This window comes from Oncorhynchus mykiss, chromosome 21 (genome assembly GCF_013265735.2).
Source record: "Oncorhynchus mykiss isolate Arlee chromosome 21, USDA_OmykA_1.1, whole genome shotgun sequence".
NCBI classification, from domain to species: Eukaryota; Metazoa; Chordata; class Actinopteri; order Salmoniformes; family Salmonidae; genus Oncorhynchus; species Oncorhynchus mykiss.
This window is the reverse complement of record NC_048585.1, coordinates 36,519,447-36,794,994: the sequence shown is the minus strand read 5'-3', so window position 1 is coordinate 36,794,994 and position 275,548 is coordinate 36,519,447. Positions and strand designations below refer to the sequence as shown.

The 275,548-nt window shown below is 42.6% G+C and overlaps 4 protein-coding genes across 8 annotated transcripts; 2 read left to right on the top strand and 2 right to left on the bottom strand.

The window, feature by feature from the left end:
- Nucleotides 1-38,382: 38,382 nt before the first annotated feature.
- LOC110500825 (protein Shroom4) lies at nt 38,383-128,384 on the bottom strand. Its single transcript, XM_036956504.1, has 15 exons — nt 127,884-128,384; nt 105,563-105,714; nt 53,151-53,324; nt 46,688-49,358; nt 46,226-46,555; nt 45,566-45,639; nt 44,461-45,276; nt 43,562-43,803; nt 43,275-43,465; nt 42,722-42,954; nt 42,334-42,469; nt 42,032-42,133; nt 40,939-41,109; nt 40,731-40,859; nt 38,383-40,560 (listed from the first exon to the last, which is right to left on the bottom strand). The coding sequence occupies exons 1-15, from the start codon at nt 128,004-128,006 to the stop codon at nt 40,402-40,404; spliced, it is 5,703 nt and encodes a 1,900-aa protein (XP_036812399.1). The 5' UTR covers nt 128,007-128,384; the 3' UTR covers nt 38,383-40,401.
- A 6,864-nt stretch (nt 128,385-135,248) lies between these two features.
- On the top strand, nt 135,249-152,211 carry syt4 (synaptotagmin IV). Of its 2 annotated transcripts, none has more exons than XM_021577645.2 (4): nt 135,249-135,651; nt 136,596-137,524; nt 144,613-144,733; nt 151,075-152,211. In XM_021577645.2, the coding sequence occupies exons 1-4, from the start codon at nt 135,618-135,620 to the stop codon at nt 151,410-151,412; spliced, it is 1,422 nt and encodes a 473-aa protein (XP_021433320.2). In that variant the 5' UTR covers nt 135,249-135,617; the 3' UTR covers nt 151,413-152,211. The 2 variants fall into 2 exon arrangements, with proteins under 2 accessions (XP_021433320.2, XP_021433319.2); XM_021577644.2 differs by having other exon boundaries at nt 136,593-137,524.
- Nucleotides 152,212-206,954: 54,743 nt separating this feature from the next.
- On the bottom strand, nt 206,955-271,624 carry si:dkey-183c6.8 (protein O-GlcNAcase). 2 transcript variants are annotated; one of them, XM_021577638.2, is made up of 18 exons: nt 271,324-271,624; nt 259,583-259,634; nt 258,954-259,051; nt 258,594-258,649; nt 258,331-258,502; nt 254,993-255,091; nt 238,007-238,121; nt 237,682-237,836; nt 236,159-236,245; nt 235,446-235,903; nt 234,702-234,876; nt 234,488-234,544; nt 234,225-234,310; nt 232,332-232,436; nt 231,868-231,959; nt 231,499-231,682; nt 231,148-231,307; nt 206,955-208,443 (listed from the first exon to the last, which is right to left on the bottom strand). In XM_021577638.2, the coding sequence occupies exons 1-18, from the start codon at nt 271,361-271,363 to the stop codon at nt 208,307-208,309; spliced, it is 2,328 nt and encodes a 775-aa protein (XP_021433313.1). In that variant the 5' UTR covers nt 271,364-271,624; the 3' UTR covers nt 206,955-208,306. The 2 variants fall into 2 exon arrangements, with proteins under 2 accessions (XP_021433313.1, XP_021433312.1); XM_021577637.2 differs by having other exon boundaries at nt 258,594-258,724; nt 271,324-271,619.
- ccdc166 (coiled-coil domain containing 166) lies at nt 270,971-275,306 on the top strand. Of its 3 annotated transcripts, none has more exons than XM_021577640.2 (10): nt 270,971-271,164; nt 272,517-272,635; nt 272,740-272,793; nt 273,467-273,521; nt 273,909-274,053; nt 274,129-274,208; nt 274,479-274,600; nt 274,671-274,725; nt 274,843-274,929; nt 275,010-275,306. In XM_021577640.2, the coding sequence occupies exons 1-10, from the start codon at nt 271,138-271,140 to the stop codon at nt 275,205-275,207; spliced, it is 942 nt and encodes a 313-aa protein (XP_021433315.1). In that variant the 5' UTR covers nt 270,971-271,137; the 3' UTR covers nt 275,208-275,306. The 3 variants fall into 3 exon arrangements, with proteins under 3 accessions (XP_021433315.1, XP_021433317.1, XP_021433316.1); XM_021577642.2 differs by lacking the exon at nt 270,971-271,164 and adding an exon at nt 271,795-271,909; XM_021577641.2 differs by lacking the exon at nt 270,971-271,164 and adding an exon at nt 271,916-272,086.
- Nucleotides 275,307-275,548: the final 242 nt, after the last annotated feature.

Genomic DNA, 275,548 nt, shown 5'->3' with positions numbered 1-275,548 from the left:
AACTAGAATGAGTTATATTCTAATCATTCTATTTCTGTGAAGTTGACTGTCTGTTCCAAAGGTTCTAACTGGACATTCGGCGGTTTGGGAAATTAGAACAAATACTAATATGTTATATACAAGACCATTTAGAGAAAGAAGAAGAGTGGATTACTTTTGCTCGCTGCATTGTTGAGGACTTTTAAACTTTGGATGTAAGACAGTTTGGAAGAGGACTCTGTTTTGTTGTTGTTTAAACGACATTGGACACTGTTGAACACAGTTATGGATTGAATAAAGGAGAAGAAGAGGAGGATAAGGAACGGGCAGAGGAATGGAACAGACAGTACAAAGAAAGGACAGAGAGAGTGAAAGAGGGGTATACGGCCCTACCAGTCTCTTAAGTAAACTTTGTCTCTCTTGCTATCTCTTTCTTTCTCTCTTACTCTCTCTCTCTCTGAAATCTCTCTTATCTCTCTCTCTGGAATCTCTCTCTCTGGAATCTCTCTGGTCTCCACCTGTCTGTCCAGTGTAACCTGTGGAACAGCATACTGATGCCGGGAAACACATACACACACACACACTGTCAGACCTTCTTTAAGCCCATGCCAGTCAGCAACAATTGGCAGAAAGTAAACAAACACTTTAATCTAAACACAAACCATACACAGTACATCATGGCTCCCTGCCATACAGACACACTTCACTTCTCTCTCTGAGACACACACACACAACGCCTCCCTTTGTCGTCTGGTAATTGTCAGTGCACAAGCGGAGGCTGTGTGTGTGTGTGTGTGTGTGTGTGTGTGTGTGTGTGTGTGTGTGTGTGTGTGTGTGTGTCTTCAGTGTTCATTGGCTCCGTGGTTGTCTCGGAGGAAAGGTTAAACAAACATACAGTAGGGTTTGTTTGGGGGCGCGCCTGCCAGCTTTGTATTCTTTGTTTTGCAGAGAAACATGCAACACACACAAACACTTTCTCTCTCTCAAAGAGGAACACGGAATACACCCACACACACAGTCAGACACATGAGAGGGACGCCGCGGAACACGAGACACATGCAGAAAAACACACAGTCACACAAGAGGGACTCTGCAGAACACGCAACACATTCAAATGCGTAGACATACACATGATAGGGACTCCGCAGAACATGCAACCCACACGCCCACACTCTCTCTCTCTTACACATACACACGCACACACATAACACACAAAACTGGGTGACGATTAACCACCTCTTCTAAGAATCTGTGGTTGTATCTGTGTTTATAGTGTATGTACAGATGTAGGATCTTAATTTGATCCAGTTTTCTAAAGCAGGAACATAATCCTGCAGCAACAGTAAATGTGAATTATTATAATTATATTATAATTCTTGGACATTTTTGTGGGGGAAATTACAAACTTCAGAAGTCTTTTTAAACCTCAAATACACAACCATTTAGAAATTTCCTGCACTGCAAATTAAGAGTCTCCATCTGTATAGTTCTTATACTGTGTAAACTTGAGGGAGAGGGTGGAGACACCAAGTGAACCATAAATTGTTAGTTTTTTTCACAAGTGTGACAGCCGTCTTTATTTGTTTGGTTGCTGTTTTAATCCTGTCACTTCCAAAAAAAAAATATTTTGATCAAGTTTGCTCACTTGGACCCTCGCTCACACATATAGACACTCCTACTAGTTGCAAAAATATCGTAAGGAGCCCCCAAAAAACACTACACCCCACTAACGGTACCAAGCCATCTGCCAGTTAAGTTAATTCCGATAACTTTCCTAAAATGTTGGAAGATTGCTAGAATTAGAAGGGAATAATCAGGAAACCCGTGAATCCTAACACACTAGGCCATTTAGCAGACACTAGCTGGCACAGCCACAAAGTCATACAACCTTCAATTAAGACACAAAAGCTCATTTTAGTTTTCATGCATTTTTACAATCTAGCCAATTTTGACTTTCCAGCTGGCCTAAGGGGAAATCACTCAGTTCTGCCTCCAGGACAAGACTCATGTCAACCTGGTACATTTTCCTATTAGTGACTCCAAATGGGTATAAAACCCATGACCCTGGTATCGTCAATGTTTTACCAACTGTGCCACACAGGACCCCAACATGTATTTTTTTGAAAACCTGAGAATTTGGGAAAATAACTAATTTTGCAACCGTAAACAAGACAGAGTATGTTATAGATACATTGTTCCCCAGCATGTTCCTCTTTGGGTTGATATATCATCGTTGTTCTGTTTCATACAGTGTAGTACAACACACACCCAAGGTTTCCCAACACACAATCTGACAACAGTTATGAACATGGACCTATAGGCTTAGATACAACACACACACACACACACACACACACACACACACACACACACACACACACATTGGAGCTGTACGTCTATTACATACATATTCAGTCCAGCAAATACAATTTATTTACTTTGTAGCATGTTGGTTATGTGAATATGCAATTATTGTGTGTTACAGAACAGCGGTTCCCAAACTTTTTATAGTCCCGTACCCCTTCAAACATTCAACCTCCAGCTGCATACCAGGGTCAGCGCACTGTTTTTTGCCTGCCACACACACACTATGTGATACATTTATTAAACATAAGAATGAGTGTGAGTTTTTGTCACAACCTGGCTCGTGGGAAGTGACAAAGAGCTCTTTTTAGGAACAGGGCACAAATAATCATATAATAATAATCAATCATGTTGCTCTTTACCTATAAAATCTTATTTGTTCATTGAAAATTGTGAATAACTCACAACAGGTTAATGAGAAGGGTGTGCTTGAAAGGATGCACATAACTCTGCAATATTGGGTTCTATTGAAGATAACTAAATACAGGTGTAGAACATTTTCATGCTAGTGAGGGAATCCACTCTCACATAGGTACGTGGTTGCAAAGGGTATCAGTGTCTTAACAGCGCGATTTCAAAAGGCAGGATACTCTGAGTGCAGCCCAATCCAGAAATAGGTGGCTTCATTGGCTTCTGATTAAATTCAATTTTCACAGAACCGCTTGTTGCAATTTCGATGAGGCTCTTTTGTTCAGATATCGGTAAGTGGACTGGAGGCAGGACATGAAAGGGATAACGAATCCAGTTGTTTCTGTCATCCGTTTTGAGAAAGTTCCTGCATAATTGCACACCCAATTCACTCAGCTGCTTCGCTGTATCACATTTGACATTGTCCATAAGCGTGTGTTCACACAAAAAAATCATACAATGATGGAAAGTCCTGTGTGTTGTCCTTAATAAAGACAGAGAAAAGCTCCAACTTCTTAATCATAGCCTCAATTTTGTCCTGCACATTGAATATAGTTGGCGAGAAAAAACATCACCAAGATAGGCCAGTCATGTGAGAAACTCATCATCATGCAAGCGGTCAGACAAGTGAAAATTATGGTCAGTTAGGAAAACTTTAAGCTCATCTCTCAATTAAAAAAACGTGTCAATACTTTGCCCCTTGATAACCAGCGCACTTCTGTATGTTGTAAAAGCGTTACATGGTCGCTGCCCATATCATTGCATAGTGCAGAAAATACATGAGAGTTCAGGGGCCTTGCTTTAACAAAGTTAACCATTTTCACCGTAGTGTCCAAAACTATTTTTTTAAGCTGTCATGCATTCCCTTGGCAACAAGAGCCTCTTGGTGGATGCTGCAGTGTACCCAAGTGGTGTCGGGAGCAACTGCTTGCACGCGCGTTACCAGTCCACTATGTCTCCCTGTCATGGCTTTTGCACCATCAGTACAGATACCAACATGAGCAGCAGCTACATACTTTTTTCCACCGTTAGTGGAATTCCCGCGAGAGAGTTAATGTAATTGGATGTTAATTATTTGACTAAGCTACCTGTATTTTACATTGTTGTTTTCGCTGAACACTAGGTGGTTTAATTTTATTTTTGGCAGTGACACGTGGCTACTCATCATGCGAGGGAAAAAAAACTCACCAAAATGTATAGCCCCCGTTGGAAAATCTAAATGGACTGTTTGAAAATGTGAAGAAGAAAGAAATGGGGTCGGGGGGTAATCGTTCCCAGTTTGGGAATACCCGTTATAGAAGATTTACACCTTGGGTCTTGTGTGTGTTTTTATATGTAAATATGGCTTTGAAAGCCTGAATTGACACACTATAATCATAAATGTAATCACTACCAGATACTATGTTGGTTACTTTCAAAGTCTCTCCCTGTCCTTGAAAAAGATACTGTGTGCATTGTAACAGTTCAGTTGTAAAATTACAGGTTGTTTTTTTTTCATGGGAATATGGTTCGGTGAACTCTAGGTGTGCATGCGTGTTGAGAGAGAGGTGTAGCAGCTGCACGTGTAAGGGACGGGTGTGAAATGTGATAAAGACAGATCTTATTCTACATAGCTATACTGCGCTCTCTGTGTCAATCTCTCTCTCTCCCTCTCTCTTTGGTCTGTGTGTATAAGAGAAACAGAGAGAGGAGAAACCGTAATAAAACCAAAGGGCACATTCTCAGAACAAAAGGTGTATCGTTTAAAAAAAAAAAAGTTTTTACATGCTATAACCACACGTTCTCTCCTAGGCTGTGTCCCGAATCGCACTCTATTCCCTACATGTGCAACTTCTGACCAGGCCACTATTGGCTGAATAGAAAATTGTGTGCCATTTGGGAAACTGTACTTTCCTACACTCCTTTTACAAATGTTTTTCTGTTTTAATCTCGTTTGATAATGATAGGCCACTTATGGAACGTATGTACATGTATTCTGATGTTCCTTTGACTAGGATGTTAAATGTGTGTTAAATAAAGTGCTGAATACTGTAATGGATTGGATTACTTATTACCAGAGTGGTATACTACAAAACCGGATCAATTAGTTGAGACTAGATTCTATCAGATCCACGCTTGCTCACAGCCGCATAGTGGTTGTTTTGGTGGTGTCGGAGGTGGAACTCTGTTAGAGGTGTCAAATCCACAAGCAGCTCCTTGTGTTACCTTATCGGTAGCGATTGGATGCAATGACACACTTTCGATCGCCGTTTTGAACTTCTAATGCAGTAGCAGTCATATGGAAGGGAGTGGTTTGTGACACACACGAGCAGCCGCTCACCTATTTGTCTGCTCATACCGCAGTTACACCTTCAAACAGGGGTTAACGATCTCTGCACCAAGTCATGAACCAACAGGACCCTGAACAGCTTCTACCCCCAAGCCTTAAGACTGCTAAAGACACTGAACAAAAATCTAAACGGAAAACATGCAACAATTTCAAAGATTTTAATGAGTTACAGTTCAAATAAGGAGAAGTCAAGTACATGATCTTAGGGGTCTTAGGCGCATTGGCAAACACAAAGGAAGTAATTAAATGCATGTACCCCTAATTGCACCCAATACATCTGTTTATCCTACAGCTATTGTAAGCAGTAATCATGAGCCTATAAACCAGAGTTACACTGTTAGTGGCGTGCACAAGTAGGAAGACCACTGTATGCAGCTCACCCTGCACTATCAGCTCCAATGATGTAAATTACATGAGTAGGTCTACCTCTGATAAGCTTCCCAGTAAAGCATTAAAAACAATCAAGCAACCCAGAAAAGTGCTAAAAATAGCCCATATTAACATATGTAGCCTAAGTAACAAGGTCCATGAAGTCAATAACTTGCTTGTAACAGATGACATTCATATTCTGACTATCTCTGAAACTCACTCAGATAATACCTTTGATCATACAGTGGTAGCAATACATGGTTATAACATTTACCAAAAGACAGAAATGCCAACGTCTATATTCAGAACCACATTCCTACTGTGAAGCATGGGGGTGGAAACATCATGCTTTGGGGCTGTTTTTCTGCAAAGGGACCAGGATGATTGATCCGTGTAAAGGAAAGAATGAATGGGGCCATGTATCGTGAGATTTTGAGTGAAAACCTCCTTCCATCAGCAAGGGCATTGAAGATGAAACATGGCTGGGTCTTTCAGCATGACAATGATCCCAAACACACCGCCCGGGCAACGGAGTGGCTTCGTAAGAAGCATTTCAAGATCCTGGAGTGGCCTAGCCAGTCTCCAGATCTCAATCCCATAGAAAATCTTTGGAGGGAGTTGAAAGTCCGTGTTGCCCAGCAACAGCCCCAAAACATCACTGCTCTAGAGGAGATCTGCATGGAGGAATGGGCCAAAATACCAGCAACAGTGTGTGAAAACCTTGTGAAGACTTACAGAAAACGTTTGACCTCTGTCATTGCCAACAAAGGGTATATAACAAAGTATTGAGATAAACTTTTGTTATTGACCAAATACTTATTTTCCACCATAATTTGCAAATAAATTCATTAAAAATCCTACAATGTGATTTTCTGGAGAAAAAAAATCTAATTTTGTCTGTCATAGTTGAAGTGTACCTATGATGAATATTACAGGCCTCTCTCATCTTTTTAAGTGGGAGAACTTGCACAATTGGTGGCTGACTAAATACTTTTTTGCCCCACTGTACCTATCTTTCTGATTTGGTCCTGCCGTACATACCTACATGTATGCTATGGTCACAAGACGCAAGTCTCCTTACCATCGCTAGAATTTCTAAGCAAACTATTGGAGGCAGGGCTTTCTCCTATAGAGCTCAATTTTTATGGAATGGTCTGCCTATCCATGTGAGAGACGCAGACTCGGTCTCAACCTTTGTCTTTATTGAAGACTCATCTCTTCAGTAGGTCCTATGATTGAGTGTAGTCTGGCCCAGGAGTGTGAAGGTGAACGGAAAGGCACTGGAGCAACGACTGCCCTTGCTGTCTCTGCCTGGCCGGTTCCCCTCTCTCCACTGGGATACTCTGCCTCTAACCCTATTACAGGGCTGAGTCACTGGCTTACTGGTGCTCTTCCATGCCGTCCCTGGGAGGGGTGCGTCACTTGAGTGGGTTGAGTCACTAACGTGATCTTCCTGTCCGGGTTGGCGCCCCCCCTTGTGGGTTGTGCCGTGGCGGAGATCTTTGTGGGCTATACTCGGGCTTGTCTCAGGATGGTAAGTTGGTGGTTGAAGATATCGGACGGAGCCACAGTGCCTCCCAACCCCTCCTGTCTCAGCCTCCAGTATTTATGCTGCAGTAGTTTTTGTCGGGGGGCTAGGGTCAGTCTGTTATATCTGGAGTATTTCTCTTGTCTTATCTGGTGTCCTGTGTGAATGTAAGTATGCTCTCTCTAATTCTCTCTATCTTTCTCTCTCTCGGAGGACCTGAGACCTAGGACCTAGGACCATGCTTCAGGACTACCTGGCCTGATGACGCCTTGCTGTCCCCAGTCCACCTGGCTGTGCTACTGCTCCAGTTTCAACTGTTCTGCCTGTGGCTATGGAACCCTGACCTGTTCCCTAGACGTGCAACCTGTCCCAGACCTGCTGTTTTCAACTCTCTAGAGACAGCAGGAATGAATGATGAATCTAATCTGAATGATTAGCTATGAAAAGCCAGCTGACATTTACTCCGGAGGTGCTGACCTGTTGCACCCTCAACAACCACTGTGATTATTATTATATGATCCTGCCTGTCATCTATGAACATTTGAAAATCTTGGCCATGTTCTGTTATAATCTCCACCCAGCACAGCCAGAAGAGGACTGGCCACCCCTCATAGCCTGGTTCTTCTCTAGGTTTCATCCTAGGTTCTGGCCTTTCTAGGGAGTTTTTCATAGCCACCTGTGCTTCTACACCTGCATTGCTTGCTGTTTGGGAGATTAAGCTGGGTTTCTGTACAGCACTTTGTGACATCAGCTGACGTAAGAAGGGCTTTATAAATACATTTGATTGATTGATTGATTGATTGAAATCAGATCAGTGGTCATATCAATTCAGTGGTTACTTCAATAAAGGGAGGAAGGATGCGTTTGTTTTGGAACAAGACCAATTTAGTCTTCCTAAATGCCACAGATTCTCACCATTCGGTGGGGAAGCACACATTGGATGTTTTAGTTGGTTGCACTTTTCCTGAAATGATGTGAACAAAATTGAGAACGGAAAGATATAGAAGCAAATGCCTGGTGACGCCAATCCAGTGATCTCGGCCGTCCCACTGTGGTCAACCGGTCAGAGTCATGCCTACAGGCAAAACTGTTGGAGAATATTCTGTCCAAGGCTCTAACCACTGACCTCTCGCTTCTATAGTAAACATCTCATCATATAAATCATATCAATACCACATGAAAAATGACAGCGGGAATAATAACGATTTATGATGTATTAATGTATCTGACACACACACACACACACACACACACACACACACACACACACACACACACACACACACACACACACACACACACACACACAGGTTCTTCTCAACTCCAGGTTTCTAACCTCAAGGGTCAAACAAAGAGTTGTGAATGGATTACTGGTTCACCAATCAGAACCTCAATAGGCTCAGCAACAGTAGCAAGGGGTAATGTGTAATGAACGTTTTTTGGGGGGAGAGCGCTTCTTTGGGACCATCAGGCGACGTCTTAAAAACGTCTTTAGGGAGGTCCCCGGAGCAAGCCGGGAACTAGACCGAAACCTCCAGGAGACCATGACAGAATGTCCTATGTTTAAAAACGTCTTTGGACACAGGAATGTTCTTGCAACATTCCAATGAAACTTGTCTAGAACAATATCTTATATTCGGAGAACATAGCAACCATTTTCTGTGAATGTTTGGTGTGACATTGATTAAATATTAGCCTAACCCTCAGAAACCTGGACACACAAATGTTCTCGCAACGTCTCATGGAACGTGTCCAGAAGTTAATATAGGATATTCTGAGAACATGGTAACCACATTCTGAGTAAGTTGTGTTTGACATGAAGGAAATGTTTCTAACTCTAACACCAAAACGTGCTAAATAGGTTCTCAGAAGATTTCTGCTAACATGGAATGTTCCCATAAATAACAGAAAACGGGACCCTCAAAGATCAGTGTAACATTACAGGTAACATTACAAAAACATTTTATTTTCCTAGAATTGTTAGCTGGGTTTACCAGTCTTTTTCTACCAATTCTCATCAGTCAAAGGCGTGAAGTCAAAATGAGGGCCAGTGTGCTGTCAATTATGTTGTCTAAGCCCTTCCAGTCCTTCACAGGTTCAAATGTTGTTTTCTTTTAAAAAGGCCTTTGAGCAACCTCACCCATTTGATTGAGATGGGAGAAATTACGTTGGGACTATTCAATTGGTTCCATTGCTGCCTGCCATAATACAAATGGTGTTCTGGCTGTTCCCATGCCTGACCAAATGCATGAAAGTGTGTACCTCATGTATGTGTGGCTAAGGCTATGTACTCTTATGTATAAAATAATCTTCTCCCCTTAGAACTGTGATGTGTAAAGCCCAATGTCCATATGATTCCATGATCTATGCAGCAGTTACAGGCGGGGTGCATTTAGGGACACATCCACAGTTGCTCTGCAACCAACGATATTATAAATAGTATTCTGTCTATTTTCATGGCTGCATTAGATGTATTGTATGTATCAAACCAGTATCAAACCTTTTGTCTGCTTTGAACTCAAGTGTGTGCGTGGCATGCAGTATGTATCGTATCATTTGTCCGCTTTGAACTTGTGGAGATCCGACTATCATCCGGTTTGGCTGCTGGTCTGTATTTGTTTTAGTACAAAAGCAGAAACAGATACAAACGGCAGGATAGCTCACATAACAAGTCCAATGTTAAGATATCAACTTTATTTAAACCAGGATGTCCTATTGATGTGGACAATCTGCCTTTCAGGGTTGACCTAGTAGAGGCTGGCACGCAAGGCTGCCCGGGGTAGACGGTTTTCCACTGGTGAAGCCAGCTACACCACATTGTAATTGCCACCCCAACTTTGGTTTTGTTCTCAGCTTCTTGGTTTTGCTTTATTTCACTGGGTTCAAACCACTTCTGTTACACTGGCGCAGTATGGAGAGCAGAGAGGGAAGCCAAATAAATGACTTCAGTCCTATACTGTAGTAGAGGAGAGAGGGAAGAAGGGAGATGGAGAGAGGGAAACCATGTATTAGAGTACTGACTCTGGCCTGTATAGACTGGTCCTAATAGTCGTAGTTAGAGGGAGAGAGGATTCCACCCTGGCCTTGTGACTCGAATGACACACATGCCTATCGGTCACTCAGTCAGTGTTTGTGAATCCAATGTGCTGAAGGAATTTGTGTAATTTGAGTCTGTGTGCGCCCACACCTTTGCCTCATAACTGTGGGACATTTGATGGATGGAATGGATACAATTTTATCTCGATTGCTAAGACACTTTTAATGAAACTGGAGTCAACTTGATCTCCATCATAACCTAATGAGCACGACAGCATTATTTTTTTGCAAAACTAAGTAATTTCTCATTGCTCTCACACACAATGAAAATGCTAAGAATTTTTATTTTGCAAAACAGTAAACGCAACTCTCTACAAAATACAGGGTTGGGTAGGTCACTTTCTAAAAGTAATCCGTTACTGTTATTAGCTTCCTGTCAAAAATTGTAATCAGTAACATAATTTTTGGAATACCCAAACTCAGTAATGTAATCTGATTACGTTCAGTTAGTATTAGATTACTTTCCCCCTAAGATGCATTAGAAGACAAAAATGTATGTTACCAATTGAACAACATCTATTGGAGGATAAATCAATGTTTAAGTTTTCATAGCTGGCTTTCTACTGCATATAATAAATAATACGATTAAATTATATCACAGGTTTCATTGGGAATCCAGATTTCTAAGGGATTGCTTGCAGTTCCTACCGCTTCCACTGGATGTCACTAGTCTTTAGAAATTGGTTGAGGTTATTCCTTTGTGTAATGAAGAAGTACGGCCATCTTGAACGATTGTCACTTCATGTGTACTGTTTGATAGAGGAGCAAGACCAGAAGAATGCTTGTTTTGTTTTCTTCCTGTATTGAACACAGATCATCCCGTCTTCAATTTTATCAATTATTTACTTTAACAAATACCTAAAGTTGTATTACAAAAGTAGTTTGAAATGTTTTGGCAAAGTTTACAGGTACCTTTTGAGATATTTTGTCGTCATGTTGCGCAAGTTGGAACCAGTATTTTTCTCTATCAAATGCGCCAAATAAATTGACATTTTGGATATATATGGATGAATTAATCGAACAAAAGGACCATTTGTGATGTTTATGGGACATATTGGAGTGCCAATAGAAGAAGCACGTCAAAGATAAGGCATGATTTTTTTTTTATGCGTTTTGTGTCGCGCCTGCAGGGTTGAAATGTTTTCTCTCTTTTGTTTACTATGGTGCTATGCTCAGATAATAGCATTGTTTGCTTTCGCCGAAAAGCCTTTTTGAAATCTGACATGTTGGCTGGATTCACTACACGTGTAGCTTTAATTTGGTATCTTACATGTGTAATTTCATGAAAGTTAGATTTTTATAGGAATTTATTTGAATTTGGCGCTCTGCACTTTCTCTGGCTTTTGACCAGAGGGGTTAAAGAGATGGGTGGGGCTAATGGCTTAAGAGGGTTTGAACGATGCTGAATGGGTGTAAACAAAGAGCTCTCCAGTAGGTGTTCCAAAACATTCAAGGGCCGATTTCTCAAAAGTGGGGTTACAAGTTCATCAACTTTCAAAGCACAATTACTTTCCCATTGTGTGTGTGTAGGGTACGATATACAATTTTCTAGCTCTGCGTCTCTACTTTTACACAATTTCAAATTTTGCTACATAAGACCGAATCGAGCCAGTTGGTCACACATGCGTTATTATCAAGAGCAAACAACTTTTGGATGTAAACACCTGCAAGTGATGCTCCAGAACTTTTGTATAATTTCATCCAGTAGTTTTGAAAGTGGGTCTCACATGCCAAAACGGGTCCTTTTTTTTGTGTATACTACTTCATCCGATTGTGTACTACGTCATCCATTCCGAATGATGTGTTAGTCCTGCAAAAAAAAATCATTGCGTGCGTGTGTGTGTGCGTGCGTGCGTGCATGTAAGCATGCTTGCGCATGTGGTCCTCTTGGATGGGGCCAAATAGAGTTCCCCAGCAGTGTTTAGATCAGTTCTAAAATATGACCAAGTTCTAGAACTTACAGCCAAGTGGTTTAGGTAAATTATTCGTATTGTTCTGTATAACGCTTAACTCCAACTGGCCATTAGGAGTTCTTACTTCTGATCGACGTTTAGATAATTACAATTAGTAAACAATTATATGATCCACAGAGTTCAATCAAGGCATGTCAATTACATAATTTAATTTCTATGCCCACACGCGTGATATGATTGAGGTGACCAGTGGGTCTTGTTTGACTAACCGTTATCTTTTCCCTGCTCCCTCGTTTATTATTTTCTAAGGAGTGTGAACAAGGACTAATCCCTCTTTTAATCTCCCTTTTTTTCCAACACCTCCCATCCTGCCACACACCTCTCTCTCTCTCTCTCTCTCTCTCTCTCTCTCACATACACACTTTTTCATATCTACAACATTGACATTCTCTCCAGTGTTATTAGTCTATAGAGTTCTCTGTTGTTCTAAGGGTCAGTCAGGAAATTGGCTTTCTAAGACTGGAGCCCACACCCCTCCACCCTGACTGTGGCCAGGTCTAGGAAACAAACCAACAACATCCTGGATAGACCAACTGGGGCCAGACAACTGTGTGTGTGGCTCAGACAGAGAGACAGAGAGACAGAGACACACACACATGCCTCGCAGAACAATACGAGTGCAACGAGCACATTGCCCAGACTTAGAGGAATTTGGACTCTTCTATAATTCTGGGAGGGACACAGAATTTTGGAATAACTCATAGGGCATGAAAACAATGCAACATTCCACATTCAGAATGAAAAATCATTAAACTTCTGATAAGGTTCTTAGGAAGTATGGAGGTGCTCATTGTAAGTACAGTCTCAGTGATCCGTCTCAGTGATAAGGCTTTTAAACCCCAGCCAAGCACACAAAGGTTGGCAGTAGCAGAGGAAGTGGCCCCTACAGGGAGAGAAGGAAAAAAACTGTCCAGTGCTCCACTCAAAACCTGACCAAACCCTTTTTCTTATTGCACTTCCAGTTCCAAGAAGAGTGAGAGAGAGGAGTCAAGCAGCTCGACAGGACAGGCAGCATTGTGAAATCATCTTTGAATGTTTTGTTGCTTTGGAAGGAAGAGGAAGAGAGAGAAGGACAGTACAGAAGAGAGAGAGTTGTCTGAGGACAGAGACTGAGAGAACAAAAATAATAGAGGATAGGATGGGTGGATGGATGGAGGAATGGGTGAGTGTGAGATTTAGTGTCCAAGAACAGTGAACATGAGAATCACATTAAGATGGAGAGAGAAATGGGTGGACAAGTACCGCATGAGAATCACAGCAGGTGCCAAAACAATCTCTTTATATCATGATGTGATGATGAGGAAGATGGGGGAATAAACAGATTGAATGGGTGGATAGAGGGATGACGATAAAAAGGAGTGACCAGGGCTTGCGTCCCAAATAGCAGCCTATTCGCTACATGCTGCACTACTTCCCTTTGGGTCCTGGTCAAAAGTAGAGCACTATATAGGGAATATGGTGCCATTTGGGAGACATACCAAGATGGAAGTGAGCATGTGAGAGGAATGGGTGGATAAACTGATGATTGACGGCAACAATGCCATAATAAAAAGAACAGTGAATATATGAAAGATGTGATTTAAATGGTCTTTCCTACAAGAACATAAGGATACAATTATGAGATAATCCGATAACATTGATGATTATAAACACAAGGCATCCCAAGAACTCATCGACACACACACACACACACACACACACACACACACACACACACACACACACACACACACACACACACACACACACACACACACACACACACACACACACACACACACACACACACACACACACACACACACACACACACACACACACCGTTTTGTGAGACCCCTACCTTACTAACAGTATCTTCAGTACAGCAATACAGCGTCTGTGTGTATGTGCACGAGTAACCCTTAGTCGTTGGATCAAAGAACAACACTACAGTTTGCTGGGTTCCATTTCATTACAATTCGATTCAGAATTAATTCCCATTTTATTCACAATTCAAAAAAGAGAAAAAGAGAAGAGAAAAGACCACAAGATTCCTGACAAGGTTAAACCGACAACTTGACTAATTTAAGCTGACCATGTTAAATTAGCAGCTTGACAAACAATTTAAACTGACAAGGTTAAACTGACAACTTGACTAACTTAAAGATGGGTGTGTGTGAACTTCCTTAATGTTAAATCTTTCAACTCAGAAACTGTTCCATATTGGCAAACGTTCACTTTTTGTAAAATATTCCCACACCTAAGGACACATAAGCGCAGACTCAAACACACGCACACGTGTGTGTCCCTGTGTGTGTCTTCCAACAAGTAGGTGTTTGAGGAATGTGTGAATCTGAGCAGGTCAGTAACCTGATCACCATGTGAAGTCTCTTTGTCCCTTTAGCTCTCTAGCATTCTGTTGTAGCTGTGGGAGTCACCTGTACTTAACTGCATTGTATTCAAATAACCGGACAGTTTGTCAGTGTGTGTGTTGTCATCCTTTTCCCACGCCTGTTGCGTATCAAATTGACGAAGGCAACAAGGTTGTCATGGAAACATACCTATGCAGTAATGGGGACAATTTTAGGAGGAATACTAAACTGATGTTTCCCTTTTGTGTTCTAGCTTTACTTCAGCACACACACACTTAGACACAGACATACACACACACTTTGACACGCAGTTCGTACACACACACACTTCTTGCTTGTTAATGATACCTTCTCACAGAGATTATGACCATAGACATCTGTATAAAAGATTCCTGAAGGCACAGATTGGTGTTTACATCTCTCTCTCTCAATTCAATTCAATTCAATTCAAGGGCTTTATTGGCATGGGAAACATGTGTTAACATTGCCAAAGCAAGTGAGGTAGATAATATATAAAGTGAATATATAAAGTGAAATAAACAATAAAAATGTACAGTAAATATTACACATACAGAAGTTTCAAAACAATAAAGACATTACAATTGTCATATTATTAACATACAGTGTTTTAACAATGTACAAATGGTTAAAGGACACAAGATAAAATAAATAAGCATAAATATGGGTTGTATTTACAATGGTGTTTGTTCTTCACTGGTTGCCCTTTTCTCGTGGCAACAGGTCACAAATCTTGCTGCTGCTCTCTCTCTCTCTCTCTCTCTCTCTCTCTCTCTCTCTCTCTCTCTCTCTCTCTCTGTGTGTGTGTGTGTGTGTGCGCGATATTGCAGCTCTCGCAGTCTGTTCAATATGTCTCGGAGTAGTTCCCAGGCAGCCAGAGAGTCTTTGTTGTGTGTTTTAGTGTGCGCAAGTGTCTGAATCCTATTTTCCCAACCTATCCCTTCCCTGAGGGAAGAGGAAGCCAGAACAGAAGAACCAGGGCAGGGGGGCTCCCAAGCATCCATCAGCCCAGGGTGGAGTGCTCTGTCTGGGCATGTCTTCTGACGGGGAAAGGTGGAGGCTGGAGCTAGCTTGGGGCTCCATACTATGTTTCTAACTGTGGCTAGTATCAGTAAGACTTAAGTCAGCACTTTCCCACCACCTCTCCTCACCCTTCTTATCCCTACTTCTCTCTTTCCCCTCCTTTTCCCATCCCGTCTGTGTCAGTGGTATCAAAGCATCATACATATTCCTTCATGATTTGCCATTATGACATCTTCTGTCTGTAGCCACGTATTTTTCAACACTCTCTCCTTCCCTCCCTTGAGAGTACCAACTTTTATTAGGGAAGCAAGACAGTCTTCATGTGTCTTCGCTCCTATGGGGATGGTGTCCTCTTTCCATTTCCATGGGGCAGTGGATTAAAGGAGAGATGCCGGGATGCAAGGAGACAGAGGAAAGAAGGTGTCCAAAAGGGCAGGTGTCCTCTTCCCAGTCCCATAGAGAAGTGCATGAGGGATGGAAGGAGGAGGGGAGCTCCTATGAAATGAGACATATGAAATGAGTAAAGCAATATGTAAACATTATTAAAGTGACTAGTGTTCCATTATTAAAGTGACCAGTGATTCCATGTCCATTTACATAGGGCAGCAGAATCTAAGGTGCAGGGTTGAGTAACCGGGCGGAAGCCAGCTAGTGATGGCTATAAAACAGTCTGATGGCCTTGAGATTGAAGCTGTTTCTCCGTCTCTCGGTCCCATCTTTGATGCACCTGTACTGACCTCACTTTCTGGATAATAGCGGGGTGAACAGGCCATGGCTCGGGTGGTTGATGTCCTCTTGTGTTTGAAGAGGCGCTGTTGTTTTCACCTTCTCTTGTCGATGTGGATAGGGGTGTGCTCCCTCTGCTGTTTCCTGAACTCCACGATCAGCCCCTTCATTTTGTTGACGTTGAGGGAGAGGTTATTTTCCTGGCACCACTCCACCAGGGCTCTCACCTCCTCCCTGTAGGCTGTCTCATCATTGTTGGTAATCAGGGCTTCTACTGTTGTGTCACCTGCAAACTTGATGATTGAGTTGGAGGCGTGCACACTTGGGTTCCCTGTGTTGAAGTGGAGGTGTTGTTTCCTACCATTCACCACCTGGGGGGCGGCCTGTCAGGAAGTCCAAGACCCAGTAACATAGGGTGAGGTTCAGACCCAGGGCCCTGAGTTTAATGATGAGCTTGAAGGGTGCTATGGTGTTGGAGGCTGAGCTATAGTCAAAGAACAGCGTTCTTACATACAGTGGCTTCAGAAAGTACTTTTTGTTACATTAGTCTTGTTCTAAAATGTATTACATAAAAAATCAATCTACACACAATACCCCACAATGACAAAGCAAAAACAGGTATTAGAAATTTAAAGAAATGTATTTAAAATAAAAAAACAGAAAACAGAAATGCCCTTCGCTATGAGACTCGAAATTGAGCTCAGGTTCATCCTGTTTCCATTGATCATCATTGTTTCTACAACTTGATTGGAGTACACCTGTGGTAAATTCAATTGATTGGACATGATTTGGAAGGTACACACCTGTCTATACAAGGTCCTACAGTTCACAGTGCATGTCAGAGCATAAACCAATCCATGAGGTCAGAGGAATTGTCTGAAGAGCTCTGAGACAGGATTGTGTTGAGGCATAGATCTAGGGAAGGGAAAACATTTCTGCAGCATTGAAGTTCTCCAAGAACACAGTGGCCTCCATCATTCTTAAATGGAAGAAGTTTGGAACCACCAAGACCAAAACTTAACAATTGGGGGAGAAAGGCTTTGGTCAGAGAGATGACCAAGAACACGACAAAACTCCAGAGTTCCTCTGTGGAGATGGGAGAATCTTCCAGAAGGACAACCATCTCTGCAGCACTCCACCAATCAGGCCTTTAAGGTAGAGTGGCCAAACAGAAGCCACTCCTCAGTAAAAGGCGGATCTGCAGAGAAGAATTTGAGAAATTCCCCAAATACAGTTGTGCCTAGCTTGTAGCATCATACCTAAGAAGACTTGAGGCTGTAATTACTGCAAAAGGTGCTTCAACTGTACTGAGTAAAGGGTCTGAATACTTATGTAAATATAATATTTCATTTTTTTAATTAATTAGCAACAAAAATCGAAAATCCTGGTTTTCTTTTGTCATCATGGGGTATTGTGTTTAGATTAGTGAGGTGGAAAAAAATGATTGAATCCATTTCAGAATAAGGCTGTAATGTAACAAAATGTGAAAAAGTTCAAGGGGTCTATGTAACGGTTTTCTTTGGGTGAAGTAGAGTCGGACCAAAATGCAGCGTGGCTATTGGGATCCATGTTTATTTAACAATGATGAAACATGAACTGTACAAAAACAATACTGAAAACTGAAACAGCCTAAACTGGTGCAAACTAACACAGAGGACACTAAGGACAATCACTCACGAAACACTCAAAGAATATGGCTGCCTAAATATGGTTCCCAATCAGAGACAACGATAAACACCTGCCTCTGATTGAGAACCACTTCAGACAGCCATAGACTTAACTAGAACACCCCACTAAGCTACAATCCCAATACCAAACACACCACATACAAAAACCCATGCCACACCCTGGCCTGACCAAATAAATGAAGATAAACACAAAATACTTTGACCAGGGCGTGACAGTCTAACATTTTCTGAATCCACTGTAGGTGTTCCTCTTGTCCAGATGGGATAGGGCAGTGTGCAGTGCGATGGCGATTGCATAGTCTGTGGATCTATTGGGGCGGTATGCCAATTGTAGTTGGTCTAGGGTGTCAGGTAAGGTAGAGGTGCTATGATCCTTAACTAGCCTCTCAAAGTACTTCATGATGACAGAAATGAGTGTTATGGGGCGATAGTCATTTAATTCAGTTACCTGAGCTTTCTTGGATACAGGAACATTTGTGGACATCTTGAATCAAGTAGGGACAGAAGACTGGGATAGGGAGATATTTAATATGTCCGGAAACACTCCAGCCAGCTGGTCTGCACATGCTCTGAGGACACTGCTCGGGATGTCGTCTGGTGTATGCGACGTGGCTGGCTTTCCTTTTGTAATCCGTGTAGGCCCTGCCACATAAGTCTGATGTCTAACCTGTTGAATTGTGACTCTACTATGTCTCTATACTGACTTTTTGCCTGTTTGATTGCCTTACTTAAGGAATAACTACACTCTTTGTATTCAACCATATTCCCAGTCACTTTTGAATGGTTAAATGCGGTGGTTCATGCTTTCAGTTTTGCGCGAATACAACAGTGAAATGCTTACCTACAAGCACTTAACCAACAATAAATAAACTAAAGTTACAAAATAAAATCAAAAAGTAACACTAGAAAATTGCATAACAATAACGAGGCTATATACTGGGGGTACCGGTATCAAGTCAATGTGCTGGGGTAAAAAGGGGGGGTGGGGGTCAATGTAAATAGTCTTGGTGGCCATTTAATTCATTGTTCAGCAGTCTTATGGCTTGTGGGTAGAATCTGTTAAGGAGCTTTTTGGTCCTAGACTTAGCGCTCCAGTACCACTTGCTGTGCAGTAGCAGAGAGAACAGTCTATGACTTGGGTGACTGGAGTCTTTGACCATTTTTAGGGCATTCCTCTGACACCGCCTAGTGTATAGGTCCTGGATGTCAGGAATCGAGGCCCCAGTGATGTACTGGGCTGTATGCACTACCCTCTGTAGCGCCTTGTGGTCAGATACCGAGCAGTTGCCATACCAGGCGGTGATGCAACCGGTCAGGATGCTCTCAATGGTGCAGCTGAATAACTTTTTGAGGATATGGGGACCCATGACAAATCTTTTCAGGTCTCCTGAGGAGGAAAAGGTGTTGTCGTGTCCTCTTCACAACTTGCTGTGTTTGCTGTGTTTGGACCATGATAGTTCGTTGGTGATGTGGATACCAAGGAACTTGAAACTCTTGACCTGCTCCACTTCAGCCCCGTCGAAGTTAATGGAGGCCTAATTCAGCCTTCCTTTTCCTATAGTCCATGATCAGCTCCTTTCTCTTGCTCACATTGAGGCAGAGATTATTGTCCTCTTACCACACTGCCTGGTGTCTGACCTTCACCCTATAGGCCTCATCATTGTAGGTGATCAGGCCTATGGTGTTGGAGTCGTGTTTGGCCACGCAGTCGTGGGTGAACAGGGAGTACAGGAAGCAACTAAGCAGGATCCAGTTGCAGAGGAAGGTGTTTCATCCAAGGGTCCTTACCTTAGTGATGAGCTTTGTGGATACAATGGTGTTGAATGCTGAGCTGTAGTCAATGTAGTCAATGAACAGTGTTCTCACATAGGTGTTCCTTTTGTCCAGGTGGGAAAGGGCATCTGTTGGGGGAGGTATGCGAAAACGGAGTGGGTCTAGGGTTTCCGTGTATACGTATTCTTGGAGGCTTCTCGGAAAATATCCCAGTCCACGTGATCAAAACAATCTTGAAGCATGGATTCCGATTGGTCAGACCAGTGTTGAATAAACCTTAGCACAGGTACTTCCTGTTTGAGTTTCTGCCTATAGGAAGGTAGGAGCAAAATAGAGTTGTGATCTGATTTCCTGACGGGATGGCAGGGGAGGGCCTTGTAGCCATCCCGGAAGGGGGAGTAGCAATGCTAGAGCTTTTTTTGCTGTGTGAATACCACAGGCAATGTGTTGATAGAACTTCAGTCGCATTTTCCTCATATTCAACGGGTGTTGAGCGTTCGTAAATTCATTAGTTATTCTGCGCTTTGGAACACTCAGACGTTTTTGTACACTCTGTGTATTTACATAAGGAATCTTTCCTGTAATCTCGTATGTTGTAAAGACAATAGAATATAATGTTTTGGTGATTACAGAACATCATTCTATTCAGTTATCTGAGGTTCTGAGAAACAACCCTCCTTGCCATCAAGCTGTTCTCCATTTTCCTCTCTCACCTTTAGGCTCTTTCAAAACAAACTTGCTACAGTAAGCACACCAGAGTTGGGGTCAATTCCATTTCAGTTCATTCCAAACTGCAAAATTTTGCTCATGGAGAAGCATTGAGGAAAATGTACATGAGAATTCCAGGGGGGGGCACGTGTTACTTGAAGTACATTCAATGAGGCACTGACCACCTCCTCCTGTCGCATGCAAACCTGTCGCATGCAAAGGGGGGGAGGGGGAACGTGGGGAAGGAGGATGTAGAGAAAGTGGGGAGGATTTCTTCATAGATGCATACAACTAAAGTACATACACACAGCGATATGCAAACACATATTGATTTGTAATGGGCCTCACGGACACATAGCTGAAGATTACATATTAACAGACACACATTAACAAATACAGATCAGCCACACAGTCCAACATTGCTCACAACAATGCCTCACACCTCATTGTCAAACATGTCCATTGGCAAACGCACACATCACCTGTGCCAATGATTGGCAAACACACAAAGCAAACAGACACAAAGAGCGAAGGAGAGTGAGAGACAGAGATACAGAGACCAACAAAAAGAGACAAGCAGACAGACAATGGGTGAGTAGCAGAGAGAAGGGTTACTGGGAGAAAGAAAAATAATGAAATAGTTGGTTCTGCATCTCACACACCACACCCCAGAGATGTGTCCAGGACCCTCCTCTGTTCGAAGACTACTCGTCTGAGATTCCTGTGAGACCACCAGGAGGAATCCTGTGTCTGCTCCCATCCCCTCCACCTTCCTTACACTCGTACCCTCCAGAGCACTACCAAGGGAGAGTTCGACCATGTAGGGCGCATCACGTGTTAGTGCATCAACAAATGCTAATCCATTGAATTGTGCAGCAATGCTCTTCATCCAACCGGACAGAGTTTGATAGGATCTTCAGAGAAGAATGGGAGAAACTGCCCAAATACAGGTGTGGCAAGCTTGTAGCGTCATACCAAAAGAAGACTCGATGCTGTAATCGCTAAAAGGTTCTACAATGAAGTACTGATTAAAGGGTCAGAATACTTTTGTAAATGTGATATTTCAGTTTTTTTATATACAGTGGGGCAAAAAAGTATTTAGTCAGCCACCAATTGTGCAAGTTCTCCCACTTAAAAAGATGAGAGAGGCCTGTAATTTTCATGATAGGTACACTTCAACTATGACAGACAAAATGAGAAAAAAAATCCAGAAAATCACATTGTAGGATTTTTAATGAATTGATTTGCAAATTATGGTGGAAAATAAGTATTTGGTCACCTACAAACATGCAAGATTTCTGGCTCTCACAGACCTGTAACGTCTTCTTTAAGCGGCTCCTCTGTCCTTCACTCGTTACCTGAATTAATGGAACCTGTTTGAACTTGTTATCAGTATAAAAGACACCTGTTCACAACCTCAAACAGTCACACTCCAAACTTCACTTTGGCCAAGACCAAAGAGCTCATGATGTCCCAGATGTGCTCAATTAGATTCAGGTCTGGGGAACGGTTGGGCCAGTCCATAGCATCAATGCCTTCCTCTTGCAGGAACTGCTGACACACTCCAGCCACATGAGGTCTAGCATTGTCTTGCATTAGGAGGAACCCAGGGCCAACCGCATCAGCATATGGTCTCACAAGGTGTCTGAGGATCTCATCTCGGTACCTAATGGCAGTCAGGCTACTTCTGGCGAGCATATGGAGGACTGTGCGGCCCCCCAAAGAAATGCCACCCCACACCATGACTGACCCACCGTCAAACCGGTCATGCTGGAGGATGTTGCAGGCAGCAGAACGTTCTCCACGGTGTCTCCAGACTCCAGACTGTCACGTCTGTCACGTGCTCAGTGTGAACCTGCTTTCATCTGTGAAGAGCACAGGGCGCCAGTGGCGAATTTGCCAATCTTGGTGTTCTCTGGCAATTGCCAAACGTCCTGCACGGTGTTGGGCTGTAAGCACAACCCCCACCTGTGGACGTTGGGCCCTCACACCACCCTCATTTAGTCTGTTTTTGACCGTTTGAGCAGACACATGCACATTTGTGGCCTGCTGGAGGTCATTTTGCAGGGCTCTGGCAGTGCTCCTCATGCTCCTCCTTGCACAAAGGCGGAGGTAGTGGTCCTGCAGCTGGGTTATTGCCCTCCTACGGCCTCCTCCACGTCTCCTGATGTACTGGCCTGTCTCCTGGTAGCGACTCCCATGCTCTGGAAACTACGCTGACAGACACAGCAAACCTTCTTGCCAAAGCTCGCATTGATGTGCCATTGATGTGCCATCCTACCTGAGCCACTTGTGTGGGTTGTAGACTCCGTCTCATGCTACCACTAGAGTGAAAGCACCGCCAGCATTCAAAAGTGACCAAAACATCAGCCAGGAAGCATAGGAACTGAGAAGTGGTCTGTGGTCACCACCTGCAGAACCACTCCTTTATTGGGGGTGTCTTGCTAATTGCCTATCATTTCCATTTGCACAACAGCATGTGACATTTGTGGACAGTTTGATTTCACAGAAGTGTGATTGACTTGGAGTTGCATTGTGTTGTTTAAGTGTTCCCTTCATTTTTTTGAGTAGTGTATATAAATTATCAACAATAAAAATAACGTTTTTGCTTTATCATTATGGGGTATTGTGTGTGGAGTGATGAGGGAAATGTTTGAATAAAGCTGTAACGTAACAAAATGTCTGAATACTTTCCAAAGGCACTGTATGTACAGATATGTGCAACACGTCATTGCTCTCACTTTGCTGTGTGTGCATCTTGCTAACTGTCACTCAAATGGCGAGGGGGTTGAAGCTCATTGGCTGAAACTCAAATTGCCGAGGGGTTGGCCCACGTGAGTGGAAATGTAGGGAAAATGGCATCGCACAGCTTCCAGAAACAGGTCAAACTAGGGATTTTATGGATAATTGCAGTAAAAGAGTAATTTTGCTCATAGATGATGCATGTATCAACTATATATTGACAAATCCAGGCCAAAGCAGGTGTAACTGAAGTTTGTTTTGGGTTTTATTCATTAATAAAAGCTACTTGGTAACCCAACATCAGCAAATTGTTTATAATGTGTATGTGTGTGCTATTACACACCACTGGTAGTGCATTAGTACATGTTATACTGGCACACATTATGCTGTTAGGGAAGGATAGTGGGGCTGTAGCTCCAGTTACAACCAGGACCTCTAGCACCGGGTAGTGGCCAGGATGAGTGTTCTTTCCTGGGAAGAGGAGGGGGGATTGGAGGAAGTCAATTAGTCAGTAAGTTGGTTGATCAATTAATCAACCAATCAATCAGCTACCTAGACAATCAAAACTGGAACAAGAAAAAAACAGAGAGGGTCATTCATTACAAGTAAAATAAGTATAGACACATACTTTCTCTCTCTGTCGTTCTCTCTTTCTCTCTCCCTCTCTATCTGAAAAAGAACGACAGTCCACTACTCACGTCTTCTGCACCATGTGATATTCACCCTGATGAGGAGCGCCTCCCAGAGGCCACCAAATATATCCAACAGGACAAAGGGGACTAGTTCCACCATGTGCCAGGGAGTTTGGAACTCTAAATAGAATAACACCAACTGCCTGTTACCGTTAAAACAAAACAGAAACAAGACAAAACCATGACAAAACAACAATAATAATAATAATAGTCATTAACAATAATAATAATTAGGCCTGAAAGGATTGATAGAGCAGAGCTTGAAGGCTGCGAAGAACAACCTCCACAGGTTCTTCAGAGAGATCAGAATCTCCGCACCGCCAAGCGCCTCAACTCCAGGCAAGCCAGATGGAACCTGCTGTTCACACAGTTCAACTTCTCCCTCTCGTACCGGCCAGGATCTAAGAATGTCAAAAGCCGGATGCACTTTCCTGCCACTATAGCCCCACTGGTACCACACCGGAGCCCGAGACCATCCTTCCCACCTCGTGCCTGTTGACGGTACTCAACTGGGGTATAGGGAAACAGGTCCAGGAGGCGTAGCGATCCCAGCCGAACCCTGGGTGGGGCTCTGATAATTGGATGTTTGTGCCTAACGCTGTCCACTCTGCGGTCCTGGAGTGGGCCCATTCCTCCAGACTTGCCTGCCACCTGGGCTCCTGTTGGACCCTGGCCTTAGTGCGACAATGCTTGTGGTGGCCTACGATAGTTCCAGATGTCGCCGCGTTTGTTTCCGCCTCAGAATAAGACTCCTCAGCAAACTCTGGCTGGTCTTCTGCAACCACTGCCTGTCCCACACCCTCATTGGGTCATCGGGCAGCCTGTCCTCTGGATTCCACCCCCATTCCAATGGCCAGTCGGAGGCGAGCCAACCAGGATCATGAGACTACTCTGCGCTGCCTGGTCTCTGCCAACCCCACCTTCTGGAGCCAACAGGTGTCGTGGGTTGAATACGCCCGCAACACCCTTCCCTGCTCTGCCATGGACCTATCTCCATTTGAGTGTTCCCTGAGGTATCAGCCCCCGCTCTTCCCCAAGCAGGACGAAGAGGTCGGTGTACCTTCTGCCCAGATGTTTGTCCTCCGCTGTCGCCGTACCTGGAGGAGAGCCCGGTCGGCCCTCCTCAAGACCATCTCCAGGTATTGACGACATCGGACCCCGGCTCCCCGGTATCATCTCGGGCAGAAGGTTTGGCTATCCACCCGGGTTCTGCCCTTTCGGGTGGAATCCCACAAACTTTCCCCCCGGTTTATCGGCCGGCCCATTTCCCATCTCCAAGATTATTAGCCCCTCTGCTGTTTGTCTTCTGTTGCCCCGTACCCTTCGTATACATCCCACCTTTCATGTGTCCAGGGTCAAACCTAGGTCTCACAGCCTTTTGTCTCCTGCTTCCAGGCCCACCCCTCTCCCCCATCTCATCGACGGCCAACCTGCTAATGTGGTGAGGTGTCTCCTGAAGGTTCGACCTCGGGGCAGGGGGTTCCAGTACCTGGTTGACTGGGAGGGTTATGGCCCTTGGGAGAGGTGCTGGGTCCCACCTCTGCCTACCCTTTGGACGCACCTTGTGAAGGTGGTGATGCGGTCCTTTATGGGCAAATTTTGTCATCAAACTTTGTCATTAAAGTCTGGCATTCTCTGGATTTATGGTGGCCACTCCATTTAATAGCAGGCTAATGTTAGTGGTTGCTTAGCAATTCTTGTATTTAGCCACTGATTCAATTTGCGATTTTCAACTTGTTGTATAATCTTAATGTCCAATGGCCGATGAACACCGACCGATATGTTTAACCTACAATTTCTATTCATTATTTCTCTTTATATGACAAGGATTAAAAAGGATTTGCCAGTAGATTGTCGACTTGATTCATGATGATGACAGCTAGTTAAGACTTTGAAAGTAAGATGTTTACATGATCAGTCCAATCAAAGCTACTGTACATAAAATGTGATTTGACAATTTTATCTGTGGCCAATGACCTTGAGCCTTCTTGGAAGGGCACTTGTAATATAACTCTATGGTAGGACCCAAAGGGCTGACATTTTTGATGTCTACCCTTACTAAGGACTTAAACTTGACGATGACGTACTATCCACAGGAGCGACAGAACACTGAGCCAATCACGGTGCAATGCTCCTATTTTCTGCTGGCTCACCCCCCCCCCCCCTCCCCTCCCCCCACCACACAAAGTACTGAGCTAGGCTGAAACACCTGCATTTTGGAGCTGCCTTAGTCAAGAAAACAAAAAAGAGATCATGTGTGTATGCAGCTTTATTAATTGAATGATTTATTATTTATTTTACATTATTTGCAAACTGATATGTGACACGTATTAATGCCAAAATAACATGCAAAACAGGCAAGCCCCCAATTTTTATATATATATATATATATATATATATATATATATATATATATATATATATATATAGGGGGCTTGCCTGTTTTGCGTGTTATTTTTGCATTAATACGGCCAATAATAAAATCCACAATTTTTTTTACATTATTATAATTTTTGCTAAAAATATGGGTCTCAAAACAGTTGGGGCTCTGCCTGTTTTGGATAGATGGAGTAAACAGAAAGTGACCGTAGTTATTTTTTTCTCCATCCTTCTTCAACAAAACAATAACTGCAGATATAATATTGTAGCACTTTCTAGGCTAACACACTAAGCCAAAAGCACAGCCAAGCCATAGAGTTTTACAGTAACTCTAAGAGATGCAAATGTGCTCATCGACTTCATCTGGTGTGATTGCAATATAATACCAATGTATAAATGATGGTTATAAACCTATCCTCTCAATATGGGACCTTTGACTAAGCTTTCACAATGTTGTTCCCTCGGTTAGATGTTTTTATTCAACTTCAATGGGACTCCTAAAGCTGCAGTCTGTGATTGGTACATACATTTAAAAAAATGTTGAATGAATGATATACAGCCGTAGCTCCATCTGCCAGTGGTTCTGTTTGCTTATTCTTGTGGGTCTAGGACTGTGTGTGTATTGTGCTCTGCCCCAAACAATGAACAGATCTGACTATGCCAAACAGACATTATAGGACAGTGTTTCTGCCAGCGTCAATATGCTAGTGTGTGTGTCTGCTAGTGATTGTGGCTACAGCAGAAAGTGTTTTAGCCAAATTCCAAAGGAAAATACATGCCAGTGACAGCTCCAAAAACACAGATATAGTCTTGACTCCAAAACAAACTGTGTGAATCCCAAATGGCACCCTATTCCCTATATAGTTTACTACATTTAAAAGTAGTTGACTTAGAGAATAGGTTGCCATCTGGGAAACACCCACTGTATTCTCAGTCATTTGTTTTCTCAGAAATAAAGTAGAGGGAACAGAGTTCAGGGTCTGGCTTTAAATAGAATTGGATGAACATCGATGAGACTGTAGGAAGCAGAAGTGAAAGAGTAATACAATAAATAAATAAATATTTTTGCCAAAAGCTTTAAATGCAACAGTGTTAACCCCTGAACTAAAACGTAGGTTTTCACTTTGGAAGTTGATAGTCCTCGGAGTGAGCTTACTCCTTAGCCAGAACATTGTTCAGTGAGTGTGTGTGTATGTTTGTGCTTGTGTGCGTGCGTGCATGCGTGTGTGTACCGTCCATTTGTGAGCACACCTCTGGTATTCCTGATCCACAGGCGTAAGATGCAAAGGCCCAGACCAATATAACAGCCAGGAAAGGGAGTAGAGCCCAGAACAGGAACATCAGATAGTTGACTATGTATGCTGCTGCACCCTACAGGCGAAACAGGAGAAAAGACATGGTCAGTACAGTAACTGAACGCTTAGTTTCGAAAACCCGACCCTAGCCAACAGTGACTAGGACAACTTTCCCAACCCTTACCAAAAAAACTGGCTTCGGACAACAGTTGGGGCAAACCTTTGGCCAATTTGCCACAAAGTTAGCAGCAAGCTCATGTATTCAAATTTAGTTGTGGAAAACTGTGAAACTTGTGAACTTCTGGCAAACAATTTTAAGACATTTGTGGCGAACATTCTACCGTTTGCTGCCAATTTGCTGCAAACTGGATATGAATATGCAAATTAGATCATGTTTCTGGTTACTTTGTGTTAACTTTGAAATGTATTTACAGAAACCAAATCACATAACTTTAAATCAACTTACTTCACAGAGCAAAAGCTAAACATACTAAATTTAGTAAATATACTAAACAACATGTATTCAATGTCTTAACAGATCAAAGTAAATTCAATACAACTTGAAATCATTAGCAAAGACTGGATATTTCCCAAATAAAATGTTGAATATTTTATGTAGCTACAACATTTACATTTACATTTAGGATGTTGACTATAGGATGTTTAAAAGTACAACTACATAATTATTTATATGAGCCAAGTGAAAACTGAGCAATAGATTTAAACCAATGGAAGTTTAAAAGATAATTAGCAACATATAAATAATTAAAACAACAACAACTAAATCGAACCCAGTTCAGAACTATTGCCATTTTGAGTGAACTTTGGAGATGGTGGCCCATTGGAAATCCTTCATGCCTGCACTGAAACAATCAGAAAACAAAACAAACAAAATTAGGATACTGAAAACATCTTAATAGGTAGATATTTTGTTATGCCTAATATGGCAATTCATATTATTTTTCCAAAATGAATTATTGCTACAAAAAAATTGCTAACCCGATTTGGGTAATTTGGACAACCCAGCGCTGGGTCAATATTGGACAAAAATAGCATTGGGTTAATTCAACTCAGTGGGTTTGGGTTGTTTTTCCAACCCACCACTTGCGTTGAGCACATAAACCAACTGCTGGGTAAATTAGACTATGTGGCTGGGTTAAAACAAACCAGTGTGTTGGGTTGTGACATAAACCCAGCACATTGGTTTGGGGGATTGACCCAGCAACTGAGTAATGTTTTATGTAATCCTTGGGTTATTTTCAGTGTCATCCTAATTTCAATTTTGTGTGCATATATTTGCTTTCAAGAATGTCAAACAATCAATCAAGAATTTCAAATAATGTATTTGCATTGCCTGCATTTCAGAACATACAGTACATATCAACACGTCAAAGACTTGTCCACAATGTACCAGAATATATACTTTAAAACAAATAGCACATTGAAACAAAGCCCTTTTTATCTAAGTACGTGTTATTTCACAAGATAAGACTTCATAAGATAGGAATGATTATTAAAATGTACATACTGTATATTATTTAATGAGCCAAACACTCCAAACATCAGACTAAAGCCTCAGGCTGAACTTGATGAGCACACTTAGATTGCAATCTGAGAAAAACATACATGTATGTGACACTGTCTGTTTTAAGTGGTATTAACACAGATCTGTCTATCAGACAGTGTCAGAGCTAATCAATAGAGATTGACATTCACTGACACACTTCAGATACCTTAGGTGACAGCACACACACATCATGCTGTTTTGCCATACAGTAATAGTTTACATTTGGGTCGAGTTGAAACATTGTTAGACAGAGAACAAGTGTAAAATATGACATTTGAAGGTCACTCTACTAAGGACATGGACTGATGACTGTCATTATTTAAGAAATAACTGTGTTTCACTCGTAAAGCACTTTACAGTTTCAGTTATTTAACTAAAAGAAAACGAGCCACATACCGTAGTGTAAGCAAAAAGCAGGCACAAGTTCTTAAAAAAAAGAAACTGAAAGTTTGATGCCTAAATGTTCAGTTACACAACACCAACCACGTTTCCATCCAACCATTTCATGCGGATGAATTACCTGACACATGAAAAATGTCACAACCAAACTGATGGAAACATGAAATGCCAGTGCAATTCTATTAATGCCTATAGACAGTGTTTGTTTCGACACGGTGGGATCTTTTTGTGTAAATTATTTATGCAAGAAATGGTGCTGATACACCGAAGGGGCATGAATTTTCAAGCTCTACCCCTAGATTTGGCGATGACGTAGTGTACCCATAAGTGACAGAACTTTGAGCAAATCACGGTGCAACTAGAGAACATTACCAACCCCTACACGCCGTATTTTCTGCTGGCTGCCCCAATACCACAGAAAGAACTAAGCTAGGCTGAAACATCTGCATTTTGGAGCTGCCTTACTCAAGAAATCAAAAAAGAGACCAAGTTTGTATGTGGCTTTATTAACCTAATGAATATTAAACATTATTTACAAACTGATATTTGACACGTACAGTGGGGAGAACAAGTATTTGATACACTGCCGATTTTGCAGGTTTTCCTACTTACAAAGCATGTAGAGGTCTGTAATTTTTATCATAGGTACACTTCAACTGTGAGAGACTGAATCTAAAACAAACATCCAGAAAATCACATTGTATGATTTTTAAGTAATTAAAATTAATTCCACTTAAGTAAAATGACTGCCATAAAGATTTGCACATAGGAGAGATATGCAAACATGACAGATATGGCAGACCTGCAACTACATATTTGGAAGCGCTTAGGTCACCTGACTTTTGGCAGGGATTTGACGACAAAAAAAATACAAGGCTTCCCCGTATACACAAGTTCCACGCATATGATGAAGCAGCATCACAGGCAGCCCAGATCTTGATACCATATTTTGCAGGTTTAGACAGTATGTAGATGGTATCTCTCTCTCTTCTCTCTCTCTCTCTCTCTCTCTGAGGACCTGAGCCCAAGGACCATGCCTCAAGACTACCTGGCCTGATGACTCCTTACTGTACCCAGTCCACCTGGCCGTGCTGCTGCTCCAGTTTCATCTGTTCTGCCAGCAGCTATGGAACCCTGACCTGTTCACCGGATGTGCTACCTGTCCCAGGCCTGCTGTTTTCAACTCTCTAGAGACAGCAGGAGCAGTAGAGATACTCTGAATGATCGGCTATGAAAAGCCAACTGACATTTACTCCTGAGGCGCTAACCTGTTGCACCCTCAACAACCACTGTGATTATTATTATTTGACCCTGCTGGTCATCAATGAACATTTGAACCTTTTGGCCATGTTCTGTTATAATCTCCACCCAGCACAGCCAGAAGAGGACTGGGCACCCCTCATAGCCTGGTTCCTCTCTAGGTTTCTTCCTAGGTTCTGGCCTTTCTAGGGAGTTTTTACTAGCCACCGTGCTTCTACACCTGCATTGCTTGCTGTTTGGGATATTAGGCTGGGTTCCTGTACAGCACTTTGTGACATCAGCTGATGTAAGAAGGGCTTTCTAACCTCCACAAGTCTGGTTCATCCTTAGGAGCAATTTCAAAATGTATGAATGTACCACGTTCATCTGTACAAACAATAGTATGCAAGTATAAAGTCCATGGGACCACGCAGCCGTCATACCGATCAGGAAGGAGATGGAGATGAACATGCTTGGTTGCAAATGGGTCTTCCAAATGGACAATGACCCCATGCAAGACCCATTTGCGACCAAGCTTTAACTGATGTCTTGAGATGTTTCTTCAATATATCCACATAATTTTCCTCATCATGATGCCATCTATTTTGTGAAGTGCACCAGTCCCTCCTGCAGCAAAGCACCCCCTCAACATGATGCTGCCACCCCCATGCTTCATGGTTGGGATGGTGTTCTTCGACTTGCAAGCCTCCCCCTTTTTCCTCAAAACCTAACAATGATCATTATGGCCAAACAGTTCTATTTTTGTTTCATCAGACCAGAGGGCATTTCTCCAAAAAGTATGATCTTTTTGTCCCCATGTGCAGTTGCAAACCGTAGTCTGGCTTTTTTAGGGCGGTTTTGGAGCTGTGGCTTCTTCCTTGCTGAGCGGCCTTTCAGGTTAACCTCTCTGATCTCCCAAACCCGGATCCGGTATCGTGACTACAGCCTCAAGCTCATTACCATAACGCAACGTTAACTATTCATGAAAATCGCAAATGAAATGAAATAAATATGCCATCTCTCAAGCTTAGCCTTTTGTAAACAACACTGTCATCTCAGATTTTCAAAATATGCTTCTCAACCATAGGAAAACAATAATTTGTGTAAAAGTAGCTAGCTAGCGTAGCATTTAGCGTTAGCATTAGCATCCAGCACGCAACATTTCAACAAAAACATAAAAGCCTTCAAATAAAATCATTTACCTTTGAAGAACTTATGATGTTTTCAATGAGGATACTCTCAGTTAGATAGCAGATGCTCAGTTTTTCCAAAAAGATTCTTTGTGTATTAGAAATAGCTCCGTTTGATACATCACATTTGGCTACCAAAAAAACCAGAAAATTCAGTCCTCAAAACGCGAACTTTTTTCCAAATTAACTCCATAATATCGACTGAAAACATGGCAAACGTTGTTTAGAATCAATCCTCAAGGTGTTTTTCACATATCTCTTCAATGATATATCGTTCGTGGAAGCCTGGTTTCTCCTCTCTATCAAATGGAAAAATACTTGCACCTGGCTTTGCGCACCAGTTTCGACGCAGGACACCAGGCGGACACTTGGAAAATGTAGTCTCTTATGGTCAATCTTCCAATGATATGCCAACAAATACGTCACAATGCTGCCGACATCTTGGGGAAATGGCAGAAGGTCTAAGCTTATTCCTGTCGCATTCACAGCCATATAAGGAGACATTAGAAAACAGAGCTTCAGAAATTCTGCTCATTTCCTGGTTGAAGTATCATCTTGGTTTCGCCTGTAGAATGAGTGCTGGGGCACTTACAGACAAAATCTTTGCAGATTCTGAAACTTCAGAGTGTTTTCTTTCCAAAACTGTCAAGAATATGCATAGTCGAGCATCTTTTCGTGACAAAATATCGCGCTTAAAACGGGAACGTTTTTTATCCAAAAATGAAATAGCGCCCCTAAAGATGCAACAGGTTAACCTCTGTCAGGTTGGATGGAGAGCGTTATTGCACAGCTATTTTAAAGTCTCGCCAGAGATGTTCGATCGGGTTCAAGTCCGGGCTCTGGCTGCACCACTCAAAAACATTCAGAGACTTGTCCAGAAGCCACTCCTGCATTGTCTTGACTGTGTGCCTCAGGTCATTGTCCTGTTGGAAGGTGACCTTTGCTCAGGACCCCAGACTGGGGCGCTCTGGAGCAGGATTTCATCAATGATCTCTCTGTACCGTTCATCTTTGCCTCGACGCTAACTAGTCTCCCAGTCCCTGATGCTAAAAAACATCCCCACAGCATGATGCTGCCACCACCTTGCTTCACCGTAGGGATGGTGCTAGGTTTCCTCCATACATGACGCTTATATTCAGACCAAAGAGTTCAATCTTGGTTTCATCAGACTCAGACATGGTTTGAGAGTCTTTAGGTGCCTTTTGGCAAACTTCAAGCAGGCTGTCATATGCCTTTTACTGAGGAATGGCTTCCGTTTGGACATTCTACCATAAAGGCTTGATATGTGGAGAGCTGCAGAGATTGTTGTCCTTCTGGAAGGTTCTTCCATCTCCACAGAGGAACTCTGGAGCTCTGTCAGAGTGACCATCGGGTTCTTGGTCACCTCCCTGACCAAGGCTCTTCTCTATGTATTGTTCAGTTTGGCAGGGGTTGGCCAGCTCTTGGAAGAGTCTTGGTGGTTACAAACTTCTTCCATTTAAGAATGATGGAGGCCACTGTGTTGTTGCGGACCTTCAATGCTGCAGACATTTTTTTGTAACCTTCCCCAGATCTGTGCCTCGACACAATTCTGTCTCGGAGCTCTACGAACAATTCCTTTGATCTCATGGCTTGGTTTTTGCTCTGACATGCACTGTCAACTGTGAGACCCTATATAGACAGATGTGTGCCTTTTCAAATCATGTCAAATCAATTGAATTTACCACAGGTGGACTCTAATCAAGTTATAGAAACATCTCAAGAATGGTCAATGGAAACAGGAAGCACCTGAGCTCAATTTCAAATCTCATAGCAAAGGGTCTGAATACTTCTGTAATTAAGGTATCTGTTTTTAATTTTATTACATTTGCAAAAATGTCTAAAAACCTGTTTTTGCTTTGTTATTATGGGGTATTGTGTGTAGATTGCTGAGGATTTTTTTTAGTTAGTATATTTTAGAATAAGGCTGTAACGTAACAAAATGTGGAAATATTCAAGGAATTAATCATTTCCAAAGGCAATGTATTAATTTATTGATCTTTCTTACAAAAGTTGTGCACTGGGCCTTTGCTAGTCCTGTATTAGTGGATCGATATAGTCGTCTGTAGCGCAACAAAACAAAAACATTTTGCATTAATATGTAAATAAGGTATCTGTTTTTCTTTTTATTACATTTGCAAAAATGTCAAAAAACCTGTTTATGCTTTGACACTATGGGGTATTGTGTGTACATTGCGGGGGATTTTTTTAATTAACTGAGTACTTTTTTTTACCACTGGTTTATTCTGTACAGGCTTCCTTTTCACTCTGTCAATTAAGTTAGTATCCATCCTCAGTTCTCTCCTATCACAGCCATTAAACTCTGTAACTGTTTTAAAGTCACCGTTGGCCAAATGGTCAAATTCCTGAGCAGTTTCCTTCTTCTCAGGCAACGGAGTTAGGAAGGATGCCTGTATCTTTGTAGTGACTGGGTTTATTGATACACCATCCAAAGTGTACTTAATAACTTCAAAATTCTCAAAGGGATATTTAATGTGTGCTTTATTTTTTTGCATTTCTTGTACCACGGGTTGAGGTAAATCCCTCCCTGTTTCAGCCTGTTCTCATCTATTTGGTTCCTAATGAACATGACAACGGTGTCTTTGTGACAGTTTCCAAACAGCCAGAAAAGACAGTCAATGTCAGAGCTAAACTGCAGGAATTGGGTTAGTGGAGCAGATTAAGTTATCTGTGATCCTCTAGTCTAGTCAGGTCTACTAAAGGGATCTTGTCAGTACATTAGGTTAGTTCTTCACGGTATCTGGTTTACAACAAACATGCTAACAATTGTTGGCAAATGCTTGTTATAGATAACACTTGATTATGCTATTGTCAATGGCACATCTAGCCTGTATAATTATTATTTATTATTGTATTATTATTATTATTTATTGATTTGCATTTAATAATCTATTTGACTGTATTAAATATGACCTCAGAGAATATGATAACATGACAACTTTTCTTCAAGGAAACTGTAAACCCGTACTTATATGTACCCCTAGTACCAATATAGCTGTTGATTCACATTCTTAATGTAAGAGAAGCTACATAGCGACACCTTGTGAGAATGGTAGGCTTCTTCTTCTGTGGTCATGAGGAGAATCTCAATTGCATTTTCTTGACTCCGCACATCCTCTCTCCTTGCCTACTTCTCAAAACCCATTGGGGAATTAAGACTTTCTCATTCAATGGGATTTGAGGAGGAGGGAGAGAGGACTCGAGGAGTCAAGGAAATGCAACTGAGCTTCTCCCATGGTCTGGTGGTCCCTGCATAGGAGTCTTCTTTGGTCTGTTTAGTGTTTCTTTCTTTCTTTTTCTTTCATTTTCTTTCTTTCTTAAGATAGGAGAGGAGTAGAAGAAAAAGGGAGGTAGCGAGAGACCGTGTGTGTGTCCAAGCATGCACGAGGCCTGGTTCATGTCTGTGTCCATGGATGTATCAGCTTTTTCTTTCTCCTTCATTCATCTCATTTGATCTCTTTCCTCTTCTACATCCTTTTCTCATGCTCTTCTACCTCCTTTTCTCTTGCTCCACTCCACTCCACTCCACGCCTGCCCACATTTGAGAAAATATAAATATTTATCCACCTTGCCTCCCATAAAGGGCCAAACTTGTCCAGGTAGGATGCTTTCTTTTATCCCTCTTTTTATTTATTTGTCTCTCTCTTTAGCCAAGAAGAGCAAAATTGGGTTGAACTCTGGAATGCACACCCTGCTACTCTAATGGTGATTCTTCTCGGTCATGCCCCCCACACACAGAAAACTGTCTGGCTCTTTCTTTCTCTCCTGCTATCCTTCACTTTTACAACAGTGATACTCTTCACCCAGAGCTTACAGCTCAAATCCTTTAAGATAATTTTGTTGGTTGTCTAAATGGTCCACCTGGCAGCTCATATGTTACCCTCCATTTGCTGTATGCACTGTTTACCTAACTATTGCACACGCACACACACTCACACAGTTTCTCATTCCCTCTTTCTCCTGCTATTCTTCATTTCAGCTCTGTTTACCTAACTGTTACACACGCACACACACTCACACCGTTTCTCATTCCCTCTTTCTCCTGCTATTCTTCATTTCAGCTCTGTTTACCTAACTGTTACTCCAAAGTGAATGAAATGTTACACTAAATTAAACATAAACAAAGCTTCACCTAACAGGACATAAAATAAATCACAACCCATGAACACACACAGACACTACACAAATCCCAAACTCATAAACACACGGTAGTTTAAAATAGTATTATTAATTATGGTACTCGTCTCACTTGTTTTTTACTAAAATATGTTTGCAATAAATCGAATAAAAAATACATATCAGAAAATACACAGCAGTATAAGTCTAGCATTAGGAGTGAATCCTAACCTCCACCTAAGAGTATAATTTTCACTTAAATTTCCCATTGTCATCAATGCATGACTAAGTGGATATTTTTTTACTTGTGGAAGTTTAGATTACTTGTGTGGAAGCTAGGGACCCCTTATTTGGTCCCAACCCATCGTTTCCAGTAGTGCACTATGTAGGGAATACAGTAAACAAAAATGTAAAAAATAAATGAATACATACACACATACAGTGCATTCCGAAAGACTCCTTGACTTTTTCCACATTGTTACAGTGCAGCCTTATTCTAAAATGGATTCAATTGTTTTTCCCCCTCAATCTACCCAAAATACCTCAAAATGACAAAGCAAAAAACTGTTTTTATACATTTTTGCAATAAATAAATAAATAAATGAAATATCACATTTACATAAGTATTCAGACCCTTTACTCAATACATAGTTGAAGCAACTTTGGCAGCAATTACACCCTCGAGTCTTCTTGGGTATGACGCTACAAGCTTGGCACACTTGTATTTGGGGAGTTCCTCCCATTCTTCTCTAAAAAATCATCTCAAGCTCTGTCAGGTTGGATGGGGAGCATCGCTGCACAGCTATTGAACATCTCTCCAGAGATGTTTGATTGGATTCAAGTCCGGGCTTTGGCTGAGATCTGTCCCTAAGCCACTGCTCCGTTGTCTTGGCTGTGTGCTTACGGTCATTGTCCTTTTGGAAGGTGAACCATCGCCCCAGTCTGAGGTACTGAGTGCTCTGGAGCAGGTTTTCATCAAGGATCTCTCTGTAATTTGCATTGTTCATATTTCCCTCGATCCTGACTAGTTTCCCATTCCCTCCTGCAAAAAACATCCCCACAGCATGATGCATGAGAGTCTTTAGGTGCCCTTTGGTAAACTCCAAGTGGGCTGTCATGTGCCTTTCACTGAGGAGAAGCTTCTGTCTGATTGGTGGAGTGCTGCAGGGATGGAGTTCCTTTCCACAGAGGAACTAGAGGTCTGTCAGAGTGACCAATGGGATATTGGTCACCTCCCTGACCAAGGCCCTTCTCCCCCAGAACCTCAGTTTGGCCCTAGGAAGAGTCTTGTTGGTTTCAAACTTCTTCCATTTAATAATGATGGAGGCCACTGTGTTCTTGGGAACCTTCAATGCTGCAGACATTTTTTCGTACCCTTCCCCAGATCTGTGCCTCGACACAATCCTGTCTCGGAGCTCTACGGACCATTCCTTCAACCTCATGGCTTGGTTTTTGCTCTGACATGCAATGTCAACTATGGGACCTTATATAGACAGGAGTGTGCCTTTCCAAATCATGTCCATTCAATTGAATTTACCACAGGTGAACTCCGATCAAGTTGTAGAATCATCTCAAGGATAATCAATGGAAACAAGATGCACTTGAGCTCAACTTCGAGTCTCATAGCAAAGGGTCTGAATACTTACATAAATAACATATTTCTGTTTTTAATTTTGATAAATGTCATTATGGGGTATTGTGTGTAGATTGCTGAGGATTTTTCTTATTTAATCCATTTTAGAATAAGGCTGTAACGTAACAAAAAGTGGAAAAAGTCAAGGGGTCTGAATATATTCCGAAGGCACTGTGTGTATCTGTGTGAGCACACGGTTTGCTATACTTGTGAGTACCAGAAGTCCTCACAAGAATAGTAAACCAACTAGAATTCAAGGAAGTGAGGATCTTTTGCCAGTCCTCATTTGTAAAAAGGCTATTTTAGGATTAGGGGTTAGGATTAGGGGTTAAGGTTAGGTTAAAAAAAAAATAGAATAAAAAGATATGGTCTGCATGCATGTTTTTGGTCAAACAGCCAATAATATATATATATATATATATATATATATATATATATATATATAGAAGAGAAGTTATGTCATTTATATATGTACACGTCATATTATATATATACGTCATATGGCAAAGTTCATCCTAATACAATACGTGCCCCAAAACATTCCCCCAAAATGTAATAAAAACGAAGTATTTTTTATTGAGACGTATAGTATTAGGATGAACTTTGCCATATGACGTATATATATATATATATATATATATATATATATATATATATATATATATATATATATATATATATATATATAAAAATGACATAGCTTCTCATTACATATTTACACTACAATGATGGATTCCAGTTATAACACATGAATATCACTTCTATACACAACATTTAATACACACAATAATGATGAATGCATAGACACACAAGACATGGTGTGGTAATTTTAGGGCTACGAGGTGAAATTTCCTAGGATCAGCTTCTCCTCCCCCTATTTTAACCTTAACCATTAGTGGGGAAAAATGCAAAACCGACCCAGGATCAGTGTCTAGGGGAAACTTCACCCTACACCAATATACACAATCGAAGGCGTGGTGTGGTAGTGTAGTGTTAAGGAGTGATGTGATGCCGTTATGGAGTATAGGGTTTTCCAGGCCCCAAATCTGTTTGCGCTCTTGGCAAACTCCATCGCCGTCATTGTCAAGCCAAACATGTCCAGCCATAACCGTTAAGGAGTTAGCATGATAGCACATGATAGCACATGATAGCACAAACAGACTGGCACTCAGGCTAGTATAGTGTTATATGAGAGTGGAGAGAAGCAGCTGTCTCTCTCCATTTCTGGACATATTACTGTAATAGGATTATATGCAATCATAGAATTGGATAGAGGGCTTTTCTTTGCAATAATGTTTGATGTGATAGCATGGGCAGCTTTTTGGCATATGCACCTTCTATCCATTTCTATGTATTCAATGCACTCGCCAACAGTTTGATGAAAATGCTCTCGTCTAGCACCCCAAATCCTCCCTGTCAGTATTGCTCAACAGAGATATAAATAATAAATAAATACTTTCTCCAGTCTTGTTCAGTAACACACACTAAACAACAGCGTATTCTTTGGCCTCGTTTTGTTGTGCATGGAGTATGCGATTGTGAGGTTACAGTTGGTAAGTGAACGATAGTTGTTACTCTTGGGTGTAACAGTGTGTCTAACACCAAAGAGTAGGTGTGTATTTCTTAACGGACAAATACTGCCAAGTGCAGCCTTAATGCATTCTCTTGTGGGGTTTTAATGGCCACCTCTGTTTAACACAGTGTAGATGTTGGTGTCAGGAAAAGTACTGGAGTGTTTTAGGAAGTAGTGCCCATGTCCCATCCCCAACTCTAACCCCATCCCTATTTACCCAACTCTAGGGCCTCCATGTGTGGGTTGGCTGTCTCCCTACAGTTCCCATACTTCATGGACATCCCTCAGCTCTACCCCTAACCCTAAACTCTACCATAGCTCTCCAGGCTCTCCTTAGGTTGGGTTGGTTCTCTCTCAATAGTGTCCATACCCCACCCCCCATGCTAATGTACTCCACTCTAGGGTCTCCTTGTGTAGGTTGCCTGTCTCCCCATAGTGCCCATACCCCATAGACATTCCATGGCTCTCCCTATCCCTAACCCCATTCCTAAGCCCATCTGCCCCACTCTAGGGTCTCCCTGGGCAGGGTGGTTTTCACTCAATAATGAATTAACCCCACATACATCCCCCAGCCCATCCCTAACACCATCAACTCGTTTCTAAAGTTTCCTTAAAGGAGAAATTTGCTTTTTTACAATATAATATTATTTTGATGTAAATGGCATGTCACAGAAGAGTCAATACACTTTTATTGCAATTTCACTTGATTTTGAGATACTTTCCCCAACCAGAAATTCATTTCCACACAAAATGGAATATAACGTTGTGGATAAAGTTCGAAATTACACAATTTCACATGTACAACATCTAAAGACCTGCATCACTAAACTCGGTGTTTCCATTTCTAAAAGGACGTATTTGGAACATTTGTTCATGTTAGTTCAGAGACCCTGTTTTTTCAGAGCCCCCGTACTGCACAACAACAATGAGGAAGTGAATCACTGGTTGGGGTAAGTTTCTCAAAAACAAGTGAAATCGCAAAAAAAGTGTTAGGAATAGAGAGTTGTTTTTTAAAAAAGAAGCAAAATTCACCTTTAAGTTAGTGTTAGTTCTCTCAATAGTGTCCATACCCCATCAACATGGACATCCCCAACACAGACTTTCCCTTAAGGTTCTTAACTGCTCTAACTGTCCTTGTTCACTTTCTCTCAATAGTGTCGATACCCCATCCATCTGCCCAGCTTTCAGGTCTCTTGGTTGGGGTTTAGTAGTGCCCATATCCCATGGACATCCCTAATCCCATCCCTAGGCTCTCCCGTAGCCCTCTTAGCTGCTCTTCTCCCAGCCTGATCTTGTCCTCCAGCTGCCTCTGTTCTACCAGCAATGCTGCCTTCATCTTGACGTAATGACTGTAGTCACGGTGCTGTGGATCAAGAAGATAAAGATTACTTTACTGCCCAATTGTACACATGGTCCAAGGTACATTTTACTTCTGCTTTATCCCAAACCTTCAGAAAGACAAACACACCACACACAGAGGTTGGTAGTTGGAATGGTTGGAGCAGTGCGAAGACAGTGTGTGTGTGCGTGTACCTGTTCTTGGGAGAGGCATCGTCTTAGCACCCTTCCCACAACCTGCTCCCGTCGGTCTACATGTTCTTTGAGGTCCTGGGCCTCTGACAGCTGCACCAGGAGCTGACGCTTCTTCTCCAGGAGGGGGAGCTGTGGAGGGAGGGAGGGTTGAGAGCGAGAACAGAGTTTGTTTTAAGGTTGTACTTTTTCTTATTATTTCTTTCCTCACCCTCTCATAGTGTCCAGTCTCGGCCTCCAGGTTGTCCAGTGAGCTCTCAACCCTAAGTAGCCGTCCGGAGAGAGACAGAAGCAGACTGACCACCTTATCCATATCCCCGATAAACATCCTGAACTTATCCACCTCATTGGGCTTACAGAACGCTAGCACCAGGCTTTCAACCTAGAGGGGAGAGGAGGGGGAGAGTTAGATCTTATGGCCTTGGTCTGGGAGGTGACCAGGAACCCGATTGTCACTCTGACAGAGCTCCAGGGTTCCTCTGGTGCGATGGGAGAACCTTCCGGAGGACAACCATCTCTGCAGCACTCTATGGTAGTGTCCAGACAGAAGCCACTCCTCAGTAAAAGGCACATCACAGCCCACTTGTAGTTACCTAAAGGTTACCTAAAGAACTCTCAGACCATGAGAAACAAGAAACAAGATTCTCTGGTCTGATGAAACCAAGACTGAACTCCTTGGCCTGAATGCTAAGTGTCATGTTTGGAGGAAACCTGAAACCAACCCTACGGTGAAGTATTATGGTGGCAGCATCATGTTGTGGGGATCTTTAGGCATCAGGGACTGGAGGAGGAGAGGAGAGGCAGGAGAGGCTTCTGGGCAAGTCTCTGAATGTATTGAGTGGCCCAGCCAGAGCCCGGACTTGAACCCGTTCGAACATCTCTGGAGAAACCTGAAAATAGCTGTGCAGGGATGCACCCCATCCAACCTGACAGAGCCTGAGAGGATCTGCAGAGAAGAATGGGAGAAACTCCACAAATATAGGTGTGCCAAGCTTGTAGCGTCATCCCCAAGAGTCGAGGCTGTAATCGCTGCCAAATGTGCTTCAACAAGGTACTGCGTAAAGGGTCTGAATACTTATGTAAATGTGATATTTTAGTATTTTATTTTGAATAAATTAGCAAAAATATATATACAAAAAAACAGTTTTTGCTTTGTCATTATGGGGTAATGTGAATATTGATGAGCGAAAAAAACAATTTAATTCAAATTAGAATAAGGCTGTAATGTAACAAAATGTGGAAAAGGTCAAGGGGTATGATTACCTTCCGAATGCACTATATACATGTGTGTGTACTATACACACCTCTTCTCCCAGCTGTGCGTTAGCCCGTATATCCTCCTGTAGACCTCTCTGTGCCTCTCTCAGAATTCCTAGCTTCTTACGTAGACTCTCCATCAACTGTCTCTGTAAAGGGGGGAGACAGGGGGAGGGGGAGACAGGGGGGGGGGGAGAAGGGAGAGAGGGAGTAAAGGAAGGGTAGGTAGAGAGTGTTACAGAGAGCAAAGTCAGTTACAGTCCTCTCCGATCCTGTGTGTGTGTGTGTGTTCAGTATACAAGCTAGGATTTATGATAAAAGAGTGTGCACGTGTGTTGTGTGTGTGTACCTTGTAAGACAGGTCCTCATCATCATCATCAGTGTCTCTAGTGTCTGAGCAGTAGTCTTTCATCTGAGTGAGGAGCTGAGCTTTGGCTGCTGAGGTAGAGTAGTAGGACGAACAACTGGAGCTGGCACCAGAACGCCTGGATAAAGGAGGAGGAGAGGAGAGAAGGGGGGGAGGGGTAGAGGAGAGGAGAGGAAAGGAGAGAGGTAAGGATAGAGTTGAATTGTCAGGATCTATGTAAAAAAAAAAATGATGTGCTAGATGAGATAACATTGTCGGGTGGGTAAGTTATTTGTGGAATTTGAGAATCTAATGGAACGCGTAAATGCAGTTCATTGTGAATTTTATGATATGTGTATACCATATAAACATAACCCACACACGCACTCACCTATCCAGGCTGTCTGTATTGTGCTCCAGGTTGGGGCTACGGTAGGCCCCTCTCCAGCTCTCTGTGCCTGCCTCGCCCTCAATGCTCTGGGGAAACAGCTCCTCCATGAGTTCCTCTCTGGTCCTCATCCCCTGGTCCTCCATTTCTCCATCCAGAGACCCATTCTCCACTGTCATCCTACCCGCTGGCGAGGCCTCCTGATCAGGGAGCGTGTCGATGTCTGTCTCCAGCACCTGCAATGGAGGTAAGATTGTAACGGTAAGCTCCCTCCACAGCTTAAATGCCATGAAATGTCTCAACTCGCGTCGCCGAATTGCTAGCTTTCTGGTGGCGCAACTGGCCAGTAAGTTGTCAAGCGGGTGGTCACGTTTGTTTGCAAAGCAGAGGTTCACTAGTTTGAGTCCAGTATAGTTATTTATATACGTTAGCATAGAGCTGTGGGGAGAAGGTTCCCCCTAGGAACAGATCTAGCATTAATTTTCCCTCCCCATATCCTGACCTTATGGGCAACTTCAGCCTACACCCTAGCAGCACAGTGAGGCATGTTACACACCGTGACCGGCAGGGCGAAACCTTGTAGCTCTGTCCTGATTGGCTCTTCATCCTCTGGAAGCCCCTCCTCCTGGGAGTCGTCGATGTCCGTTTCCATGGGGATGTCCACTTCCTGTTCCAAGCTCTGGGCGGGGCTCGGGCCAAAATCGGACTCCGGTTTCAGTTCCAATAGTTCTTGTTCCAATTCCGGCTCTGGAATGGGAATCAATCGCTGAATCATATTTTACAAAACCAATTTTTACAGCAGTTGTCACAAAGTGCTTTACATAATTGTATGGCGTTACTTACTGTCGTTGTTGTTGTGGGGGTGATTCCGCAATCTTCTATTCTGCTGTAACTGTTGTTGTTGTTCATAGCTCATAGCGAAGTAGGACTCTGGTGAGATAACGCCATTCTCTATGGTGAGTTGACCTGAGAAGCTATGCACTCTGGGAGACGGAGTTCTCTCCCACTCAGCCCTGGCCCTCTGCTGTCTATGAGAGATAGGCTTCAATACAGCAGGAGAATCTTGGTCAACCATGTTGTACAACCTGCAGAGGGACATATAATATACAGTGAAACAGGTGTGTGTTACGTCATGCTAAGTGGAGGTGATATAACAATAGTAATCATTCAGAAAGGAAACACCACATGTACATTCAACCATTTATTAGAAAAAATAAGGCATAGTCTTGGTTCTGCTCCTTCAGGGTAGCGAAGCGTCATACGAAGATGATAATATATCTATAGGCAGTGAGCACAATATGCAATGTCAAATCCCCTGATGGAAGAAACACAGAACCCAGACAGATGGATGCTGGTGGTGGTGGTGGTGGGATATCAGAAACAGCAAGCATAGCGACTAACAGCTAGTTACAGCACCAACGGCAGCAAGAGACACCAGCACAAGACATCCGGCATTGAGGAAGCATGTGTAGAACTGGTCCACTTAAATAGACCGCGTGTAAAGTAGTGTGAATCAAATTGGTGCAATGTCCGCTGATGCAATCAGCTGACGCCACCAGACTCGGGTTTCCCTTCTGAACTGGCTCCGCTTTATTAATAATAATAATATAATAAGATGTATAAATGGCTCTGACTACGTAGTGTTTCACATGTAGAAACCCACATATAGACACTCTGTAGAGTAGTGAGTAGTATAAGTGCTGACACATTTGTGTGTCGGAGCCTCTAAGTCTCCATCTCACCTGACACAGCTTTCTGATGGCGGCAGTGTGTCGTTGTAGCGAGGGGGAGTGTCTTTATCTCTTTGGGGCGGGGCCACCGGCCGGAAGGCCGTGTGTGTGAACCCTGGACTAGGCGGAGACTGGGAAAAGCGCAATTCCTGGACTTGGCTTCTGATGCAGCGCTGGCACCCCTCTAGCTCCTCCATCTGGGGCGGGAGGCTGTAGGAGCGCTGACGCGTCATTTCACTCTTTTCAGGGTGACATGGGTGAGATGAAGAGTGAGAGGTGGGACCCTCTGGTGGTATGAGAGGGAGAGGAGGAGGGGTGGGGTTTACCAATGGATGGATGGATGAAGAAACAGAGGTGGAGAGGAGAGGAGAGGAGAAGAGGGTGTGGTGGGAGGCTCTCCTGCGGTGGAACTGCTCCCATTTGGGGGGAGGTGGCCTCGGAGGGGGTAGAGTCTTATTTTTGTTAGCCGCTCCCCTAATTCCCCCCACTCCCACTCTTCCCCCTTCGATCCCGCCTCCCTCCTCCAGCTCAGACAGTGGTGTCACCATAGCAACCGAGGGTGAGGTACGGCGGTGGGTGGAGCCAAAGTGTAGATCGTTCTCGGACATAACCCTGCTTCGTAGTAGTGATGAAGATGAATATGATGTGGGGTTAACCACCATAGACGTCTGGTGATGGTCCTCCTCGTCCACACTACAGGCAGACAGCAAGCCATTCCAACAACCCCCACTTTGGGAAACTTGCTGGTGGTGGTGGTAGTCAGGTGTTACTGTTATAGCACAATTTGGTGGCCCGGTGGATGAATCACGTCTGTACCGGGGGTAGTCCCTGAGAGATGGAGAGAGAAGGGGGGGGGGGGGGGGGGGGGGGGGGGGTGGAGCAAGAAAGAGAGCAAGAAAGAGAGCAATCAGGCCAAAGAGGAAGTCTACTGGGACCCATTATTTATTTCATTGTCTATTTTTGTTTATTTCTCTTAAAGCGGAGTGTAGAGACACATGTGCGTCCAAAATGGTACCCCATATTTTACATAGTGCACTACTTTTGACCAGAGCCCACAGAGAATAGGTTGCCATTTGGGGGACACATGGAGACAGGAGGTGAACAGGAAATGGCATACCTCTCGGTCAGGCTGAACTTCCTGTTGATCTGTGTCTGTTCCCACGGTAACGGTCGAGACGCAGCAGGATACGCCTGTGGAACACATCGGCCAAGTTATTCACAGGAGGACAGGGAGAGAAGCAGGAATGTCGCTTGCTCGCCCAAGGATCCGCTTTAAAGAATAATACTCGTTGACACCAACGCTCAGTACCTACTTCAAAAAGTTATATAAGTGATGATAATGTGGGAAATGTAAGCTTCTAGAACAAAGAGGAGGAACTATTAGAACAATGGAACCCTTTGAATGTGTAAAATAAGAAACCTTTTTTCAAAACTCAACTTGGAGGACAGACATCTGAGTGACAAGAGAATAATAAAATGCACTATTCTGTTCCCATCTCAACGACTGGAATCGGTTGATAAAACCCCTCTAGTGTGTGTGTGTGTGTGTCTTCATATCCTCTTGTATTGGCCAACCATCCTTGGCAAGGCCAAGCAAGCTTCAAGATATTATTTCAAGATATTACATCATCATTCAGATCTGGACCCATTAAACACTGTTCAACATCTCCAGATACTGTATAAAACCTTGGCGTTGAACCAAAGGCCTTAATCTGAAATCAACCCGTTTGTGTGTGTGAGTGTGTCTAGGTATTGTGTAACAGTAACCTATACTTGCCTCTGTTGGTGTGTAGCTCTGTGGTGGATACCCCTGGTGAAGAGCCTGGTTATCCTGGAGGAGAGCGGTGTTGACCGGGTGGAAGGCTGAACGAGGGGCCTCCATCTGGGTTTGGGGATGGGAGTGGGTCTGGGGGTAGGCACGGGGTTGGGATTGACTGGCAAAAAGATCCTGAGCTAAACAGAGTGACTTTCTCTCCCTCTCTCTTTTCCTCTCTCTCTCACTTTGTCTCTCTTTCTCCATCTCACTATCTTGTTCCCTCTCTATCCCCCTTTCGCTCTCCATCTCCAGCTCTCTCAGTCTAGCCCTTTCCTCTCTTTGTCTCTCTTCCTCCCTTTCCCCCTCAAGAGCCATCTCCCTCTCTCTGGCCCTCTCTTCTCTTTCCCTCTCCCTTACCATTTCCTCCCTCTCCAACAACCTCTCCCTCTCTGTCACCCTCTCCTCCCTTTCCCTTTCCCTCTCTCTTGCTCTTTCCTCCCTTTCCCTTTCCCTCTCTCTTGCTCTTACCTCCCTTTCCATCTCCCTCTCTTTTTCCCTCTGCTTCTCTCTCTCCCTCTCCTTTTCTCTCTCCCTATTCCCACTAACCGATTGTCTCCGGGCCTCCATGGTATTAATCAAAAGGGGACTTTCTCGCTCGAATCCACCCTGGTAAGAGTACCTCCTCTGGGCTTGTCCCTGTCCATAGCCCCCTCTTTGGTTCTCCAGCATTGACAGATGAGGCTGCCTCTCATGTCTATCTGGCCTCTGCATTCGTCTCGTCAGACCTGGCAAATTTGACACCAATATACTCCTGCTTGTCTCCTCAAAGAACTTACAGCGGTCCGCGAAAGGTAAAATATCAGACTCCTCAGTGTGGGAAGAACAAGTGGTAGAAGAAGAAGAGGAGGCAGAGGATGCCCTCCCTCGTCCTGACACCCCCAAGGCCACTCCGACCCTCTCCCCCCTTCGGTCAGTGTCAATTTCTGGTTGGAGTTTATGTTCGGGTGTCCATCTCCATCGGCGGGACTTACCAGCTGGAGCTAGCTCCTCCACGACCTGGATACCCATACCCCAGCTGGGCAAGGTTGGGACGGACCTCTGGGGTGGCCTGGAAGAGTCTGTAGCTTGGTCTTGCTTCCCTGGTGGTTCAGGTTCTTCATCCCTGGGGGGTTGTAGAGCTGAAACTGGGGCTAGGGACGGCTGGTGGAGCTGGAGGGTGGAAGAAGAGGATAGTCTGTTCAGACCTCCAGGAGCTGGAGCTGAGAGGCTGATGTCGGAACAGGTGTACACGCCTTGGGAGCTGCTCTCCTTGGCAGGCGGATCAACGTCCTCAGCCTCTTTCCTCACGAGGTCCTGGATTTTCAGGTCTGGACCTTCTTCTTCCTCAACTGTCTCCCCGCTGTAGAGCAACCCTCCTGGGCCTTTACTATTGGACAGCTGGGCCTTCTTGTGCTGGATCTCGTTACGGAGGTTCGTGGCGAAGCGTTCGCTACGACGGCGTGCCCGGGACGAACGGTGACTCCTAGGTTTCTTCATCAGCACCTTTCCTTCATTATCATCCCTTCTTCCTGCTCCTCCTCTATGACTTCCCTCCAGTAGGCTGTCTACACTGGCTGCAGCACTGAGAGGCCCAAAGTCGGTCTCCCAAATCCGCTCAGAGCTCACCTCTCCCTGTGTACAATCTCCAGAGGGCTCCCATGACCCTGGAACACTCACCAGAGGCCTACCCCAGGGGTGTTGGACCTGGATGGGCGAGAGGCGATTACCAGCAGCCGCCACCACCTCCCTACTCTCCCAAACCACCACACTCACCTCTCCTGCCTCCCCAATCCCATCAATGTCCACCAATCCTGGGGTAGAGCATTGACTCCTTTGTTCCCACTCCCCCGTGTTCTGCTGGAGGAGGAGGAGGGAGGTGTCGTGACTCCCTATATCCCCTCCTAGGTCCTCCCTGGGGGGGTTAAGGGGGGAGCGAGACCACTGGGAGCTGGAGGGGGAGACGGAGCTATGGTCCGAAGAGTCACTGGAAAACTCTAGATGACGTAGCTGCGATAAGAGTTTCTCAGGGACGCTTTGTCTGTAGAGACCAGATGAGCAGTGCTTGTTCTGGGGGAGGAGGTGGTTGGCTTCACCTGGGGGGTCTGGATCTATGGAGCTGTCTGGAGGTAGGGAACTGGAGCCGGGGATGGAGGAAGAGGAGCTTATCTCTAGGGCAGGGAGGTGGAGGGAGTCTGGGTGGATCTCCTGGATCTCTGAGTTCTTATTCACAAGGGACTCTTTTTTTTTGGAGATGAGGGTGTAGTATTGCTCCAAAGAATCTCCTTTAAAATTCCCAACCCCATTCTTTTTCCCATTTCCCATGTCTCCCTCTGCCTTTGAAGCCTTGCAGGGAGCGGGATAGCCGTTCCAGCTGGGAATAACCGGAACACCAGGAACATTCTGAGGATCGTCGCCATCGTCCTCGACATGGCAACTGAAGAGGCTGGGAATTCCGACGGGGGCAGAGATGCATCGTTGATCTTTGACATCTGTAATCCCCAAGCGACCCCTCGTGGCCCTAAAACTGTCCTTCCTGGTTGGGGGAAGGGGGGGAATTGAAGCACCCCTCTTCCCTCCGCCTCCACCCCTCTCCCCTCTCCCTTCTCTCCGCTCCTCTTCAAAACAGTACGAAGATGGTCTCTCCTTCGCTTCCGGATGCCTCACTCTTGGCCTGGTAAGCGACCTCGACTTTAGTAGTAGGGTTGAGGTACCGGTCTCATCCTGAGCCTCGCCCGACTCCCTCCCCAGGGATGGTGCATTGCCACAGGCATAAACCCGGCAGGCGGGTCCCCCTGGCCCAAGGCTTCGGAGGATATTCTCCATAGAACAGGCCTCACCGGGCCTTAATGAGACAGTATAGTCTGACATATTAGAACTAGCTGAGAAAGAGCTATAGGCAGAGTCTCTTATATTGTTGAATATAGCAGGGTCCACTGGTGAATTGTGGTAATCATTGTCTCTCTTATTGTTGAAGATGGCCGGGTCCACTGGGGAATTATGGGAATCGTAGTACACTTGGCTGCTAGGAGGGTCAAGGCTGTCCATGCTACTTAGGGAACTGCTTCTGTCTGTAGAGTAGTGTCTGGAGAGCTTGTTCCACTGGATAGACAGATCACTGTAAAGAGGTGGAGAGAGGGTGGGGGAAGGGTAGGTAGAGGGGAAGAGGAGGTTGGAGAGCAAGGGAGACAGAAATGAATGATTACTTAAGTAAATAGTATTATCATCAATACAAGTCATATTTTGGTCCTTTACCCGACATATACCAGATGCTACATTATTTACATCTTAAGGAGTAGGCCTACTGAAGCTGAATCTCTTCTATATTTGCACTAGTCTAAATGGTAAAGTAAGAGAAGCATAGGATATACTACTTGATTTCATCTGCTTTACTGTATTCCTATTCATAGATCTACCTCTGCCATGTGTTTCTGACGGATTTGTAAGGAAGAAAAGAAAAAGGAGCAGATTGAATGGTAGCTTCTTTAAGCATCGTGGGTAGAGAGGGCGACGGGAAATTATGTCGTAACCAGAGGAAATTACATCCCCTCCCTCCCGAACGTTCCATCAGGGGACGATAAAGAACATGACAGGAATAACAACTCTATGGTGAATTAGAGTGGACACACATGCACTACACACATATGCACACACAAAAATACAGCCGTACTGCAGGCAGCCACACACACAATCATAGTCATCAAGTTGGACTCGAGTCAGACTGTCAGCCTTTGTTTGAGGTCTTGATTAGCTATTTAAGGGGTTGTTTAACGTTTATGGAACTTCTGACGGTACATCCCAAAGGAAGACACAAACAGGACAGGACAAGACAAGACAAGACAAGACAAGACAGGACAGGACAGGACAGGACAGGACAGGACAGGACAGGACAGGACAGGACAGGACAGGACAGGACAGGACAGGACAGGACAAGACAAGACAAGACAAGACAAGACAAGACAAGACAAGACAAGACAAGACAAGACAAGACAAGACAAGACAAGACAAGACAAGACAAGACAAGACAAGACAAGACAGGACAGGACAGGACAGGACAGGACAGGACAGGACAGGACAGGACAGGACAGGACAGGACAGGACAGGACAAGACAAGACAAGACAAGACAAGACAAGACAAGACAAGACAAGACAAGACAAGACAAGACAAGACAAGACAAGACAAGACAAGACAAGACAAGACAAGACAAGACAAGACAAGACAAGACAAGACAAGACAAGACCAGACCAGACCAGACCAGACCAGACCAGACGTTCTGTTTATTAACTGTCTTCCCATCTTCCCATGTTCTGGAAGTTACATGCCATTGTCCTGTTATGCAGAGAGAATATGTCTCATCAGACATTGCATTGTCTGTGTGTGTGTGTGTTTTGTGTATGTGGCAATGAAGGCAAGGACTGCATAATTGTGAGAATTGCAGCACAAAGCGATTAAAGCTTTACGTAAACTCAAGCCTATCTACGCCATTCAAAACCATTCTTGTGTGTGATACATAAATACTGGACAATCCAAGCCCGTTAAAACTATTAGGGGTAGTTGTAGTGAATTGTATCATTAATTGTTATCAAAGGGGAACCACTGCGTGCATATGTGTGTGTCTTTGTGTGTATACGCTACACAGCTAACTGAGGACATTCTGATGTACTGAACATATCAGGCAATCTATTTCTTGTTGTTACTGACTAGAGTCAGTAATGCACATAGGTACGCACACACACATAAAGCATAGTTATATTACTATACTGAACAAAAATATAAAAGCAACATGGAAAAATGTCTACGATTTTACTGAGTTACAGTTCATTTCAGGAAATCATTCAATTGAAATAAATAAATTAGGCTCTAATCTATGGATTTTGCATGACTGGGCAGGGAAGCAGCCATTCGTGGGCCTGGGAGGGCCATAGTTTTTCCCCACAAAAGGGCTTTAATTACAGACAGATATACTCCTCAGTTTCATCAGCTGTCAAGGTGGCTGGTCTCAGACAATCCCGCAGATGGAGAAGCCAGATGTGAAGATCCTGGTCTGGCTTGGTTACACGACGTCTGCAGTTGTGAGGTCAGTGGGATGTACTGCCAAATTCTCTAAAACGTCATTGGAGGTGGCTTATGGTAGAGAAATTAGCATTCAATTCTCTGGCAACAGCTCTGGAGGACATTCCAGTCAGCATACCAATCGCACGCTCCCTAAAAACTGTGGAATTGTGTTGTTACAAAACTGCTCATTTTAGAGTGAACGTGTATTATCCCCAGCACAAGGTGCACCTGTGTAATGATTGTGCGGTTTAAATCAGCTTCTTGGTATGCCACACCTGTCAGGTAGATTGATTATCTTGACAAAGGAGAAATGCTCACCAACAGGGATGTAAAGAAATGTGTGCACAACATTTGAGAGAAATAAGCTTTTTGTGAGTATGAAACATTTCTGGGATCTTTTATTTCAGCTCATGAAACATGGGACCAACACTTTACATGTTGCTTTATATTTTTGGTCAGTATAGAGTATGTATAAGCTTTGGAAACATTTCAATGTACTTATTAGTGTTGACTTTAATCAACTAAAATCTCCTAAAAACTATTTTCTCTCAACCAATTCATTGTGTTTTTGGTACCCGACCCAAATTAAACTGTGCTGGCTCAAATATTAGTCCCGCAACTTTGTCTCAGTAGTGTGAAAAGCCATTTTGATAGTTTGGGGGTCCTACCATTGAGTGATCAGCCAGTGAGGAATGCGTGAATCGATTCCTGTCTGAAAATACCCCTGTTTATCCGGCGCGATGCTATTGACTTTAGAACACGATGAGGTCACTAAGTTTCCTGATGATTGTTAGTCTTTGGAAACAGGTCAAAATACTGTGTGTGTGTGTGTGTGTGTGTGTGTGTGTGTGTGTGTGTGTGTTTGCGTGCGTGCGTGCGTGCTTGCTAGTCTTCAGAAACACGTCACAGGGACAAAATTCCCCTGGTCTGGTCTGCCCAACAATGCACTCCCACAAGACTGTGTACCCAGCCTCAAACACACACAGCTCAGATATGCACACACACACAGCTCAGATACGTACACACATGTGAGCGCACAGACACAGGGGTTGGAAATTATTTGGGGAAATTATATTATTTTATACTAATACAATTGCTCAGAGAAAGAGATTTTGTTTAACAAGTAATAATATTTTTTCTCAAAACGGTAGGGGTCAAAATGATTGACATCCCTAATGATTCTTATAAATAAAGTAGTCAAAAGTTTAGTATTTGGTCCCATATTCCTAGCACGCAATGACTATAATCAACTGTGTGACTGCAAACTTGTTGGATGCATTTGTAGTTCGTTTTGGTTGTGTTTCAGATTATTTTGTGACCAATAGAAATGAATGGTAAATAATGTATTGTGTGAATTTGGAGTAACTTTTATTGTAAATAAGAATATAATATGTTTCTAAGCAATTCTACATTAATGTGGATGCTACCATGATTACGGATAATCTTGAATGAATCGGGTCAAAAATCATACTCCCAAGACATGCTAACCTCTCACCATTACCAATAAAAGGAGAGGTTAGCATTTCTTGGGGGTATGATGTTTGACCCTCTGTAACTTTCTAACTAATTCATTCAGTATTATGATTATCAGTATTATGTTTATGACACACACAAACGTGGCGTGTGCAAACATAGCTTGATAGAAGGTTGGGAGACAAGATTCTCCGGGGGAATCGAATAGAATGGGAAAGACCGCTCTAAACTCTAATTCACATATAAGCCAGGGTACTTAGCCGTCCCGTATCTTCCCAATATAAATGACCATTACCTGCTGTCTGCTGTGCCAGGGTAGTGTATAGGGCGCAGTGTGTTTGTGTGTATGTGTCTGTATATATGCATCTGTGTGTATGTTACCTGTTGTCTGCTGTAGAGTGCCAGGGTAGTGTGTAGGGCCCAGGATGGAGCTGCATGGCAGATGGGGGGGACGGGGGAGGAGGAGGGGGGACAGGGGTAGAACTGTGGGGGGACTCCGTTGATGAAAGCTTGGCCAGGTACCACGAGTGAGGCCTGATCACAGGTACACTGCATCTGGAGAGAGAGCGAGAACACACACACATACAGGTGAGGGATTGGCTCCCGAGTGGCGCAGCAGTCTAAGGCACTAACTCTCAGTGTTTGAGGCGTCACTACAGACACCCTGGTTCAAATCCAGGCTGTATCACAACCGGCCGTGATTGGGAGTCCCATAGGGCGGCGCACAATTGGCCTAGCGTCGTCCGGGTTTGGCCGGTGTAGGCCGTCATTGTAAATAAAAATGTGTTCTTAACTGACTTGCCTAGTTAAATAAAGGTTAAAGAAAAAAAAAGGGATAATGTAACTACAGTAGGGGTAACATGATTTGTCGGTACACCCAAAAGGAAGTCTGTGTAGACCCAAAAGGAAGTCTGTGTAGACCCAAAAGGAAGTACCATAAGCAGTGTATATATGCCAGGTAGGAGCCTGGAACAAACTTCGGTGAGATCCCAGGAGACTCCTGCTCATGAATGGCCCATTATTCTGAAGCTATTAATAACTTCGGAATAACGCACCGGGAATAACTCTGAAACATTTTCTCTCAGGAGAGAATTTCGACTGAATTATGGGAATTTTGAGGAGGAAGAATGAGGATCTGGCACAGTCGGAAGTCAGAACACTTTGGAAATATTTCTGTTTATGATTTATGGCCATTCATTAAAGTAAACAGAATAGTTCCTAAAATGGCTAATTTTGGATTTCTCTCAGGACGATTGTGTGTGTGTGTCCATGTGTGCACTTGTCCAAATGGTTGTCTCTTCCCTGAAAATGTTCCTCTTGGTATAGGGAGAGAGATTTTGGAAGTTCCCAAATGGGATAGAACAAACACTATTATCATTTATTCCAGGACTATGAATGGACCTAAGATTAGTTTTGTCCCAGGACTGTTAATGGAGCCCAGATTGGGCCTGGAATGATTGATGACTATGAAAACCAACCAAAAAAACAAAAAAAACAAGAAGCGAATATAGAAAGGAAAACTAAATCTGTGTCTGGAAAAACCAGCCCAATCAGTATTTAGAGATATACTGTATTTAGAATCTGATCCACTGAACTTCACTAGGATATACATGAAGAAAAGTAATTTAGAAGTATACAGCCGAAGACAAAAATGTCATTTTTGTCTTCTGCATTATACTTTGAGATAATCTACTGTACTCAGACATCTTTGTAAAACATGATGAAACAGAGTTATTAAAAAATATATTGAAATGGAAGAAAAAGAATGTGAGATATAATGTAGTTCTACTGTACTGACCTAGTCCTAGTGTTACATTTGTCAAGCAGCCAGATACAAAGGAACAGTTAATCGCCCTCGACATACCAAGCCACAGTTAACCTGATTAGCCAGTTAGAGACCGGAACCAATCAGTGTCGGACACTGTCAGACATTCAGGAAATCTAATAAACTTCACAAGACAAGACCGTCCTTAGTTCTATTTATAAACATAGTCTACAGAACAGTAGCCGAATGCTTTACTCTGACTGATGGATGGATAGCAAGATAAACCATGTTCCATGGTTTATGTGTAGACATTATTTATGTTACTTTGACCCATAAAACATTGTGAATGTATGACTGCGTGAAATACTGATACAGAAACAACTGATAATACCATATGTGGTAGAAGAAACTAGAACAGCTGAATGATACGGACTCCTAAACTAGAATAAAGTCGAAGAGACTAGATTGAAGGTCATTTACTCTAGAGTCATAATGTCACTGAGTAATGAAATTATATACACATTAAGACACACAAAAACAGAGATCAGACACACACCCAGTCACACCTTGAAGACGCCTACAAGTTCAAAGACACAAAGAAGAGTGAAGGTAGAACAGTACACACTGCACAGAGGGGAGAAGATTAATGGAAGGTAGGGGATCAAAAGAGAAAAGGAGAGGAACTAAAGGAGATGATAAGAGGAAACAAACACCCAATACTTTCTAACTGTTCCCGAGTCAGTCTATAACATACCAGAGTGGATCCACACAGAAGAGGCCCTAGTCACACCTGATCCTAGAACCGTGTCTACTGGGTCACAGTTAGGGTCAGGCCCAATGTTAGTTCAACCATAGACTGGTCTGAGAGCAGTCCTTATAAACATGCCCAAAGATCTTCAATCCAACACAGACGACAATGGACTCAAAGAAGGTGGTCCGGCTACTTACTACTGTTTATCAAGTCTTCAACATAACATTTCCACTGCGGTGTTCAAAAGAGGCAATAAAAACTTTTGGGATAAGAAGTTCCCTTAAATTCTCAATGCTCTTGTCTCCTTCCCTCCTTAATTAATCCAGTTCTCTGGCCTTGCTAGGTGGCTTTGGTTCTGTCTCTAAGAGTAGTCCAACAGTCCTAGCCATATTAAGAGAGTTAGGTTCTGTTTCTAGGAGTAGTTCTATCCTTCGGAGCAGCCCTATAGTCCTCTAGTAACAAAACAAGACTGTGTTCAAAGTCTTCTCTCTCTCTGTGGTCCATCTCAACTGACCTAGACTCCAAAAAAAACAACCGACAAACCTAATCTACCCTCTTGTCCCTCTCTCTCTCTCCCTCCCTCTCACCGTCCCTCGCTTCAGTCACTTAGACCAAACATAGCTCTCTCTCTGCCTTTGTTTCCACCTCCCTCCCTCTCAATCCCTCTCTCTCTCTCTAGGCAGAGTACTGTGAGTGACTCAGGGGGAGAGGGAGAGAGAGGAACAGAAAGAGAGGCAGAGAGGAAGCTATGTTCGGAGCAGATAAAGACGGACGCTGTTAAAATAATACCCAGAGTTCCACAGTGTTATTGTTCCACACAGGGAAATACGCAGAGGTACTTCCTGTCTAGAAGAGAGAAAGAGGGGGGAGGGAGTGGGAGGGAGAGGTGGAGAGAGAGGGAGGAAGAGAGAGGAAGGGAGGGGGAGGGAGGGATAGAGAGAGAGAAGGAGGGGGAGAGAGGGGGGAAGAGGGCAGGAGTGGGAGGGAGAGAAAAAGGAAGACACCAGTTTTGGAACTGCAGAAGCAACGAGAGAGAACATTTCAGAGGGGCTCAAATGGAGAGAGAGATGGAAAGGGAGAAATAGAGGGGTAAAAAGAGAGAAGGAAGAGAAGAAGAGATGAGTGTTATTGTGGCATCCAGCCAGACTGGTGTTTTCTTGCCCTTTGCTGAGTAGCGATAGTACAACACAGAGATGAGAAGACCTCAGCAGGGTATGTATAGGAGAGAGGGGGAAAGAGGAGGAGGGGGAGAGAAAGAAAGCAGAGAGCAGTGGGAGAAGTAGGCAGTCTGTAGATTCAAAACTAATCTATAGAACTCCTTGTGAGGCCTCCCGAGTGGCGCAGCGGTCTAAGGCACTACATTGCGGGGCTTGAGGCATCACTACAGCCCAGGATTCGATCCCAGACTGTGTCACAGCCGGCCATGACCGGGAGACCCATGAGGCAGCACACAATTGGGCCAGCGTCGTCCGGGTTAGGGGAGGGTTTGGCCGGCCAGGATTTCCTTGTCCCATCGCGCTCTAGTGACTCCTTGTGGCGGGCCGGACGCCTGCACGCTGACGTCGTTTACCAGATGTACAGTGTTTACTCCGACACATTGGTGCGGCTGGCTTCCGGGTAAAGCAAGCAGTGCAGCTTGGCAGGATCGTGTTTTGGAGGTCGCATGGCTCTCGACCTTCGCCTCTCCCGAGTCTGTACAGGAGTTGCAGCAATGGGACAAGACTGTAACTACCAATTGGATAACCAAGAAATTGTGGAGACAAAGGGGATAAAAGATCAAGAACTCCTGCTGAAAATTCACTTTAACAACATCCAGAACAGTGGGAGAAGACAGACTCCGACCGAGAACTCACACACACACACACACACACACACACACACACACACACACACACACACACACACACACACCATATTAGTCTGAACCTGGGGTTGGCGAGGATTTCCAGAGGCCACCGTCGCTGCAATCTTCATGCGTGTCTCTGTGTGTGTTTAGATTTCTTACATAATGGGTTAACTATAGTCTCAACCCTCCTCCCCCTCTCCCTGCTCTCACCCCTTCTAGCCCCTCTCACTCTCTCCCCCCTCTACCTTTGTGTTCAGACTGCAATCATCGCACATTTGTTTGCTTTATGGGTTCTCAGTATGTGTGTGTTTCTCTACGTACCAGACTGCAATCAGGCAGTTGGTTTACTTTGTGGTCCCCCATCACACACACACCAGTTAATCAGTGCAGGGAGACTAAGGTCCATTCCAGGAGGATCTATCAGGAAGGGTGAAGCACACAGAAGGACAATACCCTGTTTGTTACTGAGACTGTGTGTGTGGGTGTGTGTATGTACATTTGAAGTCGGAAGTTTACATACACTTAGGTTGGAGTCATTAAAACTTGTTTTTCAACCACTCCACAAATATCTTGTTAACAAACTATAGTTTAGGCAAGCCGGTTAGGACATCTACTTCGTGCATGACACAAGGAATTTTTCAAACAATTGTTTACAGACAGATTATTTCACTTTTAATTCACTGTATCACAATTCGAGTGGGTCAGAGGTTTACATACACTATGTTGACTGTGCCTTTAAACAGCTTGGAAAATTACAGAAAATGATGTCATGGCTTTAGAAGCTTCTGATAGGCTAATTGATATAATTTGAGTCAATTGGAGGTGTACCTGTGGATGTATTTCAAGGCCGACCTTCAAACTCAGTGCCTCTTTTTGCTTGACATCATGGGAAAATCAAAACAAATCAGCCAAGACCTCAGAAAAATAACAGTTGACCTCCACAAGTCTGGTTCATCCTTGGGAGCAATTTCCAAACGCCTGAAGGTACCACATTCATCTGTACAAACAATAGTACGCAAGTATAAACACCATGGGACCACACAGCGGTCACACCGCTCAGGAAGGAAACGTGTTCTGTCTCCTAGAGATGAACATACTTTGGTGTGAAAAGTGAAAACCAATCCCAAACCAATCCCAACAGCAAAGGACCTTGTGAAGATGCTGGAGGAAACAGGTACAAATGTATCGACATAACCTGAAAGGCCACTCAGCAAGGAAGAAGCCATTGCTCCAAAACTGCCATAAAAAAAGCCAGACTACGGTTTGCAACTGCACATGGGGACAAAGATTGTACTTTTTGGAGAAATGTCCTCTGGTCTGATGAAACAAAAATAGAACTGTTTGGCCATAATGACCATCGTTATGTTTGCAGGAAGAAATGTGGATGCTTGCAAGCCGAAGAACACCATCCCAACCCTGAAGCATGGGGGTGGCAGCATCATGTTGTGGGGGTGCTTTGCTGCAGGAGGGACTGGTGCACTACACAAAATGGCATGAGGGAGGAAAATATGTGGATATATTGAAGCAACATTTCAAGACAGTCAGGAAGTTAAAACTTGGTCGCAAATGGGTCTTCCAAATGGACAATGACCCCATGCACACTTCCAAAGTTGGAATTTTTACTAGGATTAAATGTCAGGAATTGTGAAAAAGTGAGTTTAAATGTATTTGGCTAAAGTGTATGTAAATTTCCGACTCCAACTGTATGTATGTATGTCTCCCCACTTTCTCTCTCTCTCTTTATATCTCACTTACTTACTCTCTATATCTCTTTAAAAAGAAAGGAATGAAGTTGAAAATGCCAATGTGACAACCCCCCCAAAATGTGGAACCCTCTTCCCCATGGTTCCTGAGTTAATTAAGCAATTAAGGGTCACATTAGTGAAAGCAGGTGCTTCCACACAAGTGTGGTTCCTGAGATAATTAAGCAATTAACATCCCATCATGCTTAGGGTCATATATAAAAATGCCAAGTTTCCCATTATTTTGGCTACCCTGGCTAGAATAAGAGATCTCAGTGACTTTGAAAGAGGGGCCTAAAAGGAGCATAGAGTGTGTGTGTGTGTGTCTCAGTCGCCAGATCTCAACCCAAATTGGTAGATTCTGGAGCAGTGACTGAGACTGCGTTTTCACTACCATCACCAAAACACCAAATTAGAACATTTCTCATGGAAGAATGGTGTCACATACCTCCAATAGAGTTCCAGACACTTGTAGAATATATGCCAAGGCACATTGAAGCTGTTGTCATGACCTAGCCTTCTTTGCGTATAGTGAGTGTCTTCCCCCTCTCTCCCTCCTACACCCAGGTTCTGTTATCTCAGGTCGTAAATTCTTGGAGGAGACTCTCCTCCTGGCCATGCAGAAAGAGACACATAGAGAGAACAAAGGAACTTATTCTACATCACAGAACTTGAGAACTGAACAATATCCATGTTTTGGAGAATGTGTAAACGGTCGGTGGAGAAGCCAGCTACGACCCGGTCCATTTTGTTTCATGTTTGTGACCTCATGAAAGACAATACAGCAACATTACCATAACTCTGTTTATACAGCAGCCTCCGTTATGAGGTTTACGTCTAATTATTGTTTAAAATGAATGAGTAAAGATTAAACTATTTGATTTTAAACCGTTAATGTGAGATCCCAACAGAATAAGAGCAAATATTAGATACTAATTACTAGTCTGCAGATAGAAATTATGTGCCATGGGATGATTAGACCGACAACCGCCGAAACATCTTTTTTATAAGAACATTTCTGAATGGTACTTGGTATCCATTCTAACCATGAGACTTCAGGGAAGCAGAGAGACACTCGGATGAACTTTGCAACAGAAGGACTGACGATTCCAACAGAGATCACGATGACACACTGGGTGTAAAAATACATTGATTGCAATTATTCCCGAATGAGTGAGCGTTCATGTGCAATTAGCATTTCAATTGATATAATTATCAACTGTGTAGTAACTCTTTTGTAATTCCCGCCCTTCTCAGTCCACACCCACTTCCATTTGTCCACCAAGCCGTCATATTGGCTTTAGCCCACTAGGGAAGCTCCCCTATCATTTCCTCGTAACCATATCTACTGTTTGTTTGTTTGTTTATGCATTTCTGTAATTACTTAGTTAGTTAGGAAATAAATGATTAAGACAATTGGTGTATGGTTGATTCATAGTAAAGTCTGGGTTCGTGCAGATAACCAACCATTTACGACATTTGGAATTAGACTAACGTGAGGTAAATAATAATTCCTTAATTAGAAGACTAATTGATCAGATATTAAAATATCTGAAGTTATATTAGGAAAATGATAACTTTGTAATCTGAAGATTTTCCTTTGGTGCCCCAACTTCCTAGTTAATTACATTTACATGATTAGTTTAATCACATAATAATAATTACAGAGAATTGATTTGATAAAATAACAGTCTTCACTTTGATGATGCCAAAGACACGACAGTGTTCTGGAGGCTCGTAGAGGCCCTATTAAGACACTTTATGTTGGTGTTTCCTGCCTGTATATCACCATTGTCACTCCAGAGAATAAAACATACGAGTCGTCTAGCCGCTGCCTTCAGAGCACATTCCAGTGTTCCAGTGCTGGCACGGGTTCGAATCACGCCCACACTTTTCTACCATCTCTCTTCCTTACTTTCTTGTGTGTCCTCCCAATGTCTATCCAACAAACTCGAGAAAAATATATACTTAACAAAAATATAAATGCAACATGCAAAGTGTTGGTCCCATGTTTCATGGGAAATAAAAAGATCCCTGAAATTGTCCATACATACAAAAAGCAGATTTCTCTCAAATTGGCTTACATCCCTGTTAGTCAGCATTTCTCCTTTGCCAAATTAATCCATCCACCTAACAGGTGTGGCATATCAAGAAGCTGATTAAAAATGATCATTACATAGCTGCACCTTGTGCTGCGGACAATAAAAGGCTGCTCTAAAATTTGCAGTTTTGTCAAACACTACAATGCCACAGATGTCTCAAATTGAGGGAGCGTGCAATTGGCATGCTGACTACAGGAATGTCCACCAGACCTGTTGCCTGAGCATTTCATGTTTATTTCTATACCATAAGCCGAGTCGAGTATGGCCTGCATTCTCAGACATGTCACCAATCTTAGAAATTGTTTCATGTTGGGTTTTATATTTTTGTTCAGTGTATATTTAAAAAACATGGAGGACCTTTTACCAGCCACAGACAGTGATCACACACACACACACACTCACAGCGGTGCTATTATGTCCATCGCCATGTCTCACATTCTCACATGCAGTTGATTTGACAAGATCCTATCTCTTCCCACGAGACACACACATCTTGTAGGCATGTGTCGTAGTGTATGTGTGTGTGAGTGCATGTGTGTGTGTGTGTGTGTGTGGAGGTCATGTATCATTGGAATCCTTGTTTAATGGGACAGCTAATAGAAGCCATGAGGACTCAGCTGCAGTAATCACTATAGCAGGCCACACGCAGAGACGACACACACACAACAAAGAGAAACGCACAGAGATGAAAAGAGATGAAACACACACACACACACACACACACACACAAAGACACAGACAAAGGCATAGAGACGAAACACTCAGAGACACTAACAAACACAGAAACACAAATACTGACACACCCACACACAAAGATGATTTCTGTCTGCTCCGCTGAGCGCTGACAGGGCACATTTCAACTGTGGCAGAATCCTGCATTTAAAACACACACACACACCCTGGGTCTGATTAGTGGTAGAGAAAGTTGTTGTTTGTCCTCCTCTGGGAAATAGACTAAAGAAGAGAGGAGTTGATGTGTTGAGTCAGGGATGTGTCCCAAATGGCACCCTATTATCTTTATAGTGCACTACTTTTGACCATGGTCCATAAGACTCTGGACAAAAGTAGTGCACTTTATAGGGAATAGGGTGCCATTTAAGACACATTCAGAGAGAGGAAGAAATAACGGGGGATGAGATGGGTTGAGTTAGAGAGAGAGGAAGAGGCATTAGGAATGGCAGGAATGCCCATTGTTTTGTCAGGAGAAAGAGGAAGGTAAGGGCATTAGGGTATTGTTTTACCCGGTCCTTGGCACAGCAGGGGAGGTCTTGCCAATAGCCTTTGGGGAGGGGGGTGCGTGTGTAATCAACTCAAAATATTTGGTTTGATGTTTCTTAAAAATGTGATTTTCTTTTTTTTACTTTCACAATTGTCCACATGCTTTTTAAAAGAGAGGTTGGAATCAAGTGTGATGCCAAGGTACTTAAAATCAGCTTCTCCCCTGACACATAGACATCTGGCTCAGTAGCATCTGTTGCCCTCTTTGTGAAGAACATGCAAACAGTTTTTTTCACATTGAGATGCAAACACAAGTCACTGAGACACTTTGTAACCTGGACCATTACAGTAGTGAGTTCTTGTGCAGCTTGTTGTTTGCAAGCACATATATCACTGTATCATCTGCATACATTTGAACTTCAGATCCAGTACAGACAGATCATTAATGTACAGGCTGAACAGCTACATGGACAGTTGTCAGTGCTCTATTTGTTCCAAAGCTTAGCAGGGTACATGTGAGTAGGCATCGGTATGGTAGATTTGTTCTCACTGAAGTGTGAAAGTGTTTAGAAACATTATATTCTTATGTACAATAAAAGTGATTCCAACAAGTTTGACGAGTCACAAGCTTGATTGAATCATTGCGTGCTAGGAATATGGGACCAAATACAACATTTTTGACTTATTTAATAGACATAAGTTCCTTAGTCCCAATAATTTTTGTCCCATAAAATGGGGGGACTATAACTTTTTTTTTTTAATAAAAACTTTTTGTACAAACGGTTCACCCAATATGGTTGATAATACCCTCAAATTAAAACAGACAGTCTGCACTTTAAACTCGTACTCATTATATCATTTCAAATCCAAAGTGCTGGAGTACAAAGCCAAAACATTTTTTTTTTTTTATCAAAATGTGTTTTGGGAAGAAATGTTTTGGGGAACATGTGAACTTTCATTTATCTTAAACGTGTATGCCATCTGTAAATACACCCCCCCCCCCAAAAAAAAAAGACGAGCCAAGTTGGTTTAGCCACAGAAAAAAAAGACATGAGCATTCTCGCTATCCGTGATTGACTGAGATAATGGATGGGCTGGACATGCCAAGAGATGACTTCGGATTGGTCTGCCATGTAGCATGCTTCTGTCTATGACATGAGCTGCTCAGTATGTGTAGATAATCCTGGCTACTGCAGCTTTTTTGAAAGATACACTGCTCAAAAAAAAAAGGGAACAGACATTTTGTTACGTTACAGCTTTATTCAAACATTACCCTCATCACTCCACACACAATACCCCATTATAATAAAGCAAAAACTTTATTTTTATTGTTGATAATTTATATACACTGCTCAAAAAATAAAGGGAACACTTAAACAACACAATGTAACTCCAAGTCAATCACACTTCTGTGAAATCAAACTGTCCACTTAGGAAGCAACACTGATTGACAATACATTTCACATGCTGTTGTGCAAATGGTAAAGACATCAGGTGGAAATTATAGGCAATTAGCAAGACACCCCCAATAAAGTGGTAACCACAGACCACTTCTCAGTTCCTATGCTTCCTGGCTGATGTTTTGGTCACTTTTGAATGCTGGCGGTGCTTTCACTCTAGTGGTAGCATGAGACGGAGTCTACAACCCACACAAGTGGCTCAGGTAGTGCAGCTCATCCAGGATGGTACATCAATGCGAGCTGTGGCAAGAAGGTTTGCTGTGTCTGTCAGCGTAGTGTCCAGGACATGGAGGCCCTACCAGGACACAGGTCAGTACATCAGGAGACGTGGAGGAGGCCGTAGGAGGGCAACAACCCAGCAGCTGGACCACTACCTCCACCGTTGTGCAAGGAGGAGCACTGCCAGAGCCCTGCAAAATTACCTCAGAAACAGACTCCATGAGGGTGGTATGAGGGCCCGGCGTCCACAGGTGGGGGTTGTGCTTACAGCCCAACACCGTGCAGGACATTTGGCATTTGCCAGAGAACACCAAGATTGGCAAATTCGCCACTGGCGCCCTGTGCTCTTCACAGATGAAAGCAGGTTCACACTGAGCACACGTGACAGAGTCTGGAGACACCGTGGAGAACGTTCTGCTGCCTGCAACATCCTCCAGCATGACCGGTTTGGCGGTGGGTCAGTCATGGTGTGGCATTTCATTGGGGGGCCGCACAGCCCTCCATGTGCTCGCCAGAGGTAGCCTGACTGCCATTCGGTACCGAGACGAGATCCTCAGACCCCTTGTGAGACCATATGCTGGTGCGGTTGGCCCTGGGTTCCTCCTAATGCAAGACAATGCTAGACCTCATGTGGCTGGAGTGTGTCAGCAGTTCCTGCAAGAGGAAGGCATTAATGCTATGGACTGGCCCGCCCGTTCCCCAGACCTGAATCCAATTGAGCACATCTGGGACATCATGTCTCGCTCCATCCACCAACACCACGTTGCACCACAGACTGTCCAGGAGTTGGCGGATGCTTTATTCCAGGTCTGGGAGGAGATCCCTCAGAAGACCATCCGCCACCTCATCAGGAGTATGCCCAGGCGTTGTAGGGAGGTCATACAGGCACGTGGAGGCCACACACACTACTGAGCCTCATTTTGACCTGTTTTAAGGACATTACATCAAAGTTGGATCAGCCTGTAGTGTTTCCACTTTAATTTTGAGTGTCACTCCAAATCCAGACCTCCATGGGTTGATAAATTTGATTTCCATTGATATATTTTGTGTGATTTTGTTGTCAGCACATTCAACTATGTAAAGAAAAAAGTAGTTAATAAGAATATTTCATTTTTTCAGATCTAGGATGTGTTATTTTAGTGTTCCCTTTATTTTTTTGAGCAGTATATAACACTAGCCATGGAGACTGCATAAGTGTTACTACTGCACTCAACAACTTTGCTGCCCTGAATTGTGCAGACACTATCAACGAAGATCACTGGGAAAATGTTGTGATTGACTACTTTCTGCACATGGTCAGTGTGAACTGGAGTGACTTGACACAATGGGCCAAACAAGCTGTAGCTACAAACAAAACGGAAACGACACAGTCGGATGTCTTACTTAGTGAAAGTGGTTCCAGTCTACCATGAAGCGTTTATCCATGTATACAGGAAAGAGCCTGGAGACACATTTTCAGAAAGTCCTTTTCATTGCAAGTTAGTGTACTGTTAGCTAGCTAGCGAACGTTAGCTTGCTGGCTCGCTAGCTAACATTAAGTGTATGATCTGTGTAATAATGTCAAATCAAAGTGTATTTGTCATGTGCACCGAATACAACAGGTGTAGTAGACATTACAGTGAAATGCTTACTTTCAGGCTCTAACCAATAGTGCAGAAAAGGTATTAGGTGAACAATAGGTAAGTAAATAAATAACATCAACAGTAAAAAGACAGTGAAAAATAACAGTAGCGAGGCTACATACAGACACCGGTTAGTCGGGCTGACTGAGGTAGTATGTACATGTAGATATGCTTAAAGTGACTATGTATATATGATGAACAGAGTAGTAGTAGCGTAAAAGAGGGGTTGGCGGGTGGTGGGACACAATGCAGATAGCCCGGTTAGCCAATGTGTGGGCTAATGTGCACTGGTTGGTCGGCCCAATTGAGGTAGTATGTACATGAATGTATAGTTAAAGTGACTATGCATATATGATAAACAGAGAGTAGCAGCAGCATAAAGAGGGGTGGGGGGGGCACACAATGCAAATCATCCAGGTAGCCATTTGATTACCTGTTCAGGAGTCTTATGGCTTGGGGGTAAAAACTGTTGAGAAGCCTTTTTGTCCTAGACGTTGCACACTGCCATGCTGTAGTAGAGAGAACAGTCTATGACTGGGGTCTTTGACAATTTTTAGGGTCTTCCTCTGACACCACCTGGTGTAGAGGTCCTGGATGGTAGGCAGCTTAGCCCCAGTGATGTACTGGGCCGTACGCAGTACCCTCTATGGTGCCTTTTGGTCGGAGGCCGAGCAATACCAGGCAGTGATGCAACCATGGTCTCAATGTTGCAGCTGTATAACCTTTTGAGGATCTCAAGACCCATGCCAAATCTTTTTAGTTTCCTGAGGGGGAATAGGCTTTGTCGTGCCCTCTTCACGACGGTCTTGGTGTGTTTGGACCATTCTAGTTTGTTGGTGATGTGGACACCAAGGAACTTGAAGCTCTCAACCTGCTCCACTACAGCCCTGTCGATGAGAATGCCCGGTCCTCCTTTTCCTGAAGTCCACAATCATCTCCTTAGCCATTCGTATCTCAGAAACCATTTGCATTGCTAGTTAAAGTCCAATGTTAGCTAGCTAGCTAGCTAGCTAGCTAGCTATCATTGAACATAGTTGGTTAGCTTTAGCTAGCTGCAGATTCATACTACAGCATACATGGTGGCTAGCTATGACAATCCGTTTGTACTGTATGGTACGTTTGTAGCATTATGGTTCATTGTTTAGCAAGCCAGCTACATGTCTAAACAAAAGACTCCACTCCGCCAGATGATTGCATGAGGTGATAAACACCATCAAGGTGTTTATGGCCATCAATTGTATTTCATGAACATGTGAACATGTCTAGACAATAGTGACCCATCTACTTAGCTCGATATGGCTGGTTGGTAAATATAGCATTTCTTTCACATGACCCATCAATTCAGACAACTCTGTCTGGGTAAGCATCATCCAATTATAAAATATTTTGATTGGGACACTTTCCATTTTTGATATTGCTACTATGCAAGTAACCATTTCACTGTACCGTTTACATCTTCTGTATCCTGTACATGTGATGAATACATTTTGATTGTATTTGATATAGTGTGTGTTTACCAGAGACGGTAACAACATGACCTGCACCAAAGTCATATTAGGATATACAGTACAGTGCATTCGTTAATAATTCAGACCCCTTAACTTCTTCCTTATTATAGGCTACTACTTTCACCACTTGTAGCCTTGAAATCTTTGGTTGTTTACTGCTCTACATTAATCACTCTGTTTAGCACATGACCTCACTGGCCTCACATCCGAACCCTTAAAGATATGGATGGGGCTTACTTTCAAAGCAGAATTCCTTTCCTATTGTTTCTCAGTGTATGATATACCATTTTGTAGCTCTGTGTCTCTGCTTTTATCCAATGTAATAAACACCATTTCAAACTTTGCTACATAAGACCAAATTGAGGTGGTCGGTCACGTTTGTCAAAAAAAAAAAAAAAAAAAAAAAAAAAAAAAAAAAAAGCATAGACTGGTCAAGCTGGTCTGTTCAGCATGGTCAAGCTGGTCTGTTCAGCATGGTCAAGCTGGTCTGTTCAGCATGGTCAAGCTGGTCTGTTCAGCATGGTCAAGCTGGTCTGCTCAGCATGGTCTAGCTGGTCTGTTCAGCATGGTCAAGCTGGTCTGTTCAGCATGGTCAAGCTGGTCTGTTCAGCATGGTCAAGCTGGTCTGTTCAGCATGGTCAAGCTGGTCTGTTCAGCATGGTCAAGCTGGTCTGTTCAGCATGGTCAAGCTGGTCTGTTCAGCATGGTCAAGCTGGTCTGTTCAGCATGGTCAAGCTGGTCTGCTCAGCATGGTCTAGCTGGTCTGTTCAGCATGGTCAAGCTGGTCTGTTCAGCATGGTCAAGCTGGTCTGTTCAGCATGGTCAAGCTGGTCTGTTCAGCATGGTCAAGCTGGTCTGCTCAGCATGGTCTAGCTGGTCTGTTCAGCATGGTCAAGCTGGTCTGTTCAGCATGGTCAAGCTGGTCTGTTCAGCATGGTCAAGCTGGTCTGTTCAGCATGGTCAAGCTGGTCTGTTCAGCATGGTCAAGCTGGTCTGCTCAGCATGGTCTAGCTGGTCTGTCCAGCATGGTCTAGCTGGTCTGTTCAGCATGGTCTAGCTGGTCTGTCCAGCATGGTCTAGTAGGTTATGCTGGTTGACCAGCATGTTCTAGCTGGTCAAGCTGGTCTGACCAAGCCCATCATTTTTATATTTCCCAGCATGCTCTATTGTAGTTGATTCTTAAGAACTGTTTGTTTCAATATCTTTTTTGTTTGGGGTTTTACATGTACAATGATTGATTCATTAATATAATGCTATTCAAAGATAAATACAAATTCTAAACTAATATAATCTGTTAGTTGGACTTCTTGCACCTGTTACTGAATTTGGTTTTTCCAGTGTAAAGTTCCAGTTGTTGGATATCCCCACTCTGGCTGGATTCCAATAGGAATTTAGCAAGCCATTATAATGTGACTTGATGCTAATAATAACCCGTATTCAAAACATAGCAAATGTTGGTCACCAGAAAAAAACATAGCGAAGGCTGGCTACCAGTGTCCAAAACACAGCAAAGGTTGGCCACCAGCAAAAACACAGTGAAGCAAATCAAATCAAATCAAATTTTATTTGTCACATACACATGGTTAGCAGATGTTAATGCGAGTGTAGCGAAATGCTTGTGCTTCTAGTTCCGACAATGCAGTAATAACCAACAAGTAATCTAACTAACGATTCCAAAACTTGGGGTTGGCGCTCGCACACAATCGGTAAGGGTGTGTTGGTGACTTTTTAGAGTCTTCCGGCTTTGCCAATGGTCACTAGCTGTAAATACATTGTTTTGTCTTCACATGGTCCCATGGTAGTGTGTGTGTGGTCAGTTGCTCACAGTGAGCAGCAGTGGAGGGACATTCTTTACCCATCGCATCACTTCCTGTAACTCCCAATGTTTCCCTTCATGACTTCCTGTTACTTAGACAGACCTACTGTAGGATGACACACGGACACCAATCCACCCACACAGTATCTGCTGCAATGTCCAAAACATGACCCCTACTGCACACCTTATGATAAAAGGACCACACAGGCCAGAGAGACGATCCCTGCACAGAACCATACCAAAGCAAGAGGTTCCCTGCACTAATTCAACCCAGAGTTGTTAGAATGGAATTGTCTGATTGGAATTAACTTACGGCTGATAGGATGAAGCCAGAAAGTATAGGATTCCAAAAACTAGTACAACAGACATGTTTTCTCTTTGACACACAAACAAGACTCACGCAAACACACACACCAATATGTATTACAGCTGGCCGGTACAAAGGCTTTGTCATAACAGGAAGAAGAATCCATCTACATCCCAAACGACACCCTATTACCTACACAGTGTACTACCTTTCACTAGAATTGGTTAAACATAGTGCATTAATAGGGTTCCATTTGGGATGCAGCCTAAAGAGGTATTTCAAGGTCAGAATAACCTGAAAATATCCACATTAGAACCTCTTGCAGCTCCCCCCCTACTTTGTGCAATTACCCAAATCTATCAGCCTGTAGCTCAGGCACAGAACCAAGGATATGCATAAGTTTGAGTAAATGTGAATTGAATGTAGGAGAATAACACACAATAGATCTGGTTTAGATAATACAATGAAAAAAAACCTACGTTTTTTATTTTTGTATCATCTTTAAAATGAACAAGACAAAACAAACATTCAGATAGGATGATGGGGACAATTTCAGTGAAAAATATAAGAGGGCAACAGTACTTGTGCAAAGTTTCAGAATGATAACTTCCAAAATGATTGTGCTACATGACATTTATCATGAAGTCACCCAGGTGTCCCACACAAGTAGCCCAAATGTACCCAAGTGGCCAAATTGATGAAGGAATACATTTTGAAACAAATAACTATATACAAAATACCAAAATGGTAAAAAAAAAACATGGAAAGAATAATAATTATTGATTAAAAAATATGAAGAAAAAATATATATATACATTCACAAAATAACATGGGTAACTATTTACACACTTTCAATATTTGGAAGACCCTCAGTCCTCTATCAAATAAAATCTATTTATATAGCCCCAGCCTAAAACCCCAAACAGCAAGCAATGCAGGTGAAGCACGGTGGCTAGGAAAAACTACCTAGAAAGGCAAAAACCTAGGAAGAAACCTAGAGAGGAACCAGGCTATGAGGGGTGGCCAGTCCTCTTCTGGCTGTGCCGGGTGGAGATCACAGTGGTTGTAGAGGGTGCAACAGGACAGCACCTCAAGAGTAAAAATGAACAGTTTAGGGTTCCATAGCCGAAGGCAGAACAGTTGAAACTGGAACAGCGGCAAGGTCAGATGGACTGGGGACAGCAAGTAGTCATCATGCCAGGTAGTCCTGACGCATGGTCCTAGGGGCATATCAGGGTACTCATGTACCCTAGGACCCTCATGTACTCTCTCTCCGAGAGAGAGAAAGAGAGAATTCGGAGTCAGTGTCACTGTGAAAGAAAATGTTCAGTTAGAATAGTTTCACATATAAGCCCTGTATCAACAGGTATAATAAACAGATATACAGTGCCTTGCGAAAGTATTCGGCCCCCTTGAACTTTGCAACCTTTTGCCACATTTCAGGCGTCAAACATAAAGATATAAAACTGTATTTTTTTGTGAAGAATCAACAACAAGTGGGACACAATCATGAAGTGGAACGACATTTACCGGATATTTCAAACTTTTTTAACAAATCAAAAACTGAAAAATTGGGCGTGCAAAATTATTCAGCCCCCTTAAGTTAATACTTTGTAGCGCCACCTTTTGCTGCGATTACAGCTGTAAGTCGCTTGGGGTATGTCGCTATCAGTTTTGTACATCGATAGACTGACATTTTTTCCCATTCCTCCTTGCAAAACAGCTCGAGCTCAGTGAGGTTGGATGGAGAGCATTTGTGAACAGCAGTTTTCAGTTCTTTCCACAGATTCTCGATTGGATTCAGGTCTGGACTTTGACTGGCCATTCTAACACCTGGATATGTTTATTTTTGAACCATTCCATTGTAGATTTTGCTTTATGCTTTGGATCATTGTCTTGTTGGAAGACAAATCTCCGTCCCAGTCTCAGGTCTTTTGCAGACTCCATCAGGTTTTCTTTCAGAATGGTCCTGTATTTGGCTCCATCCATCTTCCCATCAATTTTAACCATCTTCCCTGTCCCTGCTGAAGAAAAGCAGGCCCAAACCATGATGCTGCCACCAACATGTTTGACAGTGGGGATGGTGTGTTCAGCTGTGTTGCTTTTACGCCAAACATAACGTTTTGCATTGTTGCCATAAAGTTCTATTTTGGTTTCATCTGACCAGAGCACCTTCTTCCACATGTTTGGTGTGTCTCCCAGGTGGCTTGTGGCAAACTTTAAACGGCACTTTTTATGGATATCTTTAAGAAATGGCTTTCTTCTTGCCACTCTTCCATAAAAGGCCAGATTTGTGCAATATACGACTGATTGTTGTCCTATGGACAGAGTCTCCCACCTCAGCTGTAGATCTCTGCAGTTCATCCAGAGTGATCATGGGCCTCTTGGCTGCATCTCTGATCAGTCTTCTCCTTGTATGAGCTGAAAGTTTAGAGGGACGGCCAGGTCTTGGTAGATTTGCAGTCGTCTGATGCTCCTTCCATTTCAATATTATCGCTTGCACAGTGCTCCTTGGGATGTTTAAAGCTTGGGAAATCTTTTTGTATCCAAATCCGACTTTAAACTTCTTCACAACAGTATCTCGGACCTGCCTGGTGTGTTCCTTGTTCTTCATGATGCTCTCTGCGCTTTTAACGGACCTCTGAGACTATCACAGTGCAGGTGCATTTATACGGAGACTTGATTACACACAGGTGGATTGTATTTATCATCATTAGTCATTTAGGTCAACATTGGATCATTCAGAGATCCTCACTGAACTTCTGGAGAGAGTTTGCTGCACTGAAAGTAAAGGGGCTGAATAATTTTGCACGCCCAATTTTTCAGTTTTTGATTTGTTAAAAAGGTTTGAAATATCCAATAAATGTCGTTCCACTTCATGATTGTGTCCCACTTGTTGTTGATTCTTCACAAAAAAATACAGTTTTATATCTTTATGTTTGAAGCCTGAAATGTGTCAAAAGGTCGCAAAGTTCAAGGGGGCCGAATACTTTCGCAAGGCACTGTATATAGAGAGTTTAAGGTTGAAGGTTGAATATATTATTATATTATTATTACCTGCTAGATCTACTGTCTCTTTTATATTATGACATTTCAGCTAGATCTACTGTCTTTATTATTTTACAACAGACCAGCTGTATCTACTGTCTCCATTTCACTTTGGCCATTGATGTGGTCTTGCCCTCTCCTCAACAGCCTCAAATAGGCTATTTCATGTGGGTTGGGGTGGGGCGGCAGACACACGCATCTCACATTTCATGACATTACATGTTTATATATTGCTTCTAAAATAAAATAAAAATCACAAATAATATTTTATATTATTAATTTCAAACAAGGGCATTAGCATGATAAGAACTTACCAGTCCAAAACAATGTCCTCTCCCGTTCAAAAAATATTCCTCCACAATCGCTTAATGAAGCGTCCTACAACAATCTCAGTCTCACCTTCCCAATCAATTTATTCTAAAATTGTGTGTACATCTGTATCTAGACTTAGATTTAGCTTTCCCGGACTTAGTCGTCATAATGATTGATACCGTAATTTCCGGACTATAAGCCGCTACTTTATTCCCACGCTTTGAACCTCGCGGTTTATACAATGACGCGGCTAATTTATGGATTTTTCCCGCTTTCACAAGATTCATGCCGCCAAAAAAACTGAGCACCGTCATGTGACGTAAATCGAGCGCGCTCAAACTTCCCATCATTCTGATTACGGTAGTAATTTTGTCACCTTCATCATGGCAAAGACACGGAGAAATGCATATGATGCAGCTTTCAAGTTGAAGGTGATCGATCTGGCTGTTGGAAAAGGAAATAGAGCTGCTGCACGGGAGCTTGGCCTTAATGAGTCGATGATAAGACGTTGGAAACAGCAGCGTGAGGAACTGACTCAGTGCAAAAAGACAACAAAAGCTTTCAGAGGGAAGAAAAGCAGATGGCCCAAAGTATTTGCAGCCACTCAACATCAGTGTAAATCGTGCATTTAAGGTGGCGCTCCTTGTTCAGTGGGAGGCTTGGATGACAAGTGGGGAGAAATCCTTAACTAAAACGGGCCGCATGTGAAGAGCAACTTATGGTCAAGTCTGCCAGTGGGTCCTGACAGCGTGGAGCATTGTCAAAAAATCCACTATCATCAACGGGTTTCGAAAGGCTGGACTGCTGCATGTTGAAGGGGCGGCATGAGCTCAGCGGGGTATTTGCCTCCGGATGAAAGTGACGAGAGCGACAATGAAAACGATCCAACATCGGATGAAGCAATTCTGAGGCTATTCAACTCCGACACCGAAGGAGATGGCTTCAGTGGTTTCAGTGCACAGGAGGAGGAAGATAGTGACCAATGACTTTCTTGGTAGGCCACTGTTTAATTTTTGTTACAAGCCGTGTTTCGTTTAAAGGCTGTGTAAAGTTCATTTGTTTCAATGTACCGGTAGGCACTTGCGGCTTATAGACATGTGCGGCTTATTTATGTACAAAATACATCTTTTTTAATAATTCAGTGGGTGTGGTTTATATTCAGGTGCGCTTAATAGTCCAGCAATTACGGTATATAAACAGCTGAATCTGCACGTTCACCAAACACTGCAGTGCGTAATATGCGTAGCTTCTTCCGGTATGAAACTTCAATAGCAAATGACTCACTTTATGCTGAAGCTTACTACATGGGTTGGTCTTGCAACACATAAACATGGCGTATTGCCGTTTAGCTCAGCTCATTGGCTATCTACCCAGCTAGATTTCAAGACGATCAGTGGTCATTGGGTTAAAAGACAGTCAATCAACGAAACAGCAGGCAAATCATTGGTGCACAATGACGTCATGACTTGTTGTCTTCAAATCGGTTTCTTTCAGTCAATACGTCCCGCGAAATGGCCCATCACGTTTGAATGTGTTACAAACAAACCAGTTGATTGCAGTGAAACCAAACATGACTGGAAAAGGCACGTTCTGTGTGGGTTATTTTTTTTTTTTTTATGGGGCTCTATGTTCAGATAATCGCATCGTATTTTCTCGCAGTAAATCCTTTTTAAAATCTGACAACACGGTTGGATTAGCAAGATGGCTTTCGATACATGTGAGACACTTGTGTTTTCATGAATGTTTAATATGACTATTTATGTAGAGATCACCGTATGTTGTGGAATTTCAGCCCGCTAGCAGAGAGGTTAATTTCCTTTGCGCTTACACACACAGACACTGGAATATGATCCGGGATTCATCCAATGGCATTGAGGAGTATACCACATCAGTCACCGGTTTCATCAATAAGTGCATCGACGACATCGTCCTCAAAGTGACCATACATACATTTCCCAACCAGAACCATGGATTATTGGCAACATCTGCACCGAGCTAAAGGCAAGAACTCCCGTTTTCAAGGATCAGGACACTAATCAAAAAATCCCGCTATGCCCTCAGACGAACCATCAAAAAGGGCAAAGCGATAATACAGGACTGAGATTGGGGCGGCAGGGTAGCCTAGTGGTTAGAGTGTTGGACTAGTACCCGAAAGGTTGTAAGTTCAAATCCCAGAGCTGACAGATCTATCGTTCTGCCCCTGAACAGGCAGTTAACCCACTGTTCCTAGGCCGTCATTGAAAATAAGAATTTGTTCTTAACTGACTTCCCTACCTTAAATAAAGGTAAAAAAATATATATATATTGAATCCTAACACCAGCTCTGACACTCGTCGGATGTATCAGGGCTTGAAAAATACTACAAAGGGAAACCCAGCCGCGAGCTACCCAGTGACGCAAGCCTACCAGACGAGCTAAATGCCTTATATGCTCGCTTTGAGGAAAGCAACACTGAAGCATGAAGCACCAGCTGTTGTGCATGAAGCACCAGCTGTTGTGATCACGCTCTCCGTAGCCAGAGAATAATGGTGCACACGATAGGAGGTCCCGTACAGGGAAGAAATGAGTTCTACCTACACCCCTGGATATACAGTAGGCTTGGGATTCACTTATATATATATATATATATATATATATACACGTGTGTGATTCCACACACACACACACATTGTAGGAGAGGGGGGATAAGAAAACAAACCTGATGACAGAGGTTGATGATGACTGGAAATCAGTGGGGAAGCATGTATCAGTCTAAATTACAGGTGAAACTCCAATGAGTGACAAACACACCATCACAACACTGTCATAGCAACACAAATAATCCCCTCACACTGGTGAGAAACTCCCTCTGAGTAACACACACATAGACACAATGTGACGCGCACGCACTTACACCACACCACTCACACACACCCCTGTTTGATACTGTTGATTAACTGCTTCCCAGACTAGCCTCCTTCTTAGTTTTTGGCGGTGAGAGGGCAGTCCACCACAAACAAACTCCTTTGTCGGGTGTGCGTGTGGTATACATGTGTGTTTTATGTATGTGAGTGTATGAATGTCAGTCTCCTTCAGATGTTTAACCAGTCTCCTCAGTACACACACACACACACACACAACTGTGTATAACCTTTTCTTGAGAAAAGTTAAACGGTATCAGAGACTGTCAAACATGTTTAAGATAATGGATCTTAAAGGGATACTTCAGGATTTTGGCAATGAGGCCCTTTATCTATGCCACGTCCTGACCTTAGTTAGCGCAATAACTGTAAATCTATGGTATCTGCTTAATTTAAAAAAGATTGGAGCACCATATGAAATTTCAGAGGAGCAGACATAATGTGATTGCTTCAAAAGTATCTCAATCAATCAAATGGTGTGAAGATGGCGGTGACAGACATGGTAGGTCTGCTTCTAGCTCCTCAGCAACTTTGCAGTATTTCGTTTTTTTGTGTGTTATTTCTTACATTAGCCCAGAATGTTTTTTTGTGTTATTACATACAGATGGAAATAACTCACCAGCATTACGACCAGGAAAACAACTTTCCCGAATTGGACACTTTGTTCATACCCCCCAGGGCAATTGAACTTAACCCAGAGTTATTCGGAGTGAACTTCTAGTCCGACTCAGGGGGTGTGAAAACCATCCACTGCTTCCGAGTATATTAATCGCTAATGTTCAGTCCCTGGACAATAAAGTAGACGAGCTCAGTGCGAGGATCTCTTTCCAGAAAAACAGTGACTGTAAAATACTCTGTTTCAGGGAATCATGGCTCTCACTCGATATAATGTCCCAGTCCAAACAGCCAGCTGGGTTCTCAGTACATCGCGCAGACAGGAATAAAGAACTCTCTGGGAAGAAGAAGAAATGCAGGTCCTATTGTTCACCCGACCTAGAATACCTCAATCAAATGCCGACTGTATTACCTCCAAGAGAATTCTCTTCGGTTATAGTCACAGCCATGTATATTCCCCCTCAAGCTGATACCACGACGGCCCTCAAGGAACTACACTGGACTTTATGCAAACTGGAAACAACATATCCTGAGGCTGCCTTTATTATAGCTGGGGATTTTAACCTCTTGAACCTCTGGGGGCAGTATTTCATTTTTGGATGAAAAACGTTCCCGAAAAGATGCTCGACTATGCATATAATTGACAGCTTTGGAAAGAAAACACTCTGACGTTTCCAAAACTGCAAAGATATTGTCTGTGAGTGCCACAGAACTAATGCTACAGGCGAAACCAAGATGACATTTCATTCAGGAAGTGAGACAGATTTTGAATGCGCCGTGTTCCAATGTCTCCTTATAAGGCTGTGAATGCGCAAGGAATGAGCCTACACTTTCTGTCGTTTCCCCAAGGTGTTTGCAGCATTGTGACGTATTTGTAGGCATATCATTGGAAAATTGACCATAAGAGACTACATTTACCAGGTGTCCGCTCGGTGTCCTCCATCGAAACTATTGCGTAATCTCCAGGTGCGTGCATTTTTCCATTTTGAACAGAGGAGAAACCAAACTGCCACGAGTGATTTATAATCGAATAGATATGTGAAAAACACCTTGAGGATTGATTCTAAACAACGTTTGCCATGTTTCTGTCGATATTATGGAGTTAATTTTGAAAAAAGTTTGCCGTTGTAATGACTGAATTTTCGGGTTTTTTTCTTAGCCAAACGTGATGAACAAAACGGAGCGATTTCTCCTACACAAATAATCTTTTTGGAAAAACTGAACATTTGCTATCTAACTGAGAGTCTCCTCATTGAAAACATCCGAAGTTCTTCAAAGGTAAATTATTTTATTTGAATGCTTTTCTTGTTTTTGTGAAAATGTTGCCTGCTGAATGCTAGGCTTAATGCTATGCTAGCCATCAATACTCTTACACAAATGCTTGTGTAGCTATGGTTGAAAAGTATTTTTTTTTAAATCTGAGATGACAGTGTTGTTAACAAAAGGCTAAGCTTGTGAGCCAATATATTTATTTCATTTCATTTGCGATTTTCATGAATAGTTAACGTTGTGTTATGCTAATGAGCTTGAGGCTATAATTACGCTCCCGGATACGGGATTGCTCGTCGCAACAGGTTAACAAAGCACATTTGAGGAAAATGCTGCCGAAGTTCTATCAACACATTGCCTGTAGTGCTCGCGCATCAAAAACTCAACCATTGTTACTCCCCCTTCCAGGATGGCCACAAGGCCTTCACCCTCACTCCCTTCTGCAAATGAGATCACGACTACATCCAACAGGATATTAAAAACTGTAATATCTTATTTTTCACCGATTCAAGGCTGAACGAAGCACGGATAATATATAGTTGGCTGGGTTTTCCGGACAGAACAGCTATGTCTGGTAAGACGGGGGGTGGGGGTGTGTGTCTATTTGTCAATAACAGCTGGTGCACAATGTCTAATATTAAGGAAGTCTCAAGGTATTGCTCGCCTGAGGAAGAGTACTTTTTTAAAATGTAAGTTGACTGAGGACACATTCTCATTTACAGCAAGGACCTGGGGAATAGTTACAGGGGAGAGGGGGATGAAGAGCCAATTGTAAGCTGGGGATGATTGTGACCATGATGGTATGAAGGCCAGATTGGGAGTTTAGCCAGGACACCGGGGTTAACACCCCTACTCTTACGATAAGTGCCATGGGATCTTTAGTGACCACAGAGAGTCAGGACACCCGTTTAACGTCCCATCCGAAAGACGGCCCCCTACACAGGGCAATGACCCCAATCACTGCCCTGAGGCATTGGGATATTTTTTTTAGACCAGTGGAAAGGGGGCCTTCCTACTGGCCCTCCAACACCACTTCCAGCAGCATCTGGTCATCCATCCAGGGACCAAACAGGACCACCCTACAGTGGGATGCAGGGTGGTACCTCATTATACGCTGTAGATCACACGATCTACCAAGAGTTTATCTATATTTTTCATAGCCGTCTTTTACTTCCACAAACCGATGCTGGTACTAAGACCGCACTCATCGAGGCCATAAGCCATAAGGCCATAAGCAAACAAGAAAATACTCTACCAGAAGCGGCGCTCCTATTGGTCGGGGACTTTAATACAGGCAACCTTAAATCCGTTTTACCTCATTTCTACCAGCATGTCACATGTGCAACTAGAAGAACAAAAAAAAAAAAAAACTTTAGACCACTTTTACTTCACACACAGAGATGCATACAAAGCTCTCCCTCACCCTACATTTGGCAAATCTGACCATAAGTCTATCCTCCTGATTCCATGCAAAAACTAAAGCAGGACGTACTTGACTCACTCAATACGGAAGTGGTCAGATGACGCAAATGCTACACTACAGGACTGTTTTGCTAGCACAGACTGGAATATGCTCCGGGATTCATCCAATGGTAATGAGGAGTATACCACCTCAGTCATTGGCCTCATCAATAAGTGCATCGACGACGTCATCCCCACAGTGACCATACATACATATCCCAACCAGAAGCCATGGGCAACATCCGCACTAAGCTAAATGCTAGAACTACCGCTTTCATGGAGCAGGACACTAATCCGGACAATTATAAGATTTGTGAAATATGCCCTCAGACGAACCATCAAACAGGCAAAGCATCAATACATGACTAAGATTGAATCCTACTACACTGATGTTTGTCTGATGTGGCAGGGCCCACAAACTATTATGGACTACAAAGGGAAACCCAGCGGCAAACTGCCCAGTGACGTGAGCCTACCAGATGAGCTAAATGCCTCTTATGCTTGCTTCGGGGCAAGCAACACTGAAGCATAAATGAGAGCACCAGTGGTTCCCGACAACTGTGTGATCATGCTCGCTGTAACTGATGTGAGCAAGACCTTTAAACAGGTCAACATTCACAAGGCTGCAGGGCCAGACGGATTACCAGGATGTGTACTCAGAGCATGCGCCCTCAGAGCATGCGCGGACCAACTGGCAAGTGTCTTCACTACATTTTCAACCTCTCCCTGCCTGAGTCTGTAATACCTACATGTTTCAAGCAGACCACTATAGTCCCTGTGACCAAGAAAGCGAAGGGAACCTGCCAAATTTACTACCGCCCCATAGCATTCAAGTTGGTAGCAGTGACGTGCTTTGAAAGGCTGGTCATGGCTCACATCAACACGATCTTCATCCCGGACACCCTAGACCAGGCCTGGGCAAAGACCTGATTCAATATGGCCCGCGGAATCATGCTCAGATCAAAGAATTCGCAATAGTAAAGTTTTGAAAAAATGAATTTGTTATTCAAATTAAAATGCCCAATGAATACTCGCCTTTGTGTAATGATTTAACTCCCACCGCTTGTGGGACATCTATTTTGAAGTGTCCTGCTTGTGGGACATCTATTTTACACGTATAAATAACAACTGAATGAGGACAGACAGCGACTGACAGGTTGACACACATCACAGTTACAAAAAGTAGCTAGCAAGAAATTGCGCAAAAAATGAGTTTTTCAAATATTTAAAAGAAAAGGAAAGTCGACACTGAATGTAGGGTGTTCCAGCAAGAGTGGACATCGAAATATGTATTTATTGAGGTATCAGGGAAAGCTGTGTTCTTAGTGTGCAAAGAGAACATTGCTGTCTTGAAAGACTACAACTTGTGCCGACACCAGACAGAGCATGCAGAGAAATATAGGAATATGTCTTCTGAGCAGAGGGCAAGTGCATTGAAAGAGTTGCTTTTTCAGTTGCAAAAGCAGCTAGGACTTTTCACAAAACTGCATTCAGCAAACAGAATTGTGAGAGCTAGCTATGTACTGTCCAACAAAATTGCTAAACATAGCAAGCCATTCGCTGAGAGTGAATTCATTAAAGAATGTTTAAATCGACCCTGACAAGAAATAGCTGTTTGAAATGTTTCCCTGTCAAGACGAACAGTGACACAGAGAGAATATGGAACAGTTGAAAGACAAGGTAAAGGATTTCATCTATTTCTTCTTGGCCCTGGATGAGAGCAGTGATGCATGTGACAACGCAGCTGTTGATGTTCTTACGAAGCAGAACCCCAGACTTTGAAATTACAGAGCAGCTTGCTTCAGTGCAGTCAATGAAGAGCACAACCACAGGGAAAGATTTATTGTGTGGCAAAGCTGGGACTGAGTTTTGAAAAGTTATCCAGCGTGACCACTGATGGTGCCATAACTTGAAAGGAAAAAATGTTGGCCTTTTGAAAAGGATACAATATCAAGTAGCTGAGCTGAGCTGAACCCAGATCAGAAAATTATTTTCCTGCATTGCACTAGTCAACAGGAGGTGCTCTGTAAATGTGTTCTGAAAATGAGCCGTGTTGTGGACACAGTCATACTAAAGTGGTAAACTTCATAAGAGCAAAATCTTTAAACACAGGAGGTTCGTCTCAGTGTTGGAAGAGTCAGAGTCGGATCATGCAGATCTCCCCTAGCACACAAAAGTGAAATGGCATAATTTGGGGAAGGTTCTTAAAAGGGTGTGGGACCTGAAGTTGGAGATGCTGAATTTTTGCAAATATGTGGATTTCCCCTCAACTGCAAGATAAATGGTTCGCTGATTTTGCGTTCACCGTGGACATCATGGCCCTCATGAAGGAAATGAATTCCAAACTACAAGGGAAGGGCCTTTTTTCACATCAGAAGTACAGCCTTGTCAAAGCCTTCAAGTGAAAATTACTCCTCCTGACCCGCCAAGTAGAATCCAACAATCTCACCCACCTTCCCCACACTACTAGTCTGTTCAATATCAGATTACCAGTGGGAGAAGTATACATCGCTGCTGCGTGCTTTGAACGGTGAGTTCTCATCATTTTGAGGATGTTCTCATCATTTAGCAATGTACTGGTCTGTAATTGCATTAGCAGTCCTTTTTATGCACTTGCCTTGGGCCTTGGAGGGCAGTTCCATCATGTTGCCTCAATGTCTGTGTTCATGTGGCGTGGTTACTGACTTAGTAAATGTTTATATGAAAGAAATATACATTTAGAAGGCTAAAATCACATTTCATCTTCACACAAATAGTTTCATAATTAATCATATAAGGTTTACAATTTGTATATGTAAATCTGATAACTGGGATGTATACATTTGTAGAGTTACAGTTATTTAGTTATACCATCCTTAAAAACGTCTTAAGGATCCACCCCAGGCTTTCAGCCTGACCACTGGTTCAAACAGCTCTTATTCGCTCCCCTTTCATAGTAGAAGCCTGAAACAACATTCTAAAGACTGTTGACATATAGTGGAAGCCTTAGAACGTGCAATCTGACCCCATACACACAGTATATTGGCTAGGTAATCACTTGAAAAACTACAAACCTCAGATTTCCCACTTCCTGGTTGGATTTTTCTCAGGTTGTCGCCTGCCATATGAGTTCTGTTATACTTCCAGACATCATTCAAACAGTTTTAGAAACTGTTAGAAACTAGTGTTCTCTATCCAAATCTAGTAATAATATGCATATCCTATCCTCTGGGCCTGAGTAGCAGTTTACTCTGTTCATCCGGAGGTGAAAATACTACACTAAATAAGTTCAATGTTTTGTTGTACGTGTGTGTTTATGCTTACATAAGCGCACATGTCAAGGGAAAGAAAACCAAGTATCCTGGTAGGTTGCAACCTGTTCCGATTGAGTCTGACTTCATCAGATAACTTTCATATCAATGCCTAGAGGTCAGTAAGAATTGATGTCAATCTCAAGACATATGTTAAGGGGACCTGTAGTAGTTTTACTAGAAGTCACCGCGTCTTATGCAATTGCAGTGGCGATAGGTATGACGGAGTCTATTTCATGTTATCTAAGGAGGAGCTAACCTCACAACGGAAGTACTCTATATGCACTGAACCAGTCACATGTGGCGTGATCATGGTTCATGACTTCTAATAACTTTCCTCCTGAATGGAAGGTTCTATTTTTTAATGGCATGTGTGTTAACCATGAGATTCTGGTTGTTCTGGAGATTCCCTTACACGTGTTGCAATCTGAGTGACTACTAACTCCTCTGTTACTGTTAACAAGTCAACTTGCAATTGATAGGTCTCTAACCTTCTTACTGATTGTGGCTGGACTGACTGTACTGGCAATGGTACTGGTACTCAAGGGGACCAGTTATTCTACCGACTTATTCTTTAATGTTATCCTACTGTAACACATGTTTAGAGCATTTTACTAGTTGCATTGTAGTTGAAATTATTAATGATTATTGTTACCATTTGATTTGGAGGTGGAATGTCCACAGGACTTATTTTCTGACCAATGTGGTACTCCTCAGTGATATCTTAGATGTCTTCATGTGCTTCAAAATGCTCAGTGGCTGTTGAGGCCCGTCAGTCACCACAGCGTTCACGTGTGGCAACCATTCCAGTACCTGCAAACTGAGACGAGATATCTGCCTGTGATATCGCACAGTGTTTCACCCGTGGGAGTCATCGGGTCAGTTGCGGGACTGACAGCATTAGTGTCATTGTAAGGGGTTTCAGGCCCCCTTAAAGCGGAAGATGTATCATTGGAAGCAGAGTATACTCTGCACATCGATGCTTTTACTGCCAAGACGGCCACACGTGCTTGCAAAGTGACAAGAGAAGTTCATCTCAACTACAGTATTGCACAACTCCAAGGAGGAGGGAAAAAATGAAATCATGAAAATAGTGGTCAATCAGGTTTGCTGATGGAATGTGTCGAGATAGTATAATATATTGTTGGGTTGGATTCTGTACCAAGAGGTTTCAAAAGTATTTTTCTCAAGGGGTGCTGTCAACAGATACCCCTCGTGGATGACTGCGTTGCAGCTAGCGTTAGGAGAGGACAGTGTGGTTACTGGAGACGGCACTGTGACCATACGTGATTGGTTTTCCAATCCATCAGTGGGAGTAAACGATTCATCAAGTCTGCGCCGAGCGGCAGATGTTCAGTTTCGAGGCAAGGTAGTCTGAGTGAAATCTCGAAGTGCAGTGTCGCATCGTTCCCTTTTTATCCAATGTTTATTTGGCTTCAAAGCCCTTTTGAGATCATTGAACAACATTTGAGAGATGAGTGATATTGTCGAGCCCGAATCAATTAGCGCATGACAGGTTAAGCAGTCCTCCATGACTGTTTCCAGGTATGGCATCAGAGTTCCGTGTAGTGGGCATATTCCCCACAAAGTGGAGTGGTTGTTCGCAATGACGTGATGTGTCATTTCTGTTCATGGTGAAAGCAGATCGACTTATCGCGTTTTGCGTGGACTTGGCTTTTGCGAAGCTTTTGACTTTTTTCTTCACAACCTTTGTATCAGAGTCTATAGACAAAGTCTGTGGGCTTGTTTCTTGATCGAGCGGGCCCTGGATAGGGTCTCGAGAGAGAGAGAGAGAGAGCGGGAGTAATTTGATTGTTAACGTCCTATTTAAGAGTGTTAATTCCGGCAGACCCGGCAATTCCACGTCTCATCCTAGTGAATTATCTTTTTCCATTTTCTCGCTTTAATTCTCCATGTAGTAGAACTTCTAGAGAACATTGGTCTACGTTTCGATCATCCTTGAACCCTTTGTTAACCTTGTGCTCTGACACTGTGTGGGTTGGGTGCAGGAACGTAGCGATCAGGTCGATTGTAGCTGTAGTCGTTTCGATGGCAACGTACTTTACAGTTATTTCCGCGGTGGTTATTGGTATTGTGCTTTCGTGGTAGAAACCGTTGTGCGTAATCGTTCTACGCTCAAATACCTGACAATGCACCCTCTAACTGGAGTGAGTGCTCCTGGTCAAACTATAAAACCGAGATGTCAGGGCTCTTAGCGTTGCATGCTGTTGATGCCTCAAAAACTGTGCTTCCAAGCAAGCTCTCTGAGTTGTAAGAAAAGGGCAAGCCAACATGGGCTGTAGGGCCCAAGTAGGTAATGAAAGTGGGATACATGTTCTACATAAACATTTGTTTGAATGGTAACAGCTCTTCCATTCCTGTTTCAGTGAGTAGGCCAAAGTAAGGGCCAAGAGGAGAATAAAGGTGCCATATGCCATCCCACTGCTGGCTTGCTTCTGAAGATAAGCAGGGTTGGTCCCTGGATGGTAGATGAGATGTTGCTGGAAGTGGTGTTGGAGGGCCAGTAGGAGGCACCTGAGGTTGCCTTGTGTAGGGTGCCGTCTTTCGGATGGGACGTAAAACTGTTGTCCTGACTCTGTGGTCAATAAAGATCCCATGGCATTTATCATAAGAGTAGGGGTGTTAACACCGTTGTCCTGGCTAAACTCCCAAGCTGGCCCTCATACCATCATGGTCACCTAATCATCCACAGCTTACAATTGGCTCATTCATCCCCCTCTCCCCTGCAACTATTCCCCAGGTCGTGGCTGTAAATGAGAATGTGTCATCAGTCAACTTACCTGGTAAAATAAGGGCTACAAAAATTATACTCTGTGCTGAATGGACAAGGGGAGAAGACTGAGGGACACATGAGGGAGGCAAAGTCTGAAAACTTATTTCGTCTTCACTCCTTTGAGTACCGAGGTCAGGTTGCTTGGTTGGGTAGACACGCTGTAGCGTGTGACCGTACTGCAATTCCATTCTGGTACCTAAGGATGGTATTCTTCTGCATAGCAGAGTCCACTTGGGTGCTTAGAGTACCGATTTTAGACACGTGAATGTCACTTGTTCCGTTCGGCCTCACACTTATCTGTCATGGTTTGCAATTAGAGGTCTTGAGTATGAAGCGAGAGATTCAGTGATGAGTTTTCCTCCGCTTGCTTAGAGATCAATATTTCCATCTTCATCACCTGAGTTCTCTCGTCATTCATTATGTCAGCGACTTCAATGAGTTCTGCTGATTTGTCATCCAACTTAGTCATTGTGTTCATTAATTGATCGTCTTTGGTCCAGCATTACGAATAGAACATTATTGTTTTGAGTAACATTCATCAAAACTGCATGCATGTTATCAGGTTGCGCGCTCCTGTTTGTAGATAACAGGACAGATTTATCTACTTTGGAGTGGACTACATAGTATTTCGTTTTTGCTAAATCGAGTTGTTCTTGTAAAAAAACGATTTTGTTGAAGAGTTTGTGCTTGTTCTTCGTCATAAGTTTTTTCAATTACTTTTAATTCTTCAGTTTTCAAACGCAATTCCTCGGCTAACAGAATATTTTCATTTTCTGCTTTTGTCATTAGTTGCTCAGTTCTCTTCACCTGTCCCTTTATATCAGGCATTTCTTGCAAGTGCTGCTGAGGACTGTGGCACTGGACTGATGCCAATCTCTGATGGCAATACATCAGGGCTAAACTGGAGAGAATCTTTACCGGAATTCTTACTTCCGAGTAATATAGGATCCCCTTCAGCAAGGGAAAAGTTTTACTAATATCGTCTCACATTAAAACCCTTTCTGCGTTATTTTCCGCAATGTTTTACCGGAACACGTGGAAACATGGAGAAGTACACATTGATATACTCTCGCTACCAAAATGCGAGAGATGGATAGATAATTACTCGCTTGGTCAAGATAATATCTACTCACATTTCTCTAATTGGCCAGCCCATACAGTGCCTTGCGAAAGTATTCGGCCCCCTTGAACTTTGCGACCTTTTGCCACATTTCAGGCTTCAAACATAAAGATGTAAAACTGTATTTTTTTGTGAAGAATCAACAACAAGTGGGACACAATCATGAAGTGGAACGACATTTATTGGATATTTCAAACTTTTTTAACAAATCAAAAACTGAAAAATTGGGCGTGCAAAATTATTCAGCCCCTTTACTTTCAGTGCAGCAAACTCTCTCCAGAAGTTCAGTGAGGATCTCTGAATGATCCAATGTTGACCTAAATGACTAATGATGATAAATACAATCCACCTGTGTGTAATCAAGTCTCCGTATAAATGCACCTGCACTGTGATAGTCTCAGAGGTCCGTTAAAAGCGCAGAGAGCATCATGAAGAACAAGGAACACACCAGGCAGGTCCGAGATACTGTTGTGAAGAAGTTTAAAGCCGGATTTGGATACAAAAAGATTTCCCAAGCTTTAAACATCCCAAGGAGCACTGTGCAAGCGATAATATTGAAATGGAAGGAGTATCAGACCACCGTAAATCTACCAAGACCTGGCCGTCCCTCTAAACTTTCAGCTCATACAAGGAGAAGACTGATCAGAGATGCAGCCAAGAGGCCCATGATCACTCTGGATGAACTGCAGAGATCTACAGCTGAGGTGGGAGACTCTGTCCATAGGACAACAATCAGTCGTATATTGCACAAATCTGGCCTTTATGGAAGAGTGGCAAGAAGAAAGCCATTTCTTAAAGATATCCATAATAAGTGTCGTTTAAAGTTTGCCACAAGCCACCTGGGAGACACACCAAACATGTGGAAGAAGGTGCTCTGGTCAGATGAAACCAAAATTGAACTTTTTGGCAACAATGCAAAATGTTATGTTTGGCGTAAAAGCAACACAGCTCATCACCCTGAACACACATCCCCACTGTCAAACATGGTAGTGGCAGCATCATGGTTTGGGCCTGCTTTTCTTCAGCAGGGACAGGGAAGATGGTTAAAATTGATGGGAAGATGGATGGAGCCAAATACAGGACCATTCTGGAAGAAAACCTGATGGAGTCTGCAAAAGACCTGAGACTGGGACGGAGATGTGTCTTCCAACAAGACAATGATCCAAAACATAAAGCAAAATCTACAATGGAATGGTTCAAAAATAAACATATCCAGGTGTTAGAATGGCCAAGTCAAAGTCCAGACCTGAATCCAATCGAGAATCTGTGGAAAGAACTGAAAATTGCTGTTCACAAATGCTATCCATCCAACCTCACTGAGCTCGAGCTGTTTTGCAAGGAGGAATGGGAAAAAAATTCAGTCTCTCGATGTGCAAAACTGATAGAGACATACCCCAAGCGACTTACAGCTATAATCGCAGCAAAAGGTGGCGCTACAAAGTATTAACTTAAGGGGGCTGAATAATTTTGCACGCCCAATTTTTCAGTTTTTGATTTGTTAAAAAAGTTTGAAATATCCAATAAATGTCGTTCCACTTCATGATTGTGTCCCACTTGTTGTTGATTCTTCACAAAAAAATACAGTTTTATATCTTTATGTTTGAAGCCTGAAATGTGGCAAAAGGTCGCAAAGTTCAAGGGGGCCGAATACTTTCGCAAGGCACTGTATGTCTGGCTCAAGAAATTAACAATGACTGAGTCTACTTGCTCCTAATATGTGAGAAACAGAAATAGTACTACGTTTGGCCCAATGCTCTATTTCTCAAATGTCTATAATTGGCTGGATCGTGCCTTAGCACAATAAATGTAATAACTAACCCTACCCACTGACTATGTCAGAGAAACAACACAGAGGCAACCTCCAGATCTTGTTCAAATGGCAACACACACACCTCAACAATTCCTACCTACAGCCCTAATGGTGTATACTGAAATCTGGGTGTATAATTTAATTCCATATAGGCTGAATGCACATGAAGGCCTCATTCTCTCTTAGATTCCTCGTGATTCCATGTTTGGAATTGAAAACTAATGTTCCAATACCCAATCTTTTGATGTTTTGGCAAGATTCTCTCTCTACACAAAGGAATTTTGACCTCTCCATACTGCAGTGCACAAGAGAGAAGGTTTTACGACTAGTCATTAGTCATAGAACCAGCCCTCACTCCACCTCTTCCTCTCTGGTGGGAGAGAGGGAGGGGGGCTACTTTTGATCCTCACCCAGGAGCGATGACACAAGACTGCTAAATAGCTAATCAAATGGCTATCCGGACTACCTGCATTGACCATTATTTGCACTGACTCTATGCAAACTCACTGATCTCTACCCACACACATTACATACTTACACCGACACCCCAACACACACACACACACACACACACACACCACTGCTAGTCACTTTACCCCTACCAATATGTACAGCTACCTCGTAACCCTGAAAATCGACTCGGTGCTGTTCGCACTTTTGATCCCTGGGTATAAGCCCTGAACAAAAATATAAACGCAACATGTAAAGTGTTTCATGTGCTAAATTAAAAAAGCCCCAGAAATGTTCCATATGGACAAAAAAAATATTTCTCTCACATTTTGTGCACAATTTTGTTTACATCCCTGTTAGTGAGCACTTCTCCTTTGACAAGATAATCCATCCACCTGACAGGTGTGGCATATCAAGAAGCTGATTAAACAGCATGATCATTACACAGGTACACCTTGTGCTGGGGACAAAGAAAGGCCACTAAAATGAGCAGTTTTGTCACACAACACAATGCCACAGATGTCTCAAGTTTTGAAGGGGGTATGCAACTGGCATGCAGAGATTTGAATGCTAATTTCTCCCAAAAGCTGACTCAAACGTCATTTTAGAAAATTTGGCAGTATGACCAACTGGCCTCACAACCACAGACGACGTGAAACCATGCCAGCCTAAAACCTCCACATCAGTCTTCTACCCCTGTGGGATCGTCTGAGACCAGCCACCCGTACAGATGATGAAACTGAGGAGTATTTCTGTCTAATATAGCCCTTTTGTGGGGAATAACTTAATCTGATTGACTGGGCTTGGCTCCCCAGTGGGTGGGCCTATGCCCTCCCAGGCCTGCGCCCATGCCCAGTCATGTGAAATCCATAGATAAGGGCCTAATGAATTTATTTATATTGACTGATTTCCCTAAATGAAATGTAACTCAGTCAAATCTTTGAAATTGTTGCATGTTGCGTTTATATTTTTGTTCAGTTGCTTGTAATTTGTAAATTGTAATGTATTTGATGTAGTTCCCACCCTGGCCACACAGAGACAATGTGACATGGACAGAACGTCACTGTGAGAACCAGACCAGGGGAAAGTCCCTCTCGCCATGCAAACCCTGGATGAGTCAGAAAGAAACTTGCTGCTGGGTGGAAACACTGTACTACCATTAGTTCTGCTAACTAGGACAGGCACAGCCAGGGTGAGGCACTGAAAAGAGCGAGAAAGAGCGAGAGGGGTCAAGGGTGACCTAGCATTCCGTTGCCAACGTTAGTCTGACGTAAGCAGACCTCTGATCAGCCAAAACACACAGCTTAGATAAAGACTGACATTGTCACAGGATCACACGAACACGCACGCACACCCAGACACTCCAGGATGGGATAGAGCAGACGCCACCCTGTCCTCCCAGCTTCAAAGACTACTGTCGAACCCTAAAAGGTCAAAGGCCACTTTCCATGACACGTTACACACACACTGAGTGTACAAAACATTAAGAACACCTTCACTTTCCATGACTGAGCAGGTGAATGCGATGATCCCTTATTCATGTCACCTGTTAAATCCATTTCAAATCAGTGTAGATGAAGGGGAGGAGACGGGTTCAAAAAGGATTTAAGTCTAGAGACAATTGAGACATGGATTGTGTAAGTGTGTCATTGAGAGGAGAAATGGGCAAGAAAAAAATATTGAAGTTCCTTTGAAAGGGGTATGGTAGAAGGTGCCAGGCGCACCGTTTTAAGTGTGTCAAGAACTGCAACGTTGCTCTTAACCTGTTGGGTGTAGGGGGCAGTATTTTGATTTTTTGGGATGAAAAACGTACCCATTGTCAGATTAGGATAGAAAACTCTAAAGTTTCCAAAACTGTCAAAATATTGTCTGCGAAAACCCGAGGAAAATCAAACCAGGAAGTGGCTTCTATTTTGAAAGCTCTATGTTCCATAGCCTGCCGTCGCGCCATTTAAAGGGATATCAACCAGATTCCTTTTCCTATCGCTTCCTGAAGGTGTCAGTCTTTAGACATAGTTTCAGGCATTTATTTAGAAAAATGAGCTAGAAAGATAACATTGTGTCAGTGGATAGCTGGGCAGCCATTGTCTTTCCATCTCCTATTGAAAAAGTGATAGCCCCGGTTGATATTTTACCGATTTATATATTTTAAAAACACCCTGAGGATTGATTATAAAAAACGTTTGACATGTTTGTGGACATTGCAGACACTATTTGCAATTTTCGTCTGCGATGTCATGACCGCTCGAGCCTATGGATTTCAGAACATAACGCACCAAACAAATGGATGTATTTTGGATATAAAATCTTTATTGAAGAAAAGGAACATTTATTGTGTAACTGGGAGTCCCGTGGGTGAAAACATCCGAAGATCAAAGGTAAGCGATTCATTTTATTGCTTTTCTGATTTTCGTGACCAAGCTACTTTGATGCTAGGTGTTCATAATGTTTTGTCTAGTAATTGATAAACACAAACGCTTGGATTGCTTTCACTGTAAAGCATATTTTCAAAATCTGACACGACAGGTGGATTAACAAGCTAAGCTGTGTTTTGCTATATTGCACTTGTGATTTCATGAATATTAAATATGTTTAGTAATTTTATTTGAATTTGGCTACAATTCAGCGGGATGGGGTGCGTCAAGAAGTTAAGGTGCTCCTAATGTTTTGTACACTCAGCGTACATACCACACACGCATGTACACCAACATTACGAGGGTTAAGGTGAACCATGAATAAGACAAGATGACGCCGATAGACATGGTCGCCTGGTTCCTGGCTACTAAGCAACTTTACACTCTTCTTTTTTGTTGTTATTTCTAACATTATTAGCTCAAATGTTTTTGGCATTATTACATACAGCCGAAAATAACTTCTGGATATTAGAACAGCGGCTACTCACCAGCAGTTTGATCAAAAAATACGACTTTCCTGAATTGGATCCTTTGTTCGTACCTTCCAAGGCAATTCCACTTATCCCAGAGGCTGCTCCAAGACGGCGCCAGCAGAGAAGAGTTAATCGGAGTGGACTTTTAGTCTGATTCAGGAGGCGGCAAACTATCTAACCCCTTCCAAGCTTATTGATCGCTAACGTTCAGTCCATGGACAATAAAGTAGACGAGCTCAAGGCGAGGTTCTCCTTCCAGACAGATATCAGGGACTGGAAAACTCTGTTTCACGGAATCATGGCTCTATCTGGATATCCTGTCAATGTCCATACAGCCAGCTGGGGTCTCAGTACATCGTTTAGACAGGAATAAAGAACTCTCCAGGAAGAAGAAAGGCAGAGGTGTATGTTGCACGATTAACTACTCATGGTGTGATTGTGGTAACGTGATTCGTTTCAGGAAACTAGGCATATGTCACGCATCACTACTTCACAGGAGAGGCATTTGGATGAATGTGTTTTTTGGTGGAAATGCCTTCTAGAACATGTGAACTTTCATGTTCCTTGATAACAATCTTGTACACCATCTGTAAATACAAATAACATAGTTAAATTACGAGTTGGTTTAGCCAGGGAAAAAGTCAGAAACCTTCCCGCTAGAAATGATTGGCTGAGATAATGGATGGGCTGGGCATGCCACGAGATGAGTTTGGATTGTTCTGCCATGTAGCATGTTTCTGCCTATAACATTAGCTTGTCAGTATGTATAGGTAATCCTAATGTGGCTTTTTTGAAAGATATAACGTAGTAGAATTACATAATGTACTGACAAATCATATTTAAAAAATAATCACTCTAAAATGGTTAAATATCACCCCCCCAAACACAGTAAATAAGTACAAAAAAATATTCATATTCATGAAATCACAAGTGCAATATTGCAAAACACAGTTTAGCCTTTTGTTAAACCACCTGTCCTGTCAGATTTTGAAATTATGCTTTACAGCGAAAGCAATCCAAGCGTTTGTGCAAGTTTATCGATAGCCTAGCATAGCATTATGTACCCTTACATCAGGAAGCTTGGTCACGAAAATCAGAAAAGCAATCAAATTAACCGTTTACCTTTGATGATCTTCGGATGTTTTCACTCACGAGACTCTCAGTTACACAACAAATGTTCCTTTTGTTCCATAAAGATTATTTTTATACCCGAAATACCTCCGTTTGTTTGTGGCGTTATGTTCAGAAATCCACAGGAAAGAGCAGTCACGACAACGCAGACGGAAATACCAAATAGTCTTCATAATGTCCACAGAAACATGTCAAACGTTTTTTATAATCATTCCTCAGGTTGTTTTTAAAATATATATTTGATAAAATATCAACCGAGTGTGTAGGTTTTTCAATAACAGCAGGAGGAGCAATGGCGGCTTTACTCTGTAGCGCAAAAACTCACTAAAAGCCTGAAACTATGTCTAAAGACCGTTGACACCTTAGGGAAGCCAGAGAAAAAGGAATCTGGTTGATATCCCTTTAAATGAAGGTTAGGCATGCATAGGAACAGAAGGGTTTCAAAAACAGGGGCACTTCCTGATTGGATTTTCCTCAGGTTTTAGCCTGCAATATCAGTTCTGTTTAATAACTCACAGACAAAATGTTGACAGTTTTGGAAACTTTAGTGTTTTCTATCCTAATCTGTCAATTATATGCATATTCTAGCATCTGGTCCTGAGAAATAGGCCGTTTACTTTCGGAACGTTATTTTTACAAACATAAAAATAGTGCCCCCTAGCTTCAAGAGGTGAACTTGTAAATAATGATCTTGTTGTGAGTTTATTTTCCTGTAAAAATTAAAGACAAATGAGCAATTGTGAAGATGCCAGCTATATGAAATGGCCATTATTTAAACTGGTTAGCCAGCTAACATAACATTAGAGAGCTAGCTAACAACCTAGAAACGAACCAAAACATTGTTTAGAAAGTTGCTTTTAGTTGCCGGGATTGTAGGATTGACATGCATTACCAGTCAAAAGTTTGGAAACAATTACTCAGAATAATAGTGAAGACATCAAAACTATGAAATAATGTAGTAACCATAAGTGTTAAATCAAAAAAATCGTATATATTTGAGATTCTTCAAAGTAGCCAACCTTTGCCTTGATGACAGCTTTGCACACTCTTGGCAATCTCAACCAGCTTTACATGGAATGCTTTTCCAACCGTCTTGAAGGAGTTCCCACATATCCTGAGCACTTGTTGGCTTCTTTTCCTTCACTCTGCAGTACAACTCATCCAAACCATCCCAATTGAGTTGAGTTCGGGTGATTGTGGAGGCCAGGTCATCTGATGCAGCACTCCATCACTCTCCTTCTTGGTAAAATAGCCCTTACACATCCTGGAAGTGTGTTGGGTCATTGTCCGGTTGAAATAAAAAAAATGATATTCCCACTAAGCGCAAACCAGATGGGATGGCGTATCGCTGCAGAATGCTGCGGTAGCCATGCCGGTTAAGTGAGACTTGAATTCAAAATAAATCACGACATTGTCACCAGCAAAGCACCCCCACACCATCACACCTTCTACTCCATGCTTCACGGTGGGAAGAACAAATCATCTGTTCACCTATATTACGTCTCACAAAGACACAGCAGTTGGAACCAAAAATCGTGCATTTGGACTCATCAGACCAAAGCACAGATTTCCACCGGTCTAATGTCCTTTGCTCGTGTTTCTGACCTTGAAGTAACGATGGACTGTCGTTTCTGTTTGCTTATTTGAGCTGTTCTTGACATAATCTGGACTTGGTCTTTCACCAAATGGTGCTATCTTCTGTATACAACCTCTACCTTGTCAAAACACAACTGTTTGGAAATAATGCATTAAGAAGGAAAGAAATTCCACAAATTCACTTTTAACAAGGCACACCTGTTAATTGAAATGCATTCCAGGTGATTACCTCATCAAATCAAACTATTAGTTACATACACATGGTTGTTAATGTTATTGCTAGTGTAGCGAAATGCTTGTGCTTCTAGTTCCGCCAGTGCAGCAATATCTAACAAGTAATATCTAACAGTTCCACAACAAATTCATAAGTACGATCTAAATACGAAATGGAATAAGAATATATAAAATATATGGATAAGCAATGTCAGAGCGGCATAGGCTAAGATGCAATTTATAGTATAGAATACGTTATATGCATATGAGATGAGTAATGCAAGATATGTAAACATTATTAAAGTAACGAGTGTTCCATTTATTAAAGTGACCAAGGCGACGAAGACGTGGATGTCAATTAACTTAGGGCTAGGCCACTTTTTTCTCCACTTCCTGTCTGAATGATGTGCCCAAAGTAAACTGAATGTAGCTCAGGCCCAGAAGCCATGATATGCATATAATTGGTACCATTGGAAAGAAAACTTTGAAGTTTGTAGAAATGTTAAGATAATGTAGGAGAATGTAGGACATTTAATTTTTTTGAGACCCTCTTAGATATGCAAGAGAAAAGTCATATTGAGAATTAGATCCCTGGATGCAATTCATATGGCTTCCACGTGGTGTCAGCAGCCTATGTTCAAGGTTTCAGGCTTGTAACTTCAAAAATGAGTAAGAAATATCAGTCTTAGCAGAAGGACACAGTCTTGGAAATTTGTGTTTGTGCGCGCCATGAAGAAATTACACACATGCTAAAATCGGTTTCCTATTGAACATACTTCTTTCCGTAAGAAATATTATAGTTTGATTACATTTTAGGGTATCTGAGAAGTAAATAAAAACATTTTTTGACTTGTTGAAACAAAGTTTAGGGGTAGATCTTCCGATTCTTTTCTCTGCATGTTGAATGAGTGGATTACTAAAACCAATGGTGCCAACTAAACTGTATTTTTGGGATGTAAAGAAGGATTTTATCTTACAAAACAATACTACATGTTATAGCTGGGACTCTTTGGATGACAAATCAGAGTTAGATTTGCAAAAACGAAGTGAATATTTAAATCGTTATTTGTGAATGTATGAAACCTGTGCCGGTGGAAAAATATTTTGATGTGGGGCGCTGTCCTCAAACAATCGCATGGCATGTTTTCGCTGTAATAGCTACTGTTAATCAGACAGTGCAGTTAAATTCTTGTTAATCTAAGTTCAGCTGATATGAGAGACTTATTTGTACATAAATGTTTAAAATCTATAATTATTTGAATTGCGCGCCCTCCAGTTCCACCGGAAGTTGTTCCGCTAGCGGGAGCGCTAGCGGGATCCCTAGCTCTAAGGAGGGGTTGGGCTAACCTCTCTGGGGTAGGCAGGACGCATGCGTCCCACATGGCCAATAGCCGGGGGAAATGCAGAGCGCAAAATTTAAATACATTTCTATAAAAATCTAACTTTCATTAAATTACACATGCAAGATAGCAAAAAAAGGCTTTTCGGCAAAAGCATAAGATGCTATTATCTGATGATAGCACAACAGTAAACAATGAGAGAGTAGCATATTTCAACTAAGCAGGCGCGACACAAAACGCAGAAATAAAAATATAATTCATGCCTTACCTTTGACGAGCTTCTTTTGTTGGCACTACCATATGTCTCATAAACATCACAAATGGTCCTTTTGTTCGATTAATTCCGTCAATATATATCCAAAGTGTCAATTTATTTGGCGCGTTTGATCCAGAAAAACACAGCTTCCAACTTACGCAACGTCGCTACAAAATATCTTAAAAGTTACCTGTAAACTTTGCCAAAACATTTCAAACTGCTTTTGTAATACAACTTTAGGTATTTCTAAACGTATATAAATCGATCAAATTGAAGATGGGATGATCTGTGTTTAATACTGGAGCAAAACAAACTGACGCTACTTTTCTGGCTACGCGCCTCTATCAAAAGGTACCCATGAAGTGACTGTCGTTCTGAGCTATTGTCAAGTTCTGACCATCTGTGTGTTTTCCTTGTTTTAGTGTTGGTCAGGACGTGAGCTGGGTGGGCATTCTATGTTGTGTGTCTGGTTTGTCTATTTCTGTGTTTGGCCTGATATGGTTCTCAATCAGAGGCAGGTGTTAGTCATTGTCTCTGATTGGGAACCATATTTAGGTAGCCTGTTTTGTGTTGGGTTTTGTGGGTGATTGTTCCTGTCTTCGTGTTTGCACCAGATAGGGCTGTTTCAGTTTTCACATTTCATTATTTTGTAGTTTCTTCATGTATAGTTTTTTCCTTCATTAAAATATCATGAATCATCATCACGCTGCATTTTGGTCCGATCCTTGTTCCACTTCTTCATCAGAGGAGGAGATAGAAGAGAATCGTTACAGAATCACCCACCACAACAGGACCAAGCAGCATGTCAACAGGCAGGAGCAGCAGGAGAAGCAACAGCGGCAGCAGGAGATACATAATAAGGAATTCTGGACATGGGAGGAAATCCTCGACGGGAGAGGACCCTGGGCTAAACCAGGGGAGTGTAGCCTCCCCAAGGTGCAGCAGGAGAGGAGGCAACAGGAGCAGCCCAAAGAGGAGTACAGTATGGACTATACTTCTTGGGAGGAGATGGACAGGTGGGCGGTCGACCCAGGGAGAGTGCCGGAGCCCGCCTGGGATTCGATGGAGCAGTGCGCGGAGGGTTATCGGAGAATGAGGTTGGCGAAGCAAACACGGCGGCGCGGAAGGAAGCCCAAGAGTCAGCCCCAAAAATGTATTGGGGGGGGCTCAGGGAGAGTGTGGCAGAGTCAGGAGTCAGACCTGAGCCAACTCACCCTGTTTATCGTGAGGAGCCAAGGAGGAGACCAGAACCAGAGCCGGTGTTGGAGGTGAGCGAAGCAGAGACTGTGAAGGAGTTAATGGGGAAATTGGAGGAGAGAGAAATGAGGGAGTTGCTGTGTTGGTGCGTTAAGCATGGAATTCGCCCGACGGAGCGTGTCGGGGATTTGATGGCACCTGGGTCAGCGATTCATACTCGTCCTGAGGTGCGTGGTAGTCGGCTGGTGAAGATGGTGCCAGCCTTACACACCAGGCCTCCTGTGCACCTCCCTAACTTTGCACGTCCTGTGCCAGCCCTGCTCTCAAGATCTCCAGTACGCCTTCACGGTCTAGCCCATCCTGTGCCACCTCCACACACCAGCCCTCCGGTGGCAGCTTCCCGCACCAGGCTTCCTGTGCGTGTCCTCGGCCCAGTACCACCAGTGCCAGCACCACGCATCAGGTCTACAGTGCGCCTCGCCTCTCCAGCGCTGCCGGAGCCTTTCTCCTCTCCTGCGCTGTCGGAGTCTCCCGCCTGTTCAGCGCTGCCAGAGCCTTCCTCCTCTACAGCGCTGTTGGAATCTCCCGCCTGTTCAGCGCAGCCAGAGCTGCCAGTCTACATGGAGCAGCCAGAGTTGTCAGCCTGCATGGAGCAGCCAGAGCTGTCAGTCTGCATGAAGCAGCCGGAGATGCCAGTCTGCATGGAGCGGCCAGGGCTGTCAGTCTGCATGGAGCAGCTAGAGATGTCAGTCTGCATGGAGCAGCCAGAGCTGTCAGTCTGCATGGAGCAGCCAGAGCTGTCAGTCTGCATGGAGCAGCCAGAGCTGTCAGTCTGCATGGAGCAGCCAGAGCTGCCAGTCTGCATGGAGCAGCCAGAGCTGCCAGTCTGCATGGATCAGCCAGAGCTGTCAGTCTGCGAGGAGCTGCCAGTCTGCACGGAGCCGCCAGAGCTGCCAGTCTGCGAGAAGCCGCCAGAGCTGTCAGCCTACATGGAGCAGCCAGAGCCGCCAGTCAGCGTGGAGCAGCCAGAGCCGCCGGTCAGCCAGACTCTTCCAGATCTGCCAGTCAGCCAGACTCTTCCAGATCTGCCAGTCAGCCAGACTCTTCCAGATCTGCCAGTCAGCCAGACTCTTCCAGATCTGCCAGTCAGCCAGACTCTTCCAGATCTGCCAGTCAGCCAGACTCTTCCAGATCTGCCAGTCAGCCAGACTCTTCCAGATCTGCCAGTCAGCCAGACTCTTCCAGATCTGCCAGTCAGCCAGACTCTTCCAGATCTGCCAGTCAGCCAGACTCTTCCAGATCTGCCAGTCAGCCAGACTCTTCCAGATCTGCCAGTCAGCCAGACTCTTCCAGTGCCGCCAGTCTGCCCAGCGCCGCCAGTGCCGCCAGTCTGCCCAGAGCCGCCAGTGCCGCCAGTCTGCCCAGCGCCGCCAGTGCCGCCAGTCTGCCCAGCGCCGCCAGTACCGCCAGTCTGCCCAGCACCGACAGTGCCGCCAGTCTGCCCAGCGCCGTCAGTGCCGCCAGTCTGACCAGCGCCGTCAGTGCCGCCAGTCTGACCAGCGCCGTCAGTACCGCCAGTCTGCCCAGTGCCGCCAGTCTGCCCAGTGCCGCCAGTCTGCCCAGTGCCGCCAGTCTGCCCACGCCGCCAGTCTGCCCAGCGCCGCCAGTGCCGTCAGTCTGCCCAGCGCCGCCAGTCTGCCCAGCGCCACCAGTGCCGTCAGTCTGCCCAGCGCCGCCAGTGCAATCAGTCTGCCCAGCGCCGCCAGTCTGCCCAGCGCCGCCAGTACCGCCAGTCTGCCCAGCACCGCCAGTCTGCCCAGCGCCGTCAGTGCCGCCAGTCTGACCAGCGCCGTCAGTACCGCCAGTCTGCCCAGTGCCGCCAGTCTGCCCACGCCGCCAGTCTGCCCAGCGCCGCCAGTGCCGTCAGTCTGCCCAGCGCCGCCAGTCTGCCCAGCGCCACCAGTGCCGTCAGTCTGCCCAGCGCCGCCAGTGCAATCAGTCTGCCCAGCGCCGCCAGTGCCGCCAGTCTGCCCAGCGCCGCCAGTGCCGCCAGTCTGCCCAGCGCCGCAAGTGCCGCCAGTCTGCCAGGATCAGTTAGATCCGCCAGTCAGCCAGGATACGCCAGTCTGCCAGGATCCACCAGTCTGCCAGGATCCGCCAGTCAGCCAGGATCCGCCAGAACTGCCAGTCAGCCGGGATCCGCCAGTCTGCCGGGATCCGCCAGTCTGCCGGGATCCGCCAGTCAGCCGGGATCCGCCAGTCAGCCAGGATCCGCCAGTCAGCCAGGGTCTGCCAGAGCCGCCAGTCGGCCAGGATCCGCCAGTCTGCCAGGATTCGCCAGTCAGCCAGGATCCGCCAGAACTGCCAGTCAGCCGGGATCCGCCAGTCTGCCGGGATCCGCCAGTCAGCCAGGATCCGCCAGTCTGCCAGGATTCGCCAGTCAGCCAGGATCCGCCAGAACTGCCAGTCAGCCGGGATCCGCCAGTCTGCCGGGATCCGCCAGTCTGCCGGGATCCGCCAGTCAGCCGGGATCCGCCAGTCAGCCAGGATCCGCCAGTCAGCCAGGGTCTGCCAGAGCCGCCAGTCGGCCAGGATCCGCCAGTCTGCCAGGATTCGCCAGTCAGCCAGGATCTGCCGGAACCACCAGCCAGCCAGGATCTGCTAGATCCATCAACCTGCCGGAGCTTCCTCTTAGTCCTGAGCTTCCTCTCAGTCCTAAGCTTCCTCTTGAGCTACCCCTCAGTCCGGAGCTGCCCCTCAGTCCGGAGCTGCCCCTCAGTCCAGTGGGGCCCGTTGTTAGGTTTCCGAGGCCAAGGTTAGCGGCGAGGGTCGCCACTCAAGGGACGCTAAAGAGGTGGACTAAGACAATTATGGAGTGGGGTCCACATCCAGCGCCAGAGCCGCCACCGCGGACAGATGCCCACCCAGACCCTCCCCTATAGGTTTAGGTTGTGCGTTCGGAGTCCGCACCTTGGGGGGGGGGGGGGGGGGGTACTGTCACGTTCTGACCATCGTTCGTATGTGTTTTCCTTGTTTTAGTGTTGGTCAGGACGTGAGCTGGGTGGGCATTCTATGTTGTGTGTCTGGTTTGTCTATTTCTGTGTTTGGCCTGATATGGTTCTCAATCAGAGGCAGGTGTTAGTCATTGTCTCTGATTGGGAACCATATTTAGGTAGCCTGTTTTGTGTTGGGTTTTGTGGGTGATTGTTCCTGTCTTCGTGTTTGCACCAGATAGGGCTGTTTCAGTTTTCACATTTCATTATTTTGTAGTTTCTTCATGTATAGTTTTTTCCTTCATTAAAATATCATGAATCATCATCACGCTGCATTTTGGTCCGATCCTTGTTCCACCTCTTCATCAGAGGAGGAGACAGAAGAGAATTGTTATAGCTATGGTACTTCTTCATTACACAAAGGAAAAACCTCAACCAATTTCTACAAACTGGTGACATCCAGTGGAAGCGATAGGAACTGCAAGAAGGTCCTTTAGAAATCTGGATTCCCAATGAACACCCATTGAAAAGAGAGTAACCTCAAAAAAAAAATCTGAATGGTTTGTCCTCGGGGTTTCGCCTGCCAAAAAAGTTCTGTTATACTCACAGACATGATTCAAATGGTTGTGGAAACTTCAGAGTGTTTCCTAACTAAACCTACTAATAATATGCATATCTTAGCTTCTGGGCCGGAGTAGTAGGTAGTTTACTTTGGACATGCTTTTCCTCTGGACGTGAAAATACTGGCACCTATCCCAGAGTAGATAGAAAATTGTGACAAATAAAAAAACTATACCGGTTTCATTTCAGGACCAAAATAAAGTTACCGCTGCGCCATACAGGTTTCAAAATAGTTGGGAGGAGATTTAATGTACCAATTCCATGGAACATAGTCTATGAACTGATACACAAAACGACAATGGATTCAAAAACAAGTTTTTTCAATTTAAATTATTATACACAATTCTTGCAACCAATAGAATGTTTACACACACACATACACTACCGTTCAAAAGTTTGGGGTCAATTAGAAATGTCCTTTTTTTTTAAGATAAGCACATTTGTCTATTAAAATAACATAAAATAGATCAGAAATAAAGTGTAGAAATTGTTAATGTTGTAAATGACTATTGTAGCTAGAAACGGCTGATTTTTTATAGAATATCTACAGAGGCCCAATGTCCTCAACCATTTTACAGTAGCTATTACAGTAAAAGAATACCATGCTATTGTTAAAGGAGAGTGCACAATTATGAACAAACCAATCAGGCACATTTGGGTAGGTTTGATACAACATTTTGAATAGATATGCAGTAGTTCATTGGATCAGTCTAAAACTTTGCACATACACTGTTGTCATTGAGTGGCCAAAGTCTAAATTGCATCTGGGCTAGAATAATTCATTATGGCCTTCGTCTTGCATTTCAAACATGATGGTACAAAAAATGCATGATTTTTCTTTGGATTATCTTTTACCAGACCTAATGTGTTATATTCTCCTACAATCATTTCACATTTCCACTACCATTTCCTTTCAAATAGTATCAATAATATACATATCCTTGCTTCAGGTCCTGAGTTACAGGCAGTTAAATTTAGGTATGTAATTTTAGGTGAAAATTTAAAAAAAGGGTGGATCCTTAAGACGTGTTTAACCTTTCCGCTAGCAGAACCCCTTGACAACATTCCGCTGAAAAGGCAGCGCTCGAAATTCAAAAATATTATTTTGAAATATGTAACTTTCACATTAACAAGTCCAATACTGCAAATGAAAGATAACCATCTTGTTAATCTACCCATCATGTCAGATTTAAAAAATGCTTTATAGCGAAAGCACAACATATGATTATGTTAGTTCATAGCCAAGTCGAAAGAACACAGCCATTTTTCCAGCCAAAGATAGGAGTCACAAAAAAAAGATACAATTAATTATTAACCTTTTATGATCTTCATCAGATCATAGGACATCATGTTACACAATACATGTATGTTTTGTTCAATAATGTGCATATTTATATCCAAAAATCTCAGTTTACATTGGCGTCATACATGCAGTAATGTTTTGATTCCAAAATATCCGGTAATTTTGCAGAAATACTCATAATAAACATTGATAAAAGATACAAGTGTTATTTACAGAATTAAAGATAGACTTCTCCGTAATGCAACAGCTGTGTCAGATTTTAAAAAAACGTAATCAGCATCTGAGAACGGCGCTCAGAGCCCAAAACAGCCAGAGAAATATCCGCCATTTTGGAGTCAACAGAAGTTAGAAATAACACCATAAATATTCACTTACCTTTGATGATCGTCATCAGAAGGCACTACCAGGTCGACAATAAATGACTGATTTGTTCCATAAAGTCCGTAATTTATGTCCAAATAGCGACTTGTTGTTAGCGTGTTCAGCCCAGGCGCAGGCACTTCATCCAGACAAAAACTCAAAAGGTTCTGTTACAGTTCTTCAGAAACATATCAAACGATGTATGGAATCAATCGATAGGATGTTTTTAACATAAAACATCAATGTTCCAACTGGAGAATTCCTTTGTCTTCAGAAAAGCACTGGAACGAGAGGTAACTCTGTCGGGAGCTCTCTGCTATTCATCCAAAAGTGAAAATGCTGCCCCCTATCCCAAAAAGGTTAAGGATGGTATAACTAACTCTACAAATGTATACGTCCCAGTTATCAGATTTACATAGAAACATTTTAAAACTTAGATGATTAAATATGAAAATGACAATATTTTTATATATAAACATTTACCAAGTCATTAAACACGCCACATGAACACAGACATTGAGGCAACGTGATGGAACCGCCCTCCAAGGCCCAGGGCGAGTGCATAAAAAGAACTGCTAATGCAATTTAAATACAGACCAGTACATTACTGGGCTGCTACTGGAGTGTAAAATGGTCAGGAGCTGAACCCTGAATAATCAACCATTGAGACCAAGCAGGCGGAAGGTGTTGAGCCAGACATCACAAATGGTTAGACTGTGCCAGACCAGAAAGCACGGAAAGGTGGCTACATGTTGAAATGGTTGCAATTTAAATACAGACCAGCGTGACCGACAGCGTGAGCATAATGTCACGAAATGGTAAGACCCTGTGAGGCGTCTGTTTCTCAAACTAGACACTAGAATGTACTTGTCATCTTGCGCAGTTGTGCACTGGGGCCTCCCACTCCTCTTTCTATTCTGGTTAGAGCCAGTTTGCGCTGTTCTGCGAAGGGAGAAGTACGGATAGCTCAGATTAGCCATGTAGCCTCAGAGAATAATGTCGACTTATACGCTGTTTCGGTGAGTGAGTTTATAAGGAAGTGTATAGGAGCTGTTGTACCCACGGTACCCTAACCAGAAACTGTGGATAGATGGCAGCATTCTCGCAGAACTGAAATCACCTACCACCGCAAGGTGACTGGGAAAATTGCAGAATACAAACAGTGTAGTCATTTCATACGCAAGGCAATCAAACAAGCAAAATGCCAATAGACTGACGAGTTTCAGAAGTTCTTTGTTTCTGGCCATTTTGAACCTGTAATCAAACCCACAAATGCTGATGCTCCAGATACTCAACTAGTCTAAAGAAGGCCAATTTCTACTTTAATATTGCTACTTTAATCAGAACAACAGTTTTCAGATGTGCTAACATAATTGCAAAAGGGTTTTCTAATCATCAGTTAAGAATTTTAAAATTATAAACTTGGATTAATTGTGTACATGACACTGCAACAAAATGTCCATATAGGGACAATAAAAAGTCAGTAAGTAAGATTAGCTAACACAACGTGCCATTGGGAACACAGGAGTGATGGTTGCTGATTATGGGCCTCTGTACGCCAATGTAGATATTCCATTAAAGTCAGACGTTTTCAGCTACAATAGTCATTTACAACATTAACAATGTCTACACTGTATTTCTGATCAATTATATGTTATTTTAATGGACAATTTTCTTTTGCTTTTCTTTCAGAAACAAGGACATTTCTAAGTGACCCCAAACTTTTGAACGGTAGTGTGTGTGTATATATATATATATATATATATGATACAACCATCCCAGCTCTGCTGATTTTACTGCGATAAGACAGAATCATTAGATCACTTGTTTTGGTACTGCTCAGGAATGGCTGAAAAATATTTACTTGAAACTAACTCTGCAAATAGCACTGCTGGGTTTGAAAAGTCATAGTCAAATCAATCAATAATATAATAACACTTAGTGTTTATCTTTCATTTAAAATCTGTAGAAACTGAGAAAATAAAGGCTTATAACTTTTGTGAAACAGCACAGTGGAAAAATATATGACAAAACTGGATGCGAGGGGTTGAGTGTAGCTGGGACTAAAAACAAACAAAAGATAACTAAGGTCCCCAAGAACAGTGGCCTCCATAATTCTTAAATAGTAGAAGGTTGGAACCAGCAAGACTCTTCCTAGAGCTGGCCACCCGACCAAACTGAGCAATTGGGGGGGGCCTTGTTCAGGGAGGTGACAAAGAACTCAATGGTCATTCTGACAGAGCTCCAGAGTTCCTCTGCGGAGATGGGAGAACCTTCCAGAAGGACAACCATCTCTGCAGCACTCCACCAATCAGGCCTTTATGGTAGTGTATATTTGGACTAATGTTTTAGTTATTATCCTGAAGTCTGAATAGTTATGTAAATAAGGTATTTCAACGTTTACAAAAATGTCTAAAAACCTGTTTTGCTTTGTCATTACAAGGTATTGTGTGTAGATTGAGGAAGAAAATCCCAAATGTAATCCATTTTAGAATAAGACTGTAGCGTAACAAAATGAGGAAAAGTCAAGAGATCTGAATACTTTCCGAATGCATTGTATTTACAAAACAAATAAATGGGGGATTGGAAATCCAGACAATTACACAATCTAGAAGCCACAATCTATCTGAAATATTAAAGCGGATCTGTGTTTGTGATGTCCTGTGCAAAAACATAGGGTATATTAATATTTTTGATTAAAAATACTTATTTTGGTGAAAAATATTAATTGTTGACAACAAACTATATTATACAACATAAATTGGTCAAACCATATTTCATGAGCCATGGGGGTCAATTATTCAATATTCAGACTTAATGTCAACTATAAAATAATGCCTATAATAGTAATACAAAACTGCACTTTGTCAACTGTCTCTCAATGTAGTCTGAACATGTGGGAAACATGGTGGAAGAACCTGGATCATTTGAAATGGAAGAAAACCTTTGCGGGACATTGCACCACGCCCTGCCTGAAAAGGTATTAATTTCAAATATAATATAAAATGACCATAAAATATTAAAATTTGACATAAGTCCTCATTTAACAATGCTTACCTATCTATAAAAACCATTGAAGCAGACCAAAAGCAATGTTTGTAATATTGTTGAGATGAATAAAAATGCTATGCAATTTGCTGGTATGACCCTCTTGACTTCTCAACCGCCTGGTAGAGCTCTGTTAATTCCAAAATAAACATAGTTAAAAAATAAAAATCTTATTTGACTTGTTAGTAATTTTGTAGACAATTTTGTAGACACTCAATCACCAAGTCTGAGGTATTTTACACGCATTTGAAGATAGGATGGGACACACCACAAAAATTACAATTTGGGTGAACCACAAAAATCACAATATGGGTGCATCTCTCACCTCTTGTTACATTTCCCTTATCTGTTCACACACACACACACACACACAATCTCCAGACAATACACTGTCACACATACATATGGTCTGTCAATTCCTACCTGCATACGGTGATCTTTAGTATCCGGTAGGATCCCTTGATGAGTATAAGAGCTTCCTGTCTTGAACCGTAGAGGGCTGATCCGTTTATATTCACCAGTTCATCACCCACTCTCAGCTTCTTACATTGTTCTGCCTTACCACCTTCCTCGATCTGTAGGGAGAGAGAGGTGGGGGTTAAAAAACATGCATTGCACACACAAACACACACACTGTGTCCTTTCAGGCTACATCTAAAATAGCACCCTAATCCCTATTGTGAACTACTTTTGACCAGGCCCATAAGGGTACCATTCGGATATAGGCCCAGTCCTCCATTCTAAGTAGGTCACTGTCCCTATGGAAACTATGCTCGGTACAAAACATTTTGGAACAAACAGCCAAGTGACAAACATTCTCATTGCTACATTCCGCTTTCTCATTCGGTGGTCATTGAGAGATTCTCCTCTGGTTAGCAGTAAGTACACTACCGTTCAAAAGTTTGGGGTCACTTAGTAAAATGTAAAAAAAATCTATTAAACTAACATTCAATTGATCAGAAATACAGTGTAGACATTGTTAATGTTGTAAATGACTATTGTAGCTGTAAACGGCAGATTTTTTTATGGAATATCTAAATAGACTTAGAGGCCTATTATCAGCAACCATCACTCCTGTGTTTCAATGGCACGTTGTGTTGTCTAATCCAAGTTTATCATTTTACAAGGCTAATTGATCATTACAAAACCCTTTTGCAATTACATTAGTACAGCTGAAAACTGTTGTTCTGATTAAATAAGCAATAAAACTGACCTTCTTTAGACTAGTTGAGAATCTGGAGCATCAGCATTTATAGGTTTGATACAGGCTCAAAATGGCCAGAAGCAAAGCCTTTCTTCTGAAACCCATTAAATTAATTAAAGGCTATTCCATGCGAGAAATTGCCAAGAAACTGAAGATCTCGTACAAAGCTGTGTACTACTCCCTTCACAGAACAGTCCAAACTGTCTCTAACCAGAATAGAAAAAGGAGTGAGAGGCCCCGGTGCACAACTGAGCAAGAGGACTAGTACATTAGAGTGTCTAGGTTGAGAATCATAAGCCTCACAAGTCCTCAACTGGCAGCTTCTTTAAATAGTACCCGCAAAACTCCAGTCTTAATGTCAACAGTGAAGGGGCGACTCCGGGATGCTGGCCTTCAATCTACACACACACCCCATAATTAAATATAAAAAAGTTTTGAAAAAAACAAATATTATTTTACTAGGGAAGTCAGTTAAGAACAAATTCATATTTTCAATGACGGTGGGTTAACTGCCTATTCAGGGGCAGATGGACAGATTTGTACCTTGTCAGCTCAGGGGTTTGAACTTGCAACCTTCCGGTAACTAGTCCAATGCTCTAACCCCTAGGCTACCCTGCTGCCCATATCACATACAGTGGGGCAAAAAAGTATTTAGTTAGACACCAATTGTGCAAGTTCTCCCACTTAAAAAGATGAGAGAGGCCTGTAATTTTCATCATAGGTACACTTCAACTATGACAGACAAAATGAGAAAAAAAATCCAGAAAATCACGTTGTAGGATTTCTAATGAATTTATTAGCAAATTGTGGTGGAAAATAACTTTTGTTATCTCAATACTTTGTTATATACCCTTTGTTGGCAACGACAGAGGTCAAAGTTTTCTGTAAGTCTTCACAAGGTTTTCACACACTGTTGCTGGTATTTTAGCCCATTCCTCCATACAGATCTCCTCTAGAGCAGTGATGTTTTGGGGCTGTTGCTGGGCAACACTGACTTTCAACTCCCTCCAAAGATTTTCTATGGGGTTGAGATCTGGAGACTGGCTAGGCCACTCCAGCACCTTGAAATGCTTCTTATGAAGCCACTCCTTCGTTGCCTGGGCGGTGTGTTTGGGATCATTGTCATGCTGAAAGACCCAGCCACGTTTCCTCTTCAAAGCCCTTGCTGATGGAAGTAGGTTTTCACTCAAAATCTCACGATACATGGCCCCATTCATTCTTTCCTTCACACGGATCAGTCGTCCTGGTCCCGTTGCAGAAAAACATCCCCAAAGCATGATGTTTCCACCCCCATGCTTCACAGTAGGTATGGTGTTCTTTGGATGCAACTCAGCATTCTTTGTCCTCCAAACACAACGAGTTGAGTTACCAAAAAGTTATATTTTGGTTTCATCTGACCATCTGACATTCTCCCAATCTTCTTCTGGATCATCCAAATGCTCTCTAGCAAACTTCAGACGGGCCTGGACATGTACTGGCTTAAGCAGGGGGACACGTCTGGCACTGCAGGATTTGAGTCCCTGGCGGCGTAATGCATTACTGATGGTAGGCTTTGTTACTTTGGTCCCAGCTCTCTGCAGGTCATTAACTAGGTCCCCCCGTGTAGTTCTGGGATTTTTGCTCACCGTTCTTGTGATAATTTTGACCCCACGGGGTGAGATCTTGCGTGGAGCCCCAGATCGAGGGAGATTACCAGTGGTCTTGTATGTCTTCCATTTCCTAATAATTGCTCCCACAGTTGATTTCTTCAAACCAAGCTGCTTACCTATTGCAGATTCAGTCTTTCTAGCCTAGTGCAGGTCTACAATTTTGTTTCTAGTGTCCTATGACAGCTCTTTGGTCTTGACCATAGTGGAGTTTGGAGTGTGACTGTTTGAGGTTGTGAACAGGTGTCTTTTATACTGATAACAAGTTCAAACAGGTGCCATTAATACAGGTAACGAGTGGAGGACAGAGGAGCCTCTTAAAGAAGAAGTTACAGGTCTGTGAGAGCCAGAAATCTTGCTTGTTTGTAGGTGACCAAGTATTTATTTTCCACCATAATTTGCAAATAAATTCATTAAAAATCCTACAATGTGATTTTCTGGATTTTTTTTCTCATTTTGTCTGTCAGAGTTGAAGTGTACCTATGATAAAAAAGATGAGAGAGGCCTATGATTTTCAAGTGGGAGAACTTGCACAATTAGTGGCTGACTAAATACTTTTTTGCCCCACTGTAAGTGTTCAGACCCTTTACTCAGTACTTTGAAGGCCCTTTGTCAGAGATTACAGCCAAGTCTTCTTGGGTATGAAGCTACAAGCTTGGCACATTTGTGGAGTTTCTCCCAATCTTCTCTGCAGATACTTTCAAGCTCTCAGGTTGGATTGGGAGAGTCACTGCACAGCTATTTTCAGGTCTGTTTGATCGGGTTCATTTAAAGGTCTGTTTGATCGGGTTCAAGTTCAGGCCATGGCTGGGCCACTCAAGGATATTTCAGAGACTACTCCTGCATTGTCTTTGCTATGTGCTCAGTGTTGTTGTCCTTTTGGAAGGTGAACCGTCGCCCTAGTCTGAGGTCCTGAGAGCTCTGGAGCAGATTTCAATCAAGGATCTCTGTAATTTGCTCCATTCATCTTTGCATCGATCCTGACTAGTCTCCCAGTCTCTGCTGCTGAAAAACATCCCCACAGCATGATGCTGCCACCACCATGCTTCACCATAGGGATGGTGCCATGTTTCCTCCAGACATGACGCATGGCATTCAGGCCAAATAGATCAATCTTGGTTTCATCAGACCAGAGAATCTTGTTTCTCAGGTTTGGAGAGTCCTTTAAGTGTCTTTTGGCAAACTCCAAGGGGGCTGTCATGTGCCTTTTTCTGAGTGGCTTCTGTCTGGCCATAAAGGCCTGATTGGTGAAGTGCTGTAGAGATGGTTGTCCATCTGGAATGTTCTCTCATCTCCATATAGCCAGGTGTGTGCCTTTCCAAATAATGTAAAATCAATTGAATTTACCACAGGTGGAAACAAGTTGTAGAAATATCAAGGATGATCAATGGAAACAGGATGCACCTGTGGTCAATTTCGAGTATCATAGCAAAGGTTCTAAATTCTTATGCAAATAAGGTATCAGTTTTTCATTTTATTATTATTTACAAAAAAATTGTCATTATGCGGTATTGTGTGTAGATTTTCGAATAAGGCTGTAACGTAACAAAATGTGGAAAATGTCAAGATATCTGAATACGGTCTGATTTTATGCACGGTCTGATTTTATGGTTGCAATCACACACACACCACGACACCATTCATTTTTCTTGTCCGACTCTGGAGTCCAACCCTGTCAACCCAACCCAACCTAACCTAACCCTGCCCAGCCAAACACACACACACTCCTTGGGTTAACCGTTAATGCTGACGTTACCCCCATAGTGAGAGGCAGTTGAGGTGCGTGTGGCAGGTAGCCTAGCAGTTAGAATATTGGGCCAGTAACCGAAAGGTTGCTGGTTCGAACACCCAAGCCGACATCGTGAACAATCTGCCTGACATGCACTTGAGCAAGGGACTTAAACCTAATTTGCTCCAGGGGCACTGTACTTCTATGGTTGACCCTGTAAAACAACACATTTCACTGCACCTATCCAGTGTAGGTGACAATAAAAACGTGTGTTTTAGGGCTCGGCGGTATACCTTATACCTTATTTTCCTGCGTTGTCTTGGCTGTGTGCTTAGGGTCTTTATCCTGCTGGAAGGTGAAGTCTTAGTGGATTCAAACTTCTTACATTTAAGAATGATGGAGGCAACTGTGTTATTGCTGACTATAAATGCTGCAGACATTGTTTGGTACCCTTCCCCAGATCTGTTCCTCGACACAATCCTGTCTCTGCGCTCTACAGATGATTCCTTCGACCTCATGGCTTGGTTTTTGCTCTGACATGCACTGTCAACTGTAGGACCTTATATAGCCAGGGGTGTGTGTCTTTACAAATAATATCCAATCAATTGAATTGACCACAGGTGGACTCCAATCAACTTGTAGAAACATCAAGGATGAACAATGGAAAAATAAGTTTCATAGCAAAGGGTCTGAATACTTACGTAAATAAGCTGTTTTTATTTTTAATACATTGCAAAAATGTCTAAAAAACAGATTTTGCTTTATCATTAAGGGTATTGTGTGTAGATTGATGAGGAACATTTCTTTTTAATACATTTTAGAATAAGGCTGTAACGGAAACATTTAGAATGTGTGAATAAGTCTGAATATCTTCGGAATGCACTGTATCTAATAGAACTTTCTTCAATGCACAGACCTTGCCTGAGTGGCGCAGTAGTCTAAGACACTGCATCTCAGTGCAAGAGGTGTCACTGCAATACCTGGTTCGAATCCAGCCTGCATCACATTGGCCATGATTGGGAAACCCATAGGGTGGCGCACAATTGGCCCAGTGTTGCCCGGTTTAGGCCGGGGTAGGCCATCATTGCAAATAAGAATTTGTGCTTAACTGACTTACCTAGTTAAATAAAGGTTAAATAAAAATGGAAGCTTCTCTAATGTCAAACATGTAAAGTGTGGCCCTCTACTCTTTTCTAGTTTTACCAACGACCTGCCACTGGCTTTAAACAAAGCATGTGTGTGCATGTATGCTGATGATTCAACCATATACACGTCAGCACTGCAACCACAGCTAATGAAGTCACTGAAACCCTTAACAAAGAGTTAGTTGTTTTGGAATGGGTGGCCAGTAATAAGCTGGTCTTAAACATATCTAAAACTAAAAGCATTGTATTTGGTACAAATCATTCCCTAAATTCTAATCCTCAACTGAATCTGGTAATGAATGACGAGGCTGTTGAGCAAGTAGAGACTAAACTTATTTGTGTTACATTAGATGGCAAACCGTCATGGTAAAGGCATATTGATTCCATGGTTATAAAGATAGAGGTCTTTCTGCTCTGCTTTCTTAACACCACATTCACCCAAACAAATTAGCCTACACGCTAATCGCCAAATGCTTTTGGGAATAGGCAGGAAAAATGTATGGTGATCCACTGAGGCAAAAAGGACAATGTCAGAGTTGAATTAAATAAGAGAAAAACTGTGAAATGGAGAGTTGAAAAAAAAAAGTAGTATTGAGAGATTTGGTGAAGATGTAAAAGAGGATGATAGCAGTGTGTTGTGTGATGATTGTGACACACTATACAAATTCGACTGGAACTTCAAATAGGCCAATGTCACGTCAAGGTAACTGTAATCTACTGTTCAGATGGGTTAAATGGAAATCTGGATACTGACTGTAGGTCTATAACCTCTCAAATAGCCTTAATATTAACGTCTTCAGAATTAAGCATTTCTTGCAGTAAAATGATACACCAAATATAGGGAAACATTTTACTCAGGAACAGGACTGGAGAAATATGAATTACTTATTTTTGCATCTTGAGAGATTGTGAATGTGCAGTTAGCACCTCTACAGACGGTATCTATCTTTATACGCATCATAAAAGCTGATAGTATTTAAAATATGCATCCAAGCCGAACTGAAATCTTATAAAGGTTTCAAGTTTTAATGTCACATGCACAAGAACATTGAAATGCCTTTCTTGCAAGCTCTAAGCCCAACAATGAATCATTAAAAATGTAATACTAAAAATAACAGAGTAGAACAATAACACACTAGATATAAAAATAAATAAGATGAAACATGTTGGGTCGTTGTCACAGCTTTCTATTTCCTTACAACTGGTCAAACTGAAAAAATAATCAGTTATTTTCTTGTTATTACATTTCCTCCCCAGTCCTTAAACTTCTTTGCTCGGCGAAAGAAGCAGAGATGACAGAAAACGTAACCAATGTCAACTACAACATTCCGGTGAGCAAGGGTTTATTTGGTCTTCAAAGGCAACATATATGGATTTGGAAAGTATTCAGACCACTTGACTTTTTCCACATTTTGTTACGTTACAGCCTTATACTAAAATGTATTAAAAATAAATGTTCCTCATCAATCTACACACAATAACCCATAATGTCAAAAAAATGTTTTGCTTTAATTTATAATTTAAAAAAAACACATTTACATAAGTATTCAGACCCTTTACTCAGTACCTTGTTGAAGCACATTTGGCAGTGATTACTGCCTCAAGTCTTCTTGGGTATGTCACTAGAAGCCTGGCACACATTTATTTGGCGAGTTTATCCCATTCTTCGCTGCAGATCCTCTCAAGCTCTGTCAGATTGGATGGGGAGAGTCGCTGCACAGCTATTTTCAGGTCTCTCCAGAGATGTTCGATCGGGTTCAAGTCCAGGCTCTGGCTGGTTCACTCAAGGACATTGAGACGTGTCCCGAAGCCACTCCTGCGTTGTCTTGGCTGTGTGCTTAGGGTCATTGTCCTTTTGGAAGGTGAACCTTCACCCCAGTCTGAAGTCCTGAGTGCTCTGGAGCAGGTTTTCATCAAGGATCTCTCTGTACATCTTTCCCTTGATCCTTGCTCGTCGCCCTGCCACTGAAAAACATCCCCACAACATGATGCTGCCACCACCATGACAGCATCATAGGGATGGCGCCAGGTTTCCTCCAGACGTGACGCTTGGCATTCAGGCCAAAGTTCAATCTTGATTTCATCAGACCAGAGTATCTCGTTTCTCATGGTCTGAGAGTCATTTAGTGCCTTTTGGCAAACTACAATCGGGCTGTTATGTACTTTTTACTGAGCAGTGGCTTCCATCTGGCCACTCTACCATAAAGGCCTGATTGGTGGAGTGCTGCAGATTGTTGTCCTTCTGGAAGTTTCTCCAAAGAGGAACCCATCGGGTTCTTGGTCACCACCCTCACCAAGGCCCTTCTCCCCCAATTGCTCAGTTTGGCCGGGCGGCCATATAGCCAGGTGTGTGCCTTTCCAAATCATGTCCAGTCAATTGAGTTTACCACAGGTGGACTCCAATCAAGTTGTAGAAACATCAAGAATGATCAATGGAAACAGGATGCACCTGAGCTCAATTTCGTGTCTCATAGCGAAGGGTCGGAATATTTATGTAAATAAATGCTTTTTATTTTTAATACATTTGCTAAAATTTCTAAAAACCTGTTTTCACTTTGTCATTGTGGGGTATTGTGTGTAGATTGATGAGGAAAAACAAAAATGTGGAAAAAGTCAAGGAGTCCGAATACTTTCTGAATGCATTTTATATCCTAATGACCAGAGAGAAGCTGCATGTATCTAATTATAGACACGTTAACTAACAAATAACCTACCAAAACGTAGGAAATTATAAAACAGAAACATATCTAAATCAGGCAACAACAAAAAATCCTGTACCCCCTGTAAAAATATATATATATATATCCTGCCGTCTCTAACTGTAGCCTACAAAGCGTTTTCTATATTAGCGGGTTAGGGTCAGGTGCTGGCCTCAAATTTTCATACATAGTCGGGCAGATGGGTGATTAGCAATTGCATGCATTTGCTGCTGAACAAAGAGCTGGCCCGCACACCACTAAAACAGTGCTAATATCAACAAGATGCATGCAAGTCTCACCTGGCTTAAAGTAGAAGAAAGATTAACTCCATCACTTCTGGTTCTTATAAGAAATATTACTGTGAATTCCAAATGGGTCTGCATGATCAAGAATCACACTGTTCACATTTCTGAAACGTGTGCTCTTAACTTTCTTTTTATAGGTTAAGTACACGCCCCATGTGTCAATGTCATTGCTTAAGTTGGTACAGTTTAACATCATTTATTGAAACTGGAGTGATTCAAGCGCAATACCTCGTGCGATGACATTAACTGTGTGTGTATGTATATGTGCGCATGTGTGGGAGTGAGTGAGTGCCTGCATGTGTGTGTGCATTCCTGCATGTGTGTAGAGGGCAGTGCCATGGTGATATTTGCCCAGGCAGGGTGAAGTCATGCCAGGCTGAGGAGAGAAGAATGCCCCTTCTCTGAACACACACTGTCCCTGTCAGTCCACAGGGCCTGAGGTCAGCCATCAATGCTCTATTAATAAACGGGTCTGTCTGTCTGTGTGTGTCTGGTGGCAGTGTGCCCACCATTGTGCCAAAAGGGTATTCCCATGACGGTCATAAGACAATATGGGACTTTTTCTGTCTGCCGGGTAACAAGGACTTACATCAGTATACTGAGAGCCACAAGGTTCTCTCCTAACCCAGCAGTGAGACCCCTGATCAAAGTGCTTAGTTGAATCAGGTGTAATGGCACCAAGCAAAGGGGTGGGCAATCTTTTCTGCAAAGTGAGTTTGTGCTTTCTAGTTCTTTAGCCCAGAATGATCTACTGCAAAGAAAGAATCATTAACAGAAGAGAAAGCCCAAATAGTGTTTCTATGTTACATGTGACGGTCCATTAAAATGGCAATCAGCAGTTAAAACAATAACACCTTTTCCCAACCACTGTTTCATTATATAGCTGAAAGATTGGGCTGGAGAAATATAACCACTCTCAAATTCAAGGACAGAGCTATGGATGTAAGGGTTGGCAATCTATGATATCAGCATTTATACAGTGACATCCGAAAGTATTCACACCCCTTGATCTTTTCCACATTTTGTTTTATTAAAACCTGCATGTTAATTGTATTAAATTAACCATTTCACACGTACCATCACACGGGTGTGATCGTTCTAGAGTGTTCCCTGAAGCATACGAGCACACCCGTGTGATTAGAACGCTTATTTAAAAAGGCCAGTTTCGAATGACGCAACAATCTGCATTTGAGCTGGCCACACTTTTTTCAGAAACTATTTACACAAACAGTCCTTACAAAGTTATGTCTAGAATATGAGCAGTTTATTTTTGGATGCAATGTTCAGACATTCATAGAAGTAGAGACAGCATAACACAATCATTCAAACCGGAAAAATGTAGGCTACATTTGTCCTAGCGCTAAATGAGGAAAGATTGACGCAAAACAAGCGGTCCTAGGTCCTATTTTATAACTCTTGGCTGACATAAACTACAATATGAATTAGCTAATAGCAATTATTATTTAAACAGTGCCTTGCGAAAGTATTCGGCTCCCTTGAACTTTGCGACCTTTTGACACATTTCAGGCTTCAAACATAAAGATATAAAACTGTATTTTTTTGTGAAGAATCAACAACAAGTGGGACACAATCATGAAGTGGAACGACATTTACCGGATATTTCAAACTTTTTTAACAAATCAAAAACTGAAAAATTGGGCGTGCAAAATTATTCACCCGCCTTAAGTTAATACTTTGTAGCGCCACCTTTTGCTGCGATTACAGCTGTAAGTCGCTTGGGGTATGTCTCTATCAGTTTTGCACATCGAGAGACTGACATTTTTTCCCATTCCTCCTTGCAAAACAGCTCGAGCTCAGTGTGGTTGGATGGAGAGCATTTGTGAACAGCAGTTTTCAGTTCTTTCCACAGATTCTCGATTGGATTCAGGTCTGGACTTTGACTTGGCCATTCTAACACCTGGATATGTTTATTTTTGAACCATTCCATTGTAGATTTTGCTTTATGTTTTGGATCATTGTCTTGTTGGAAGACAAATCTCCGTCCCAGTCTCAGGTCTTTTGCAGACTCCATCAGGTTTTCTTCCAGAATGGTCCTGTATTTGGCTCCATCCATCTTCCCATCAATTTTAACCTTCTTCCCTGTCCCTGCTGAAGAAAAGCAGGCCCAAACCATGATGCTGCCACCACCATGTTTGACAGTGGGGATGGTGTGTTTAGAGTGATGAGCTGTGTTGCTTTTACGCCAAACATAACGTTTTGCATTGTTGCCAAAAAGTTCAATTTTGGTTTCATCTGACCAGAGCACCTTCTTCCACATGTTTGGTGTGTCTCCCAGGTGGCTTGTGGCAAACTTTAAACGACGCTTTTTATGGATATCTTTAAGAAATGGCTTTCTTCTTGCCACTCTTCCATAAAGGCCAGATTTGTGCAATATACGACTGATTGTTGTCCTATGGACAGAGTCTCCCACCTCAGCTGTAGATCTCTGCAGTTCATCGAGTGATCATGGGCCTCTTGGCTGCATCTCTGATCAGTCTTCTCCTTGTATGAGCTGAAAGTTTAGAGGGACGGCCAGGTCTTGGTAGATTTGCAGTGGTCTGATACTCCTTCCATTTCAATATTATCGCTTGCACAGTGCTCCTTGGGATGTTTAAAGCTTGGGAAATATTTTTGTATCCAAATCCGGCTTTAAACTTCTTCACAACAGTATCTCGGACCTGCCTGGTGTGTTCCTTGTTCTTCATGATGCTCTCTGCGCTTTTAATGGACCTCTGAGACTATCACTGTGCAGGTGCATTTATACAGAGACTTGATTACACACAGGTGGATTGTATTTATCATCATTAGTCATTTAGGTCAACATTGGATCATTCAGAGATCCTCACTGAACTTCTGGAGAGAGTTTGCTGCACTGAAAGTAAAGGGGCTGAATAATTTTGCACGCCCAATTTTTCAGTTTTTGATTTGTTAAAAAAGTTTGAAATATCCAATAAATGTCGTTCCACTTCATGAGTGTGTCCCACTTGTTGTTGATTCTTCACAAAAAAATACAGTTTTATATCTTTATGTTTGAAGCCTGAAATGTGGCAAAATGTTGCAAAGTTCAAGGGGGCCGAATACTTTCGCAAGGCACTGTAATTAATCAGCACGGGTGAGCTCACCATTGATAAAAATAATTGAGTGAAACACTTTCTAGAGTAAGTAATCCAATGATGATTAGGAATGCATGATTTATCACTGGTACTTGAAAAACATGTAAATAAAACAGTACATATTTCAATAATTACCACACAAAATATTTTCTGATAGTGATTTATTGATACAAATGGCGCATGCAGGCAGTCAATCATGTAACCTCTCACTTCCACTCTGAGCCATTCAGTGTTGTTGTTTATGTATGTAAAATCCTAAACTGTAGGATTAGCAATGTCTTTCAAAATGAGACAACTCACAAATGCAAAATGTTCTGTGGTAGCTGGAAAACTGCCAGCCATTTCACCCCTCCTGGCCCTGCTGTTTGCTTTGATGAGTCCCAGTCTGGATGCTCCTTGCCATTTCCATCTGAGGCAGAGTGCTTCAAGATGTTTCTGACAGAGGAGCTGGTGGGAGACATAGTAGAGACCAATAGCTATGCATTGGAGCTACAGAAGAGAGCCAGGAGTGGAGGAGGGCAACCACAATTAGTGAAATGTATACCTTCCTGGTGACAGTCCTTCTCATGGGGATGAACTCCCTAAGAGAATACTGGAGCACAGATAAATAAATAAAAAGTGGCCAGTGTTCAATGACTATGTACATAGAGACTACTGCCCTATGGACGGTTTAACAGTCCGATGACTTGGAGATCGAGAGACTGATAAAAAGCTTTTCTCTCAGCTTTGAGACCTGCAACAGGTCGTGGCTCAGGTGGCTGAAGTCCTTGATGATCTTCTTGGCCCTCCCGGGTGCTGTAGAATTACTGCAGGTCAGGTAGTTGTGCTGACCGCACCACCCTCTGGAGAGCCCTGCGGTTGCAGGCGGTGCAGTTGCTGTACCAGGAGATGATACAGCCCGACAGAATGCTCTCGATGGTGCATGTTAAAGGGCGTCGAAGAACATGGCTGACGTTTTACATTCTCCCAAGCAATTATGCAATTTTTTTTTTTTTTTACTTATTGTGTACATAATGTTGCTGCTGCCGTCTCTTATGACCAAAAAGAACTTCTGGACATCAGAAAAGAAATTACTAACCCTGAAATATCCAATAAATGTCGTTCCACTTCATGATTGTGTCCCACCTGTTGTTGATTCTTCACAAAAAAATACAGTTTTATATCTTTATGTTTGAAGCCTGAAATGTGGCAAAAGGTCGCAAAGTTCAAGGGGGGCGAATACTTTCGCAAGGCACTGTATGTTCCGGGATTCATCCAATGGCATTGAGGAATACACCACCTCAGTCATCGGCTTCATCAATAAGTGCGTCGATTACGTTATCCCCACAGTGACTGTACGTACATATCCAGAAGCCATGGATTTCAGGCAACATCCACATCGAGCTAGAGCTGCTGCTTTCAAGGAGCGGGAGACTAATCCGGATGCTTATAAGAAATCCTGCTATGCCCTCAGACAAACCATCAAACAAGCAAAACGTCAATACAGGATTGATATTGAATCTGCACCAGCTCTGACGCTCGTCAGATAAGGCAGGGCTTGAAAACTATTACGGACTACAAAGAGAAACCCAGAAGCTGCCCAGTGACGTGAGCCTACCAGACGAGCTAAATGTCTTTTATGCTCGCTTTAGGCAAGCAAAACTGAAGCATGCGTGAGAGCACCAGCTGTTTTGGATGACTGTGTGATAACGCTCTTGGTAGACGATGTGAACAAAGCCTTTAAACAGGTCAACATTCACAAAGCCGCTGGGCCAGACAGATTACCAGGACGTGTACTCAAAGGATGCGCGGACCAACTGTCAAGCGTCTTCTTCTGACATTTTCAACTTCTCCCTGACCGAGTCTGTAATACCTACATGTTTCAAGCTAGTCCCTGTGCCCAAAGGAAGTGAAGGTAACCTGCCTAAATGATTACCGCCCCGTGGTACTCACATTGGTAGCCATGAAGTGCTATGAAAGGCTGGTCATTGCTCACATCAAAAGCATCCTCCCGGACACCCTAGACCAACTCCAACTCGCCCCAACAGATCCGCAGATGACCAATCTCAATCGCACTCCACACCGCTGTTTCTCACCTGGACAAAAGGAACATCTATGTGAGAATGCTATTCATTGACTACAGCTCAGCATTCAACACCATAGTGCCCTGAAAGCTCATCAATAAGCTAAGGAACCTCGAACTAAACATCTCCCTCTGCAACTGGATCCTGGACTTCCTGACGGGCTACACCCAGATGGCAAGAGTAGGCAACAAAACGTCTGCCATGCTGATCCTCAACACTGGGGCCCCTCAGGGGTGTGTACTTAGTCCCCTCCTGTATTCCCTGTTCACCCATGACTGCTTGGCCAAACACGACTCCAACACCATCATTTAAGTTTGCAGATGACACAACAGTGGTAGGCCTGATCAGCGACAATGGTGTGAGAGCCTATAGAGAGGTGGTCAGAAAACTGGCAGTGTGGTGCCAGGACAACAACCTCTCCCTCAATGTGAGCAATACAAAGGAGCTGATAGTGGCCTACAGGAAAAAGGCGGGCTGAACAGGCTCCATTAACATCGACGGGGCTGTAATGGAGAAGTTCAAGTTTCAAGTTCCTTGGTGTCCACATCGCCAACGACCTACCATGGTCCAAACATACCAAGATAGTCATGAAGAGGGCACGACAAAACCTTTTCCCCCCTCAGGAGACTGAAGAGATTTGGCATGGGCCCCCAGATCCTCAAAAGGTTCTACAGCTGCACCATCGAGAGCATCCTGACCAGTTGCATCACTGCCTGGTATGGCAACTGCTCGGCATCTGACCATAAGGTGTTACAGAGGGTAGTGCGAACTTCCTGCCACCCAGGACCTATATAATAGGCAGTGTCAGAGGAAAGCCCATAAAATTGTCAGAGACTCCAGTCACCCAGGTTAAAGACCGTTTTCTCTGCTACCGCACGGCAAGCGGTAACAGAGCACAAAGTCTAGGACCAAAATGCTCCTCCACAGCTTCTACCCCCAAGTCATTCGACTACTGAACAAGTCATAAAAACCGACACCGGACAATTTACATTGACACCCCCCCCTCCCCTTGTACACTGCTGATACTCGCTGTTTGTTTATTACCTATGCATAGTCACTTCGCCCCCACCTACATTTGTAGATTACCTCAACTGGCCTGTACCCCTGCATACTGACTCAGTACCAGTGCCCCCTGTATATAGCCTCGTTATTGTTATTCTTATTGTGTTACTTTTTATTTTAGCCTACTTGGTAATATATTCTTGAACTGCAATGTTGGTTGAGGGCTCGTAAGTAAGCATTTCACGGTAAAGTCTACACTTGTTGTATTCGATGCATGTGACAAATAAAGTTTGATCTGATCGGTAGAAGTTTGTGAGGGTCTAGGGGCCAAATTTATTTGGCGTGAAAGGACCATATCAGGTCCTCAGTGAGGTGCACGCAAAGGAACTTAAAGCTTTTGACCCGTACCACTGCGGCCCGTCGATGTGGATGGGGGCGTGCTCTCTATGCTGTCTCCTGTAGTCTACGATCCTGCTCCTTCATTTTGTTGACGTTGAGGGAGAGGTTATTTTCCTGGCACCATTCCGCCAGGGCTCTCTCCACCTCCCTGTAGGCTGAAACGACCTTGCCCACTTCACCAAAACCTTCCCCTCCCCCTATTTTCCCCTCCCTCTCTCCTTGGGAAGATAAGGTCCTTTGGTGTGGTTTCTCTAATGGACACGTTCAAACACTGGCCGTCAGGATGTGTTATGTAGGAGTGTGTGACAGAGAGGTGTGTGTGTGTGTGTATGTGTGTGTGTGTACTCCACTGTAAATTCCCCAATTCCCAACTGTTCCTGAAAACATTGGTTCCTATTCACTAGATCCACTGTTCCATTTAAAGTAGAGGAGGAGGGAAGGAAAAGTATGACTATTTCACCCGGAGGTACCAGTAACACCGTGTGTGTGTGTATTGCGTCCTGTGGTACCAGTAACACCAGAGCACGAGAACAAGTCAGGAAAGGGGTGAAGGGAATCAGGAAAGGGGTGTCGGAACGGACAGAGCGAATTAAAGAATGCATGATATACAGCACAAAGAAGTTATTGTCAGTTTCTTTGTACCAGTGTATTTTTCGGCTGCGAAACTACCTCTAACTTCCTTCATACTGGACACAGACACATAAAAATGGTATCCGCAAGCTAATCTGACTCTGGGGAAGAAGATAAAGGGTATCATTGCCAAAATTAAAAAGGTATCCCTTTGACACTTGTCCTCGTATAGCAACTTGTAAAATATTGATTTGGGGCAACTAGTAAAGAGATTCTCAGTGAGTTAATGCATAAAGCAGCGCAATGTTACAACCGGTACAAATTGTACAACCATTAACACCTGGTTATCTATGACGGTAACATCAAACAAAAGCGTTCCATGTGGTTCTCTAGTCTATTAGGCCAATAATAAAGACTTTAAAACACTGCATCAGCCTAGATGTTTCACAAATAAGCAAAGTCATAAGATGCTAAATAAGACTATATAGATAAGATAGATTAAATAGATAAAACATCCTTACATCTGGAGGCAGAGTAGGACAAATACAACAGTATACCCAGAACTGGCCTTCCAACCTCTCTATTATACAGTGTTTTAATGTGGCACGCTTACAGACCTAGTAGAAACAGCTTAGGGGGTTCAGAGATGGAAAGATAGAGATGGGAACATTTCATCTCTATCTCCAGTCATGACTACAAGTTCTTAGAAGCAGCAGGAGCAGACATTAACAAATGACAACAGTACACCACAATCATAGCCACAGACATTATGTACTTTCTGTATACCTAATAATAACAAACACACATTGGTGACTCCTATGTCTGATGCCACTCCATATGGGTTTTGTGTAGCCAGTAAGCTAGCAGGTTTAGCAAAGAATTGGCTTCTATCAGATGTAACCAGTGTAATTTAACCCCTAACCAACAGGATTATAGTAGAATCACACACACACACACAAAGAGAGACAATCATATTTCTCAGGATACCACAGGAGGGTAAGAGATGAAGGATTATACAGTGTTACCAGTAAGGAAGGACACATGGTCAGTCAAATACCATGCAGTTCGTACTAAAACATGAGGCTCTACCCTTTCTAAGAGAATGGGGGATATCCCTCTGCTCTTTCTCCCACTCCCTTTCATTCTCCTTTATTCTCCCCCCCCCCCCCCCCCCCCTCTTGCTCAGAGAGGGGTGAATCTGGAAGACATGCACAACACACACTAGTGTTGCACGGTATACTGAAACCTCTGTACTTTTCAATACTAGAAACATTTTCAACTATTCAGTACTAGAATGTGTTACTTTCGGTACTTCTGTCAAATGTGTCTGACTGATCAAGCCCGTCTAACAGCGCAGCGTACCCCTTTTTATTGTGCGCACCGTGCCTGCTCCAATTACTCATTTCTAGCCTGCACTTGGAGTCTGGGCTGCATCGTGTTAGCGCCCCATGATGCACAGAAGTTAACACACTTGAATAATGCAACACGGCAACACCTCCTGCTGAAGTAGCCCCCGATACATATTTGCACCGTATTACACAGTCAAAATATGGATTCATTTGTTTTATTAATGTAGTATGGAACCGTGGACTTAAAACAAAGGTTGGACTTATGGTAATGCAGAATGGGTATGATGAAATTATAATTTCTCTATTTAGGAAATATGGAACTTTGGACTATATGGGCGAAATATCAGGTTTTGATTTAGGGGACGGCGAGGATGAAAGGGAGCTGACTTTTTTCCCTTTAGGATTTTTTATGTATTAAATTTGAAGATTGTACCATTAGAAATACCAAAGTAATTTTTTTGTTTAACATGATAATGGCCTAATTGTAGAGGTCGGGAATATTATCACGTAAAAACTATTATATAGTGCGTCCCTTGCTCGCCGATGTGAATAGGAAGGATTAGCATTTAAGATTAATAAAATCAGGTCATATCACATTTTTTTGTGCTAGACTTAAAGGATTATATAATTAAAAACCAGCCTAGGTTCTCTATTGGAATAGGCCTACATGATCCTCAAATAATTGGTTTTATTACCGTTTTACATTTAAAAAATAAATATAAAAAATGTTAAGGATGATTATTCTTCCGATACACACCGGCAAATGGATGGATTAGGTATTGTCAACAGGGTTGTTGTCTCTAGTGTGTGGCATGCTGGTTAACACTGGGATAAAGGGATTAAAGTTAACAGTAGAACTAATAGAATAATTGGCTTACGGAAGCACTTCTCTAAGCGAGAGAAAGGTATATTATATATTTCTATAAACTATTTATGCTACCTTTTATATTCTTGATCCTAATAATATAGGCCTAGGTGTAAAACAGCTGAAGTGATAGAGCAACAACCCTGGAATAAAAAACGACATGTGTATGGGTGGAGAGAGGGTTGGTTTTACAGATTTACTCGCTCTGGATTGTCAGTACTGCATGTGTTCTTGGCTGTCGTACCGTGGCTGTGTCAGAGTCGATTGTGAGTTGATCTTGGGTATGCCTTCCCATAAGGGAGTGCCCGGGGTTGGCTTGCAGTCGGCTCTGGCACAGCCATGGCACGATACAACAGGATGTGATGCCTAAGAATAATTTTTACTTGCAGTCATTAGAATCTATGTTCCTTTTTCCTTCTTCCTGTTTTTGTCAGAATACAACAGGATATAATGAGGACTACATGAAATATGTCTTGCATGTAATGGACATTAAAAAAGGTCTGGTCTTGCGACATATTTCTGAAGTTCCCTTCATTTAAAAAAAAAATCATAAAAGTGTCAAACCATTGAATCCAATGAACTATGCAGGCTGGGCTGACATGCTTACAGCCTTGCTAGGACTTTCAAATATGACCATTCATTTATAAGATTGTGCTGTTATTATTTCTATTAATATGATCTATTATTGTTACTATTTACTTTTTTCTGACTGTTTTCCATGTTTTGGTTAGTTCTCTTAAGCATCTTCAGATATTTGCCTTAAGGGTTTGCCTTAGGACGCAAAGGTGCGTCGTGAGTCAGGGAGACGATCTGATGGCCTTAGTGACAACAGACCTAGATATGGGGTTTTTAGTGGGTGGAATATTGGGGCAATTGGGAGGTTTACAAAGTTGCAGCTACAGTATGCTTAACAGTGCATATTACTATGGTACCGCTACATGGACACTTAATCATCATGGTGCTTTTTAAAATGGTAAGTTTACAAACATTGGTTGTGGTAAGTATAATTGAAACGTGGGTACCATTATGGTAAGTGGGGAAATGAGTATAGCAAGTTATAATTGTAATGGCTTAGCAGATCATAAAAAAAGAATACATTTTTACATGGCTAAAAGATAAAGAACATAATATATACTGTTTACAAGGAACAAATTCTACACATATAGAAAAATGACTGGGAGGGAGAAATATATTTTTGTCATGGGCAAAGAAAAACATGTTTTCTTTTCAGTCTCCTCCAGTTCTACTGAATGATGTTAACTGTAAGGATTTATTTCCTAATAACAATAATGTCAAATTTACACATTTACAGAAAGACCTGTGTAAAGGCCAACTTACAGAAGAGGAACTTTGAGGCAATAAAATCTTTTCAGTGTTTTCATTGGGAATCCAGATTTCCTACCGCTTCCACTGAATGTAACCAGTGTTTAGAAATTGGTTGATGATTTTCCTTTGTGTAATGAAGAAGAAGCCCTGTTCAAAATGAGGGTAACTTGAAGTGTACTGTTTGTGAGAGGCGCGTGACCAGAAAGGTAGCGTCAGTTTGTTTTCTTTCTGTATTGAACACAGATCATCCAGTCTTCAATTTTATTGATTATTTACTTTAAAAAATACCTAAAGTTATATTACAAAAGTCGTTTGAAATGTTTTGGCTATGTTTACAGGTAACTTTTGAGATATTTTGTAGTCACGTTGCGCAAGTTGGAACCAGTGTTTTTTTGGATCAAACGCGCCAAATAAATTGACATTTTGGATACATAGACAACATTAATCGAACAAAAGGACCATTTGGGATGTTTATGGGACATATTGGAGTGCCAACAAAAGAAGCTCGTCAAAGGTAAGGCATGATTTTTATTTCTGTGTTTTGTGTCACGCCTGCAGGGTTGAAATATGTTCTCTCTTTTGTTTACGGAGGTGCTATCCTCAGGTAATAGCATCGTTGACTTTCGCCTTTTTGAAATCTGACATGTTGGCTGGATTCCCAACACGTGTAGATTTAATTTGGTATCTTACATGTGTGATTTCATGAAAGTTTGATGTTTATAGTAATTTATTTGAATTTGGCGCTCTGCATTTTCTCTGGCTTTTGGCCAGATGGGACGCTAGCGTCCCCCATATCCCAGAGAGGTTAATCTCTTATACAATGGGTTAAAGTTATGTACAGCAACCCCAGATTTAAAATAGTAAATAATGGTTACTTCTCAGAAAGTATTGAGCTTTTAAGCGGAGTAAAACAAGGCTGTCAGGTTGTCTCCATATCTATGTATTATGGCCATTTAATTGCTAGCTATTAAAATGAGATCCAACAAGAAAGTCAAGGGGTTAGAAATCCAGAGGATAAAAACAAGTGTCAATGTATGCCGATGACTCTAGTTTTTTCTTAAGTCCGCAATCTGGATCCCTGTACAGTCTCACTGAAGAACTTGATCACTTTTCTAGCCTCTCTGGAATAAAACCTAATTATGACAAGTGAACCATATTAAGTATTGGATTGTTTACACTACCTTGTACTTTACCAATATAATGGGCAGATAGTGAAGTAGACATACTTGGTATTCACATCTCAAAAAATATAAATTAACTTACTACAATTTCAATTTAAAGTCAGCAAAAACTGATAAGATTCTGCAACCATAGAGAGGTAAATACTTGTCTATTTATGGGGGGGATTCACACTGATTAACACTTTGATCCTATCACAGTTCACTTACTTACTAATTGCACTGCCTACTTCAGATGACTCGTTTTTTTTAAATCATATGAGCAAAAAAATATTTATTTTTATTTGGAATGCTAAGCCAGACAAAATTAAAACGTACCTATTTATATAATGAATAGGAGTTTGAGGGGCTAAAATTATTAAATATTAAAGCTTTAAACCCCTCACTAAAAGCTTCATTCATACATACATTATACTTAAACCCAAAAGTATTCTTCAGTAGATTATTAAGGCAGGCTTATCCTTTGTTCAAAAATTGCCTTTTTGCCTTCATACATATTACAACTTCTCATATGTGGAAAAAAAATGTTTCAAGTATCACCCTTTCTTAAAAAAGCCATACAAAGCTGGTTACAATTTTAGTTTTATCCCACAGAAAAAAAATCTAACAAATAATACAACAAATGTTATGGTTAGAGTCCAATATACTAATTAATAAAAAATAAAAACATTCTTTATGTGGAAAAAAAGTTTAAAATTATTCATTTTCGACCTCTACATTCTACCATCTACAGGATTTATGGGTCCCTAATCTGTACTATATAGAAATGCATAATTATGGATATGAATATCATTATATTCATGGTGATGCATCCTGAATAGGTACACAAAGGTAGCATATGCAATAACCTTTTTCGTATTTGGGTATAATTGTACACACTGGCTATTATTGTAATGAGCTCCGCACCCAAACAAGACCACATTTGGTTGGCCCGGTCCAGACCAAATCTGAAACAATTATAGATGTCTGTGTTTCACAACTTTGGACAGTACAGCACAGTTCCATATTGTACAGTAAAATAGATATGTTCAGTACTGTACTCTACTCCAGTGTGCTCTACTGTACTGAACTCTACAGTACTCTTTACTGTACTGTTGTCAACTGTACTGTACAAACTTGTGAAACATAGACATCTAGGATTGGTTCAGATTTGGTCCTGACCATGTCTTGGCTTTGACCACCAGACCACAGAAAGAGAGAAAAAATGTTTTTTGTTGAGCTGAACATAACAGTATGCCAGTGGAAGGGAGGACAGTAGCAGGTGACCTAACTGTGGTTTATGACTACTATGATTTCCCATTGTAATTCAATTGCAATAATTCTGATTTAGTTACAGAATTATGGGTTTTAAATCACTTAATACATTCATAAACAAACTTGATATCAGTAAAAACACTAACTAAATTGGTAGGTATACCTTTACTTGCTACTTCGGTGAAAGTGAACTTTCGTTATCCCCCCATGAGGGAGAGAAATTATCTTAATAAAATGTGGGTTTTTGGTATTGGAATTACACGGCAATGTCTGTTCAATTTAATAGAGAAGGCAAATAATTTCTCTAAAACTAAATATAAAAGTGTTCATATTAGTTGGCAGGGGTCTTTACTTCAACAACATGATTGTGTTTTGATGAATTTATAATCCTGTGTAAGACTGTTTCTGGTAGATGTTGACCAGAAATCAATGACTTTGCTTATTCCTATTTTTTAGTTTGGAGAATGGCTTAAAAAAAGGTATAATTAATAAAAATAAATAAAACTCAGCTTTGACAGCTAATTTGAAATGCTCCTATGCACTTCACATGTTGGTGCTTATGGGTCCTTTTAGATGGAAATGCCCAGTAGTGACCACTGCAAGCTATACTATGTATTCTTATGTCTATATAGTCACAAGAATGATCTAAATTTCAAAGGACTTTGATGGAACATTGATGAATTAAAGGCAAAGAAGTTGAAACAAAATATCCAACCATGCAGTTCTACTGACTGGACATGTTACTCTCACACAGTCATAAACCACAAATTATGTAGCCTAACAAATGGACATTACGTTGGCCTTGTGGGCGGTCAGTCTAACAGTAAAAACTAAACTTAAACGTATCCCACGACAACAAAGCGCGTGCGAGAGTTCTGAAAACAAATCACGACTCACTTTAGTGATGATGAGCGGTTCTCCGTGCTCAAGACCTCCTTTCAGCGTGAACCCCCAAGGCGTGCCTCCGTTTAACTGGACTGGGATATGGTTAAACGACACGAGTTGCTCAACAGTCTCCATTCTAGATATCTTTTAACGTTATTATACTCGCGGTAACCGACCGAGCGGAGTGGAAATGAGTCACTTTTCTACCTGCGCTGTTTTAGAACTCGGTCTCCATCACTACTAGCCAATGGGTCCTACCATTCCATTGCAATAAAGCAACAAATCGAACAGAGACATTAGTGATACATACAGATTGGGGGAGGGCTAAAAAAAAAAGTTCAGGCAGTAGCGTTAGTGTTCCACTCTCCGCCGGGGTGGTGAAAACGGATGTTTCCGGTTCTCAGGGCTACAGCAGTTTCCCCTGAAAAAAACAGTTGTGAGTACTCTGCTCAGGCGTCTTTTTACGCCTCGCTACGTTAGTATTCTTCCAAAACCAAAACTTCTGACGCGGTAGGAAGAAGTTTTCCCAGTCCCCCAATTTCAAAACTAGTTTGAAATTCATTGATAGTCACGGTAGAATTTAAACTGTGATTGTCCAATGAGAGCGCCCAGGGGGAGGAAAGAGTACACACTACACAATTTAGCATGTGTGGTAACAGATAAAATCTTCATCTAATTTTATTCCTCCATACACATTTTCCAGATGTTCAAATCAAATTTTATTGGTCACATAGATGTGTTTAAGTGAGTGCGAGTGTAGCAAAATGCTGTGTTTCAGCTCCAACAGTGCAGTAATATCTAACAATTTCACAACAAACACACACACACATCTAAGTAAAGGAATGGAATTAAGAATATAGAAATATGGACAAGCAATATCACAGCGACATAGACTAAGATACAGTATAATAGAATACGGTATATACATATGACATGAGAAATGCAAAATATGTAAACATTATTAAAGTGGCCAGTGATTTCAAGTCTGTATATAGGCAGCAGCCTCTAATGTGCTAGTGATGGCTATTTAACAGTCTGATGGCACCTGTTCTGACCTCGCCTTTTGGATGATAGAACAGGCAGTGGCTCGGGTGGTTGTTTCCTTGATGATCTTTTTGGCCTTCCTGTGACATCGGGTGCTGTAGGTGTCCTGGAGGTAGTTTGCCCCCTGGTAATGCATTGGGCAGACCGCACCACCCTCTGGAGAGCCCTGCGGGTGCGAGCGGTGCAGTTGACGTACCAGGCGGTGATACAATCCGACAGGATGCTCTCAATTGTGCATCTGTAGAAGTTTGTGAGGGTTTTAGGTGCCAAGATAAGGTGCTGTTGGCTGTTGCGCCTTCTTCACCACACTGTCTGTGTGGGAGGACCATTTCAGTTTGTCAGTGATGTGTATGCCGAGGAACTTTCCACCTTCTCCACTGCGGTCCCGTCGATGTGGATAGGGGGGTGCTCCCTCTGCTGTTTCCTGAAGTCCACAATCAGCTCCTTTGTTTTCTTTACATTAAGTGAGAGGTTATTTTCCTGGCACCACACTCCGAGTGCTCACCACCTCCCTGTAGGCTGTCTCATCATTGTTGGTCATCAGGCCTACTACTGTTGTGTGGTCTGCAAACCTGATTGAGTTGCAGGCATGCATGGCCACGCAGTCATGGCTGAACAATGAGTACAAGGAGGGGGCTGAGCACGCACCCAAGTGTTGGGGATCAACAAAATGGAGGTGTTGTTTCCTACCTTGACCACCTGGGGCCGGCCCGTCAGGAAGTCCAGGAACCAGTTTTACAGGGCGGGGGTCAGACCCAGGGCCTCGAGCTTAATGATGAACTTGGAGGGTACCATGGTATTGAATTCTGAGCTATAGTCAATGAACAGCATTACTATATAGGTGTTCCTCTTGTCCAGATGGGATAGGGTTAGGTCTATGGCATCGTCTGTGGATCTATCAGGTAAGGTAGAGGTGATATGATCCCTGACCCGTCTCTTAATTTGATTGCTTTTCTGATTTGTGACCAAGCTACTTGATGCTAAGTGTACATAATGTTTTGTCGAGCGATCAATAAAACGCTTGGATTGCTTTCGCTGTAAAGCATATTTTCAAAATCTGACACGACAGGTGGATTAACAAAAGGCTAAGCTGTGTTTTCCTATATTGCACTTATGATTTCATGAATATAAATATTTTTAGTAATATTGTTTGAATGTGGCGCTATGCAATTCAGCAGTTGTTGATGACAATTATCCCATTAACGGCATTGCAGCCATAAGTGTTCAATGACACTTTTTCTAAGTTTGTTAATTTTATCCAGGATTGTTTACCTCTGTATATAGATTTTGAAACTGCACTATGAATTTTATCCCAATAGCCAGAAGGGGGAACAATGGGAAGCATTGGCAATATATTCATTTTGACAATAGATATTCTGCTGGTTAAAGCAACTGGGATATTATTATTAAGATAAAACATAATATTCAATATCGGCAAGTTAGACTAAAATATTAGTTCTACATAATCTGGTGGGTGATAACCTTCAATCTGGATAATAACACAAAACAAATCTTAAGACTAGAGACATTTATCGACAAATATTACGAAAACAAGCAACACCCAAACATGACGGAGAGTAAGACAGGGGAACCGATTTCAAAACGAAAACATGACTGTTCTACAGACAGACGATTTAATATTTTCACCACCGGGAATGGTAAAGGTCGAAACCGATCTGTTAAAATCAATAACTGACAAACTGTGTATACTTTAATTAGTAAGGATATAAAAGAGTTGAAGGCAAGCTTCGAGATGACTGATGAAAAAGCTGCGACATTGGAGAAGGAAACACACAAGCAAAAAGGGACAGTCAATAAGATTGAAACTCAAGTGAATGAAATTAAAAAGGAGAACACCGTTCTGAGGGAAGCCTTACTGGACATACAAATCCATGAGAGAGAATCTGGTGCTTACAGGAATCCAGGAGAAAGAAGGGGAAGTTCCTGAATCTGTAGTTAGAGAGTTCCTCCTTACAGCGCTTCAGATCCCACGCGAAGCTATAGACAAAATCCAACTTTAACGTGTACACCGCTTCGGACAGAGAGGACAAAGGTACGAACGCCCAATCGTTGCCAAATTTGCTTAATTTAAAGATAAAATAATGGTGAAAGGCCTGGGTGGCGCAGTGGTTAAGGGCGCTGTACTGCAGCGTCAGCTGTGCCACCAGAGACTCTGGGTTCGCGCCCAGAATCTGTCGTAACCGGCCGCGACCGGGAGGTCCGTGGGGCGACGCACAATTGGCCTAGCGTCGCCCGGGTTAGGGAGGGGTTGGCCGGTAGGGATATCCTTGTCTCATCGCGCACCAGTGACTCCTGTGGCAGGCCGGGCGCAGTGCGCGCTAACCAAGGTTGCCAGGTGCACGGTGTTTCCTCCGACACATTGGTGCGGCTGGCTTCCGGGTTGGATGCGCGCTGTGTTAAGAAGCAGCGCGGCTTGGTTGGGTTGTGTATCGGAGGACGCATGACTTTCAAACTTCGTCTCTCCCGAGCCCGTACGGTAGTTGTAGCGATGAGACAAGATAGTAGCTACTAAACAATTGGATACCACGAAATTGGGGAGAAAACAGGGTAAAATTTAAAGCCTGGTTAAAAGACTTGCTGGGACCAAAATTGGCATGAATGAGCAGTTTCCGAAGGAAATTGCAAAACGGTGTTAAGTTCTGTATCCAATTTTCAAAGAAAATAGATTCAAAGCGAAACGAGTAGCTCTCTTCGTTGATAAACTATATATTGATAACCAGTTGTTCAGAGACACAAAGACTAATCCATGGTTTTAAAAAAAATTAGAGTTCTCACAGATGAGGAAAATAAACACAATTCTAGATTGTAACAATACAATAAAAAATATAGCTTTTCTATATGTCTTCACATATAACTCATTGAACACACAAGCACTAATTCAACATAGTTGTAACGGCCGTTGTTGGTGGAAGAAGGTGAGGACCAATGCGCAGCGTGGTAAGTGTCCATATTTTTTATAAAGAAATTGAACACTGAACAAAAACAACAAAGTGAACAACTGAAACTGTTCTGTCTGGTGCAGAATACAAACACGCAACAGAAAATAATCACTCACAACTCAAGGGTGAAAACAGGCTGCCTAAGTATGGTTCTCAATCAGGGACAACGATTGACAGCTGCCTCTGAAACCATACCAGGCCAAACACAGAAATACCAAATCATAGAAAAACGAACATAGACAACCCACCCGACTAACGCCCTGACCATACTAAAACAAAGACATAACAAAAGAACTAAGGTCAGAACGTGACAAGAGTGAAGATAAAAACTAAGTAAACCGAAGGCACAGTATGTGTGGATGGTGTGGTGTGTGTTAATGTTTTATTTTATTTGTTATGTTTGGGAAAGTTGAGTGAGTGAGTAATGAAATGGTTGCATTTCCCAGAACCAATGTATTGCTGTGAGCCGGGGTATGAGAGGGCTTTCAATGTTGTTCAGATGATGGATATACTTTTATAATTAATTATATGTCTTATTTATTTATTTATTGTTATTGTTATTATTGACCAAAAGCAGCACTGCCCCCTCAAGATTCTGAGCCTGCTTGGCAGGGTTGGTCCTGCAAAGCCAAAGCCCCCTAAAGGGAGAGCATACTACACAAGGAAATTCTCAAAGCTGCTAATGAGAACCTTGACGACCTTGTACCTAGCCGGTGGGGATTCCGGTGGGGTGCCCCCACCCAGGCAGGGGCAGTGCTGGCAACACTAGCTGCAGTAACCCATGGGGAGGGGGTCACACTCGGACATTCAGAGAGGGGGTATATTATTGTGACCCTGGTGGCACAAAATCAAAGTTTGACTGCATGGAGATGCTTGGGAATATGGTCAATACAGGAAAAGGTGTACATTTGACCTCCATCATCTAGGATGTGACAATGGTTAATAAAATCTCTCAATTTCTGCCCATTTTTTGAGTGGTCTTGTATGCCTTCTCATGCAGCTGCAACTGTAAGTGCATTTGTAAATCAAGACCTTTCTTGAGTTGGGCTCTCGGATGGTGCAATTGTTGAGAATGTGAGCTTATGGTTGTGTGGAGGGAAAGGGTTGAGTGTGTGTGGGTGTATGTGTGTGTGTATCCCACAACTGTTGCAAAGGAGTAAAATATGATAGGGACAATAGAGGATGATCCACAGCTATAAATAATACAAATTGAGGTGAAGGTGATGGAAATGCATTTGATTTGGCAGTTGATCTACTTCAATTTGGTAAATGGCACTGTGTGCTCTTTTCAAAGGATGGATCCCAGCCGGTTCAGGGCTATGGGATACAGGGGGTCGAGGGTGGTCTGCCGGGCATTGGGATGACAACCCAACTCGGGAAGAGGAGGGCTTTTAGCGGGTGGAATAGTAGGGACCAATTGGAGGTTTAGTTAGTAGCAATGCAAATATCATGGTACAGCTATATAGACAGTCAATCATCATGCTACTTTTTAATGGAACGTTTACAAACATATATTTTGAAAACAAGAATTGAAAGTTGTGTCTCATTATAGTAAGTGGTGAAATAAGTATAGCCAGTTGCAATTGTAATGGCCTAGCTGTAACGATCGTCGTCCTCCTCATCTGAGGAGGAGTAGGAAATATCGGACCAATGCGCGGTGTGGTATGTGTTCATGATGTTTATTTGCCTGAACACTGAAAAACAAAATAACAACGTGAATAAACGAAACGAACGAAACAGTCCCGTGTGGAACAAACACTGACGCGGAAAAATAATCACCCACAAAACACAGGTGGGAAAAGGCTACCTAAGTATGATTCTCAAATCAGAGACAACGAACGACACCTGCCTCTGATTGAGAAGCATACCAGGCCAAACACATAACCATAACATAGAAAAAGGAACATAGACTACCCACCCCAACTCACGCCCTGACCCTACTAAAACAAAGACATAACAAAAGAACTAAGGTCAGAACGTGACAGGACCACCCCCAAAGATGCGGACTCCGGCCGCAAAACCTGAATCTATAGGGGAGGGTCTGGGTGGGCTGGCGGCTCTGGCACGGGAGGTGGACACCACCCCACCATAGTCTTTGCCCGCTTCTTTACTCGCCTCCGTGGTGCCTTTAGAGCGGCGACACTCGCCGCCAACCTCGGACTGGGGACCCTAGCAGCGGGCCCCGAATGGACGGGAGATTCCGGCAGCACCGGACAGGTGGGAGACTCCGGCAGCGCCGGAGTGAAGGGTGATTCCGGCAGCGCCGGAGTGAAGGGTGATTCCGGCAGCGCAGGAGTGAAGGGCGGCTCCGGCAGCTCCTGACTGACGGGCGGCTCTGGCAGCTCCGGACAGGCGGGCGACTCTGGCAGCGCTGGACAGGCGGGCGACTCTGGCAGCGCTGGACAGGCGGGCGACTCTGGCAGCGCTGGACAGGCGGGCGACTCTGGCAGCGCTGGACAGGCGGGCGACTCTGGCAGCGCTGGACAGGCGGGCGACTCTGGCAACATCAGTATTGCTCTTATGGCTGAATGGAAGCAAGTCCCTGCAGCAATGTTACAACATCTAGTGGAAATCCTTCCCAGAAGAGTGGAGACTGTTATGGCATCAAAGGGGAGACCTACTCAATATTAATGGCTATCATTTTGAAATTAGATGTTCAACGAGCAGGTGTCCACGTACTTTTGGTTATGTTGTGTATTTTAGAAGCTTTTCACTGACAGCCGCAACTCAATCCGCTAGACGTATTGCCATGCACACACTACCCAAATTGCGGACTTTCCAAACATACTTGTGATTTGATCCAATCTACAGATATTTTTTAAGTAAGCTAATGATCCTCTGTGGCTATGTCATGCTACCGGTTGAAGTATTTTGAATGATTTGATTTAGACAGGAGTAATTATATACTTTTTGGCTAATCAATTTACTGCCAACTATATGTAGCCCATGTATCTGATGCTGTCTGCACAAAAATAGTATGACAAGCCATAATCTTTTGGTCCATACACCATCAGAAACATGGTCTACACATACTGAGACAGAGGTGCGGTCTCGGTCAAACAAATTATCAATATTTCAATATTTTCTTCGAACAGGCAAAGAGGTAAGGTAGGGCAGGCCAGGCCCCATAAGACCCGCCCATAACACCACACACACACCTCTGGGGTCTGGGAAACTCCTTTCATGGCTAGGCATTCAGTCAACCATTCAGACCTTCAGTCAGCAAACCAGTCAGGGATATTGATGAGCTTGTTGCTTGTTGTGCTTTCATTGAGGCAGTGATTTCTGAAGCTATCACAATTCTGTCAGTGGCAGTGAACTCAGCATGGTTGGTGGAGGCTAGGGTGGGAGGGAGGGTGGGAAGGAAGGAGGGAGAGAGGAGAGAGAGAGAGAGGGTGGTGCCTCCTCAGAGAAGATCATAGTGCAGAGAGTAACAACACGAGCAGGGTGAGACTCGCACTTGGAAGAGAACGGAGAATACCAACCTTCGCCTCTCTGAAAGGAACAGCTGGGTTTGATTTATGAAACGGAAACAAACAGATTCAATGATTGAAGGAGTCACATCATAAAAAACAATCGCTATTTGCTGTCAAGGAGATATACCTAGATATAAGCTACCGAGAGAGGTTGGCTATTGGTGAGCAGGGTTGTTGGTTAACGGTAGGTTTATAGAGCACGAGCGCTGAAATAAGCCGAAGACGGAGCGTTTTCAGAACCTTGGATAGAGCACGCGAGCGGGACCATGGCTCCAATGGTGACGAAAGAAATGCAGATTGGTAAGTAGCTGGGATGGGAAAAAGGTCTTATTTGAGTGGGAGCAGCCAATAGTTGGTGGGAGAACTCGGGAAGCCCCTGTGTCTGTTATTTTGGTTGGTAATATTCAGTTGCGTCACAAATGGTACCCTACTCACTATTTATTAAATGTATTTATCCTTTATTTATTTAGTAGATCATATTGAAAATATCCTGTCATGTCCTAATGCACTGGGATTGCCTACCCAGTTTGTGCTCTGACACTAAGCTAAGAATATCTATTTGTGTTGCTAACTAACCAAGCACCCCAGTCACTCATCTGATTAGATTACTATTTGAGATTAGTGATAGTTAATTAATCATTAATCAGTTAGATAAATCAATAAGCAAGTGAATCACTGTCTTCAAATCGCCATGACATCTAAATGTTTATGTCAAAAAGGCATTTTCTCTATTCATATTCAGTACATGTCATGACTCTATATGGGCCTTGATCATGTATTGATCATGTATTGGAGGAGTCACAGATTGTACTGTTATTATATGACAGTGTGATGTCTCTGGCACTCTATTCCCTATATAGTGCAATACTTTTGACCAGTGTCCGTATGGAATAAGGTGCCATTTGTGACACGTCCCGAGATTGTGTTGTTATGCTGTCTCTGACTCAGACAGTGTATCAGTCAGTCAGCCAGTCAGTCATTCAGTCTATTAGTAATTAGTATTAAGCAGTGGGATTCTGACGCAGCTTGTCATTACATTCATCTACAGACCTAGTAAGACAAAGGAAGCTTCCGCACATTCACACACACACAGAGAGACACACACTCAACAGACAGACAATAGATCAACAGGAGGGAGGGACAGTTACAAAAACATGACAAAATTATTAATTTATCTTTCTCTCACTCCCTCCTCCTCCCCTACTCTCTCTGCCCCCCCCCCCCCCCCCTCTTCTCCATAGCAGAGGTGCCGGTGAGTGTTGCCGTGGTGAGTGTGTTTGGCCTAGTGTCCTGCGTCTCCATCTTCGCCTGGATCTGCTGCCAACGTAAGAACACCAAGTCCCAGGGGACAACACCCTACAAGTTCATGCACATGCTCAAAGGCATCGACATCTACCCAGAGAGCCTCAGCAACAAGAAGTTAGACAGCAAGATCGACGTCAACGGAAACTGTAATGTCACCAGCACCAATGGTAAACAACAACAACAAGTGGCCTCCAGCCCAGCAGAGGGCAGAACGGCCCTCCACCTCGACCTGGAAAAACAACAAGACCTGAACGACAACTTCACCAAACCTCCACACCCCAAAGTCCAGATCCACACCAAGGTCCGCAGCTCCCCAGACTTGGACCTCCCCATGCCCCACCCAGGGTTCACCCAAACTGGAGTTAGAGACCTGGCCCTGGTCTCCCCCACCAGTGGCAGTCTCTCCAGCCAGGCCACCACCCACACCCAAGGGGACGCGGACCACAACAAACCCCAGGACGGAGGCCCCGATGTCGGCCTTGGGACCCTCCACTTCTCCCTGGAGTACAACTCAGAGAAGAAGGCCTTCGTGGTTCACATTAAGGAGGCCCACGGGCTGACTCCAACCGACGATCAGTCCCTGACTTCTGACCCCTACATCAAGCTGACCCTGCTGCCTGAGAAGAAGCACCGGGTCAAGACCCGCGTCCTGAGGAAGACTCTGGACCCGGTGTTCGACGAGACCTTCAGCTTCTATGGGATCCCAATGGTCCGCGTGCAGGAGCTGTCGCTCCACTTCATGGTGCTCAGCTTTGATAGGTTCTCCCGTGATGAGGTTATTGGCGAGATGCTCATCCCATTGGCCGGGATCGACCTGACGGAGGGGCGTGTCCTGATGAGCCGCGAGATTATCAAGAAGAATGTCAGGGTAAGTGATAGTTACTTGGTTCATCATCATCATTATTATAATAGTCATCATTATAGTAATTATCATAGTAAGTCATCATCATCCCCATCATCATATTCATCATTCTCAACTTTTACACCTTCACTACTATAGAGTACAGTAAAACAACCGCTCTCCATTCTAGCTCTGAGGGAATCATGATTACAATGACGGTGCACTATTAGTGTCTAATGGAAATTCTGCTTGGCATAATAACCCTTAGCATAATATGAATTAAATCCTCTTTGTAGTGAGAGTTTATACCTACAGTAATATGTAATATGATAATACAGCCTCCTGTAGTTAAATGTTGCAGGGTACTAATGGAATAATACAGGGAGAGTCCCAAATGGCACCCTATTCCCTATAGTGTACTACTTTTGAGAGGACCTATATGGCTCTTGTCAAAAGTGGTGTACTATATAGGGAATAGGGTGCCATTTTGGACGCATCCCAGAGTTTATGAATGTTATAAGATTGCAGATACCATTGTGTCTTTAGAATCTCTAGATCATTCTAGAATAGATTATTCTAGAATTGATACTGATATTCTATCCTCTATGCAGCGCTGGGCTGGGCTGTTGCTGTCTTTTCCATATGATAGGTGAGGAGTAGTACTACGGTGAAGGGAGAGAGTTATAGGATCTATTGAATTGTATTGTACTGTGTACTGTGTACATTGGCGAGGGAGCGAGAGAGTGAGGCATATGTCTTGTGTAGTGTTGTGTGCCAAGCTTCTAGACTCTTCTACGCTGCTGGTAAACCTGACTTCTCTCTCTGCTGCTCCTCTGCTGCTTAGTAAAGGGACTGAGAAAAGGGCTTGGTTGTATTGTTGTTTCTTGGTTTTATGTTCTTCCTCTTTTCTAATGTTTACAAATGCATGAAGAGTTTATGTCCAAAATGCTATATCCACCAATTTTTAACATTAACATTGTGTTTTTTTCATCATAATTGTTTGTTTATGGGTACCTTCATGATTGTAAAATATTACTGTTCTCAGATTTCTTTTATAATAGATTTTAGATGTGTATGAAAATGTTTTTTTTTTTTGTTGCTAAATGCTATATAACCTTGTTTAGCTGTAATGGAATGTTTGTATCCTGTATAGTTGACTGTGATATGTGATTTTCTCACATTTATATCTAAAGATGAATGCACTCACTGTAAGCCACTTGTCACGTCCTGACCATAGACCATAGCCTGTATTTTCTATGGTAGAGTAGGTCAGGGGTGTTTAGTCTAGTTTATTATTTCTATGTGGGGTTCTAGGTTTATTTTTCTATGTTGGTGTTTGTGTATGATTCCCAATTAGAGGCAGCTGGTAATCATTGTCTCTAATTGGGGATCATACTTAAGTTAAATTTTTTCCACCTGTGGGTTATGGGATATTGTTTATGTTTAGTTGCTGGTTAGCACTGCATTGTCATCACGGTTCGTTTATTATTTATTTTGTTTTGTATTTGCTTAAAGTTTCACTTTCATTAAAATATGTGGAACTCAACGTATGCTGCGCCTTGGTCCGACCACTATTATTACGAACATCGTGACAGAATATCCCATCAACAACGGACCAAGCCGCGTGCCCGTTAGGTAATGGCATCCTGGTCTTTGGACGAGATAAGGGAGAGAACATCCTGGACTTGGGACGACATAGTGGCAGGAGAGAAGAGCCTGCCGTGGAAGCAGGCCGAGGCAGCGAAGGAGGATCAACGACGACTCCGGGGTTCACAACCACGACGCAAGCACAAGAGGCAGCCCCCCCAAAAACATTTTGGGGGGCAAACGGTGTGGTTGGCAGATCCAGGATTCAGACCAGAGCCAACTCCACGCACTTGCTTCAAGGAGTTTGTGACCATTCAGGCACCATGTTATGCGGTGATACGCACTGTGTCTTCAGTGCGCATTCACAGCCCGGTGCGCTCGGTGCCAGCTCCCCGCACTTGCCGTGCGAAAGTGAGCATCCAGCCAGGATGGGTTGTGCCGGCTCAGCGCTCCTGGTCTCCAGTACGCCTCCTCGGACCATGATATCCTGTGCCGGTTCTACGCACAGTGTTTCCAGTGCGCCTTCACAGCCCAGTACCTCCTGTGCCTCCTCCCTGCACTCGCTCTGAGATGCATGTCATCAGCCCGGTGCCAACTGTACCGGTCCCACGCATCAGGCCTCCAGTGTACCTCCACAGTCCAGTACGTTCTGTGCCTCCTCCCTGCACTCGCCCTGAGGTGCGTGTCACCAGCCCGGTACCACCAGTGCCGGCCCCACGCACCAGGCTGCCTGCGACAAGCCCCAGTCCAGAGCTTCCGGCAACAGTTCCCAGTCCAGAGCTGCCGGCGACAGTTCCCAGTCCGGAGCCTCCTGAGACGTTTCACAGTCCGGAGCCTCCTGAGACGTTTCACAGTCCGGAGCCTCCTGGGACGTTTCACAGTCCGGAGCCTCCTGAGACGTTTCACGGTCCGGAACCTCCTGCGAGGGTCCACGGTCCGGAACCTCCTGCGACGGTCCACGGTCCGGAACCTCCTGCGACGGTCAACGGTTCGAAACCTCCAGCTCCATGGCCGAACCCTTCCCCTGCGCCGATGCCCAGTCTAAGCACGGCGTACAGTCCAGCTCCAAGGCCGGAGTCTTCTTCTGCATTGGGGCCCAGTCCAGGCACAGCGTCGAGTCCCGCTCCATGGCGGGAGCCTTCCCCTGCGCCGATGCCCATTCCAGACAAAGTGTTCAGCCTGGGTCCATGGCTGGATCCGCAGGATGAGCGGGTACTTCGCCCCGCACCAGAGCCGCCACCGACACTAGACACCCCCCCTAACCCTCCCTTTTTGTTTCAGATTTTGCGGTCGGAGTCCTCACCTTTGGTGGGGAGTACTGTCACATCCTGACCATAGAAAGCCTGTAATTTCTATGGTAGAGTAGGTCAGGGCGTGACTAGGGGTGTTTAGTCTAGTTTATTATTTCTATGTGGGGTTCTAGGTTTATTTTTCTATGTTGGTGTTTGTGTATGATTCCCAATTAGAGGCAAGCTGGTAATCGTTGTCTCTATTTGGGGATCATACTTAAGTTGCATTTTTTCCACCTGTGGGTTATGGAATATTGTTTATGTTTAGTTGCTGGTTAGCACTGCATTGTCGTCACGGTTCGTTTATTCTTTATTTTGTTTTGTATTTGCTTAAAGTTTCACTTTCATTAAAATATGTGGAACTCAACATGGTTGACCATTATTATTACGAACATCGTGACACCGCTCTGGATGAGAGCATCTGCTAAATAATTAAAATGCCAAATGTAAATGTTTTACTTTCAAATCTCATGTTACTGTATTGCTTTATTTAAAACATATTTAAAACAAACATATTGATGCCACAAATGTATCATTTCCAAAAAATAAAATGCATAAAATATATAGTTATTTGTTACATTTGACTGTGTGTAACCTAGTATTACTAATTTCTCTGAAAGTGAGGCTTTACAGTGACTTCAGAAAGTATTCAGACCCCTTTACTTTTTCTACATTTTGTTACTTTACAGCCTTATTCTAAAATTGATTAAAATATACAGTACCAGTCAAGTTTAGACACACCTACTCATTCCAGGGTTTTTCTTTATTTTTTTATATTTTCCACATTGCTATGAAATAGCACATATGGAATCATGTAGTAACCAAAAAAAGTGTTAAACAAATCAAAACATATTTGAGATTCTTCAAAGTAGCCACACTTCGCCTTGATGACAGATTTGCAATCTCTTGGCATTCACTCAACCAGCTTCATGAGGTAGTCACCTAGAATGCTGTCTTACCAACAACGGCAACGATGAGACAGCCTATAGGGAGGAGGTCAGAGACCTGGTCATGTGGTGCAAGGACAACAACCTCTTCTTCAACGTGATCAAGACAAAAGAGATGATTGTGGACTACAGGAAAATGAGGACCGAGCACGCCCCCGTTCTCATCGACGGGGCTGTAGTGGAACAGGTTGAGAGATTCAAGTTCCTTGGTGTCCACATCACCAACAAACTACCATGGTCCAAACACACTAAGACAGTTGTGAAGAGGGCACGACAAAGCCTATTCCCCCTCAGGAGACTGAAAAGATTTGGCATGGGTCCTCAGAACCTTAAAAGCTTCTACAGCTGCACCATCGAGAGCACTGGTTGCATCAATGCCTGGTATGGCAATTATTCGGCCTCCGACCACAAGGCACTACACAGGGTAGTGTGTACGGCCCAGTACATCACTGGAGCCAAGCTTCCTGCCATCCAGGATGGATGTCAGGAGAAGGCCCAAAAAATTGTCAAAGACTCCAGCCACCGAGTCATAGAGTGTTCTCTCTGCTACCGCATGGCGAGAGGTACCAGAGAGGTAAATCGAGGTCCACCCCCAAGCCATAACACTCCTGAACAGCTAATCAAAGGGCTACCCAGACCCCTCTTTTACACTGCTGCTACGCTCTGTTTATAATCTATGCATTGTCACTTTAACTCTACCTACATGTACTGCTGCGGTTTAATTATTTGTTACTTTTATTTTCTATTTTTACTTATCTATTTTTTTCTTAACACTCAAGCATTCACTGTAATGTCTAAAACTTGTATTTGGCGCATGTGACAAATAACATTTTATTTCATTTTAATTAACAGGTTTGCCTTGTTAAAAGTTAAGTAGTGGAATTTCTTTCCTTCTTAATGCGTTTGAGCCAATCAGTTGTGTTGTGACAAGGTGGGGTGGTATACAGAAGATAGCCCTATTTGATAAAGACCAAGTCCATATTATGGCAAGAACAGCTCAAATAAGCAAAGAGAAACGACAGCCCATCATTACTTCACGACATGAAGGTCAGTGAATCTGGAACATTTTAAGATCTTTGAAAGTTTCTTCAAGTGCAGTCGCAAAAATCATCAAGCGCTATGATTGCAAACTGGCTCTGATGAGGACCGCCACAGGAAACGAAGACCCAGAGTCACCTCTGCTGCAGAGGTGAGTTAACAGCCTCTGAAATTGGCAATTAACTGCACCTCAAATTGCACCTCACAGAGTTCAAGTAACAGACACATCTCAACATCAACTGTTCAGAGTAGACTGCGTGAATCAGACCTTCATGGTCGAATTGCTGCAAAGAAACCACTACTAAAGGACAACAATAATAAGAATAGACTTGCCTGCACCAAGCAAAGGCAATTAGACCGGTGGAAATCTGTCCTTTGGTCTGATATGTCCAAATATGAGATTTTGGTTCCAACCGCTGTGTCTTTGTGAGTCGCAGAGTAGGTGAATGGATAATCTGCCATTTGTGGTTCCCACCATGAAGCATGGCACTGTCTGTAATTAATTTAGAATTCAAGGTACACTTAATCAGCATGGCTACCACAGCATCCTGCAGCGATAAGCCATCCCATCTGGTTTGTGCTGAATGGGTCTATCATTTGTTTTTCAACAGGACAATAACCCAAAACACACCTCCAGTCTGTGTACGGGATATTTGACCAAGGAGAGTGATGGAGTGGTGCATCAAATGACCGGGTCTCCACAATCACCCTACAGTACCTCAACCCAATTGAGATGGTTTGGGATACGTTGGACCGCAGAGGGAAGGAAAAGCAGCCAACAAGTGCTCAGCATATGTGTGAACTCTTTCAAGACTGTTTGAAAAACATTCATCATGAAGCTGGTTGAGAGAATGCCAAGAGTGTGCAAAGCTGTCATCAAGGCAAAAGGTGGATACTTTGAAGAATCTAAAATATATTTTGATTTCTTTGACACTTTTTTCGTTACGACATGATTCCATATGTGTTATTTCATTGTTTTGATGTCTTCACTATAATTCTACAATGTAGAAAATAATGACAATTCAGAAAAACCCTTGAATGAGTAGGTGTGTCCAAACATTTGATTGGTACTGTGTATTTTTTCTCAGCAATCTACACACGATACCCCATAATGACAAAGCGAAACAAGTTTTTATTTATTTTTGCTAATTTATTAAATATAAAAAAACGAAATACCTTATTTACATAAGTATTCAGAACCTTTGCTTTGTGATTCGAAATTGAGTTCAGGTGCATCCTGTTTCTATTGATCATCCTAGAGATGTTAGTACATCTTGACTACATGATTTGGAAAGGCACATACAGTATCACTCCAGTGTTAATGCTAAATTGAATTTTTTCGCCTCTATGGCCTATTTATTGCCTTACCTCCCTAATCTTCTACATTTGCACACACTGTACATATATTTTTCTATGTGTTATTGACTGTACGTTTGTTTATGTGTAACTCTGTGTTGTTGTTTTTGTAGCACTGCTTTGCTTTATCTTGGCCAGGTCGCAGTTGTAAATGAGAACTCGTTCTCAACTGGCCTACCTGGTTAAATAAAGTTGGAATAAAATAAATAAAAAGTCTGGAGACTGAGATGGCGATTGCAAAATGTTGATTCCTTTTTAAAATGACCTGATCAGTATCTTTTGAAAAAAATATTTTAAAAGGAATCAACATTTTGCAATGGCCATCTCAGTCTCCGGACTTGAACCAATTTGAACATCTGTGGTCTGAATTGAAGCACAGATGAAGGATATCAATGATCTGGAAAGATTTGCTAAAGAGGAATGGTCTAAGATACCTCCCAATGTTTTCTTCTCATAAAACATTTTAGAACAAGGCTCAGTGCCATTATCCTCGCAAGGTAACATATTGAAAACAGGGGTGCCAATAATTTTGACCCCTTATCTTTTTTAGAAAAAGGTTTTACTTGTCACTTTTTCTCTGAGAAATTGTATTGGTATAAAATAATACAATTTTCCCTTTTTTGCCATATAATATAGCTCAGTAATTGTATTTTTTTTGCTTATCTTTATCAAGGGTGCCAATCATTTTGGAACTGACTGCATATATCTCTACTTTATAACTTGGTGTAAATATCACAGTTCATCATCATAATGTCAGTGAAAACGCAATCTTCCTCGTCACTAGTCAGTACCTTGCTCGGGTCTCGAAGTTTTGATATTATGGTGGGGAATTTCTCTCTCCATCTGTCCTCCTTCCACCTCTCTCTCTCCCCCTCCCTCTCTCCATCTCTGTTTATAGAGGAGTGCAGGTCGAGGGGAGCTGCTGTTGTCTCTGTGTTACCAGTCTACCACCAGTACTCTAACAGTCGTGGTGCTGAAGGCTCGCCACCTGCTGAAGACCGACAACCACAGGCCCTCAGGTACATACAGACCCCCCTCCCCCACACAAACATGCAAATGTAAGTATGTACACAAGCATGCACACACGCGCACGCACACACACACACACACACAAATCATGTATACAAACGTCCTCATTGAAATAATGCTTAATTCCTCCTGAAAAGTGATGAAATTAAAAGCTATTTTATCATGTACACTTGTATGCCTTTGGTATGTCATAGAATAAAACAAATAAGCTGTGAAAAGAGATTAATTGTTGCTTATTCTACAAAGATATTCTAAAATGGCGCAACACATTTGTTGGTACCCCTTAGAAAAGATAATAAATAATTGGATTATAGTGATATTTCAAACTAATTTGTTTCTTTAGTCAGTATCACACATGTCTATAATCTTGTAATCAATCATTCAGCCTATTTAAATGGAGAAAAGCAGTCGTTGTGCTGTTTGGTATCATTATGTGAGCCACACTGAACATGGACCAGAGAAAGCAAAGTAGAGATTTGTCTGGGGAGATCAGAAAGAAAATAATAGACAAGCATGGGAAAGGTAAAGGCTACAAGACCATATCCAAGCAGCTTGATGTTCCTGTGACAACAGTTGCAAATATTATTAAGAAGTTTAGGTCCCAACCTCTCTGGGCACGGCCCCAAGAGGAAAATCGACCCCAGATTGAACAGAAGGATTTTGGGAATGGTAGAAAATTAACCAAGGATAACTGCCCAATAGATACAAGCTGAACTCCAAGGTGAAGGTACGTCAGTTCCTGACTGCACCATCCGTCACTTTTTGAGTGAAAGTGGGCTCCATGGAAGAAGACCCAGGAGGACTCCACTTTTGAAAGAAAAACATAAAAAAGCCAGACTGGAATTTGCTAAAATGCATATTGACAAGCCACAATCCTTCTGGGAGAATGTCCTTTGGACCAATGAGTCAAAACTGGAGCTTTTTGGCAAGTCACATCAGCTCTATGGTCACAGATGAAAAAATGAAGCTTTCAAAGAAAAGAACACCATATCTACAGTGAAACATGGAGGAGGCTCGGTTCTGTTTTGGGTATATTTTGCTGCGCCTTGCACAGGGTGCCTTGAATTTGTGCTGGGCACAATGAACTCTCAAGACTATCAAGGCATTCTGGAGCGAAGCGTACTGCCCAGTGTCAGAAAGCTCGGTCTCAGGCGCAGGTCATGGGTCCTCCAACAGGATAATGACCCAAAACACACAGCTAAAAGTACCCAAGAATGGATATCAACAAAACATAGGACTATTCTGAAGTGGCCTTCTATGAGTTCTGATCTGAATCCTATCGAACATCTATGGAAAGAGCTGAAACTCCAGAACATTTTTGATTGCAGTGATTGCCTCTAAAGGTTGTGGCAAGAAAATATTAGGTTAAGAGTCCCATAATTTTTGTCCATGCCATTTTCATTTGTTTTATTATTTACAATATTATGTTGGATAAAAAAAAATCTAAAGCAAAGTCTGATTTCTATTAAATATGGATTCAACAATGGTGGATGCCAATTATTTTGTCAGTTTCAAGTTATTCCATAGATAAATGTGCATTCTTAATTTTTTTTGTGGAGGGGTACCAACAAATTTGAGCACATCTGTAAAACTTGTATTGCTGATGTATTGGCCATTGAGAGGCTTTGAAGTCACCGGTTAGTCATATTGGCACTCCCCAACAAGAGCAGTCCTCCAGATGAACAAATGGAATTCTGCAGTATTTTAATTAAATGTTTCAAGGACAAAATCATACATGTATTACAGTATATACAGTACCAGTTAAAAGTTTGGGCACACCTACTCATTCAAGGATATTTCTTTATTTTTACTATTTTCTACATTGTAGAACAATTGTGAAGACATCAAAACTATGAAATAACATATATGGAATCCTGTTGTAAGCCAAAAAAGTAAAAAAATATATTTTATATTTGAGATTCTTCAAAGTAGCCACACTTTGCCTTGATGACAGCTTTGCACACTCTTGGCATTCTCTCAACCAGCTTCATGAGGATGCTTTTCCAATAGTCTTGAAGGAGTTCCCACATATGCTGAAGACTTGTTGGCTGCTTTTCCTTCACTCTTCGGTCCAACTCATCCCAAACCATTACAATTGGGTTGAGATTGGGTGATTGTGGAGGCCAGGTCATCTGATGCAGCACTTCGTCAGTCTCCTTGGTCAAATATCCTTTACACAGTCTGGAGGTGTGTTTTGGGTCATTGTCCTTTTGAAAAACAAGTGATCGTCCCACTAAGTGCAAACCAGATGGGATGGCATATCGCTGCAAAATGTTGTGGTAGCCATACTGATTATGTGTGCCTTGAATTCTAAATAAATCACAGACAGTGTCACCAGCAAAGCACCCCCGCACCATCACACCTCTTCCTCCAAGCTTCACGGTGGGAACCACACATGTGGAGATCATCCGTTCACCGACTCTGCATCACACAAAGACACGGCGGTTGGAACCAAAAATCTCAAATTTGGATTTATCAGACCAAAGGACAGATTTTCCACTGATGTTTTGTCCATTGCTCATATTTCTTAGTCCAAGCAAGACTCTTCTTATTATTTGTGTCCTTTAGTAGTGGTTTCTTTGCAGCAATCCGACCATGAAGGCCTGATTTACGCAGTCTCCTCTGAACAGTTGATGTTGAGATGTGTCTGCTACTTGAACTCTATGAAGCATTTATTTGGGCTGCAATCTAAGGTGTAGTTAACTCTAATCAACTTATTCTTTGCAGCAGAGGTAACTCTGGATCTTCCTTTCCTGTGGCGGTTCTCATGAGAGCCATGGTTTTTGAGAGTGCACTTGAAGAAGCTTTAAAAGTTATTGAAATTTTCCAGATTGACAGACCTTCATTTCTCTTTGCTTATTTGAGCTGTTCTTGCCATAATATGGACTTGGGTCTTTTACCAAATAGGGCTATCTTCTGTATACCACCCCTACCTTGTCACAACACAACATATTTTCTCAAACACATTAAGATGGCAAGAAATTCCACAAATGAACTTTTAACAATGCACACCTGTTAATTGAAAAGCATTTCAGGTGAATACCTCATGAAGCTGGTTGAGAGAAGGCCAAAGTTGTTCAAAGCTATCATCAAGGCAAAGCTTGGCTACTATGAAGAATCTCAAATATATTTGGATTTGTTTAACACTTTTTGGTTACTACATGATTTCATATGTGTTATTTCCTAGTTTTGATGTCTTCACTATTATTATACAATGTAGAAAATAGTAAAAATAAAGAAAAACCTTCAATAAGTAGATGTTTCCAAACTTTTGACTGGCACTTGACTGGTTTTTGTAGTGGGGACAGTAACATAATTAATATATTTTTTTTTAAAAATGTTATGTTTATCTCACATAATATAATTAGAAAGTATGCATTAAGGTGTCTGTAATATAATACATGTGCCAAGATGGAGGCATGGACTCTTCAACAGAACACCCCCCCCCATCAGTCATCTAGCGTATATATAAAGAATTGACACATATATATGAATAGACAAAACCATTGATCACGTGACACCATTCATTCCTATGTGTAGAATCAATAGCGCATTTGAAGCCAAGAAAGTCAGTTTTAGCATTCTAAAATGTTATCTCATTGGGGAGATGTATGTAGGCATCAGAGGAAGCTGGTGGGAGCTTTAGGAGGACGGACTCATTGTAATGGCTGGAATGGAATAAATGGAACGGTATCAAACACAAACATATATAAACTACATGTTTGACTGCATTCCATTAATTCCATTACAATGAGCCCTTCCTCCAATAGCTCATCCCACCAGCCCCCTCTGGTAGACATAAAATGTGCAGTATGAGCTACTCCAGGAAGTGACGTTATAGGCTCAGTGCTGACCCCTCTCATTGAGTAGCTCAAGTTGAAGCCTGACCGGGGTACTACAGGCTGCCATTGGCAACTAAATGATCCTTATAACTTCTGTGTGTGATAATAGATTCTAATTATTATTTACACGGAAACTGACCACGAAGATTGCCATTATAGTGAATAGTGAATCCTGTTTTCTGCAAACAATGCCTGCAGTACGGCAGTCAGTCTTGAACTTTGTGGCTTCAATAAGAGGGCGCAGTCATTCTCACCTGACACACACATACAAAAATATAAGTATGCACACACGTAAGAACATACTCATACACACAAGAATGTGCACACACAGATACGTACGCGCACACAGAGACATGCACACACAGACCCAGGATACTAGGAACAAAATGATTATCTCAGTAATGAGACACTCAGCCTCTTCAGGAGTACTTATGGGCGCAGTTTCCAAATGGCACCCTATTCCCTACATAGTGCACTACTTTTGACCAGAGCCAGTGGGCCCTCGTCAAAATGAGTGCGCTATTTAGGGAGTAGGTTGTCATTTGGGACACATGCCAAATACTCTTATACAAGTTGTAATGACAGAGACTGAGGTAATGTAATCTTGTAATCTTGTAATAAAAACACTTTACATAAAACAGAGTCTTAGCCATACCACAGTGTTTGGTCACACTTTCTTTGGATAGTCCGGATAGCACAACCAACAAACTGAGCCAGTCAATGCCACACACACGCATGTACAGTGCCTTGCGAAAGTATTCGGCCCCCTTGAACTTTGCGACCTTTTGCCACATTTCAGGCTTCAAACATAAAGATATAAAACTGTATTTTTTTGTGAAGAATCAACAACAAGTGGGACACAATCATGAAGTGGAACGACATTTATTGGATATTTCAAACTTTTTTAACAAATCAAAAACTGAAAAATTGGGCGTGCAAAATTATTCAGCCCCCTTAAGTTAATACTTTGTAGCGCCACCTTTTGCTGCGATTACAGCTGTAAGTCGCTTGGGGTATGTCTCTATCAGTTTTGCACATCGAGAGACTGACATTTTTTCCCATTCCTCCTTGCAAAACAGCTCGAGCTCAGTGTGGTTGGATTGGAGCATTTGTGAACAGCAGTTTTCAGTTCTTTCCACAGATTCTCGATTGGATTCAGGTCTGGACTTTGACTTAGCCATTCTAACACCTGGATATGTTTATTTTTGAACCATTCCATTGTAGATTTTGCTTTATGTTTTGGATCATTGTCTTGTTGGAAGACAAATCTCCGTCCCAGTCTCAGGTCTTTTGCAGACTTCTTCCAGAATGGTCCTGTATTTGGCTCCATCCATCTTCCCATCAATTTTAACCATCTTCCCTGTCTCTGCTGAAGAAAAGCAGGCCCAAACCATGATGCTGCCACCACCATGTTTGACAGTGGGGATGGTGTGTTCAGCTGTGTTGCTTTTACGCCAAACATAACGTTTTGCATTGTTGCCAAAAAAGTTCAATTTTGGTTTCATCTGACCAGAGCACCTTCTTCCACATGTTTGGTGTGTCTCCCAGGTGGCTTGTGGCAAACTTTAAACAACACTTTTTATGGATATCTTTAAGAAATGGCTTTCTTCTTGCCACTCTTCCATAAAGGCCAGATTTGTGTAATATACGACTGATTGTTGTCCTATGGACAGAGTCTCCCACCTCAACTGTAGATCTCTGCAGTTCATCCAGAGTGATCATGGGCCTTTTGGCTGCATCTCTGATCAGTCTTCTCCTTGTATGAGCTGAAAGTTTAGAGGGACGGCCAGGTCTTGGTAGATTTGCAGTGGTCTGATACTCCTTCCATTTCAATATTATCGCTTGCACAGTGCTCCTTGGGATGTTTAAAGCTTGGGAAATATTTTTGTATCCAAATCCGGCTTTAAACATCTTCACAACAGTATCTCGGACCTGCCTGGTGTGTTCCTTGTTCTTCATGATGCTCTCTGCGCTTTTAACGGACCTCTGAGACTATCACAGTGCAGGTGCATTTATACGGAGACTTGATTACACACAGGTGGATTGTATTTATCATCATTAGTCATTTAGGTCAACATTGGATCATTCAGAGATCCTCACTGAACTTCTGGAGAGAGTTTGCTGCACTGAAAGTAAAGGGGCTGAATAATTTTGCACGCCCAATTTTTCAGTTTTTGATTTGTTAAAAAAGTTTGAAATATCCAATAAATGTCGTTCCACTTCATGATTGTGTCCCACTTGTTGTTGATTCTTCACAAAAAAATACAGTTTTATATCTTTATGTTTGAAGCCTGAAATGTGGCAAAAGGTCGCAAAGTTCAAGGGGGCCGAATACTTTCGCAAGGCACTGTACATGTATACCACCGTATTGATCCATTGTGCCATTTTCAGAGCTGTGCTATGAATTCTATTCACTCTGCCTCTCTCTCTCTCCTTCATCTCATCCCTTCCTTACATCCCTCCTTCCTTCCCACTCTCCTTCCCTCCAGACCCATATGTGAAAGTCAACCTCTTCAAAGGGAAGAAGCGTGTCAGTAAAAAGAAGACCCATGTGAAAAAGTGTTCCCCCAACCCTGTGTTCAATGAGCTGTTTGTGTTCGACATGGCCTCTCAGGAGGGGCTGAAGGAGACCAGCATAGAGCTCCTGCTCATGGACTCTGAGTCTCCACCAACCAGGCGGGGGGACTCCTCCCATTCCCCCAATCCCATCTTGGGGCGCCTGATCCTGGGTACGGCTTCTGCCGGCACCCCCGGGGAGCACTGGAGGGAGATCTGCGACCACCCGCGCCGGCAGATTGCCAAGTGGCACATCTTGTCCGAAGACTAGGGTTTTTGTTGAGGCTTCGCCGTCAAGGTTACAGCGAAGCTACGGTTATTTGGGGGGAGGGGGTAGGGTGTGTCGACAGCGACGGGCATTGCCTAACAACAGGTAGATTATAACGTGACCAACACCCAAGGAACTATTGATAAGTGAAAGGGGGGAGGGGTGTTCATTCTAAATGATGTAATTAATCAATCAATCAGTTATTCCATCAATTTATCGATCATTGAAATTGTTTGGTTATGGTGACCGAGAAACCCAATCATTCGTCTATGATCCCATAGACTGTCACCACAACGACCCCCGGCAATGCAGCTCTCTATCTCCATGGCAACATCATCTGATCGTCACGGCAACCTTGTGCAGTGCAGAATGTCCTAGTAACTGTCGCTAACTTCTACTATTACTACTATAAACATTACTCCTTTGTACGACAAAAAAACATTTTATTATTACTACTGATGTATAAAGATGTGGATTGTCAAAACATTATTTTATAAATATGCTATCTTTTATTTATCAAATGTTATATTTATTTATTTTTTCGTTTTTGTACTCTTCTGAGTGAGTTCCTGAGTATGCTTTGTAAGTAAAAGTGGTATTTCATATCATTGCATCCCAGAGGGGCGAGACAAGCCTAAATTAGGTGACAGAAACGAAGCTTGGATTGCATAAAGGACATTGTGCTTGTGTATTTAGGTCAGAAGGGATGAGAGGCATTGTGTATTCTGTCTTTACTGTGAGCACAAAGACAGCTTGAAATGTACATGTACCTTAATATAAAACATGGCAAGTTCTGAGAAAAGCACCTCAATCGGTTGTGTTTTATTTCAATGTTTCACAAAAACATCCTTAAAATACACTAAGTTTAACATCCTGTACACAAACCATGCACCCTTAACTCCAATTCCCAGTTTGCCTGTGCAGAAAATTATAACGTTTCAGAATCTAATGAATGTTCTAGAATTAAATAAACATTCTAGAATCTAATGAACGTTCTTGAATCTAATGAACATTCTATATAATCTAGTCAATATATTCCCTTCAATTCCACTGGCCTGTCCTTAGAAAACCTTGAAGATGACATCACTCCCTCCCTGAGAGGATGATGTAATCAGTGAGAAGGTAGCTACTCTCAGATGATATCATGGCACTGTAGAATTTAATATCAGCTAAGTGCTGCACGATGAGGTACAGTTGGCACAGCGCCCACACTTGTTCCCTTCCTCCCTCACTCTCTCTCTCATGCTCTGTCTCTATTTTTGACTCTTTGCTATCCATCCTTGCTCTCCTTATCTCACTCTCTTTTTCTCTCTCACTCTCCAATTAGCGTCATTAGCATCAAGACTATACCATATCTAATACTTTTATTACTGTACATTGCATTTTAGTTACTGTTTATACACACTGAATGTTTATTTAAATACTGGATTCTTGACATAGCTCACTCTAATGCACTATATATACACAATAGTATGTGGACACCCATTCAAATTAGTCGATTTGGCTATTTCAGCCACACCAGTTGCTTACAGGTGAACAAATCAAGCACACAGCCATGCAATCCCCATAGACAAACATTAGCAGTAGAATGGCTTTACTGAAGAGCTCAGTGACTTTCAACGTGGCACCATCATAGGATGGCATTTTTCCAACAAGGTAGTTTGTCAAATTTCTGCACTGCTAGAGCATCCCCGGTCAACTGTAAGTGCTGTTATTGTGAAGTGGAAATGTTTAGGAGCAACAACGGCTCAGCCACGAAGTGGTAGGCTACACAAGCTCACAGAACAGAGCTCACAAATCGTCTGTCCTCAGTTGGAGAACGCACTACAGAGTTCTAAAATGCCTTTGGAAGCAACCTCGGCACAAGAACTGTTCCCCAGGAGCTTCATGAAATGGGTTTCCATGTCCGAGCAGCCGCACAGAAACCTAAGATCACCATGCCAAGTGTAAGCATGAGTGGTGTAAAGCTCACCTCCATTGGACTGAGTGGAAACACATTTTCAGGAGTTATGAATCACGTTTCACCATCTGGCAGTCCAACAGATCAATCTGGGTTTGTCAGTTGCTAGAAGAACACTACCTGCCTGAATGTATAGTTCCAACTGTAAAGTGTGGTGGAGGAGGAATAATGATCTGGGGCTGTTTTTCATGGTTTGGGCTAGTCCCCTTAGTTCCAGGGAAGGGAAGTCAACACTACAGCATACAATGACATTCTAGACAATTCTATGCTTCCAACTTTGTGGGAACAGTTTGGGGAAGGCGACAACTTGCTGTTTCAGCATGACAACAGACTTGGTTTGTCGAGATCGGTGTGGAATAACTTGACTGGCCTGCACAGAGCCCTGATCTTAACCCCATCAATGAATTGGAACGCCGACTGCGAGCCAGGCCTAACCGCCCAACACCAGTGCCCGATCCTCACTAATGCGTGAGGCTGAATGGAAGCAAGTCCCCGCAGCAATGTTTACACAGGTAAGCTTTCCCAGAAGAGTGGAAACTGTTATAGCAGCAAAGGGGGGGACCAACTCCATATTAATGCCCATGATTTTGGAATGAGATGTTTGACGAGCAGGTGTCCACATACTTTTTTCATGTAGTGTATATACTGAACTGCTGTACATACATATCTTAGTATACAGAGCCTTCAGAAAGTATTCCCATCAATTGACTTTTTGCATTATAGTCTGAATTTAAAATGGATTAAATTGAGATTTTGTGTCACTGGTCTACACACAATAACTTGCTTTCCAATAGACACTAGGAGACAAATTCACTTTCAGCAGGACATTAACCTAAAACACAAGGCCAAATGTACACTGGAGCTGCTTACCAAGACACCATTGAATAACAAGCAAATATTTTACAATCCAAGTCCAAGCTATTAGAGACTTATTCAGAAAGACTCTGTAATCACTGCCAAAGGTGATTCTAACATGTTTTGACTCAGGTGTGTGAATCCTTATGTATATTAGATTTCTGTATTTCATTTGTAATAAATTAGCCAAAAATAAAATAAACATGGATTCACTTTGTCATTATGGGGTATTGTGTGTAGAATTGTTTTATTATCCATTTTGAATTCAGGCTGTAACAACATGTGGAATAGGTCAAGGGGTATGAATACTTTCTGAAAATTCATCATTAGATTAGTTGTTTCCCGACATTTCTTGATTTCTTGATTATTTTATTGTTTATTATTGTTTGACATTTCACTGCATTGTTAGGAGCTGTGTATGTGCCCAATACACTTTGATTTGATTTACCTGATGCCAAGATACAGATAAAATATATAATATAAAAAACATTTCCCCAACCTTTATTTAACTTGGCAAGTCAGTTAAGAACAAATTCTTATTTACTGTGACGGCCTACCCCGTGCCAATTGTGCGCCGCCCTAAGGGACTCCCAATCACAGCCAGGTGTGATACAGCCTGGGTTCAAACCAGGGACTGTAGTGATGCCTCTTGCACTGAGAAGCAGTCCCTTAGACCGCAGCGCCACTCAGGAGCCCAAGTGATAGACACAGTCATACTTTTTGTTCACAGCCTGAAGCTCACAAATACTTCTCCGCTTAGCTGTGTAGAGAGCTCTTTATCTTATTCACTAATGGGCCTGTTCAGATGTATGCCTTTCCTATGCATGCTTTTCCTAAGCACTTCTCAGAATTTGGTATTCAGACTTACCTTATTCAGTCACGTAAATGTGCTCTGTTGGTGAGGCTCGACTCTTAAGAACCCGCACCCTTTTTCCAATTTTGGCCTAAAATGACATACCCAAATCTAACTCCCTGTAGCTCAGGCCCTGAAGCAAGGATATGCTTATTCTTGGTACCGTTTGAAAGGAAACACTTTAAACTTTGTGGAGGTGAAAGGAAAGTAGCAGAATATAACACAGTAGATCTGGTAAAAGATAAATTAAAAAGCAACCGTTCTTTTGAATTGTTTTTGTACCATCATCTTTGAATGCAAGAGAAAGGCCATAATGTATTATTCCAGACCAGGTGCAATTTAGATTTTGGCTACTAGATGGCAACAGTGTATGTGAAAAGTTTTAGACTGATCCAATGAACCATTGGATTTCTGTTCAAAATGTTCTATCACCACTGACCAAATATGTCTAATTTAATTAATAACTTCAAACAATAGCATTGTATTAATTTCACTGTAGAAACTAAAAGAAACAAATAATTAAACAGCAACAGTAAAATAACAACACAGAGGCTATATACAGGGGGTACCAGTACAGGGTCAATGTGCGGGGGCACCGGTGAGGTAATATGTACATGTAGGTAGATTTAAAATGACCAAGCTGTAAAGAAGCCTTTTGGACCTAGACTTGGCGCTCCAGTACTGCTTGCCGTGTGGTAGCAGCGAGAACAGTCTATGACTAGGGTCACTGGGATCTTTGACAATTATTAGGGCCTTCCTCTGACACCGCCTGGCACAGAGGTCCTGGATTGTGGGAAGCTTGGCCGCAGTGATGTACTGGATCGTACGCACTACTCTCTGTAGTGTGTAAGGAAACAAGATGGCGCCGACAGAGATGTTTGCCTGCTTCGAATCCTAAGGAAACAATGCAATTTTTTGTTTTCTTGTGTATTATTTCTTACATTGTTACCTCAGAAAATCTTAAGTGTTATTACATACAGCCGGGAAGAACTATTGGATATAAGAGTGACATCCACTTACCAACATTACGACCAGGACTTTCCCAAAGCGGATCCTTTGTTCGGACCACCACCCAGGACATTGGATCTAATCCCAGAGGCCGACCCAAAACAACATCGCCACAGAAGAGGTAGATGGAGCGACCTCCTGGTCGGACTTCGAAGGCATGCACATCACCCACCACTTTCAAGAACTTCCCACAATAAACGGACCAAGCAGCGTGGTAAGGAAGAATGGATGTGGGAGGACATTTTGAATGGCAAGGGATCCTGGACGTGGGAGGAGATCCTGGCCGGGAAGGATCGCCTGTCCTGGGAGCAGGTAGAAGCAGAGAGGAAGGCATAAGCAGTATCTAAAGCAGAGCGGCAGAGTAATGAGGGAACACGGCTAGCAAGGGAGCCCGAGAGGCAGCCACAAAATTTTGGGAGGGGGAGGCACACGGGGAGTGTGGCAGAGTCAGAATTCAGACCTGAGCTAACTCCCCGTGCTTACCGCGGCGAGCATATGACTGGTCAGGCACCGTGTTATGGGGTGATGCGCACAGTGTCTCGGTTGAGCATTCACAGGCCGGTGTACTCTGTGCCAGCGTCCCGCATTTGCCGGGTGGAAGAGGGCATCCAGACAGAACGGGTTGTGCCAGCTCTGCGCTTGAGACTGCCAGTGCGCCTCCACGGCCCAGTGTATCCGGTGCCTCTGCCAAGAACTAAGCCTCCTGTATGTCTAACTTTGTTTGTGGCACATAGCCCTTAAGCTTCTCAGTTGTTTTGTATTGTTTTGTATTGGATATCCTGGGCCGAAGAGACGCACTGGAGACCAGGCGCGGCACCAGCCGGCAACATCCATCCTGGCTGGATGCTCACCCTAGCCCGGCAGATGCGGGGAGCTGGGATGTAGTGCATCAGGCTTTGAACAAGCACTGGAGACACCGTGCGCTCCTCCGCATAACACGGTGCCTGACCAGTACGACGCTCGCCACGGTAAGCACGGGGAGTTGGCTCAGGTCTCCAACCTGACTCAGGCAAACTCCCCGTTTCCATCCCCCCAAAACATTTTTGGGGGCTGCCTCTCGGGCTTCCTTGCTAACCATGTTCCCTCATAACGCTGGGCTCCTTTACCAGCTGCCTTTGCCTTCCTCTCTGCTTCTACCTGCTCCCACAGCATGTCCAGGATCCCTTGCCATTCAAAATGTCCTCCCACGTCCATTCCTCCTTACCATGCTGCTTGGTCCGTTTGTGGTGGAAAGTTCTGTCTAAGGTCAGGGAGTGACAAGGTCTTGGTAAATAGTTTGGTCTACAGCTTTTCATGGGATACTCTACCTCAGGTGAGCAAAACCTCGAGGCTTCCTTAACTTCTTATGGCTGCAGGGGCACTATTGAGTAGCTTGGATGAAAGGTGCCCTGAGGTGCACAGAGTAAACGGCCTGCTCCTCAGTCTCAGTTGCTAATACTGTATATGCATATTATTATTAGTATTGGATAGAAAACACTCTGAAGTTTCTGAAACTGTTTGAATGATGTCTGTGAGTATAACAGAACTCATATGGCAGGCAAAAACCTGAGAAGGAATCCAAACAGGAAGTGAGGTTGGTATATTTTCAAACCATTCCCGTTTGAAATCCCTGTTAGATATGAATGAAGATTCACTTCCTATGGCTTCCACTAGATGTCAACCGTCTCCAGAATTTGAATGAAGCTTCTACTGTGTTGTGGGGCTGAATAAGAACAGAATGCATCAGACTACTGGTAGAGAGCCAGTTCCAGGTCATGTGCAAAGCACATGATATCTTCCTGCGTTCTGTTCCTCCTCAAGACGCAAAGGAATTCTCCGGTTGGAACTTTATTGAAGATATATGTTAAAAACATCCTAATGATTGAATCTGTACTTAGTTTGAAAAGTTTCTTCAACCTGTAATATAACTTTTTGAAGTTTTTGTCCGAAGAAACAGTCGACCAGCTCCAGCGTTTGGATAGGTGTACCAAACGCACTAACAAAAGTAGCTAATTGGACATAAATAACAGACATTATCGAACAAATCAAGCATTTATTGTGGACCTGGGATTCCTGGGAGTGCATTCTGATGAAGATCATCAAAGGTAAGGGAATATTTATCATGCAATTTGAGGTTTATTTTGACTCCAAAATGGCGGCTAATTTGACTATTGTTCTGAGCGCCGTCTCAGATTATTGCATGGTTTGCTTTTTCCGTAAAGTTTTTTTGAAATCTGATACAGCGGTTGCATTAAGGAGAGGTATATCTATAATTCCATGTGTATATTATTTGTAAATGTGTATATTATTATCATCTTCAATTATGATGAGTATTTCTGTTGTATCGATGTGGCTATGCAAAATCACTGGATGTTTTTGGAACTAGTGAATGTAACGCGCCAATGTAAACTCAGATTTTTTTATATAAATATGAACTTCATCAAACAAAACATATATGTATTGTGTAACATGAAGTCCTATGAGTGTCATCTTATGAACATCATCAAAGTTTAGTGATTCATTTTATCTCTATTACTGCTTTTTGTGACTCCTGTCTTTGGCTGGGAAAATGGCTGCGTTTTATTGTGGTTTGGTGGTGACCTAACATAATCATTTGTGGTGCTTTTGCTGAAAAGCATATTTGAAATCGGACACTGTGGTAGGATTAACAACAAGGCTACTTTTAAAACGGTATAAGATAATTGTATGTTTGAGGAATTTTAATTATGAGATTTCTGTTGTTTTGAATTTGGCGCCTTGCACTTTCACTGGCTGTTGTCATATCATCCCGTTAACAGGATTGCAGCCCAAAGTGGTGCTTTTTCTGCAGGATAGAACAGAGGCCTCTGGTAAGACAAGGGGTGGCGGTCTATGTATATTTGTAAACAACACCTGGTGCACGAAATTGAACCTTTACGGGATGGGTGTCCCTAAACCGGGGCGGTTGTTGCTAATGTGCGCTAACAATCCCGTAACCAATTGTGCTATTGTGTATGGTTTTTTTGTGTTATTTTTACGTTATTTTGTACATATATTTTATGTCTGTCCTATGACCGAAAAGAGCTTATTGATATCACTACAGCGATTACTCACCCCATATTGGTGGAATACTTTTACTTCAACAAGTCGGATTGGAATGATTTACGTCAGACACCCAAGAAGGATCTCATCCCCGTCAGTCGCAGGAGGATCGTGGACGAAGATCCGGGTGCCTTGTTAGGATCCATCACAGTGAGGGTAATCTACCTTTACCATCAGTCCTATTTGCCAATGTACAATTAATCGATAATAAATAGACTACGATCACGTATATCCTACCAAGGGGACATTAAAAACTGTAATATCTTGTGTTTCACCGAGTCATGGCTGAACGATGACATGAATAACATACAGCTGGCGGGTTTTAAATCCTATTACTGGGCTGCGCAACGTAATCACGTTGCATCATAGATTCAACAACCAAAGGATTTGTGATGGCTTGAAATTGAGAGTCAATATTGTGATATGCCATTACATTGTCTTCTCTTTATATCAAAGCCTATTTCTATTGACAGGACTAAACAAAACCCAATTATTACTCTTACATTAAAGACATGGAGGGAGGTTCAAAGCCAAAATAAACTGAGTAATGATATTTCTAGACACTCACCTATATTCCACAACTCAGCCTTTCTTGCTGCTACTACAGTGGGGCAAAAAAGTATTTAGTCAGCCACCAATTGTGCAAGTTCTCCCACTTAAAAAGATGAGAGTGGCCGGTAATTTTCATCATAGGTACACTTCAACTATGACAGACAAAATGAGGAAAGAAAATCCAGAAAATCACATTGTAGGATTTGTAATGAATTTATTTGCAAATTATGGTAGAAAATCAGTATTTGGTCACCTACAAACAAGCAAGATTTCTGGCTCTCACAGACCTGTAACTTCTTCTTTAAGAGGCTCCTCTGTCTTCCACTCGTTACCTGTATTAATGGCACCTGTTTGAACTTGTTATCAGTATAAAAGACACCTGTCCACAACCTCAAACAGTCACACTTCAAACTCCACTGTGGCAAAGACCAAAGAGCTGTCAAAGGACACCAGAAACAAAATTGTAGACCTGCACCAGGCTGGGAAGACTGAATCTGCAATAGGTAAGCGGCTTGGTTTGAAGAAATCAACTGTGGGAGCAATTATTAGGAAATGGAAGACATACAAGACCCCTGGTAATCTCCCTCGATCTGGGGCTCCACACAAGATCTCACCTCGTGGGGTCAAAATGATCACAAGAACAGTGAGCAAAAATCCCAGAACCACACGGGGGGACCTAGTGAATGACCTGCAGAGAGCTGGGACCAAAGTAACAAAGCCTACCATCAGTAACACACTACGCCGCCAGGGACTCAAATCCTGCAGTGCCAGACGTGTCCCCCTGCTTAAGCAAGTACATGTCCAGGCCCGTCTGAAGTTTGCTAGAGAGCATTTGGATGATCCAGAAGAAGATTGGGAGAATGTCATATGGTCAGATGAAACCAAAATATAACTTTTTGGTTAAAACTCAACTCGTCGTGTTTGGAGGACAAAGAATGCTGAGTTGCATCCAAAGAACACCATACCTACTGTGAAGCATGGGGGTGGAAACATCATGCTTTGGGGCTGTTTTTCTGCAAAGGGACCAGGACGACTGATCCGTGTAAAGGAAAGAATGAATTGGGCTATGTATCGTGAGATTTTGAGTGAAAATCTCCTTCCATCATTAAGGGCATTGAATATGAAACGTGGCTGGGTCTTTCAGCATGACAATGATCCCAAACACACCGCCCGGGCAACGAAGGAGTGGCTTCGTGAGAAGCATTTCAAGGTCCTGGAGTGGCCTAGCCAGTCTCCAGATCTCAACCCCATAGAAAATCTTTGGAGGGAGTTGAAAGTCCGTGTTGCCCAGCAACAGCCCCAAAACATCACTGTTCTAGAGGAGATCTGCTTGGAGGAATGAGCCGAAAATACCAGCAACAGTGTGTGAAAACCTTGTGAAGATTTACAGAAAACGTTTGACCTCTATCATTGCCAACAAGGGTATATAACAAAGTATTGAGATAAACTTTTGTTATTGACCAAATACTTATTTTCCACCATAATTTGCAAATAAATTAATTAAAAATGTGATTTTCTGGATTTTCTTTCCTCATTTTGTCTGTCATAATTGAAGTGTACCTATGATGAAAATTACAGGCCTCTCTCATCTTTTTAAGTGGGAGAACTTGCACAATTGGTGGCTGACTAAATATTTTTTTGCCCCACTGTATGTCCCAAGGATTTAGGGAATGTGAAGAGAGAGGGCTTTGTAGAGGCTCATCTATTCAAAGGCTCATTTTTTTAAGAAATCCAGGAGGAATTCATTATCTCCTAAACACATTTTTATAGGTACCTTCAAGTAAAGGCATTTCATTGTTTAAAAAGGATTGTTACAAAAAATGACTTAGCCGATTACTTCTATTGACGAAATGATTGAATTACTTTATCAAGGGGAAAACATTGAAATGTTTAAATGTTTTTATCAATATATGGAAAAAACTATATAAAGCCACTACATGTAACCCAACAAGGGAGTTTCAACTCAAAGTACTACCTAATTTTTTTATGAGCCGTAATAAACTTAATAAAATGAAAAAAAGGAATATCTGCTACGTGTTGGAGGTAGTGTAGACAAATAGGTAAAGTGGTTGCTCAACTAAAATTTGAGATTATGCTGCAGGATTTAGAGGTAATTTGTGGTTTAGTACGGTACCCTGCGTCACTGCTTCATTGCTCCAGACCAGTGCAAGGGGGAGTTAGAGCACTGATTATGCTTTTGGGTCCCAAGGCGCTACTGTGTCTCTAACTGACAATGAATGGGCAACATAAACCAAATAAAAACTGATAATTGTGCACGACTTCAAATTTTAATTTCAATGAACTGAATGATGAGGATGAAGGTGATTGAATTTAGAGCAATAGTGTAATAATTGCTATTCCTCTGTCCTGCAGTGCCACTTGGAATTTGTTTTGTCACTACTTGTCAGTATTACTTACTAAAACTGTTGTTACACTAAGGTTTTTATTCTAAGAGAAACTTAGACTACAATTAGGGTGTGGAAATGTTAGGATTATTTTGATTTTACTGTAGTACTGCCTACTCCTGACCAATCATGCTGTACAGCGTCTGAGTGGCGCAGTAGTCTAAGAAACTGCATCGCAGTGCAAACTGCATTGCTACAGTACAGATGCTGGTTCAATACCTGTGTAGGCCATGACTGAGAGACCCATGAGGTGATGGTAGGCTTTTGATTTCTCTCCTTCTAAAAACAGAAATAAATCATTTCTAAATAACAAACTGGCTTGATTTACAAATTAGTAACAATGTCTCACTCCATGTTCAGGAATGGCCTTTTTCCTCGCTCACTTTACATTATTCGAAAACGAAATCATCTCCAAAATATTGTTATTTTTAAAACAAAGCCATTGTCATTATTATTAATAATTAATTAATAATTATATAAAATCCCCTTAAATATTTTCACAGATTTATGATTAAACCTGTTTTTCACAAGCGCAGCAGGCTGTGAATTCTGCTAACAACCATTTCCAGTAGGACAATATATATTGGTCATATTGGTCATGGCTCCCGGGTGGAGCACAATAGGATTGCCTTGCATTTCTCCAGTTTTATCCACTGAGATAGCAGTAGGCACACAAGGTTCAAGGCATGAGGGCAGGAGGCAAGGGACAGGCCGCAGAGCAGCGCACAGAAGACGGACCTAGCCCATGGGGATGGGAGGAGGAGGAAGAGGGAGGGGGGTTGGACCCCCACCCCACCGGGTTGCACAGAGCAACACTTTAAGGGTCATTGCATTAATAATGAAGCTGACTAGGGAAACATTCCCACTGTTCTTAGTGCCTGTCTGCATGTTCAAACTAATAATGGTGCAAAAAATGCCCCTTAGATATGTCACGTTCTGACCATCGTTCGTGTGTGTTTTCCTTGTTTTAGTGTTGGTCAGGACGTGAGCTGGGTGGGCATGCTATGTTGGATGTCTTGTTTGTCTATTTCTATGTCTGGCCTGATATTTTTATAGCCACTCTTTATAGCCCGACTACCATGGGTGTGAACATCCCCCAACTTGCAACGTATTCGATGACATTGCGACCAAAGAGAACAGACGAAAGGGAAATAGTTTTCATCAAGCCAGCTTCTTTCTATGGTGCTACCTGTTCCAGGGTTAGGATTTTCAATAGGACTTGAAATGTGTTAGAGCTGAGAGGATCACCAAAACTAAAGGTATTTTGGTTTCAGTGCATTTTCTTTAAAAAAAATTATATAGCCTATCAATGTGTAGGCATACTGTGTAATAAAATCGCTAATTAAATAAAGGTTAAATAAAAATATATATAAATAATTGTGGACTTAAAACGTGAATGTGTTTTGAGAGCATACAACCATGTTGACAACCATTATGGAGATCAGTGGACAAAGGGCTGGACAACGGGCCGCACCGAAAAAACAAATGGTTGCCAAGAAAGCAGTTTGTTTTGCTAGATTCTTATGTGTGTTGGAGTCACCTTTAATTCTTACTTGATCTACCATTTCTATCATAAGCCACTGTAATCGATGGGGACTCAGGGTGGTACCATTCTGCTCATCTGATGAAGGTGCACATGGATCAGATTCAAACTTTGAGGACCGAGATCGAGTCATTGAAGGCAGACCAGCAGAAAGAGAAACGTTATCTGAGGGCAGAGATACGGGCGACAGCCGATGCATTGGTCCAGAGCCAGGCGGTATTGGCGGAGAGTCACTGTCATTGGCAGAGAGTCAGGCGGCATTGGCGGAGAGTCAGGTGGAGAATGACGCGTTGAGGAGGGCGAGGAATGAGACGGAGTCACAATCCATGCCAGGCACACCTGTGAGCTCTGGAACTCCACCTCCAACAGGCAGAGTCAACATACCTGGCGGGTTTGTCAGGTCGTCGGTTCACCCTGATATTTACATTCCTCTTCTGACAACAGAACTTGACCAACTGCTCACCAGGCACAGCAAGGGCCGTCCGGACCGTTATGCTGTTCTGCTATTCCAAGGATGTGTAACCGAAGAGAGATACCTTCTAGTGGACACAGAACACCAACTGGGATGGATCCCGAGGCAAATGTGGCTTAGCAGTGAACCTCCGGGTGCTCATTGTTAAAACTGTGTCTCAGAAGTTTCTGTCCATGACTGATGCAACCCGAAAAAGCATTAAAGACAGAATTAATGAGTACTTGAGGTCACCGAGAAAGTCTGGGGATGGCCTGCTCTCCGTTATGTAAGGAATTAGGTACTTATGTGAGGAACTAGGCTTTGTTTACTTGTCAGACTGCACAGTAGCCTAATGAACAAATGCAGGCGGCTTCTATCTTCAAAATGCTTTGAATGCTTTATTATCCAAATATTTAAAGTGTGTGTGGGCGACCTCTTGCAACATCAAAATGTCAGAAAAAGCATATACTGTACAGTACTGTATTTCTTCATCAGCATCTTTATGCTTTCGTTAATAAAATAATGATAAAAATATTGTTTCAAAATGCAGATAATTTAGTTCTGGATCCATAAAGAATTACTATGGGAATAAATATCACTGAATGACAGAAATATTGGAACAAAGTAGGCTAATGAAGGTAAACAAATGGTTGCTTACTGGAAAATGCTCTTTCAAATGCTCACAGCCACTTGCCTAGAAGGAGGGCAGGGAGAGAATTTATCGTCAATGTATTTCTTAGTTAGGTTGGCTGTATCACAACCGGCCGTGATTGATTGCAATTTCAGTTTAATCCACCAGAAAAGACAGAACAAATTATACAACAAATATTGAGGTTAAACTCAAATATACTAATTGATTTAAAAAAAACATTATCAATTGGAACCTTTAACTTGTGGAAGGGTATTATTAAAAGTATTATTATTATTGTTATTAACCCTGTTTTTCACAATTTTAGCAGGCTGTGAATTCTGCAAACATTTCTAGGATGGCCTATCAGCAGGACAATATATATTGGTCATATTGGTCATGGCTCCCGAGTGGTGCAGTGGTCTAAGGTACTGCATCTCAGTTCCTGGTTTGAATCCAGGCTGTATCATATCTGGATGTGATTGGGAGTCTCATAGGGTAGCACACAATTGGCCCAGAGTAATCCGGGTTATGGGAGGGTTTGGCTGGCTGGGATGTCCTTGTTTTTCCATGTATGAATCCGTTATTCAATGCATTTCTATGGGCTAATAGCAGTAAGCTTCAGGCTTAGACTCTTAAGTGTATCCTTGATGTTGTGTTATTTTTCTGATGTCTGTGATCTGAAAGTCACACTTTTGATTAGCTAGCCAGTTACTTCACTTCATACTAGTGGCATGGAATAGCCATGATCATTGGAAGAATTGTAAATCCATTGTGAAAGGCCATGGAGTTCGTTGTGAATTATTCGGATGAAATGTGTCCATATATTGTTGTCCACCTGTAAGTTGTAACTGGATGCTACATCGGTCTACTATGGCAGAGTTGAGCAGTGTGTCATTTTGTCGGATGACAGCTATGAAATATGCTGCCATCAGAAGCGTGTGTCTCTCTCACTCTCAACTGAGGATTTAGCCCTGAGCCCCACTGTCATTTACGTATGTGTATAGTGTTCCACTTTTATGTGGACCCCAGGAAGAGTAGTGGCTGCATGTGCAAGAGATAATGGGGATCCTTTGTGTACGTATAATGTTCCAGTGTGTGTTTGTCTCTGTACGCATGTATGTACAGTACGAGTCAAAAGTTTGGACACACCTAATCATTTCAGGGTTTTTCTTAACTTTATTCTATTTTCTACATTGTAGAATAATAGTGAAGACATCAAAACTAAGAAATCATGTAGTAACCTAAAGTGTACAACAAATCAAAATATATTTGAAAATCTTCAAAGTAGCCACCCTTTGCCTTGACAGTTTTGCATTCTCTCGACCAGCTTCATGAGGTAGTCACCTGTAATGCATTTCAATTAACATGTGTGCCTTGTTAAAAGTTAATATGTTGAAATTTATTTTCTTCTTAATGCGTTTGAGACAATCAGTTGTGTTGTGACAAGGTAGTGGTAGTATACAGAAGAGAGCCCTATTTAGTTAAAAGCCAAGTCCATATTATGGCATGAACAGCTCAAAAAAGCAAAGAGAAACGAACTTTGAAAGTTTCTTCAAGTGCAGCCGCAAAAATCAAGCGCTATGATGAAATTAGCTCTCATTAGGACCGCCACAGGAAAGGAAGACCCAGAGTTAACTACAACTCAGATTGCAGCCCAAATAAATGCTTCAGAGTTCAAGTAACAAAAACATGTCAACATCAACTGTTCAGAGGAGATCGCGTGAATCAGGCCTTAATGGTCGAATTGCTGCAAAGAAACCACTACTAAAGGACACAAAAAAGATGAGGCTTGGCTCAAGAAATACAAGCAATGGATATTAGACCAGTGGATTTCTGTCCTTTGGTCTGATGAGTCCAAATTTGAGATTTTTGGTTCCAACCGCTGTGTCTTTGTGAGACGCAGAGTAGGTGAATGGATGATCTGCCATTTGTGGTTCCCATCATGAAGCTTGGAGGAGGAGGTGTGATGGTGTGGGGGTGCTTTGCTAGTGACACTGTCAGTGATTTATTTAGAATTCAAGGCACAATTAACCAGCATGTCTACCACAGCATTCTGCAGCAATACTCCATCCCATCTGGTTTGCGCTTAGCGGGACTATTGATTGTTTTTCAACAGGACACCTCCAGGCTGTGTTAGTGTTATTTGACCAAGAAGGAGAGTGATTGAGTGCTGCATCAGATGAACTGGCCCCCACAATCACCCGACCTCAACCCAATTGAGATGGTTTGGGATGAGTTGGACCGCAGAGTGAAGGAAACGCAGCCAACAAGTGCTCAGCATATGTGGGAACTCCAAGACTGTTGGAAAAGTATTCCAGGTAAAGATGGTTGAGAGAATGCCAAGAGTGTGCAAAGCTGTCATCCAAGTTAAAGGTTGTCCACTTTGAAGAATCGCAAATATAAAATATATTTTGATTGGTTTAACCCTTGTGTTGTCTCAAGGGTAAAAAAAAAAAAACCTGCCACTATGTTTAACAGCAGAGAAAACCCCCTAAATTATATTTTCAATTTTCACACACACACACACAGAGAGAGAGAGAGATTGTGTGCTTCTGATTGAACTCAGACAAAACGAAAATATTCTTGTGCATGTGCAGCATCTCCTCTCCACGACCCCACACATTACTCAAGTTCACAGAAAAAATTAAAACAATTTCAGACTAAAAATGTCTTGAAAGCTTTGTTTACTAATGGGGAATGCAGTCAGAGTTTATAAAGGTGCTTCAGATTTACCCCCCCCCCCCCCCCAGTTCTCTTTGCTGAAGCCATGAGTGGACGTTTCAGTGCCCAACAGGTCGTAGATCTGTTTTTTTTTCAGATATCCAGGAGGAACAAGAGAATAATGATTTAGAGGAGGAGGTATCAGAAGAAGATGGATAAGAATACAACCTTGAGCACCATGCATCATCTACAGATGAAGAAGAAATCTTCCAAGCTGAAAGAGCATTTTTGTCAAAGAACAGCAAAATAACATGGTCCTCATCACCATATTACAACCAAGGCAGGAAGGCAGCACAATGTCATAAGGATGACCCCAGGGCCCACAAGACATGCGGTTGCTCAACATTCTACATGTTCATCACACCAGGCATCAAAAATCATCTTGGAGATGACAAATTTGGAGGGTTTTTGTAAATATGGAGACAACTGGAAAAGGATGGATGAGATTGACCTGCGTGCCTACATAGGGCTGCCTATCTTAGCGGGGGTGTATAGGTCCCGAGACGAGGCTACATGCAGTCTCTGGGATGCAGAGAGTGGAAGGGCAATTTTCTCAAGTCTCTCACAGTTTCTCAAGAATGCAACAATGTGATAACCGTGAGTCAAGACCTGCCAGACATGTGAGAGACAAACTGGAGGCTCTAAGGGAAGTCTGGGAGAAGTGGGTGGAGCGTCTTCCATACCTCTACAACCCTGGGCCTGAAGTAACAGTGGATGAGCAACTGGTTCCATTCAGAGATACATTTTCATATCTGTAATGTAAGTGATTTTAACTGTTAATTTTATTATGTATTGCTGTAATATTATTGATTTGTTTTCTGTGACACTGATAGATTACTGATAGTAATCTCTTTTGTCAAAAGGTTGCTGTCCTTTCCGGCAGTATATGCCCAGCAAGCCAACAAAGTATGGCATCAAGATATGGGTGGCCTGTGACGCACAATCCAGCGGCGCTTGGAAGATGCAAATCTACACAGGGAAGCCGACCAGTAGAGGCCTAGAGAAGAACCAGGGGATGCGAGTTGTGCTTGATGTGACAGATGAACTGAGGGGGGCACAATGTCACGTGACAATTTCTTAACCTCTTATGAACTCAGCAGCAGCTCCTGAAGAGGAAGATCACCATGGTTGGCACAGTTAGAAAGAACAACCCTGAGCTCCCCCCTGCAATCCTCACAACAAGTGGGAGAGAGGCCTTCTCATCAAAGTTCTCTTTCACCCCTGCCACCACTCTAGTTTCTTACCTCCCAAAGAGAAACATGAATGTGGTCCTCCTGAGCACACTGCACAAAATAGCTGAGATCAGTGATCGTGAGGACAAGAAGCCAGCCATCATCCTGGACTACAACAAAGGAGGTGAGGACTACCTGGACAAGGTGATTGGGACAGCTGCAGGTAGATGACAGCCCGTTGGCCCCTGGTCATCTTCCATAACAACATTGTGTCCTCATACAATGCCTTCGTGATATGGAACAAGATCAACCCTACCTTGATGCCTGATAAGAACAAGAGGGTGTTCCTGGAGCAGCTGGGAAAGGCACTTGTGACCCCACACATTCAAAGGGAGCGACTCCCCCGCAAAGCAGCCTCTGCAGCGCTTGGGAAAACTATTCAGGGGCTGAATCTTATCCTGATCCACCTGAGGCTGCAGCAGGCAAGAGCTGATGCCACTTCTGCCACCCAAAGGACTGTAAAACAAATACTATGAGCTGCACATGTAAGAGATACATCTGCAAAGTCCATGCGCACACACACTTGCATACTGTCCTACATGTGCATATATATCTATCTATCATCCTATAGAGTTGATTGATTTTGTTCTTCACGTTTTTGTTTTGTATCTATTATCTTGTTCATTGTTGATGTTTATACACCTTGTGGGTGGGGGCAATGGTTCAAAAAAATGGGAGAAGACTAGCATTTTGTAGTTGAATTCCTCATTGTACAGTATATAAGAATATCAACGTGTTGCCCAAAAAGTTCAAGACTGCTAATTGTTTCTCTTCAAAACGATTTTCTGCACATTTCTGCTACTTTCTTAGGCTATACAAGTGCTATCTCTTGCTAATAAAATGATGTTTACACCTATGCAGTACCTTTAGCAATAATAATAAATCTCTCTCAATTATGACAGGTGTGTTGTAATAAAAACAAGTGGTGTCCACTGATTTAAATGCAGTCTTTTTGCATTGTGAAGAGGGAAAATCCATATATTCACAATGTTTGTGATGACTGACAGGTTGTGTCTTCATGCAAAATAGATTTGGGGTTTAAAATTCAATTAAGCTGCTTTATTTTAGGGGTTTGGTGAAGGCGTGCCATTTTTTACCCTTAGGACAAGAGGAGTACACAGAATGTTAAGACTGCACAAAGGTTAACAATGTTGGTTAATACATGATTCCATATGTGTTATTTCATAGCTTTGATGTATTTACTATTATTCTACAATGTAGTAAAAATAAAGAAAAACCCTTGACTGAGTAGGTGTGTCCAAACTCTTGACAGGTACTGTCAAGGTGTATCTATTCTATGATCATGACAGCAGTGAGGGTAGAGGCCAGGATTCCCAGGGTGTGTGTACACATTTTACTAAAGTTGTGAGTAGTAGAAGTCCTCACAAGTATATTAAGACGTGTGTGTGTGTGTGTGTGTGGTTGAAAATATGTACAGTTCCTCTGATCTGTTACCTTGAGACTCCTGTTTCCATGGATACCCAGCAACCTGAACCTCATCAGATGGAGAGAATGAGGGGATGAAATGGAATGAGGTAGGAAGAGATGATGGGGGAAGGAGGCAGGAGAGGATGGAGAGACAGCAACGGAAGAGGGTGGGAGGAGGGGATGGAGAAGAAGGGAGGGAGGGAGCGGACGTGACAGTCAGCTTTCTAGAGTTCTCCTCTCACTCTGCTTCCAAAATGGCACCCTATTCCATATGTAGTGCATTACTTTCAACCATGGCCCACGGGGCACTATGTAGGGAATAGGGTACTATTTAGGATGCAGAGGTTCTCCAGATGACATGACACAACACATGCACACTGTAAGATCTTCAGTTGGTCCAGAAACCTATACACCACCCTGTAAGATATTCCATTTAAGTGCTATTGATACATAGATCTGTCCCTAATCAATGATCTTAAAAGGGTAGGTTTCTAAGAGGGAGAGAGAGATGATACACACCATGAGGAGATGGATGAGGAGAACTAAGGAAACTACACAATGGAGGGGAATAACTTTCTCTCCCTCCATCCATCTCAGCATTCACTCCTGTGCATCTACTTTTACAATTCCCCTCTTTTACCACATCCCTCTCCTCCAACACATCTCTGGTTACAACCATGCATCTCTCCCCCCCATTGCTCCTCTCTGATGCCATGTCGACAGTGTTCCCAGTGGAGCTGCAACCTCTCGCCGAACACCCATTAGTCATCAGTTTTGGGGAAGTTACTTTTAAAAGTAACTTGTTACGTTACTGACTATGGAAATTAACTTGCTACATCATTTTTTTTATGGGGGTAGATCAGCGTTAATATTGCAGATGGTGTCTTCTATCAATGTAATTGTCTGCATCCTTTCTAATTTTTCATACATTTTTGGGTAAATATATTTTTTGTACATTTTCTCCTAAGCCTATCATCCCTAATTGGAGTAAACTAATGGACAACAACACTTAGGCTTCTAATTCCAGCTTATTTATATATACTTTTAACGGACACACAAGTGATGTAATGATTCTGTGTAACGATGTGCGCCGACAGTCGGGAAGCAAGCACATGGAGTGAGTGTTTTAATAAATAAACAAAACAAACACAAAACACAAACAACACACCGACATGAAACAGAGTCAATAACACCTGAGGAAAGAACCAAGGGGAGTGACAGATATAGGGAAGATAATGAAGGAGGCACTGGTGTGCTTGATGATGGTGATAGGTGTGCAGGATAACCAGCAGACTGATGATCTAGAGGCCGGAGAGGGAGTATACATGACATTCTGTCTCGTCGTAGCAAAATCTGTAGAAGTTGGATGGTTGTATCCCCCGTATATACAACATTTTATTGGTTGCAAGAATTTTGAATAATCATTTAAATTGAAAAACTAAGTTTTGAATCCGGAGTCATTTTTTATATCAGTTCATAAACCATGCGTCATGTCATCGCAAATTTCATCCCAGCTATTTTGCAACCTGTATGGCGCAGCTGTCAAATGTATGGTTCTTAAATTTAAAAAAGTATACCAGTTTCATTTATCACAATTTTATTTAGCCAATTTTGGTCTTTAATGTAGGGTCAAAAGACAAGTTGTTTACCTTTTCCCCTTTCCTCCTCCATTTTTGCAGTAATGGCTCAATCAGTTGCTTGCAATTTTGGATAGAGCAGACATTTCCATAGATTTTGTAAACTACATGTAACAACTCCACCAGTCCTATTTATGATATAATTTACAAAGATTATACTGTTTTTAAACACTTCCCCACCCAAAAACATTTGTGTTTGGGTATTATTTAGTATATTTTTGCCATAATATTTGTTCTGTCTTTTCTGGTGTATTAAACTGAAATAGCAACAAAAAAATCTACTTCTGTTTTAAAAATAGCAACGTTTTGGAGATTATTTCATTTTCAAATAACCTAAAATTAGGTTGTAATCTGGATAAATGTAAAAAGGCCATTCTTGAACATGGGGTGAGCCAATCTTACTAACCAGTTCAGATTTAAGTATAGTTTTTATATGACTGAAACACTCATTCAAGAGTTTTACTTTATATTTACTATTTTAGAATAGAATAATAGTGAAGACATCAAAACTATGAAATCATGTAGTAACAAAAAAAAAGTGTTCAAATCAAAATATATTATAGATTCTTAAAAGTAGCCACCTTATGCCTTGATGACAGCTTTACAAACTCTTGGCATTCCCTCGACCAGCTTCACGAGGTACTTACCTGGAAAGCATTTCAATTAACAGGTGTGCGTTGTTAAAAATTAAATAGTGGAATTTTATTCCTTCTTAAATGTGATTGAGCCAATCAGTAGTGTTGTGACAAGGTAGGGGTGGTGTACAGAAGATAGCCCTATTTGGCAAAATACCAAGTCCATATTATGGCAAGAACAGCTCAAATAAACAAAGAGAAACGACAGTCATCATTACATTAAGATATGAAGGTCAGTCAATACAGATAATTTCAAGAACTTTGACATTTCCTTCAAGTGCAGTCGCAAAAACCACCGAGCGCTATGATGAAACTGGCTCTCACGAGGCCCGCCACAGGAAAGGAAGACCCAGAGTCACTTCTGCTGCAGAGCATAAGTTCATTAGAGTTACCAGCTTCAGAAATTGCAGCCTCTGCTTCACAGAGTTCAAGTAACAGACAAATCTCAACATCACTTTTCAGAGGGGACTGCGTAGATCAGGCATTCATGGTTGAATTGCTGCAAAGAAACCACTACAAAAGGACACCAATAATAATAAGAAGAGACTTGCTTGGGCCAAGAAACATGAACAATGGACCTTAGACTGGTGAAAATCTGTCCTTTGGTCTGTCCAAATTTGAGATTTTTGGTTCCAACTGCTGTGTCTTTGTGAGACTGGTCTTTGTGAGACGCAGAGTGGGTGAACGGATGATCTCTGCATGTGTGGTTCCCACCGTGAAGCATAGAGGAGGTGTGATGGTATGGGGTGTTTTGCTGGTGACATTGTCAGTGATTTATTTAGAATTCAAGGCACACTTAACCTGCATGGATACCAAAGCATTCTGCAGCGATAAGCCATCATATCTGGTTTGCGCTTAGTGGGAATATCATTTGTTTTTCAACAGCAAAATGACCCAACAGGCTGTGTAAGGGCTATTTGATCAAGAAGGAGAGTGATGGAGTGCTGAATCAGATGACCTGGCCCCCACAATCACCTGACCTCAACCCAATTGAGATGGTTTGGGATGAGTTGGACTGCAGAGTGAAGGAAAAGCAGTCAACGTGCTAGGCCTATGTGGGAACTCCTTCAAGACTGTTGGAAAAGCATTCCATGTGATGCTGGTTGAGAGAATGCAAGAGTGTGCAAAGCTGTCATCAAGGCAAAGGTTGGCTACTTTGAAGAATCTCAAATATAAATATATTTTTGGATTTGTTTTTTGGTTAGTACATGATTCCATAAGTATTATTTCATAGTTTTGATGTCTTCACTATTATTCGTCAATGTAGAAAATAGAAAACCCTGGAATGAGTAAGTGTTTCCAAACTTTCGACTGGTACTGTATATAAAACCAACTGGGCACAGTAAAAGGAGGGAGCTCACATACATGGACAAGTGGCTACCAATCTGCTTTACTCACAAAGATACGAACTGGGCAGATATAGTTTTACATAGAATCTATGGTCACATTGTGTAATTGTAGTGCTATTTCCTTTATGTTTTTATGAAGACAGAGCTGGAGAAATGTAAATTCTTATCAACTGAGCCCACAGTGGTTCCTCCTTTAAAAGTTGCATCATACTGTAGCACACCTTGAGGGCTGCCACAGAATCCTATGGCATGTTATTTTAATTGTCACCCATTGTTACCATTAACGCTAGTTAGTGCTAGTTTGACCCCCAGAGGGTATCTTGGAGAAGCATTTGACTTTTTGTAATATTGGCTGTACTAGATAATGTAAAACCTTTTTTTGTAAGAACATAGTATATGGGATTGATTTTAAGAAATGTAGCTTTATTAATTTGATTAATATTAGTGTTTCTATTCCAAGAAAAATTATAGGAAAATATGGCGCTGTACAACGTGACTGTTGGGAGTAGGCTACAGTACTAAGACCATAACATGTCCACACTCTAATAGTAGTCTAACAAATACCCAAATGGACATTCAGTGAAAATAAAATCTTGTTGATTTATCAAGACCAGTCCCCATGCTTGTCTCAGAACAGTGCTGTCTTGAACTCTGAATTTCAATAATTCCATAAAATTCCATTAATTTTTAAAGAGCATTTTCCAATAAGCAACAATTTGTTTACCTTCATTAGCCTACTTTGTTTCAATATTTTTGTCATTCAGTGATATTTATTCCCATAATAATTTGTTACAGATCCATAACTACATAAACATCTGCATTTTGAAAGAGTATTTTTATCATTGTTATATTAACAAAAGCCTAAAGATGCTGATAAAGAAATACAGTACTGTACAGTATATACTTTATCTGACATTTTGCAGATGCATGAGATCGCACACAAGCAATTTAAATATTTGGATAATAAAGCATTTAAAGCATTTTGAAGATAGAAACCGCCTGCATTTCACCCCGTGCACAAAGCGAGGTCCATACAGAACTGGTTTTTCGAGATCAGTGTGGAAGAACTTGACTGGCCTGCACAGAGCCCTGATCTCAACCCCATCGAACACCTTTGGGATGAATTGGAAAGCCGACTGCGAGCCAGGCCTAATCGCCCAACATCCGTGCCCGACCTTACTAATGCTCTTGTGGCTGAATGGAAGCAAGTCCCTGCTGCAATGTTCCAACCAACATCTAGTGCAAATCCTTCCTTGGAGGCTGTTATAGCAGCAAAGGGGGGAACGACTCCATATTAATGCCCATGATTTTGGAATGAGATGTTCGACGTACAGCTGTCGGCATACCTCTGGTTATGTAGTGTAGTTAGCTTACATTGACTGGACTAAATTTGTTTTTGGTATCTTTAAATTGTCACTGTAATAGACCAGCGTGGGTGATTTGACTATATGGAAATGTTGAAATGGTGCTGGAACAGTGAACGCAGCTCCTGTTTTCTTTGCGACTTTACACATTAACTTCAAGATTAACTTGCTTACCAAGCTGTCGGTTATTAAAACAAATTTGTGGTTGAATTTATACTGCCACTGTTGTCTTCTTTTTCTCTATGATTTATATATCACAGTGGCATATGAACATACAGGTTATAGAGCAAACAATGCAATTGTCACAACACAGGCTGTAATATGTTTTCTTTCCTGGGTTCCCCAGTGATTTTACTCATGCACTGCTGCTGGTTATATCTGACAAACAGTGAACATTTCAAGACTTCCAAAATAATCTGACATGCTGAGCTTGAAATAAAACAAATTTGTCTGTGTATATGTGTGTCTCAGTGGAGGCTGCTAAGGGGAGAACAGCTCATGATAATAGCCCGAACGGAGCAAATGGAATGGCATCAAACACCTGGAAACCATGTGTTTGATACCATTCCACTGATTCCGCTCGAGTCATTACCACAAGCCCGTTCTCCCCAATTAAGGTGCCACCAACCTCCTGTGGTGTGTCTGTGTGTTATTGTGAGGAGGTATCTGGAGGTCTCCATGGGTTCAATGGTATGCTGGTGGCTCTGTTGATGGGGGTGTTCAGCTTTGAAGGAGACTGGTACTGGTGGCTTCTACTGCCTGTCTGTCTCAGGGAAGCTACCTGGTGAGAAACACATGCACGCACACACGAGAGCATGCACATGCAAGCACACACGCACACACATTCTAATTTATAACAGATTTGCCTATATCCTCGGTATGTGTTAATGTTTCTCATCCTACTCCATCCTCTCCAACTTTCCTTCTCCAATCTTTTCTTTCCCTCTCTACCGCATCAGTCTGTTCTATTTTTTCTTCATCCATTAATTTCTCTTTTCCCCTCTGTTGTTTAACTCTATCGCTTTCTCCATCTCCACCTCTCCCTCTCTCCTTCCTCCACCCCTATCCCCTCGGTGGCTTTCTCAAGTCTCCATCCGCCTCTCTCTTTTTCTCTCTCTCTTTATGGAGGTGACGTGAATCCTATTTATATTTTGTGTCTACATCTGATTCTGCTGAACGAGTCTGGTGCACTGGGAGCTTGACGTGCTTAATCTTATTATAGGCGCGCATGCACACTCAGTGAGAGAGAAAGAGAGAGACACAGCCCGCAGCAGTGGTATCATTAAGAGAAGTTGATGGCAGACACATTTATGACATCGCCACAGAAACAGCTTTTATCTCGCTGTCGGGGTGTGTGTGCCTGCCTATCTGTGTGTGTGTGCGCGTTGCTGGCACTCTATTCCCTATATAGGGTAAGTAGTTCCCCATGTTCCCTGGTCAAAAGTAGAGTACTAAACAGGGGATTAGGGTGCCATTTGGGATGCTGACAGAATATTAATAAGATCGACATCATCATCCTGTCATCGCCTGGAGGAGAAGAGAGAAAATGAGAGGAGGGAAAATGGGAGGAGAGGAGGATAGGAGGAGGGAGAGGCTGATGAGGAAACAAGAGGAGAGGAGAGAATAGGGATGATAAGATAAGAGAGGAGTGGAGCAGAGTAGGAGAAGGAGAGGTTGTGGATCAGATCTGTGTTTAGGAGCGTGTATGTGTGTTTCACTGTAGCACCTTTAGAGGGTACTGTTGGGTGTGGGTCAGATCTATGACTGTGGGGACCTGGGCCCCTTTATGCCCATCCTGGGGGCCACACTTTGCTGGGTTCTGGGGCCAGGACTCTCACTGGTGAGTTGGCTAGTATGTGTGTGTGTGTGCGCGTGTGTGTGTGTGTGCACCCCCTCGTCCCCGTCCCCCTAATATACAGAGAGAGGAGGGTATGGCAGGGAGGACACTGGTAGAGAGTGATTAAAGGAACAGTTAAAACCAGCTGTCATGTGGCTGATGGAGTAGAGCAGCTAGCGTGGGCTCTCTCTCTCTTTCTATCTCTGTTTCTCTTTTTATGAGCAACAAGCACCTCAGAGGGAGGGAGAGAGATTTGTCTCCAGCCCTCAGCTTCTCTCTCTTCCTCCCTCCCTTCCTTCCTCCCTCTGTCCCTCTTCCCTCCCTCCATCTGTCCCTCCTCTACCTCCTCTCTCTCCCGCCTCTCTTTTCCACCCATTTGTTTGCCCATCAAATCATACAGACGGATATGGAGACCCCAAATATGTGAAGGCCTTCAGAAGAGACGGGCTGGAAGGCGGATGGACAGACAGAGAGTCTATCTCAGCCTTGGTGGATCTGATGAGATTCTAAACATTCAGAGATCTGGTGAAACAAACACACAACTGTCTGACAACTTTATTGAGAGACTGGTCGCCATCTCTTTACTACAAGGTCTTATTCACAGCCTAACTCAGAGAGAGTGAGTGAGTGAATCGTACTGGGCGACTTCAACCTCCTGACGTATGCCTTCGAGAAGCCCTTTCCTGCAGTCAAATGACCTAGTGGCCTCATGGGTGGAATCTTATTAATATTTTTAATAATTTAACAATGAACAAAAAATATGTTTTCACAGCTGAAAATTCGGTGTTTGTATGTCAAACAGTTTTTTTATATTTCAGTCTCTGCACATAAAGTCTAATATTGGGATGCAAACTCCAAATTAAATACATTTCAACTCTTTATCTGACATGGTACAGGTGTCTTCTTTTTTGTAAGCCCAATGTGTGTGATGTGTATACTTATGTTTCATAGTGGATTTGTTTAAGACTACCAAGACATACTCTGACTCTTATTTAGCCCACTGCAGTAAAAGTAAAAATTATTCACACCTCTTTCTTTACACTCCTTTCCTGAGGTGGAGGAAAGGAAGGATATGAATACACAGAGGAATCTGCATTAGCTCCTACCAAGCTAGCACATTTGGTTCCTTGGAAGTGGTTGGAACTACAAAGCCATACGTTTCCTGACTGTTAAACTGAAAGAAAATTCAAACGCCCTGCGAACAGAAGTGAAAATGTTGCTTGTTCTGGGAACGTATATTTTTAGGTTGCATGGAGGTTCTGAAAACATTTTACTTTGGTTCCCTGAAAGTTTTCTTGGGAGATTTTATCAATGCTCTGCGAACAGAAATTAAAGGTTATTTTAAGGTAATTAAATAATATTAAGAGAATATTCTATAAATGTTGTGAAAGATTTGTTATGGTTATTTTTGAATGTTTTCTTATCACTTAATGAACAACATTTAAAGGTTATTTAAAAGTAACTTTCACTGACTTCCTGTAAAAGTTATCATACTGCAGTAGTCATACGGCTGCCGCAGGATTCTATGGCAAGTTATTTAAGTGTCAGCCATTGTTGCCATTAATGCTAGTTAGTGCTAGTTTGACCACCAGAGGGCATCTTTGAGAAGCATTTTACTTTTTGTAATATTGGCTGTACTAGAGAACTTAAAAAAAATAAAATGTAAGAGCATAGCATATGGGTTTGATTTTAAGAAATGTAGCTTAACCTTTTGTGACTAGGGGGCAGTATTTTCATTTTTGGAAAAATAACATTCCCGTAGTAAATGGGATATTTTGTCAGGACAAGATGCTAGAATATGCATATAATTGACAGCTTAGGATAGAAAACACTCTAAAGTTTCCAAAATTGTAAAAATATTGTCTGTGAGTATAACAGAACTGAAGTTGCAAGCGAAAGCCTGAGAAAAATCCAATCCGGAAGTGCCTCATGTTTTGAAAGTGCTGCGTTCCAATGCGTCCTATTGAGCAGTGAATGGGCTATCAACCAGATTACTCTTTCTCCGTATTCCCGAAGGTGTCTACAGCATTGTGACGTAGTTTTACACATTTATGTTGAAGAATACCCGTAAGCGGCTACATTGCGCAAGTGGTCACCTGGTGGCTCCCAGAGTGACTCTCGCGTAAAATACAGGAGGTAGCCATTATTCCAATCGGTCCTACTGAAAAACGAATTGTCCCGACGGTTATATTATCGAATATATATTTGAAAAACACCTTGAGGATTGATTATAAACAACGTTTGCCATGTTTCTGTCGATATTATGGAGCTAATTTGGAATATTTTTCGGCGTTTTCATGACTGCAATTACCGGGCGATTTCTCAGCGAAACGTGAAGAACAAACTGAGCTATTTCGCCTACAAAAATAATATTTTGGGAAAAAAGGAACATTTGCTATCTAACTGGGAGTCTCGTGAGTGAAAACATCCGAAGCTCAAAGGTAAACAATTTAATTTGATTGCTTTTCTGATTTCCGTGACCAAGTTACCTGCTGCTAGCTGGACTATCGATAAACTTACACAGATGCTTGTATAGCTTTGGCTGTAAAGCATATTTTGAAAATCTGAGATGACAGGGTGATTAACAAAAGGCTAAGTTGTGTCTCAATATATTTCATTTTTGAGTTTCATGAATAGGAATATTTTCTAGCAATATTTATGTCCGTTGCATTATGCTAATTAGTGTCAGTCGATGATTCCCTCCCTCATGCGGGATGGGGAGTCGCTAGAGGTTTTAAATAAGTGTGGCCACTTGCTCAACGTGGTCCCTTACGGCTATTCTTCAACATAAATGCGTAAAAAGACGTCACAATGCTGTAGACACCTTGGGGAATACGTAGAAAACGTAAGCTCATTCGTAGCTCATTCAAAGCCATAGTCATTGGCATAAATTGTTTTTCAAAAAATGCGGCACTTCCTGATTGGATTTTTATCTGGGTTTCGCCTGTAACATCAGTTCTGTTGCACTCACAGACAATATATTTGCAGTTTTGGAACCATCAGAGTGTTTTCTATCCAAAGCTGTCAATTATATGCATAGTCAAGCATTTTTTCGTGACAAAATATCTTGTTTAAAACGGGAACGTTTTTTATCCAAAAATGAAAATACTGCCCCTAGAGTCGCAACAGGTTAACCAGGTAGGCTAGTTGAGAACAAGTTCTCATTTACAACTGTGACCTGGCCAAGATAAAGCATAGCAGTGTGAACAGACAACAAAGAGTTACACATGGAGTAAACAATTAACAAGTCAATAACACAGTAGAAAAAAAAGAGAGTCTACATACATTGTGTGCAAAAGGCATGAGGAGGTAGGCGAATAATTACAATATTGCAGATTAACACTGGAGTGATAAATGATCAGGTAGAGGTACTGGTTTGCAAAAGAGCAGAAAAGTAAATAAATATAAACAGTATGGGGATGAGGTAGGTAAATTGGGTGGTCTATTTACTGATAGACTATGTACAGCTGCAGCGATCGGTTAGCTGCTCAGATAGCAGATGTTTGAAGTTGGTGAGGGAAATAAAAGTCTCCAACTCCAGCGATTTTTGCAATTCGTTCCAGTCACAGGCAGCAGAGAACTGGAACGAAAGGCGGCCAAATGAGGTGTTGGCTTTAGGGATGATCAGTGAGATACACCTGCTGGAGCGCGTGCTACGGGTGGGTGTTGCCATCATGACCAGAGAACTGAGATAAGGCAGAGCTTTGCCTAGCATGGACTTGTAGATGACCTGGAGCCAGTTGGTCTGGCGACGAATATGTAGCGAGGGCCAGTCGACTAGAGCATACAGGTCGCAGTGGTGGGTGGTATAAGGTGCTTTAGTAACAAAACGGATGGCACTGTGATAAACTGCATCCAGTTTGCTGAGTAGAGTATTGGAAGCTATTTTGTAGATGACATCGCCAAAGTCGAGGATTGGTAGGATAGTCAGTTTTTCTAGGGTAAGTTTGGCGGCGTGAGTGAAGGAGGCTTTGTTGCGGAATAGAAAGCCGACTCTAGATTTGATTTTAGATTGGAGATGTTTGATATGAGTCAGGAAGGAGAGTTTACAGTCTAGCCAGACACCTAGGTACTTATAGATGTCCACATATTCTAGGTCAGAAACATCCAAGGTGGTGATGCTAGTCGGGCGTGCGGGTGCAGGCAGCGGACGGTTGAAGAGCATGCATTTGGTTTTACTAGTGTTTAAGAGCAGTTGGAGGCCACGGAAGGAGTGTTGTATGGCGTTGAAGCTCGTTTGGAGGTTAGATAGCACAGTGTCCAAGGAAGGGCCGCAAGTATACAGAATGGTGTCGTCTGCGTAGAGGTGGATCAGGGAATCGCCCGCAGCAAGAGCAACATCATTGATATATACAGAGAAAAGAGTCGGCCCGAGAATTGAGCCCTGTGGCATCCCCATAGAGACTGCCAGAGGACCGGACAACATGCCCTCCGATTTGACACACTGAACTCTGTCTGAAAAGTAGTTGGTGAACCAGGCAAGGCAGTCATTAGAAAAACCGAGGCTACTGAGTCTGCCGATAAGAATATGGTGATTGACAGAGTCGAAAGCCTTGGCCAGGTCGATGAAGACGGCTGCACAGCACTGTCTTTTATCGATGGCGGTTATGATATCGTTTAGTACCTTGAGCGTGGCTGAGGTGCACCCGTGACCGGCTCGGAAACCAGATTGCACAGCGTAGAAGGTACGGTGGGATTCGAGATGGTCAGTGACCTGTTTGTTGACTTGGCTTTCGAAGACCTTAGATAGGCAGGGCAGGATGGATATAGGTCTGTAACAGTTTGGGTCAAGGGTGTCTCCCCCTTTGAAGAGGGGGATGACTGCGGCATCTTTCCAATCCTTAGGGATCTCAGACGATATGAAAGAGAGGTTGAACAGGCTGGTAATAGGGGTTGCGACAATGGCGGCGGATAGTTTCAGAAATAGAGGGTCCAGATTGTCAAGCCCAGCTGATTTGTACGGGTCCAGGTTTTGCAGCTCTTTCAGAACATCTGCTATCTGGATTTGGGTAAAGGAGAACCTGGAGAGGCTTGGGTGAGTAGCTGCGCGGGGGGGGCGGAGCTGTTGGCCGAGGTTGGAGTAGCCAGGAGGAAGGCATGGCCAGCCGTTGAGAAATGCTTTTTGAAGTTTTCGATAATCATGGATTATCGGCTCTCTGCAGTAGACTGCAACTCCTCCCTCTTTGGCAGTTCTATCTTGACGGAAAATGTTATAGTTGGGTGACCGTGTTACCTAGCCTCAGTGCAGTGGTCAGCTGGGAGGAGGTGCTCTTGTTCTCCATGGACTTTACAGTGTCCCAGAACTTTTTGGAGTTAGAGCTACAGGATGCAAATTTCTGACTGAAGAAGCTGGCCTTGGCTTTCCTGACTGACTGCGTGTATTGGTTCCTGACTTCCCCGAACAGTTGCATATTGCGGGGACTATTCGATGCTATTGCAGTCCGCCACAGGATGTTTTTGTGCTGGTCGAGGGCAGTCAGGTCTGGAGTGAACCAAGGCCTATATCTGTTCTTAGTTCTGCATTTTTTGAACAGAGCATGCTTATCTAAAATGGTGAGGAAGTTACTTTTAAAGAATGACCAGGCATCCTCAACTGACGGGATGAGGTCAATATCCTTCCAGGATACCCGGGCCAGGTCGATTAGAAAGGCCTGCTCGCAGAAGTGTTTTAAGGAGCGTTTGACAGTGATGAGGGGTGGTCGTTTGACTGCGGATCCATAGCGGATACAGGCAATGAGGCAGTGATCGCTGAGATCCTGGTTGAAGACAGCGGAGGTGTATTTGGAGGGCCAGTTGGTCAGGATGACGTCTATGAGTGTGCCCTTGTTTACAGATTTAGGGTTGTACCTGGTGGGTTCCTTGGTGATTTGTGTGAGATTGAGGGCATCTAGCTTAGATTGTAGGACTGCCGGGGTGTTAAGCATATCCCAGTTTAGGTCACCTAACAGAACAAACTTTGAAGCTAGATGGGGGGCGATCAATTCACAAATGGTGTCCAGGGCACAGCTGGGAGCTGAGGGGGGTCGGTAGCAGGCGGCAACAGTGAGAGACTTATTTCTGGAGAGAGTAATTTTTAAAATTAGTAGTTCGAACTGTTTGGGTATGGACCTGGAAAGTATGACATTACTTTGCAGGCTCTCTGCAGTAGACTGCAACTCCTCCCTCTTTGGCAGTTCTATCTTGACGGAAAATGTTATAGTTGGGTATGGAAATTTCTGAATTTTTGGTGGCCTTCCTAAGCCAGGATTCAGACACGGCAAGGACATCAGGGTTAGCAGAGTGTGCTAAAGCAGTGAGTGTCTGCATGTCTGATGTTGACATGCATGAAACCAAGGCTTTTTCGATCACAGAAGTCAACGAACGAGGGTGCCTGGGGACATGCAGGGCCTGGGTTTACCTCCACATCACCCACGGAACAGAGGAGGAGTAGTATGAGGGTGCGGCTAAAGTCTATCAAAACTGGTCGCTTAGGAGCACGTGATGCCGCGGAGCTGAGCAGACGTTGACAAACCGAGCTCTTCAAAATTGTTCTATTTTTACCTAAATAACAACGTTGAAACAATATTCTAACATCGGCTGATAAATTGTCAAGTACTTACCATCCCAAAGAGCCATGGACCTCCGACCGAGAGGCAAGAAAGAAGACCAAAACGTTGTTGATTCCCAAGATAACGATAATGCTACAGCTAGCAAGATTAGCATTAGCCCTCATAACTCAGACGACAGTTCCAGACTGATGCTCTCAGCAGCTCTTGCGAGCCTGCCGACATGCTGGCTACTCTCCTCCGGGTAATTCAGGATGGTAACAGAGGTCTTTCTATGGAAATTGATAAGAAATAGGCTGAACTCCATTCTTCCATTGAGGACCTGAAATCCTCCATGAATGATCTCCTTTTGAGAACGACTGAGGCAGAGTTGCGCATTAGCACAGTTGAACATACCATCGCTAGACATGACCAGGTCTTGATACAACTGCAAAAGGACAATGCCTACCTAAAAAAACAAGGTAGAACAGATGGAGAGAGTAGACGTAGTAATATCGGTGTGGTGGAATTGAAAGAGGACAGCGAGGGCCGTGACCCGGTCTGTTTCTTCACTCAATGGATCCCGGAGGTCCTAGGCATAATCCACTTCACCAAGCCGCTGGGAATCAAACGCGCCCACAGAACATCAGCGCCGAAACCCTGGCCAGATGAGCCCCCACGAGCCGTCCTGATGAGGTTCCTCCGTTTCCAAGACAGAGAGAAGATACTGCAACTCGCAAGAGCCAAAGGGGACATCACCATCGATGGAAAGAGGGTCAGCCTTTTCCCAGATATGAGCGCGGATCTCGCCAGACGTCGCAAGCAGTTCAGACCTGCCGCCAAAGCACTGAAGGAGAAGAACATCACCGGCTACCTCATCCACCCTGCGCGGATGAAAGTTCAGTACAAAGGCCGAAGCCATCTCTTCAACACACGGGGAGAAGTGCACACGTTTCTCAAAGAACTGAGCAACGTCTGAGCCAGGAAGGTCTCTCTGGGGGATAAAATGCAGTTCGCTTGTTTTCTCTTATCCGGACTGAACTGCTGGTATCTCCCGGTCACTATAATTGATTTGTACATTTTCAACTAACCGTATCTTTCCGGGGTGAGTTCTATTACATTTACAGGAGAGTATATTTTGGTTTAGTCCATATCCACTGGGCGAAGCAATAAGTGGGCTTAGGCCCACTGCTTTCCCCCTCATTTATGTTAATCTTTCGAAAAGAGACTCAAGCAGCCCTTACCGTGGGCAGTAAATATTCAGCCATAAATATCTATTCACAACGTTTGTTTTCAACTTAGAGCTCGCAGGTTTTAGTTTACGCCAAGGTTTAGCTAGTAAGAGCAAGATGGAAAGCGAGCAGCAACGTATCTCTACAAGTGTATTCATGTTTGATTGTTGGGATTGTTGTTTTAGTCTGATGGGATTTTTATAATTTTTTTCTTCCTTTTGTCTATGTTTATTGTTTCCTTCCTAAAGAGACACATAGGTCACTTTTGTGCTCAAACCAAAGTTGAAACATTTCCTAATTATCTGCATATGATAGATTTCTATTCAATTACATATTTGAAACCCAACCTATGCTTAATCCACTAAAATATGTCACATTCAACGTAAAAGGTCTTAACAGCCCGATTAAAAGGAAAAGAGTCTATACATACCTTAAGAAATTAAAGGCTGACATTGTGTTTTTACAAGAAACACATCTTACAGCCAGTGAACACAAGAAATTGAAGAGGGAATGGGTAGGACAAGTTTTTGCATCCTCTTTTAACTCCAAAGCAAAAGGACCTGCAATTTTGATAAGTAGACACATCCCCTTCTGCGTCAACAACACCATCTCTGATCCCTCTGGCAGGTTTGTTTTGGTGCAGGGGCATATGTTTTCAGAGGCTTGGACCCTATTGAATATTTATGCTCCTAACTTCGATGACCATATGTTTATTCAGAATATCTTCCTTCAGGTCGCTCAAGCACCACCAGGATGGCTACTGGTTGGTGGAGATTTTAATTTTTGCTTAGATGCAGTTCTTGATAGGTCTTCTGATAAACCCTCACTTCTTACCAAAGCTGGCAAGCTCACCATGTCATTCATGAAAGATCTCAATTTACTAGACATCTGGAGACAGTTGCACCCACAGGATAGGGACTACTCTTTTTATTCACACCCACACAAGACACACACACGCATAGATAACTTTTTACTTTCAACACAACTGTTTCATAGAGTGTTAGATGTCGAGTATCTCCCCAGATTGCTTAGTGACCATTCTCCTCTGGTATTATCAATCTCCATTCCTACCAAGGTAAATGGAGCATATAGATGGAGACTAAATTCTACACTCCTAAAGCAACCTGAATTTTGTGCATTCATCAAAGAGCAGATCAACATTTTTACTTTGACAAACAAACCCTCTGCTCCTGACAGCTTCATTCTTTGGGACACATTGAAGGCCTATCTGAGGGAACATATAACATTCTGAACACATATCAAGCTGAGAGGGCCATCACTAAATCAAAACAGCGTTATTACGAGCTTGGAGAGAAAGCTCACAAAATCTTGGCATGGCAACTGAAAGCAGAGGAAAGTAAGAGGACAATTAATGCCATAGAAACTCTTACTAATGAGATATCTTTTGACCCTACTGAAATGAATCATTCTTTTAAGAAATACTATGAAGACCTCTACACTTCCCAATCAAGTGACGATCTATCAGAGATCGACTCCTTTCTCTCCTCTCTCAACCTCCCATGCCTGTCAGGGGAAGACAGCGAGCGCCTGAGTGAACACTTCTCAGTTCCTGAATTGTTGGAGGCCATTAAATCCTTACCTTCTAGTAAATCTCCTGGGGAGGATGGCTTCCCTACAGGCTTATATAAAGAATTTAGGAAGCTGTTGGTCCCCTACCTTATGGAGGTACTTAAAAAAGCCAGAGAAGATAACTGCTTTCCAGAGTCCTTCTCTCAAGCAGTGATTACTGTAATCCACAAGAAAGGGAAAAACCCACTAAAGTGCGCCTCCTATAGACCAATCTCTCTCCTTAACACAGATTGTAAACTGGTCACCAAGATGCTATCTAAGAGACTGGAGTCATGTCTTCCCCTGTTGGTCAACACAGATCAGACTGGCTTCATAATTAATAGATTGTCCTCCAATAATCTCAGAAGATTCTTTGATATAATTCACCTTGCTAACAAAAACAAAATACCTAGTGTCGCAGTCTCCCTCGACGCTGAAAAGGCCTTTGATAGGGTTGAATGGCCATACCTCTTTCGTATCTTGGAAAAGTTTGGTTTAAGTACCGTGTTTGTAAATTTGATAAAAATCACTCTACAAATCTCCTAAAACTAGGATTGCTACCAATGGGATGACTTCCTCCTCTTTCCCTCTTTATGGGGGAACAGACAAGGTTGCCCAATTAGCCCCCACCTCTTTGCCCTCGCCATCGAACCGTTGGCTGAGGCTATTAGAACGTGCCCTGACATACATGGCTTTGAGGTGGGCCCCCATACCCATAAATTATCACTCTTTGCAGACGACCTTATCTTATTTCTAACAAACCCAGAACACTCCCTCTCTCACTTGTAGATCCTACTACAGTGTTATAGTTCTTTCTCTGGATATAAGGTCAATTTTGATAAAAGCGAAATCTTACCGTTGTCTGTCTTTGACCATCATACCATCAAGCACAAGTTTCCTTTTAGATGGTCGCCTATGGGCTTCAGATATTTGGGCATAATGGTGGATGGTAATCTGAACAACCTCTATCAACTCAATCTGGCCAGTTTGTTGCAAAAGGTGGAGGTTGACCTTTGTAAATGGATGGATTTACCTCTCACTCTACTGGGTAGAATCAATGTAATTAAAATGAATGTCCTGCCCAGATTTCTATATCTGTTTCAATCTCTCCCTATCCCTGTTCTCGCAGCATTTTTTTCCTCTCTCGACAAGCTGACCAGACGGTTTATCTGGCACGGCAAAACCCCTAGGGTTGGCCTGGATAAACTGACCCTTGATTACAGTCAAGGGGGCTTAAACCTCCCCAATTTTAGAATGTACTACTGGGCTGCACAGTCTAGGTTTCTGGCTCAGAGGTTTGACAATGGTCCCTCTCCCTCATGGTTGAACATTGAAAAGCTTGAGGTAAATGACGACACTGGGGCAGAATTGTTTTACAAATGGGACAGAAAATCTATAAAAACCATCACAGACAGCCCTTTAATCATACATTCTGTCCTGGCATGGTGCAAACTGCATGAGCTGTTCGGACGAGAGGGATTCCTTTCCCCTAAAACCCCTTTATGGAACAATAGATTGATCCCTATGTTTTTCCAGAATAGTAACTTTAGACCATGGTCTGATAAGGGGATCACTCTTCTGGAACATTGTTACGAGGAGGGAGTTCTTATGTCTTTTGATCAGCTGAAACAGAAATACCACTTGCCTAACAGGGACTTCTTTAGCTACCTACAACTACAAAACTTTATTAGGGTGACTCTCAAGGGACAATGGAACCTACCTAAGATGTCACCTATTGAACAACTCTGCCACGCAGACCAACCACTGTTCAAGACCTTTTCCCGTGTATACGATGCTCTTATGTCAGGACTAACACTGCCTGGGCTAGATAAACCCCGACTGAGATGGGAAAAAGATCTGGGTATTGATCTTAATGAGGATCTATGGAGTGACCTATGCAGGGATGGTGTTACATCCACATTGAACTCCAGATACAGACTGATCTAGTTTAATTTCCTCCATCAGCTCTATATCACCCCATCTAGACTGCACAAGTTCAACCCAGATATCTCCTCCCTATGTTTTAGATGTGGCTCAGATGAAGGAACATTCCTCCATTCCACTTGGCAGTGTTCAAAACTACACGGTTTCTGGCAGGGGGTATGCGATACCATATCCTCAATTCACGGGGTTGCATTCCCTTTAGACCCGGAGGTCTGTCTACTGGGTAACTTTACTAACACCAATCTTAGGCAAAGCCATACTATAAAGCTAACAGAAATATTGCTAGCGATTGCCAAGAAATGTATTGCCTTGAAATGGAAATTGGATTCCTTCCTGCCAGTTGCAATGTGGCTATCGGAAGTTAATAGTTGTATCCCTTTGGAGAAAATCACTTACTGCTTGAGGAATAAGTTAAATACATTTTACAGAATTTGGCAACCTTTTATTGGCTATATGTAGAATCTCCCCCCACATCTCATTGATTGAATCTATATATAATCCTCACATAATGTTTCACACGTAATGTATAATATGTAGCCTACGGCAGGTGATCCAATGTCTCGTTATAATTTTTTTTATTATTGTATGTTTGTATATATAATTATAATAAATTTTTTTGTTAGGCTCGTCTGTTACTGTCACTTTGTCCCATCGTTGTCTAATATCTTTTCACGTTTGTTTTGAATGTTCTTAATTGGAAAATGCAAAAATAAAATATTTAAAAAAAATTAACAATAAACTGGTCGCCTAGAGCGTTGGGGACAAAGAATAAAAGGAGCAGATTTCTGGGCATGGTAGAATATATTCAGGGCATAATGCGCAGACAGGGGTATGGTGGGGTGCGGGTACGGCGGAGGTAAGCCCAGACACTGGGTGATGATAAGAGAGGTTGTATCTCTGGACATGCTGGTTGTAATGGGTGAGGTCACTGCATGTGTGGGAGGTGGGACAAAGGAGGTATCAGCGGTATGAAGAGTGGAACTAGGGGCTCCATTGTAAACTAAAACAATGATAACTAACCTGAACAACAGTATACAAGGCATATTGACATTTGAGAGAGACATACAGCGAGGTATACAGTAAACGCAAGTGTTGATTGGGAGAGCTAGCTAAAACAGCAGGTTAGACAACAGCTAATCAGCTAGCACAACAACAGCAGGTAAAATGGCGTTGACTAGGCAGAGAGGGTCGGATTAAATACACACAGAGTCTGAGTGCGGCTGGGGCCAACAGATAAAAACATAAACAGAATGGAGTACCGTGATTAATGGACAGTCCAGCAGGCATCAGCTATGTAGCCAAGTGATCACAGTGTCCAGCAGGCATCAGCTATGTAGCCAAGTTTACAGCAAGGATTTGGTGGAGTATTGGGCTCTAGCCGTGTATGAGTGTGGTTTGGGTGAACAGCTGAGTAGGCCGGGAAGTGGGCCTCAGGGATAGCTTCGGTAATGCATGCAAGCTAGCTGTGAAGATCAGAAGTAGTGGTCTAGGGATTTACGGCAGGAATCCGGCGTTGTTGTGGAGAGACAGTTATCCAGACTAAAAGAAAACTGGCTGGCTGTGCAGAAGGTAAAAGCCGCTAGCAGTGGCTAACAATGACTAAATAGCTCGTAGCTGGTTAGCTTCTGGAGGTTCTTGAATGTGTTCTAAAAATTAAAAATAATAGCGATTCCGTATCACATTGGGTGAGGCAGGTTACTGGAAGGTATAATCGAATTAAAAATCAAAAAGAGATTGAAAATAAATATGGGTCCGGTGAGTGGTTGGGCTAGCTGGGGACATGGCGATTCAGACAGTTAGCAGGCCTGTGCTAACAAGCTAACAGGTAGTAGACCGGGGCTAAACAAGCTAGCAGTTAGCAGACCGGGGCAGGCTATCAGTTAGCAGGCCGAATTCGCAAGCAAGCAGATAGCAAGGGCTAGAAAGTTAGCCTTTGGGGCACGTCGCGATGGGGTTAAGTCTGTTCATGCCTCTTCATGTGGTGACATCGATAGACCGGTCGTGGGTCCGGATATTGTAGCCCAGGAGTATGCTTCGGTGGTAAAACAGGAGCTCTGGCCGGGCTAGCTTCAAGCTAAGTGGATGGAAACACTAGCCAGGAGTAGTCATCCGGGGTTGCGGTTAGCTAGTTGTGAAAATCCAGATGAAAATGTTCCGTTTGCGGTGGGAATCCGGGGATAAAAATAATAGGTCCGTAATGCTCTGGTTAGAGTCGCGTTGTTCGACTGGCGAGAGCTTTCCGAGCTAAAGGTTAGCTGATGACCGCTAGCAATTGTTTGCTGACTGATAGATTCAGTGAAAATAAAAACCTCATTGATTTATCAAGACCAGTCCCCATGCTTGTCTCAGAGCAGCGTGAAATGGTGCTGAAATAGGCTATTGTTTCAAATCATATTATAACAATTGGATGACTGCGGGCCAAAACATAATAAGTATATAATATTAGCACAATTAAAATCGGCCTACACTACAAATGTAACAGGTTTAACACATATGATTAGTATATAATAAATTCAGTGACAATAAATTAATAATTTGTTCTGATTATGCGCATAAAATCACTCTCGTCAATTATTATTTTCATATATTTCTTTGTGCTTTGATTGGTGGGGAAAAACAGGTTTATGTAGCCTACTGTAGGCTACACTACTTTTTTTACATTAACATTTGTTCAGAACAATTTGCTTGATAGCAATATAAAATGTAATCTTTCCATCTTTTCCATATTTGACAAGCCAGTGTGTCTTATATGCAAAGAAAATATCGCAGTTTGAAAATAATTCAATCTCAGACTGTGCATGACACAAGTAATTTGAATCCAAGATTCGAACTTTGAGACCTTCCCTCCCCATATAGAGGCTCCGAAGAAATATACTCCAATTAAACCCTCTTGTTGTTTGTAAAGTCAAATTAAAATTGTTGAAATGAATTATTCGATTGGGGTAGGTCTTCTCTATCTGTTGGTGTGCAACACTTGCATAACAAGTGAGCAATACTTTTCATTTAGGTACGGTGACTTCCTTCTTGGGACATTTGGGAGTACATTTGAAGTCGCAAGTTTACATACACTTGGGTTGGAGTCATTAATACTAATTTTTTAACCACTCCACACATTTCTTATTAAACAAACTATTGGTTAAGACATCGACTGTGCATGACACAAGTAATTTTTCAAACAATCGTTTACAAATGATTTGATGGTTTCCTAACAGCAAGTGTTTTACTGAGTCCTCACTATCACAATTCCAGTGGGTCAGAAGATTACATACACTTAATTGACTGTGCCTTTAAAAAGCTTGGAAAATTCTAGAAAATAATGTCATGGCTTTAGAAGCTTCTGATAGGCTAATTGACATAAATTGAGTCAATTTAAAAGGTGTACCTGTGGATGTATTTTAAGGCCTACCTTCAAATACAGTGCCTCTTTGCTTGACATCATGGGAAAAATCAAAAGAAATCAGCCAAGACCTCAGAAAAGAAATTGTCAACCTCCAAGTCTGGTTCATCCTTGGGAGCAATTTCCAAACACCTGAAGGTACCACGTTCATCTGTCCAAACAATAGTACGCAAGTATAAACACCATGGGACCAAGCAGCCGTCATACTGCTCAGGAAGGAGACACGTTCTGTCTCCTAGAGATGAACGTACTTTGGTGCGGAAAGGGCAAATCAATCCCAGAACAGCAGCAAAGGACCTTGTGAAGATGGAGGAAACAGGTACAAAGTATCTATATCCACAGTAAAATTAGTCCTATATCGACATAACCTGAAAGGCCAATCAGCAAGGAAGAAGGAAGGAAGACACTGCTCCAAAACCACCATAAAAAAGGCAGACTATGGTTTGCAACTGCACATTGGGGACAAAGAAAGTCCTCTGGTCTGATGAAAAAAAGATCATCGTTATGTTTGGAGGAAAAAGGGGAAAGCTTGCAAGCCGAAGAACACCATCCCAACCATGAAGCACGGGGGTGGCAGCATCATGTTGTGGGGGTGCTTTGCTACAGGGGGGAACAGTGCACTTCACAAAATAGATGGCATCATTATGGAGGAAGATTTTGTGAATATATTGAAGCAACATCAAGACATCAGTCAGGAAGTTAAAGCTTGGTCGCAAATGGGTTTTCCAAATGGACAACGACCCCAAGCATACTTCCAAAGTTGTGGCAAAATGGCTAAAGGACAACAAAGTCAAGGTATGGTTGGCCATCACAAAGCCCTGACATCAATCCTATAGAACATTTATGGGCAGAACTGAAAAAGCGTGTGCGAGCAAGGAGGCCTACATCCTGTTTAAGTGTATTTGGCTAAGGTGTACGTAAACTTCAACTGTAGCTAACAAATTGTCAGCCAACATCACGTGTAAGGTAACTTATTTGAAAAGTCTACTTTGTTACATTTTTAAGCTACCGCGAGGATGCGCTCTATCAACTCTGCGGCTTGAGCATGCTTTTGGTACACTGTCGATAGTGCGCTGTACTTGGGGCAAGAAGGTTGAGGGTTTGAAACATGGTCCCTATTGTTTCATTTGAAGTGGTGCACAATTATCAGTTTATTATTTGGTTTATATTTCCCATTCATTGTCAGTTGGTCCCAATGCACTACTGTGTCTCAAAAGCATAATCAGTGCTCTAAATCCCCCTTGGTCGTTAGGGCAATTCTGGTCTCTGATAGGACAGGTTCACACCTAGCTCGGCTATTAGACTATTCTATAGTAAAGGTTGAATAGTCTATTGTTCAGCTATTAGCCCCTCTCTTGCAACAAATGGATGTCTATTTGTCAAGAGCAAAACTTTATTTTCAATAAAAAAATAATTGTTCTGAAAGCAAAAGAGGCTTCAAAGTAAAACATTTGCAATCAACTATTTTGTAATAGAGCACAAAACTTAATGCATTTTATTACCCAAAAATGTATATGAAAACAAAACAATTTAATTTTGCCATCAACCACCCTCCATTTTGGCTGTTTTTTAAGTGTCAGTTTGGCCAAATTGGTGAAGGTATACATTTTGAATGGCATAACTATACAAAATACCAAAATGGTGGGGACCACAGACCACTTCTCAGTTCCTATGCTTCCTGGCTGATGTTTTGGTCACTTTTGAATGCTGGCGGTGCTTTCACTCTAGTGGTAGCATGAGACGGAGTCTACAACCCACACAAGTGGCTCAGGTAGTGCAGCTCATCCAGGATGGCACATCAATGCGAGCTGTGGCAAGAAGGTTTGGTGTGTCTGTCAGCCTAGTGTCCAGAGCATGGAGGCGCTACCAGGAGAAAGGCCAGTACATCAGGAGACGTGGAGTAGGCCGTAGGAGGGCAACAACCAGCAGCAGGACTGCTACCTCCGCCTTTGTGCAAGGAGGAGCACTGCCAGAGCCCTGCAAAATGACCTCCAGCAGGCCACAAATGTGTCTACTCAAACGGTCAGAAACAGACTCCATGAGGGTGGTAATGAGGGCCCGACGTCCACAGGTGGGGGTTGTGCTTACAGCCCAACACCGTGCAGGACATTTGGCATTTGCCAGAGAACACCAAGATTGGCAAATTCGCCACTGGTGCCCTGTGCTCTTCACAGATGAACGCAGGTTCACACTGAGCACGTGACAGACGTGAAAGAGTCTCGAGATGCCGTGGAGAACGTTCTGCTGCCTGCAACATCCTCCAGCATGACCGGTTTGGCGGTGGGTCGGTCATGGTGTGGGGTGGCATTTCTTTGGGCGGCCGCACAGCCCTCCATGTGCTCGCCAGACGTAGCCTGACTGCCATTAGGTACAGAGATGAGATCCTCAGACCCCTTGTGAGACCATATGCTGGTGCGGTTGGCCCTGGGTTCCTCCTAATGCAAGACGATGCTAGACCTCATGTGGCTGGAGTGTGTCAGCAGTTCCTGCAAGAGGAAGGCATTGATGCTATGGACTGGCCCGCCCGTTCCCCAGACCTGAATCCAATTGAGCACATCGGGGACATCTTGTCTCGCTCCATCCACCAACGCCACGTTGCACCACAGACTGTCCAGGAGTTGGCGGATGCTTTAGTCCAGGTCTGGGAGGAGATCCCTCAGGAGACCATTCGCCACCTCATCAGGAGCATTCCCAGGTGTTGTAGGGAGGTCATACAGGCACTTGGAGGCCACACACTACTGAGCCTCATTTTGACTTGTTTTAAGGACATCACATCAAAGTTGGATCCGCCTGTAGTGTGGTTTTCCACTTTAATTTTGAGTGTGACTCCAAATCCAGACCTCCATGGGTTGATAAATTTGATTTCCATTGATAATTTGTGTGATTTTGTCGTCAGCACATTCAACTATGTAATGAAAAAAGTATTCAATAAGAGTATTTCATTCATTCAGATCTAGGATGTGTTATTTTAGTGTTCCCTTTATTATTTTGAGCAGTGTATATCAATCAGTATGGCGAGGGAAAGTCAGGGAAAGCTAAATCTAAGTGTAGATACAGTGCCTTGCGAAAGTATTCGGCCCCCTTGAACTTTGCGACCTTTTGCCACATTTCAGGCGTCAAACATAAAGATATAAAACTGTATTTTTTTGTGAAGAATCAACAACAAGTGGGACACAATCATGAAGTGGAACGACATTTATTGGATATTTCAAACTTTTTTAACAAATCAAAAACTGAAAAATTGGGCGTGCAAAATTATTCAGCCCCTTTACTTTCAGTGCAGCAAACTCTCTCCAGAAGTTCAGTGAGGATCTCTGAATGATCCAATGTTGACCTAAATGACTAATGATGATAAATACAATCCACCTGTGTGTAATCAAGTCTCCGTATAAATGCACCTGCACTGTGATAGTCTCAGAGGTCCGTTAAAAGCGCAGAGAGCATCATGAAGAACAAGGAACACACCAGGCAGGTCCGAGATACTGTTGTGAAGAAGTTTAAAGCCGGATTTGGATACAAAAAGATTTCCCAAGCTTTAAACATCCCAAGGAGCACTGTGCAAGCGATAATATTGAAATGGAAGGAGTATCAGACCACTGCAAATCTACCAAGACCTGGCCGTCCCTCTAAACTTTCAGCTCATACAAGGAGAAGACTGATCAGAGATGCAGCCAAGAGGCCCATGATCACTCTGGATGAACTGCAGAGATCTACAGCTGAGGTGGGAGACTCTGTCCATAGGACAACAATCAGTTGTATATTGCACAAATCTGGCCTTTATGGAAGAGTGGCAAGAAGAAAGCCATTTCTTAAAGATATCCATAAAAAGTGTTGTTTAAAGTTTGCCACAAGCCACCTGGGAGACACACCAAACATGTGGAAGAAGGTGCTCTGGTCAGATGAAACCAAAATTGAACTTTTTGGCAACAATGCAAAACGTTATGTTTGGCGTAAAAGCAACACAGCTGAACACACCATCCCCACTGTCAAACATGGTGGTGGCAGCATCATGGTTTGGGCCTGCTTTTCTTCAGCAAGGACAGGGAAGATGGTTAAAATTGATGGGAAGATGGATGGAGCCAAATACAGGATCATTCTGGAAGAAGACCTGAGACTGGGACGGAGATTTGTCTTCCAACAAGACAATGATCCAAAGCATAAAGCAAAATCTACAATGGAATGGTTCAAAAATAAACATATCCAGGTGATAGAATGGCCAAGTCAAAGTCCAGACCTGAATCCAATCGAGAATCTGTGGAAAGAACTGAAAACTGCTGTTCACAAATGTTCTCCATCCAACCTCACTGAGCTCGAGCTGTTTTGCAAGGAGGAATGGGAAAAAATGTCAGTCTCTCGATGTGCAAAACTGATAGAGACATACCCCAAGCGACTTACAGCTGTAATCGCAGCAAAAGGTGGCGCTACAAAGTATTAACTTAAGGGGGCTGAATAATTTTGCACGCCCAATTTTTCAGTTTTTGATTTGTTAAAAAAAGTTTGAAATATCCAATAAATGTCGTTCCACTTCATGATTGTGTCCCACTTGTTGTTGATTCTTCACAAAAAAATATAGTTTTATATCTTTATGTTTGAAGCCTGAAATGTGGCAAAAGGTTGCAAAGTTCAAGGGGGCCGAATACTTTCGCAAGGCACTGTATCTACACTTAGATTTAGCTTTCCCTGACTTTCCCTCGCCATACTGATTGATATACACTGCTCAAAAAAATAAAGGGAACACTAAAATAACACATCCTAGATCTGAATGAATGAAATACTCTTATTGAATACTTTTTTCATTACATAGTTGAATGTGCTGACGACAAAATCACACAAATTATCAATGGAAATCAAATTTATCAACCCATAGAGGTCTGGATTTGGAGTCACACTCAAAATTAAAGTGGAAAACCACACTACAGGCGGATCCAACTTTGATGTGATGTCCTTAAAACAAGTCAAAATGAGGCTCAGTAGTGTGTGGCCTCCAAGTGCCTGTATGACCTCCCTACAACACCTGGGAATGCTCCTGATGAGGTGGCGAATGGTCTCCTGAGGGATCTCCTCCCAGACCTGGACTAAAGCATCCGCCAACTCCTGGACAGTCTGTGGTGCAACGTGGCGTTGGTGGATGGAGCGAGACAAGATGTCCCCGATGTGCTCAATTGGATTCAGGTCTGGGGAACGGGCGAGCTAGTCCATAGCATCAATGCCTTCCTCTTGCAGGAACTGCTGACACACTCCAGCCACATGAGGTCTAGCATCGTCTTGCATTAGGAGGAACCCAGGGCCAACCGCACCAGCATATGGTCTCACAAGGGGTCTGAGGATCTCATCTCTGTACCTAATGGCAGTCAGGCTACGTCTGGCGAGCACATGGAGGGCTGTGCGGCCGCCCAAAGAAATGCCACCCCACACCATGACCGACCCACCGCCAAACCGGTCATGCTGGAGGATGTTGCAGGCAGCAGAACGTTCTCCACGGCATCTCGAGACTCTTTCACGTCTGTCACGTGCTCAGTGTGAACCTGCGTTCATCTGTGAAGAGCACAGGGCACCAGTGGCGAATTTGCCAATCTTGGTGTTCTCTGGCAAATGCCAAATGTCCTGCACGGTGTTGGGCTGTAAGCACAACCCCCACCTGTGGACGTCGGGCCCTCATTACCACCCTCATGGAGTCTGTTTCTGACCGTTTGAGCAGACACATTTGTGGCCTGCTGGAGGTCATTTTGCAGGGCTCTGGCAGTGCTCCTCCTTGCACAAAGGCGGAGGTAGCGGTCCTGCTGCTGGTTGTTGCCCTCCTACGGCCTACTCCACGTCTCCTGATGTACTGGCCTTTCTCCTGGTAGCGCCTCCATGCTCTGGACACTAGGCTGACAGACACACCAAACCTTCTTGCCACAGCTCGCATTGATGTGCCATCCTGGATGAGCTGCACTACCTGAGCCACTTGTGTGGGTTGTAGACTCCGTCTCATGCTACCACTAGAGTGAAAGCACCGCCAGCATTCAAAAGTGACCAAAACATCAGCCAGGAAGCATAGGAACTGAGAAGTGGTCTGTGGTCCCCACCTGCAGAACCACTCCTTTATTGGAGGTGTCTTGCTAATTGCCTATAATTTCCACCTGCTGTCTATTCCATTTGCACAACAGCATGTGACATTTATTGTCAATCAGTTTTGCTTCCTAAGTGGACAGTTTGATTTCACAGAAGTGTGATTGACTTGGAGTTACATTGTGTTGTTTAAGTGTTCCCTTTATTTTTTTGAGCAGTGTATAAACAGCTGAAGATGCGCTTTACCAAAACAATGCTGTGCGAAACATGCGTGGCTCCTTCCGGTATGAATCTTCAATGGTGAATGAACCTCTTTACGCCAGAGTTTACTACATGGGTTAGTCTTCCAACACATAAACATTACATATTGTCGTTTACCTCAGCTCATTGGCTATCTACCCAGCTAGATTTCAAGATGATCAGTGGTCATTGGGTTAAAATAAAGTCAATCAACGAAACAGCGGTCATATCTTTGGTGCACAATGATATCATTACTTAGTCTTCAAATTGGTTTCTTTCAGTCAATACGTCCCGCGAAATGACCCATCGGGTATGGTTGTGTTACAAACAAACCAGTTGATTGCAATGAAACCAAACATGACTGGAAAAGTCACGTTTAGTGTGTGTATTTACATCGAATGTGTCGTCGAAAATGGAATGAGACGGAATTCACGACACAAGCTGTTCACAAAATGTTTCGTGTTAGGCTATAAAAATGAATTTTATCAAACAAAAGACCATTCATTGTGTAACAATGAGCTTTGGGATTGCAAACAGAGGAAGATCGTCAAAGGTAAACAATTTATTTTATTGCAATTTGTCATGTTACGCCTGTTCTGGTTGAAATAGTTTTTATTTATGGGGCTTTGTTCTCAGATAATCGCATCGTATTCTTTCGCAGTAAATCCTTTTTTAAATCTGATAAAGCAGTTGGATTAGCAAGATTCTAGGCTTTCAACCCATGTGAGACACTTGTATTTTCATGAATGTTTAATATGACTATTTATGTAGCGATCACCGTATGACATCACACTTGCTCAGATCCACGTGTTCCCACCGTATCCCCCTCCAATGGCTTAGACTTGCAGGGGTTAACAAAAAGCTTCCTTTCCAGACCCGTGTGGTCATAGCTCTCCATGCGCAACAAATTCAAGTCTAATGTTTAGGTAAAAAAATGTAACCACCATGCCTGGAGTATCCAGCAGACACGGATACTCTCGGACTATCTCGACCCCATTCTGTCTGGTAGACTGAGCCCTCTGGATCGCGGTCACCTTCATGTACTCCGCAACCTGGTTTGCCTGCCAGATGTTCAGCTACTTGGTCATCTGGGCTGCCCAATCACATTTGACACTGTTGTGTGCACAAAGTGTTCAATTAATTATGAATTCCTTTAAAACAATCAGTTTTCAAAATACACAACTCTTTCAACATGTACCTGGCAAGACAGCTACTGCTCATGCTTGGTGTCCACATTCCTATGTATATCCTGAGGACCTTCCCACGTGTATAAAAAAGGTTGCATTTACAGAATACTCACTAAATGTAAGGCTTTTACGTTCTTCATTAACTTCCGACTATAGTTGAGTTGTCCAAAAGCAAGAGAATTTTCTGGTCCATCTCTTCCCTTCTACCCTCTATTTTGCAGCAGAAAAGCTAATCAGTTGCACAAGTGAATGCATTAAACTGAAATGTGTCTTCCACATTTAACCCAAACCATATGAATCAGAGAGGTGCAGGTGGCTGCCTTAAAACAAAATACACATCTTCGAGGTGTGGGAACAGTTGCTGTTGGGGGTTAACGGCCTTTAAGGGTAGAAAGGCAGATTGCTGATTAGAATCCCCGAAGCAGCAAGATGGAACAAACTACACTATCTATATACAAAAGAATGTGGACACTCATTCAAATTAGTGGATTTGGACATTTCAGCCACAACCGTTGCTGACATCTGTATAAAATCGAGCACACAGCCATGCAATCTCCAGACAAACACTGGCAGTAGAATGGCCTTACTGAAGAGCTCAGTGACTTTCAACATGTCACAGTCATAGCATACCACCTTTCCAACAAGTCCTTTTGTCAAATTTCTGCCCTTCTAGACGTGCCCCGGTCAACTGTAAGTGTTGTTATTGTGTAGTGGAAACGTCTTGGAGCAACAACGGCTCAGCCACACAAGCTCACAGAACTGGACTCAAGAGTGCAGAAGCACAGTGTGTAAAAATTGCCTCTCTTTGGTGGCAGCACTCACTACAGAGTTCCAAACTGCCTCTGGAACAACGTCAGCACAAGAACTGTTCGTCGGGAGCGTCATGAAATGGGTTTCCAAGGCCGAGCTGCCGCACACAGGCCTATGATCACCATGCGCAATGCCAACCCTCGGCTGGAGTGGTGTAAAGCTCGCCGCCATTGGACTGGAGCAGTGGAAACGTGGTCTCTGGACTGGTGAATCACACTTCACCATCTGGCAGTACAAGGGACAAATCTGAGTTTGGCAGATGCCAGGAGAACACTAACTGCCCGAATGCATAGTGCCATCTGTATAGTTTGGTGGAGGAGGAATAATGGTCTGGGTCTGTTTTTCATGGCTTGGGCTTGGCACCTTAGTTCCAGTGAATGGAAGTCTTAACTCTACAGCATAAATTGACCTTCTAGAGGATGTTTTGCTTCCAACTTTGTGGAAAGCCCTTACCTGTTTCAGCATGACAATGCCCCATGCACCGCAAGGTCCATACAGAAATGGGCCATTCAGAAATAGTTTGTAGAGATCAGTGTGGAAGAACTTGCCTGGCCTGCACAGAGCCCTGACCTCAACCCCATCATACAACTTTGCGATGAATATGAATGCTGACTGCGAGCCAGGCCTAAAAACCCTGCATCAGTGCCCGACCTCACTAATGCTTTTGTGGCTGAAAGGAAGCAAGTCCCAACAGCAATGTAAAGCCTTCCCAGAAGAATGGAGGCTGTTATAGCAGCAAAGGGGGGCAACTCCATATTAATGCCCGTGATTTTAGAATGAGATGTTCGACTAGCAGGTGTACACATACTTTTGGTCAATTTGTGTATCAGTTACTGGCACAACAATCTTAACCACGAAGCTTAGAAGGAATATTTTAAAGGGATAGTGTCACCCACATTTCTAAGCCTTGTCAAATGGTTGAACAAATACAAGGGAGTGAGAAAATAGTACCACCTACTGCTGTTGTGCCCTTGAGCAAGGCCCTTTACCCCTAAATGCCCATGAGCTGCTCCCATCATGTCACTTTAACAGAATCTGTGAAAATGACCAATAAAGAAAGAATGGTAAAATTAAGGCCAGACTATGGTAGCTGTGTATGTAATTTATCTAGTACCAAAGTGGCCGCATGGTTCTAATAGTCTGTGGTGAAGTTTAAGGTCAACTCTAACGTTAGCTAGCTAACAGAATTAGCATCCATCCTTCGCAACTTCACAAGTCCGACTAAAGCTGCCACTGCCTGCCAGAAACCTTTGAATACCAGTACAGTAATGCAAGCTAACTCAATCAATCACCATTCAAGCATGAGATAAGCCTGCATAATTGCTTGGTTAAATTAACCCAGATGGAGAATAAATATAAACTAAGGTAACTTAGCTAGCAGGCTAACAAGTGAAGCGGTGTCAGAGACAGTCCAGAAGAAGTGTCAGACTTAGCTAAGGTAGTTACCATTATAGATACTGACAGTTAGCCAACTAGCTAAAACCGTACATTTAGTTATATTCCGCAACAACACTTCAGTAACCTAGCTAACATTACCACAGCCAGAGATAATACCTCAGAAAACAGTTAGTCCGCTAACGGTCATTAGCTATCTAATATTAGCGACCCATCTAATTATGATAGGACTATCTACTTAACCTGAATGACCATCACATTCGTAATTAGTACTTAACGTTTTCAGTCAGCCAAAAAACCCTGAACACGGATCCCAAACCGGCTGCGCGCATGCGCCATTGTGCATATATTAATTTTGTCCCCCCACACCAAATGCGATCATGACATGCAGGTTAAAATATCAAAACAAAATCTGAACCAATTACATTAATTTGGGGACAGGTTGAAAAGCATTAAAACATTAATGGCAATTTAGCTAGCTAGCTTGCACTTGCTTGCTAATTTGTCATATTTAGCTAGCTTGGTGTTGGTTTGGGTTCCGTGTTAGTCTGTCGAAATAACGTTAGCCATTTTCCACTCGTCAGTCACTGTCGCACTAGAACGTTTGCAAGCATCCTTGTGGACTTCACACTGATGGCGGGATAACTAACCCACTGGCTGGGTCAAATATCCATAACTCAACCTTAATAACCCAGCACCAATAACTCAACCTTGCTGTATTTACAACACACACAACAACAACAAAAACAACCCAACTACTGACCCACTTGACCTGCAACCCAGCAATTGGGTCATCCCAACAACCCAACACTTTTTGTGTGTGTAATTTACATCTCGAAGCCATGCACGCAAGAAGCCTTGACCTGTCTGGCACACGTTTCTCTGTCCTCAGTTTGATTGAAGGACTCAAACTGTATTTTTCCCTTGTAACCAATTGCTTCTAGAAAGAGAATTAACACATGATCAATATGAGCTAGCTGCTAGTTAAAGGGCAAGGAAAATATCTAGCTAATTATTTGAAATAATGAATGTATGAGATCTCAACATTTGAGAATACATGCATTTACTTACCTTATCACTCAAATAGTGTTATGAGTGAGTGCACCAAACATATTTCCAGGGTGTTGATGCATCCTCCCAAAACAGCCTCTTCCAACACCAAAAGTGAAGTTTTGCTTTGATGTCAAATTAACTTATATATTTGCTAGCTACCTACAAACCTTAGCTCTTGTGCTAGCTAACGTGCTACTGAACCGTGTTTAGGCAAGGCATGAGTTAGCTAGCTACCTATCACATGAATTGTACAAAAATATGCTAGCTAAGCCCCAGCAAGTCAGTCAGTGGCGCTGACAGATTGAAACTGGTATCAACTAGATGTTTCAAATTTATCAGGAAGTTAGACACACACCAGACAACTGTGATTGGTGTAGACCCGACCAAATCAGAACCAATTATTGACGTCTATGTATGGTGCAGATTTGGTTCATGCCAGACTTTGGAAGGGCATCACTGGGAGGCTACTATTGTTTACTATCATCTAAACACCCACTCCCTTAATATCAAAATGTAAATGTATGATATCTCACCGGACTCACCCTAGGTTAGGGTCAATTCAAATTCAATTCAGGAACAAAGAGAAATTGTGATGGAATTGACCCTAACCCGTATCTCTCCCAAATAGACTCCCTCAATCCATACCTGTCTCCCTCCTCTGTAGCTAAGTGAAGTCCTCTAATTCAGTTGGTAGAGCATGGTGCTTACATTACCAAGATAGTGAGTTTGATTCCCAGGACCACCCATATGTAAAACGTATGACTGAAAGGCACTTTGGATAAAAGCATCTGCTAAATGGCATCTATTATTATGTTTTCCTGTCCCCTCCCCTCCATCCCTTTAAACTGTATTAGGATATTCCTCCCCATGCCTCGTGTCTTCAGGCTGGTTGTTTTGACTCGCTCATTCTCCCTGGCTCTCCTGCTCCTCTACATGTGGGTGATACACAAGTGGAAGGGATGACTTAAATCGCACAATGTAAAGCATTAAGTTATATTTACATCTACCAGATACAATAATCTACCAGACTAACACTTCAATATTTTTCCCACACAGCCAACACAGAATTTATGTCACTTCGTAGCGTGGTAAAGAGGGGTGGAAGGGATGACTTAAATCACACAATGTAAAGCATTGTTATATTTAAATCTACCAGATACAATCATCTACCAGACTAATTCTTCAATTTTTTCCCCACACAGCCAACACAGAATTTATATCACTTCGTAGCTTTAGAAGACAGACACAGACCGACTGACTCTATCAATCAGCCAGACAGCCAGACACAGTTATAGCCACAGACCGACAGATATAATGTAAATAATGACTTCTTAATCATTTCTTCTTCTTCTTCCAGCTCTCTGCTGAGTCCCCACAGCCCCTCTGGGCTACACCAGATGTTCTTCCAGTTCCACCATGTCCACTCCTACCCCCTCCTCAGACAGCCATGCTGATACCTCCACACACACAAACCTCTCTCCCCTGGACCCAGCCTTGGAGCCAGTCCTAGCTCCTGGCCAAGCGACTGCCCCAGCCCCCCAGGGATGTTTTTCAATGCCTCACAAAGGGCACAAATTGGAAGATGTTTAAAATGTTAAAAGCAGACGTTGAATATTCCTTTAAGAATAGGGAAGTTATTGGTCTTTGGAAGGTGTGTCAATACACTCAGTCACTACAAAGATACAGGCGTCTTTCTTAACTCAGTTGACAGAGAGGAAAGAAACTACTCAGAGATTTCACAATGAGGTCTATGGTGATTTTAAAACAGTTACAGTTTAATGGTTGTGATATGATAAAACTGAGGATGGATCAACAATATTGTAGTTACTCCACAATACTAACCTGAATGACAGAGTGAAAAGAAAGCCTGCACTTAATGAAAAATATTCCAAAACATGCATCCTGTTTGCAACAAGTCACTTACGTAATACTGCTAAAAATGTGGCAAAGAAATCACATTTTGTCCTGAATACAAAGCGTTATGTTTGGGGAAAATCCAACACTACACATCACTGAACACCACTTCATATTTTCAAGCATGGAGGTGGCTGCATCATGTTATGGGTATGCTTGGGACTTGGGAGTCCTTGCCGAAAATGTGCAATAAGGGGTATGAAGAATTTGTGAAGGAACTGTAGATGTGGAAAAAATAAATGACTAAAAAATAAATTTCTTAGAGATATAACCTCATGACATGATGGAAGACAAAAAGGCACAAGGAGAGGAAAAAATATTTTAATTAGTGTCAACACATAAAATATTTTTATAAAATGTTACATTTTAAAACATTGGTATTACTGCAGTAATTTGTAAACACAGACTTCTTTCTACACAGTAACATGATAGTTTAACCCTCACACACCCTGAATGAACAGTCAGGCCGGGATTCAGTCCAAAACTGCGTTGTAGTACGTTTGACATTTAAAGGTAATTTCTCATTGAACCAACCTCTGCAGCTTTTACCGTGAATGTGATCTCTGGGACCATTGCCTTTAAATGGAATTAACACTGGCTATACACATCTAACAACAGACCTCATTACAAAACAACCATTGTTCACTGAAGCAAAGACAAAAGCTCCGTCCCAATGGCCCCCTATTCCCTATATAGTACACTACTTTTGACCATAGTGCACTAAATATGGAATAGGTTGTCATTTGGGACAGAGACAGTGATACAAGGACAATGAATAGTAAGCGCTGCTGTTCTAGAAAAGTAGTCACACAGATAGGAGACGAATGGTTAGGAAGTGATCGAGAGAAAAAAAACCTGACATGTTTGTAGTGTTCTCAAGCACTCACCTAGCCAAAGATTTTGATAACTAAATCCCTTCCATCTGTGACCTAACTCTATAAATAAAGTGTATTATTCTCATTAAATTGAATAAAGGTAAAAGACATAGACCGATGACAGTCTTCTCAACCAAGGCCGGATTCAATCCGAAACTTGTTGCAGCGTGGTTGTTGTTTAAAAGTAATTTCCATGTTGCAGCTTTTTCCTCAAGTTAGTAGTACTATTAAAAAAAAGTCAAGTAGAACAAAAACACACAAGAAAGTAATAAAGCTACATATACAGTGCCTTGCGAAGGTATTCGGCCCCCTTGAACTTTGCGACCTTTTGCCACATTTCAGGCGTCAAACATAAAGATATAAAACTGTATTTTTTTGTGAAGAATCAACAACAAGTGGGACACAATCATGAAGTGGAACGACATTTATTGGATATTTCAAACTTTTTTAACAAATCAAAAACTGAAAAATTGGGCGTGCAAAATTATTCAGCCCCTTTACTTTCAGTGCAGCAAACTCTCTCCAGAAGTTCAGTGAGGATCTCTGAATGATCCAATGTTGACCTAAATGACTAATGATGATAAATACAATCCACCTGTGTGTAATCAAGTCTCCGTATAAATGCACCTGCACTGTGATAGTCTCAGAGGTCCGTTAAAAGCGCAGAGAGCATCATGAAGAACAAGGAACACACCAGGCAGGTCCGAGATACTGTTGTGAAGAAGTTTAAAGCCGGATTTGGATACAAAAAGATTTCCCAAGCTTTAAACATCCCAAGGAGCACTGTGCAAGCGATAATATTGAAATGGAAGGAGTATCAGACCACTGCAAATCTACCAAGACCTGGCCGTCCCTCTAAACTTTCAGCTCATACAAGGAGAAGACTGATCAGAGATGCAGCCAAGAGGCCCATGATCACTCTGGATGAACTGCAGAGATCTACAGCTGAGGTGGGAGACTCTGTCCATAGGACAACAATCAGTTGTATATTGCACAAATCTGGCCTTTATGGAAGAGTGGCAAGAAGAAAGCCATTTCTTAAAGATATCCATAAAAAGTGTTGTTTAAAGTTTGCCACAAGCCACCTGGGAGACACACCAAACATGTGGAAGAAGGTGCTCTGGTCAGATGAAACCAAAATTGAACTTTTTGGCAACAATGCAAAACGTTATGTTTGGCGTAAAAGCAACACAGCTGAACACACCATCCCCACTGTCAAACATGGTGGTGGCAGCATCATGGTTTGGGCCTGCTTTTCTTCAGCAGGGACAGGGAAGATGGTTAAAATTGATGGGAAGATGGATGGAGCCAAATACAGGACCATTCTGGAAGAAAACCTGATGGAGTCTGCAAAAGACCTGAGACTGGGACGGAGATTTGTCTTCCAACAAGACAATGATCCAAAACATAAAGCAAAATCTACAATGGAATGGTTCAAAAATAAACATATCCAGGTGTTAGAATGGCCAAGTCAAAGTCCAGACCTGAATCCAATCGAGAATCTGTGGAAAGAACTGAAAACTGCTGTTCACAAATGCTCTCCATCCAACCTCACTGAGCTCGAGCTGTTTTGCAAGGAGGAATGGGAAAAAATGTCAGTCTCTCAATGTGCAAAACTGATAGAGACATACCCCAAGCGACTTACAGCTGTAATCGCAGCAAAAGGTGGCGCTACAAAGTATTAACTTAAGGGGCTGAATAATTTTGCACGCCCAATTTTTCAGTTTTTGATTTGTTAAAAAAGTTTGAAATATCCAATAAATGTCATTCCACTTCATGATTGTGCCCCACTTGTTGTTGATTCTTCACAAAAAAATACAGTTTTATATCTTTATGTTTGAAGCCTGAAATGTGGCAAAAGGTCGCAAAGTTCAAGGGGGCCGAATACTTTCGCAAGGCACTGTATGATCAGTTCCAGGGTCCGTGCTAATCCCTTGAATGCGATCTCCGCAAACGTGGGGATATTGCCTTTAAAAGCTGCATTGTCTACAAGCAGGATCAGATTGAATCCCAGCCCAAGTCTCCTCAATAGAAAAGGACATTCTTGGTTTCTAGTGAAGACATGTCTCAGGTATAAAACGTTTAAAGGATGCGTTGTTGTTCTTGTGCTTCTAGAAAATAGAAATAAAAGGACGTGATGAATGATGCTATATGTCCTACGCTGAGTAAGATTTATCAGTGTGTATGTTTGCGTGTGTGCCATCTGATGCACATATTGGTTTTGTGCCTGTCTTCATCATCCACATAACCCTCAGCCTTGTGTGTGTTCATATCTGTGTTCGCATATGTGTTTGTGTGTTCGTGTGAATGTTTGCCCTCTGTCTTTTCATGTGTTTTCGTGTGTGTAAAGACAGCACTGTGTAATCCATTACCCTGTATCACCTGTGTGTGATTAAGCTTACAGTAGTTATATTGTTTCTTTTGCACTCCACAGTGTTTATATGAGTATATGTGTGTTTTTGAGCATGTGCTGGGTGTGTGTGTGCGTGCATGCATGCAAATGAATGGGTGAGCGCGTGCATGTATGGGTGTGTATTGGGGTGTAACGGTGGCAGTACAGGGACCTTGGGTCGTACTGTGAACTTTAATGAATACATTTTTTAAATATATGCTATGACTATGCTGCGATGTATGCCTCTAGTAATTCTGTACTGAAAAAAAAAACAATTTCTGGCTATTCCCTTAAAACAACGACAGCCTATGCGCACTTTGTAATCAAAATTGTGATCTTAATTGGTGCACTTAAAAACTGTCATTTTGTGAGGCGCAGCCGGGAACTAGTTCTGTACAATGGCGGGTGGTGAGGTCGACAAATTAATTTGCCAATTCACACTCTGTTATGCTTACCACAGATGAATGGACCTCCAGGTATACAGAGCTACTTAACAGTGACAGCCCATCACATTACCTCGGAGTGGGAGATGAGAAGTACTGTGCTACAGACATGCTCTCTTTATGAGAGTCACACAAGTGAACATCTTTTTCTCTTTGTAAGAAAAAGATTATTAGCATAGACCTATACAATGTCTGAGCCATTTTTACACATTGATTTCACACGCATATTGCACTTTATTTTAAATTTACTTTTGATGAGTAATCATGTGCATAACGAACCGTGGGTTTGGTAAACCATTACACCTCTTGTGTGTACATTTCTGTGTGTGTGTGTGTGTGTGTGTGTGTGTTCAGAGCAGCCTGCCCAGTACCACTCCCTCTCTGTGTCGTGCCTCTCCTCTGATGATCTCCAGGAAGCCTAGTTTAGTCAGGAAGTCCAGCCTCATGCGATCTGTAGGCTGCATCTCACAGAACACACCATGAGAACCTGTAACACACACACACACACACACACACACACACACACACCACACGTGCACACACACACAGAGAGAGACAAAGAGTGAATAAGATGATCGTTGATAGAAATATGAGAGCGAGCAGAGAAGAGAAAAGTAGAACATGTGTCAAACTCATTCCATGAAGGAAAACAAAAAATCTCAGCCATCCGTGGAATGAGTTTGACACCCCTGAACTAGAACAACCATAACGACAAAGGTTACCTCCCAAATGGCACCATATTCCATACATAGTGCACCTACTTTTAACCAGTGTGCTTACATTTGTCCTGTTTCACACATTGTACGAGTGTGTAACCTGTACAAGTCTGTAGTGTGAAATGGAAATCTGAAATGGAAATCTGCCAGGAATCAGCCATTATTGACGCCGACCCTGGAGCAATTAGGGTTATGTGCCTTGCTCAAGGGCAGATCTATATATTTTTCACCTAGTCTGCTCTGGGATTCAAAGTAGCAATCTTACGGTTACTGTCCAACGGTCTAACCACTAGGCTACACTCTAGGTTTTTCGGTTTGTCCCCATAGGGGAACCTTTTTTGGTGCTAGGTAGAACCTTTTGAAGAGTTCTTCCAGAACCCTCTATAAAACGATTCTACCAGGAACCATTTTATCATCTTACGTTTCTTCCTAGAACCTTCTATGAAGGGTTCTACATACGACAGTGAACTATAGTATAAATATAGTAGTAAAATAAAACTGTAGTATATACTATAGTAATTAATGTAGTGTTTTTGCAGATTGTAGTATACTGTAGTATTTACTATAGTATTTTTGATGTATTATCTCTGACATAGAAGTGAAGGCTTTCTACTTGAGGAAACCTACTGGAGAAATACTAAAAAAGAGCTTATTTCCATAACTTGTAGGTAGGTAGGACTGGGGTCAATGCAGATAGTCCGGGTAGCTATTTGGTTAACTATTTAACTAAATATTTATCAGACTTATGGCTTGGGGGTAGAAGCTGTTGGGTCCTGTTGGTTCCTGACTTGGTGCATCGGTAACGCTTACCATGCAGTAACAGAGAAAACAGTCTATGACTGCAGTCGGTCAATTTTTAAGCCCTTATATTTTTATCTGTTTAACACTTTTTTGGTTACTATATGATTCCATATGTGTTATTTCATAGTTATATGTCTTCACTAATATTCTACATTTCTACAATGTAGAAAATAGTACAAATAAAGAAAAACTCTTGAATGAGTAGGTGTGTCCAAACGTTTGACTGGTACTGTAGGTCAGATTAAAAATCTATTTAATCCAATTTGAATTCAGGTTTTAACAAAACAAAATGTGTAATAAGTTTTTATTTTTTTAATTTCACCTTTATTTAACCAGGTAGGCTAGTTGAGAACAATTTCTCATTTGCAACTGCGACCTGGCCAAGATAAAGCGTAGTAATTCGACACATACAACAACATAGAATGATGGATGATGAGGATGGAATAAACAAAACATACAGTCAATAATACAGTAGAACAAAAGAAAACAACAAGTCTATGTGCAAATGAGGTAAGTTGAGGAAATAAATAGGCCATGGTGGCGAAGTAGTTACAATATAGCAATTAAACACTGGAATGGTAGATTGGCAGAAGATGAATGTGCAGGTAGAGATACTGGGGTGCAAAGGAGCAAAATAAATAAATACCAGTATGGGGATGAGGTAGGTAGATAGATAGACAGTTTACAGATAGGCTATGTACCGGTGCAGGTGCAGTGATCTGTAAGCTGGTCTGACAGCTGGTGCTTAAAGCTAGTGAGGGAGATGTGAGTCTCCAGCTTCAGAGATTTTTGTAATTCGTTCCAGTCACGGGGAGCAGAGAACTGGAAGGAAAGACGACCAAATTAGGAATTGGCTTTGGGGGTGACCAGTGAGATATACCTGCTGGAGCGTGTCGTGGAAATTTCCTCTATTTACCAAATCATGGGAGAAAACCACAACACATGTCAGAGTTAGTTATCAAAGTCCATCTTTAATTATATGAGCTCTATCACAACCCTGTGACTCTCAGATCAATTCAGTGTCTATCAATGAATTCTCTGAGAGCCCCCTTACACATTGCAGCTGAGATCCTTTAATAGCAAAAAACACACATAGACAGCATAGACATAATAAATCGTTCAGCTTTGTCTCCTTACTCAAACCCAGAACCATAAACCAATCCTCCATATCAACAGGCATATATATCAAATTGTCATTTAGATACAACCAATTCTAAATACAACCAATCCTGGACAAGCTCACGGGGAGCATAGAATGATTCTAGACACTGCCATCCTCCTCTCCCCGATGGGAAAAGTAGGGAGTGACTGGCACACAGACACAGTGGAGCAAAATATATGTTTACACATGATGACACCTTGACCTCTCCCCGGACCATGCAACTTAGTCTTGACATAGAACAGATAACTGCCAATGGCCACCACTATAGTACAACAAAATACATTCTTATGAGAAATAACTCATAAGCATATGATGAATATAAAACATCTTATCTATGTTACCAACCAATTCTGATTATTCCCCAACAAGCGTGTGCTACGAGTGGGTGCTGCTATGGTGACCAGTGAGCTGAGATAAGGCGGGGCTTTACCTAGCAGAGACTTGTAGATAACTTAAGGGGGCTGAATAATTTTGCACGCCCAATTTTTCAGTTTTTGATTTGTTAAAAAAGTTTGAAATATCCAATAAATGTTGTTCCACTTCATGATTGTGTCCGACTTGTTGTTGATTCTTCACAAAAAAAAATACAATTTTATATCTTTATGTTTGAAGCCTGAAATGTGGCAAAAGTTCGCAAAGTTCAAGGGGGCCGAATACTTTCGCATGGCACTGTAGGTCTGTAGCAGTTTGGGTCTAGAGTGTCACCCCCTTTGAAGAGGGGATGACCGCGGCAGCTTTCCAATATTTGGGAATCTCAGACGATACGAAAGAGCGGTTGAACAGGCTAGTAATAGGAGTTGCAACAATTGACAGATAATTTTAGAAAGAGAGGGTCCAGATTGTCTAGCCCGGCTGATTTGTTGGGGTCCAGATTTTGCAGCTCTTTCAGAACATCAGCTATCTGGATTTGGGTGGGGGTTTTGGCGGGTTGCTGTGGAGGGTGCCAGGCAGTTGACCGGGGTAGGGGTAGCCATGTGGAAAGCATTGCCAGCCGTAGAGAAATGCTTATTGAAATTCTCAATTATAGTGGATTTATCGTGGTGACAGTGTTTCCTAGCCTCAGAGCAGTGGGCAGCTAGGAGTAGGTGCTCTTAGTCTCCATGGACTTTAGTGTCCCAGAACTATTTTGAGTTAGTACTACAGGATGCAAATTTCTGTTTTAAAAATCTTGCCTTAGCTTTTCTAACTGCCTGTGTATATTTGTTCCTAACTTCCCTGAAAAGTTGCATATCACGGGGGCTACTCGATGCTAATGCAGAACGCCACAGCATGTTTTTGTACTGGTCAAGGGCAGACAGGTCTGGCGTGAACCAAGGACTATATCAATTCCTAGGACTACATTTGTTGAGAGGGGTATGCTTATTTAATAACCTCTAGTGACACCCCATCCCGTGAACGGGACCGTTATCATCATCTGACACTAATTAGCATAACGGAGGTTAGAAACGGAAATCAGAAAAGCAATCAAATTAAATCGTTTACCTATGATGAACTTTAGATGTTTTCACTCACGAGACTCCCAGGTAGACAGCCAAAGTACATTTTTTCCCAAAATATTATTTTTGTAGGCAAAATAGCTCCGTTTGTTCTTCACGTTTGGCTGAGAAATCACCCGGAAATTGTGGTCACCACAACGCAGAAAAATATTCAAAATTAGCTCCATAATATCGACAGAAACATGGCAAACGTTGTTTAGAATCCATCCTCAAGGTGTTTTTCTAATATCTATTCGATAATATCGGGAAAATTCATTTTTCACTCGGACCGATTGGAGTAATGGCTACCTCTGTATTTTATGCGAGAATCTCTCTCGGAGCAACCATGTGACCACTTACGCAATGTGGCTGCCTACAGCTATTCTTCAACAGAAATGCGTAAAACTACGTCACAATGCTATAGACACCTTGGGGAATACGTAGAAAGCGTAAGCTCGTTGATGGTACATTCACAGCTGAATAGGGAGTCATTGGAACGCAGCACTTTCAAAACCTGGGGCACTTCCGGATTGGATTTTTCTCAGGCTTTCGCCAGCAACATCAGTTCTGTTATACTCACAGACAATATCTTTACAGTTTTGGAAACGTTAGAGTGTTTTCTATCCAAAGTTGTCAATTACATGCATATTCTAGCATCTTTTCCTGACAAAATATCCCGTTTCAAACGGGAATGTTTTTTTTCTCCCAAAAATGAAAATACTGCCCCCTAACACCAACAGGTTAAGAGGTGAGGAAGGCACTTTTAAAGAATAGCCAGGCATCATCTACTGACGGGATGAGGTCAATGTCATTCCAGGATACCCCGGCCACGTCGATTAGAAAGGTCTGCTCGCAGAAGTGTTGCAGGGAGTGTTTGACAGTGATGAGGGGTGGTCGTTTGGTTGCAGACCCATTACGGATGCTGGCAATGAGGCAGTGATCGCTGAGATCTTGATTGAAAACAGCAGAGGTGTATTTGGAGGGCGAATTAGTTAGGATGACATCTATGAGGGTGCCCGTGTTTACTGATTTGGGGTTGTACCTGGTAGGTTAATTGATCATTTGTGTGAGATTGAGGGCATCAAGCTCATGTTTGTAGGATGGCCGGGGTGTTAAGCATGTCCCAGTTTAGGTCACCTAGTAGCACGAGCTCAGAAGATAGATGGGGGGCAATCAGTTCACATATGGTACCGAGGGCATAGCTGGGGGCAGAGGGAGGTCTATAGCAAGCGGCAACAGTGAGAGACTTGTTTCTGGAAAGGTGAAATTTTAGGGGTAGAAGCTCAAATTGTTTGGGTACAGACTTAGATAGTAATACAGAACCCTGCAGGGTATCTTTGCAGTAGATCTCAACACGCCCCCTTTGGCAGTTCTATCTTGGCGGAAAATGTTTTCAGGGTTTTTGGTGGTTTTCCTAAGCCATGATTCAGACATGGCTAAGACATATGGGTTGGCAGAGTGTGCTAAAGCAATGAGTAAAACAAACTTAGGGAGTAGGCTTCTAATGTTAACATGCATGAAACCAAGGTTTTTACGTTTACAGAAGTCAACAAATGAGAGCACCTGGGGGGTGGGAGTGGAGCTAGGCACTGCAGGACCTGGATTAACGTCCACGTCACCAGAGGAACAGAGGAGAAGTAGGATAAGGGTAAAGACTATACGAACTGGCTGTCTAGCACATTCAGAACAGAGAGTAAAAGGAGCAGGTTTCTGGGCATGATAGCATAGATTCAAGGCATAGTGTACAGACAAAGGTAAGGTGAGTACATTGGAGGTAAACCTAGGCATTGAATAATGAAGAGAGAGATATAGTCTCTAGAGATGTTTAAACCAGATGATGTCATCGCATATGTTGGAGGTGGAACAACATGGTTGGTTAAGGCATATTGAGCAGGGCTAGAGGCTCTACAGTGAAATAAGACAGTAATCACTAACCATGACAGTAATGGACAAGGCATATTGATATTAGAGAGGCATGCGCAGCCATGTGAACATATGGGTCCAGTGAGTGGTTGGGCTGGCTGGGGTCATGGCGATTCAGACAGTTAGTAGGCCGGGTTAGCAAGCAAGCAGTTAGCATGGGCTAGCAGTTAGTAGACCAGGGAAAGTTAAGGAGTATGAATACTTTCTGAAGTCACTGTACCTAAAAGTAGGCAGATAGTAAAGTTAAAACACTTGAGAGCTTTCAACAAAAAAACAGAAAATAATATTTTAAATGTGATCCATGTCCTAGGACACAGAGGGGTTAAAATATCAAAGTTAAAGTCCATCCAGTGAAGATAGGAGAACTAGCTAGCATCCGTCAATGAGAGGGCCAAGCATTCCATGGAATTTAACAGGTGGAAGAAACAACTGGAGAGGTCCATTTGTGCCGAGCTGTAACTTTTAGGACTGCTGGCAGCCGGTGATGAAGTGGTAAGACGCTGCTGGTAGAGTAGCTAGCTAGCTAACATTAGCTAGCTGTACAGACAAGCTTGACTAGCAAATCCAGTGAACCACAAAATTAAAAGAATAGCGAGCGAAAAGGAGCTGGCTACACTCATACTACCCCTGACTATTAAACAAAAGCTAATTGAACAATAAACTTCAGTGTCTCAACACTCTTAGTGAACTCGTTGTTCCACAAGATCACCTCAACCCAACCTACATGTACCCTGCCAATATCCTTGCAGCCACACTACACGTGGATGCAGACAGTCCTGTACGGGGACGCGGGCAGTTCCAGAACACGGACATGAGCATTGCCACACATAATAAACTACACCAAGTCTTTACAGGGTGTTACATTCATCCCTCACTAGGAAAACCTGATGTCTGGGAAGTTATACATAAGATTAAGCATCACAATGAATTAAAACGCATAACACAGTTTACAACACACCTTGAGCTATAAGCTCACTTAACACTATGCAACAGTAAAGCACAGGCATATAAAAACACCCTCAAACCAAAAAAACTCTCAGAAATATGAGATGTGTGGTGCAAGAAAACACTCTGTAATGAGGTGAAATTTGCAGCAAGAGAGACTCCTCTGTGTATGACTGATAGCTGAGTGTATTAAGGCATTCTTAGCTGGTCATAAGTGAGTCTAACCATTGGTTTAGTCTCTCTCTTCTCTGAGGGAACTGGGACTAAAAACTAATCTGAACTGGGGCCAAGGGATTGCAAGATTTCTGAACTGGGGCCAGGGACTACTGACTCGTCAGAGCTAGGGCTTGGGGTTAGTGACTCCTCTAAACTAGGGCTTGATTACAAGAGACTGTTGCACACTAGGGCCATTTAATTATCCTCCAGAGGTCACTTCACTTTCATCTTCAGAGGGGCACTCCGGTTCAACTTGCTGAGAGGGAAGGACTTGTGTACTGGCATTGCTCCAGGGAAAATCCAACACTGGAGCTTCAGAGGATCCCATTTCCTCGTCCGAGCTTCCTTCATCTTCATTTATTCCTTCACCTTCATCCTCTCCAATAGCGAGGCCCAGAACTGCCTCCTCATCTTCATCAAATGCCAGGGCAGAAACTGAGACATGCGATTTATGCTGTTGATGACATATCTCCATCCTCTATTTATGTTCTATGGTCTCACCACTCAGCAGGCTAATGGAAAGCAAGTGGTCTCGGTGGAGCGTCCTCATAGGTCCTCCTCTCTTGGGATGTACTTGATATGTGAGTAGCCACTGCACTATCACGAGGTTCAGACTTCAACCTGTTGGCAATTTTGTGCTTTCCTGGGAGTCTCAAGTTCTGTACAAGGACACAACCACCAGGTTGTAGCTCTTGACGTCTCACCCTCTTGTCGTACCTTGTTTTGTTCATCTTGTTCCTGCTTGAAGCTGCCATGGAGGCTAGTTGATAGGCCTCCTTTAGCTGTTCCCTTCATTTGGAGGTGTTCCCTTCATTTGGAGGTGTTCTTCAGATAGTCTTGGTCAGAGCTGCCATCCGGGGTGACTCCTAAGCACAGATTAATGGGCAGTCTAGCCTCCCTCCCGAACATCTGGTAGTAAGGGGAGAATCCAGTAGTAATTTTGGGTGCAGTTGTAGGCATGGACTAGGTACACCAACTGCTGAATCCATGTGGACTTTTGTTTGGATCCAAGAGTTCCTATTGGTGGGCCTCCCGGGTGGCGCAGTGGTTAAGGCCGCACCAGAATCTCTGGTGGCACAGCTGGCGCTGTCCTGCAGCGCGAACCCAGAGACTCTGCCAATAACCCAAGCTCTGTCGTAACCGGCTGCGACCGGGAGGTCCGTGGGGCGACGCACAATTGGCCTAGCCTCGTCTGGGTTAGGGAGGGTTTGGCCGGTAGGGATATCCTTGTCTCATCGCGCACCAGCGACACCTGTGGCGGGCCGGGCGCAGCACGCGCTAACCAAGGTTGCCAGGTGCACAGTGTTTCCTCCGACACATTGGTGCGGCTGGCTTCCGGGTTGGATGCGCGCTGTGTTAAGAAGCAGTGCTGTTTGGTTGGGTTGTGCATCGGAGGACGCATTACTTTCAACCTTCGTCTCTCCCGAGCCCGTACGGGAGTTGTAGCGATGAGACAAGATAGTAGCTACTAAAACAATTGGATACCACGAAATTGGGGAGAAAAAGAGGTAACATTCAACAACAACAAAAAATATATATAATTTTTTTTTAAAATTGTTCCTATAGAGCAGTGCGCGATTGAATCTCTCTGGCTGCGGGTTTTCTTGAGGATGGTATGGCGATGTGAATGACTTCTTCATCCCAGCCAGCTGAAGGACCTCCCGGATGAGTCTACTTTCAAAGTCCCTGATCAGAGTTGATGCAGGAATTCAGGCCATAATGGACATTTAACAAAGCACCTTGGCCACAGGGCTGGCTTTCTGGTCTTTAGTGGGCATAGGGAGTGAAGTGATCTGTCATTAGAGTGATGTTACTAATGTTCTTCATGTCATTCTTCAGAGAGAGGAAGTCTATACACTCCAACTCTAGTGGGGCACATTGGTCATTTCCTGTTTTCACAGCTCCCATGACATGAGATATCACAGGATCACTCTGCTCGGCTCTCTCAAGCTCTGCAACATCCAGTTGAGGCAGGTAAGGACTATGAGGTTCACGTAGGCATTAGGCAATGCTTCTGGGGTGACTCCTAACATCACGGCTGCACAGTTTTGGATGTCAGACGGTGTCACCTCCATAGCAATGGTCCGACAGTTGGCTTTGACACCAAGACCTGAAACTTCAATCCAGTCATCCTCTTGATTGCTGCAGGGGTGCGGTCTTCTAGACAGTGCATCTGCATCAATGTTGACTCAACCAGGATAGTACTCGAGCTTGAAATAGTTGACCAAAGCCACCAGCCATTTTTGTTATCTAGGCCGTCATTGAAAATAAGAATTTGTTCTTAACTGACTTGCCTGGTTAGATAAAAGGTACAATAAATAAAATTAAAAAAACGTATTGAGGCTACAAAATTCTCAACAGTTGCACTTGGTTATATTCTCCTAAAAGAAGAATAGTACCTTTAGGGACAACTCTAACAACAATTTGGTACTCCTCAGGAGTGAATTTAACATTGTGTGTTCTCATAAATTCTTGATAATCATATAGTTGGCCATCATTATTCAATAATTGTTTAACCCAAATAATGTTGTCAAATGTTGTCTTTATTATTCCATATTGTATACCTATGTGGGGAAAAATTGTGTTTGTACATGAGGTTCCAAGTTAGAAGTACTTGTTAATGAAACTTAGGAAGATTAATAGGGATTTTACCCATATTAAAGTTGCATTTGAGTAATAATTCTAGACCACCAATCTGGTGGAATATTGGAATATTAAATTAGGGATTATATTCCAAATGCAATCCTTATTTCTTAAATAGTTCTGTATCCAATTGATCTTAAATATTATATTAGAGGTTTTAAAATCCAGAGCATTCAACCCTCCCTCACTTTGGGTGCTACATATTACTGCTTTTCAGAAATAATGAGGTTTATTCCTCCATATGAAGTTAAATAATTGAGTATCAACCATTTTAGTTACTGACAGAGGAACATCCAAGGCAAGGGAGGTATAAACTCATCTGGACAGACCTTCAGATTGTGATAAAAGTGCACGTCCAGATAAAGAAAGATCTCTTAACCTTTCTGATCTCCCCATCCCGGATCCGGGATTGTCAATACAGACTCAAGCTCATTACCATAACGCAACGTTAACTATTCATGAAAATCGCAAATGAAATGAAATAAATATGCTAGCTCTCAAGCTTAGCCTTTTGTTAACAACACTGTCATCTCAGATTTTCAAAATATGCTTCTCAACCATTGCAAAACAAGCATTTGTGTAAGAGTATTGATGGCTAACGTAGCATTTAGCATTAGCATTCAGCTGGCAACATTTACACAAAAAAACAGAAAAGCATTCAAATAAAATAATTTACCTTTGAAGAACTTCAGATGTTTTCAATGAGGAGACTCTCAGATAGCAAATGTTCAGTTTTTCCTGAAAGATTATTTGTTTAGGACAAATCGCTCCGTTTTCTGCGTCACGTTTAGCTATGAAAAAACCCCTGTATCCAGGATTGTGTAAATCTATCAGCAAGCTCATTAGCATAACACAACGTTAACTATTTATGAAAATCGCAAATGAAATGAAATAAATATGCCATCTCTCAAGCTTAGCCTTTTGTAAACAACACTGTCATCTCAGATTTTCAAAATATGCTTCTCAACCATAGGAAAACAATCATTTGTGTAAAAGTAGCTAGCTAGCGTTAGCATTTAGCATTAGCATTTAGCGTTAGCATTAGCGTTAGCATCCAGCACGCAACATTAACAAAAACATAAAAGCCTTCAAATAAAATCATTTACCTTTGAAGAACTTCTGATGTTTTCAATTAGGATACTCTCAGTTAGATAGCAGATGCTCAGTTTTTCCAAAAAGATTCCTTGTGTATTAGAAATAGCTCCGTTTTATACATCACATTTGGCTACCAAAAAAAATCCGAAAATTCAGTCCTCAAAACGCGAACTTTTTTCCAAATTAACTCCATAATATCGACTGAAAACATGGCAAACGTTGTTTAGAATCAATCATCAAGGTGTTTTTCACATTTCTCTTCATTGATACATCGTTCTTGGACACATGCTTTCTCCCCTGAATCAAATGGTAAAGTAGAAGCATCTGGCAATTGCGCACCGAATTCGACGCAGGACACCAGGCGGACACTTGGAAAATGTAGTCTCTTATGGTCAATCTTCCAATGATATGCCTACAAATACGTCACAATGCTGCTAAGACCTTGGGCGAACGACAGAAAGTGTAGGCTCATTCCTTGCGCAATCACAGCCATATAAGGAGACAATGGAAAACAGAGCTTCAGAAATTCTGCTAATTCCTGGTTGATGCATCATCTTGGTTTCGCCTGTAGAATGAGTTCTGGGGCACTTACAGACAAAATCTTTGCAGATTCTGAAACTTCAGAGTGTTTTCTTTCCAAAACTGTCAAGAATATGCATAGTCGAGCATCTTTTCGTGACAAAATATCGCGCTTAAAACGGGAACGTTTTTTTATCCAAAAATGAAATAGCGCCCCTAGAGATCTAACAGGTTAATAACCAGGAGTTAAATCTTTTCCCAATAGGAGAGACATTTAAGTTGGCCCTTTCTTTCTGATCTTTGCTAACTTTAATACCAAGATATGTGATCACATCTTTTACAGGGATATTACATACTGAGTTTAAGTCACATCTTTTCAACGCAAATAATTCACATTTCCAAATATTCAGAAATAAACCAGATACATGCGAGAAGGCATTAACACACAATATCTTTCCTGACTTCATTATGATCTTTCAAAAAGATGTTGTCAGACAATTGTGAACATTTTCTCTTTGTCTTGTATCTGAATACTCCTAAAACTATCCTTATTTATATGAAGTGCCATAACTTGTGTGACTAATAAAAATAAGAAAGGAGAAATTGGGCATCCTTGTTTATTTCCATGTCTAATATCTGTGAAGTTCCATGGGATAATTGAACCTTTCTGATCTCCCCATCCCGGATCCGGGATCGTGAATACAGACTCAAGCTCATTACCATAACGCAACGTTAACTATTCATGAAAATCGCAAATGAAATTAAATAAATATGCCATCTCTCAAGCTTAGCCTTTTGTAAACAACACTGTCATCTCAGATTTTCAAAATATGCTTCTCAACCATAGGAAAACAATCATTTGTGTAAAAGTAGCTAGCTAGCGTAGCATTTAGCATTAGCATTAGCGTTAGCATCCAGCACGCAACATTTCAACAAAAACATAAAAGCCTTCAAATAAAATCATTTACCTTTGAAGAACTTCAGATGTTTTCAATGAGGAGACTCTCAGTTAGATAGCAGATGCTCAGTTTTTCCAAAAAGATTCTTTGTGTATTAGAAATAGCTCAGTTTTCTACATCACATTTGGCTACCATAAAAAAACGAAAATTCAGTCCTCAAAACGCGAACTTTTTTCCAAATTAACTCCATAATATCGACTGAAAACATGGCAAACGTTGTTTAGAATCAATCCTCAAGGTGTTTTTCACATATCTCTTCGATGATATATCGTTCGTGGAAGCATGGTTTCCCCTCTCAATCAAATGGAAAAATACTTGCACATGGCTTTGCGCACCAGTTTCGACGCAGGACACCAGGCGGACACTTGGAAAATGTAGTCTCTTATGGTCAATCTTCCAATGATATGCCTACAAATACGTCACAATGCTGCTGACATCTTGGGGAAACGGCAGAAGGTCTAAGCTTATTCCTGTCGCATTCACAGCCATATAAGGAGACATTAGAAAACAGAGCTTCAGAAATTCTGCTCATTTCCTGTTTGACGTATCATCTTGGTTTCGCCTGTAGAATGAGTTCTGGGGCACTTACAGACAAAATCTTTGCAGATTCTGAAACTTCAGAGTGTTTTCTTTCCAAAACTGTCAAGAATATGCATAGTCGAGCATCTTTTCGTGACAAAATATCGCGCTTAAAACGGGAACGTTTTTTATCCAAAAATGAAATAGCGCCCCTAGAGATGCAACTGGTTTTAACAGAGCTGTTACTATTATTGTAAAGTGTCTTAATTACACTTTGAAAATATTGACCAAAACCCCAAAATCGAAGTCTCAAAAAGAGAATTACGTTAAACTGTATAAAATGCCTTTTAAAAGTGTACAAATAAAATAAAGCTATCTTCCATAATGTGCTCATTGTAGTCTAACAAGTCCAAAACTACTCGAATATTATTACATATATGTCTGCTCTTCATAAAACCAGACTGGGTATCATCAATGATTTGGTCAAGGTATCCATCTTTCTGCAAAGATAGATGCAAGTAGCTTTCCATCATTGTTCATTAATGTGATTGGTCTCCAATTTTCTAACATCATAGAATCTCTGTTTGGTTTGGGTATTACAGAAATGAGGCCTTGTGTCAAGGAAACAGGCAGGACCCCAAAATCAATTGCCTCCTTAAAAACATGAAATATAAATTCCACAATATCCTCCTGAACATTTTAAAGAATTCCCTGGAGATTTGTTCTCTTTTAACTTGCTGATACATTTTTTATATTTCATTGATAGAAATAATTTCATCAAGACTTTTGGAAGTCTTTAGCTATGAATTTTGCATAGTCTTTGACAGAGTCTAGAAAGGCAGATATGTCACTAGTAAGACAGGCATTACTGGTATAAAGGTTACCATAGAATTCTGAAACATATTTTGAAATATCTTTGGGGGTTTTCATTTCCTTGGCCATCTATATTAAGCTTGTGAATAATGTAAATCCAGATTTAAAAAAATCTCTAAATTGTAAAAGTATTTTGTATTTTTTTCCACCTTCCTCCAACCATCTCCTTCTTGATCTTACAAATGTCCCTTTTGCTCTCTCTTCATACATTCAGTCCATTTCTAATTGTAAAGAGAATAACTGACTCTTTCCTTCTTCATCAAGGTCCTCCATAGAGATTAGGGAAAGTATTTCCTTAAGTTTATCTTCCCTCAATATTTTAAGTTAAGCAATTTCTTTACCTCTCTTCATGGCTGTTTGTCTTATTTCATACTTCAATATTTCCCATAAGACTTAAATAGTTGGGCTTTCCTCCAATTGTCTTGTATATTATCTTTGGCATTCATCTTGAAATTATCATCTTCCAACAGTCTACTATTGAGTTTCCAATAACTCCGATTCGGTTTAGCTTCAGATCCATTCATATTTAAAGATAAGAATATAACTTTATGATCAGTAAGAATTGATTGTTCAATTGATTCCTTAACTACAGTATTATCTAATGAATTAGAAATCAACCAGAAGTCAATTCTTGACTGTCTGCACATGTCCTTGTTACTCCAAGTGAAGTCCTTTCTATCAGGATATTTAGATATGCAAATATCGACTAATCCAAGACTGAGACATAGATTATTAAACTCAGGATTAACAATGCTGGATCTGTTAGGAGGGGGATATCTGTCAGTCAATCACATTAGATACAGAATTAAAATCTCCACCTAAGATCATTTTGATATCCAATAAGGCTTCTTCAAATTCTTGAAATAATATCCTGTTGTTTTGTTTGTTGTTGGATGCATAAATATTCCCTAGTAAAAAAGTTTCATTGTTGAAATTCACTGTCAAAATTAACCAACATCCAGAGGGGTGAGTCTTACTACTGATGACCTTCCCTTTAAAAGCACCTCTTAAAACTGCTATACCTGCAGAGTGGTTGTTGCCATATGATAGCCAGATATCGTTACCCCATTGATTTTTCCAAAAAGACAGATCGGAAGAACACGCATGAGTCTCTTGTAGAATGTAAAAGTCTGCATTAAACCATTTGCAATACAGGAACATAGTCTTACGTTTGAGTATATTACAAATACCCCTGACATTAATTGAACAAAGAGATAAAGACCAAATTCAACCAATAACATTGTTATGCTAACATAAGCTTTTCCTAAGGATATGTAACTCAAAAGGATTTCCATCCCATTTTAATCCTCTCCAACAAAAACAAACAAATATAGGTCATAAAGTTACCAAATAATTCTTACTCCCACAAGGGGGAGACATTGTGTATACTTTACAATAAGCAGTTATTCAACTATAGTTAGTGTTCAGTTTACCAGTTCTCAGTCAGGTCAGCCTTTTCTTTCTCATTCAAGTGTTTGTGTACATTTTGTGTAATAAAGGCAGCTTTTCACCTGGTAATTAGGCAGTTTTTTGGCCTGCCAGTTCTTTCCGAGTTAGACTGGCTCTCTCTCAAATGTTCAGATTTGGACGCATTTCTTTCCCATCGATGATCACTCTTGCACCGATAAAAAAAAGTAGTTTTCCCTGCCTTTTGAGCTGCAGCCACAGTTTCTCTCTTGTCACTTTGTCCGCTGAGGTCAGATCCTCATGAACCTCAAATTTTGCTTGATGAGGAACTCAAATTTTGCTTGATGAGGAACTGTTGGTGAGCTGGATGGTTGTCCTCGGTCTCTTGTCTTGATCTTTACACATAACCATAAACTTCTGGTGTAGAAACCAGAGTGTGGCACTTCTGATTTCCATAGGATCCTTGAGGATTAACAATATTTCTAGTTTCGAAGTCAGAACCCATCACACAGCATTGTTGAAAACTTGTTTCTGATTTCTAGAATGCATTCTAGAATGGACATTAAAACCAGATAATGGGAAAGTTGGAAAAGATATCGGGACACCTTGCAATCATGATGCAATATGCGCCTACTCATGCAGACTGCACTTGCTGTAAAGTTACAGAGCTTCTAACCAACAACTGCACAAATGCAGGTCCTATGAGGAAACCCGATTTGTGGCCTACGTGAGAAAAACATTTAAACGCGTTAACCCTCGCAAGGCTGTCGGCCCACGTCCTCAGAGCATGCGCAGACCAGCTGGCTGGTGTGTTTACGGACACATTCAATCAACTCCTATCCCAGTCCCCACATGCTTCAAGATGGCCACCATTGTCCCTGTTTTCAATAAAGCTAAGGTAACTGAACTAAACGACTATCACTCACTTCTGTCACCATGAAGTGCTTTGAGAGACTAAATCAAATCAAATCAAATCAAATTTGATTTGTCACATACACATGGTTAGCAGATGTTAGTGCGAGTGTAGCGAAATGCTTGTGCTTCTAGTTCCGACAATGCAGTAATAACAAGTAATCTAACTAACAATTCCAAAACTACTGTCTTGTACACAGTGTAAGGGGATAAAGAATATGTACATAAGGATATATGAATGAGTGATGGTACAGAGCAGCATAGGCAAGATACAGTAGATGGTATCGAGTACAGTATGTACAAATGAGATGAGTATGTAAACAAAGTGGCATAGTATAGTATAAAGTGGCTAGTGATACATGTATTACATAAGGATACCGTCGATGATATAGAGTACAGTATATACGTATGCATATGAGATGAATAATGTAGGGTAAGTAACATTTATATAAGGTAGCATTGTTTAAAGTGGCTAGTGATATATTTACGTCATTTCCCATCAATTCCCATTATTAAAGTGGCTGGAGTTGAGTCAGTGTCAGTGTTAGTGGTGGCTGTTTAACAGTCTGATGGCCTTGAGATAGAAGCTGTTTTTCAGTCTCTCGGTCCCAGCTTTGATGCACCTGTACTGACCTCGCCTACTGGATGATAGCGGGGTGAACAGGCAGTGGCTCGGGTGGTTGATGTCCTTGATGATCTTTATGGCCTTCCTGTGACATCGGGTGGTGTAGGTGTCCTGGAGGGCAGGTAGTTTGCCCCCGGTGATGCGTTGTGCAGACCTCACTACCCTCTGGAGAGCCTTACGGTTGAGGGCGGTGCAGTTGCCATACCAGGCGGTGATACAGCCCGCCAGGATGCTCTCGATTGTGCATCTGTAGAAGTTTGTGAGTGCTTTTGGTGACAAGCCGAATTTCTTCAGCCTCCTGAGGTTGAAGAGGCGCTGCTGCGCCTTCTTCACGATGCTGTCTGTGTGAGTGGACCAATTCAGTTTGTCTGTGATGTGTATGCCGAGGAACTTAAAACTTGCTACCCTCTCCACTACTGTTCCATCGATGTGGATAGGGGGGTGTTCCCTCTGCTGTTTCCTGAAGTCCACAATCATCTCCTTAGTTTTGTTGACGTTGAGTGTGAGGTTATTTTCCTGACACCACACTCTGAGGGCCCTCACCTCCTCCCTGTAGGCCGTCTCATCGTTGTTGGTAATCAATCGTACCACTGTTGTGTCGTCCGCAAACTTGATGATTGAGTTGGAGGCGTGCGTGGCCACGCAGTCGTGGGTGAACAGGGAGTACAGGAGAGGGCTCAGAACGCACCCTTGTGGGGCCCCAGTGTTGAGGATCAGCGGGGAGGAGATGTTGTTGCCTACCCTCACCACCTGGGGGCGGCCCGTCAGGAAGTCCAGTACCCAGTTGCACAGGGCGGGGTCGAGACCCAGGGTCTCGAGCTTGATGACGAGCTTGGAGGGTACTATGGTGTTGAATGCCGAGCTGTAGTCGATGAACAGCATTCTCACATAGGTATTCCTCTTGTCCAGATGGGTTAGGGCAGTGTGCAGTGTGGTTGAGATTGCATCGTCTGTGGACCTATTTGGGCGGTAAGCAAATTGGAGTGGGTCTAGGGTGTCAGGTAGGGTGGAGGTGATATGGTCCTTGACTAGTCTCTCAAAGCACTTCATGATGACGGATGTGAGTGCTACGGGGCGGTAGTCGTTTAGCTCAGTTACCTTAGCTTTCTTGGGAACAGGAACAATGGTGGCCCTCTTGAAGCATGTGGGAACAGCAGACTGGTATAGGGATTGATTGAATATGTCCGTAAACACACCGGCCAGCTGGTCTGCGCATGCTCTGAGGGCGCGGCTGGGGATGTCGTCTGGGCCTGCAGCCTTGCGAGGGTTAACACGTTTAAATGTCTTACTCACCTCGGCTGCAGTGAAGGAGAGACCGCATGTTTTCGTTGCAGGCCGTGTCAGTGGCACTGTATTGTCCTCAAAGCGGGCAAAAAAGTTATTTAGTCTGCCTGGGAGCAAGACATCCTGGTCCGTGACTGGGCTGGATTTCTTCCTGTAGTCCGTGATTGACTGTAGACCCTGCCACATGCCTCTTGTGTCTGAGCCGTTGAATTGAGATTCTACTTTGTCTCTGTACTGGCGCTTAGCTTGTTTGATAGCCTTGCGGAGGGAATAGCTGCACTGTTTGTATTCGGTCATGTTACCAGACACCTTGCCCTGATTAAAAGCAGTGGTTCGCGCTTTCAGTTTCACACGAATGCTGCCATCAATCCACGGTTTCTGGTTAGGGAATGTTTTAATCGTTGCTATGGGAACGACATCTTCAACGCAAGTTCTAATGAACTCGCACACCGAATCAGCGTATTCGTCAATGTTGTTATCTGACGCAATACGAAACATCTCCCAGTCCACGTGATGGAAGCAGTCTTGGAGTGTGGAGTCAGCTTGGTCGGACCAGCGTTGGACAGACCTCAGCGTGGGAGCCTCTTGTTTTAGTTTCTGTCTGTAGGCAGGGATCAACAAAATGGAGTCGTGGTCAGCTTTTCCGAAAGGGGGGCGGGGCAGGGCCTTATATGCGTCGCGGAAGTTAGAGTAACAATGATCCAAGGTCTTTCCTCCCCTGGTTGCGCAATCGATATGCTGATAAAATTTGGGGAGTCTTGTTTTCAGATTAGCCTTGTTAAAATCCCCAGCTACAATGAATGCAGCCTCCGGATAAATTGTTTCCAGTTTGCAAAGAGTTAAATAAAGTTCGTTCAGAGCCATCGATGTGTCTGCTTGGGGGGGGATATATACGGCTGTGATTATAATCGAAGAGAATTCTCTTGGTAGATAATTGCTAGTCAAGGATCATATCACCTCCATCCTACCTGTCACCCCAGACCCACTCCAATTTGCTTACCGCCCCATTAGGTCCACATACAATGCAATCGTCATCACACTGCACACTGCCCTATCCCATCTGGACAAGAAGAATACCTATATAAGAATGCTGTTTATTGACTACAGCTCAGCATTCAATACCATAGTACCCTCCAAACTCATCATTAAGCTTGAGACCCTGGGTCTCAACCCCACCCTGTGCAACTGGGTCCTGGACTTCCTGATGGGCCACTCCCAGGCGGTGAAGGTAGGAAACAACATCTACACTCCGTTGATCCTCAACACTGGGGCCCCACAAGGGTGCGTTCTCAGCTCCCACCTGTACTCCCTGTTCACCCACGACTGCGTGGCCATGCACGTCTCCAACTCAATCATCAAGTTCGCAGACGACACAACAGTGGTAGGCTTGATTACCAACAACGACGAGACAGCCTATAGGAAGGAGGTGAGGAAAATAACCTTTCACTCAATGTCAGCAAAACAAAAGAGATGATCGTGGACTTCAGGAAACAGCAAAGGGGGCACCCCCCTATCCACATTGATGCGACAGCAGTGGAGAAGGTGGAAAGTTTTAAGTTCCTCGGTATACATATCACAGACAAACTGAACTAGTCCACGCACACAGACAGTGTGGTGAAGAAGGACAAAAAATGTGGCATGTCACTGAAAACCCTCACTAACTTTTATAGGTGCACAACTGAGAGCATCCTGTCGGGCTGTATCACCACCTGGCACGGTAACGGCAAAGCCCACAACCACAGTGCTCTTCAGAGGGTGGTGCGGTCTGCACAACGCATCACTGGGGGCAAACTACCTGCCCTCCAAGACATCTACAAAACCAGATGTCACAGGAAGGCAAAAACAATAATAAAGGACAATAACCACCTGAGCCACTACCTGTTCACCCCGCTTCCATCCAGAAGGCGAGGTCAGTACAGGTGCATCAAAGCTGGGACAGAGAGATAGAAGCTGTTTTTCAAACTCAAGGCCATCAGATTGTTAAACAGCCACCACTAGCACAGAGAGGCGGCTGCCTACCTACAGACTTGATATCATTGGCCACTTTAATAAATGGAACACATGCCACTTTAATTATACCACTTTAAGAATGTTTACATATCTCACATTACTCATGCCATATGTACAGTTGAAGACGGAAGTTTACATACACTTAGGTTGGAGTCATTACAACTCATTTTTCAACCACTCCACACATTACTTGTTAACAAACTATAGTTTTGGCAAGTCGGTTAGGACATCTACTTTGTGCATGACAAGTAATTTTCCAACAATTGTTTACAGACAGATTATTTCACTTATAATTCACTGTATCACAATTCCAGTGGGTCAGAAGTTTACATACACTAAGTTGACTGTGCCTTTAAACAACTTGGAAAATTCCAGAAAATTATGTCATGGCTTTAGAAGCTTCTGATAGGCTAAGGAGGTGTAGCTGTGGATGCATTTCAAGGCCTACCTTCAAACTCAGTGCCTTTGCTTGACATCATGAGATAATCAAAAGAAATCAGCCAAGACCTCTGAAAAAACATTGTACAGGTTCAAAAGTATCTATAGCCACAGTAAAACGAGTCATATATATATATATATATTTATGGCGATATATCAATATATCGCCATAAAAAAGCCATAAAAAAGCCAGACTACGGTTTGCAACTGCACATGGGGATAAAGATTGTACTTTTGGAGAAATGTCCTCTGGTCTGATGAAACAAAAATAGAACTGTTTGGCCATAATGACCATAATTATGTTTGGAGGAAAAAGGGGGAGGCTTGCAAGCCGAAGAACACCATCCCAACCGTGAAGAACGGGGGTGTCAGTATCATGTTGTGGGGGTGCTTTGCTGCAGGAGGGTGCACTTCACAAAATAGATAGTAACATGAGGGAGGAAAAGTATGTGGATATATTGAAGCAACATCTCAAGACATCAGTCAGGAAGTTAAAGCTTGGTCGCAAATGGGTCTTCCAAATGGACAATGACCACCAAGTACTTCCATACTTCCAAGTTGTGGAAAAATGGCTTAAGGACAACAAAGTCAATGTATTGGAGTGGCCATCACAAAGCCCTGACCTCAATCCCATAGAAAATTTGCAGGCAGAACTGAAAAAGCGTGTGCAAGCAAGGAGGCCTACACAAGCTCTGTCAGGAGGAATGGGCCAAAATTCACCCAACTTATTGTGGGAAGCTTGTGGAAGGCTACCCAAAACGTGTGACCCAAGTTAAACAATTTAAAGGCAATGCTACCAAATACTAATTGAGTATTTGTAAACTTCTGACCCACTGGGAATGTGATGAAAGAAATAAAAGCTGAAATAAATCAATCATTCTCTCTACTATTATTCTGACATTTCACATTCTTAAAATAAAGTGGTGATCCTAACTGACCTAAAACAGGGAATCTTTACTAGGATTAAATACCAGGAATTGTGAAAAACTGAGTTTAAATGTATTTGGCTAAGGTGTACGTAAACTTCCGACTTCAACTGTATATACTGTATCCTTTAGCCGCTCTGTCACTGCTCATCCATATATTTTATACTTATATATTCTTATCCCATTCCTTTACTAAATTGTGTGTATTAGGTTTTGTTGCGTTATTTGTTAGATATTAGGTATTGTTGTGAAATTGTTAGATATTACCTGTTAGATACTGCTGCACTGTCAGATCTAGAAGCATAAGCATTTTCGCTACACTCAATAACATCTGCTAACCATGTGTATGTGACCAATAAAATTTGATTTGATTTGAAAAACATAGATAGCCAGCAGCATTTATTTGTTTTTGAGCATCTGATGATCTAAGATGGTGAGTGATGAACATGAATTTCTCTGGTCCCTACTGTTGCAGTCATGACGCAAGTGGCAGTTTGCTGTCAAATATTCCCAAATGTTTCTAGTTTGACCAGCTGTTGTCAGCAACTAGTATTTTTTAATTTGGCAGTCATATTGGCAGGTTTGCTAGCAACAAACTATTTAGCTAGCTTCTAGCCTAGAGTTTGATATGCAATGCGATCTCCTCATAATGAACAGTGCTGAGTGTCCTGACGAGAAGAAACACTTTTCTAGCTATGCCAGGCAAAATCAAGCATCATCAGCTCATTGATATGGATGTATCCAAATGAATGTCAATAGAAAACAGCTTAAACAAACTCAAATGCGGCTACTTCGCTGTAATTCTGGTTGCAGAGGTGACTGTGTTAGCCGTAGCTAGTTGGCTAGCTAGGAAGCAAGGGACTATAACGTTTCCACCAAGCATGGCAACAGAACATATAGAACAAACAACTGGGCTGCGACCATAAATATCAAAATACTGGGTCGCTTCTCTAGCAACCAAAATATGAAGAAGTATGAATTATCTTTTAAAAATGTAAATATCAACACAAAATATTTATTTCTACCCCTAAATGTGTGCTTCATTATTATTTTATTTGCCAACTGTGGTATAAGCGGGCCAAACGCCTCCGTTATGCACATTACCTTGGAAAAATTTACTCCGCAAAGGGACTCGGCTCCGACCTTGTGCCGCTACGTCGTCCATTATTTCCAAGGTAATGTACAGAATGTCTGCGTTTTTCCCTTACATAAGTGAATTTGAACTGATGACACCTTCAAATAGAGGGACTAGATACATAAAGTGCTTTCATTTCTAAATAGTAAAACAGATTTGCATGAAAATATCCTAAAATAAAAAGGTGTTAATATGAAACATTTGATCTCAAATCCAAAATGCTGGAGTATAGAGCAAAATTATACGTTTTAGCTTCACTGTCCAAATATATACGCAGGGGAGTCTATAACCAATAAATAATTTGATAAATCATTGTAACTTTTTATACCTGGGCCTAAACCATCGAGGACAGACAGTTATCCTCAAAAGGCAATGTCTGCATGTACCACACACACAGTGGGCTTTCAGTGCAGTAAATAAAGCTGTCAGCAGGTTCACACTGACGTCCACTTACACACACACACACACACACACACACACACACACACACACACACACACACACACACACACACACACACAGTGGGCTTTCAGTGGAGTAAATAAAGCTGTCAGCAGGCAGCGGGTTCACACTGACGTCCACTTACACACACACACACACACTCTCACCATTGGCTTTAAGGGCAGTGAGGAGTGCGGTTAGCAGGCAGCGGGTCACACTGATGTCCACCAGGTCAGGCAAAGCATCCAGACGGAGCTGGGAGGGAAAGTGGTAGAGAAGAGAGTCTGGGTATTCCCCTTGGTCCTCCTCCATCTGCTGCAACACCTCCTACAGGACAGGAGGGGAACTGGAGTTAGATAATACATAAGAAAGAGGGATGGGGATGGGGTGGAGAGCGGGTTGGAGAGAGAGATGGAGAGAGGGAAGGGGAGAGGGATAGAGAGCGGGATGGGGGAGAGAATGAGTGTGTGTGTTATGTGTGTGTTCTTACCTGCGTGTGTGTGTTTGTTTGTTCTAACCTGTGAGTTGGCATGTCCGGTGCGTGGAGGGTATTTATCTCTCATGGCGGGCATCCAGCAAGTCTGGCAGCGCTTGGCGAAGGAACGAACATCTACGACACCCAACACACACCCACACACACCTAGCTCATCCTCCAGCACCATGCTGTACTCAGGACACAAAGCCAGGCAGGGCCCCAGACACCTGCAGGGACACACACATGCATATAAATACACAGGCACACAAACTGTTGATCATTTGTCCTCAAGCTTGCACGCTCAGAGACACATACCATTTTGACACTATTCTGCCGACCTGAACCATGCATAACAAAGCCAGCTCAGTACAGCTTGGCTCGACTCATAGCATAGGAACAGACACACACACACCTGTCTCCGATGAGGTCAGGATGTGCTGGGCTGGAATCAGGGCTCCCCTGGGCTCCCTGTTGAAGCTGGCGCACCATACAATACAGCTCCGCCTAGGGGACAGGAGGTATAATATGAGTGGTGTTTAACCTTTTCCCCATCCCTAGCAAACACAGCTGATTTAAACTAATTGCATTCTAAACTGAAGATCATGATTAGTTGATTATTGGAGTCAGGTGTGTTAGCTGGGGCTGGGGCAAAAGTGTGACACCAATCAGGCCCTGAGAACTGGAGTTGCAAGTCCCTGGTCTAGGGTATTGGCAGCTCTCAACCATAGAACCGTCATGGGCTTAATATATAACATAATAATATATAACAAAAATAATGTATACACACAGAAAGTCACCATACAATACAGAGTCAGTCAGCTGACAGAACGACGCGCGTGTGTGTGTGTGTGTGTGTGTGTGTAAATGTCCTCTCACCTTGTCCTTGTTGTGGTAGGGTCGTATGTTGTAGAGTCGTGAGGTGGGGAAGAGAGGAGGAGGGTGGCTGAACAGTTCACTGTTACTGCCTATAGGTAGAAGCATCTGTAGGACAGACATAAAATGTCAAACAAGCTCGTGAAAGTAAGCAAGACACAATACATGGAAAATTAATGTATTTTAAATTAAATGAATATATTATCTTATACATGCGCTTACATTAAACAACATAATACACACAGACTGGACTTTTTGCAAACTGGAAACCACATATCCTGAGGCCAAATTTATTGTAGTTGGGATTTTTAGAAAGCAAATTTGAGAAAAACTTTACTGAAGTTCTATCAACACATTGACTGTAGTACTCGTGCTGCTAAAACACTCAACTACTGCTACTCCAACTTCCGGGATATCTACAAGGCCCTCCCCCGCCCTCCCTTTGGCATATCTGATCACGACTCCATTTTGCTCCTCCCTTCCTATAGGCAGAAACTCAAACAGGAAGTACCCGTGTTAAGGACTATTCAACGCTGGTCTGACCAATCGGAATAAGAATGCTGTTCATTGACTATAGCTCAGCATTCAACACCATAGTACCCTCCAAGCTCATCATTAAGCTCAAGGCCCTGGATCTGAACCCCGCCCTGTGCAACTAGGTCCTGGACATCCTGACGGGCCACCCCCAGGTGGTGAAGGTAGGAAACAACACCTCCACTGTGCTGATCCTCAAGACTGGGGCCCCACAAGGATGTGTGCTCAGCCCCCTCCTGTACTCCCTGTTCACTCATGACTGCGTGGCCACACACGCCTCCAACTCAATCATCAAGTTTGCAGACGACACAACAGTAGTAGCCCTGATTACCAAAAATGACGAGACCTGGGAGTGTGGTGCCAGGAAAATAACCTCTCTGGGGGGGAGCACCCCCCATCCACATCAACGGGACCATAGTGTAGAAGGTGGAAAGTTTCAAGTTTCTCAGCATACACATCACTGACAAACTGAAATGGTCCACACACACAGACAGTGTGGTGAAGAAGGCTGTATCACAACCAGCTGTGATTGGGAGTCCCATAGGGCGGCGCACAATTGGCCCAGCGTCATCCGGGTTTTGCCGGTGTAGGCCTGATTGTAAATATGAATTTGTTCTTACCTGATTTGCCTACTTAAATAAAGGTTTAAAAAATGAATAAAATAAAACAGGAGGCTGAAGAATTTGGCTTGAAACCTAAAACCCTCAAACTTTTACAGATGCACAATTGAGAGCATCCTGGCAGGCTGTATCACCGCCTGGTACGGCAAAAGCAGCGCACGCAACCGCAGGGCTCTCCAGAGGGTGGTGCGGTCTGCCCAACACATCACCGGGGCAAGGTACCTGCCCTCCAGGACACCTACAGCATCCGATGTCACAGGAAGGCCAAAAAGATCATAAAGGACAAAAAACACCCGAGCCACTGCCTGTTCAACTTGCTATCATCCAGAAGGCGAGGTCAGTACAGGAGCATCAAAATGGGACCGAGAGACTGAAGAACAGCTTCTATCTCAAGGCCATCAGGCTGTTAAATAGCCATCACTAGCACATTAGAGGATGCTGTCCTATATACATTGACTTGAAATCACTGGCCACTTTAATAATGTTAACATATTTTGCATCAGTCATCTCATATGTATATACTGTATCCTATTTCACTATATCTTAGTCTATGCCGCTCTGACATTGCTCATTCAAATATTTATATATTCTTAATTCCATTCCTTGTGTGTATTGTTAGATATTACTGCACTGTTGGAGCTAGAAACACAAGCATTTTGCACACCCACAATAACATCTGCTAAACACGTTCATGTGACAAGATTTGTTTGACACATACACATACAGACACACATGGTCCTACCTGCAACTCTCCGGACACTCCCCCTTTGAACACCCAGGGTTCTGACTCCACCCCCAGTAACTCTGCCCCCGTGGTCGTCCCGCACCCTATCATAGATGAGAACCCACCTGTCAATCACACAGCATTTAAGGAAGACCATGCCCAATTCCATAACGACCCAATGAGGGTTCAGGGTTGAAGGATCAGGGGTCAAAGACAGTGGAGGGGTCAGGGGTTGGGGTTGAGGGATCAGGGTTGAGGGGTCAGGAGTCACCTCTACTCACAGTGGAAGCAGTTCCTCCAGGAACCCAACGGAGAGCTGTCACTCAACACACGCCCATCTTAGACAGAAAGAGAGAGAGGGGGAGGACAGATAAAGGGAGAAGTGGAGAGAAAGAGAGTATAGTAAATGTTACAGTGTCTACTTTATCCAAGTTTAAAATGTTTTTTCTGTCCTTAGCCCCTCTCTCGCTCTCCCTCCCTCCCCCCTCTACTCACCGAGCCAGCAGATGAAGGCCTTGGCCACCAGTGCAGTGTTTCTGAGGTCCCATACGTAAGGGTAAAGGTCATACAGCACGGCCTTGCTCACTCCACTCACTACACTACTGTGCAGCGCTGCAATCTCCTCACACACACCTAGGAACCCAGCCGCTCGGCCACGCCACTCCTCCGCCTGCAACACACACAAGCATGAAGGCACACACACACAAGCATGCAGACACACACACACACAGGCGCACACACATTACCTAGTACCCTTGCACATCGACTCGGTACTGGTCTACCGTGTATATAGCCATGTTATCGTTACTCATTGTGTATTTATTCCCAGTGTTATTATCTTTCTATTCTTTTCTATTTTTCTCTCTGCATTGTTGGGAACGCCCCATCAGTAAGCACCACTGTTAGTCTACACCTGTTGTTTGCGATGCATGTGACCAATTATTATTTATTTTTTTATCCTTTATTTAACTAGGCAAGTCAGTTAAGAAGTTAGTTCTTATTTACAACGATGCTGGGCCAATTGTGCGCCGCCCTATGGGACTCCCAATTACAGACAGTTGTGATACAGCCTGGATTTGAACCAGGGTGTCTGTAGTAAGGCACTGAGATGCAGTGCCTTAGACCGCTGTGCCACAAATACAATGTTATTTTTTTACATAGTGTGTCAATTCTACACACACATACAGTTGAGATGCCATCAGATTCAGTAAATGGGCACAAACACACACACACACAGACCTTCTGCGGCGGTCCCTTCTTGTCATTGGCGCTGACCAGATGGCAGTGTTCTTTGAGCCAGGTGAGGTCTTGTAACAATCTCTGGGCTGATGGGCCGTGCTCATGGGGAAGGTAGTGGAGACCTACCAGCAGACGGATTTGGGACTCGCTTAGAGGAGCCTTCTCAACACACAGCACCCCCCCTGGACTCCTTGGCTGGCCTGGCCCTTGTTGGAACTGGTTGTTGTGGAGTTTCTTCTCTCTCTCCTCTCCGTCTCCTCCCTCACTCCTTCCTTCTTTCTCCCCCCTCCTCACCCCTTCCTCTCCCTCAGGGCTGGAGGGGGGAGGGCTGTCCCCCTGCGGAGGTTCTCTAGGGGGTTTAGGGCGACCTTCTCTGGTGGTGGGGAGACAGTTTTCACTCTCTAGGGTCCCCAACTTTTGACCCGATGACCTCTGGTCTGCCTGTCTGCTCTGGCGACCTGTGGAGAAGTCACACATATAGAACTAGAATGAGTAGAATTATAGAATTTGAATGATTCAAATTATAAAACTAGAATGAGTAGAATTATAGAATTACAAGAATAACATTTGAATGAGTAGATTTAAAATGAGAATTATAGAATTAGAATGAGTAGATTGGTAGAATTAGAATTGGCACAGATCTGAATCCACATCAGGATGAACAGTTGAGATCAAGCTGAGTTGAGATCTTTTGAGTACCACACACACACAACCTGGCTGCAGTGGTTGGCTGAGCTCTTCCATCCAGTCGTGCAGTGCAGTAGACAGCGCCATCTCTGGACAGTACTGGTGCTCCTCATCTACACACACCATGGTTAGGAACACACAAAACAAGATGAAGAATACACATTCACTCACACACACATCATTGTTAGAAACACATACACACACACACACACTATGGTGAGAAATACACATTCACTCACACACACAAAAAAACAAACACTAATGGATCACTAGTCACTTTCATAATGCCACTTTAATAATGTTTACATATCTTGCATTACTCATCTCATATGTATATACTGTATTTTATACCATCGATTTCATCTTGCCTATGCTGCTCGGTCATTGTGCATCCATATATGATGATACAGACAAATAATTTACTTAGATTTGTGTGTATTAGGTAGTTGTTGTGGAATTGTTAGATTACTTGTTAGATATTGCTGCACTGTCGGAACTAGAATCACAAGCATTTCGCTACGCTGCTAACCATTTTGATTTGATATGACACACATGGTTTGTCAAAATGTATGTGAAAAGTAGTTCAGTCAGAACTTGAGTAAAATGTATACATTTTTTGCAAAGCAAATATAATGAGCCAGTCTGATCATGTATCACACTGGCCTGATCCCCAACATTCTATCGTAACCCTGGTGATAGCGGTTACCCCTAGGGGTGTGGAGGCACTGAGTGTTCTGATTCTCAGCCCACTCACACGCTCCAGTCCTCTCGTTATCTCTCTCACTCCTTCTTTCTCACTCACCCCCTCTCACACTCACCCCCTCTCACACTCACCTCTCACACTCACCCCCTCAATTGTCTCTTTATCCTTCTCTTTCTCCTTTACTGTCCATCGCTCTTCCATCCTTCCTTTCTAACCTCACTCACTTCATGTCTTCTTTTCTTCACCCCTCACTTTTCTTTTTGATCTCATGCTTTTGAGCTTAAATTCTCTTTCCCCTCTTGAATGCATCCCTCTTTCCTTCTCTCTCCCTTCTCCTTTCCCTCTCTCTCCCTAATCCCTCTATGATGTTGTCACTGTGGATAACGTCAGTCTAAGGGTCTACTGCTCTGATAGTGTCAGTGGACCCAGTGTGTGTTTATCTATAACACCATGTCGCTTATCTGTCCAAAAATATTTAGTTGACATCAACCTTCCTCCTCTCTCGCATCTATCCTTCCTCCCTGCCTCCCCATCCCTCTCCCTCTTTCCCCCTCCTCTCACCCCCCTTCCTTCCTCCCCCCAATCCCTCTATGATGTTGTCACCGTGGGTAGCGCTAGTCTAAGGGTCTGCTGCTCTGATAGAGTCAGTGTACCCAGTGTGTGTGTGTTTTTCTCTAACACCATGTCACGTATCTGTCCAAAATGTTCCTTGCCTCCTCCCTGCCTCCTCCCTCCCTCACCCACTATCATCCCTCTGCCTCCTTCCCCCTCCTCTCTTCCCTCTCCCTCCCTTCCTCCCCCATCCCTCATCCACTCCCCCCCTTCCTCCCTCACCCCTTTTCTTACCCTTCTTCTCCTTCCTCCCAGTGCGGTACCAAGTCCCCAGCGTGTGCAGGGGTATGTAGTTGGCCTCGAACTCACAGTTGGGGTTAAGTAGCAAGCCCCTGAGTTGGGTGGCAAGCTGGGGGTAGCGACCCTTGAAGGGACCCAGGAAGAGACGTCTGGAATCAGAATCACAATAAGAGTTAACCTCATTCACCAAGTACATTTGCATGTACCAATAATTTGACCTGGTGAAATGGTGCTGACAATGTCTTACAATAAACAAAATATACAGACAAAGTATAGAAGACCTTATATTATCTTCTCATCTCATTTAATCTTATCCTACCTGGAGTCGTAGTCATTTGCATGCAGGTTGTCCCACACCAGAGGTGGGCGCTGTAGGACAGACTGTACTTCAGACAGACCCTCTACACTCAGCTCTCTAGAGATTACCTTACTACCTGGGGGGAGAGAAGCAAAATAAAATATATTATATTTATAAAATACACTGCTCCAAAAAAATAAAGGGAGCACTTAAACAACACAATGTAACTCCGAGTCAATAACACTTCTGTGAAATCAAACTGTCCACTTAGGAAGCAACACTGCTTGACAATAAATTTCACATGCTGTTGTGCAAATGGAATAGACAACAGGTGGAAATTATAGGCAATTAGCAAGACACCCCCAATAAAGGAGTGGTTCTGCAGGTGATAACCACAGACCACTTCTCAGTTCCTATGCTTCATGGCTGATGTTTTGGTCACTTTTGAATGCTGGCGGTCCTTTCACTCTAGTGGTAGCATGAGACGGAGTCTACAACCCACACAAGTGGCTCAGGTAGTGCAGCTCATCCAGGATGGCACATCAATGCGAGCTGTGGCAAGAAGGTTTGCTGTGTCTGTCAGCCTAGTGTCCAGAGCATGGAGGCGCTACCAGGAGACAGGCCAGTACATCAGTAGGAGGGCAACAACCCAGCAGCAGGACCGCTACCTCCGCCTTTGTGCAAGGAGGAGCAGGAGGAGCACTGCCAGAGCCCTGCAAAATGACCTCCAGCAGGCCACAAATGTGTATGTGTCTGCTCAAACGGTCAGAAACAGACTCCATGAGGGTGGTATGAGGGCCCGACATCCACAGGTGGGGGTTGTGCTTACAGCCCAACACCGTGCAGGACGTTTGGCATTTGCCAGAGAACACCAAGATTGGCAAATTCGCCACTGGCGCCCTGTGCTCTTCACAGATGAAAGCAGGTTCACACTGAGCACAGACGTGACAGTCTGGAGACACCGTGGAGAAAGTTCTGCTGCCTGCAACATCAACCAGCATGACCGGTTTGGCGGTCGGTCAGTCATGGTGTGGGGTGGCATTTCTTTGGGGGGCCGCACAGCCCTCCATGTGCTCGCCATAGGTTGCCTGACTGCCATTAGGTACCGAGATGAGATCCTCAGACCCCTTGAGAGACCATATGCTGGTGCGGTTGGCCCTGGGTTCCTCCTAATGCAAGACAATGCTAGACCTCATGTGGCTGGCGTGTGTCAGCAGTTCTTGCAAGAGGAAGGCATTGATGATGCTATGCCCGTTCCCCAGACCTGAATCCAATTGAGCACATCTGGGACATCTTGTCTCGCTCCATCCACCAACGCCACGTTGCACCACAGACTGTCCAGAAGTTGGCGGATGCTTTAGTCCAGGTCTGGGAGGAGATCCCTCAGGAGACCATCCGCCACCTCATCAGGAGCATGCCCAGGCGTTGTAGAGAGGTCATACAGGCATGTGGAGGCCACACACACTACTGAGCCTCATTTTGACTTGTTTTAAGGACATTACATCAAAGTTGGATCAGCCTGTAGTGTGGTTTTCCACTTTAATTTTGAGTGTGACTCCAAATCCAGACCTCCATGGGTTGAGAAATTAGATTTTCATTTATCATTTTTGTGTGATTTTGTTGTCAGCACATTCAACTATGTAAAGAAAAAAGTATTTAATAAGAATATTTCATTTATTCAGATCTAGGATTTGTTATTTTAGTGTTCCCTTTATTTTTTTGAGCAGTGTATATTACATATACAGCCAGGTCCATAATCAGTGGCACCCTTCAAATATATTAGCAAAAAATATAAAATAAATAATACAAATACTGAGCTATATTGTATGCCCCCCAAAATTTGTAAACAATAAAAAGTTATACATTTTTATAAAAAAAGATGTGTCAATACTTTTGACCTCTCAGTTTCAATACCTTTCAATACCCCACCTTGCGAGGCTAATGGCACTTTCTCTAAAATGTTTTTTTGAGATTGGAGAACACTGTGAGCAATCTAAGATTGAAAAATCTCACTGCTGATAGGTACTTAGCACAGTAGGAGGCCGTTCCTTCTCTTGCTAGAACAAAAGACGTATTGTGCTGCGTGCCAACCTGGTACCGACGAACCTGTCGTTTCTACTTGCAGAATCGCAATGCTCGTTAGTGGCGGATAAATTGACTGAGCCAAAAACCTCCACGAGAGCCGACAGGAGTGATAACAAAAAGGGGAAAAGAAAGGAACTTTTCTCAGTGTAATCCCACCCATTTCATCAGAAGGATAGGTAGTTAATGAACTCCCCCAAAGTATAGATATACTGTAGAACAGCTAAGGTAATGAAGCAGAGCCAGATGGAATACCTGCCTAGCGCAGGGATGCGAGTGCATCATTGCACCTAATTGAGTGGTTTTGCACGCCCGTGACACATTATTTGCTCTTATGATTCAGAGGCATATGAAAACACTGAAACTGGAAATAGATCTCTCTCAGTAACATATTCAAACAACAAAGAAAATCTTTCTATTTCAAGCCCAGATTGAAGTAGAATTCATTTAACTGTGATCAATCCATGATAAGGACATGCACATGAATAAACTGGCAGGAGGGAACACATTATTGTTGAGGGAATACATTTTTAAATTGAGAGCATGGTTTTTATGTTGGGGGAATATATTTTTATATTGAGAAAAAAAAGGGAATGGAAGAAAAATAACGAGGGAATGGATTAGCCTGGCCTGTTTTTTTTTTCTTCTCACTGATGGGGCTCCGTACAATTGCTAAAACAATAAAGCTACATAATACATGTATTTTTTCTAGAGCCAGTCTTTACATCTAGCTAAGGAGTTTTGAAGAAGGTTTTTTTTGTCAGGTTTGATGAATGTGCACTAGTTAGTTAGCTAGCAAGCTACATTTCACATGAAACAAATGGGGTGGCAAATCCAGCTCAATGCACACAACCAGTTTGCTTGCTAGCTAATGTTAGCGTCGCCATTTGCCAGTTGGCACAACATTGCTAGCTAGAACAGACAGCTGCTTCATTCAAAAACAAATGATCGTCCCTGTATATATCCCCTCAAGCAGACACCGTGATGGCTCTCAAGGAACTACACTGGAAATGCTAACTGAAAAATGTATATCCCGAGGCTGCATTTATTGCAGCTGGAGACTTTAATAAAGAAAATCTGAAGGAAAAAAATTATACCAAAATTGTATCAACATCTCCTGTGCTAATCGCTCATCAAGCACTCTTGACCATTGCTACACCCCCTTCTGGGACAGCTACAAGGCAAATCAGATCATGCCTCCCCTTTCCTCCTCCCCTCCTATGAGCAGAAGCTTAACCTTTTCACATGTGAATTCCAAATATCTCTCTGTGGCAGAGAGTTCCATGTAGTCATGGCTCTATTTAATACTGTGCTTTTTCCAGCCTCTGTTCTGGACCTGGGGACTGTGAAGATACCTCTGGTTGCAAGACATGTGTGGTACTGATGAGTGTCCGTGTGCCAACTGCTTGAACAGACAGTTTGGTACCTTTAACCTATCAACACCTCACCCATAAGACCAATAGTGATGCAGTCAATCTCTCCTCAACTTTGAGCCAGGAGAGATTGACATGCATACCACTGACATTAGCCCTCCGTGTACATCTAAGTGCAATACGTGATGCTCTGTTTTGGACCAACAGCAATTTTACTATGTCCTTCTTTGCCCTCACATGACCGCACAACTGGACAGTAGTCCATGTGTGCCAAAACTAGGTCCTGTAGGACATGCCTGGTTGATTTAGATGTTTAGAAAGCAGAGCAATGCCTTATCATGGACAGACCTCTTCCCATTTTAGCAACCATTGTGTCTATATATGTTTTGACCATGGTAGCTTGCTATCTAGGGTTACACTCAGGAGTTTTGTCTCCTCAACTTGCTCAATAGCCACGGGTCAGTGGAAGGTCATTAGTAGAAACAGAAAACAATAATGGGCAAAGCCGGCTGCACTGCGGTACACCCCACTCAACCAAATTTGCAATAATAGAGAAGCTTTTTTCGAAAAGTTTTCCAAGTACCGGCAAGAGGCTGTTTGAACTATTAAAAAGGGTGCTTTGCTATTCTTGGGCAGCGTAATGACCTTTGCCTTCCCCCAGGCCTGAGGTCACACACCGTATTCCAGGCTTAAATTGAAGATGTGGCAAAAAGGAGTCGCAATGTATTCCACTACCAACTTCAGAAATGTACTAGGTGGCTTGTCCTTATTTATAGATAACAACAATTTCTTCACCTCTTCCACACCAACTTCGCAGAACTCAAAACTACAGTGCTTGTATTTAATTATTTAGTTTGTTATGCATAAATATGAAGGCTCAGCTTTTTTTGCTTGCATGTCATGCTTAAGTCCGCATATCTTGTCAACAAATAAAGTTATTAAAGTGGTCGGCAATATCAAAGGGTTTTGTTATGAACAAGTCTGCCTCAACGGAGCCAAGTTCGCTTATTTGCCTAGAATTTCATTTAAGGTACTCCAAATCTTTTTACTATCATTCTTTATATAATTTCTTTGTTCCATATAATACTTTCTTCTTCTTTTTGTTTAGTTACAATGCCATCAGAAACTATTCACACCCTTTGATTTACAGCGCATGCGGAAACTATTGAGACCCCTTCCCCTTTTCCACATTTTGTTGTGTTACAGCCTTTTTTCAACGTGAAAACATGTTTGTAGAAATTTTTGCATATGGCCTCCCGAGTGGTGCAGCTGTCTAAGTCATTGCGTCGCAGTGCTTGAGGCGTCGCTACAGACTCCTGGTTCGATCCCAGGCTGTGTCACAACTGGCAGTGACCAGGAGTCCCATAGGCGTCGTGAGGGTTTGGTCGTCAGTTGAATGGTGTTTCTTCCGACACATTGGTGCAGCTGGCTTCCGGGTTAAGTGGGCGGGTGTTAAGAAGCGCAGTTTGGCGGGTGATGTTTTGTAGGACGCATGACTCAACCTTCGCCTCTCCCAAGCCTGTTGGGGAGTTGCAGCGATGAGACAGGATTGCAATTGGATATCACAAAATTGGGTAAAAAAACTAAATAAAAAACATTTTATTAAATACAATTTTTTTGCCACGTTTATGAAAAATGAAATACAGAAATCAAATTTACATAAGTATTCACACCTGAGTCAATACTTTGCAGAAGCACCTTTGGAATCGATTACAGCTGTGATTCTTTCTGGTTAAATCTCAAAGAGCTTTCCACACTTGGTTTGTGCAACATTTGCCAATTATTATTTAAAAAATGATTCAAGCTCTGTCAAATTGAGTTGTTAACCATTGCTAGACAACCATTTTTAGGGTTTTGCCATAGATTTATAAGTAGATTTAAGTCAAAACTGTAACTCGGTCACACAGGAACATTCACCGTCTTCTTGGTATGCAACTCCAGTGTATATTTGGCCTTGTGTTTTAGGTTATTGTCCTGCTGAAAGGTGAATTAATCTCTTCCTCTAGGATTTTGCCTGTACTTAGTTCCGTTTCTTTTTTTATCCTGAAAAACTCCCCAGTCCTTAACGATTACAAGCATACCCATAACATGATGCAGCCACTACTATGCTTGAAAATATGGAGTGGTAGTCAGTAACGTGTTGTATTGGATTAGCCCCAAACATAACACTTTGTATTCACAACAAAAAGTTAATTGCTTTGTCACATTTTTTTGCACTTTTACTTTAAAGCCTTGTTGCAAATAGGAAGCATGTTTTGGAATAATTGTATCTTCAACAGGCTTCCTTCTTTTCACTCAATTAGGTTATTATTGTGGACTAACTACAATGTTGTTGATCCATCCTCAGTTTTCTCCTATCACAGCCATTAAACCTGATGGTGAAATCCCTGAGAGGTTTCCTTCCTCTCTGGCAACTGAGTTAGGAGAGTGGACACCTGTATCGACACCTGAGAGTATTGATACACCATCCAATGTGTAATTAATAACCACCATGCTCAAAGGGATATTCAATATCTGCTTTTTTATTTTTACCCATCTACCAATAGGTGCCCTTCTTTGCACACAGTCCAAATACTGACGTTTAGCATTCAGTGGTCTATAGCAACTTCCTATGCGAATAGGCTTTAGGGGAGGCAGATTAACCTGTAGACATCTGACATGAGATCCTCTAACGCGGAACCTAAACCAGCTGCGCGCGTGAGCCATCGTGCATACATTTATTTTGTTCCCCCACACCAAACACAATCACAACACGCAGGTTAAAATATCAAAAACTCTGAACCAATTATATTAATTTGGGGACAGGTCGAAAAGCATTAAACATGTATGGCAATTCAGCTATCTAGCTTGCACTTGCTAGCTAATTTGTCCTATTTAGCTAGCTTGCGGTTGCTAGCTAATTTGTCCTGGGATATAAACATTGAGTTGTTATTTTACCTGAAATGCACAAAATAGTTTAATCTTGGCTTCATCAGACCAGAAAATCTTGAGCAGGCTGTCATGTGCCTTTCACTGTGGAGTGGCTCCATCTGGCCACTCTACCATTAAGGCCTGATTGGTGGAGTGCTGCAGAGATGGTTGTCCTTTTGGAAGGTTCTCCCATCTCCACAGAGGAACTCTGGAGCCCTGTCAGAGTGACCATCGGGTTCTTGGTCACCTCCCTGACCAAGGCCCTTCTCCCCCGACTGTTCAATTTCTTTAACCGCATGGCTTGGTGCAGACATGCACTGTCAACTGTGGGATATTATATAGACAGGTGTATGCTTTTCCAAATCATGTCCAATCAATTGAAATTACCACAGGTGGGCTCCAATCAAGTTGTAGAAACATGTAAAGGATGATAAATTGAAACAGGATGAACCTGAGCTCAATTTCATAGTCTCATAGCAAAGGGTCTGAATACCTCTGTAAATAAGGTTCTGTACTTTTTCTAAATTTACAAAATACAGTGCCTTGCGAAAGTATTCGGCCCCCTTGAACTTTGCGACCTTTTGCCACATTTCAGGCTTCAAACATAAAGATATAAAACTGTATTTGTTTGTGAAGAATAAACAACAAGTGGGACACAATCATGAAGTGGAACGACATTTATTGGATATTTCAAACTTTTTTAACAAATCAAAAACTGAAAAATTGGGCGTGCAAAATTATTCAGCCCCTTTACTTTCAGTGCAGCAAACTCTCTCCAGAAGTTCAGTGAGGATCTCTGAATGATCCAATGTTGACCTAAATGACTAATGATGATAAATACAATCCATCTGTGTGTAATCAAGTCTCCATATAAATGCACCTGCACTGTGATAGTCTCAGAGGTCCGTTAAAAGCGCAGAGAGCATCATGAAGAACAAGGAACACACCAGGCAGGTCCGAGATACTGTTGTGAAGAAGTCTAAAGCCGGATTTGGATACAAAAAGATTTCCCAAGCTTTAAACATCCCAAGGAGCACTGTGCAAGCGATAATATTGAAATGGAAGGAGTATCAGACCACTGCAAATCTACCAAGACCTGGCCGTCCCTCTAAACTTTCAGCTCATACAAGGAGAAGACTGATCAGAGATGCAGCCAAGAGGACCATGATCACTCTGGATGAACTGCAGAGATCTACAGCTGAGGTGGGAGACTCTGTCCATAGGACAACAATCAGTCGTATATTGCACAAATCTGGCCTTTATGGAAGAGTGGCAAGAAGAAAGCCATTTCTTAAAGATATCCATAAAAAGTGTTGTTTAAAGTTTGCCACAAGCCACCTGGGAGACACACCAAACATGTGGAAGAAGGTGCTCTGGTCAGATGAAACCCAAATTGAACTTTTTGGCAACAATGCAAAACGTTATGTTTGGCGTAAAAGCAACACAGCTGAACACACCATCCCCACTGTCAAACATGGTGGTGGCAGCATCATGGTTTGGGCCTGCTTTTCTTCAGCAGGGACAGGGAAGATGGTTAAAATTGATGGGAAGATGGATGGAGCCAAATACAGGACCATTCTGGAAGAAAACCTGATGGAGTCTGCAAAAGACCTGAGACTGGGACGGAGATTTGTCTTCCAACAAAACATAAAGCAAAATCTACAATGGAATGGTTCAAAAATAAACATATCCAGGTGTTAGAATGGCCAAGTCAAAGTCCAGACCTGAATCCAATCGAGAATCTGTGGAAAGAACTGAAAACTGCTGTTCACAAATGCTCTCCATCCAACCTCACTGAGCTCGAGCTGTTTTGCAAGGAGGAATGGGAAAAAATGTCAGTCTCTCGATGTGCAAAACTGATAGAGACATACCCCAAGCGACTTACAGCTGTAATCGCAGCAAAAGGTGGCGCTACAAAGTATTAACTTAAGGAGGCTGAATAATTTTGTACGCCCAATTTTTCAGTTTTTGATTTGTTAAAAATGTTTGAAATATCCAATAAATGTCGTTCCACTTCATGATTGTGTCCCACTTGTTGTTGATTCTTCACAAAAAAAATACAGTTTTATATCTTTATGTTTGAAGCCTGAAATGTGGCAAAAGGTCGCAAAGTTCAAGGGGGCCGAATACTTTCGCAAGGCACTGTATATATATTTTTAACTATTTGCTTTGTCATTATGGGGTATTGTGTGTAGATTGATGGGGAACATTTTTTATTGAATCCATTTTAGAATAAGGCTGTAACGTAACACAATGTGGAAAAAGTTGTGGGGTCTGAATACACTATGTTAATATGGGCAATTTTTTTGGATATTTCTGGATTCTTGTTTGTTTTTAGTACCATTCGGAGAGGCAGAATTTACAAGTACCTGTCTTTTCCATTTGAATCTGTCTCAATCTGTTTATCGTTCTCTCTCTTAAGTAGAAGTAGTAATGTAATAATGTAAACATTTATGGCAATTTAGCTATTAGCTATCTAGCAATTTAGCAATTTAGCTATCTAGCTTGCAGTTGCTAGCTAATTTGTCCTATTTAGCTAGCTTGCTGTTACCCGACACACGAGCCTAGACCCACTAAAATTTGAGGTGGGTCTGATCCTCAACATATGGGCCCCACAACGATGTGTGCTCAGCCCCCCTGTACTCCCTGTTCACCCATGAATGCATGGCAACACATGTCTCCAACTCAATCCTCAAGTTTGCAGACGACACAAAAGTGGTAGGCCTGATTACGAAAAACAATGAGACAGTCTACAGGGAGGAGGTGAGGGCCCTGGCAAAATGGTGCCAGGAAAATAACCTCTCCTACAACGTCAACAAAACGAAAGAACTGATTGTGGACCTCTGGAGAGAGCAAAGAGAGCACGCTCCACCCACACTGATGAAGCTGCAGTGGAGAAGGTGAAATGCTTCAAGTTCCTTGGTGTGCATATCACTGACAACCTGAAATGGTCCATCCACACAGTGTGGTGAAGAAGGTGCAACAGTGCCTCTTCAACCTCAAGAGGCAGAAGAAATTTGGCTTGACCCCTAAGACCCTCACAAAGTTCTACTTATCCACCATTGAGAGCATTCTGTCGGGCTTTATCACGCCTGGTACAGAGGGTGGTGCGGTCAGCCCAATGAATCACCAGGGGTACAATGCCTGCCCTCCACGACATCTACAGCACCCGGTGTCACAGGAAGGCCAAGAAGATGATCAAGGACCTCAGTCACCCAAGCCACAGCCTATTCACCCTGCTACCATCTAGAAAGCGGAGACAGTACAGGTGCATAGAAACTGGGAACAAGAGACTGAAAAACATGTACAGTACATAATCATTGAACACTGGTAACTTCAGTAATGTTTATATACTGTTTTACCCACTTTATATGTATATTCTGTATTCTAGTCAAGGCTCATCCTAGACAACTACGCTGTACACACCTTTTCTATTCATATGCTGTCCATACACACAATCGTATTGAAATCAGGAGGTTTACATACAGCTTAGCCAAATACATTTAAACTCAGTTTCACAATTCCTGACATTTAATTCTAGTAAAAATGCCCTGTTTTAGGTCAGTTAGCATCACCCCTTCATTTGAAGAATGTGAAATGTCAGAATAATAGTAGAGAGAATTATTTATTTCAGCTTTTATTTCTTTCATCACATTCCCAGTGGGTCAGAAGTATGTATGTATGTATGTATGAATGAATGTCACATACACTCAATTGGAATTTGGTAGCATTGCCTTTAAATTGTTTAACTTGGGTCACACGTTTTGGGAAGCCTTCCACAAGCTTCCCATAATAAGTTGGGTTAATTTTGTCCCATTCCTCTTGACAGAGCTGGGGTAACTGAGTCAGGTTTGTAGGCCTCCCTGCTAGCAAACGCTTTTTCAGTTCTGCCCACACATTTTTTATGGGATTGAGGTCCGTGCTTTGTGATGGCCACTCCAATACCTTGACTTTGTTGTCCTTAAGCCATTTTGCCACAACGTTGGAAGTATTCTTGGGGTCATTGTCCATTTGGAAGACCCATTTGCGACCAAGATTTAACTTCCTGACTGATGTCTTGAGATGTTGCTTCAATATATCCACATAATTGTCCTTCCTCATGATGCGCCATCTATTTTGTGAAGTGCACCAGTCCCTCCTGGAGCAAAGCACCCGCACAACATGATGCTGCCACCCCCGTTCTTCACAATTGGGATGGTGTTCTTCGGCTTGCAAGCCTCCCCTTTATCCTCTAAACAGAACGATGGTCATTATGGCTAAACAGTTCTATTTTTGTTTCATCAGACCAGAGGACATTTCTCAAAAAAGTACAATCTTTGTCCCCATGTGCAGTTGCAAACCATAGTCTGGCTTTATGGCGTTTTTGGAGCAGTGGCTTCTTCCTTGCTGAGCGGTCTTTCAGGATGTTGATATAGGACTCGTTTTACTGTGGACATAGATACTTTTGTACCGGTATCCTCCAGCATCTTCACAAAGTCCTTTGCTGTTGTTCTGGGATTGATTTACTTTTTTAACCAAAGTACGTTCATCTCTAGGAGACAGAACGCGTCTCTCTCCTGAGCAGTATGATGGCTGAGTGGTCCCATGGTGTTTATACTTGCGTACTATTGTTTGTAAAGATGAACGTGGTACCTTCAGGCGTTTGGAAATTGCTCCCAATGATGAACCAGACTTGTGGACGTCTAAAAAAAAATTCTGAGGTCTTGGCTGATTTCTTAAGAGGCACTGAGTTTGAAGGCAGGCCTTGAAATACATCCACAGGTAGACCTCCAATTGACTCAAATGATGTCAATTATCCAATCAGAAGCGTCTAAAGCCATGACATAATTTTCTGGAATTTTCCAAGCTGTTTAAAGGCACAGTCAACTTAGTGTATGTAAACTTCTGACCCACTGGAATTGTGATAGTGAAATAATCTGTCTGTAAACAATTGTTGTAGAAATGACTTGTGTCATGCTCAAAGTAGATGTCCTAACCGACTTGCCAAAACTATAGTTTGTTATCAAGAAATTTGTGGAGTGGTTGAAAATCTAGTTTAATGACTCCAACCTAAGTGTATGTAAACTTCCGACTTCAGCTGTTTGTGATGAGTCAAAAAAAGTTTCAAAAAGGGTTAACGCAGACAGTAAAAAAGTTAACCAAATAGCTACCGACCAACTATTTAGCAGGCTTATGACTTGGGGGTAGAAGCTTTTCTGGGTCCTGTTGGTTCCAGACTTTGTGCATCAGTACCACTTGCTGTGTGGCAGCAGAGAGAACAGTCTATGACTTGGGTGGCTGGAGTCTGACAATTTTTATGGCCTTCGTCTGACAGCGCCTTTGTATAGACGTCTTGAATGGCAGGGAGCTCGGCCAAGTACGCACTACCCTCTGTAACACCTTGAAGTCGGATACCAAGCGGTTGCCATACCGAGCGGTGAAGCATCCAGTCAAGATGCTCTCAATTGTGCAGTTGTAGAACTTTGAGGATATGAGGACCCATGACAAATATTTTCAGCCTCATAAAGGGGAAAGAGGAATTGCCATGCCCTCTTCACAACTGCGTTGGCGTGTATGGGACATGATAGATCCTTAGTGATGTAGACACCGAAGATCTTGAAGCTCTCGACCCGCTCAACTTCAGCTCCGTCAATGGAGATTGGGGCGTGCTTGGGCCTCCGTTATCTGTAGTCCATGATCAGCTCCTTTGTCTTGCTGACGTTGAGGGTGAAGTTGTTTTTTGGCACCACACTGCCAGGCCTCCTCCCTATAGGCTGTCCATCGTAGTCGATGATCAGGTCTAGCATCGTCGTGTATTCGGCAAACTTAATGATGGTGTTGGAGTCATGCTCGGCCACGCAGTCATGGGTGAACAGGAAGTACAGGAGTGGACTAAGTATCGAGGGTCAGCGTGGTGAATGTGTTGTTGCCTGCCCTCACAACCTGGGATGTCGCATCAGGAATTACAGGATCCTGTTGCAGAGGGAGGTGTTCAGTCCCAGGGTCCTTAGCTTAGTGATGAGCTGGGAGGGCACTATGGTGTTAAAAGCTGAGCTGTAATCAATGAACAGCATTCTTACATAGGTGTTCCTTTTGTCCAAGTGGGAAAGGACAGTGTGGAATGCAATAGAGATTGTTATCTGTGGTTCTGTAGGGGCAGTATGCGAATTGGAGTGGGTCTAGGGTATCCGGGAGGATACTGCTGATGTGAGCCATGACAAGCCTTTCAAAGCCCTTCATGGCTACCGATGTGAGTGCTACGGGGCGGTAATCATTTAGGCAGGTTACCTTCGCTTCCTTGGGCACAGGGACTATGGTGGTCTGCTTGAAACATGTCGGTATTAAACATTTGGTCAGAAAGAGGTTGAAAATGACAGTGAAGACATTTGCCAGTTTGTCCGCGTATGCTTTGAGTACACGTCTTGGTAATCTGTCTGGCTTTGTGAATGTTGACCTGTTTAAAGGTCTTGCTCACATCGGCTACAGAAAGCGTTATCACACAGTCATCCAGAACAGCTGGTGCTCTCGTGTATGCTTCAGTGGTGCTTGCCTTGAAGCGAGCATAAAAGGCATTTAGCTCGTCTGGTAGGCTTGCGTCACTGGGCAGCTTGTGGCTGGGTTTCCCTTTGTAGCCCGTAATAGTTTTCAAGCCCTGCCACATCCGACGAGCGTCAGAGCCGGCGTAGTAGGAGTCAATCTTAATCCTGTATTGACGCTTTGTTTGTTTGATGGTTCGTCTGAGGGCACAGCAGGATTTCTTATAAGTGTCTGGATTAGTGTCCTGCTCCTTGAAAAAGAGGCAGCTCTAGCCTCGATGCGGATGTTGCCTGTAATCTATGGCTTCTGGTTGTGATATGTACGTACGGTCACTGTGGGGATGATGACGTCAATGCACTTATTGATGAAGCCGGTGACTGAGATGGTATACTCCTCAATGCCATTGGATGAATCCCGGAACATATTCCAGTCTGTGCTAGCAAAACAGTCCTGTAGCATAGCATCCGCGTCATCTGACCAATTCCGTATAGAGCGAGTCACTGGTACTTCCTGTTTTAGATTTTGCTTGTAAGCAGGAATCAGGAGGATAGCATTATGGTCAGATTTGCCATGGAGGGCAGGGTAGAGACTTGTATGCATCTCTGTGTGTGGAGTAAGGGTGGTCTCAAGTTTGTTTTCCTCCTCTGGTTTCACATGTGACATGCTGGTAGAAATGAGGTCAAACGGATTTAAATTTGCCTACATTAAAGTCCCCGGCCACTAGGAGTGACGCTTTTGGATGAGCATTTTCTTGTTTGCTTATGGCCTTATACAGCTCGTTGAGTGCGGTCTTAGTGCCATTATCGGTTTGTGGTGGTAACTATAGATGGACTCGGACTCATGGACTCGTTAAAGGAAAAAGCTTCTTCCAGTTTGAGGTGAGTAGTCACTGTTCTGATGTACAGAAGTTATTTTCGGTCATAAGACACGGTAGCAGCAACATGATGTACAAAATAAGTTAAAAAAATAAGTTACAAACAACGCAAAAAAACCAAACAAAATAGCACAGTTGGTTAGGAGCATGTGAAACGTCATCCATCCTCTCCGGTGCGATTTTGCTGCTATCTTACAGCTGAAGCAATCATCAATTCACTACCCTGGGCTACACAATTCACTACCCAGTAATGACGTCATTACTCATTAAAGAGACAGCGCACACTGTGCAGTCATGTGAATAGGCCAAGGCTACATCTTGATTTACCCACTTTATCAGTAGAGATTTATCATTACATTTGAGTCATATAGCAAACACTTATCTAGAGCGACTTCCAGTGAGTGCATTCATCTGAAGACAGCTAGGTGAAACAACCACCTACCACAGTCATAGTACGTAAATTGTTACTCAATAAAAAGGTAGCTATCAGCAAAGTCAGAGCTAGCAAGAAGGAAAAGACTCAAGTGCGAGTGTTAGTTCACGAAAGGCTTTTATTTAAGAAAAATCATAAATGATTACCATTATGTTGTTATATAGTTAGATTTTTTGTTTTATTATACCAAAGTCTGATTATATTATTGATTCATTAACCTCTCTGGGATATGTGGGACGGTAGTGTCCCACCTCAACAACAGTGAAATTGCAGGGCGCCAAATTCCAAAACAACAGAAATCCCATAATTAAACTTCCTCAAACATACAAGTATTTTACACCATTTTAAAGATAAACTTGTTGTAAATCCAGCCACAGTGTCCGATTTCAAAAAGGCTTTACGACGAAAGCAAACCAAACGATTATGTTAGGTCAGTACCTAGTCACAGAAAAATCATTTTTCCAGCCAAAAGAGTCACAAAAAGCACAAATAGAGATAAAATGAATCACTAACCTTTGATGATCTTCAGCAGATGACACTCATAGGACTTCATGTTACACAATACATTTATGTTTTGTTTGATAAAGGTCATATTTATATAAAAAAAATCTCAGTTTACATTGGTTCAGTAATGTTTTGCTTCCAAAACATCTGGTGATTTTGCAGAGAGCCACATCAATTTACAGAAATACTCATCATAAATGTTGATGAAAATACAAGTGTTATGCATGGACCTTTTAGATAAACTTCTCCTTAATGCAACCGCTGTCAGATTTCAAAAAAGCTTTACAGGAAAAAGCACACCATGCAATAATCGTAGTACAGCGCTCAGACAACAAAACAAGCCATACAGATATCCGCCATGTTGTAGAGTCAACAGAAGTCAGAAATATCATTATAAATATTCACTTACCTTTGATGATCTTCATCAGAATGCACTCCCAGGAATCCCAGTTCCACAATAAATGTTTGATTTGTTCGATAAAGTCCATCATTAATGTCCAAATACCTCCTTTTTGTTTGCGCGTTTAGTACACAATCCAAACTCACGAGGCGCGGGCAAGTCCAGGCAAAAGTTCAGACAAAAAGTCATACTACAGTTCGTAGAAACATGTCAAATGAAGTATAGAATCAATCTTTGGGATATTTTTATCATAAATCTTCAATAATGTTCCAACCGGATAATTATTTTGTCTGTAGAAATGCAATGGTATGCAAGCTAACTCTCGGGTGCGCACGCATGATCAGCTCATGGCACTCGGCCAGACCCCTGACTCAATCAGCTCTCATTCCCCCCTCCTTCACAGTAGAAGCCTCAAACAACGTTCTACAGACTGTTGACATCTAGTGGACGCCTTAGGAAGAGCAATATGACCCCATAGACACTGTATATTCGATAGGCAATGACTTGAAAAACTACAAAGCTCAGATTTCCCACTTCCTGGTTGGATTTCTTCTCAGGTTTTTGCCTTCCATACGAGTTATGTTATACTCACAGACATCATTCAAACAGTTTTAGAAACTTCAGAGTGTTTTCTATCCAAATCTACTAATAATATGCATATATTAGCAACTGGGCCTGAGTAGCAGGCAGTTTACTCTGGGCACCTTATTCATCCAAGCTACTAAATACTGCCCCCCAGTCCCAAAGAAGTGAATGCATACATGGCTGTCTCTGAAAAATGTTGATGGAAAAAATGTCAAATGTAATGATAATGAACTCATTAGCTGCCCAACGATTGAACAGAGCCGTAGCTGAGTTCCTGTTTGGATCAAGTCCCATTCTGTGACTTTGGTTAATGTGCCTTCTTGCAGTGGTACCATTTTGGTATCATTTTGGTATTGAGTATCGTTATGGTAACGAGAATCACGATACTAATCCTGGTATTGGTATCCAAGTCTAAATTCTGGTATCGTGACAATACTACATCTAAGTACCTCTCGGTATTCAGTATCATTGGTATGTCTGATCCTTTAGATCATTCCTCCATAAAGATTATTTCCTGCCCACGACTGGAGTTTGCTAAATGGCATTGGCACTTGAATTTTAACCGGTGCTATGGTCAGATTACATGAATATAGAGCTCTTTGGCCACACAAACCAGTGGTAGGTTTAGCGTTGAAATAAGGATGCATAAGAAGAGAGGAAGCCCATTTTTACTGTCAAATATGGTGGAGGATCTTTTATGTTATGCAGCCTTTTTGCTTCCACTGATCCTGTGGCTTTTTGTAAAATGTGTAGAGCACGTTGTGAGGGATCTTAAACTATTCCTCCATACAGAATCTTTCCAGATCCTTGATATCCTTTGTCTGCTCTTATGCGATTCAAAACACAGGTTTTCAATGGGGTTCATGTATGGAGACTGAGTGGTCAATTAACAATTTCTTTGCGGATTTTGATTAATGCTTGGGGTTATCGTCTTGCTGGAAGATACAACTGCAGCCAAGTGCCAGCCACATGGAAGAGGAAACCAGGCTTTTTGGCTAAAATGTCCTGCTACTTGGTAAAGTTAATGACACCGTTGACCTTAGCAAGCGCCCCAGGACCAGTGGAAGCAAAATAGCCCCATAACATCAAAGATCCACCACCATATTTTACCATAGGTATGAGGTACATTTCTGCATATGCTTCTGTCTTTCAACGCCAGACCCACCACTGGTGTGCATGGCCAAAGCCCTATTTTCATGTCATCTGACAATAGAGGGAGGGAGAGCGAGAGAGGGAAGGTAGTGGGAGAGAGAAAGAGGGAGATCGAGATTGGGAATTATCATGCCATATCATTGTAATTTACAGAATATAAACTTTTTTTTTATCTCACCGGTCCATATGATAGAGATGTTAGGCAGCAGGTCCTCTCCAACAGTCATCAAATATGGAGACTTAGATACACTGGGAGAACATAGAGAGCCACAGTACTCTAGAGAGAGGAGTGGAGAGAGGGAGGGAGGAGGGAGGGTGAGCGAGGGAAAGAGGAGAGTAACATAATATCAGTATGCAATTACTTAATTAGAAGAGAAGCAGTGGAGACTCTTCAGAGGAGGTACATCATCCTCAGTGATTTTCAGAATGTTTTAAATGGTAAAATATTTTAAAGTTTTTCATTTTTAGATTAAACTATACTTAATATATTCATGTCAGCAAATAATTGATTAAAAACTTCTTTGGGATAGGGGGCGGTATTTTGACGTCCGGATGAAAAGCGTGCCCAAAGTAAACTGCCTGCTACTCAGGCCCAGAAGCAAAGTTATGTATATAATTGGTAGATATGAATAGAAAACGCTCTAAAGTTTCTAAAACTGTTAAGATAATGTCTGTGACTATAACAGAACTGAAATGGCAGGCGAAACCCCGAGGACAAACAACCCCCCCCCCCCCCCCCGAAAAAATCATCCTACCACTGATTTCAATGGCTGGCACTTTTATAATAGGGCGAAATCATGCCCGATTGCAGTTCCTAGGGCTTTCACTAGATGTCAACATTCTATAGAAAGAGTTTCAGGCTGGTTTTGGAAAAATGAGCCAGGAATTGTAGTTTTTCTAGGTGGCTTCTATTTTGGCTGTAGTGTTTCCAAGCGTGTGAATGGGAGCGCATTCTTTGGTATTTTTCTACGGTGAAGACAATAACAATTCTCCGTCTTAAATTGTATTGTTTATTTGCGTATTAGGGTACCTAAGGTTTGATTATACATTTTGATTGACTTGTTTGTATAAGTTAATTGGTAACGTTTGGGATTAATTTTGTATGCATTTTGAAGGAGGGAAACCGAGTGGATTATTGACTGAAGCGCGCCAGCTAAACTGAGTTTTTATGGATATAGAGGACTATCGAACAAAATTACCATTTGTAATGTAACTGGGACCTTTTGGAGTGCCAACAGAAGATCTTCAAAGGAAAGGCATATATTATATCGCTATTTCTGACATTCGTGTCGCAACTCCCTGGTTGAAAATGTTTTGTTATGCATTTGTGTGCTGGGCGCTGTCCTCAGATAATTGTATGGTTTGCTTTCGCCGTAAAGCCCTTTTGAAATCTGACACGGCGGCTGGATTAACAACAAGTTAAGCTTTATTTTGATGTATTGCACTTGTGATTTCATGGAAGTTTAAGATTTATAGTAATTAAATTTGAATTTGTCACTCTGCCATTTCACCGGATGTTGGCCAGGTGGGAACGCTACCGTCTCACGTATCTGGAAGAAATGAAAACACTATGTTTTGCAATGAAGGTCTACAGTTGCCTCAACAGCACTCTGTAGGGTAGCACCATGGTGTATCCTCCTCAGGGTACATTGACTTCAATACAAAACCTAGGAGGCTCATGGTTCTCACCCACTTCCATAGACTTACATAGTAATTATGATAACATCCTGAGGACGTCCTCCAATCTATCAGAGCTCTTGCAGCATGAACTGAGATGTTGTCCAAACAATCAAAGGTTCAGAGAATTAATCTAGTACTGAAAGAAGAATTTCATTCAAAATGAAGGAAAAGCAAAAGAGAGTCATTTTTTTCACTTTCAGTTTCACTTACTTAGCTAGCAAATGCAGCAAGCTAGTTTAGCCTACTCAGACACCCTGATCAAACAGAGGGATGCTATGTTAGCTAGCTGGCTATGACTATCCAACACAACACTGGAACTCTTCCAAGTCAAGGTATCCTTTTGGTTTTACTAACTTATTGCCAAGGGGCCCCGCCGGTGTAAGTGTTAAACTGCTTACTGACTGTACACTGACGTTACTGCATGATTATAGCGGGTTTACTAACATGTTAGTTCTATTAGCTATGTTGACTATGATGTTACTCCAGCTAATGTGGTGACAATGATGTAGGCTGTGTGTAGCGGTTATGTGTAGCGGTCTGTCTTGGAAAGTTTTGTTTCGCCTGATCAGCATTCGACTACAGGTTCAAAATAGCCAGAAACAAAGTACTTTCTTCTGAAACTAGTCAGTCTATTCTTGTTCTGAGAAATTAAGGCTATTCCATGTGAGAAATTGCCAAGAAACTGAACATCTTGTACAACGCTGTGTAGTACTCCCTTCACAGAACAGAGCAAACTGGCCCTAACCAGATTAGAACGAGGAGTGGGAGGCACCGGTGCACAAGAGGACAAGTACACTAGATTGTCTAGTTTGAGAAACAGACGCCTCACAAGTCCTCAACTGGCAGCTTCATTAAATAGTACCCGCAAAACACCAGTCTCAATGTCAACAGTAAAGAGGCCACAGATGCGGGCCAGTTTCTTGGCAATTTCTTGCTTGGAATAGCCTTCATTTCTCAGAACGAGAATAGACTGATGAGTTTCAGAAGAAAGGTCTTTGTTTCTGCCCATTTTGAGCCTGTAATCGAACCCACAAATGCTGATGCTCCAGATAGTCAACTAGTCTAAAGGCCAGTTCTATTATTCTTTAATCAGGGCAACAGTTTTCAGCTGTGCTAACATAATTGCAAAAGAGTTTTCTAATGATCAATTAGCCTTTTCAAATTATAAACTTGGATTAGCTAACACAACATATCATTGGAACACAGGAGTGATGATTGCTGATAAATGGGCCTCTGCGCGCCTAAGATATTCAAAATATATATATTTTTTTTAATCAGCCATGTCCAGCTACAATAGTCATTTACAACATGAACAATGTCTACACTGTATTTCTGATCAATTTGATGTTATTTTAATGGACAAAAAATAAAGTGCTTTTCTTTCAAAAACATGGACATTTCTAAGTCACCCCAAACTTTTGAATGGTTAGCCTACCAAAAGGCCTCTTGCGGGGATGGGGGCTGGTATGGATATATAAATATCCATCCCAGCCCCCATCCCCGCAGGAGGCCTTTTGCCTTTTGGTAGGCTGCCATTGTAAATAAGAATTTGTTCTTAACTGACTTGCCTGGTTAAATAAATGACAAATAAAATAAATACATTAAAAATGTGGCTGCTGTGAACGTTAAGTGTGTTTACTTGTTATCAGGGGTGTACTTCTTGCACATCATTACAACACTGTATATGGCCATAATATGACATTTGCAATGTCTCTATTTCTTTTGGAACTTTTTTGTTTTTGTTGTTGGTGTGTGTGTGTGTGTGTGTGTGTGTGTGTGTGTGTGTGTGTGTGTGTGTGTGTGAGAAAGGACACTACACACATCTCAACTACACACCTGTTGGACAAAACAGGAAGACGGGCGGCTCTCCCAGGAATCGGTAGATCTCATTGGCAACTGAAACCTGGGCGTGAGCGAATGAGGAGAAGGCTTGACTGTCAGCCTGACACAGGGAGTGGTCTATGTCATCAAAAAGGATCGCAAATGCCTGGCAACCCAACTTTGACACCTACAGAGAGGAGAGATAGTAAGGCAGGGGTGTAGGTATGCGTGTGCATGCCTGTGTGCACATGCAAGTGTGTGTAGGTGCATGTATGTACCTGTCGTAGCTTGCGTTTAAGCAGGGAGAGGTCGCAGGAAGAAGAGAAGACAATGTCTTGACCAGGAGAGAGAGAGTACACAAACCTCAGACCTCTCTTCTCTGACTCTACTATCAAAGTATGCAACTGACCTGCAAGAGAGGAGCGAGGAGGAGTGGAGAAAACAAGGACAGCACCAGGAGAGATACATTTAGTTTAAAGCAAAAGTGAGAGATGGAGGGAAAAGGACAGAGTGAGGAGAGAAGGTGAGATGAGGGTATGGGGAGATGGAGGGGTGGGAAGGTGGACTAAAAGAGAGATGTTAACAAATAAATGAAGGGATGAAGAGATGGATGAGTGATGGATGGGGAGATCCCTTACCCTCCTCTTCAGGGGAGTAGACCTCTCTCCAGAGTAGTCTGTGTTTCAGATCATCTTTAGGACCGTACAGATAGGTGTTCAACTCCCACCTCTGCATCCTAACAGAGAGAAAGGGAGAGAGTTCTTTACAGTGATATTGACCCAGTGTCAGTTTCTGGAAATAATTTTGATATCATGGACGGTCAAGTCCTTGCACCAATAGCTCTGTCTATACATTTGAGAGTTGATACATTTCTCCAGGCCCATCCCTCAGCTTTTTACCAAAACAAAGTCAACCACCGCTTTGTTTTTGTTTCAACTGCAGATCATACTCACTCCCTCCTTATCCCTTTCCATGTCCTCCTATGTCAACCATACAGATTTAGGATCTTAATTTGAGCCAGTTTGCTACAGAAGGAAAATAAACCTGCAGCAACCGGAAATGTTAACTATGTAGATAAAATTAAAATAGACATTTTTGTATAGATTGATAAAAGTCTGACATTACAATCTTCAGAAGCCTTTTTAAACATCTAGTACACAGCATGTTTAAAATGTCATGCATTGCAGGAAAGTTATCCTGCAACAGGGTGATCAAATTAAGATCCTACATCTGTATGTTACCTTTCTGTTTGTCACCAAGTACTCACCACTGGAAAAGGACCTTCCTCTGCTCCATAGACCAGGGCCTCCCATAGAACCCTGAGACACAGACAAGCACACGAAAGAGAGAGACATTAATGCTAGTGTACAATTAAGCAGTGTTGCCATTCATACCTACAGTGCCTTGCGAAAGTATTCGGCCCCCTTGAACTTTGCGACCTTTTGCCACATTTCAGGCTTCAAACATAAAGATATAAAACTGTATTTTTTTGTGAAGAATCAACAACAAGTGGGACACAATCATGAAGTGGAACGACATTTATTGGATATTTCAAACTTTTTTAACAAATCAAAAACTGAAAAATTGGGAGTGCAAAATTATTCAGCCCCTTTACTTTCAGTGCAGCAAACTCTCTCCAGAAGTTCAGTGAGGATCTCTGAATGATCCAATGTTGACCTAAATGACTAATGATGATAAATACAATCCATATGTGTGTAATCAAGTCTCCATATAAATGCACCTGCACTGTGATAGTCTCAGAGGTCCGTTAAAAGCGCAGAGAGCATCATGAAGAACAAGGAACACACCAGGCAGGTCCGAGATACTGTTGTGAAGAAGTTTAAAGCCGGATTTGGATACAAAAAGATTTCCCAAGCTTTAAACATCCCAAGGAGCACTGTGCAAGCAATAATATTGAAATGGAAGGAGTATCAGACCACTGCAAATCTACCAAGACCTGGCCGTCCCTCTAAACTTTCAGCTCATACAAGGAGAAGACTGATCAGAGATGCAGCCAAGAGGCCCATGATCACTCTGGATGAACTGCAGAGATCTACAGCTGAGGTGGGAGACTCTGTCCATAGGACAACAATCAGTCGTATATTGCACAAATCTGGCCTTTATGGAAGAGTGGCAAGAAGAAAGCCATTTCTTAAAGATATTTAAAAAAAGTGTTGTTTAAAGTTTGCTACAAGCCACCTGGGAGACACACCAAACATGTGGAAGAAGGTGCTCTGGTCAGATGAAACCAAAATTGAACTTTTTGGCAACAATGCAAAACATTATGTTTGGCGTAAAAGCAACACAGCTGAACACACCATCCCCACTGTCAAACATGGTGGTGGCAGCATAATGGTTTGGGCCTGCTTTTCTTCAGCAGGGACAGGGAAGATGGTTAAAATTGATGGGAAGATGGATGGAGCCAAATACAGGACCATTCTGGAAGAAAACCTGATGGAGTCTGCAAAAGACCTGAGACTGGGACGGAGATTTGTCTTCCAACAAGACATAAACATAAAGCAAAATCTACAATGGAATGGTTCAAAAATAAACATATCCAGGTGTTAGAATGGCCAAGTCAAAGTCCAGACCTGAATCCAATCGAGAATCTGTGGAAAGAACTGAAAACTGCTGTTCACAAATGCTCTCCATCCAACCTCACTGAGCTCGAGCTGTTTTGCAAGGAGGAATGGGAAAAAATGTCAGTCTCTCGATGTGCAAAACTGATAGAGACATACCCCAAGCGACTTACAGCTGTAATCGCAGCAAAAGGTGGCGCTACAAAGTATTAACTTAAGGGGGCTGAATAATTTTTCACGCCCAATTTTTCCGTTTTTGATTTGTTAAAAAAGTTTGAAATATCCAATAAATGTCGTTCCACTTCATGATTGTGTCCCACTTGTTGTTGATTCTTCACAAAAAAATACAGTTTTATATCTTTATGTTTGAAGCCTGAAATGTGGCAAAAGGTCGCAAAGTTCAAGGGGGCCGAATACTTTCGCAAGGCACTGTATATTCATGTTAGTACATGCACAGTATTTGTTCATGGACACGCATTGGTGAAGTGGCCATACCCTGGTGGAACCAGCCTGATCTCTGCATTCACCATTCTATTTCACTTGGCGTATCTGTATGACCTTTCCCCAATAGATGGGTTTTGGAATAAGTTAGAAAAGGACCGGTCCAATCAGCATCCTCAGAAACAATGGGTTTAGGACAAAATCCCACATGGCCAATCACTGTGCTTTGAATTAGGTTATTCATCCTGTGATTGGTTCCGATTGCAGATAAGTTCGTTTTGAATAGTGTCCCTCATTACAGACCGTTTCAATGAGGAGGAATGCCAGACTGGTGAAGTGAAATGGAATGGTGAACACAGTGTTCAGGCCAGTTCCACCACACTAACAAATTCCTGCCTATGAGGCAACCCCTCATCTGCAAATACAGCAGAGCATGCCATACAATTGTTCAAATAGAAATGGGAGCATCGCCATTGTCCATAGCCAGCTAGCACATAACATTCTGAGAACCTCCAGTGTCAACTAATACAGTTGCTTTTTAAGGCGAGTGGGAGTAAATTATCGTCGTCACATAAACCACCAAAGTAACACACATTTCTGTTTCAAAATTGAGAAAGAGGCGGAGTTTGACCGTTTTTCATGCCTAAAGTTGCCCTTTAACAAATAACTTAATCTCATTACTTTAACAGAAAGTTTCCTAAAAGTTCAAACATGGATACATTTAATTTCTATTTTGGTCATGTTCTAAGAATGTTCTCCAACTGGATTGACATGGGAATGTTCTCAAATAGTTCAGAGAATGTTAAGAAACAACATTCTTCTCTGGGATTTTCAGTACTTCATGATAAAAAGGTTCCTACTGGTTCGTCATGGTTCTGATTACGGTTATGTTCTCAAATTGTTCAGAGAACATTAAAACCTCGAAGCTAGGGGGCAGAATTTTCACTATTGGATAAATAGCATGCCCAATTTCAACTTCCTGCTACTCATGCCAAGAATATAAGATATGCATATTATTCATAGATTTTGATAGAAAACACTCTGAAGTTGATAAAACTGTTTGAATTATGTCTGTGATTATAACATAACTTATGTAGCATGCAAAAGCCCGAGGACTAACTGTTCAGAATTCTTTTTTTTTCTTCTTCCCCTCTCTGTTCCCTGTATTGTCTTTGCCAAGGGATATTTCATAGGAACCTATTTTCAGTTCCTACCGCTTCCACTGGATGTCGCCAGTTTTTGAAATTTGGTTGAGGTTATTCCTTTGTGCAATGAAGAAGTAGGCCAACTCGGAACTAGGGACACTTTTGTGAGTTGCGCAAGACGTGAAAAGCAGCGCTGGTTTGTTTTCTTTCCTGTATTGAATACAGATTGCCCCGTCTACAATTTGATCGACTATTAATGTTTAAAAATACCTAACGTTACATTACAAAAGTAGTTTGAAATATTTTGGCAAAGTTTATAGGCAACTTTTGAAATATTTTTTAGTGACGTTGCGTTTTTGTAAGCTGTTTTTTTCTGGATCAAACGCGCTTTATAAATGGACATTTTGGATGTATATGGATGGAATTAATCAAACAAAAAGACCAATTGTGATTATTATGGGACATATTGGAGTGCCAACAAAAGAAGCTCGTCAAAGGTAATGCATGTTTTACATTTTATTTCAGCGTTTTGTGTAGCGCCTGCAGGGTTGTAATATGCTAGCTCCTTTGTTCACTGCTGGTGCAGGCTATCAGATAATAGCTTCTTATGCTTTCGGCGAAAAGTATTTTTTAAATCGGACATGTTGGCTGGATTCACAACGAGTGTAGCTTGAATTTAGTATCTTACATGTGTGATTTAATGAAAGTTTGAATTTTATAGCATTTTATTTGAATCTGGCGCTCTGCATTTCCCCTGGCAATTGGCCAGTTGAGACATTTGCGTCCCGCCTATCCTTAAGATGTTTTAAGAAACAACATTCTTCTGTGGGAATTTCAGTACTTCCACAAGTTCCCATGTGGTTCTTATTTAATGTCACATTTTTATTAGATTCTGGAAACATTCTAAAAAAAAATGTGACTTGATCGATGTTCTCAGAATGTATGGTTCTGTTTAATATTCTGTGAATAAAAAAAAACAGATTGTACACATTACATCAATAAGCTCTAAATTACATTCTAATAACATGAAGAAAGAATGTTCATGGAAAGTTAAGACTGTGACGTATACATTCCGTTCTCAGCGTCAACAAAACTCTGTCTATCCTCTGTCTTGTTAAAATGAAAAACTCACAAGAAGCGGGCAGGCGGAGCAAGCAGAGTGAGGCAGGTGGAAAGGACCAGCCAGGCGGAGCAGTAACTTTTTGCTAGCAGGATAGTCCATATCTCCAATCATTTTTGCTGATTGCGATGTTGTGTTTCCATAAGTGAATGAATTGGTTCATTTTAGCATGTATGTAAAGCCTCAACCCTTAGCTACCTCTTCCAATTCAAATGAGCTAGAAATAAAAAAAAATGACAACATTTAGATTATTTTGTGTGACTACAGCGCCAGCAGTAAAACGCAAAAATAGAAACATGTTCTAATTGAATGATAGGTCAAAGCAGACAACCCTCCGCCCAGCTTCGGTTGGGTCATTATAATTCAAAACAATGTATTCTAAAATAAAATCACTTGCACGCTCGACTATGGTGAGTTTAGGCCATAAGTGTGTTTATGTGTGTTGGCCACGCCCACTAATTAGCCATACCTGATCTTAATGAGTGCTTGTTTCTTTGAAATGGGGTCTTTGAGTAGACTACAATTAGCAGCTTTGTATGCATGAAAACCTGGTGGCGCAGTGGACTAATTCCATGGATAGTGAACAGAAGATCAGGGGCTCGAATCTCACTGATGCCGTGTCAAAATAAAAAATAAATGTGTTCGAATGTTTCCCATCTGTGCTTGGAGTTTAAAAAAGTTAACCATATTAAGATAGTAACATGCTAAACGTCTTACTGAAACATTCAGTTAAAGTTAAGTAGGTCAGTCATAAAAAGTAACCTATAATTTCCGTTCTCAGAGTGTTAATAAAACCTCCCAGGAAAACTTAAGGAACCGGAGTAAAACAGTCTCAGAACCTCCCTGCAACCTAAAAATAAAAGTTTCCTGAACAGACAAAGTTTCCACTTCTGTTCTTGTAACGTTTTTAAAAAGTTACGTTTTACAGGTCAGGAAACCTATGACTTCGTTCTCACAACCAATGTGAAACCAAAAACATAGCTTCCCATAACTTCAAAAGAACCACGTTTTAGTTGGGTAGTGTGATTAAAAGAGCCAATTTATGCTTGATCCAAAATTGTGGTCGGAGGCGCCATATGGATGGTGTGACGCAATTGTGGAGCCTCCGGAGGCATGCAGAGGCCAAATTGAGCTCAGTAATGCATTGCTATGCGCCTCTAAAATATTGTAACAATGCTGAGGGAGCCGTATAGCTCAGCATTAACATGATTGGTTGATGGTAGGTGAGGGCGGGAAGTCCTGTATAAACACAAACTCACCTCCTTGACAAGTTTCTTCACAACAGCTATGCGCAAGAAGTAGGAATGCCCTGACTTCTGCAGAGGCCATGTCACAGTAAATGCTGCAAGGACAATGCAGATGGCGGATTGACAATGCAGCACCTTTAACTTTGACTGAGTGCATGCTTGCGTGTAAGAAGGTAAGTGGGTCAGAAGTGTGTATGCATGAATAACAAGGGAAGCCAGGCTTCCCCCAAAACATTACCAAGAAGATTTAGAAAGAAAAAAAAACGTATCTTTCATCGCTCTGTGTTTCAGAATTATCATTAAATTCGCAAGAGGCTGAATGTATCTCACAGGGGAAAGCATCCAAGCGAGCGAAATAGCGCCCCTCTGTCTCTCTACGTGTAAGCCATCTATCTGAAGCTGTCTGGTCCAAACGAGTATGTTACCACCGGTTGTTTTGAAGGGAAGCTAGCGAGCATCTGGACTCCATTGACAACTTATTATAATTTTTTTGCCAATCAGCGTTGAGTTCAACTGTGAATAGTCCTGGTGCACCAAAAAATTGTGTCAAGGGAAGCCAGCTTGGATTTGGCATCACTCCTATCAAATTCCATTGAGAGCATACTTCATTGACAGGAAAAATTGAATTGTAGCATCTCATTATGTTGTTGTCTTCCGGTGGCTAGCTAGCTAGCTAAAATTAGCCCGTTCCTAAATTAGTCATGGACGGATATAGGGATTTGGACTTATCAGTACTGGCCAATGATTATAACAGAGATTCTGATCCAACCATTAATTCATACATTGTTGTGATGCTGGCCTGAGAGGATGGACGTACAATATGTAGCTAGCTATATGTAGAAGGCCAATGTTAACTAGCTAATGTTGCCCATGAATGGAAGTTGGCTTAGCAAGCAATTTAGCCAGGTAGCCTAGGACAGCAAAATGTAAGCTTGTACTGTATGACAGAGTGATAGACCGTTTGGTCAAAATGAAAGAGCGGAGGATGGCATTGGTGTTTCCCTACAAGTAGGGTGAGTCAACATGTTTTTCTACTTGCACGCACACAGAAATCAGAACCATGGACAGCCACATCATATTTAGCTTACATTGATTGGACTAAATTGTTTTTGGTATATTTTAGCTATCACTGTATTAGACTAATCAAAATCCAAGATGACGTAGCAGTCAGGCGTCTTTGTCGTGTATATATCTTTTTATATTTTTTTTCTTCACATTTTTCTTAACCTCAACATACTCTCCTGAAAGCCGCCTAACCCAATGTGGTGTGGATCTGCTATTTTCTTTACTTTAGAACCGGAACCCCCAAAAGAAGCTAGCCGCTACAAGCTAGTAGTCAGCTAGCCACTGCTAGCGGTCATCAGCTAACCTTTAGCCCGGACAACTCCTGCCAGTCTGCACAGTGCGATTCAACCCATAGGACTTCTTCTCCATATCTCCGGATTCCTACCGCAAGCTCTGAACCTTTCCACCTGGATCATCGCAGCTAGCTAGCTGCTATCCGATTGGCTACTTCTGGCTAACATCTCTGTTCCGAAGCAAGCAACAATTAGCCTGGATCTAGCCTATGCTAGGCCCATCTCCCGGCTAGCTGAAGAGGTCCATCAGCCACTCCTTGGGCCACAATACCTATTTTGCCAATTGGCCTGGACCCCTTTCATTGCTGAAATGGAGTCCCGCCGATTCATCACGACTGGACTACCGACGTAATCCGCCCAATTTTTTTTTTTCAATAGCCTTCCTCCATCGCAACCTCCCCTGAATGCCCATCTGCTAACTGCGGCTCGCTAGCTGCCTAGAGCATATCGAACTGTTAGCTGAAGAGGTCCATCGGCCAATTTCTTGGGCTACTATACCTATTTTGCCAATTGGCCTGGACCCTTTTACTACACGGAGCCCTGCTGATCCATCACGACTGGTCTACCGAAGTAACCGCACGAGAGGGCTACAACAGACTTCTGAACCACTGTATCAGCAAAACATTTACATAATGTACTGACAAATCATATTAAAAAAATTATCACTCTAAATTGGTTAAAAATCAGATCAAACAAGATAATATAAATCATAAGTCAGTTATGTATATTCTTTTGTATATCAAATGATATATACATGAACTTCATTTCCTTTAAAGCTTTTCTGCTAGCTGTCCGAATCACTGTGCCTCTAGGTCACCTAGCTACTCACTGGACCCTATGATAACTTGGCTACGCATGCCACTCCCTAATGTCAATTTGCCTTGTACATTGCTGTTTTGGTTAGTGATTATTGTCTTATTTCACTGTAGAGCCTCCTGCCCTGCTCAATATGCCTTAGCTAACCCTTTTGTTCCACCTCCCACACATGCGGTGACCTCACCTGGTTCAAATGGTGTCTCTAGAGACAATACCTCTCTCATCGTCACTCAATGCCTAGGTTTACCTCTGCTGTATTCACATCCTACCATACCTTTGTCTGTACATTATGCCTTGAATCTATTCTAACACGCCCAGAAACCTTCTCCTTTTACTCTCTGCTCCGAACGTACAAGAAGACGGGTTCTTATAGCCTTTAGCCGTACCCTTATCCTACTCCTCCGTTGATGTAGAGGTTAATCCAGGACCTGCAGTGACTAGCTCCACTCCCATTCCCCAGGCGCTCTCATTTGTTGACTTCTGTAACCGTAAAAGCCTTGGTTTCATGCATGTTAACATTAGAAGCCTCCTCCCTAAGTTTGTTTTATTTACTGCTTTAGCACACTCTGCCAACACGGATGTCCTAGCCGTGTCTGAATCCTGGCTTAGGAAGGCCCAAAAAAAAAGACATTTCCATCCTTAACTATAACATTTTCCGACAAGATAGAACTGCCAAAGGGGGCGGAGTTGCAATCTACTGCAGAGATAGCCTGCAGAGTTCTGTCTTACCATCCAGGTCTGTTCCCAAACAATTTGAGCTTCTACTTTTAAAAATCCACCTTTCCAGAAACAAGTCTCTCACCGTTGCGGCTTGCAATAGACCACCCTCTGCCCTGGACACCATATGTGAATTGATTCCTCTCATATCTATCTTCAGAGCTTGTGACCTAAACTGGGACATGCTTAACACCCCGGCCATCCTACAATCTAAGCTTGATGCCCTCAATCTCACACAAATGATCAGTGAATCTACCAGGTACAACCCCAAATCCGTAAACACGGGCACCCTCATAGATATCATCCTAACCAACCTGCCCTCCAAATACACCTCTGCTGTCTTCAACCAGGATCTCAACAATCACTGCCTCATTGCCTGCGTCCGTAATGGGTCTGCGGTCAAACGACCACCCCTCATCACTGTCAAACGCTCCCTAAATCACTTCAGCGAGCAGGCCTTTCTAATCGACCTGGCCCGGGTATCCTGGAAGGATATTGACCTCATTCCATCAGTAGAGGATGTCTGATTGTTCTTTAAAAAAGTGCTTTCCTCATCATCTTAAAACTTCTTACGTCTGAAATCCCGTTAACGGTATCGATATGACAACAGCCAGTGAAAGTGCAGGGCGCCAAATTCAAACAACCGAAATCTCATGATTAAAATTCCTCAAACATACAAGTATTTTACACTATTTTAAAGATAAACTTGTTGTTAATCCCACCACAGTGTCCGATTTCAAAAAGGCTTTACGACGAAAGCACACCAAACGATTATGATAGGTCAGCACCTAGTCACAGAAAAACACAGCCATTTTTCCAGCCAAAGAGAGGGGTCACAAAAAGCAGAAATAGAGATAAAATGAATCACTAACCTTTGATGATCTTCATCAGATGACACTCATAGGACTTCATGTTACACAATACATGCATGTTTTTTTCCGATAAAGCAGCTAACTCTCACGGTCGTGCACGAGACTGGGCTCATGGCACTGCCAGACCTCTGGTTGAAACAGCACTCATTCTCTCCCCCTTCACAGTAGAAGCCTCAAACAAGGTTCTAAAGACTGTTGACATCTAGTGGAAGCCTTAGGAAGTGCAATCGGACCAAATTTACACTGCATCTTGGATAGGCAAAGAGTTGAAAAACTACAAACCTCAGATTTCCCACTTCCTGGTTGGATTTTTTTTTTCCAGAGTTCTGTTATACTCACAGACATCGTTCAAAACGTTTTAGAAACTTCAGAGTGTTTTCTATCCAAATCTACTAATAATATGCATATCTTATCTTCTGGGCCTGAGTAGCAGGCAGTTAACTCTGGGCACCTTATTCATCCAAGCTACTCAATACTGCCCCCCAGCCATAAGAAGTTAAATAAGCTTGCCCCATTAAAAAAAAGTAGAGCCAGCAACAGATATTGCCCTTGGTTGACTCCAGACCTGACTGCTCTTGCCCAGCACAAACACATCCTGTGGCGTACTGCATTAGCATCGAATAGCTCCCACGATATGCAACTCTTCAGGGATGTTAGGAACCAATATACACAGGCAGTTAGGAAAGCAAAGGCTAGCTTTTTCAAACAGAAATTTGCATCCTGCAGCACAAACTCCAAAAAGTTCTGGGACATTGTAAAGTCCATGGAGAATAAGAGCACCTCCTCCCAGCTGCCCACTGCACTGAGACTAGGAAACACTGTCACCACCGATAAATCCACGATAATTGAGAATTTCAATAAGCATTTTTCTACGGCTGGCCATGCTTTCCACCTGGCTACCCTTACACCGATCAACAGCCCTGTACCCCCCACAGAAAGTTGCCCAAGCCTCCCCCATTTCTCCTCCACTCAAATCCAGAAAGCTGATGTTCTGAAAGAGCTGCAAAACCTGGACCCCTACAAATCAGCCGGGCTAGAGAATCTGGACCCTCTCTTACTAAAATCATCCGCCAAAATTTTTGCAACCCCTATTACTAGCCTGTTCAACCTCACTTTCGTATCGTCTGAGATCCCCAAAGATTGGAAATCTGCCACGGTGATCCCTCTCTTCAAAAGGGGGAGACACTCTAGACCCAAACTGCTACAGACAAAAAAATAATTATTTTTAAATCACTGAAGCTGGAGACTTATATATCTCCCTCACTAACTGTAAGCACCAGCTGTCAGAGCAGCTCACAGATCACTGCACCTAGCCCATCTGTAAATAGCCCATCCAAATACCTCATCCCCATACCCATATTTTATTTTGTGCTCCTTTGCACCCCAGTATCTCTACTTGTACATTTATCTTCTGCACATCTTTCACTCGTGTTTAATTGCTACATTGTAATTATTTCGCCACTATGGCCTATTTATTGCCTTTACCTCCCTTATCTTACCTCATTTGCACACACTGTATATAGACTTTTTCTATTGCGTTTTTGACTGTATGTTTGTTTCTTCCATGTGTAACTGTGTTGTTGTTTGTGTCGCACTATTTTGCTTAATCTTGGCCAGGTCGCAGTTGTAAATGAGAACTTGTTCTCAATTAGCCTACCTGGTTAAATAAAGGTGAAATAAAACAGTTAAAAATCAGAGGTTATATTAATTATTATTATTAATTATATTGATGTTGAAATTTAAATGGTGCTGGAATAGTGGAAGCAGCTCCTGTTTTTCTTTGCGACTTGCAGTAACTCTCTGTGGTTCTAAATATCCGTGGTTCCACAGTGATTTTACCCATGCACCGCTACTGGTCAGTAGTGAGGAGGGGGTATTCTGGATCCAGCTGTGTGCAGTCACATCATTATCTTTTCTATCAATGTTTTTCTCCATGCTCCTTTCAGACTGTCTCGTTATCTCTCACCTTAGAACAAAAGAGAGAGACTGACTGACTAGCTCAGTGGTTCCCAATTCCAGTCCTCAAGTACCCCCAACAGTACACATTTTAACCAGGGACAAGCACACCTGATTCAACTTGTCAAATAATCATTTGGCCCACAAAGAATTGAATCAGGGCTGCGTTCAGTAAGTTTTTAGGTTATGGAACATTCAATTGAATGGAAAAGGTGCTGTACTGAATGATCAATTGAAAATTGTGAAGGGTTGGTTTGTGGGTTGAGGTAGGATGTCAGCATGGCCACTTCCCTTTAAATACGTCACTCGTTGCTTTAAGACACACTCGCCAAACGTACCTCAAAGTCTGTTCAAGAACGTTTTGGATAAACGTGTCTGTCAGTACAAACCGCTCTGTAAGGTAGCAAACGTTGAAGTGAACTGAACGCACCTCAGGTGTTTTTTGTTTTTTTTTGTCAGAGGCTACAACAAAAATGTGTGCTTTTGGTGATACTCGAGGACTGGAGTTGTAAACCACTGGACTAGCAGGCTTGATAGATGGCAAACTAACTGGGACACCAATGATGAGAAAATGAAGATGACGAGAATAAAGATGAATGTGAGGTTATGTCTGATTGATCATAGGGCTACAATAGCTACCACATTTCAAAGCTTTACAAACACTGAAAATATAGTTTTTTTATGCATGGTATTTCATATGAACTTCTCCGTGAACATTAAAAGATCAGATAACCAGACGACCGTTGTCCTTCCTTACCTTCCACAACCCCGCAAAGGAACTCGCTTCTCCCGTCCATCTTTTCTGTCTGTGTCGCCCCTGCTTTCACCGTGCGCTTCGCCTCTCTCCGGCAATCCAACCGAGCGGAGCAGTAGCCTAGCCTACCGAACGTTTCCAAGTACCGTCTCAGGTCAGGCGCCGGAGTAGTTCTCCATTTCCATCCTTTCCATCTGTGCCGCCACGGCTGGCTCTCCCTGCTCAGCTAGCTCAACCCCCGCACAGGCGCACTCACCTCCTGCAAGCAAATGCAAGGTGTGAGGAATGGAGGATACTATTTCCTCGTCTGTGTCGATATGAAAGGTGTAATCTTCAAAATGCCGAGCTATTTGTTATTTATAGGAGATATGTTTTATTTATATAAACGAGCTGTATGTAATACACATTTTGACGTTTATTGCCAAAGTAAACGGCTGTCAGGCAAGGCAAAGCCGCCCGCTGGAGAGATGATAGTAGAGCGATTGTCTGTCCGTTGCCCTTTTGAGCAGATCTTTACGGTAATGCAATGTGAAATCAGATCACCGAACCGTGGTAATGATGGGTCAAGTTCGGCAGCGGGGCAAATGCGGTCAGTGGAACATATGTAACATTGTAACTCCAGGCTCGGACTGATCCGTGTTTTTATATAAATGCGGTCTTTACGACCTTGATTATTTTCATTTTTAGGGAACGTGACTTCCCTGTAGAAATGTGTTGTCTATGTAGTTGTCTTGGCAACAAGGGAGCGTTTTAAACAAACGTGAAGGTAGGACATAACTAGATGTTTACTACTTTTGTAGCTATCAAATTACACTTTATAACTAGAGATGTATTCAAAGCTATATTTACACCCAATGGAAAGTTGATAGAGAGCTGAGCCAACTAATGCGAACAGCACAGCCAGCGTTGAGTGTAGTCTGATCAGTGATCATTACTGATGCTGTTAGCTAGCTAACTATCTTGCAGCGCTTTCGGTGCCCCAGTGCTCTCTTGTAACGGGTTTGTTAACACGCGTGGGCGGCGGTATGGTGGGCTCATGCTTGGCTAACGTTACATAGGCTACTGGTGAGATGTGGTGAGCGGTAAAGCAGCGATATGGAACATGATGATGCCATTCAATCAAATGTCACTGTTTCTGCAAAGAATGATCCCTATAGATGACGCGTGTGTGTGTGTGTGTGTGTGTGTGTGTGTAGGCAACTAGAATGCCCCCTAAGAAGAAAGGAGAGTCTGCCCTTAAGCATGATACAGCTGGACAAGGAGTAGAGGACTCAGAACACCCTGGGTCCGACAGTGAGGCTCTGCTACAGAGAGAGTGAGACATGTCTGTCTGTCTGTCTGCTAGCCTATCTCTCTCTCTCTCTATGCCTACCTGTCTGTCATCATGTGACTCTGTACTTCACTTCCTGTAACCTACAGGTACGACAAGCTAACCGACACCTTGAACAACCTCAAGAGGAAAGTGGAAAAGTTGTATCCTTTAAATCCCAGACTTCACAACAGTGAGAGTGGAACCAGAAATCGGCCCATGCATTTCTAACACATCTGCCAATTCAATTTATACAGGCCCACTGGGCAAATGATAACCAGAACATGTGGCATTTGGCCATAAAGGCAAATGCAGTTCAAGCAGTCTGTTTCTGCCTCACTAGAGCAGGCACTGATGAAGCCACATAATGAACACTATTCCTGGAAGTTGTCCGCACAAGACCACCTGTTCAGAAGGTCTGGCAGATGGCGTCCCAGTCCAGGACGATTCCCAAAGCTTTGACTTTGCACACTGCAGGTAGACAGCAAGGATTTAGTTGTCACAGACACACACAAGTCCGCTAAATTGTAAACTGTTAATTAATCTGCATCCATTTTTGTTTAAGTGAAGGGCCCTTTATTTGGGACAATTCGAATTGAAAGCATTTAAATCAGGAAGAAGTCTGAATTAAAAACTTTTGAAATAAATAGCTTCTACATTTCAGTTATCATTGAAAATAATTGTAAAAATGCCCTTCTTTAATAATGGAATTTGAATTTAATTTTACCTCCTGAATTAACTGCCTTCAATTAGAATTGACCCACCCCTGTTCATGTGATAGCGATAGCTTCTCAAGAATACTTTCCTCACTTCCCTTAACTGCGGCTGCTGTACCAGACGGCGTGAGAATGAGTTCCTACAGAATGAGGCCAACCAGACTCGCATGGAGAGCGTGAGTGACAGTAAAGGCTGACACTCTTTCTCCCCATCTCTCTCTTTCCCATCTCCCTCCCTATAAAATCGAATCAAATTTGATTTGTCACGTGCCGAATGCCACAGGTGTAGACCTTACTGTGAAATTCTTACTTACAAGCCCTTAACCAACAATGCAGTTCAAGAAATAGAGTTAAGAAAATATTTACTAAATAAAATAAACTAAAAATAAAATGACAAACAATAAAATGACAATAACGAGGCTATATACAGGAGGTACCGGTACCGAGTCAATGTGCAGGGGTACAGGTTAGTTGAGGTAATTTGTACATGTAGGTAGGGGTAAAGTGACAATGCATATAATTCCTTATCCCTCTCCTCCTGACCCCATCTCTCGCCTTCTCAGCAAGAGTACATGTCGTACATGTCCAAGCGGACCCAGAAACGTCAGAGTGCCATCGTCACCCTTAGCGACCAAAACCACCAGGCGCTGGAGGCCCTGAAGAGGCAGAGGGAGGAGAATCTAGACAAATACCAGGAACAGGCCAATGGTGAGTCAGCAGGAAGTGCCAGGGGCCAATGAGGAGAGAGCAGGAAGCTAACTCTAATCTAACCTATCCTAACAGACCTGAAGAAGGAGATTCTGGAGAAGGAGAATGAACTGGCGCTGTTAAATATTGAGATTGCTGAGCTCCGAGAATTTAAAGTATGACACTTCCTCACCCTTTCCTCCTACCCCCCACCCGTCTTCTCATTCTCTCCTCTGCCTTCTCATCTCCTCTTACTTCTCCTTTTCTCTCCTCACACACCACCACTTAGTGTACAGAATATATGATCTACTAATATTACACATTTTATTATAATCTTATTTTAGATTAGTACCCTTTGCATGGCTGTATGCATATGTGAGTGTGTGTGTATACTGTATAGACATGGCTATTCATGTGTGTGCTTTAATATTGTGTGTGTGTAACAGAGCTTGCAGCAGCAGCAGCTGGGGCGTATAGCAGAGCTAGAGAGGGAGGTGACCAGTATGCACTGTCGTCACTCTGAATCCCTGCAGGCCCTGAAGGCTGGCTTCCTCAGTGAGAAAGAGAGGTAAATGGGAAAAGTGTGTGTGCATGACTGTAAATTCCTTTGTTTAAATGTATTATTTTTATTATTATAGGTACGAAGCACAGGCCAAACAAAAAATACAGGCCCTGGCCCTCGCCGCTAATAGGGTGAGTAACACACACATGCATAGACATGCACGCATGTGTACGCACATCCACAAGAACATGTGTACACAAACACACACCTCCCTACCCACCTCTACCCACCCCCTCTCCTCCCCCTAGGAGGCATCTCGCTGCCTACTGTCCCACACTAGAGCTGTGTCCCTGGAAAACCAGCATCTGAGGGAAGAGCTGCATCAGCTGATCCAGGTATAGCCAAAAGATGGATGGATGCATTGATTCATTGATGGATTGATCGATTGGTTTGATTCATTGGTTGGTTGGTCTAGAGAGCCCACTCCCTGAGGGGACTTCAGGACCAGCTCCAGGCCCAGAGGCAGCAGCTCCTACTGGAGAGGGAGTACGTCAGGGAGCTGAGGCGCCTCCGAGCCACCCCGGGGCCGACCCCACCAGGGTCCCACACTCGGCCACTGGGGGTGGACAGAGGGAGAGAAGACACAAGACACCACCGCACAGCAGATACCTGAGAGATAATACATATGGAATCATGTAGTAACCAAAAAAGTGTTCAATCAAAATATATTTGAGATTCTTCAAAGTAGCCACCCTTTGCCTTGATGACAGCTTTGCACACTCTCTGCATTCTCTCAACCAGCATCAATAGGTAGTCACCTGGAATGCATTTCAATTAACAGGTGTGCCTTGTTAAAAGTTAATTTGTGGAATTTCTTTCCTTATTACTTTTTAAGGCACACGTGTTAATTGAAATGCATTCCAGGTGAATACCTTGTGATGCTGGCTGAGAGAATACCAAGAGTGCAAAGCTGTCATTGAGGCAAAGTGTGGCTACTTTGAATATATTTTGATT

Coding starts and splice junctions, on each gene's coding strand:
- si:dkey-183c6.8 (XM_021577637.2), bottom strand. CDS start 271,363: ATGGACGGGAGAAGCGAGTTCCTTTGCGGGGTTGTGGAAG. Junction 234,877..235,445: donor AGAAGGGACCGCCGCAGAAG/GTCTGTGTGTGT, acceptor TGTGTGTTGCAG/GCGGAGGAGTGGCGTGGCCG. Junction 208,444..231,147: donor CACTGCCCTTAAAGCCAATG/GTGAGAGTGTGT, acceptor TGTGTGTTACAG/GTTCTCATGGTGTGTTCTGT.
- LOC110500825 (XM_036956504.1), bottom strand. CDS start 128,006: ATGGAGACTGTTGAGCAACTCGTGTCGTTTAACCATATCCCAGTCCAG. Junction 105,715..127,883: donor AACCGCTCATCATCACTAAA/GTGAGTCGTGAT, acceptor CTCTCCCTACAG/ATCGAGGAAGGTGGTAAGGC. Junction 49,359..53,150: donor CACTCTACAGCAGACAACAG/GTAACATACACA, acceptor ACCTCTTTACAG/TGATCTGTCTATCCAGTGGA.
- ccdc166 (XM_021577640.2), top strand. CDS start 271,138: ATGAAGATGACGAGAATAAAGATGAAT. Junction 271,165..272,516: donor TGACGAGAATAAAGATGAAT/GTGAGGTTATGT, acceptor GTGTGTGTGTAG/GCAACTAGAATGCCCCCTAA. Junction 274,930..275,009: donor AGCTGCATCAGCTGATCCAG/GTATAGCCAAAA, acceptor TGGTTGGTCTAG/AGAGCCCACTCCCTGAGGGG.
- syt4 (XM_021577644.2), top strand. CDS start 135,618: ATGGCTCCAATGGTGACGAAAGAAATGCAGATTG. Junction 137,525..144,612: donor TTATCAAGAAGAATGTCAGG/GTAAGTGATAGT, acceptor CTCTGTTTATAG/AGGAGTGCAGGTCGAGGGGA. Junction 144,734..151,074: donor CGACAACCACAGGCCCTCAG/GTACATACAGAC, acceptor CCTTCCCTCCAG/ACCCATATGTGAAAGTCAAC.